Source organism: Centruroides vittatus, unplaced genomic scaffold (genome assembly GCF_030686945.1).
Source record: "Centruroides vittatus isolate TY-2023 unplaced genomic scaffold, ASM3068694v2 contig_393, whole genome shotgun sequence".
Lineage (NCBI taxonomy): Eukaryota > Metazoa > Arthropoda > Arachnida > Scorpiones > Buthidae > Centruroides > Centruroides vittatus.
In genome coordinates this window covers 745662-959275 of record NW_027122209.1, presented here as the reverse complement: position 1 = coordinate 959275, position 213614 = coordinate 745662, and the positions used below count along the sequence as shown (strand labels likewise).

At 29.7% G+C, this 213614-nt stretch overlaps 8 protein-coding genes and 1 pseudogene across 11 annotated transcripts; 5 read left to right on the top strand and 4 right to left on the bottom strand.

Moving 5' to 3' along the window:
- Window positions 1-9236: 9236 nt before the first annotated feature.
- On the top strand, window positions 9237-18095 carry Csas (CMP-sialic acid synthase). Of its 2 annotated transcripts, XR_010880873.1 has the most exons (7): window positions 9237-9614; window positions 10866-11018; window positions 11337-11489; window positions 11874-12012; window positions 17380-17506; window positions 17786-17842; window positions 17934-18095. XR_010880873.1 is itself a non-coding variant. In XM_067271259.1 (6 exons), exons 1-5 carry the CDS (start codon window positions 9473-9475, stop codon window positions 17498-17500), a joined length of 708 nt encoding a protein of 235 aa, XP_067127360.1. In that variant the 5' UTR covers window positions 9237-9472; the 3' UTR covers window positions 17501-17506; window positions 17786-18095. The 2 variants fall into 2 exon arrangements, 1 of the variants encoding a protein (XP_067127360.1); XM_067271259.1 differs by having other exon boundaries at window positions 17786-18095.
- Window positions 18096-26549: 8454 nt separating this feature from the next.
- Window positions 26550-59063, bottom strand: kel (kelch protein). Its single transcript, XM_067271285.1, has 10 exons — window positions 58855-59063; window positions 45753-45881; window positions 45441-45666; window positions 45185-45360; window positions 44854-44950; window positions 44518-44784; window positions 37391-37606; window positions 37105-37306; window positions 36698-36967; window positions 26550-27382 (listed from the first exon to the last, which is right to left on the bottom strand). Exons 1-10 carry the CDS (start codon window positions 58929-58931, stop codon window positions 27192-27194), a joined length of 1851 nt encoding a protein of 616 aa, XP_067127386.1. The 5' UTR covers window positions 58932-59063; the 3' UTR covers window positions 26550-27191.
- LOC136976047 (uncharacterized) lies at window positions 33732-35351 on the top strand (annotated as a pseudogene).
- Window positions 59064-59318: 255 nt separating the features above from the next.
- Window positions 59319-107648, top strand: LOC136976072 (putative leucine-rich repeat-containing protein DDB_G0290503). Of its 2 annotated transcripts, XM_067271264.1 has the most exons (3): window positions 59319-59468; window positions 101760-101891; window positions 103866-107648. In XM_067271264.1, exons 1-3 carry the CDS (start codon window positions 59448-59450, stop codon window positions 106161-106163), a joined length of 2451 nt encoding a protein of 816 aa, XP_067127365.1. In that variant the 5' UTR covers window positions 59319-59447; the 3' UTR covers window positions 106164-107648. The 2 variants fall into 2 exon arrangements, with proteins under 2 accessions (XP_067127365.1, XP_067127366.1); XM_067271265.1 differs by lacking the exons at window positions 59319-59468; window positions 101760-101891 and adding an exon at window positions 102021-102641.
- A 203-nt stretch (window positions 107649-107851) lies between these two features.
- Window positions 107852-145669, bottom strand: LOC136976071 (follistatin-related protein 5-like). Of its 2 annotated transcripts, none has more exons than XM_067271262.1 (15): window positions 145534-145669; window positions 139565-139645; window positions 123218-123338; window positions 119440-119658; window positions 116754-116954; window positions 115827-116042; window positions 114903-115069; window positions 114234-114351; window positions 113992-114150; window positions 113788-113919; window positions 110418-110674; window positions 110087-110272; window positions 109824-110004; window positions 109548-109754; window positions 107852-109480 (listed from the first exon to the last, which is right to left on the bottom strand). In XM_067271262.1, exons 2-15 carry the CDS (start codon window positions 139637-139639, stop codon window positions 109116-109118), a joined length of 2604 nt encoding a protein of 867 aa, XP_067127363.1. In that variant the 5' UTR covers window positions 139640-139645; window positions 145534-145669; the 3' UTR covers window positions 107852-109115. The 2 variants fall into 2 exon arrangements, with proteins under 2 accessions (XP_067127363.1, XP_067127364.1); XM_067271263.1 differs by having other exon boundaries at window positions 115839-116042.
- Window positions 145670-148920: 3251 nt separating this feature from the next.
- Window positions 148921-150009, top strand: LOC136976067 (uncharacterized). Its single transcript, XM_067271258.1, has one exon. It carries the CDS (start codon window positions 149035-149037, stop codon window positions 149698-149700), a length of 666 nt encoding a protein of 221 aa, XP_067127359.1. The 5' UTR covers window positions 148921-149034; the 3' UTR covers window positions 149701-150009.
- A 1170-nt stretch (window positions 150010-151179) lies between these two features.
- Pfdn1 (prefoldin 1) lies at window positions 151180-179696 on the bottom strand. Its single transcript, XM_067271288.1, has 4 exons — window positions 179647-179696; window positions 175168-175334; window positions 167428-167512; window positions 151180-151597 (listed from the first exon to the last, which is right to left on the bottom strand). The coding sequence occupies exons 1-4, from the start codon at window positions 179683-179685 to the stop codon at window positions 151511-151513; spliced, it is 378 nt and encodes a 125-aa protein (XP_067127389.1). The 5' UTR covers window positions 179686-179696; the 3' UTR covers window positions 151180-151510.
- Window positions 179697-185099: 5403 nt separating this feature from the next.
- On the bottom strand, window positions 185100-186263 carry LOC136976124 (protein phosphatase inhibitor 2-like). The gene is made up of 5 exons (XM_067271338.1): window positions 186144-186263; window positions 185930-185995; window positions 185690-185851; window positions 185509-185579; window positions 185100-185389 (listed from the first exon to the last, which is right to left on the bottom strand). Exons 2-5 carry the CDS (start codon window positions 185989-185991, stop codon window positions 185295-185297), a joined length of 390 nt encoding a protein of 129 aa, XP_067127439.1. The 5' UTR covers window positions 185992-185995; window positions 186144-186263; the 3' UTR covers window positions 185100-185294.
- Window positions 186264-187817: 1554 nt separating this feature from the next.
- LOC136976112 (zinc finger BED domain-containing protein 5-like) lies at window positions 187818-188348 on the top strand. Its single transcript, XM_067271326.1, has one exon. The coding sequence runs from the start codon at window positions 187818-187820 to the stop codon at window positions 188346-188348; it is 531 nt and encodes a 176-aa protein (XP_067127427.1).
- The last annotated feature ends 25266 nt before the right edge of the window (window positions 188349-213614 follow it).

Below are 213614 nucleotides of genomic sequence, written 5' to 3'. Positions count from 1 at the left end.
ACTATTGAGAAGAGAAGGAAATGATTTGACAATATTTCTAATCCTTCTTAATGAAATTTAATGTAATATGAATGGAGTATTTTGTAACGATCGCTAGACGAGCGATCATTGCAAAATTACGAATACAAATAATGCATGAGAAACCTTTAAATGTTTCGTAATATAGCGAACCACCATATTTTCTGAAGCTCATTTTCGTACATTGTGTTTGCGTTCCTGGACAGCAACAAAAATATGTCAACAATAAAATTTAGCATTTTAATACTGTTTTTCAAACAACCAAAACAGAAACGTTTCAAATCAGTTTTAAATATCATCATTAATGATTTATTCCCGTTTTCTTTCAATTGATGATGTCTTCATTTATTACCACAGTAATAAATTAAGACATCATCAACTATCATTTGTAAGAGATTCGATGAAAAGTTTTCCAAGTGTTATAATTTCTCTATGACCTTTTCATTGGTGGAGTGTCCTATATTTGATTTCAAAATTATACATTTATTGTATTGTAAATTATTATTTTTTCTCCCATGTTAAGTGAAAGTTTGCTTGAAGAGGTCGAAGAGAATGATGTCTTGATTTATTACTGTGGTAATAAATCAAGACATCATTTGACTAGTGGTCGAATGAATAAAACCACTGGTAGTTATTGTTGCCACCTCATAACTTAGTCTCGCCCGTAGACGATGATTTAAGAAACCAAACAAAACCCGGGGACGTTTCCATAGAAGTCTCAGGAGGTGAAGGGTCTAAAGTAGGGTGAATACTACAGTAGCTGTCTGTATATTTCTAAATATTTTTCAAAAATTACACTTTTTATTGCGATTTCCGACTTCCCGACTTAATTAAATGTAGCCTATCTATATATATAAAAACGAATGTGTCTGTTTGTCTATCTGTCTGTGTGTTTGTCCTTCATGCATTACCACACCATTTATCCGATTGCCATGAAACTTCAGGAAGTTGTTTAATACACTCCCGCGAAGGTTTCTGGCATATGTGAAGACCACCATTTCCCCCTTTTCAAAAATATATATATATATGGATTAAGGCTTTTATGTCCAACAGATGGCGCTAACTCCGACGACGTAAGTTTGCTTTTCTGTGAGAATGGACTAAAGCAGATCATTTTCTATCTATCTATATAAATAAAATATAACGTTTGTTTGTTCCTACCGATTCCTTTGAAATTTTGGCACAACGTTGCATTCGAATACGCACGTGTTTTTATATAATATACATGTCGAAATTTCTCCTACTGGGGGAGATGGACGGGATTGAGGCTTACCGTGAAGAACTCGGCTTCTATTTATACTAATTTACATGCAGTTTTTTGCGTTTTTAATTTCGTTTTAATAAGTTACGTCAACAGAATATACACTAAAAAGGGATTTTTCGATATTCCCTTGCGGGGGAGAGGGACAGGATTAAGGCTTTGAAGAACTCAGCTTTTATTACGCTATTTTAGATGCGTATTTGATTGCGTTTTAATAGGGTACATCAAGAGAATGTACACTAAGAAGGGATTTTTTGAAATTCCCCCACGGAGGAAGTGTTATACATTTATAATAGATACATTTTGAGCCACAACAACGCGTGGCCGGGTCAGCTAGAATATAATAAAATCTATTAATTATAAAAATTAAAGAAACTATTGGATGTTGTTTTTGACTTCAGTAAGTAGCTTTACATAACTATACCGAAGTAAAATCCGTGCACTAGAACTTTAGAACGATGAATGAAATTTGATTAAAAAAATCTCATTTAAAAAAAATTAAGCGTTAATCGTGAGTCATTAAAGGTTGATTAAACTCTCGACAAAATTTTTTCGCGCGGGTAAAAATTTTTGAAAAAATTTGGAGACTTAAAAAACATCCGAAAATCAAAAAAAAAATTGAGGGTTCGACAGAACTGTTTGTTATGTAACGCTATTTAACCTGCTCGAGACTGACTAGAGCATAAGACGATAGGATTAACTATATACTATAACTTACCTTTAATCATCAACCAACACGAACACTGATTATCAAACTGTCACCTATGTAGGCTATATCATGTCACTCTCAATAGACATCTCTTGACAGAAGTCACAAGAGGGAGTACGACTACATAGCATGCAGCAGCAATGCTCCTACCCCAGTTATAGACTTTATGTCTTTAAGCGAACGACCACCACACTAGTAATTCGGTACACGGGAGAAGAAATATACGGTTTGCATATAATTTTGTACATATTCATTTCAACTTGCACAACCCAGAGAAATATTAATCAACCCGGAGCCCGGAGTTAACTCGTCGAATTAACCATTGGTTTTTACATTACGTGATAGGAGAAACTCCTCAACTGTATAACCGAGCATTTGCCATTGTAAGCATATCAACCACTTTTACATTCAAATCAATGGAAACATCTCACTTTGTTAACCAGAAGTGGGAATGTAAGATTCCCGCGAATCTTACTGAATTGTGTCTGAAGGAATCTTTAACACATTACACGTTTATTTGCTATATATATTTATATGTACAGAACAGGGTCAAAGAAAAGAAGGTGTCCGCGGTTTCTCAGTTTATATATCAGGCAGTCAAGCCCTCGGGCGCTACGCTTGACGCGTAGCGCCCGAGGGCTTAACAAGCCATGATGAAACACATGACAGGGAATAAACTAGCACCTTTCCCAAATGGAATAATAGGACTAATGAGATGTGTAGTTTAGACAATGCAATTATTGTTTCTATTCATGGATCTTTTTTCTGTGAGAGTCTCCACTTGGTTTAATGATGTTAAGCTTTTTTTAATATACGATGGTTGACGATAAGTTTGACAGATGTTTGTATATTTGATATACAAACTTATTTAACAAGTTGTGGCGACTTGCCTTTTGTAGATTGGTGTGCTCAACATACTGAGCGTCTGCCCTTAATAAATGCACATCAATGTGTAAGCGCACACAGATTAAGGCGAAGAACAATTCAGTGAATGAAAATGGATCAAAGAGCGAGCTAACGTTAGGTTCAATTATAAATAGAGCAAAACAGCGTCAGAAAAGTACGGAATGTTGCAACATGTTTATGGAATGACGTAATAACGGGGGATGTGTGTATAGTTTGCATGCTTCCGTCTTTGGAATATGTCAGTAGAGGACAAACCCCGTGATGGACGGTTTTCGACAGCCAGAATCCCTGACAACATCCACGGTATAAGACGACTGATAGCAAATGATCATCGGCTGACTGTCCGATTAATTGCAGACGAACTGCATCTTAACCGAGAAATGATTTGAAGACGGGTAAGAGAAAGTTTTTTTTTTTTTTTATTTGTGTCACACAGCCTGATCAGAAAGCGCGAAGAGTCGAGATCTGTTGAGAGTTCATTAGCTTGTGCGACTGTGACCCGCCTTTCTGGGATTGGCAGTGGCACAATCTCATAGTCGCAAGAAGCGTGCACTTGGGACCTCTGATTGTCAGAGAACTCCGAAAGTTAGCAACTTTAAAAAGAGATACATTCTGTGCACCTCACGCACAGCTACCGTCTTCATCTAGACTAGTGGTGGGCAAACTTTTTAAAGAGGGGGCCAAAGGAAAGGAAAAAAAACTTTAGGCGGGCCACTATAATTTATTAAAAAATAACAATGATACATTTTACAAAATTCTTGTATTTTTTGTGATACTAAGCCCTATTAATGACTGAAAGATTATGAAAGAGAATGTGATGAATGAAAATGTGACTACATTTCTAAAATTTTCTCATAATTTGGTTCGAACTGGGATGCACTTATTCTCAGAAGAGAAGTTAAATGCTCATCTGTCAGTCTGTTTCTAAGGCAACTCTTTTGAAGTTTTATTGTAGAAAACACCTGTTCACGTATATATGATGAAGCAAACATAGCAGTAACTTTCTGGGCATGAGATATCAGATTTGGGAAAACGGATTTCGACAAGGACTTTTATAACTCTAATTTTGGAACATTAAGAAACAACTGTTTGAGTTGAGTGTTACATTGTAATTCAATCAATTCAAGTTTCAAGTCCGGTTTCACTGTTTCACAGTTCACATTAAAAGGCGTACCAAAAATTTCGAAGTCTTTTTCAATGACACTGAAGTCTTCAAATCTTCGTTCAAATTCACCATGGAGTCTTCTCAGACTATCTTCGTAACTCTTAAGCTTCCTTCATCACCGAGGTTATTGAATTCAACCTCGGGAAGTGAGACAAGTCATTCTTAGCAAGCTGATTCGCGAATAGAACAAGTTGTAGTTTAAAACCTTTGAGATGGCCCCAGATATCATTGATAAATTGATTTTTGCCTTGCATCTTGACGTTCAACTTGTTCTTGTGGCAGAGAAGATCCGTAAAAACTGTAAAATCCGAAAACCATGCAGTAGCTTCCAGGATTTTATACTCTACAGACCCGTTTCTCAAGAAAGGATGTCACTATTTCGTCTTTCAGCTGCCAATTTCGCTCGAAGACGCGTCCTGGCTAAGCCACCTTACTTTCGAGTAGTGCAATATATCAGAGTACTCAGATTGCAAGGATTCTAGAAACTTCCGAAATTGTCTGTGAGCAAGCCCTCGAGATCGAATAGCATTAACCAGCTTCACAATAACGTGAAGCACAGGTTTCATATCCAAAGCAGATTTACACAGGACGTCTTGGTGTATGATGCAATGTAGAAATATAACATTATTACCTGGATATTTTTCATTAAAGATTCCAACAAATCCAGATTTTTTCCCTGTCATATTTCTCGCTCCATCTGTTCTTATACTACATATGCAATTTATAGGTACTTTTAAAGTTGAAATTCCTTCCATAAATTCATGAAAAATATCTGACCCTGTTGTAGTTCCCTTCAACGACTTCATGCATGCTAGTTCCTCTGTAATACAGAAGTTTTCGTCAACACCTTATAAATAATAGCAATTGTGCAGTATCATTTATATCAGAGTTTCATCCATAGTAATTGAACAGAATTTAAATTGGCCAATCTTTGATTCCAACTGTGATAATATGTTTTTATCTATTGTTTCGATTCTAGAAGTCACTGTTTTCCGAGATAAGCTTATTGTTTCAAAATCTTTTTTTTTTTTGTCAGGACATAAAATATAGCAAACTTTGATCATGCAGTGTTTAACAAACTCTCCATTAGAGAGAGCTTTCTTACTTTTAGCAATATTGTATGCTACAACATAACTTGCATGTGTAGCTGCTTGCTGAGAACTATTTCCTTTCTTAAAAATACTTTGCTGACCTGATACTTTCTTGCGTAGATCTTTTGCTTTTTGTTTTCTTTCTTCGGTTATGGCTCTAACCTTGACATCGTTGTGCTTAGAGTTGAAGTGTCGTGAAATGTTATATTCTTTGTAGACTGCTACAGTTTCGTTGCAGATGAGACATAGTGGTTTATCCCTAAAAACTGTGAAAAAGTACTTCCAAATCCATTCATCTTTGAAAACACGGCACTCACGGAATCAACTTTACGTTTCTTAGATAACATCTTAGGGCTAAAATTTTTCACAATATGCAGAGTAAAACTAGCAAACCAACAACGCTAAGACAGTTATGAATCAAGAAACGTGTTTCGATATCTACCCGCGTTGCCAGTTTTACTCTTTGCTACAAAGTTGCCAGCAGCCAGTGCCTCTCACTCTCAACATAACATTTCAATTAGAGATTGCAATTGCTGGATCCCTCATCCAGCAATCCAGCTGGATCCAGCGCATTCTTCGGCCTGCTGGATCCAGCACTTGGTGCTGGATCCAGCACTGCGGATCCGCAAATACTCAATTAACTTTCTAAATAATTGCGCAAAAGTCTACGTCGTCGCGTTGCCGCTTTGCTAACTACTAAGCTGCTACTAATTACTTACTCACTACTTTACTAACACTAATAATTAAATTACTTATAAATAAACTATACCTTAATCAATTCAACAAAATTTAATAAAATAATAACGTATTCAATCGCTTTTAACGATCTTCCTCAGTTACAAAAAAATACAACATTAACTATAGAACATAAAATGTGTTTGGAATAAATGTAAAAAGAATAGTGCTTAATTACATTCCATTTTTAAACAAGATACATAGATGTACTGCCAGGTCTAATAATTTTCATATTGTATACCGACGTAATCCCACTGTTTTCAAACTTTTAAGAAACGATAAAAAGAAAGAGGATCGGAATTCAACAACGGGTATATATTCGGTGCCTTTACACGACCAACGTTTCAATTCCAAGCTCGTTTATGTGGGTGCAACGATGCGCAGTTTAAAACAAAGGCTCAAGAGCACAAATATACAATCAGTAAGAACCTTGACAACACTGCGCTGCCATTATACGCAAGAGAGAAGGATGTTAACGTTCAATGGGATCAAGCGGCAATTATAAAAACGACGACAAATAGGCAAACGGTCAAACATCTTGAGAGATTGGAAATCTGCAAGGCGGACATGACAACTGGTTGTATAAACCATAGAGATGCGGACTCATTGTCTACCATGTGGAGATCCTTTTACATTAATTAATGTTATTAACGGACAATGCTGGTTTCATTGGATCTTATATACAGGGTGTTTTTTTTTAAACTGACGGTACTCAGAGACATCTGTACAGAAATCTAACAGCCGGACTGTCGCCAAATTTAGAAGAGTGACTAAGGACGACATGGGAAAGAGATTCCGCGAAGAAAAAAGTAGTACCCAAATTTTCCGGTAGGGGTGGATTTGGCGCTGTTGTATCAAAACAGCTAAGAATTTGCATAAAATCCAGCTGCAATTAACAAACACACGAATGAATAATCAGACAGAGGTTTCAGTGTAATAACGAAAGTTTAATTAATCAGCAAATAACCTTCTCCCTTCTTCGATGTGATCACCGTCCTGCTGGACAACTTATTGCATCCTGAACACCGTGTTCTCTATGGCCGAACGTAACATGTCCGCAGGAATGTTCATCACAGTTCGAGAAATGTTGTCCTTCAAAGTCATCAAGTTTGGGACACTACCAAGATAGACCTTGGACTTTAAGTAACCCCACAGGAAAAAGTAACATGGGGTTAGATCCGGGGAGCGAGGCGGCCCATGCAAGTGGAAAAAAGCGACTGATGACCCTTTCTTCAGTGAAGTGCTGGTAGCTTTTTCGCTACAACAGCGCCAAATCCTCCTCTACCGGCGAATTTAGGTACTACTTTTTTCTTCGCGGAATCTCTTTTCCATGTCATCTTTAGTCACTCTCCCAAATTTGGCGACAGTCCGGCTGCTAGATTGCTCTACAGATGTTTCTGAGTACCGTCAGTTTAAAAAAAACACCCTGTATATATTTTTTCCGCTATTTATTTTGTTTATTTATCTATATTTTGTCCGTTTGGGCGTTTTTCGTTAATTTTCATATTTATTCCGAACACATTTTATGTTCTATATTTAATGTTCTATTTTTTTTTTGTAACCGAGGAAGATTGTTAAAAACGATTGAAAACGTTATTATTTTATTAAATTTTGCTGGATTGATAAAGGTATAGTTTATTTAACTTATTCTACTTCCAGTACATAGTTTTATATACCTATAAATAACTACAGACTAATATGTAGAGCCTATATATGAAAACTGGTAAGACTGATAGCCACTTAGCCACTGATTATCCGTCCTTACATTATTATAATATATTAATATAAATTAATCAGTAGAATTACCTTTGCTATTATTTAACTTAAAGATTACATTATAATTATAATCTAACTAAACATTTAAAGTTAATTATCTCTATCTCAAATGTTAAACCGAACCAAAGTTAAGTTTACTACCTAAATGTGTAAGAAGTTTTACTGATTTATACCAGTCTAAATAATAAAAGCTTTTTAAGTATTTAAAAAAAATGTTTTATTTCATTAAAAAAACATAAATTGCAGGATAGATAGATAGACAGATAACACTTTATTGCACCAAAAATACATCCATGCTGGATCCGCGCTGGATCCGCGCTGGATCCAGCTGGAATGATTTCAATCCAGCAAAAATCCAGCTGGATTCAAAACACTGCTGGATTGCAATCCCTAATTCCAATATCTAGGATAAGTCAATAAATTTGTATGTCGTCACTGATATATAACGAGAGGAAAAGAGAGGAAAATATTTATTTTTCTTATAGCCTGTATTCTTTTTTATTCGTCAGATTAGGAATATTGTCGCGCGGGCCGGATAGAACATTTCAGGGGGCCGCATCTGGCCCGCGGGCCGTAGTTTGCCCATCACTGATCTAGACAATTTGCAATTCGTCAAACGACAAACTGTGTAATAAAAGTTTTTACTACAGTACTTAATAACTGATCAGTAAAACTTCCTTTTCGACTGTCAGAAAATATCTTAAGTAATAAATAATATTTAAAATTCATTGTCAGTTTGTGTACCTACTATCTAGTCAAATAAGCGCAGTTGATTTTTTATTGCAAACTGCAAACTGTGTTTGTTTGTTTGTATACGGCAACGCGCTATGTGGGCGATATGCCGAGAAGAGGGCTCGAACGAACATTTCTTAACTGTTTGTGTTTGGTGAAGTTGGTGTTTTTTGGTGTTGCTTTTTTGTAAAGGAAATGTTATCAAGTAATGGTTTAATTTTACCTTTAATTTAATTTTATTTAAAATTGCCTTTAATTTTTACAGACGCCCGTTAATGACACACGGAGAGGCGTCTACAAAAATTAAAGATAAAAACCATGTTGATCATGTTATTCGACAAACACGGAATCATCCACAAGGAATTCGTTCCTGAACGACAAACGTGAATGTTCAATACTACTTGACTGTGATGCAACAGTTGTAGCACTTTCTTGTAGACATACGGCAACGTACGACCACAGTTTCACGAGGCTGCAAATTGGTTTTTGCTTCACGATAATGAGCCTGCCAATTTTGCGGTTAATAAAAAACAAATATTCTCGCTCTTCTTATTCTACGATCCTTATTCATAATTTGTTTGGGTTTCGAATTTCAGAAATAACGCGAGAATGCGATCTCACTTCTCGCTAAGCAATTTCAAAATTAAAGGGCACTTTAATTTTGAAAGGGCACTTTTTATCATTGTTAAATTATTTATAAAAATAACACCAACATTTTTTTTATCATTTGATTTCTCTATAAGTTAAATATACTTTTTTTATATTGAATTTTGGTTTTTAATTATTATGAAAAATGATCAAAAATGTTTTGAGCGCCTCTAGTAGAAAAAATGAATTATCGTTGCGCTGCAGAATTATCTGTGCGTAGCACGTGGTTTGTGATTCGCTTGTTTATAAATTTCTGCTTAATAAAAGTTTGTTTATGAATTCGAATTTTTCACGCTGGAAAGTTTATCGAATGTTATAAAGATAGTATGATAAATTTAACATCTCTTGACATAAGTAACACTATAAATAACCTAGAGATAATTAGCAATGCTTATGTAATGTCAGAATCGTAATGTTAAGTTGCTGTAATCATGTCGAATCTCAACGATATTCATACTGCAGGGCTAGTATTAGCTAGAGGTGGAAGTAAAGGCATTCCCAAGAAAAATGTACGATTGTTGTCTGGTATTCCTCTTCTAGTTTGGGTGTTACGTCCTATGATAGACTGCAAAAGTAAATTACCCGATTTTTATTACTTTGTATTTCGACAACGATGTTTTTGAATATTATGCAAAAAATACCATCTTAAAAGTCGATCATAACACCAAATCGTAATTAATAACTATAATGCATTGATTATAATCGTGTATTGAAAAATATATAATTCAATATAGCACACTTATAATGTCATTATATAATTATCTCCTGGTATAACCAAGTACACAGATCAAAACTTTGATAATCCCAGTAGATGATTTAGTGTAAATTTGAGAAATGTTTTTTAGCTTGCACAAGATCTGCTTCAGGTCAACAACATTCTGAATTGTTATCAAGGTTTTGATTTGTATACATAGTTATAGTTACTGATCCAGTTATGTGAAGAAGAAAATTTCTATCAACTGGTGATATGTGTAAATATTAGACATATCTTCATCTTCAACTCATTTCTTCCAAGATTACTTTAAAATAGTAATTACCATTTATTTCTGTCCTTCCACTTTTTTCATTTCCTTTCTTTCTTGATCCTTTCACTTAATTTCAGTTGGAAGTCTCTTTCCTCATAAATTTCAACTCTAAAAACTGTTTTGAATATTCATTTTTTTCTCCTTTTCTTTATATGGCTAAGCCATTTAATTCTTGATATTTCTGTCTAGCTGATTAAACTGTCCATCTTCATCTCTATTCCTTAAATTTGTCATTCTGTCTCTTATAGTTTTTCCTGGCATATTCCTTAAAAATTTCATTTCATTGTCTATAACCATTGTAAGATGTGTGATAGATATTGTTATTCACACATGTAAATCATATCAGATTTGGACAACTTATAGTGGGTTGTGATAAACTTTTATAAGTCAAAAATACCAATCATCTTTTTATTCTTTTATATAAAGTTTATTAATCTCTTATAAAATTATGCTACAAAACAATTATATTTATTTATTGCATTGTAATTGAAGATTCAGATGATATTAAGACATTTGATGTTAAGACAAATTTAACAGCACCATTTATCATTCCCATAACAAAAACAACTTACGATTCATTTCTCTTTGGCACACTGATTTTGGATGTAAGTGAAATTGTTTAGTAAGGGAATTTAGATGTAAGTGAAAGTTACATAGAAATATATGACAGAATTTTTTAATATATTTTAAAAATAATATATATATTTTGTTTTAATGTTGTTGATCAACTTTATTATAAGTTTGTTGATTTTCTTTTGATCTATGAAATGGAATTACAAAAATATATTTAACATTTCAGAGTTTCAGTCTATATGGGTTTCAACTGATGATGATGATATTGCTCAAATCGCAACTTCTTGGAATGTTCAGATCCATTATCGTTCTAAAAAGGTAGCAAAAGATACTTCTTCTTCATTGGAAAGTGTACAAGAATTTTTGAACTATCATCCAGGTATTTCTAAATCTGTTTTATTGTATTTAACATATTATTTTACATTAACATATTTTAACATTATCAGAGTATACAAAATATTTTGCTTCTTTTGACATACACATTGTATATTTAATATATTTTTCAGATGATATTCAAAAACATCATTTAACATTTTAATGTAAATTTACACATAAAATTTTAAAAAATTTTGTGTAAATTTGAATTAAAAAATGATTGTTAAGTTTTGTAAGAATGTTTGAATTTATCATTTTTAATAATAGAAATGTTTTATAAATATATGTGCCTGTTCATTATAATTTTAAATTTTTTTTTCAGAAATTGGAATAATAGCATTAATTCAATGTACTTCCCCATGTCTTCATCCATCATTTTTAACAATTGCATATGAAATGATGATTAATTTTTCATATGATTCAGTATTTTCAGTCATGAGACAACATAAACTACAATGGAAAGAAGTTGAATTTGGTAATAAAAGTTTTTATTTTATTTTAAAATCAGGAATTTTTTTTTGTTTTAAAATTAATATGTGATTTTATTAAGAAATACTTTGAAATCTAGCAATTTTTAATCAAGCAATTACTTATTTCTTAATTTATATGATTTAAAAGTAACTACTGTTATAATTTGATGATAATGAGAAAATAAAATATTGGAAAAATTATTACACTAGTGCCCAAACTTTTTAATTATTTGGCCAAATTATACATAATTTATAGATTAGTAGGTCACAAACATTTTTGAATTCCAAGTTTCCAAGTTTAAGCATAAAATATATATCAGTAATAAATTGACTTTATCTCATTGATGTAATTTTTATATAATAATTTTATATTGTATTATTTTATATAGGCAATAGTACATATCCTGTTAATTTTGATGCTAGTCATAGACCAAGAAGACAAGATTGGTGTGGTGAACTAATGGAAAGTGGTCATTTTTATTTTTCTTCTGTCGACTTAATCAAAAAAGGTCTTTTTCAAGGTGGAAAGTAAGAATTAAATTTAAAATAATTATATACTGAAATATATACAGTAAAAACTGTGTAAACTGAGATTGCATGTTACTGAATAATTTTTTTCCTTTTGAACAGATTTTAGTATTTTCTTTCTTCTATTTTATCTTTAAAATAAGTTATATCAGATACAGTATAACCTAGTTAAGAAGTTAATGAAGGGACCATTTTAAAAATCTTACTCTTACCTCTTATGCAGGAATTGTAAAAAAAAGTAATTTTTTATCTGTTTAATCAATTTTATTGTAATATCAATATGATATAAAATAGCATAATGTAACATAATAGAATAGTAAGATGCACTGACTACAGCAGGTGAAGAAGTGACTGGTGTCAGTAGTTAATGGACAGCACTGGATAGAGAGTATGGTCAAAACAATAAGATCCCAGCTAACTTAGTGACCACCTCAGGTGTGCAAATGTTTGATATACAATATGATGAACATCTGGAGTTACTTTACCAAGGCTCTGGGATTATTATTACTATTATTATTGTTATCAGCCCATCTCGATTATATTATAAGATTTGTTAAATTGAATAGCTCATTGCTGAAATGCCTTAAATCTCAAATAAATTGTTATTAAGTAAGGTTTTAAATTGAAATAATTAGATATGTTTTTAAATTAAATATTCAAAATAAATTTTGCAAGACCTCTTCCGAGGAACAAGGGGGCGCACTGATTCGACTTGCTCCAGGGTGTGAACGTGTAGCTACACCACTGCTTGGATGAGCTCACTTGACAGTGAACAAGACAGTTTGAATATCAAAACTGGTGTCTTTCTCTGTCATCAGAAATTCTAATCACATTGCTATTATACAGAGACCAAGTTATTCTGTGATCTGGCTTCTCAAGGAATTTAATATTCTAATTAATCATTTGTGTCAATCTTTGAAATTATCATGTTAATCAACTTGTTTTTGAATACTTGATACTAGTTACAGTATATTGTTGTCAATTTGAACTTGGATAGTTTAAAATCCCATTAGTTCATAACCATATTTTTGTCCCAGCTGGGGATATAGGGATTTACATGTTAAGGAATTTGGTTAGTTTGAAATTTGAAGTGAAAATTTTGTGCAAACTGTGATTTGAATACATTAATTCATTCATTTAGATCAAAGTGCCTCCATACTATAAGAGAACAATAGACCAAGAACAACTCTAAACTGGTCAATATGGCTTTGCTTTTACATTAACACATTTTCAGGTATCATCTTATCCATGGACTACCATTTTCCCTTTATCTCATAAATTACAGCTGGGTTTTGGGATTTTAAGATTGTGCTATAAATAGCAGATTGAAATATTTATAGGGATCTAGGCTACTATATTTTGGGCTACTTTAAAAATAATTTGGGCAACATTTAGAGGAATTCTGCTTGTGAGATTCTTTCTGGACATGTGCTGTTTACCTGCACTTTATTTATATTACTATTATTAATTATTAATTAATGAAAATAGCATTATGTGTATGTAGCTGTATTCCATTTGCTTAATAAATTACATCAGTTACATGGCATTTGGCATATTGTATAGAACTATGTAAATCTCAGACAATTCAAAACTTCATAATTCAAAGTCATGGTCATTTTGTATCTTGCATTTCAAACTAATGAGGATTTTCTGTAGTTAATAAGTACTCTGAACAGAGTAAATTGGCAGCACTGTGTTACCTTATTTTCACCTTTTTACAACTTCATAGAACAAATTGTAACTTTTACTTCTTTTGTACTTTTGTACATAATTTTTTTTATCAGTTATTTCTCATGATTAAACTAAGAACAAAATACAGGTAAGCCTCCTATAATGCAGTAGATACATTCCTTGAAAATACCGCATTGTGGGAAATCGCGTTATAGGAGACACCAACTTAATACAAAAACTGGGGTTCAGTTCTAAAAAGAGAAAAACTGCCTTTTATGGTGTAACATTTTCATTGTTTTTTAAATTTATGTACATAAAAAGCTTAAATAAAATTCAACATCATATAAAAAATAAAAAGATTATAATTTCAAGTCAAAATCAAAAAGAAACATAATGTTATGCTTACAAATTCAGTCCTCATCATCACTTATTATAGTTGTTCGAGAATGTTTGACTGGCCTTATTTCAAGATCTGAGCTTGTTTCATCAAGTTCCACTCCACTTATGTGATTCGTTGTGGTTTTTCTGTTTTGTGAAAGATAATTCGTTTCTAAATACCTTAAATCACATTGTAAGAAAATTTCTATGTTGGAGTGAAAACGCGTTGTAAAGGTACCGCATTGTAGGAGGCCTACCTGTATTTCTATCACATCAGGATAAGGAAATAAAAGTCATCTTGTTTATGAATTATTTTATTGGTAACAAAAAAGATATAAATGTACATGAGCAAAAATTGTGACATTGTCACAATGCTGGGCTGCAATTTTTAATCATATATTTAATTTAAATATTTGCTCTTCACCTCAAATTATTAGTATCTTGCCCCTGTATATCATACTTTTCCTGATAATAAAAGTCATGCTGATCATCTATGTAATTCTTCTGGAAAAAATTTTTGAATTAAAATTGCATGACTTCTTGTCTAGAATCTAGACCAGAAGTTCATATCTAACAATGACCTCCAAGCTGCAGATAAATGAGGCTGAAAATGTTTCATTTCTGAAATTAAACATTTTACTGTTGGAAAAGTGTGGAAGGTTGTAGTCAATTCAATTCATTGAAGTAATATTTCCAGCTTCAGAAGTAGTGTATGTTTCATATTATTTTTATATCAAATAACCAAAAAATGGATTAAGAATGGGAATTTTATTAATTATTAGTTTTTATTACTCTATATTAGTCACACACTATTTATAATGTTATATGCTGATTCAATTTTATTTGCATGTTATTAAGGGTTATTTTTTTATACAAATAATTAAAATAAGAAAATTTAACCTCATTATGCATGTACTATACACATACAGTACAAGTTGAGTAGAAACACTGTTTTGTTTGTTTGGATGTGATAGATAGTTTCTATACTGATTTCAGCATTCATGTACACTTTGAATATGTCATTAGGAGACAAAAATGGAGCTTTTTTGTCTATAGTCCTCTTGTCACATGTTCTTCATTTTTCTGAAAAGGTTGAAAATTATTTTCAGAACATAGATTATCATGCTCTGAAGTGATTGTTACACATGTAAGTGATTTTACTTATTTGTCTACAAGTGGAATCTTAATTTTCTGCTTTATTCAGGTTTATATTATTACATTCTTCATACTCAAAATTCTCTTCCATTTCTGCATTGGACAGGTTTCCAACGCACAGAAAAGTTTAACATAGAAAATTGCTTTGTTCCAAATAATTTTTTCCATTTAGGCAGGTTTTTGTTTTATTTGGGTTCCATTTTAGATAAGTTTTATTGTATATAAAAATAAATACTCTATTTTATCAGTTCTAAGATGCACCATGAGTTTGGAATTAATTTTAAGGTTTTTTTATGGGGAAAAAATGTTTAATAAGTAACAAGTTAGATAAACCATATCATGAAACAGATAATGTTTGGAAGCTCTATTTCCATACTCTTCTGTATTTATTAATAACTGTTTGTTTTAATACTGTATTATAATGTCATCTTGAAGGCATTTTCAATATTAAAAAGAAATTTTAAATTAAATCCTCATTACCAGCAAAGTTTATTTTGAACTGATGTGACTGTTGAATAGTATAACCAAAAACATACATTTTTAGTGAATAATGCATCATTTGATCCATTCATTCATAATAGTTATTATTTTGAACTGAAAGTGTAAGATTCAATCAGTTGTAAAGATGTACTTCTATGCCAACAAGTAAATTTGGATAAAAAAGTGCATCTTAGAATTCAGATAAATACCATATTTTCCCAAATATAAGACACTTTTATTTTCTTGGCTGTTGTATAATATGCCATAGAGAAAGTATGGTGATTGGTCAAATTTTGACCTCCCCAGTAATTTTGCTTCATTTCTTGGCATTTTGACATTACAGGAACCCAAAAGTGTATAAAATTCTGTGTGTGTATATGTGAGCATATATTTTGCATTGTATCTCAGGACTGGATGAAACAAAAATTTTGAAACTTAGCAGGTTTATTTCTATATATGGAGCATTGATGCTATTAAATTTTGGTGTAGAGGTCAAAAGGGAGGTGAACTAGAGGGGTCATGCATATCTTGAGTGGAGATAAACTTAATGTTAGTTTTGCAAGTTTTTTGACACTAAATTTGACATTATTAATAAGAGTATTGTATATGAAGACATAAAACATTGTTATACTAAATAATACGAACACATTTAACAAGGAATAAAATGTATTTAATAGTTTAATTCCAAAAATATAAATATTTAATTAAAAAATGTATTTATGTTTGCACATTGATCACTACATGACAGGTCATCTGTACAGTTTGTTATGTTGAAAGGAATTGTTCAAGCAATGTGAAAGAATCAGAGAAAGAGTGGCAATTTCATTCATTCAAAAGATTACTGATTTAAGTTTTGTCAAAGATATCATAATGAATTGCAAAAGAGTCATAGGAAAAAATTTCTAAAGTGCCTAAGAGACTTAAAAGATCATATGATAACTTTAAGCAGCAGTTTTGCTTTATGCAGAAAAATATGGGAATTATTCAAGGAAATTTAACGTTTTAGTATTTGTTTTTCCTCTTGGAAAAAGGATCAAAGTAGGGATGTACCGTATCTTATATTTGGGTAAATATGGTATATAAAACTGGTTTTCAAATGCTAATTAATTTTTTCACAGAAAAAACAATTACTTAATGAAATTTACTTTATATTAATTAAAAAAATAGCTTTATGTATGCCAGAAGTAGGTTACAGAAGAAGAATGAAATTTCTGTTTGTCTCTTTTTAATTGCTTTTTCATTAAATATATCCTTTGATGCATTTCATATTTAAATTGTACTGGTCAAAAGCCCAAGGAAGACCATGATTATGGTTGAAAATGTTAGTTTTAATTGAAATTTGTCATTACTGGGATATAATAAGGTTCTCATGGGTTGATTATCCATCTCTGTGATTCTGAGAGAAGTTGTTCCATTATTTATATAAGATATATTTACAAATTTTAATGAAAATTAATTAAAAGATGTGTATGTATTTATATAGCTGATATATGTATTTAAGACTGTTAATATTATGATCGTCTCATAATAATTAAATTTTAGAATATTCATGGAATTTATATTGTATTTTTATACAAAGTTTCGTATGGATTAATTATTTGATATTATTTTTAATAATTTTGGCTTAAATAAATATTTGCATAGATATTTTATAAAAAAATAACAATACATAATCTTTTATAGATGTGGTTATGTAGAAATTCCCAAAGAAATGTGCATAGAAATTGATTCGGAATCAGACTGGAAAATTGCAGAGCGTCAAGTCCAGTTATATGGTTATAAAGGCGTAGGAAGTAAATTATAAAATACAGTTAGTATCTTATTGTCACTATCCATTATAAATAAAGGCAAAAAATGAAAATAATTTTATGAGTTTTAATAAATAAATAATTGATGTGTAACTTGTTAATCTCTTCAATACATTTGAACTATCAATAATATTTTAAATTGATTAACTTAGATAGATTTTCTAACTTTGGATAATGATCAATTCCAAAAAACTAAGAAATATATCTGAATATATCATTAAGTCATGGATAGTCAACCATTTGTAATAATCAATAACATTTTTGCTTATCATTTTTTATAGAAAATGATGTTAGAATAGATCAAAGGAAATCAGTGAACTCTGAGAAAATAAATCATAGTACGAAATATGTTATTTATCTGATAAAAGTTAATGATGTTATATTTCTTACAATAAAATAAATCATTAAAAAAAAAATCTGTTTTTAAAGGTGAAGAGCAAGACAAGACAAGACAAGAAATGCACTTTATATATTTTTTGTATTATTTATTTGTGTTGTACTGTAGCAGACATGTATGTTGAGCAGTTCCATAATATGTAATGTAAACTAATACAATTTTTTTAATAAAATATACATTATTTACTGTTTAAATTGTTAAATTTTATGAATTTGTTTTGCTAAAAAATATATTAATTTATTTTAATTATTACTACTTATTTTAATTAAAAAATTATGTAAAATGAGCAAATATTTATTTCCACATCGTCACAACGCCCACTTGCAATTTTTAATCATATTTTTAATTTATTTAATTTAAAATATAGGTTCTCCACCTCAAATTGGTAATGACTTGCCCCTGTACCTCATATTTTCCCTTTAACAATAGAATTGTGCTGATCATCTAACATCTTTCAGGGGAAAATTTCTGAATTGAAGTAACATGGTTTCTAGTTTGTATCAGAAGTTCGTATATAGTTAATCGGGGCCTCTTGCCCCTGAGGTTTTCATGTCTGGTCTCGTCTTCTATCTAACTCCGTTCTCGAGATTAAGGAAAGACAGACAAAAGGACAGACGGACACAGCGAGAATTTAGGTCTACAATTTTTTCAAATTGTAGACCTAAATTCCCAATAAGCAGAATTGCATAAATATGTAATGCTGCTTATTGTAATATCAATTCTATTTTAAAGTCTTCAACTTGTTTTAAGCTAATAATGGCCGAAAACATGTTATTAATTAAATACTTCGGTAAATGAATGAATAAATTCAAAAACTGTACTATAAATAAGAAAATATATTTAAAAAACAATGCATTATTTTTATACATTTTTGTATAATAATTGTCCTATCTAGAATTCTGTTAGACAATGACGTATTAATTCCTTAATCATAGTGAAATATAGAGATCCAATATGGCTACCATTCTAGAAAGCTTTTAAATATGAAAATTATAATAGAGCAATGCTTCTCAAACTTTCTATTTACATAGACCAGTATTTTTATGAAATTAAATAAAAATAGTTGTAAAACGAAGAGAACTGAGTTCAAATGCACGTTTTAAAAATTTTTAGACAAATACTGTGGAACCCAGTTAATCGGCTGGGAAGAAAATTCGAATTTAGATTTTAAAAAGTTTCGAGGTTAAGGAGATTTCGCTAAAAATCAAGTTTTTATGCATTGGTTTATTGGTGGTCCATAATAAACTACCCATGTGAGATTTCCGTAATCTTATTATGTAGAATCATCGCGTCAATGTAAACCTCTCTGTATTACTTAGAAAGTCGAAAACGCTTAACCAAATGGTTAATATGCATTTTTTAAAAGTAATGGATGAATAAAGCAATACATCACATGGGGGATCTGCCAGAAGGAAATATGTTTCAGGAAAACACTATTGGAAATTCGTCCGTATTCAAGCACGTGAAGAAAACTTGGAAAATTCAACGCGACCAGCCTGTTGGTAAAGTGCGAACCCGCAAACATCCACCGTTCAGTGGTTTTATTCATTCTGCCACTGGTTTATTAAAACTCGTCAAAAATCTTAGCAATTTGATCTAGATTTCGAAGAAAACAGAAAAAGTTAAAACAGTTGATGAAATAGTTACGTTGTTTTACAGTAAATATCATGCATCGTAAGATATAAATGAAATTTACAATCGTTTCAAAGGATTAAACGAATATTTAAATTGATCTCCAAAAATAGTATTGATTTTACAGTTATTACAGATAGATTGGTTGTGTTCGCAGGAAAAATTTCAACCAAATATTTTTAAGCAGTGAAAGTCGGTCTAAAAATATTGGTTGCCTGTTTACAATGTACAGTACATATATTGTGAATATTTCTGGCAGTATACAGTAGATACTAAATGTATGTACAGATTGTCACAATTAAAATTTTAAATTATTAATTATTTTAAATTTTAAATAAATGGTAGATGGTAGAATGTTAGAAAGTAGTTCAAAAGCACATTTCATGCAGTCCTTCAGTAAGAGCAATCGTTTCAATTCACTAGATGATTGCGCGAATCTGTCATTAATTGCTTCTGCATCCAATTTATATAACAATTCCTTTTCAATAGATAACAACATTTAAGATTTCAAGTTTTGCTCCGACAGAGAATTTGTTAACTTTAGCGAGGTTAAGGCCGAAGTTTTTAACGCAAAAACGTGTACGTCGGACGTTCAGCATCGCTTTCCTGTAAGCTTAGAAGTTTGACAATGGCGTTTGGAATGTCGAGCTGACTTTCCCATTGACTTTCCAAACACCATTGTCAAACTTCTAGGCTTACAGGAAAGCGGCGCTGAACGTCCGACGTACACGTTTTCGTGTTGAAAACCTCGGCCTCAACCTCGCTTTGTTTTTATGACCTGTAGCTTTGGAAATGTACTCTCACATTGGATTTAGTTACAGATAGTGTGCAGATACTTTACAAAGTTCATAAAGGTTACCGTGTGACATTTAGTCAAATCAGGGACACATTTTAGAATCAGTAAAAATCGAGTCTAAAACTGATTGAACATTGGTTATTTTAAATAAATTATCTATTTACATAAATGAGGATATTTCTTTGTTTGTTCTTTATACACTCCTAGGCCCAGGGCCGGATTATCGAATAGGCAAAGTAGGCAAATGTCTAGGGCCCGTAAGTCGGAAGGGCCCGGCTTCAGTGGAGAAGATTTCTCTGTTTGAAAATGAGTTAAATTTAAGAAATTCGATAGGACAGAAAAAGCTGTACCTAACAATTCTTATCTTACTAAGCTCCTCTCGACTAGCCATTGCCTAAAAAAAAAAAAAGCTCAACAGCCTGCCGTGAGACAGAAGTAACGCCACGGGATCTCGCGCCATCTAGATATATTCCTAGGGCCGCGTCTCGTGGTAGTACCGATGCATGGATGGTTATGATTTATTTTCTAAATCTACGCGCGACATCGCATATTCGATATAGCGTTCAAGTCGAGTGCGAAGATATTACAATTCAATAGTGTTTTATAAAAGAGTTAAAAAGATATCCGCACCGGGTGTCACCCATGCTAGCTACGCTAAATGTCACATTATATAAGATTTGTTTAGAAGCAACTTATTTAAATGGGGCCCCAATTTAAATTTTGTCTAGGGCCCCCTAGAGGCTTAATCCGGCGCTGCCTAGGCCGTTCAACCAATTGCTACGAAATTCAATAATTACGTTCAAATGCTTGTAAAAATGCTTAACTTAAATCATGTCGTACATTCCACCCCAAAATATCGATTGCATACTTATAAGTCAATTAATTTTTATTTACAGTCAATTTTTGAGTTACACGTAGCGACATCTATTCGCAAAAAGTTAACAAAATAATTAACTAAATATAATTCTTACAAAAAATATATATTATATTCACTGAATTACTGCGACAACGATATAGCGCGAAATAGATGCGCAATTACTGCGACAGGTAGCGCACAGCACATGCCTGCCAGCGTGATGTAGTAGCGTTTTGCCCCTGTACATCATACTTTACCTATAACAACTGACTCGTGCCGGACATATCTCTAAGATCTTTCAGGGGAAAATATTTGAATTGAAATAATATAACTACCGGTTTGTATCGGTCGTTCTCATATAGTTAATCGTAGCCTACTACCACTAAAGTTTTCGCTTCTCTCGTCTTTCATCAATCTAACTCCATTCTCGAAATTTAGGAAAGACAGGCGAATAGACGAACAGTTGACAGTTGACAGTGGGAATTTATAAATTTCCAATTTTCTCAAATTGCATCCCAATAAAAAAAGTATCCGAGTACATTCAGCAGTAGAATTGGTGCATTGTACATTCGTGGTAAAAGCAGAAAACAGCGACAGATAGCCTGACAAGAAAATGCGCCGGTGCCTATTTCGGCCCATTACTCGATATAACGTACACGGAATATTGTGTAGTCGACTCAGATGGGAAGACCAAAAAAAAAAAAAAAAGCGGAAAGCTATCAATACAACTATAACAAAACGAAATTTATCGGACTGAAAATGGCGCCCGACAAGGAACGCTTCAAGGTCACGTTTACTGGGAAATACGATCGTGAAAGAGATGAACTGATCAGCACGTCACCATGCTCACCTCGAACTGCGATGCAACTGTCGCAACGTAGTGGCAGGCTCGTTACCGAGTGACTTTTCCTATCACAATATCAATTGTATTCGTCGTTAAGTTTTTGCCAACATGTGTATTTATATTATATCGTGATCCACGACATATTTTCCCGGTCGAATCTTTATGCTTATTTCCTGCGTTTACGATTAAAACTGTAAATTTGGTAAATATATTAATGAAAATACATTGATTAAGACACTAAACAGTGTTGTTACTTTTATTATAACGAATAATGCATTTAATTATCGTAAACGTTATGATAGATTTTACAAGTTAAGCTACTCCACTACTAAAGCCCTGGGGGACCCGGGATCGAATCCGGACGGGTCGAAAAATCCCCAGGAATTTTTCGGGGGGTGGTCTGTCCGGATATGTCGGTCCCCGTCCCTCACCACCCGGCCGCCCCATTGTGGGCCTGGCCGAACCCATAATGGGCTTGCTATAAGAGGCCCTCTTAGTGTCCGCTGGGTGGAAAGAGTTACAAAAAAAAAAAAAAAAAAAAAAACTACTAAAGCTTAAAATTTTTCAACTTTTAATTTAAGTTTGTGCAGCAAGTAATTTAATATTTTCTTTTAGATTAATAAAACATTATGACAGCGAATCTTAAGAATTCTTTGATATTGAACTAAATTTTATAAACAGAAAACTATATCAAATTTTATTAGTAACGTGACGTCATTGGCCGACGACAACAATTGTGCAACAACGTGCTTTTTCGGTTATTGTTAACGAATCAACAATTCAAATTCCATTGTTCTTTGTTTGAATGAAGACGCCATTGTCGTATTGCCCACATTTTCGAAGAAATAACGTAAGAAAGAGCCGCGAAATTGCAGAACGATGCAGGGAAGAGGAAACGGCGGTGTTTTAGTATAAGAAACAGAACATTAAAACAAAGAACAATGGACTTTTAATTGTTTATTCGTTTGTATGTGATATGTATTTAGGAATATATATATTAAGTAAATGTAAATATTTAAATATAAAGTATTACTATATAATTGCTGATTAAATTAGAATTAGAAATAAAAATTGGAATTAATTAGAGTTAAATATCAATATTTTATATATATAATGATATATTATATTATATGAGGGTCATTCAAATGAAATTCGACCAATGGATATATCAAAACGTGGAATGTGTCTATTTGAAATTTAGGTGGAAACACGTAGGCTCACGCTGCAGTGTCATGTGACGCTGCTTTCACGCGAACTTACAAACAAGCTGCGTTCGTTTAACAGGTCAGACAGTTACTCCGCCCAATTTTCAAGCATGGATGCGTCAACAATTCAGCCGATGGAGTTTACTGCCTGTGGAACCACCATAAATGCTGCACGGCACGTGAAACTTTAAATTGTCTGCGAACTTTCATCAAGTCCAAGCTGTCTGGTCTGCTTTCGCAAGGGTCGTCGTCCTTCATCACAACGTCCGTCCTCACACCGCTCGCACCGTACAGGAATCCCTTGTGAAATTCAAGTAAGAAACACTCCAGTATCCTGCATACTTTCTCTGTGATTTCCATGTTTTTGAGGAGCTTAAGAAACACCTGAAAGGACACATAAGTTTCAATCGGACGCCGAGGTGGAAGACACAGTTTGGGAATGATGCAGACATCAACCCACTGAGTTCTGTCAGCAAAAAATCCAACGACTGGAGTCACAGTGCAACAAGTGCCTTACTCATCAGAGGGATTGCTTTTAACTTACTTTACTGCAATTACATGAGCAGCAATTTCTGGACATTCATTTACTCATACAGGAAGTACAGGAGTGTATAAACAGCGACATAGACTACCTGAGGAGTTTCACAGTATAGGAAGAGATAGAATGGAGTGTATAGTTCAAGAGCTGTTACAAATAAACTCATTGGTTGGGTTTCATTTGAATGACCCTCATATATACAATTAAATTATTTCACATTTAATTAATATAATATACATATTCTATTTATTAATATTTAGTTCCGTGTGCTACAAAATAATGATAATTTTCTAATATACATTTTCAATTATGTGTTTTAATATACAATATATTTTTAATTATTTTATTCGTTGCTATTTTTATTTCGAATAGACAAATCTGGGTTGAAAATGCCCTTTACTTAATAGAAATATTTGACTTAAAAATTGGGTGTTTTTTCATTGATTTTAGGTTACCGAATTAATGGAATAGCAACAAATGTTCAGTTTTATTCCCCGATTGTTATTCTGTCGAGCAATCGGGGTCAGTTTCTGGAAAACAAAAAACTACCACAAAATGGGTGTCGCCTTGACGTGGCTTTGTGGCTTAACGTGTGAAAATGTTATCGAAGTTCTCAAGATAATGTTTTCCACGGACTAAGTACACCCGACAGAAATTTCACAAGTATTTTCATGCAGGTCTTGTGATGCGATGTTTTGTCACTTTCTTAAAAATCACACAACATTAAATGTGTTGACCTATCGCTTTATATACGTAAAAACAGACAAGCTAAAATTAATATAATATATACTGTATTAATAGGAGAAGAAAATCAGTAATATATCGATACGTCCTAGAAAAAGTTTGACGTTCGGATGGAATTCTTAATGTATTATTAATGTATTACACGAAGTTCAGGAGGTTGTGATGCTATTTCGTATTCTGTTTCACTTACAATTACATGTAAAAATACGTAATAGTAAAAAAAAAAACGTTTAAATGTTGAAAGTAATAGCATTTTAACAATAAGCTCGCTTTTTCTGACAAAATCGGATAATAAGTGTTTAGTTTAGATCAGTTCAGACTCAAGTCCGAAATTATAGACTTTAAATATTTTAAATATGGTGCAAAAGTAGGCGTTCATTTGTATAATACGGATATTAGGTGTTCCTCGTTATTATTATTTTTTTAATTATTTGTTTGGTGTTTTTATTTCTGATTTAATTTGTGCATAAAATAAATGTTTTGTTTCACTTGTGTTCTCCGTAATAACAACTATATACCTCTGCATTTATATGAAAAATTTAATAATTCGGGATAAGCATTTCCGAAAATTTTATATTATTTAATATTATATCTTAGTTTTATCGTGAATAAGGTGGAATATGGAACATCAGTTCATGAAGTAAAAGAAAAATGTAGAGAGTTATGTTTGCAAACAATATAAAAATATACTTGGCTTTAAAGTATACGTAATATAAACAATAGAAGAATAGAACAATAAATCTGATGGTATATTTTTTGGGTGAAAAAGACTAAATTCAATTGTTTTTTTCTTTGGTTGAGTTTAAATTTTTTTAAATTAAGTATTTCCCGAAAATTACTTGGATCTTCTGGTGTGTAAATGTTCAAAATATCATAAGCAAAAAAAAGAAAAAAAAAACAAGGATGAAATTACTACAGCTTGAAGGCCACACTGAATAAACGGTACTGTACATGCTGGTAGCTCCGTACCTCAAGATTACTTGTCAATTTTATTACGTTTTTCCCTTCATTATATTACAGTAAGATAACCGGTGTGTATTATACCAATAACAATTACGAATATATACAAAGTATCTAGAATTGAATGTGCCGATTGAATTATGAAACTATATGGAATGACCAGATTGTCACCAAAGTTGGTAGATTTCTTATTGAATGGATTCCAATAAACTTTTACTTTCAGTTTTCCCACGGGGGAAAATATGTCGCTGAGCAAGATGATAGCGTTTGAAAAGTTCAGACGAGTATTTTTTTTGTCATTGAAGCAGAAATGCGAGTCATTATAATTCTTAATCCATTCCAATCTGAACCAAGGATGGGTATGCGAAAGGCGCACTATTAGTGTTCACGGGGTTCTTAGATAAAAATTTTAAATAACGTGGAAAATAAATTTCTTTTTAATTTAAACAGTGTTAAATTTATTCGTCAGACACGTAATATTTATTAAGACTCTTTACTGAACTAAGGATAAAAAAAATAAAGATCTTTTAGTACGATACTTTATTGTTTTTGCAAAATACATTAGTGTATATGTCGATATATTGATAAGTAGTTTAACCTCCCAAAACTCGCCATTTCGGAAATTTACTTCCCGGGTGGCTAGGTCTCGAATTACATAACTAGAAACGTGAATGCTTTGAGAGTGTCACGTGTCACGAACTCGTTCGTCAAATGGTCTGACTGAACAAATTGGTGTCTCTTAATCTAAACATCAAATCCAGTTCCTACTGTAGGAGCTGGATTTGATTTGTTTGTATTCTTTCTTTATACTTCACTTAAGGAAAGTATTTCACAAAGTTTCACTCTTTACTTGTAATTATTAATTTTACTAGCAACAAACTCACAATTTATGGCGTGCAGAATAAATAAAATATCATAAAAAATGAACAGTCTTCATTCCTTCACGATACAGAAAACGCAAAAAAACAATTATCACCAACAAAAAATTATACACACAAACATACAAAGTGGCACTTATGTATTAATGTAAATCTTTTTTGTACAGATTTGGTCACATTAATAAAGACGCATACTTTTACGTGTATAATTTCCTTTATTCACAGAAAATTTTACATTATTCACAAGCAATGATTTTTTGTGTAATTTTTTAAAATTAATTAGCTACAAAAAATTACAAATAAAATATAACTAACTATAAACAATAAACTGTACAATGTAATTTATTTAAATGCAATTAAATAATTATTTTATGTAAACTAACTATAAAGTTATCACTGAGTTTATATACATATCACATTTCTATGAACTAAATTTTGCTTAGTTTTTTTTACAAATGATGCTATCAAAAATACAACAGACTAGAAATACAAAATCAAAACAAAAAAATCCACAAGACACTTTTTTGTTTTACTTTTTGATTCTGTGTCCCAGTTTAAGAGCTATTTATTAAGGTTTTGAAATATGTATCACAATATCTTTGGGAAACTGAAATTGAATGTTTATCAAAATGTCACTGTACATAAAATGAATATTTATTTATTTATTTTTTGTTTAAAGTATGAAATTGCAATAAATTAAATTTATAAAATTGTTCCCAATAAAATCTGGTGCCTTCACTTTTACTTTTCAAAAAGTAGCACTTTGTAAAATCTACAAAATGGAGACAAACGAAACTTGCCAAATTAATGCCTGGCAATTCTGTCTTACGAGTGTCGCTAGAGAGCCCTCTTGGCTCAGAGCGGTTTGTCTATGACTGAGACTCCTGCGTAACTCCTCCCGATGGTCATGAAAGATGACAGCATGGTCCAGGAGTCGTACTTGGGATTGTACACTTCCACCGATGCCAAATTTGAGGAACCATCGTCGCCTCCGACGACGTACAGCAGACCGTCCATCGCGATAACACCTACAATATATTTTATTTCAAATTACAATTGCATTAATATACGAAATATTAAATAATAAATAAAAAAATATATATATTTTTTAAAAATGAAAGTATATTTGTTTTTAATTTTATTTTTACATATTTTATTTCAAATATAAAAATATTGTGGCATCTGACCTTGCACTCTGTTTTTATAACTTGACACCCCATGGATTTGTATCTGGGTAGTGATGAAGAATATAATTTGAAAGAGAAGCCTAGAGTACTTTTAGAAAAAATATTTATTGACCATATTTTCTAGACTAAAAACTATTATTCCATTTTTCAGTAATTTGTATGCATAAATGTAAAATAAAGGTAATGTGGACCTATACCAAGACATACTCATTAAGCATAAAAAATTCCTGCAAATTCCAAGATATTCAATTCAAAACAATATAGAAAAAAAATAAGTCAAACTGAATGGAAATTAAATAAAATTATTTTCACAATTAATTCATTATTCTATATCTTAAAAGATCCCAACTATATGTCATGTGATATAGGTCATAAGCATGCCAAAAGCCAATGTGTATGTTGCTTCTTTAAATATGTCCTTAAAAGATATCAACTCAATCGTGTAATAACAACAACTTTAATTTTCATTAAAGTTACAGTGTAATGTATTTTGGTAAATGAAATTTCTATCAAAAGGAATTTGCCTAACTATGGAAGTTAGACAAACAGAAAACAGAGAAAGAAATGCTTGCATTTGAGCATTACTGAGTAACAAATGCCTATTTTGAGTGTTGCAATAATGATGTTCTCACTGTTCTTTTTATGCCAAAAATGTTTATTTTCCAATGCTTCAGACTGCCATAGCATCCAAGCAGCTGACTAAACTACTATCTAATAATTTTTAAAATGTTTATTATTGTTAATTTGCTGTGTTATATTAAATACCATTTACAATACAGAAGTATGGAGAACACTAGATCTGAGCAAGTGAATGCAATTGGGGGGCAAAGTCTCTAATTTTTAAATATAATTTGAGATTTCTATCTACTTGCCAAATTAAGCACTCCATTAAGAAAACAGTATCCATCCACATCAGACTGAAAAAAATTGTTAAATTAGTTCTTTCTGGCATAATAAATTGCACAGATCAGATTTTGCACTTTGATTATGGCATGAGCTAAACTCATTTGAGGTTTTTTACATAAATGCCAAATGAATTATAAATACAAAATTTTCTTGTAAGTATGTATGTATATATATATATACACAGTAGAGCGTCGATAAGTGGAACGCCGGTAAGTGGAATGGCCGGAAAGTGGAACGATTTTCAGTCGGACTGTGTCGTGCTGAATCGAATGTTTTTGATACTAAATTTACTTCTAAAGTATAATTTTCATGTTTTTTATATTCTTTAATATATTTATTTTGTTTGTACAAAATGCAGAAATAATTTTTAACGATACGATAGCCTCGATGATTATTATAAAAATTTTCGTTAGGCTTAAAATCGACGAAAATTCAACACGAAGCGACACGCAACGGAGAAAAATTTGAACATCGGACAGGTTAATGTATTTTTTTGTACAAAGTCGGAAACTGGAACAAATCATTAACTGGAAGGACCCCAGTCCCCAATTGGTTCCACTTATCGACGCTCTACTGTATATACATATATATACACACACAAAGACAAACAGAAATGAAATCCAAACTTAAGGCTAACATAAATAAGCATAGTAAATTCCTTACTGCTAAAACATTGTAAGTCGCAGAGGACTTACAATGTTTTAGCATACAACGGCTGACACGAGTGAAGTGAAAGTGCAGGAAAACAGTTAGAATTTGAATTCAAGCTGCTCTACTGATGCATTAATGATCTTTCTTGAAACTTTTTTTATATATACCATCTTATATCTTCTTGTGTTTTACAATATATCCATTAAATAAATATAAAAATATTACATGTATACAAAGAAAAATTTTGTTTGCTTCTGTTTCTTATTTGTCATTTTAACACACCACCGACAGTCCACAAAAATTCATAAACACAGAGCCTCAAAAGAAAGGTCATCTCGTGTTTGTGAATTTTTGTGGACTGCCACTGGTGTATTAAAACAATGGATAAGAAACGGAAGCAAGCAAAATTTTCCTTTGTATATACGTAATACTTTTATATTTATTAAATGTAAATACCATCAGCCACATTTTAAGTTTTTACTTAAATATACCCATTATGTCTGCAAAACACCCTGCTGTGTCTTCTGCTCCTGTTGAGAAGAGGAAGGCTATTGATCTCAATGAGAAACTTAAGATAATATCTAAGCATGGCTGTTAGGGCAACTGCTCATGAGTTTGGGTTATCACAATCAACGATAGTCGAAACTCACATTATGTACTGTACAATATGCAATGTTATGTACTGTATAACCTTGCATATAGCCTATTTTTTTATTTACTTTTATTTTCAACTTACAATTTGTTTTTCAAAATGTAACCTAATTGTAAGTGCCTGGATTCACAGAGGGAAAAAATCATATTGAGGTATCATATTTCTAATTTGAATTTTTCTGTGTTAAATATGGGAAACTTTGATGCAACTAAACCAAATGAATGTACAGAACAATAAATGAATGTAGGTTAACAGTAATCAGAATTACCGAAATATACACAATGGCATACCCAATACAGTTAATACTTTCTAAGTTATTAAATTCCCTAGAACAATTGAGGAGGTTCAAGATAAAACATTATATTTCCATTTTGGAATAACTTTTTTTTAAACTGGATTGAGTTATATTCAGTAAAACCTACAGAAATGTATACCCAAATCTCACCAAAAAGCACAAAATTGTCATATACAAATTTTGAGTTATACAGTACTAAATCCTCAAATGAACTCTTGTGACTCGCTTGTAGAAGCATGCAATTGTTTTATTTGTGTTTATTAAAGTTTTGTTTTTTGTTGAGTAAGTACTAAAATGTATTTTAAAAAAAACTGTAGAAATTAATAGCATTGTTTTAACCAAACAATAAAAAAATAGTTCATATCAAAATGCAATATTTCCACCATTTCTGGTTTAATTTCAGCAATAATAGTAATATATTTCTGGATTGTGAAGCCTTATAAAAGTAAGTAGTCTAATACAGTAGAGTTCCACTAGTCTGAACAAATTGGGACTGAGCCCTGTTTGGATTAGCCAAATAATTGAAATACTGCAGAAGCAAGCAGTAAAATACGTCTGGTTTATATAGATCCAACATCATTAACATCACCCCATCCTTTATTTCATATGTCTTGTACTCAATGGAGAGTGCAAACAATTAACAAAAACAAGTTTTCTAATTTTGAAATGGCAACCTGCCTTCATTGTTTACCTTAAAATTATTTTAACTGTAAAAAACATTGTTTTTTGAATCCTGGACTGTATATTAATCAGATGATTGATGCTACTGTGTGAGTTAGCACGATTAATTGTGGATGTTGCATGTACTCTTTGCTCTACATTATTTTAGTTTAATTTAGTCTGTTGCTACAATGGCCACGAAACAGAATCACACAACATGTACGTTGAAAGATAAGCTTGATGTTTTGAAAAGGCTAGACAAGGGTAAAACTGCAATGAAATTGGCAGTAGAGTTTGGAGTGGGCAAGGCAACAATAACCGACTAGAAAAAAAAACTGTACAAAGATCAAGCAGTTTTGTGCCTCTATTTCAGAAAAATCAGATGAAAATTGACAAAACAGAAAGGCCCTCAAAGGATTTGACAAGGCTTGACGAAGCCTTATTCATGTGATTCACTCAGGAATGAGAAAGGGGAACACTCCTAAGTGGACCTCTTGTTAGAAAAAATTTCCTCTCTGCCAAACGAAACATGTTTGGATTAGTGGTGTTTGGACTAGTGGGTCTCTACTGTATGTTAATTCATAATAATACAGATGTGGAGGATGGATAAGGTATTTATTGTGTCTGTGGTCCTCTCCCACTGGTGTTATATCACATACACTACATAAAAGTCTAGAAACATTAAACCTTAATAAAAACCTATATATGGCACTACAGAAAGCTGCAATTTTGAACACATGTGACATTGTTAGGAAGTTCTAGTTGTTGACACACGGTTTAGTGTTATATTTGTTTGGGTAGCTATGCTTTAACTTTAGTACGGCATAGTACTTGGACCAGTATCAGCTGAGAATGACATTCACAACATAATAATAATAATATACTTTATATAATGCAAGATATCAGTTTTTACCTTTTCCCGATAAAAGATTTATAGCAGAAATGTACTTTTTTGGTCTGAACCTCATCAATTACAGGACTAAAATAAAGTTGAACCCATCTATTTCAAATTTCTCGGAAATGAGAAAAAAAATTTGAGATAGGTTTTGAGATATAGAGATACATAATAAACAGTAATAGGTTAATAAGTTTGACTGGAGTTACAGTATTTTTATTAATACAATAGCAAGTACGGTAAATACCTAATATAGATATTTACTGTATTGCTATTGTAAATAAAACATTTTTAACATACTTAAACAGAAACAGTTGTCAATAGTTCTAGGACAATAACCCTTGGATAAAAACCCCCATGGGTAAAATCCCCTCCCAACGATAACTCTTGAATATTAAACCCCAGAGAATAAACCCCAGTTTTAAATGTCAGTAGATTAAATCAAGTATATGCTAATTATCACTCAAACTTGCACTCTTAATTCGAAAAAAACTCACATATAAAATTTTATATATATATATATAAAATTATGTGATGAAATTTGTAAAATCTAATAAAGGAAAGGAGAAAGTGTTTTTTGAAAGTTATGTTTATGTAAAGCATAAAAATTTGGCAAATGATGATGTATCATTTGAATGTGAAAGAAGGCATAACAATGCTGAATGCAAAGCTAAAATTAAAATCCATGGAAAAGCTGGTGGGACAATTAAACAATCACTCTCATGGTCCAGATCCAGCACAAAAAAATGTTCTCAAAGTAGTTCAACAAATGAAAAGACTCAGAAGAAACTGAAGAAGCATAACAGCAAATAGTCACACAAGCTATTTCAATGATAAGTGAAAGCAAGATAAAGATGGCAGACATGGCTTGATCAACACAGTTAACCCTCCACTACAAACAAATACAGACATTGCGAGAGTTTTTCTACAAAAACAAGAAATATCAGTTACATAAAGCAGTAACTCTAGCAGACTCAAATAATTCACCATTAAATTTACATTCACAATGTATGGACACAACACAACATATAAATAGCATAGACACTGTTAAGCAATCGTGGGCTCTAAAGGCACTCCATGGCAGGCATCCCTATGACCTGGCCCAGAAATTTGTTGACAAAACTGCGTCAAACAGCTGGTTAGCTCGGGGATGCCTCTTTGGGGAGACGGAAGGATTCATGATCGCCATACAGGATCAGGTCATAGATACTAAAAACTACAGAAAACACATACTCAAAGATGCAGTCACAAATGACCCATGCAGAAAATGTCACATCATGCCAGAAACCATACAACACATCGCTTCTGGTTGCAAGCTCTTGGCAGAGAGATTATTCTATGTAAATTATCTAGTAGCAAATTAGTAAATTAAAGTAGCAAATACATCAAAGGCTTGCAAAGAAACACAAATTATTAGACATCCACAAACCATACTACAAATAGACCTACACTCAACAGACAGTATTGGAAAACAACATGCACAAAATGTGTGACAGAGCTATAATCACAAAACAATTTACCACAACAGCCCAGACAGACATCACACTCATTGACAAACACAATAAAATCACATACATTATAGATATATCTGTTCCAGACACTCACAACTCACAATGTACAAAAATTACATGCACTAAAAAAGTCAGCAAGCCCACAGAACTTGCCCAGGAAATAAGGCATCAGTGGAGGATGAATACGGTGCTTATTGTATCTCTCATTCTCTCCTCTACAGGTGTCATACCACACACACTACACAAAAGCCTGGGTACATTACAAATGAATAGAAATGTATACATCACACTACAAAAGAACACTATATTGAATACATGTCATATTAGGAAATTCCTGAATACAGACACACACTGACACACTTATTTAATTTTTGTCTTGTTTTGAAATTACTATGCCTTGACTCTGGTCCGGCATACTACACAGCCATTGGTCAACCAAGTATAACTCACAAAACCCAAACATAATAATAGGTTTATGGCATTACAAAATTCTATTAATAGTATCGTATCATATCATACGTTTTTGAGGGGAATAACATTTTGGTGTGCTGTGTTGAGTCATGTCAAGTCATAGGTGTGCCACGAATAGAAAAAGGTTGTGAAACACTGACCTATTCCGCTGAATGTTGATGAAATCATCATCCCAGATTGCTACAAAGTTACACATGATGGCCAAGATTTCCTTCTGTTCAATTCCGGTTTAAACAATAACAACAGAATGTTAATCTTTGGAACACATGACAATCTTAGACTTTTAGAAATAACACCTTACTGGTTTCTGGATGGGATTTTCAAAACAGCTCCTGCACTTTTTGTTCAACTTTATACAATTCATGCCCTAGTAAATGGATGAACCATTCTGTGTTTATGCATCACTGCAGAACAAAACTCAGGATACATAAATTATAACTATCCCCTTTTCAAATTACTGGAGAAATCAAATAAAAACAAACCTTTAAATATGTTTAAGTTCACATTTTCATGATGACTCAGGATATCTTTTATATTGAAGTTAAGACCATTACAAAAATATACATTTTCAAGTCTTATCTTTATCCATTAACACAACCACAGACGTAACAGTTAAAGATATAGATGGTAATGGATAAAGACTCGAAAATGTATATTTTTGTAAATAGTCTTAACGTCAATATAGAAGATATCCTGAGACATTATGAAAATGTAATTATATCCAAATGAAGTGGAAAACTCAAAACTACCATTAGAGAGCTAGAACCAGTTATAAATAGGCTAAGGACTTGATAGTATGGTGAGAAATGTACTGTACCTTTGTTTTTAATGTAAAAACATCAGATCCTCCAAAAAAGGCTGATGTTTGATATCGTTTTTAATTTGTGAATTTTTATCTATTATTATTTGTCTTTTTAATGAAGTTTTTCTTCAAGCCAATTTAACTGTTATTTCTGTGGTTGTTGTTAATGGATAAAGATAAGACTCAAAAATGTATATTTTTTGTAAATGGTCTTAACTTCAATATGTTTAAGTTTGTTAAATTTGTTAAACCTTTAAATGCAAGTAATAGAACTTTAAATTCATTAAAGTTCTGTTACTGGTATTTAAAGGTTTTGTTTTTATCCGGATACATATATTGAACTGTTTAATAAATTAACAATGCTGAATGTCAATTTGAAGCAAACAAGTATAATGATTGATTTTGAATAGGCAGTTATAAACAGTTTAAAAACAGTATTCCCAGACTGTGAAATTAAAGGATGTTTCTTTCATCTAAGTCAGAACATTTACTGGAAGATTCAAGAGAATGGTTTGCAACAACGTTATCAAGACGATTCTGACTTCGATCCAAGCTCTTGCATTTGTGCTGACATGAAACTGTTAGTGGTTTTGATGAATTGTCAGAATTTCTACCTGAAAAAATTACACCAGTTGTAGATTAGTTTAAAGATTCCTATATTGGAAGACCACAACATCATGGACAACAGCAACCAACATATGCCATTGAGTTGTGGAATATGTATCAACGATCCAAAGATAAATTATCAAAAACAAACAATTTAGCAGAAGGATGGCACAGAAGTTTTCAGTCCAACTATGGATGTTTCCATCTCACCATTTGGAAATTCACTGAATTTCTTCAAAGAGAACAAGCATTACAAGTTTACTTCAATCAAATTCTGGATGGTCATCCATCACAAGCTCCAAGAAGGAAATATGCTGATTCAAATGCACAGAATTCTTACCATTATTCGCAGCTACTGTAATTACAATATTATGGATTATCTACATGGGATAGCACACAATCTTGCTCTCTAACTGATATTATGTAAATAATAATATTAAATTGCAATTTTTATCAGAAATTTCAATATTTTAATGACTGTATAAATGACTATAATTGAAAATTTGTTTCACTGAAATTTGCATATTAACTTTCACTATTATTTAAAAATTTATCAGCAATTTTTGTATTAAATAAATTTCAAAGAAACTCTTAGTTTCAGGAGGAGCTTTTATTTTTACACAGAGGCAATATTGTCCTGAAGGGTTTCTCAACACAAGAGTTTTTATTCAGGGATTATATTCCAGGAAGTTTTTTCACAGAGAGTATTGTCTGGAGCAGGGGTGGCCAACAGCTTTTGCCCCCGGGCCGAATTGAAAAGAAAAATTTCATGAGCCGAACATAATATTAAAATTAAATCATGTTAAATACAAATACACTGAAAAAAAGTTGACAGGCAGGTGGCACTGTGCGTCACACGTCAGCATAAACAGAGTGACATGGCGAAATGGCAGATGAGTTTCAGCGACTGTGGAGGTCTTTCGTTCTTCAAATAGTGTAAATTTATAACAGACAAATACAAAAGTTGTAAATCTCTACAATGGAATTTTTTTTAAAAATGAAGAAGTATCGCAAATCATCCATTCAACCAATTATTGGAAGTTAAGTAGCTAATATTGAAAAATTAATCGCGGGCTGCATAAACCCATTACGCGAGCTGGATCTGGCCCACGGGTTGTATGTTGGCCAATCCTGGTCTGGGGGGGTTTTATCCTAATACAAATCTCAATAGTTTCTGATGCCTGACTTTCTTCAACCAATAAGACACAAGTCAAAGTCACAGTTACAAAGCTTTTCTTTAATTGGCTATGTACTATATTGAAAGAGATGTTTCTCAATTACAATTTATGCTACAAAAATGTAGTTGCAGAGCTTTGAATTTGTAATCGACACTTCAGTCCATAATTTGAAATAGAGAGGTTTTGAGAGAAAATTATTGAGATAAACGTGGTAAATATATTAAATTTAGTCTGAAAGTTCAGGGAAAAAAAATAAATTTCAAGATAAAGAGGTTTTTTGAGATAAATATGTTTTAGACAGACAGGTTCAACTGTATTTTAAAACAATAATTTAATATAAGATGTTAACAGTGATTCATGGTTATCTGAATTCAGTACAAAGTGCTATTATTATTTCATCTTAATTTGAAGAATTTAAATATTGGTATATATATAAAATGATAGTTTTAGTCTGTAGTAAATCTTATTTATTTATGAAATTGATTAAAAAAAAATCACATTCAGTCTAAAATTATTATGAATTACTCACCAGCATTTCTTCTGCACATGACCATGTCAGCAACAGGAGTCCAACAATTAGTTTCTGGATTATAGCATTCTACACTTTTTCTCACTAATGGTCCATCGTGACCACCTACTGCATACAGAAGACCATCAAGAACACCAACACCTGCACCACTTCTACGGGCAGACATTTCTGCTATGAGACTCCAAGTATCAGTTTCAGAATTGTAACATTCAACAGAACTCAAACATTGCCGAGATGCACCATCATATCCTCCAACAGCATACAAAAATCCTGTAAAACACGATCATGTTATGTACTATACCTATACAGATAAATGTTAAAATTTAGAATTTCAAAAAATTAAAAGTTTTACAACAGAATATTTTTATTTTATATTGTCAAATTTTATTAGTAAAAGAGTTAAATACCATTTAAGACTCCTACACCAACACTACTTCTCCTGGTGCTCATCGGTGCTATCATTCTCCATTCACCCGTTCTCATATCAAACATTTCTGCACTGTTAAGACCAGTTGATCCATCAAAACCACCAACTGCATAAATCAGATTATTAAGTACGGCAACACCTAACGTACTCCTCCGAGCTTCCATGCTAGGTGCTTGTGACCACTGCATGGAAATAAATTTATATAAATTAAATTGTAGAATAAAAAATCTAACTGTATTTAACTCATTAAATGTAATAATACATACCTGATCTCTAAAAGGATCATACATATCTACCGTTCTTACACGAAGAGATCCATTAAAGCCACCTACAGCATAGATAAAGCCATTTAAAACAGCAAGACCTGCACGACACCGCCTAGTGGGTAGTTCTGCTAATTGATACCACCTTTCATCCTTAAAATCATAACACTCAACACTCCTTATTGCTTTAGGTGCTTGTCCACCAACAACCAGTAAAATCTGTCAAAGAAATTTTCTATTTATAGGAAAATAATTTATGCATGATTCAATAACATATACAGAAATCTAAAACACTAAAGACTGGTTCATGTTATGACAGATTCCATTGCAAGTAGTAATTGCATGATGTAGTTGCCATTAGGAAATTATGTCATGATAAAAAGTATTGTGTTGACAAGTCAAACTGAGCTTGACTCTTGCTGCAACAGCAAATGCCAAAAAAAAGAAGTTAACCAACAGAAGAATAATATCAAACAATGTCATTGTGTTGGAGACAAAAGCAACTTGTTACAATTTATTTTCATTTTCAAAAAATTAAATATAAAAATTAATACCTGATCAGAAAGCAAACAAAAAACATGTGAAAAAGCTCATGTAACATCAGTCTTATATTTTTAAATAAAATATTTCTTTCCCATAGTACATTTCAATAATGTACAATAGCTGCAAGGAAACTATATCATTCAAAATCCTATAAAAATGTATTTATATTTTAAAATTAAATTATCATTTTTCTGTAGACCTGCAAGAAACAAAAATTGCATCATTCATGACATCCTAAACACAAAAACACATTTTGCCAGCTGACAAAGCCTACTGCTATAATGTTGCCAGTGACTATATCATCCATTGATTTAAAAACCATTGATATTGATTAATATACGAGATATAAAAACCTATGTGAAGGCAACATGCTTTTATAAACAAAATAGTTTTCAACAGTTAACACTGTGTTAAAAGTTCATAATTATTGCTTTGAATGCTGAAGGTTTATCTTGTGAAATAGTACAAAGATTGTATTGTCATCAAACACCAACTGTGCACTTGTTATATAAACATGGCAACATGAAAAGAAACACTGGATCAAGAAATGTGTGCCTATGTTGTCCTAGAATAAAGAGCTATTATCAGCATATGCACCTACTGCTAATTCTTCCAAACTAAATTTAAAGTAAAAACAGCAGAATATTAACTGTACAATGTCACTTGTGCAACATGGGTTTAAAAGCCTACTATCCACGTAAGAAGTCATTTCTGACAAGTAAAATGCACAGACAGTGCTTTATCTGGGCTAAATATTATGTGAACAGGAGCATTAACATGTGAGATTCTGTTGTGCTTTTGGATAAATTCAAAGCTTTGATTGCTAAAGGCTTATAACAGAGATTGCTTGATATAGACAGCAATGTACAACTTTTCTCTGGACAAGCCACAAGTGCACTTTGTAGACTTCTAGTAAGCCAAATGCAGTTTTTCTGAGTTGCAGGATTTTAACTTACTGACTACAAATATATTCCACAACCACCAATACACTAGGTACTAAAATACTATATGCTAATAATATGCAAACTAGTAAAATATAGTTTATTTACATCTTTTCACTGGTCATGTTCAGTTTGAATGTTCTTTGTCACAAATATACATTTAATTAGCATTGCATAATGATACAAAACACAAAATAGGAAAATAAAATTATGCTGCCAAAGCCTAATCTTTACAGCTTTTTCATTTCTGACTGAGTGTCTGTGCAGCGTCAACTTCACATCATCACTGTGACAGGTCTATTGTAACTATATTTTTTAAATTTGTGTGAAAAATTTTGTAATATAATGCTGATTAAATTCTCATTTTTTATTTTCACAAATCTGTCATATATTTGAAAAAAAACTATTATTGTCATGACATAAAATGACTCCTGTATACAAATATGCACTATATAATAGAATAATTTTTAACAAAATAAAAATCAATACTTTCATTATAAATGACTTTTCACTATAACTATAATAATTAATATAAATTATTTTACTAAAGTTTATAAAAGCTTTCAAATAAAGTTTATTTAACATTGTCTTATTTTAGACATGAAATTCAGAAAGTTGTCAATTGAAAGGATACTTGACATTCTCCACAACAGAAAATTTTACTGTATTATAAATATTTATTAATCACATGTAACTGTAGTTGTCATTCTATCTTCATCTTTCCTGGAGAATAGTTCAGGATTTATCTATTCTGTACTATTCTCCAACAAACACCAATCTCAAGTTATTTAGAAATGTTTTAAACAGTGTATCTTGATTTTTTTTTCTCTCCCTCTTGAAATATAATTCATTTTTTTTATAGCAAATTTAGTCTTTATGTTCTGATATTTAGTTAACAAAATGATTAGGCTTAATTTGTTATTTGAAGTTTTATTTAAATATTTGAATAATTCTTAGTTTATTCAATATTGTCTTGTTATTTTTATAGATCATTTATATATATTTTGCTATTTTTCATATAAATTCCATCTTAGTATCCTCTAATTTTATAATTCCATTTTTTTTGCAATCCTATGAAATAAGACATAAACAATATAAATATCCAAATGTCAAAAATTCAAAAAGGAATGTATTAATTTCTTAAATTTTAAAGTAGGTAAATATGTACAGTACATATATATAAAGTAAGATACCACTTAACGCTGATTTGATATAATGTGGTCTGCTCAAAGCCTAAAAAAAAGTAAAAAAGCTCAAAATTTACGCTGATTCAAATTATCTCTGCATTTCATTGATTTGTATATAATACGAGTATTCTCAAACACGAACCGATCAGCAAAAGGTGGCAATTTGTTGTAGTGCTGCACTTTCCTTAAATCTATGTTTGTTTGGTGCAATTTTGGAAAAAAATATAACATTATGGATGCCATAGGCAATATCAACTTTGCTTGGCATGAATTAACTGATAAATGCATGAATGGAGTGTGGAAGAAGGTAGTATGGTCAAAGGTATCCAGGAATTCTCAACGAGAAGAGCTCACTGTATTGATTAGGTTAAAATTCGGTCAACCTATCAATACATCAGGACTAGGAGATGTAGATGAGCAGGATACTGAGGAATTGCAGGTTTCTGGTGAGAGCCTTACGAACGATGACCTTCAAGAACTGGCAGAACAAGGAATTCATGTAGAACTGGAAAATTGTGATTCTAAAAACGAAGAACCCAAAAGATTTCTCTACAGATTTCCTTAGTAAAAGTTTGGTAATGATAACCAAAATTGTTGATCAAATTGTAGCAAATGATCTAGATTTTGAAAGGAGTGCAAAAACAAGACAAGGTGTTTTGGGTGAATCTCCTGCTAGCGACATTTGCTCGAGGAAAGAAAAAGAAAGCAACAAATGATACTAGACAACTTCATTGCAAAAAAAAAAAAAAAAAAAAAAAACAAGATTTCAGAAGAGCCAGGTCCTTATCACAAAAAAATGAACTTTACATTTCTGTGTGCCTTTGTTTATGTGTTATTTAACATATACTATTGTGTAAATTAATATAAAAATAACTTAAAGTCTGTTTATTTTTGGTTGCATGTTTCCCTTTCCCTATTTACTCTGTGTTAAAATGACCACATTTAATGCTGTTTTGCTTAGCGCTTTGTCGTCTAGGAATGTATCCCCAGCGTTAAGCGGGATCTTACTGTATATAGAATCTTATACTGTCTTACACATATTGCTTTTTGACTTTATTGAAATAATAGGTGTTTGGTTAAAGTGATAAGTAATTCATCATGTATTAATTTGTATTATTATATGCAATTAATACATGCACAAATAAAGAGGTTATTGTCTTTCACTTTGTAAGATGTAATTTGAATCTTTATATATACTAGAAACACCTGACCATTTTCTAAAATAAAGAATATTTCAGAAAAAAGTAAATGTTTATTATTTCAAACTGATATACAGTAGAGAGTTGTTAATCCGAATCAATTGAGGACTAGGGTTGTTCAGATTAGTGATTTGTTCTGATTACCAATTATGTACAAAAAATATATTAACCTGTCCGATGTTCAAATTTTTCTCCGTTGCGTGTCGCTTCATGTTGAATTTTTCTCCATTGTGTGTCGCTTCGTGTTGAATTTTCGTCGATTTTAAGCCTAACAAAAATTTTTATAATAATAATCGAGGCTATCGTATCGTTAAAAATTGTTTCTTCATTTTGTACAAACAAAATAAATATACTGAAGAATATAAAAACATAAAAATTATACTTTAGAAGTAAATCTAGTATCAAAAACGTTCAATTCAGCACGACAAAGTCTGACTGAAAATCGTTCCAATTACCGGCGATTCCAATTACCGGGGTTCCGATTAACGGCACTCTAATGTATTACACTTTTTATAGAGAATTAATGTAAAACATTACTACTTGAAAATGACATTAGGTAAGTGTCCACCATTGGCATTGATACAATCATTTAGCATGGTAAGAAAATATAATATAATTCAGTGCAATATAGCTCTCAGAATCTCCTGAATGCACTCACAAATCTAATCTTTTAGTTTGTCAATACTGGTCAAATACTGTTCAAACTTTGTTTCTCAAAGCCATCAATTCTAATCAACTTCACTGGTAAAAAACATTTGAGTGTCTTTTTAACATTTAAAATGCCTTCAAGTTATGATAATGTATCTTTAAAAATGAAAAGTTCTTGTATGTACAGAATAGTATGGAAACAGCTGCAAAACTTTACCTATTTCATGTTATATGCATTCCAACTTATTGTTATTTAACAATACTTAATAAAATTGATTATTATTTTAAATGTTTTCCCTCCATAAAAAATATCTAAAATTTCAATTTCTTATAACTGTATCTTATAATAATAAAAAAGGTGGTATTATTTCAATATAATTTATGCAGCAGCAATCCTACTTAACTAACAAAAATGGACAATTTACATATCAGCTGACACTTGAAGTAAGTGTTTTACTCATCAAACTTCTTGTTGAAACATCTTACTTTTTCTCTAGTTTTTCAAGTGAATTTATAATTTTGAATTATAAACACTAGTTTTATAGTGTATTTCGAAGACACCTGGCAAGTTTTTCATCAATTATCTTTATTTAGTTGAGTTGACTCAGACTCAACTCAACTAAATAAAGATAATTGATGAAAAACTTGCCAGGTGTCTTCAAAATACACTATAAAACTAGTGTTTAATAATTCAGAAATACAGAAAAGGATGGTTTCATAAAATACAAGTGAATTTATAATTATATTAAAATATTAAATGCTGACAGGTTAATTGAAATTGTAACAACAACAATATAAAACAACACTTTCACCCTCATATACATATATATGAAAATACAACACACACAGAAACCTTTTATTTAAAAACATCCATTAAAATTAATGTGCACATATTCTAGTCTGCATATATATTAAGAGCAAAATGTTCCATCCTCACCAAAACTGAAACCAACACTTTACAAAGAAGCAGCATGTAAGTAGGTCACACTGGGTTGTCTGTGGGGTCTTCAATTCTTTTCTTGAAAGGACCACCCACTAACTTCCCATGAACTTGGCATTAATTTGTGCAAAGGGTTAACAAAGGGGAGAGAAGGTCTTTGCATAGGGATAGGAGACATGAAAAGGTTTCACTTTTAAATCAGACTAGGAGTTGAAGAGACAGCTATTTGTTTGCTCCCTTAGCAACAATTCTTTAAGTTTGATTTTTGAATAATAACCTTTAGTTATATACAGAATACACATATAAAAAATAAAATGAAATCTTTATAATACTTTTAAAATTTTTTATCTATATATATATATATATATACACAGTAGAGCATCGATTATCCGACCCCTGATTAACCGACTTATCGGTTAACCGACCGCGTTCTAGTCGGCAAATTCAAATGTCCGCTAGTGATGTGGCATACAATATTTGGTTATGTCTAGGCTACTTTAATACTATTTTTGTTAAATTTTTGCATGTTTTAGCTGGCAGCACTGGCTCAACCATGAAAGGGAGGCTAGTATTTAAACCAGGCCTAATACACTATACTAATAATGTATTTTTTCATACTTTTCGGTTATCCGACCAACCCCAGTCCCCAATTAAGTCGGATAATCGATGCTCTACTGTATTTGTGTGGCAGTGTATATATATATATATATATATACACTGCCACACAAAAATAATGTAAATTTAATAAAAACTAATTTAATTTACAATTTGAAAATTTCAAAACAACTTTTATATGGTTTTTTAAAATGTTTTAATTTTCAATTGTAATGTTAATTAATTTTGATTTTATTTTTAATTTGGTTTCAGTGTAAAGACCAGAGTTTTAATTATGTAATTATTTTTGATTTTAATAAATTTTTAGGTTTAAATCATTTAACATTAATTTAGTTTTTATAATTATTTTTTATTTATTTATTTAATTTTGCCTGCATTTTTTGAATCCTTATGACTTTTTTAATTAATTGCAACTTTTTTCTTTTGCAACATAACTAACTATAGAAATTGTTTCTCACAAAAGATAATCAAATTTAAATTTATTTTAATTCTTTTAGTAATTTTATTAATTTTTGTTTTATAAATTAACCTGCTTTTAAAAAATTTTTAATTTTAATTTTGAGTGATTTAACATTAATTGAATTGTTGGGTTTTCTAGTTGTTAAATAACAACAAACTAGAAAACAATATATATATATAATGTAATAATGCTCAGTAACTCTCCATGATGTTTTGGACATACAGTAACTTTTCATTTTAATGCAATACTATAATATTATTTTAAAGACATTGTAAACATTAAAAAAAAAAGTTTAAACTACAAATGAAAAATGCCATCAATTGTTAGCGTGTGTCTATTTCAAACAAGAAAGAAAAAAAAATGTATCTTAGAACTGAGAAAATATAGTGTTTATTCTAATAAATATCAATATATAATACAATTTATCTGGTATTGTTACAAATTTTAAAATTGTTTCTAGAAGCTGCATTACTTGTATCAATTATTTTTCAATCAGTTAACTATATGAAGGATTTACAATAAGCTAAAAAAAAAAAAAAAAAAATAGAATAGAGTTAAAGTCTAAACTACATATACTGTATTAATTGAATGACTTACTTTTGGCCTACCAATAGGAGTTCTAGGTTTAGTACGTGGCGTTTTATACATTAACTTTTGTTCTCCTTTCAATAAATGATACTTCATAGCCTCTATAAGATAATCTTTACATAAATGATTTGATTTCAACAAAGGTTCCTCTTCTACTCTTTGTACTAAATATTCCTGAGATAATAAAGGAAGTCGGACATTTTCCATTAGCTGTGCTAGATCTTCTTGCCTATTATCCAAATCATGATTTACCCATGCCATCACTGCTTCAAACACCTGTTAAAAAATTATGATAAATAAATGCTAATATCTTTTTTTGAACACAATGATAATTCTCTTAAATACCTTTTCCTCAGAAGGCACAGCTAACCTGTCACTAGAGATTAATTTGCAAACCTGAGCAGGTGAGAGAGCTAAAAATTCTTCACTTTCCACAACCTCTCTGAAGGAAAAAATTTATATAAGCAACTGATATCACATATTTTTTCTTCAATTTTTCTACAAAATTATATATATATATATATATATTTCCACGTCACAATAGATAATTTTTAAATTTTAAAGTTTACGTCTTTCCAAGACTTAATCTCTGAGCCTATTTTAGAAAATTTTACATACATCAAACGCTTCCGTTAGTTCTCATTCAAATACCACAAGAAAGAAAATCAACTATTACACAAAGTGTTGCTCTGTGTAAGCTTCAGCATAACTCAGCAATTCTAGACAACTGTGTAAATCAGCAAATGCACGTATTCCAAGACAGTTAGAAGGATGTAGCTGCGCTTGCAAGAAATCACAACATGCATCACGTACGTCCGTTAACTGCAGCAAATTGGCTGCTGGCAACAAAACCTATAGTATAAATCACCAACAATTAATCATCATCATAAATTTGGAATTTCCAGTCAAAGAAATTAGAAAAAAATAAATACCTGTACATTATCTTCGGTGACTTGTATTTCTGCAGAATACACATAATCAATAAGCAGCTGCAAAGCCTGACCATCGACACCCTGAATAGTAATTTTATCTGCCTTGCTCTCAGTAAATCCTGTGAACATGGCATAAAAATAAGGACTACACGAAGCGAGTACCATTTTGTGTGCCGGTATTTCAGCACTGTCTGCAACCAACGTAACATCACAAAGCAAGTTCTGCCTTTAAAGATATTTTTTATTTATTATTTTCCTGAGATATAAAAGTAGAGACAACAACAAATGTAAATGAATAAAAGCAACTCTTACTTCCTCAATATACTCATAACTTCAAAAGCTTTCTGAGTATGGTGAACATTCTTGTAAGGTGGTTTATCACCCGTTCCTGCATAACGAGAACGGGTGAAATCCATCATTCTGGATTTTGACTCTTCTGAACTAGAAAAATAAAATAAAATCCAAATGTTCACATACACCAGAATTTTATGAATACATGTACAATTCTAAACTATAAAATTCTATTATTTTTTATAAATGTTACCAAGTACAATTTAGTAAAACTGGAACACATTTTGTAATAAACTAGTTTTGAAAGTTATCTTTTTTTTGTAATTTTTTTCTAAATTTGTTTTCCTCCTTTTTTTTTAATTAATAAAATAAATAAACTGGAGAATTTAAGAAAAAAATGTTAATGTACTATTTACTCTGTAACATTTAAAATAAATGACAGTGACACTCATTTTTTCTTCTTTTTAAACCAATTAGTAAAATCTAATTTCAAGGATGAAAGAATTAGGTCAATAATCTTATTGGACACATTGAAAATGAATTTCAACTTAAAAAAATATATTTTATTTTACAATTTAGGAGAAATTTTATTAAATAATAAACATGTAAATAATTTTTTAAAAAATTATACAAAAAAAATTAATCTATAAACATGTAATAAATGGGCACAATTTAACCTTAATTTTAAAATTTAAGTTTGTTGATTAATATTTTAAATAATTCTAAATATTGCAGATATTTGTGATATATTTATCTAAAGAATTAATATACGTAATTAGATAACTTCAAGAAAAAATTCATTTCTTTCCCAACTGTAATATTGCTTCATTTATTTGTCATTTCTACACCTACAGTAATGAACACTATTACTGAATCAAAACTGGCCAAAAACTATGATATACTAGTACCACATAATTTGTGAGCACAAAAAATGTAGAAAATTATCTCTTAATACATATAAATATATATTTAACACAAATTTTCTTATATAAAAATATATCTGAAAATGTCGAAAGCTATTTCACAACTTATTTACACACCAAACAACCAGCAGTTCTCAACATTACATTAAAACATTACTGATTTAGGATAGAGTCCATATTTATCTAAATGGGACAATAATTACAAAACAACTTCATAAAAAAATTTTAAGTGTTTACAATGGGAAAAGAGTTATAATCACTTTCATTAAATTTTATATTTAGTGTTATTTTTCAATCACTGAAGTGATTTTTATATTTATATATATATATATATATATATATATATATATATATATAACTGTCTAATTAGATTAAGAAGCCATAGAGTATATTGTGGATTAAAATTACAGTTATGTAAGGTTAAATATTGGATTAACATCTTCAGTTAAAGACAAATATAGATTTGTTAAAATATTGTATACAGTATATAATCAATGCTTTCATAACTATCAAACATAGAAATAATTAATGCAAAGTATAATTGAAGTATAAAATTATTTTAAAAATTTAAATTTTTAAGAATTAATCAATGAAAGCATTTTTTTTCTTTTTATTAATTAATAAAGTTCTATAAGCTTAATTGTTTTAATTTAAAAAAAGTGATTGTTTTTGAATGAAAAAGATTAGTTAAATTACAACTGAACAGAAGTATGCCTTTAATTCCTAGTGGATTCATTTAAAAAACTAACCTATTAATTTTTAATATTGCACATGCCTTTATTTATAAATATTACAAAATCTAGAAATATTAACGTTCTTCAAGATAACATTTCTATCTTTGATCTTTGAACCCGAAGAAAGTTGCTAGGGACTTAAGGGGTTAACCCCCTCCCTCCGGAATGTTTTTCGACACATACTCATTCTTCGGGGGTCCTTTGAAATTTTTAAGTGCAGAAGGGGGGTCACGGTCCAAAAAGTTTGAGAAACACTGATCTAGAGTACAGTTACAAAAAAGTTTATTTTTTAAAAACCAAAATATTTATATGGCACACCAATAAAATGTTATTTCAGTCATTTTATTGTTTAATAACTAATATAAATAAGCAAAAGCACTGTGCGATAATTTATTATAATAAATCATAAATATGATTACAATTAATGTATAGAGAATATTTAAATATAAATTAAATTATAATAATGTGACTCTCATTAAACTATAATCAAACATGACTGTAAATAATTAAAAATTTTTATGATTTAACTGTAGCTAAATTTTTTCTTTATTACAACTGTATAAGCTGAAAATGATTATTTAACAAAATGCCTTCCTTCATACTGCTTTTGAAGAAATCTAACTGAATAAACATGACAAATTAGAAATTTTCAAAATTAACAATAAGAAGAAAATTAAATTTCTAAAAGTATTTTCAAGTTTTATTAGTAAGGTTTTCTCAGTTAATGTTCTATTACAGAAGTAATTTATTTATATATATAAAAACGAATGTATGTCTGTGTGTGTGTGTGTGTGTGTGTGTTTGTCCTTCATGCATTACCACACCATTTATCCGATTGCCATGAAACTTTGGGAGGTTGTTTAATACACTCCCGCGAAGGTTTGTGGCATATGTGAAGATCACCATTTCCCCCTTTCAAAAATATATTTATATATGGATTAAGGCTTTTATGTCCAACAGATGGCGCTAACTTCTGACGACCTAAGTTTGCTTTTCTGTGAGGCATTATGCTTTTCTGTGAGAACGGACCTAAGCAGATCATTTTCTACCTATCTATATAAATAAAATACAACGTTTGTTTGTTCCTACCGATTCCTTTGAAATTTTGACACCACGTTGCATTCGAATATGCACGTGTTTTTATATAATATACATGTCGAAATTCCCCCTACGGGGGGGGGGAGACGGACGGGATTAAGGCTTACCGTGAAGAACTCGCTTCTATTTATACTATTTTACATGCGGTTTTTTGTCGTTTTTAATTGCGTTTTAATAGGTGACGTCAACAGAATATACACTAAAAAGGGATTTTTCGATATTCCCCAGCGGGGAAAGGGATAGAATTAAGGCTTACCGTGAAGAATTTGGCTTCTATTTATACTATTTTACATGCGGTTTTTTGCGTTTTTAATTGTGTTTTAATAGGTGACGTCAACAGAATATACACTAAAAAGGGATTTTTCGATATTCCCCAGCGGGGAAAGGGACAGAATTAAGGCTTACCGTGAAGAACTCGGCTTCTATTTATACTATTTTACATGCGGTTTTTTGCGTTTTTAATTGCGTTTTGATAGGTGACGTCAACAGAATATACACTAAAAAGGGATTTTTTGAAATTCCCCCCATGGGGGAAGTGTTACACATTTATAATAGATACATTTTGAGCCACAACAATGCGTGGCCGGGTCAGCTAGTTTATAATAATTAAAAATACAAAAGACACCACTTTTATGACCTGATTAATTCTTAAAAAAGAAAAAAACAATCATTAAATGCACTCTCATAAATTAATGCTTTCCCACAAGTTCAATGTCTTTAATTGTGAATTTATCCATGGAAACAGCATTTGATCTACATAATACCACACTAAAAGAAGGAAACAAAATACAAAATAAATATGGCATTTCATAAATCACAACAGAAAATTTATACCTGTCAATAGGTGGGGAATCAAAGTGAATGATTGAAGAAGAAGGATTTACCATACTTGCTTCGTATTAACTAAATGTTATTGAATATGCTGTAAACAAACTATATTTTTCTTAAGAAATTAAAACCTTTACTTTCCAGCATGAAATGCATACCAGAATACAGTAGAGTCGTTAATCCGAACCCTGGTAATCGAATCGCCGGTTATCCGAATGATTTTCAGTCGGACTGTGTCGTGCTGAATTGAACGTTTTTGATACTAGATTTACTTCTAAAGTATAATTTTCATGTTTTTATATTTTTCAATATATTTATTTTGTTTGTACAAAATAAAGAAATAATTTTTAATGATACAATAACCTCGATTATTATTATAAAAATTTTTGTTAAGCTTAAAATCGACGAAAATTCAACACGAAGCGACACGCAACAAAGAAAAATTTGAACATCGGACAGGTTAATATATTTTTTTGTACATAATCGGTTATCCGAACAAATCACTAATCCGAACAACCCGTCTCCAATTGATTCGGATTAATGACTCTCTACTGTAACTGTTTTCTGTTAATTTAATTAATCATCAACAGATTCTAATTTAATACAGATGTTTGATAACTCAAGCATAAATAATTTGTAAATGTTCATGAATAGAATGTATCAAATGTTTGCAAGCTTAAATGCTTTTCTGAATCAAGTTCATGTGGCTTTCAAGCAAAAACTTTAGAATCATAGTATGGTTGGTATTAAATTAGATAGCTCAATAAATTAGCCAAAAACATTTGTTCTAATATAAATTTTACATTTAATAAAGATTTTAGTTTAAATTGTACTTATTTGCACTTATATTAGTAAATTTTTCTTCAAATATTTTTGATTAAAATACACACAATTCTATCATCAGCAAATAAAGTAGTTAGCAATTTAAAATATAATTTATTTAAAATGCTTATTCTATGATTAAGCCAAAATGTTTTTTATTGCATAGTTTGAAATTAAAATTAATATTCTTTCACTTTAAATATTTAAGTTCTAGTATTATTAAGTATGAGAATATTATAGAAGCAGGAAAACATAATAGGATGCTGTCTACAAATTGACATTTAAAAAGAAATGCAATATTAAATTATTTTCATTATTATTATGAACATTATAAAACTTGATTAAATCAATATAAATACAATTAATAACCTAAATCTAATGGCATACAGAATGAATGCAAATATATATTATTAAATCATACACAAAGTTAGGAAATAATGCATTATTATATCTTTATTCATTTAATATATATTATAAGTAATATATATTAAATGAATAATATATATTATATAAGTAATATATATTATATTCATTTAATATATATTATTAGTAATATATTAATAGATTATATACAATCAAATGAACTAAACTAGAATGTAATTGAAAATACTTTCAACTAAACACAAATTTTGTCCAATAAATTTATTTATATTTTAAATAAGTTTAGACTGTTTCTTCACAAAGAGTGGCAAAGTCCTTAAATATAAATAAATTAAAACTGACTTCTTATACTTCTTAGTTGACACTGCCATAGCATCTTAAATTTCTATCAAACCAGTTAGTAATATAAAGATCAACAGTTCATTTATTATATATAAAAAAAATATTTTCAATTACTTTAAGCAATCATTTTCAAATTTATAATTTATAATGATAGTACAAAAACACAGTCTGTATACTATACAAGTGTGCATCACCTATCCATTTACAGGTTTTTATGCCTAGAAAATTTAAAATGAGAAAATTAAAAAAGTTTCCTATAAATCAATTAAAAAATAAATCCATATTTAGAATATACTGTAAGTGTTTTTATAACAGGAAAAACAATAATAATTACAAAAGCAAAAATTAAATCAGAGTCCATCAATAAATAATATAATAATTTTAACAAAAATTGAGGACATTACATAATAAATGAACAACATTAAAATGAATAAAATATGGAGATGTAGAGGATGCATAAATCTGTTATGAAAGTGAACTATTTAGATGAATCTTTCTACATTTAATCAATACCTGGCCATACATTACTACTAAACTAAATTTATCCTCTTTTTATAGCTGTAATAAACTAAACAATAAAACCAACAAGGTTATTTTTAAACTTAAAATTGAGTAATAAATAAAAATTATCTTATGTTTTCCAATTTGTTAAACACAACATTTGACCTTATGGTATGCAATTTACCTTATTAATTACTTAAATAATCAAAAACAAAAGCATTAAAGTATCCTACATAACAATATAAAATATTTAAGGAAGTAAAAAAGGCTAATTAATGCTTTCATTTAAATCACTAATTTATAAGTACACCTATTGTTATTTTATTACAGACAGAACTATAGCAAAAAACACAAATGAAACAAATAATTTAAAGGGGGGGGGGGAAAAATTCATTATATTAAAAGTTTAGTGAACTTTTATCATTATTTAAACAAGCCAGATAAGAATACATAGTCAAGATACTGTAAATGTAATCTTCGTAATTAATTTAAGTTATTTAATAATAACTAATTTCAAAAGCATTATTTTGAAGTCAATGCACTTCTGAATGATATTTATTATTTTAAATCATTACTTTAATTACACTAATACATTTCCTTTGCAATTCTCTTGTTTATAAGACTGAAAATCAGTGCTTTGTTAATTTAGCTTGTCTAAAGCTTAAGTAATTATTCTCCATGGTTTTTGATACACACCTTATACAATAATAATAAAAGTTTCCTAGTAGTATATTGTAACATCTGCAAAATCTGTATGTATTTGTAGACTAGAATTAAGCTAATTATTCATATATTAAAAAAATATATACATAGGTAGTTAAGTTATTACTTGGTCTAATATTGGTAACAAGACAGTTGAACAGATGAGATAATTAAGGCACCAGCCTACTGCTCTGGAGAACCTGGAATTGAATCCAGGTGGTCAAAAGACCCAGAATTTTTTTTATTGGTAGTCCATCCTGAATATGTCAGATCCCATTCTGCCTCACTTATCCCTATTGTGGGGCCTGGCTAAACCCACAATGGTAGGAAAAAAAAACCACTCATAGTGCCTAATGGCAGAAAGAATTAAATCTATATTAGTAATTGAAAATTAATTTTAAAATTTAATTCAAAAATTTTGAAAATTCCACAAGAAAAGGTTGACCCAGAGTGGAACTGAAACTTGCAATTTGTTTACTATTTATGCTAGCCAGAATCCCATTTGATCTTTGCTGACACTTATATAAACAAACAGCATTGTGTTATTTCCAACTAGAAACACTTTCTATAATTTATTGTATATTATGTCATCAATTGATCTTTAATAATTTAAATATATTGTGATCAGAAATATTGTACATATTAAAATCAATATTAGAATACAACTGTAGACTCCAAAATTACATATAAAGAATTTCCTTTAAGATTTCTATTCTTCTTCTTGTAAACTACTTTCTTATAAACAATTTTACTTTTCAGAAGTCAAAAATAAAAATTATTTAAATGTCAACTTATATAAATATTCTATAATTCATAGTTTTAAGATGGACTTCTTTGAATAATACAGCTTACATAATATAGTTTAGATTAATTCTATACACTATTCACTTCAAAACAGAATGTTTAAAAACTCTAACAATGCAGTATTTGTAGGAAAAAATATTTAAGCTAATAAATTTATTTTGATTTCAATAGAGTGATGATTTATTCCATCTTCCACAACACATGCAATGAAAATCTTATTCATATTATAAAAGACATTAAACTCAAATTTACAATACAAAGCTTATATAAATGTTCATAATATTTACTTTTTTCACATCTTTTCAAATCTCATCTTTTAATAAAAAACAAACTATTTATTCTACAAAAAAAATATATTTTTTGAACAAATAATTCCATTTTCAACTCTTTCTGTTATAATGGATAAACAAGTAAGTCTATGTATTTATTTCTTTTCTTCTCTTTTATAGATGGATTAAATGTAAAAATATAAAAAGTAAATGTATAACCTGTAGATGTGACATAGTCAAATTAAACAGAGTACATTGATTCCTATGAGGATTCTTGAATAGGTATTTTTTTAAATATTAATTTCATTTAAATTGTTATTATTAAGATACATAAACTGTGTGTGTAATATATATAAATAAAGTAACAAATAAGGAAATATGTGGGAAAATCGCTAATGTGACAAAAAATTCAGTTTTATCTGCCAGTCACTGGAAATTTTTATAAATAAAATTTATTAGATAGCTTATCTAGAATTTTATATAATCTTTCCTAAATCTATATTTAGATATAAAACACTTTTTTATTAGTTATGAAGCTATATTATTAAAAAAGCAAATGTTTTCAATTTCTTAAGTAGAAGACTACTTAAGAAATTGAAAAGATTTGCTTTTTTAATATAATTAATTAATATAAATAAATAAGTGTTACACCTCAAAAAATCAAGGTGCATAAAACAGATATAAACACAAACAAACAAAACTTCCTCTTAGAGTAAATATAGCTATAAGAAGATTGATTTTTCATATGTTAATATCTTTTTCTCTTTAAATAATTATTTTTTACAGATTATTTGTTCTTTAAATTTATATTAGTTATATGTAAAATGCTATTTAAATAAACAAAATTTTATATATAACAAATATAGAAGAATTATTAAATTTTTGAATAATTTCATATATTAAAATGAAACATTTTCAGAGATTCTCTTGAAATTTGGCTTTGCAAAATTGAAATCTCTATTTAAAAAATCTTATAGAATTTTAAATTTGGAATAAAATAAAATTGCATTTTTTAAGATACCTAGATTCTGTATTATTTTCAAGTACAACATTTGAATCCATCAATAAATTCAGAATTTTATAAAATCTATCAAGACTGCAAACAAGGGTTTTGGTGATTTATTTGACAATGCAAACAGAAAAATATTACTATGTTAATATAACAGTATATTGTACATATTTATTTTGTATTCATTCACTGCTATTTTATGTTAATCTATATTATTATATTGTAGTAATTAATAAACTACATTATGAAAAATAATGCGATTTTTAAAACCCAATCTTTAAAAAATCATGCATGTGATGAAATCTGTGATAAATATGTTGAAAACATTAGCATTCTTTCAACTTCATTCACTGTTAAAGGTGAATTGATTAATTCAGCAGATAACATTTTCAAAGATATGAAAATATCTGATAACTTACAAAAGATTCTATGAGATTTCATCCTTTAAATGTCTTTTCTTGAGAATGATAAAGCCAAAACAATAAAAAATTTTGAGATAAATTCTTTGTTTACATCAATAAATTGTCAATTCTCTTAGTTTTTTATTGCTGAAGCAATTCAATCTCTCATCAATTTACAAAAAGCAGCCAATCCCTTTCCTATTGTAATAGCTAGGAATCATTCAACTGCATAATAATCATTTTAATTCTGCAATTTATTTTAACATTTCAATTTCTTATATTTATTGGATAACCAAATTAATTAAACTTTATTATCTGTTTAGAAAAAACAATAGTCTTTCTGAATTCAACAAAACAGTCAATCTGAATAATAGTGACAACAGAATCTCTTCATTGTTTTAAAAGCAATAAAAATACAATAAAAACTAATTCAACTACCAAAAGAAACAGCTGACTTCATACATTCAAATAATGCATTCAGTCTGCAACATCTTTAAGAGAAAATAATTGCCACTACCAGATATACAACTATTATAATATAACATTCATAAGTATAAGTTAGATATCAAATAAATGATGTATATATAATTCAATACTGTTAACATTACTAAATATAAAAACTCTAACTCAAATGTTAATAAGCTGATAACAAAAACAAAAAAGTAAACAGAAAATAAATTAAATATTAATATTTGTACAAAGTTATCTATTAGAGGTAGTATCTTACTACCTAAACAATTGACAAAGTTCATAGATTCTTATTATCTAAGTTTACTAAATTTTTCCAACCTCATATTATAGTTTAATTTCTTTCATTGTTAATTATAGTAAATTGAATTTGTTTATAATGTAAATGAAATTTTTTCATCTCAGAAAATAAAAAAGCAATAAATTCAGTTTTCAAAATTATCATAAGTTTGTTTAGAGATACTTACAAATTTCTTGAAAAGGCTAAGGAAATGAGTAATAAATACAATAAATGCAAATGGCAGTCCTTATTAGTCTATGAAACAATTTCCCAGCAAACTCACAGAACATAAAATAAGTATCAAATGTATATGTTAAGTGCGATTTGCCATTTCATTACAATTTTTTTTTTTTTTTTAAAGTGATTCTATATTTATGATAATTATATCAATATATCAAGATAAATTGTTTTTTAATTTGGAAATAAGAAACTTGATTATATATGATATTGTAATTTTTAATTTTTAATAACTTATAGCTGCCATGGTGGGAGGAATTAGTTGTGAATAATCCAACCTTGGAACGGGTATATGTTTCGGCCCGCGTGATGATATTCGGTGAATATTTTCTGGTGAATATAAAAATATCGGCCAGACTTCCATTTTATAGAAATTATGGTTTTATTAATGTAGAAAAAAAAAGAGTTGGAATAATGTTAAAATTCATATTTAGAACTGTTTTTTTCTCCAATATATATTTTTTATAATTCAAAGACAAATCATAATACCAAAATGTACAGGTGGTGCACAGAAGAAAAAATTTAGCATCTAAACCCAATAAATACCCTTGGAATTTTATAATTTAGCTGTTCTTATACCAAGAAATTCTTTTCACTTCGGTTATGTTACACAATTGGTAACTGAAAAGTGTTTTGTTTCCTTATTAGACAGGTTTCCAGCTAATAATAGAATTTTACATAGGAAATTGTTCTTCTCCAAGATTTATTTTCCATTTAGAAAGGTTCTTGTTTTGTAGAGAATCTGTTTTAAACTGACCATCTACAAAATGAAAACCTGCCAAAAATTTGTTTTACTATATACATTATATATATAATCTTTAAATTTAATAGTTCAAACTTAGGCCAATTATAAATTGAATGACTGGACATTAAATTAAAATCACAACCTTTGATATCTAACAATGGATTTATACAAGAAATTTTTTTGGTTACTAACAGTCAAAAATATTTTTGTATAAAACCATTAGTAGATATTCAAGTTAAGGGTTTTAATTTCAATTATTCAAATTTACTAATAGTAAAATAAAGCTGATCATTTCACTAATAACAAATTTAAATAAAATTTATTAAAGATAAATATGACAATTGTTTTTACTTAAATTTAAAACTTAAATTCAATCACTTTGTTTAAACAAAGTGATAAAGTGATATATATATATAACATCATTTTTGATAATCATACAGACTTTATATTATTACTATTAATTGAATTGATATACAAGTAATTTGGAATGTAGTTTCTATACTAAACAGTGGTCTTTTAAACATCCTTAATATGCCAACTTTATTTAAAACCTATTATTAATAAAATATATTTCTGAAAATTCTATAAATGTCACTGTTACAGCACATTGTCCAAGTTTTTGGGGCTTATCATGCCTATTTATATTTTATATGCATTCATATACACTTGTCAAGAATATTGAAACATAGAACACTTTCTCATGTAAATAACTTTTTCAAATATATCAATACATTGTTATATTACATATTCAAGAATTTATAAATACTTTAACTTAAAAATGTGGAATATTTGCAAAAAGATTCATTCATTTTTTAAATTTTAATTCTTATTTTTGTATACATGCATTATCAATTGACTAAAATCCTTTAAAAAAAATTTTTTTTTTGATTTTGATACATAAAATTTTCTTTAATTGTTTATTTCTGTTACCAGTTTCTGTGGATTTTTTTAAGTCTAAAATTTTTGGTGGTTTTTTTTCCAGTAACTTACATCATACAAGGAACTCTTACTGATATAGACTATATCAATAAGACTTTCTTATGTGATGTAAGTTACTGGAAAAAAAAGCCAAAAATTTTAGGCTAAAAAATATCCATAAATTTTCTATCAGAATGCATTTGATTACGCAATCCAGAGGTTATTTTCAAACAGAATATATAATAGGCGGTATTTTTCTGTTAATGGGATGCCAGCCAATATGGTAAGATTCAAGCTCTGAATGAGGGGTTTCACACCACTCCAGAATTATTGACTCTTCACAAGATATTTGCCTCCAAAGATCAATTTTGAACATGTATCAGTATATTGCCTACTCTGCATGCTTTGCAAGGAGTTATGTGCTTCAGAGCTTGCTATTGCTTGTACCTCAGCACCCGGGTAGGGGTGAGCACCCACATCCCTAAAACTAACCTCAAGTACTACATGAACAATCCACTGGGCTAAATAGTTAAACATGATAATCTTAGCAGATCAACATGGACAACAGTATTGTTCATTGGATTAAAGTTATAATCGGCATCCCATTAACAGAAAATAATCAAAAAATGTCTTTATATAATCAGACAGAATGTATTTTTTTAATGCATGAATCTGTGATGAACTAGAATTAAAGATAAATATTTTTGTTAAAGAGTTATGTAATATTTTATTTTGATAAAATTCCATATCCTTCACTATACATTCTATAAAAATAAGTCCATTTACAGAACTCATCAAGGCATTCAAATTAAACTTCAGAATATGTAATGGTCTTATTATACACACAGCTTAACCCTCAAAATAATTCATTCGGAAACATTCACAATAAAAATCTAAATATTTCCGAACACAAACCACAACCACTGAATTGTTTTAGGGCAATATAGACGAAAATAATTCAGAAGTTGAGGCTATTTTAATAAGCAATTACCAAAAAATAATCTGGCATTTTAGTTTAAAACAATATTCAAATATAGGCTAACTATAAGTATCAAAATCTTTTCACTTCATTGTAAAGAGAACACGCATTGCTCATTCAACAATAATCTATTAATGAAACCGATTGTGACAATAAGCATTATACAATACGACGTCTCAATTTCCATTTTAATAATTATTTAGATCTTTACCACGCTGTTTTTTCACTGTGTATAAGGATCATTAAAAACAAATCAATATGATAATTTTCAAAAGAAAAACAAAAGAAAAAATTGATGTTATTAAAGAAAAGATTGTTTAATTTACTCAGTTCTGTAACTAATAATGGGAATGAAGCTAATATTTTCTATGGATCCAAAATTAAAGTGTAATTATATATTTATGTTGATGAATGTCTCCAACAGGATGCTACAACCTGTTCTTCACAGCAACTGAAATGGCTTTGAGATGATAATAAGTAAAATCATATGGGAAAAAATTATCTACAGAAATTGATCTGCAAATGTTTATTGTATAATAAAAGTTAATTTTAAAAATTAAACATCAAAATTGAACAAACTTACATTAAATGATTCAAATACAATAGCACAATTGATAAATGATTATATTTTCAATTGCAATTATCATCTTATCGCATTTAATACTTAAAATATCAAACTTACCAATCAGACATTTTGATTTCTTTTTTAAAAATCACAAATATATCATTTTCGCGTAATAAGACTTTCTTACATTTCATAACTCACAAGACATTTCTATTGCGCATGATCGAAAGAAATAAAAAAATAATTTTACTCGTTTCGATATATAACTATAGATAAAATAAAACGTTGAAAATTAATTAAAATAAATTTTTAAATCGTAATTAAGTCGAATGGATAATAAATTAGAAATCTTTTACACTTCGTACGCATGCGCATACTTTTAAAAAATAGATCCTTCCCCCCTCTTTTTTTTCCTTCTTTTTCATTTATTTTATTTCGAATTTATTTACAACAAAATTTTAAAATTATCGTTTTTTATTTAATATCGTAAAATTTAAATTTGTTATTTTTAATTTGATTGGCGTTTAATTTTATTTGATTATATGATTAAATTATTTTTTTGTAAATCGATACTAGGGGGCGCTTCGTGGCGATGGGTTTCTCGCTGGACTGAGTCGTCTGATCAGTAAACAATTTAACTTCCTTAATTTTGATATTTAGTTAAAGAAGAATGTTTAAATTTAAGTAACGAATGCCTTCACGTAACAAAAATGGAGAAAGAGGAAATCGAGGTAATTTTCTATTTTCTGCTTAACGTATATACATTATCAATTAGGCTTAATTATGTTTAACATGGCAATTTATTAATAAAAAAGTGTTCGTTTGGTGTTATTTATAAACTGTAACTCAACTCGTTATAATTGCTATCGTGTGTTAAATATAGACAAAATTTTATGTTAAAAGGGAAAGTAAATGTTTTCAACCTCCATACACCTTTTATGAATATTAGATCTTGCTGATATCATATACAAGTTTAATTTGTGAATGACTAATGCATATGTAATGATGAGTTGTCACTTACTATTTTACTCTACATAATCTGTATTTATAATCAAAACAATTGCATATTTTTACACATTTTCTTTTGTTTACAACTAATGTGTTGATTTGTTATTCATAGACAAACAAAACTGCTTAGCTCAGAAAGCCAACACAATAAAAGAAGCATTTTTTTTTTTTTAGTCAAATGTCTGACCATCTTTAACTTAAAGCAACACTTCACAAATTAGAATAAATTCAAAATACATTTGAAATTAAAAATTTATAAAATATAAAAATATTCACAAATTAGAAGAAAATGTCTTTATAATTTGTCCTTTTCGACACTGGGAACACGACTGGTTTTACTGGGCAAAATTTGAAACCGAAGACATTTATTGTTTTGTCTAATTTGTGAATATATATTATTGTTGTCCTGGCTAAAAATTTATAGTTTTGAATGTATGATTAATTTGAAAGATAAAAATAGGCAATACTTCATAATTTTTTTATTAACAAAAATGATCTGTATCAGCTGTGATGTTTAATAGTTAAGACAGGCAATTCACCATAAGGTGATGGGCAATTAACAGAGTGAATGAACCAGTATGAATACATCTGGATTGTCTCTTAGAGAAAATGATGAGAAAAATAACTGATTGCTGACAAAATAAAAAATTGTTTTTTCATATTTTAATCTTCTAATATAATTTGACTGATTTCAGATAAGAACTGACTAATATTACAATTGTTACATTATTTAAAAAGGACAGTTAATTGCTGTAATAAGTGAAAAAAAATCATTTTTTATATATAATGTACTGTACATTATATGCATATAATGATTAGATTAATATATGAAAAGAATTTATCTATTACATGCATTATCAAATCTTATATTCAATATAATTATGAGATCTTCATTATTTAATTTTCAATTTAGTTTTTTTGTAGTAATAATTTAATTTAGTACATAAAATTTGCATTGTTAGTATTTTTTTACATTAAAATTTTGATAAGCTTTAGCTATTTTCCTACATGACATATATACTTATTGTGCATGAAAATATTACTTATTTATTTTGTGAGGGTATCCCTACAAAATTTTTTGAATTATTCTTTAATGCCAATTGATTTATCCAACAAATATCTCATTTGTCATTTGAAAGTTGTTAGGACCTAAAGTCTGACTTGAATTCATAATAATGATTAAATTATATTAACTAAATCAATATACAGTATTAGAATTTTGTTTAATTAATAGTTTTCAGGATAAAGAAGAAAGTTTTTTTATATGTGATTTAATGTATATACCAAAAGATAGATTAATATAAATTCATAAGTTTCTTTACTTTTTTAAAGTTATAAATGTAATATTTAAAAAAGTGCAAGTTTAACATCTAAGTATATTTTTAAATTAGTTTTTATCAAAATATCCAAATAATTATAAAACACAGTTTACAGTAACTTCAACATAAGTTCCTTTCTCTAAAAAACTTTCCTAACATAATAAGTGTTTATTAAATTTTAAGCTTTTTAAATCATTTACTAATTTTATTAACATTTTTTTTTTTAATGTAGTGATAAGTTGACTTAAATACAAGAATTTATAATTAAAATATTTTAAACATAAAATTTGAAAAATTATCATCATCTTTGAGTTGAACAGTAAATCAGGAAATATTCAGTTACATAAAACAGTAATGTATGTCAATATCTGGAACTGCTCAAATGAACACAATGTATTCTAATTAGCATAATGTATTGGAATAAAGATGTAATTTTAGATACAAAAGCTGAAAAATTATACCAGATATTATTTTGGACTAAAGATAGATAGGCTAGTTAAGTCATCATTATTTTTTAATTCAAATTGCATAGTATTTATGAAATTAACTAGCCAAGTTCAAGCTTGATAGTTAATATAATTTGATTATTAGAATATTTCAGGCTTGGTTGTCTATATGTATTTATATGTAAATGAGAATTTTTTAAATTTAATTTAATTTACCAAAATGTTTTTTGTCTGTCAATCTGTTCTTATGATATAATATTATTCAATTTCACATTTATATATCTATGTTCCATCTAAATTTTTTATATAACAAGTGTATTACTGTACATTTAAAATATAAATGAATGTCTTAAGTTTTGATATATTCTATTGTTAGTGTGTGTTAAATAATGAGACATTTAATTCTAATAAAGTTAAACTATTGCTTATTAATAAATTTTGAGTAAGAATTTGGTTAAAACAGTATATTTATCAATTAGATGTTAAATATATGAAATTTCTTCATTCTTCTGTGTTACACAAGATAATCATTAAGTACAGCAGTAAAATCAAATGTATTCAAACTTAATTTTAGCATCATCTAGAATTCTAGGTTAATCTAGAAGTTGTCAATGCTAGAAATTCAGCAAAGTTAAGATTTTTGAATTAATTTTGATAAATTTTTCTATTTGTTTTCAGTATAGTATTATACAATGTAACATCATTATGAAGTTTTTTACATGTATTACAAGTGAGACTAAATGATTAGATAACAAATATGGAAACAAATAAAATGTAGAAAATATACATGAAAAGAAAACTGGAGAAAAAGAAAGATCTATAAGTAGTAGTTGCAAATAATAAGAAAATAATGATAAAATTTATAAATACAGTGTTAAAGATAATTGATGTAATAAAATGGAGTAAAAGATATAGATAATTAATAACAGTCAGAAATGTATATAATGAAAATATCAGTATTATAATTTGCATTAGTGTCTTGTTAATTTAAAATTAATTGAATTTTTCTGTCTTCTTGAATAATTCATAATAATAGTTGAAACTAAGACATTTAGTGGTGTTTAAAGAAGAAGAAATCAATAACTGAATATTACAAGTATTTTAATCACTATTTAAATTTAAATTAATGATACTAGTTAATAATCAGAAAAGCCTACATTTTAAAAAATTAAAAAAAGGTAATGTATTTCTTAATATTCTACTAAAGGTAATTACATTATTATGGATATTGCAAAATACCAGTAATTATTTTGAATTTTTGTGTATTGAAAATAGTCATTTTTATATTTTTTATAATGCTTTATGCTGAAAAACATTTTGAGAAAACTCAGATATCAATTTTCAACTCTACTATGAATAACTCAACAAAATAAGTCCAAAATAATGTTATGAACTGTGATTTAATATTTAGTTATACTTGTTTATTAGATATGATTTTAAAATCTTGTTAACATTTTTTTTTATTAAAAACAAAAGTAGAATCTCTTACTACTATAGAAATAACAAAAGTTTTTTTTATTTACAGTAAAGTATTAGTAATTATTTTTAAGTTCTTTTCTACAGTTTTCGTCAGTAAGAGAAAATGTTAAAATTTTTCTGTTAACATTCATTTTTTATTATTTTGTATATGTTAGATTATTTTATATATACCTTTTAGATTTTGTACAATTAAAGCTGAAAATCAATTTTCTTTAAATATCCACACACAGTCGGTTTAATAATAATCAGAATTTAAAATGCCAGAAAATTTTTTATTAATATGATGATTGTTTAGTTGTAGATTATTCTGACAGTAGAAACAAGAAATTTTAAATATTTTGAAATGGGTATTTTGGCTTCTGAAAGTTACTATTCAAATTTTAGTTAATTTTATTTTACTTTAATAGATCTGTAATTTATGTTTATAAATGCAATATTAGTTTCTTGGATCAATTATTATAAGTCGTTGATTTATATGACATACCGTATAGTATGTCTGATAAATCAAGTTTATCAAATAATTCCTTTTAAGTTACTAATCTGAACTTCTAATCAATCATCTTTGTGTGTCATGATACTAATGGTTCACTGCATGCTGAGTATATCTTCCATGGGTATCCTTGGACTAAATATTCTTGTGGATTACTTTATTTCATAAAACCAATACAATTAGGAAGGTTATTTTATTAAATAGAAGCTAATAAAATGTATTCTTTAGTCTTTTCAAGTGATTATTAATTTATTATTATATTAAACAACAACACACAACACTGGGTGTAGTAAAGAACATACTCTATGAACTGGTGACCAGTGTGCGATGAAAAATCAAAAGAGAAAGTTCACCACTAACGTTTTCGAACTCCCCTGAATTCTTCTTCAGGTGTTAAATGGAATTTCTGATGGAACATGAAACATTTGGATTACAAAAATTTGAAGAATCATTTGAATCCGACGCTTGAGAAATATTTGTCATGTCGTGCATGCACATTTGTATGGCTAGCAGATCTTGACATTTAAAGATTGGTGTCAATCCAGGCCTGCCAGGCTACTGACAAAACCACCTTCTCTTTATAATTGATGCATGTGGCAATAAGGCTAGATTTATATATGTGAATGGCCTCCAACCATCTTAGGTGTTCCATGCGGGATGAAGTGAGGATGAGCTTCGCCTGGTTAAGGGCTGTCATGATGTCTGGATCCGGAGCGTATGTGACAAGGGCACTGGTATTTCTCTCATGTTGTATGTCTGTGAGGTGCTCCTGTAATCTGACTCTCAAGGAGCGTTTAGTCGAGCTGGTTTACATCGGCTCAACTAAATGCTCAACTACAGACCACAGGTTACCATCTAATAGTAAATTTAATTTGCAACTTGAACACAAACTATATGGTGTATTTTCTTGGACACATGGCAAATTTCATCACTAATTTTTCTTCAGTTGATGAAATTTGCCATGTGTCCGAGAAAATACACCATATAGTTTGTGTTCAAGTTGCAGAATAAGCACCGGCACGGTTTCATAAATACTACAGTAAATTTAATTATTAGAAAAAATTTTTAAGTGACAAATTGCAGACACATAGATTCCCACTTTCTTCAGAATTAAGACCCAATATTGAAAGCTTGGAGGTGAAGACAAGATTAACTGTATACAAACTTCAGTCTGTGCTGGAAGTCATGTGATTTTTTGAAATTAAAATATAATTAAAACTTGCAGTTTGGCATTGTAATTACTTGTCTAAATTTAAAATAATCTGGAATTAAAGATTGGCCCAGAGCAGGACTTCAGCCCAGAACTGCTTACTGTCCACTTTGGGCTGATCTTTCTTTTCTTCTAGATTATTCTGAATTTAAATCAAAAATTAAAATTTATTTCTAATTATTAAACTTATTATTAGATGACAACCTAACTACCTACCTATAGTGAAAATACTTTATTTGTAATTGTTAAATTAGCTTTATTACAGCTCAGTAGAAAATTCAGCAGTTCATTTGATTTTGTCAAAGTCTATAGTTTATATAATACATAGTAAATCTATATATATGTATTGCTTATCATTTCAAAAACATCTTGTTTATTTATGTCTACTTTCTTTTTTTATTATGGATTTCAGTATCAACTTAAAGCACTCTTAAAAAATATTAACACACAATAATGAGAAGAATAATACAGATAGGAGAAGAAAACTTAAAATGAAATTTCAAATCATTCTAATGATTTTAATATGTAGAGCAGTGGCACTATTTTCATTTCCAAAACCTCCATTTTATATAAAATTTTGTCGTTACCCATGGATAGACAGTAGACGTTTTTTAATCATCAATGTAGTTAAAGTGAAATTCTTTCTGGGATTTGCGCTTATGTTTCTGCCTTATTAGAGGTCTGAATAAAATACAGTAATACCTCGAACTTACGTGATAGGTGGGACCAAGCGATAACCGCATAAGTCGGGGTATAATTTCGGGGCATATAAATATAAACAAATTATTTTTAATTGGGGCCAGAGACTAAAGAAAACAATAATTTAGAAAAAAATTCTAATAAAATCTTAGATAATACATATGTATAACAAATTATATTATTAAAATCGTAAACCAAAGTTATTTTGATGTAGAAGGCTTCATAAAATCTAACAAATTCGTCTGACGGCTCAAAGATTTTTTTCTCCTGCAAAATTTCTTTGTAGCATGCTAATAATTTTTTATTTCTTGTTTTGTAGAAGAAATGCACTCTTTGTTGGAGTCTATATTTTTAAAAATTTGTAACTTGTTGATGAATAAAACTATTTTAAACAAAAAATAGAATTATTTTCAATTGAACTAGCTTTATCGGAGGTCTGCAGGTGGTGTGACAGTCTTGACCACCAATCAGTGGATACGCATTCAAACTCCAACGGTCACTTCCTCAACCGTCTTTTTGTAATGGCGACCGTTACCAGTTTAAAAAAGAGGCAGGAATCGTGTTCCTGCATGATTCTTTCCCTACAAACACAAAATAAATTGTAGCTATGCGTTGATTTCGCACAACACATCCGAACGTGTAAGCTGAACAATAATGTGGGGGAAGTGAGTAATCAACAGTTGTGTGGCGCTCAAACAAAAGATGAATCGACGAGATTTGAAAATCGTGTAACTCCGGGTTTGCATAAATCAAGGTATTACTGTACATAATTTTATGAAACAATGATTTTTTATTTATGCATATGGGTATAAATATTTGTTTAATGAAAAATATTTTTAGAATTTTTTATTTCACTTATTTTCCTAACTGTTAGATGCAAAAATCAGATTGGATCATTTTTGGCATTTTTACTTACACATATTTTAATTTTTTTCTACATTGTAAGTTTATCTACAATCTATGATATTTCCATATAAATAATTATATTTTCGCTCATTTGTGGCACACTTCGGCAGTGGGCCGGATAAACCGACCTTGCGGGCCATAGTTTGGTGATCCCTCGTATACAGTGTGTGCTATAAAAAAATTGATAACTATTTCTCTGATAATATTAAAGAACATGTAAATTCAAATATATTGTATTTTGTTAACACTGCCATGAAAAGATGTGCTATTATTATTATGATTATCCTAGATTGTATAAAACATTGAGCAAATCAATAAGTGGTTTATAAGTAGATTTGCCTAACATATGTCATTGATAATGCAATCTATCACAACAACTTAATGTTTGGATTTATTCTCCTTCACAGTATATTGTCATTGAAAAAGTGTGAAAAACATTAATTTAAATTATAAATTGTTTTTAAAAATTAATAATTATTCAGTGAATCAATATACAGTTTAATATAACATTTATGAATTCATTTAAGTTTACCATTAAATTTTTAGAGAAGAAAATATTGAACAACTGTGATTTTAAATAATAAATCTCATTTAATTTTACAGTAGCTGTTTAGATTCCGAAATCATTCAATAATAATCTCTTCATAAAATTCATATTAGGGATTTTATTTTACTGTGGATAATATTGTTTTGTATGTTGTGTGTGTGAACTTTGTTGTGAATATTGACAATTAAATAGTGTAAATATATTACAATAAATTCTTTTGTATTTTAAATTGGTACATCAAGTTAAATTTGTTTACTTTATAAATTAATATTTTTCAAATTTTAATAATAATTTCTTTAAAAATCAGTCACTTAGTTTGATAAATCAAATTTAGAATTTTAGATTATAATAGTACTTTCAAAAAATTTTTCTTCTTCTTTAGTAAAACTTGTACACAAACCAAACTGCACATGAATATATCTAATTTTTATTTATTTTTTTGCTTCAAAAAAATGATCATATTGTAATTTTCTATTATATGATACAAGAAAAGTAGCTAAAAAGAACAGCTCAGTTAAAATGATACATAATATACATTTTATTTATTATATGTAAAACAATTTTGAATTATCATATCAAATCAGAATGGTGTTCCTCTATCTCTCTGACTAACAAGTTTTGTTTAAGTGATGGATACTTCTGAGTATAGAATGATGGATATTCTGAAAATATTAAAGTAAATTAAGTTTTAAATTCTTTGAACTGAAACTTTCTACTTAAAAAGTAAATGTTCTCAATTTAGGTTTGAAACTGAAAGAATAATTTCATTAAAACAATTTTATATGAATTCAATTTTGTATTAATTGATATTAAGTTTTTACTGTTTTTCAAAGTATATCGGTAATTATCATTCAGTGAATTTGTCATGTGTGATTCACAGCTATTATTGAAGAATTAGCAACATTTAATTTCAATAAGTTGAATTATTATAGATTGCTAAATTTAATAGTTTAGTTTTTTAATTATTATTTTAAAGAAATTAGTAAATTTAAAATTTTAATATTGTATAATTTATAATTATTTAACATTCTGGGAATTGTGTAGGTTCAGATTTCAACTATTTTTGAACTTTTTTTATATTTAAAGTTTTCTAAAAAATTGAAAAATTTCTATCTTACAAACTTTTTAAAACATATGACATGTTAATGACACTGTTTTCATTACACAAATAGTTTTGAAGAAAAAAATGATGGGGTCTGAGAGATTCCAAGAGATTACTAATGTAAGCAAGTTTTTCCATTAAAACATCACTAGAGATGTAGCTATCATAATTTCTGCAACATCCAAGGTTATCATGACATTGCAACCAATGTGTGTGTGTTTTAACACTTAGAATCTTTACATTTTAAACTTTAGTTTGTCTTTTACTCCATTTATATTTCTATATATTTTATGCCTTTTTCATATGTAATTTTAATAGTAAATTTGAAAAGCGTGTGTGTGTGTGGTTAGTTATTAAAAGTTTTATTGCAGTTTGTTGTGTAAAAAAAAAACTATTCAAAATATGAATGAATAGCATAGAATATAAAAAAATACTAAATTTTTATTAGTAATTGTAAAAAATATCAATATATTAAAATATACAGTAAAGTTGAAAAGCTAGGCTAATTGGGGCTAGATCCATTCAGATTTTCAGTTTGTCTGGATTTTCAAATATCCCTGTGATCAAAAAGTATCGGAAATGGTTCAATAAAATGCAAGATTTGCATTTATTCATCAAAATTTATTTCATCTCCTTCAAAGTAATCCACTCCCACTGCAATGCACTTATGACATTTTTCCAATCTTCAAAACATGATTTAAAGTCATTTTTGTGAAATCCCTTCAGGACACTCAGTGAATTTTTTTTATGGCATTAGTGACTCAAAATGGTGACCACTAGACAGAAACTTTAGTTGAGGAAACTGGAAAAAGTCATACTGTGCCATATCAACTAAATACGGAGCTTGTGGAACTGTATTTGTTAAACTTTTGGCCAAAAATTCACGATTCACGAACTACAAGAGCATTGAGAGCAGTTGTATTTTGTGATGCAAAATCCTTGAGTTTTCTCACCAAAAATCAAGTTATTTTCTATGAATTACAATATGCAAATGATGCAAAACGCTAGATTAATATTCTTTGTTGACAGTTTGACCAGTCGGAAGGAATTTGTGATGCACAACACCACGACAATTGAAGAAAACAGTCAACATGACTTTGATTTTTGACTGACTTTGATGGGTCTTTTCTGTCTCTACCTTTTGAGCACCGTTCACTTGATTGTTGAGCTATCTCAGTGTCAAAAGCATAGATCCACATTTCATCACCCATAATGATGCATTTTAAGAACAGTTTGTCTTGAGAAAGCATTTCCTCAGTCACTTGAACATGTTTTTGGAAAAAATTCAATGTTTTCAGGACAACTCGAGAAGTGATGCATCACAAGCCCAAATGATATTTTAAAATTGCTTGACAAAATCCAAATGATACTAGAACATGTTCAATAATGTCCCTAATTGTTAAATGACAATAATTGGCTCAAATTGGCCATCAAAGTGCACAGCACTTGTGCAAAATAAAATGTTATACAATAACCTCTATAAATTTATAAAAGCAATGAAAAAACTGTCTGCAAGAAAACAGTCAGAATATCCACGAGAAGACAGTGGAAGAACTACTACAAGTGAAGAAATTGATTAAATTTGTCAACAAACAACTGATCATCTTGTACATATCATATATAATTCTATATATGTTACAACTCTTCACATTGTAAATCTCAATGTAGGCAAAGTAACCTAAATTGTTTTACTTTTATAAATTTTCTTGTAAAGTTTGTTTTGTTAATTAATGCCGAGGTAAGACAACTCTGCAGACCTTTTTCCCTACACCTCCTAATCTTCCATCTAATCTATCACTATTACTTCTTTCCTTTCATTTCTTTCAGGGCTAAGTCAGTCAACAAGACAGTCCTCTTAATCTTTAATCTAATCTAATCATTGAGCACTAAGTCTTTGGCTTGAGCAATGTGTTATTCATCAGTTGAAGTGGATGGTCTACTAGAGCATGCTTCATCTTCAATGCATTCAATGCAATGCTGATGTTCAAGTAAGCCAGACTTTCTTGAACATCTTGTATCATTCAAATTCTTGTTTTTGATAGAGTATCATCACTAAAGACTTTTTACAATGTTTCCAATGTTTTTGTAGAGTAATTCCATTGATAAAACAAAATTTAATGCATGTTCTTTGCTCAATTACACTTGACATTTTGAAAAATTGCTGGTGAAAAAATTCTTTACATGCAAAGCAAGCATTTATTTGTAAATGAAAACAATGACATACAGATTGCTGCTAGATGTCAATGAAAGTTGTACCAAACAACAACAAAAAAAGATAACAGTGTCCTCTTGCATGTGTGCAACTTAAATGAACCATTCCTGATACCTTTTGATCACAATAATATATCATAAATTAGCTTTTTAAGTGCTGTAAATTCCAAATACATTGTAATTCAAGTTTAGTTTTTCTAAGTTCAAGTTCAAGCCACCATTTTACAAGGATTGTAGGAATGTTTATAAAGATTCAAAATATAATTTACTGAATCACTATATTTAAATAAAAAATATACTAATTGTGATTTCAAAATTAAAAAATTACAAATTCTAAATGAATGTTAGAACATCAACAATGCAGCATGAAAAGATGCAAAGCAAAGTGATAAAATTACAGAAAAGAATAAAAACAAAATACCATTAAATTTAACTGTGGTTTTGTTGTGCATAACACAGGTAGAGCAACATAAAGCAATAAAATTTATAAACTTTATTGTGAAGTTATAAACTATTCAAAATGTAAAATATTGATTTAATATATAAATTTATTAATGGTATATTATAATAAGTGCATTAAAAGTATAAAATGTTAATAGTGTTATTAATTTAAAGGCTTGATGTTACATAATCACTTGCCAAAAATTTGTTAATCCTAACAACAATCTTTCTAAATTTTTACTTATTTTCATAGAAAACACTTCAAAGTAAAGATTCAGCAAAAGATTTTGATATTTTCTTTAATATTTTGAGTAATATTAATTTTTAAAGTTTTTTTTCTTTTAATTAAATGTGGGGATTGATTTTTAAAAAATTAATTATAAAATTTAAGAAATTAAGATTTTACAAAGTAATTGTTTACATGTAAAGAAAACTTTTCTAGAAAGATATCAAAACAAAAATTTTACAAGTGGAAGCAAATTAGATGTCATAAATTCACTCCTATTTTACAGATCAAAAATTTTCTCTCTTGTTTATTTACTTTTTGAGTGGTCATGTTAGCATCCTATTTTTTCTCTTCTGTTCAACAATAAACTTTTCCTTCCCTAAGTTTCAAATAGGACACTCTAACTTCATTTTAGTAACAAATTAAAGTCAGTAACACTTTGGATGGCCACTTGAAATTTGATATGTTTATTATTTTTTTAATATTTTGTATCAAATTATATAAAAATAATTTAGTTCAGTAATATTACTATTTTTTAAAAGTGTTTACATGGTTAGAAAGTAAACAAATGACGGAATAAAAGATAAAAAATTTTGTTTTTCATTCTATTTCCATATTTATGCAATTTCAGATAAAAGAAAAACAGGGATTTGATAGATCCCATGCAACTACTGGATGTGGTATAAATCATGTGACTCCTAGAGAATTAAAGAAAAATTTTGTAATATACAGTTATTTCAATAGATCTACCCACCAGATTGGTAAATACATTGATTAATAACTGTATAAAATATTTATAATGCACATTTCGTTCATTTTTGTTTTCAAGGTTTTTAATTATAAGTTCTAATTAAAGTTTGTTAATTATAAGTTCTATTATGTCTGATTTCAAAAGAATACCTTGTCAGTCAGTTACAAGAAAAAGATTATAATTTATGAATCATATGATTAAAAGTTGGTCTTGTGTATCTTATCATACAAGAATTAATAATTTAGATCTAAACACAAGTAATTGACAAACAAATTGTTGTTCAAAAACAATTTTTTATATATACATTTACTAATTGTCAGTGGAATCTGAAAGTAAAACACACTTTACTAAATTTATTTTTTAAAGTTTTTATAGACATGTAAATGATTTAATCTATTAGTAGAAGAATAATTAGAAAATTAAAAAAAATAATTATGAAGAACATTTTTTGATATTTTAAATGTGAAACTGTTTGAAATTTAATCTTTTAGACTCATTGAAAACATTTCAAAACTCATTAATTTAAATCTTTCTATTTAAATTTACATCTTAGATTAATTTGTTCTATATTTATGGATAATTATTTGTGATGGTGATGATTATTATTATTTCAACTAGAATTTCATCTAGACTAGACTGTTTATGAAGCTACAAAAAATATGTAAAACAAATTTGAAATTTTTTAAACTATAATAATAATTAAATATCTAGTTGTTTTGTCACATTGAACTAACATTTTATTGTACTATAAAGATTCAGCAAAAGATTTTGATGTATGTATATATATATATATAATAATGTGATGTAAATGTTTATGCTTTTATGAATCTTAAGAGAATTTTATGTAGCTCTTAATTAAAAACTGATTTTGAATTATGATTTCTGAAATATGAATGAAGAACTTTTTATTACATACATTTAAATTTCTTTTTAAGAAATTATGTTTACAATTAGATAAGTAATCATTCTTGGAATTATCATATTTTTAGTAATGATAAGAAAATCTTAATCATTAGTTATATTAAATAATCCAGAATATATTTAAAACATTTCAAAAATGTTAGTAGATAATCTTGATCTTTAGAATATTGTCTTTTGGTACTTTTCATCAAGGAAGTCCTGTTCAAAATATTAATTTATTGTATAGGCCTATTTTTTTTATTTCTAGAATATTTAATTTTTTAACTTATAATATTGAGGAACCATATAAATTTGTCTGAATTAGTTCAATAATTTATTGTAGATACATGAACTGTAATAAGTTATTGAACTAGTACTAAAGAATCTTTTCAGCATGTTTTGTAATGCACACAAGTACAGTACATTATACTGTCAAACCCCATTAACATAAAGTTGAAGGAACTTAAAAATTGATACTTTGTATTAACAATAACAAGGTTTGTATTAAGTAAACCATATAAAAAATGGCAAAATCCAAATTTTTTCCAGTTATTTCAGTTTTATTCTATTTGTCTATATTTGAAAAAGAAAGAAAGTTGTATTGCTTCAAACATATTCTTTATTAATATACAGTTTCTTGAAGAAAGAATTAGCTGTTAAATTAACTCAAGCAACTAGGTACATGTAAAACTTTACAAATTTAAAAATGACTTACTAGCTGGGTTTCAATGGAAAAAGTTTGTTTTTAATTTTAAAGTTACTACTGTATTTTACAGACTATAAGACGCACCTTAATTTTTAAGCAATTTTTTTTTTTTAAATGCTTATAAGACTCACCTGAATTTTGGAGGCAATTTTTCGAAGAAAAAAGTGCGTCTTATAGTCCGTAAAATATGGTAATTTTAATGTTGTAATTTGAGTTGTTTTATTATTTTTGTTCATTCTTATTTTTAATTGCTTCAATATTTCATAAAACTACAAATTTTTAATCAAAAGTCTCCCAATCCTATTAACTTCCAGTTTCCAATGTGTGCATGTCAACTGTCTTAACTAATTGGTGTTACCACAGCATATGAAGTGAGAGAGAGAAATTTTTCAAGTTGGTGTGAACATCATTGGTCTGGTGTATACCTGCATTGCCAATGATAACATTGGCCATAATGCTTATGATATCAATGTTAACATCATGATCAAGATTTTTTGACTGTGTGTTTTCTTTTGGCTTGTGTGACTTTGAGAAAGCTGGATAGGTGTGCTTTATATTAAACAATATAAATTGTTATTGAATTTACAAGAAAACATGCTTTGCATTACATTTTGACCAATATATTGTATTAACTGAACTCATTAACATTGAAATTCCTATCTACATCCAAGGTTCCCAAATCTTTGCATTAGTGCAGACCACATAAATCCATAATGTAATAATGGTAGCTTGACTGTTCTTAATTAAAATGTAATAATGCATATAATTTTTTTAGAATAATTTTTTCAAGTTATGTAAGTAAACTTATAATACTTTAATATCAAAATAAAAATGAATTTTTAAATGAATCTATTGTTAATCTAATTTTTTTGACAAGAGATGATTATAAAAATGAATAGAAATTCAATGTAATAGGATTTAAATATTTAAAATTGTATTAATTTTATATTATTTATAATGTCAAAATCAGTATATCTGTATTCTGTACAGAAATTTAAACTAATTTTCATTTTTAAAATTCTCTCAAATATGACTTATAAATCAGAAAAATTCAAACTTTCAATGAATTATTTTATGGACAGAAAATGTAACTACAGTAGAGCATTGATTATCTGAAACAATTCAGGAATGGGGTTGTTCGGATAATTAACTCATCATTTACGAAAAAATATATTAAACGCAAAATTGTACTGTATATAATTTATATCACATGTCTTACAAATACATACCTTACATAATATAGTACATTAAACTGAGTCTACAGTTTAGGTTGGCAGGGAGGGGGAGAGTGCTGCAATGCCCCAGCACTAGCAGAAATTTGAATTTGCAGACTTGAACACTTTCAGTTAACCGATGTTTCAGTTGATCGGTATTTGGATAATCGATGCTCTACTGTAATTGAATAATGAATTTAAAGAAAAATCTTTTTCAAATATTCCATTAGCTATTTAAATTTCTTCCCTGATATAGCCCAAATTTATTGAATGTTATTTTTATTTTTGTAATTTTTCCACTTTACTAGTTTGCATCATTCCAATATATCATTTTTCTTTTGAATAACAGCTGGAACATATAATATTAATCTTAGTAATATACTAGTATTTTATGTTCATAAACTATAAGATAGAAGTTGAAATTTTGAAATGTTTCTTGAAATCTCATAAAATTTGAAGAGTTTGCTTATGTTTGATCCTTAAATTACTGTTTATTTATTGAATTCTACACCATTAATATAGTGGTTAAATTATTAAATATTAAGCTATTGCTATTCATTATATTACTTTTATATACAAAAATTAAATACCTTCTAAAACCGATAACCGGCGTGAAATATTTTCAAAATGGCAAACATTTTCGCTGCTTCTCCTGGGCTCTTCCTCAGGCCAATTCTTTTTGCTGGAACCGGATTCGATAATCGAATAGTTTAAATAAATGGAACGTGTTCCGTTTCTAAAAGTTCGAGTACGTGCAGCAACCGCATGCCGTTCTAAACATTTAAATTTCTTTTATTCCGTTGGGAAAACGATGCACGCATCTTATGATAATTACGTGTGACGTTTACCGACTTATAACCTTTCTTCCAATAAAAATTGCCAAGCAGTAGAGAGATTCATTTCTTCTTTGAAATTGATGCATGTTGTTGTGCGATCGGCCTTGTAAATTTCTATCTCTTCCAAAGTTCTCAGATGTTCTTGATGTTGGGTGGTGCGGATCACTCTTGCCTCATTAAAAATCGGTGTTATGTCCGGGTTTGCTGCATACGTGGACAATGCCGTTGTGTATTTATGGCGGGTAATGTCGGATTTATGCTCCTTTATTCCTATTCTTGCAGCTGCATTTAGGGCTTTAGTAGAAAGAGCCTACACACACTCTTCCACAAACAAGGCTCTACAACAGGAATTAGCATTTATCAATAAAATAGCAAGAGAACACTGTTACAGTAACATCATAAAAAAAGTGATATAACCGGCACCTCCATACAAGCAGTAAAACGAACCAAGAAAGTGTAGTGAAAAAAGATGCCAGAGAAGAAAACACAGAAAGGACCCCGGTGACATACAACCCACACCTTAAAACAATATACAACACAATTGCAAAGAAAAAGGGAATTAAAATCGCTTATCAGAGAAACCCTTCCATATACAGTCTATTGAGAAACGGAAAAGACGCACATAACCCGTATAGACTTCCGGGAGTATATAGTATCCCTTTACAGGACGACAGATGGCAGAAACAATTACTGTACATAGGGTCCACTAATCGCCCACTATGCACTAGAATAAAGGAGCATAAATCCGACATTACCCGCCATAAATACACAACGGCATTGTCCACGTATGCAGCAAACCCGGACATAACACCGATTTTTAATGAGGCAAGAGTGATCCGCACCACCCAACATCAAGAACATCTGAGAACTTTGGAAGAGATAGAAATTTACAAGGCCGATCGCACAACAACATGCATCAATTTCAAAGAAGAAATGAATCTCTCTACTGCTTGGCAATTTTTATTGGAAGAAAGGTTATAAGTCGGTAAACATCACACGTAATTATCATAAGATGCGCGCATCGTTTTCCCAATGGAATAAAAGAAATTTAAATGTTTAGAACGGCACGCGGTTGCCGCACGTACTCGAACTTTTAGAAACGGAACACGTTCCATTTATTTAAACTATTCGATTATCGAATCCGGTTCCAGCAAAAAGAATTGGCCTGAGGAAGAGCCCAGGAGGGGCAGCGAAAATGTTTGCCATTTTGAAAATATTTCACGCCGGTTATCAGTTTTAGAAGGTATTTAATTTTTGTTTATACAACCCGGTGTGGGAGAAGTGTTAGTTACTTTTATATTTAATGATGATTATTAATTCAATATTAACTTCCATTATTTTTGTATTCTAATGAACTTATGAACTGGTGTGACTGTTGATTATTAACTATATAAAATTAAAACAATTTGCTTTTCTTTTTTGAAGAATTTACAAATTTTAATCATTTAAATGTTTTCAACTGATTCAATATCTTTAGAAATTATTTAAATTGTAAAATAAAATAGGATAAATTTAATGTATGTCAGTTACATTATGATGATGATTAGTTATATTTTATTGTAAGATTGGAAGAATTTCCATTAAAAGCACATTATGGCTTAAACAAGAACTATAATTGCAAACATGTGCCAGTTTTAAGTAAAACAGAAATTAATTTTTATTTACCAAATATAAAAAATTTAACTATATAATTTAATTAGTACTTAGATAATAGCAATACTTTTATTTTAAATTGGCAAGCAACTAATATGTTTATATTAAATTTTACATATTTTCTATTCTTACCAAGTTTATCATTCTTAATACGTTATATAGATTTTAACAAATTAAAATGTAGTAATGAATGTCAAACAATAAATAAATATTAATGACTATATCAAATTTGAGATATATTAAAATTATAAAATAAGATGTAATTCATTATAGCATATTTTATGTATGCATGTATTTTCAGAAGTGTTAACATTTAAATATCTAATACAGTGGACTCTTGCTAATGCAAACTATTTTATGGAATTGTTCAAATTAGGTTTATATATAAAGCAAAAGTTGAAAAGGATTACAGACAAATACATAAGGTGCAAAATTTTTAAAAATATATTTGTTAAAATGTGTAGTACATATTAATTTTACAAATTAATTCATCATGTTTTGAAAATCTATGATTTCTTTTTGTTTTGTTTGGAAAATTTGGTGGAGAAACAACCAAAATTGGTTTGGCTTTCTCAGAGCTTGAATTAGAATGTACTGTATTATTATTTATTATTATTAATTATTATTCAGCCATATTAACAAATATGCTTGTGTGTTTAAGAGACACTGTCTAATAGTTTGATTCAAGCAAATGTGTTCATCATTTTTTCTTAAAACAATCAGAAACAAAATTAAAGATAATATCCATTGATAGTGTTTTTATTAAAAATGTTTCCTAAAAACAATTCTTTTACAGATGTATTTTTACCAAATATAAATTGTTACATCAAATATCATAGGTTTGAAAATGAATGTACTGTATTGCTTTATTTTCAGTTTTACAGGAACTAACAATTAAAATGTCAATTGCTTTTGAAAAATTCCAAATAATACAGCAACTGGTAGTGATTATATTCTTTTCTTGATATATTATTGATTGTGTTTTATAGTTGTTTTTGTAATGATATAAAACTAAGTTATTAATTATATCATTATATTTAATCAATAGTTTCATTATTGATCTCTGATGGAAGAGAGAAATAGTTTTTATGTTGTTATATGCTTGGAAATAATTTTTATTTAGTTACAAAAAGGCCCATTTAATCAAACTAATAAATTTTTTACATAACAATGATTATTTTATTTTTCTTATTTACAGAATCATTAATATATATCATCATATTTAAATTTGTGTCTGCTGTGTGTGTGTGTGTGTGTATACACACAAATAGTCATTAATGTCTAATTAATTTAATATATTTATAACTATTTAAGCACTATTAATGAATATTTAATTAACTATAATTTAATAATTAATATTATTATAGTGCTAAATTATTATAATATAAACTTTCTAAGCAATTAATAATAAATGGGCGTAACTTAAATTGCAATGCTTTATAATGAAACACAATATAAATTTTTAAAAAATATAGTTACATTTTATTGCTTTAAATATCTTCAATTGAAAATGAAATTTTATCAGGATATCTGTTTTTACTGTTATTTTCACAAGGAAAATTCATTTTAAAAAATTAACCAAATTTGTTACAGGTTTCCTTCTTTTTGTGATTACCCTATTTCAAAATTAGGTCAGACACAAAACAACTTAGGATAATTTAATTTTTTTTATCTATTATTTGTATACACTTTTTTTATTTTAATGTAAAATCAATGATGACCGATGATTCTGTATTTGTTGCTTCATAAATAATTCATTTCTCTACTCAAAATTTATGTTTATAGAGCAGATGCACTGCCTTAAACTATTCCATTAAATTTAAATAACTTATTATTGATATTTTGTTAAGGAAGCTTTTTATTTTGAAAAGTAATTTTCAAAATCTTTTCTTTTCTAAAATACTTTAGTAATTCTATCTTTAAAAATTAATTATATAAAAGTTAGATTCTTTTAGATATAACATCAATATAATCAGTTTTGTTGTTATTAAATAGATTAAATACATTTGTATTAAAATATTTGAAATTTTATTTGTTTTTAAATATATTTCCAATTATTTTTATCTTGAAGTTTTTAAAATTATTAGCTTTTTATCTTGTGTCCATTCAGGGATAATTTCTTTTTATTTTTATCCTCAGATACTTCAAATTCACAAAAACTTGTGATTATTAGCTTAAAACAGATTGAAAGAATGTAAACTAATAAAACTGGATTTTCTAGAATGTAGAAATGCTGAGAAAAGAATATGTAATTGTTTAAATATTTGATTTCTTATTACTTCAATATCCTGTTAATTATCCTTATCTTTTAACTGGTAACAGATGTATAGATCTTAAAAAGTTATGCTTAACTTTAACATAATAAATATGATAATTTGTATTTATTCTTTAGTACTAAGATTTATCATTTAAAGAATATTTACTTTAATATTTTTCTTTGCAAAATGAAACTTTTGTTTTAAGAGGGAGTGAGAATGAGCAAAGTTTGATCTTTGATAAATGAGTTATTGTCATAATATTTTGAAGTGGAATGAATTTATGGGAACTGATCTATATCTTAAAATACTTTCATTCTAATTTGTTAAAAGATTTTAAAAAGTAGTAATTATTATGCAATAAAACCTCTATTAACAGATACTCCCAAATAACGGACACCTCTACTTAACAGGCATTTTTACAATCCATAGATCCTTCAAATAGGACCTCTATTATATTTACCTCTAAATAACGAATGTTGTCATCCATAACCAACCTTACAAAAATGTAATGTCTCGCCTTCAATATCCCAAAAGAATTATGTACGAAATATTTTTAAATGAAAACAAAGAATTGGTTCAAATACTCTTTCAAATAACAAATTTTGACCATAGGTGTTGAATAAAGACTGGCTTAGAATAGAAATAGGAAAGGAAGGCATGTTATAAGAAGTCAAACAATATTCTTTATCTGTTAGAGAAGTTTAATCTGGTTCAGTTGTCAATCTTCATTTATCATTATACATATTATGTTATTAAACTTCTGTGTCTTATTGTTGAAATTAAGCTTTTGATACTGAAAAACTACAAACTTTTCCAGAGTTATTTATTCATTCGACAAGAATCATAGTACAGGAGTAATGAAAAAGAAAGTTAAGATCATAAATGACGTTATAAATGCAAGAAAACCAAATAACTTCCCAAACTTTATAGTGGTTGGCAAATTGCCTTTGTAATATGACATTTGAACTTTCACCAAACAAGTGCTGTTGTGGTAACTGTTTAAACAGCTTTATGGTGGCTAAAATGTTAATTTTAATAAATCAGTCATATTAAACATTTAGTTCAAATTAGTTTGAATAAATTGTTTTATTCAGAACAATTTTTTATTAATTAGGATGTAGAACATGTAAGAAACTATTAAATATTAATTAATAATTGCTAAATTAAAATATTAAATAGTAAATATATAATGAACATTTAGTGTGTTTTTTTTTTTTTTTCCTTTTTGCTTGTTCAAAAAGTATGTAGGACTGTCCTACGGCACAAAGGTAGTGGCATGCTAGTCAGTCCAACTACCTTAGATATGTTTATAAAAATCTTAACTACAAGTTGCCACACACATTGCTGTGTTAGCATTTAGTTTGCCAGTAGAAGTTGTCAAAGTGAACATCTTGTGGCTTTGTGGTAATTTTGATGTCAATGTATCTGCATCAAGTTCTGCTTTAAAAGTGATAAAACTGCTAAAGAAATGTTTGAATTATTGCAGGTAGCCTATAGAAATAAGGCCATGTGCTGTTTGCACATTTTTGAATGGTTTTTTAGCTTTAAATTGGAATGTGCAAAAATTCAAAGTAACCCATGTTCTGGACAAGTCATCCATGTCATGGAATAAAGAAGAAATTGGCAAGATTAGAATTCTTGTTTGAAATAATTATCCTGCTGTTACAATGTAAGAGATTGCTAGAGTCAGAATTTTGGTGGGTTTTATGACCATGTTTTAACCAAAGATTTGAAAAAGAGTTACAAGCAAGATAAGAAGGTTAGGAAGAATGAGTAAGAAGGTTAGGTGAAGGCTGACATGTTGTTTTCACCAAAAATGCTTGCGTTTTAAACACTGAGTGTACAGCAACTTTGTCACAATGGATCCATATTTAATTGTGCTACAGCTCTGATCTTTTGGGTCCTCTGTTGTTAGATGGACTTTATATAAAGTATATAATACATTAATTAATAAATTATATTTATAATGTTTATTCTCTGAAAATTAAAGGAAAAAATAATTAAAAGATTATTGTTAAATGAGAACTTTCAATTATGTCAACTCTTACTGGAAATGACTTTTTCTTCTCATAAAGCTTTGTAAAAATAATTATTTTCATTATCATTATTTATATTTAATTGTTTTAATGCACTAAATTTTAAAATTGTGCAATATATACTGGTATGACAAATAATTAGGCCTATAGTTTTAATAGTTAAAATATGAATACTGAAATATTTAAATAATAATAAAAAATATACAATTAGTTGAAATAACAGTTGATATTGTTAACAAATAACACACTTATAAATAAAATCATATTTCCCCAAACAGAGAAACTACAGAACTACAGTAGAGCATCGATTATCTGACTTAATTGGGGACTGGGGTTGGTCGGATAACCGAAAAGTATGAAAAAATACATTATTAGTATAGTGTATTAGGCCTGGTTTAAATACTAGCCTCCCTTTCATGGGTGAGCCAGTGCTGCCAGCTAAAACATGCAAAAATTTAACAAAAATAATATTAAAGTAGCCAAGACATAACCAAATATTGTAGCGCCACATCACTAGCGGACATTTGAATTTGCCAACTAGAACGCGGTCGGTTAATCGGGGGTCGGATAATCGATGCTCTACTGTATTAGATTTTATTGAGCTAGCTCTATGCCAGTACTCTTCAAATCTTGTGTTCATATGGAAAAGTTTTTCCTCATTTTAATCAATCTCTTACAGACCAGTATTTTTATGAAATTAAATAAAAATAATTATAAAACAGAACGGACTTCAAATGCATTATTTTTTATTTTAATTTTTAAACTGAAATAATAAGAAAAATATAACACCAAAATTTGATTATAATCATTTTGAAAAAATAGGTTTGTGGCTGTTTTTAAGTAATTTCATGGGTCAGTTTTGAGTGCTAGTTCACATCTCCAGTAACGAAATTTAATGTAAAACTTGACAAATTTTTTCAATCTTAAACAAGATTGCATCAGCTCAACATTATATTCCAAATTGGAATGCTCAGAACAGCTTTTCTCAAACAGAAACTATTTAGAGAAAATCTGCTTTCATTTTCAGAATATTTGGAGGATTTTTGCAACATGCAATGAAATTAAATAAAAGTAAGTTAATTTTTTACTGAAAGTTTTGCATGAAACTTTTTTATTTCAAAGGACCATAACAGCCTGCATTTCAAGTTTGTCTTCCTCCCATAACACTTTTTCCAGTATGATAATTTGGCATTAACTATATTTACAGAGTAAAATCATAATTTTATGCTAACTACATAGCACTATTCTACTGCTGATCATTCAAGAATTAGTTTTCTTATCATATTACACCTTGGGTGTGTTGCATGATATACATTATACCTGGGATATTTGACTAAATTGCTTAGTCTATCAGAATTTTAAATCATCAGATTATTTTCAGATTATATTTTAAATTAATTAAACAATGATATTTTGTTTAAAAGGACATCTTATGCTATGATTTATAATTGTAATTAGTGTTGCCACCTGTCCGGTTTTCATCCAGACAGTCCGGGAATTGACTCACTGTCCGGGTGAGCTATTAATTTTGTCCGTGAATTTCGTATAAATTGTGAAATTACGATGAAACAAAGTTCTTGCAAATATTTTTTATAATCATTTACATCATTTGAACAGCGAAAGACCTCACACTCACTGAAACTCGTCTTCCATGTTACTCTGTTCACGTGGATGTGTGACTCGCAACCTCCCTCTCGACCGTTTTTTTTCTTTTATTTTATTTATTTATTTTGCTTGTATGTCCGTACGCGTCTTCTGTAGAGCTAAATTATCTGTTCTTTCTTTCTTAATTTAGGTTACATACTCCTACCAGTGCCGTAACTAGGCAGGTGCGACAGGTGCACTTACACAGGGCCCATTTGAAAGGGGGGCCCAAAATGCATGTATTTGTTTTATTAATTTCCCAAACCTAATTAGTTAAGGGGCTTAAATGCAATTTCTTGCACAGGGCACTGAAATGGCTAGTACTGACTCCTATGCAAGTCCCTAGTCTCTAACTGTAACTGATTTAGAACCGGCATGCACGTTATTCTTCACATTGTAAAATGACATTGCGCATGCATCAGGAACTTCTGTTCGAACAAACCTGACCTACCGTCTGGGTCCAAGGTCCTAGAATATATTCTAGGACCTTGGTCCGGGTCAGCGATTTTGTAAAGGTGGCAACACTAATTGTAATAAATTTTGAAATTTAATAATTTAAAAAATTTTTTGGTTATTAAGGAGCTATTAATAGTAAAAATTTGCAGGTTTAGGAAGCAGTTGCATTAAGCAATAAAATTACTTGGATTTCTGTTCAGTCTTAAATTTCAGATATAAATTAATTTAGATTACATAACCATATAGGTTAATTGTATTACCTGAATTTAATTTTAAAATTAATCATAATTAATCTTAGTACTTGATGGTAATCTGACTGCCGCCTTTAAGGCTAAATTTCATTGTTTAATTAATATAAAAATAGTCTAAAAATAATTCAGTGATTTATCTGATTAAAAAAACATCTGATGCTGGAAAAGGATATAAATATTTACAGACACCTTACATATTAGTTTTAGCAGATTGGTTGTTTTTTACATTAAATCTAACTAACATTTTTGATCACTTTCAGAGATTTTCGTCATGTTAATATATTAACTTTTTACTTTAATGCAAGTTAAATAATGTGTTTCTGAAGACCATCTAATGTGCTAAATTACCAGTTGGGTGTAAATCATTGTGACATAAGTTACAGACTCTAAAGAAGAAACTAAGTTTTTAGAGATGTTAAGAGATTTAAAACAGTCTTGAAGAAGGAGTGCATTAATATATGAGATGCAGATTCATTATTATGTTTTTTGAAAACTTTTTGATAACCAGGGAGAAAAAAGATGATTATAATAACTCAGTTGAATATAAAATTGTGTAAAATATATTAATGGTAAAGTTTAAAGTTTGTAAATTTCAAAACAGTGTAAATTTTGCATTAGGTTAATGTAGTGTTCCATAAATTGAATAACCTGATGAAGATCTCTGAACTTGATCAAAAACATTAGTTTGGTTGTTTTTTACATTAAATCTATCTGCTGCTGGAACCAATACATTAGGTATGTGATTGACATAGCTTATATTATAACTAGAAATTTCCTTGTCAAGCATGATGGATTACTTTCTATGAAGAGTAGAGATTTTAAGAAATTCGGGAATAGTAGCTAATATTTCTACAAATTAAGTAGCCTATACCGTCCATCAGAGCATAATTGATGAATGATAATATATTTTAAATAACAGTCTCATTAGATCATTACTTCAGATTGGAGAATAGAACATCGTGTGGTCAGTTAAAAGTTTTTTTAAAAAAAATTGTTGTAGAAGTTACACAATGCAATTATTTTTTTAATTTAGTAAAGTAATTTCTAAAACAAAACCATAGAACAATAAAAAAAATTTTTTATTTGGGGTGGCTTATTCAAATTTTTAACAAGTAAAATGGCAAGGCTGTATTTGGGACAAGACTGTCTCGGGACACTACTAAGCAGGATTACTTTGATGCTCACGGCAGTCTCGTTCTTATTCTCCAATCATCTTTGGTATCGCTGGTTTTGAGCGCGATCATTCAAACTTTGCCAGCCACAGCCATGACCACAAGGTTATCCACGATACATTTTCAGTGAAATTAACCTATCCAATGTAAATTTCTCTCTGTTGCATGATGCCCCAGGTTGAAATTTTGTCAATGCGAAAATTTTCCATTTTTGAAAAAATAATGGTGGGTTTTGTATTGTCCAAAATTATTTTCTTTATTTTGCACAAACGAAATATAATTGTTATTTTCTTTTTGCATTTATTAATATATATATATTTCAAAAGTTAGTTTTAAAATAAAATTATAACAACGCGCCATCTAGTTTCAAAAACGTTCCAATGATGAAACAAGATATTGCCGGTCAATTGGTCAAGGTTAAGCACGTGGCAACCAGCAATATGTGGGGAATAACACGGGATGGGTAAATGGGTTTTTTCAAAGATTCGTTTGTCAAAATTCGATTTAGCAACAGTTGCTTTTCAAACTTCTCAACACACGTGTTTGTCAAAATTCAATTTCACAATACAGTATTCGTATTTCCAACTTCCCAACAAGCAATGCATGCACAAATCTCACACTACTGCCTGTTTGTAGAGAGTGTTGCCATTTTGTATTTTACTTTGACTCTGTTCTCTGTCCCCTGACTACCTACAAGTCTAGTTTTTTTTTATACATGCATGATTTGGGCACCTAATACCTCTGTGCCAAATTGCAACTCTTGACATGTACTCCTTCATACCTCTAAGTTGGTAACACAGCAGGCAGTATGAATTTATAAACAAGACGTAGTCTTGTCAACAAGTAGAAGTTGTAAAGTAAATTTAAAAGTGTAAGTTGCCAAAATATTTAAAAATGCAACTTTCATCTCTATCAGTTTTAGCTCTGACGTCACTGAGCTGAAATTGATAAAATGTTTTTATAGTTAATAGCTAATATTCCTGCAAATTAAGTAGCCTATACTTTCTATTGGAACATGAAAAGAATATAACCAAAATTTCTTCTGAGCTGGACAAAAATAGGAATTATAGAAAATTAACACCCAAACACACATTCATGTGCATGAACACATTCAATGGTTTTTATATTTTATTTATTTTTTATTTTAGCTATTATAATGATGAGTATTTGCTTGTTACATTAGAAAATTTTATACTAAGTTAGCAACCACAAATTTTCAAGATTTGTAAATATGTTCAGTTCAAATTATACTTTCATTTTTATTTATGATTTAATTTGATTTATTTTGTTCTGTTTTCTGAATAACACATTTCATGTTTATTTTATTAAGTTTGAATAAAAAAGATTTTGTTGAATTTTATCATGTTGGACATTGATTTTTAATGAGTAGACAAATAAATTTTACAAACAAATTTAAAAACTGATATTTAGTTTTTTAAAATTTTATTAATCTCTTCAGATTAGGATTTGCTTTACTTATATTTAAAAAAAGGTAATATTAATGTCTTTGTCAACTTTCCTAATCATTTACTGACTATGATGAATAGTCAGTAAATGATTAGGAAATTATCAGTATTGTCAGTATTGTGAAATGTAACTAAATTTATAAATATATTCATAAAAATAATGAAATATTAAAGAATATTTTTTTGAATTTAGTAAATTATTTACATATATTTATTTTAAGATTAATGTTTTTTGATTATGATCCAAGAAAGAATTGAAACTTGTTTAGTTTTTGCGATATATTAATACTTTATCAATGAAAATCCTATTCTTAGAAATATATCAAGATATTGGATTAAAATTTTACTTAAAATATACACTCAAACAAATACAGTACATTCTGGTTAATTGGGACTGTCATTTATTTGGGACGTATATTGAAAGATGGAAACAAAAGGATATAAGGCAAATTTACTTTGCTTATTCAGGACATCTTGCCAATTTATTGGGACAATTTATTTGTGTGACCCATCCTAGCTAACTCTCTTGATTTTGTTTTTAACATCAGCCCATTAACATGTACTCCTCTTTGTTACACACAACAAAGAGGAGTACATGTTAGCTACAAAGATGGGTCACACAAATTTCAGTTATAGATGGGTGATTTATCATAATGGAAAACCAGACATGAAATAAAATTTAAAAGGGCACACGTGAAAAAAACAGTGCTGACACTATGAGTGCCAAAGAGTGGAAATCGACTAAGTTGCCTGAATTGCTGCAGAAATTTAGTTCTGATTGAATCTGCAATTCAGATGAAACAGGACTGTCTTACCATGCCATCCCAGTTCCCCAAGTTATAAATATGAAATATTGTCAGGTTGAAAAAAGTAATGGATCACATTATAGTATTGTGCTACTGTATTATGTCAGGAAGTGATAAACAGAAGATATTAATAATTGGAATGCATGCTAAGCCTTGGTACTTTAAAGGTTTTAGAATGAACTGTTTACCAGTTGAGTAATATGTCATCAAGAATGCATGGATGACTTCCATTTTCTGAAAAGGCTTATGAATTAAAATGCAGAACTGTAGAAAAAGTCAAGAAGAGTTCTGTTACTCTTGAACCAACTCTGTTGCTCATCCCTTGTGGAGTTTCTTCCAGCTAATACTAAATCCGTGATATAACCATTGGATATGAGATTCATAAAAAAAAAATTTGAAAACATTGTATTTGCAGAATGTTGGTACAATAATCCTTAAAGCAATTGAGAAAATAGCTTAATGTTTTTTACAAAAGCAAACAAAAATAGTTTTGAGGATACCATTTTACAGGCAATACCATAAGCCCACTGGTAGTTGAAGAAAAGCTGTAGAACAATTTGAAACTGCTTTTTTCATAGTGGTTTATGAGTTCAAAACAGGAAATGGCAGGTATAGCCAATAATGATGGTGAAATTACTTATGAACTACAAAATAAAGAAATCAAAATTTTTATACATTGATAATAACCTTATATGTTACAATGAAAATGAGAATTATGTAGATGCAATTATTGAACAAGTTTTGGAAAAACACTTAAAAACTAAAGAAAATAAAAATAGTGATGGAGACAATACTACTGATCAAGACTTCTTGATTAAGAAGGAAGCCAGAAAATTTATTTCTAAACTAAGGTGATATGTTATGCAGATGGAAATGAAGGAAGTCTTACTTCTAAATTGAATTCCTTGCACTGATTTTATACACTTGCAGAGTATAAAAAAAGTGTCACGATATGCTCAATAAATTTCTTTAAAAGTAAATATTTTTTACAATTCTCATGTTGACTCAGGATATTTTCTTCATAATTTTGAAGTTTAGACTATTTACAAAAATAAAATAGTTTTGAGTCTATCTTTAAATCCTTTAATCCGACCACAGAAGTAACAGCAATAATGGTTTAGAACATGGCTTCTTAAACTTTTTTTTATTCACAACCACATTTATGACTGTGATTTTTTCGCAACCTCCCCCCCCAAAAAAAATATATATATATATAAAATAAAGATATATAAATATTTTGCAATATACAATGAAAATATACATATATATTGAAGATATACAAATTTGCAAAAACAATAATGGTGTACTACCACAGTTCACTCTTGTGTTACAGTGGAACAGAGACAGGCCTCGGAGTCGCTCACTTTTCTCACTTGTACTCACTTTTCTGAAGTATCCTCACTTTTCTCACTTTTCAGGTCATTTTCTCACATTTCTCACTTTTTTGGTCATTTTCACGTGCTTAATTAAGATGTGGGGCAAACCAAAAATAATTTTAAAGCCAAACGAATTGCCGAATTATCGGACTATCAGAATAGAATTTTTTAGAAGAAAATACGCGGCCCTGAGCAGACTCAAAATTGCAACTGCCCACTCAGTGTCGTTAGGTTATAGAAAACAAAAATTTATTTAACGTATTTAAAAAAATCTTTTATGCACTTAAAAAATCCCTCTCATTACAAATTCAGAAGCCAGTGTTGAGTAAAGTTATGTACTCATGCCATATTTTCATTATTCGCCAAAATCTACCTTATCCGAATTGCATTTCCTTCTACAGAGTTTAAAAATAAGTATTCTAAGCATCCCTGCAGTTTTGGCTGTTTTCTAAGAAAATCACTAAAGTCCTTTTGCAGGGGAAAGCACATTACGCAGAGGGATTAATCTCTCAAGCTGACAACACTGCTGCCGCTTTTAAATTCAAAATATATAATTATTAAAATTAACACGAGATAGTAGCGTAACCTCCTACCACTAAAAAAGATTTCGTTTCTGACCATTTAGTTATCCTGGTTATAGCCCAATAATTTGGCAGATTATTTGGTTTTAATTAACAATCGGGTTATGGAGTTGTCGTTAACAAAAATATTTTTTTACTTGATTTATCTTTAAATAATTTCATAAACTTGAGTTTAATAAAATTACTTTAATGATTTCATAGCATATTGTTAACGTTAAATCACATCTATATCTTCCCATAAATGTATGTTTAAATTGACTACAAGTATAATTATTCCATATAGTAAGTGTTATTTTCATAAAATGTGTGATTACTTTGCTTGTGAAATATCCATTTTTTAATCTTCTCTTATGCCGATTATAATTGTGCATTAATTGAGAGACTAAAAAAGTAAACGAAAATGTAAATTCATATTTACATATAAAATTTACCAAATAAATTAAAATATTCGAAGTGTTGTAAAAAGTACAACACGTGATTGCTTGTGAGAAAGATTTTCACAGGCTTCCCAAAGGTTAACAACTTTGCAACGATGTTGGTTTTTATTCATCTGCAGGAAAAAGTTTTTTGTTATTTATGAAATCATTAATAAAATATTATTTTACTTATATTATTTGGAGTATATTTATTTCAGATTTATTATTTTATTTGGAAATCAATATTTACACATCTCGAAGCATTAAAAAATAAACAGTTTCTGATAATGATAAATATCCGAGAATAGCCAAATTAGTGAAATCAGCATCGAAAATCCCGTTCCCATGAATGAGAGGATCAATTTTATGCCGGGCACTTTCTCCTGATAGAGCATCAGTGTTGGAAAGAATGCTTAATTCACTTTTGATTGTTAAGGAGGGACTAAACATGTATGACCAAAGCCCACACCTTGTACCTATTGCAAAGGACGACTGAAATTAGCTTCCTCGGTGCATAGAAATTATCAAGAACGATTGGAAAATGAAAAGAAGTTAAAAGAATAAGAGAAACGGAAAAAAGAGCACAGAAATGTTTTGAAGAACAACAAAAGAAAGCTGTTCGTAACATGAAGATTATGGAACGGCAACTGAGTTTAAACCAGAAAAATGTAGAAGAAAATGAAATACATGCGACAGTCCAAGTTTTGTTAGAAGCAGCAAACAAAAAAACTGGAGAAGGCTATTAACAGCAAGAACATGAATGAAGTACAAGCAGCACGTGTGATGCTTATTAGTGTTAAGTGTTCAAAAGCAAGAGGAAGCGAAATAGAAGGAAGTTGATAACATGCAGAATAATCTTAATAAAAGAACATCATCTTTCATGACTGATTATTTACAGAAGCCAAAGACATTTCAAGTATTCATGGTTTACTGGAAATACAGAAGCCACTGGTTATCGGGAAACAGAAAAAAAAAAAAAAAAACGCGATATAACCGAGTAATAAAAATTCTGGGCTTTTACTAAACAGATTATACATGCTATGGAATCTCTGTTCTTTCATCAGCAAGTGTTTCTGATATAAAATAAGCTTAGTTTTTCAATCCTGAATTTTATTCGTAGGTTATATCGAATTAATTGACGTTTACGTAAACATCGAAACCATGAACGCCCATTTAGCATTGTTTCTTTAACAATGACATTGAAAGACAAATACTGTCGATATAAAAACAAAACATCAATTGCGATTTTATTATACAGTACTATATAAATCGCTTATTAGAAATTCGTGTAGTTTATATTTTTCAATAAAAATTATAAATGCTGTAATTGAAAATTTAAAAAAAATGAATATTGAATATATAATAGAACATCAAAACTTATAAAATTACAGAGTAAAAATTCTCTAAAAAGCAAAATGAAGTTACTACTGTATAAAAATTTTAGAAGTTTTCGTTCAGAATTAGAGAGATCTTTTCCTTACACGTTATGCGGTGAATTCGAAATTTCACACCTTTATGTGAATTGACGCAATACCGTTAATTCACATAAATGTATGAAATTTCGAATTTACAGAAACTTGTAAATGAGGAGACTGTACTTAAAACTAATAAATAAACAACTTTTATATCAAAAGGAAACAAATGACAATCGATCTATCCATCTGTTCTGCATATTTAGCTCTTTCTCGTATTTCGTTGCAAATAGAAATTCAGTGGTAATTGGTAATTTAAAATTTAGGGGACCAAAAAAACGCGATATAACGAGTGGCTACTATATTACAGTATATACAGAAATTTTTAAAATGTGTTTAACCATAACAGAATAAAAAGAAATAACAATTTTTACTGCTGTTTTGCTGAGTTTTCCTTCTGTGTTTTCACTTTGTTTTGTCACTATTGCACTCACTTTTTATTCACTTTTTCTGTATTTCAACTCACTTTTCTCACTTTTTCAAAGGGGAAATAGCACTCCTAGGCCTGCAAAGACAACTAAATACACAGAAAAGCAACAACACTACGCTAGTTCACACTACAATCAGTGTTGCTGAATTATTGTCTTGCTGCACCAGAAGTGACACAAAGTGCAACTCACGAAACCTACGACACAAAGCATGCCATTTTCAAACTCACAAATTATTTTTAATATTTTGCATTAAAATCTTGTGACTCCAAGATTTCGCTAAGTGATCCCAAATGGGGTCGTGACCCATAGTTTAAGAAGCCCTGGTTTAGAAGAATAAACTTCTTAAAACAAGGTAAATGTAGGTAAAAATTCACAAAGTTAAAAGGCTAACACTGGATCGCTTTTAACTTTGTGAATTTTTACCTACGTTTACCTTGTTTTAAGAAGTTTATTCTTCTAAACCATTATTGCTGTTACTTCTGTGGTCGGATTAAAAATAGACTCAAAAATATTTTATTTTTGTAAATAGTCTAAACTTCAAAATTATAAATATTTTTTGTTTAATGATTATATTTTAACATGTTATTCTTAAACTTGAATTTATTTACATATAATATATGTAGTCATATTGAATATTAATTATATTTTTGAATATAGTTTTTGTCTTTGTTGTTCACTTTGTATCTTAGATTTTATCTATTTCCTTAAAATTCACTTTATTTGGACAGCCACTTAATCAGGACAAATTAGTTAGGTCCCAATGTGTCCCAATTAAGCAAAACTGACTGTATACAATACATCTAATGTACAGTACATATAAATAACAAACTTTCACTTAGGAAAACATCTGTTATAATAAAGCTTTAACAAAGATAGTAATGCAAACTGCTATAACAGCAAGTAAACACAAGCAGTTGTTTATTATGACATCGTCACAATGCCAGTTGACAATTTTTAATTTATTTGATTTAAAATATATGCTCTCCACCTCAAATTAATAGTGGCTTGCCCCTGTATATCATACTTTTCCTTTAACAATAGGGTCATACCCAGTGGTGATATTCAAAATAGTTAACAAAGGGTTTCTAGCAGAAAATTTTTCCCTGACAATCACTGACAAACGAAATGGAAGTTTTGGCTAGAAATAAATACAATACCTTTTCTTGCAATATATCTAACGAGCCCTGGGCGGAGACCAGGTAACAATAGTATATTAGTGCTGTCAACCTTTTCTCTGCCTAAAAAAAAAAAAAAAAAATTATTCCGAATGGCACTGCTGATAATAGACAGATGTCATCATCTCTCGAAATACAATATCCTTTTTATTTCGCTGTCCATAGCCCGACACGTGTTCCGCAGCCATCTTGTATTTTCTCGTGTGCTTGGAATTCTGGGATCTCTCTTATGACTAGATCTAGTTTCAAGAACTCTCTTGAATCGATTGCGATTAAACCTCATTTCAGTTGAGATTGAAACAGTCGAGAGAGATCGCACCAAGACATAGTCTCTGACCTTGCTCACAATCTAGATTGAAATGCTCGGTGCAAATGGGGTATAAGGCTCTAGTTTAGTAGTATTACAGAGTATAATACGTATATTTTAATATATTTTTTAAAAAACAAAACCACTGAGAAATGTTTCATGTGTTTAACAAGGTTCGAAAAACTGAAAATTTTAACAACGGGTTCAGCCGAACCTGTGCGAACCCGCTGAATATCACCACTGGTCATACCAGTCATTTATTAACTGCTTTTGGAGGAAAAATTTTTAATTAAAACAACACGATTTCCAGTTTGTGTCAGAAGTTCTTATATAGGTAATTGGGACCTCCTGCCCCCAAGGTTTTTGCATCTGATCTTGGATCTCATCTAACTCTGTTCTTGAGATTAAAGAAAGATGGACAGACTGACAGACAACAGTGGAAATTCCTAGGTCTACAATTTTTACAAATTGCAGTTCAATAAAAAAATCAATCTTTCCTTTTTCTGGATAAAATTAAATTCATTTACAAATTGTTTTATCAAACTCCAAACATAACTACTTTATTACAAGTTGGAAAGAAAAATAAATAAGTCAGAAATTTGAAATAAAATTACAAAAGCAATGAATTTTTTTCATCAATGATTTTATTTATTTTTTCTCTTTTTTTTGCAAATGTCATGATCAGCTGATACTGGTTCTAAGTGTTATGTTGGACTAAAGTCGAGACATAGCTTTCCAAACAAGTGTTACATTAAGCTTCTATATTATTGGTATGTGTGTCAACATCTAGAAACTTCCTAACAGTGGACATGTGTTCAATATTGCAGCTTTCTGTAGTGCATGTTCACTTGTCTCCTCTTCAGATGTTTTTATCCCGCTTGCATTATGTTTATATTCTTTTTCATTTTCTATAAATTCCTCCAGAGCTGTGTAGTTTCATCATTATTTGGTTTAGTGGTGGTGATTTTTCTATCACAGTTATGTTTTGGAAGAACCTTTGCTGGTCAGATTGGAACAGTTTGTCTTACTTATATTGAATGTTCATGGCTTTGTACCTTTCAATTTTTCTTGCTGTTGCTATTATTTCTTGTTTGACAATTTCCAGTGCTTCATCCACTTTTCTGGTTTTTAGTTGGTATTTTTTTTATCAAGTACTTTTTGATCTTTGTGTTTTTAATTTTTGTTCTTTCAAATTCCTCAAGTTACTTGCATCTAACCTCAGAATTCTGATTTTCAATTCCAGTCTGATCTTCCATTTGGTCATCAAGCCCTTTTAGTTGAAATTTCAATGCCTAATTCAGTTGTCACCACAACAGCGCACTGTATATGAGCTGACTGCATTCTTTCAATGACGATATGTTGATTGCAGCAAGTGCTTTACTGATATTCTTTATGATGGAATTCAGCTGATTTTTTGGCACATTTTTCAAGGCTAGCAGTCTGTCTCTCAGCTGATGACTGCATATGATCCAGTATTTTTCTCTTGAATTTTTGTCTCATGGCCAATTCTTGAACTACCTCAGGGCAGACCTGTTGGTTCTCCTTGCTGATCCAAATCATCTACTTGGGCCATCTTCTCTGTTGTTTTAGCATTGGTTTCTTCTACCCTGGTATTTGGTATTTCTATTGGAGAATTTTCCTCTGTCCTGTTATTTTCTGATTTTTTCTCTTTTACAAGATTGTTCTGTCTCTTTTAGTTCCATCTCATTAAACACTTTGTTTTGAATGACGAATCAGTCGTCTTTGGTCCGCTAATCTCTGTTCAGTAATCTCTGAGTCTGTGTATTTAAGTTTCTACAATTTATACATTCATTTCAAGTAGCCATGTTTTGATGGTTCTGAATTAGAATAACAAGTTATTACTGCTTGATTTTTTGACACACTGAATTTCTCATATTTCTTCCTTTGAGTTTCTTTCGGTAACCCTACAGTACTATGCCCCAGTTGAACAGAATCAGCAACTCCTATGGTCCACTTGTCAATGACTTGTCCAGGGAACTAACATCCATCGCACTCTTTGTTGACCTGCAAACAACCAATCTGGTATAGAATTCTTTTTTTCTCTTTTACTTTACCGTGTAGTTGGGTTGAGATGATAGTAGGTGCCATTTAGTCAGTCTCCTCCACCGAGATCTGGCTGGCTTGGATGATCCTACTAGTAGTGTACACTACCACCAGCATAGCTCTCAGCTTCTTAGAAGCATGCAGATCCCCTCACCATGACCAGGTAGCACCCATTGAGAGGGATTATTACTATTACTACTGTATGAAAGTTCTTGTTGTAGGATTAATGTAGCTTTGTCTTCAGGATTTCAAACAGTTGATAACTTTCTGGGATGAATACTTATTTTCTAAAAATATTTTTACTGTAACATAGCATTTAGAGTAGGGTTGAGCTATTTGGTATATATTTCATGCAGTTGCTTTATATTTAGAACATATTGAAAGAAAAGATAGAGTTTGAACTTGATATTATATTCTAAATTTTTTTTTATTTTAAGTTTTTATTAATCATACAGAAGTTGTTTCAATACTGTTTTTTAATACAAACATACATCAAACAAAACCCGATATCATAAGTAAATACACCAATAACTGCCGTAAATGATCAGGCTGTTGTTGGTGTATTTACTGTTTTTTAATATAGCATAATTGATTTCTAAAAGTGTAAACAAGTAGATTTAAAAAAAAAATAAACATTGTTATTTTGTACAGAATGAAAATATTCTACTATAGTATTTGTTTATAATTTATTTAAAAGATTTAATAGCAATTATTAATCTTATTGTTTAGTTTATTTATAATTTATTATCATCATAGTCATGTTTCTGAGAAAATGTACCAGGTTGCACATGCCAGCAAACTTGGTGAATTTTCCCAGAAAGGTGGGAAATTCCAGAAAGGTGTTTGAAGATGGTGATTGTTTATATTTTTGAATTTAAAATAATAATGGAATCATTTTATATTGTGTGTGTGTGTCTATATATATATATATATATACAATTTTGAAATGCTCTGTAAAATTTTGTTTATACTGTAATACAATACATTTAATATAAGAATGAATTCTAAGAAAAATTTTATTGGAAATATTATATGTATGTACTGGTATATATGTTTTACTCTGGTTAGTAGACTTATAAATCATTTGCTAAGTATAATCTATAATAATTTTTCCATGATTATCCTTAATAAATTTCATTGACAAAAATTTGTTAAATATAGATAAACAAACTGTAAAGTGACATACGGCATATATAGTAAAATATTTTTACTTACATAACATAACTATTTAAAAGATGAATTTGTTGAAAATATTCAAATAAATTTTTTATTGATATCAGAAAACTTTGGATATAATCCAGACCTTGACAATGCTTTGATATACATTTCAATACTGTTAATTTCTGACTTTAGTATAGATTTTTTGAGAGGTAATATTTTCATATAATACTGAGCTCTTTTATTATTAAATGAATAGATTTTATTATAATTTAGTTTGAATAATAAGTCAGTGATCTTCCTCCCTATATAAAGCAATAACCAGTATCAAACTTTTTATACCATCATAAATGTTATATAAAAGTATATCTTGGCTATATAACTCACAATTCAAACATTTTATTGCAAACATTCAAAAATTATTACAAATTACATATATACAGAAAGTTTTATCTATAATATTACTTTATTATAGAGTAATAAAAACTTTATATTGTTTTTTTTATAACAGATATAAAATATTATTTTAAATGTGCAAAGACTTGTTTAAATTCATTATCATTTAAAGGTTAAAGACATTTCTTTTATCTAACATAATAATGAATTATTGTGTAGGTATCTAGAATTGTTAAGAAATCCAAGCATATTTGAAATGACAATTGTTCAAAATTATATTTATTTTAGGGGAGGTTAATTGATGTTTAAGTGTCTTATGAAATTGTTTTATCCAGATTAAATGTATAATTTGTTTTCTATAGAAGAATCCTAATTTATATTTTAATACACTCCAAATATGTGTTAGACAACACAAATTACTTATTAGGCAATACAGGATATCAAAATTATTGTGAAGTCGTTTTATTTTTTACATTCAGCATTTTGTCCTTGTTACGAAAAGAGTCCATCAATTTTTTTATAACAAATCTTTCTTATTTATTAACTAATCACTGCTTTGTGTTAGCACATGATCTTTCTCATTAAATAACTGACTTTCTGTAAATATTTTAGTAGTTATATTTTATGATTTACCATTTATTTTTCTTATTTTTAGGTGTAATCATAATTCAATTTTAGTTTATCAAATAATTACCACTAAATAATAAAACTTTTCATTTGTGCAGATCATTAAAAACACATTATATTTCTATATTTTTAGTTTAATTTGCTTTTCACTATATTTATTTAAATATATCAGTTTATATACTTTTTTTTTTCCTTCTAACTCCTTCAATAAATCTCTTTCCTCCTCAATTAGAATTAGAAGGAAAGAATAATGTAGAATGTACAAAATAAATTTGAATATATCAACTTACTTAATTTTAAATTTTTTCCAGTATTTTTTAATGATCAGCTTTATATCATGCAATTTTGTAGGCTGTTTCAAAGGCAGATATTAAATTTTATTCTTCTATATAACATACTTTACATAACACTTAATGTATTAAAATGTCATTTAGTAATTCATGTGACAGAAATTTAAAAAGTATATGGAAAGGACTGAATGAAACTTAAGAGTTTTGAATTATTATTGTTCACAACACTTAAATTTATGATGGCTGCATCAATCCAGTGATTCAGGAAGCCTTAAATATTCATAATGTTTAGATAGAATCTATAGCATGGTGCAGACTTTAGTCCATAAAATACTTTTGGGTACTACATTATTTATTAAACTTTAAGTTATTGTAGTTCTATAGAAAGATAAATACTCAGATGTATATACTTCTTATATATAGTAAGTCTTCAGTTTTTTCTGCTTTTTAAAATAAATTACATTATATATGTGAAAGGACATCAATAATATAAAACTATCTAGAGCTATGCCTTAGACTTTATTCAGATAAGCTTCCCCAGATATATGTTTAGAATAATATTTGCAATACATATTTTTAATATTAATTGTAATAAAGCATATTTTATTATTAAAACGAATATTGCAATTAGATTTAAATTAAATTTACATTGTTTATTTTATTGAGGAATAATTAAAGTTTATCAATTATTCAGGAATCAGTTAAAGTGCAAATTCCATATTATACCTTAATAAATTGTTGCAAAATATTCAGTATTTACTAATTAAGTATATTTTTATAAATAATAAAAATATACAAATATACATAATTAGTAAATACTGAATATTACTGAACAGGATTTAAAATTTTTAAAAAATATACATAAATAAATATATTTTAAATCCTGTTTAGTAGAAGGTTAATAATAATCAAAAATATTTAACTGCAAAATTATAAATTGACCTTTGTGTTTTATCATTTACAATTTTCTGCTCAACTGATCAGTTTAGAAGTAGATAAGAATACTGCTATAATTTGTTTTTTAAGTTTAAATTTTAATATTTTTTTAAACTTGTAAATGTTTTTAATTAAGTAATGAATGAATAACGTTTTTGTTTAATATAAATATCTCTCACAGGAAAGACACTTTGTTCCTTTAAAAATTTAAGTAACTTTTTGGAAAATTTCAGAATAATTATGGTATAATTTAACAAAATCTTTGCATGCTGCTATTATATTTATTGATTTATTGGAGAAGTTTTTCAAAATAAATCTCTTAAAGTTTTTTTGTATTTTAAATTCACCAAACCTTTCCATTCAAGTCAAAGTATGGGAAATATGGAAAATGTATATTGCTGCATTATTCATTTTTGCAGAAATTGAAGGGGTTATTTGCAAAATTGTTAATGGAAAATTTGCCTTCTAGCTAAGTGATTAATGTCTATTAAAGCAAACTAGCCTTCGGCATTGACAGGTAAACGTTTAATTAACTGGAAAGAATTTAAAGAATTTAGAAAAAGAAAAAAAACTTATAAGCATTTTAACATAAAGCTTTTAAAATTTTTAACACGTCGACGTTTTATTAAGCAATGCACATAAATACTAGATTCACACATCACTTAAATCTTACATTAAACATGGATTTTATAACCGGAAAAACATTAATAAATCAAAGCAAGCAGACAGACGTTACTGCACTTTTCATAAGGTTGGCAAGTACAGTACAGTACGTGCAGTCTTCTGTTTGAGGGACAGAAAGGCCAGATATTAAAATGTATAGATTTTTCCAAGATTTCGGGAATTTTTATTTTTATAAAATATGTGGAGAAAATAGCACATTTTTTCCAATTTCCATTATATGAAATTCAATGGAAATTTTTCCAATTTCCATTGGTTCATCTTAAGACGTTTTATTCTTTACACGTACTTTTATTTTTTCCACATTTGCTGCTATTGGTAGAAAGCCTTAGGCAATCGTTCTACTTGGTTGATTACAGTCTAGTTTGTAAGTGTATTAAATCTAAGGAAAACATTCTGCGCGGTAATTTATTATTTGTGAAAAAATACTAACCAACAGCAGCCGGATTTCAGTACACAGTGAGTATTTTTTCCCCGCGTTTTGTTTTTATTTGCCAGCCCGTTTTTTGTTGCATCTATTCTGTTAACTTTTAACCCGCATAAATTACAAATCGTTGACGTTTAAGCGCTCTGTACTTTGATTTATTTCTTTCTTTAAAGAAAGAAATAAATCAAAGTACAGAGCGCTTAAACGTCAACGGTCGAGACGATAATTTTGTTAGAAACGTTTAAAATCGTGCTCGTATCGATGCATTAATTTAAAATGTTCTGATGTAAAACGATATCGTTGAACGTTCTGGAGACTATTCCTCGTGGAAGGCTAGCAGGAGGAGGAAAGTTTTTGCATTTGTCCTCGGTTACTATTGTTTTAATCGCGTACAAGGTGGTTTATTACTCATAGACTACGACTTTTGTACGCTTAAGAATCGTGTTTCGTGATAATAACTGTTGCGTTTGCTTGTTTCCGAGTCGTTTTTAACGCGTAAACGAGTTTAAAATCACGTCTGTAGTCCCTAAAAAAAGTTGACTTACCAAGGGTTCGATCGCTGGCCATTAAATGCCATATTTAAACGTAAGAGGTTAGTGGGACGGCTATTTGCGTAATATTATCGAAATGGGGATAAGAATATAAAAGGATCTCTATAGCCATATAAATGATGATAATACTTCTAAAAGGTACTTCATATAGTTTTTTAAATGTTTTTTTTTCTGACGAACAGGTCAAGGATGCGGCGAAAGTGCGCTTGATCTGTTTACCGTGAAGGGCATTTAGTAATCTCATTAGATAAAATATCGTTTTTTAAATGTATTTATTGGTTCGGGAATATATTTTCTGAACAAAGATCAAATACATATATATATTTTTTTTAATTTCAAGTACGTTGCGATACTCTTAAAATTGAAATATTGATCAGTTTATTCATCTTCGCACCCCATTTTTATTCAATAATTTTATATCTATCACAAGACATTTAATTAATAAGTTAGCTTCATTTTTATGACCTTTTCAAGTTATAATATGCACCTGCCTATATTTAAAATGTTTTTGGTTATTCTAAATATTACTGATATTTAATAAAAAAGCGTAATCGCGCTATCCTTCTTTTTTTAAATTTCGCAACTGCCAGCAACAAAAGTCGTTTTACTGGTAATCTATTACTATCTTCAATCTCCACTCATCTAACTTCCATCCCCTATTGCTTTATAATGACGACAGATTACAGTTTAAAACTTTAATTCTCACGGATGCCTTTCTTTTCATACGCGTTACATATATTGTGGATGGGGTAAACGATGCGTGAAGCTTCACGCGTCAATAACTCTACTTTTTTGTACTGGCATGTTCCAGGAACGGATCTCCTGATTTTTGCCTCCACTAATTTGTTACATAGCTAGAATGCATTGTTTAATTCGTGTGGAATTTTATTATTTATGCCTGACAAAGGAGTACGTTACTGACGTCAGAACACGGTATTAAAATATTCATAATGGAAGAGAAACGATGCCAACTTTTAGCAAGCCGTCTTATCAAATTGCCAAACAAGATTACCCCACCCGTTGTTCGATAAAGATCGTTAATGTTAGTCTCTTGTATAGTGGAACGTAAATTTAGGCGTTTTGTGCTATTAATAGATAAGGATTATGTGCAACTTATATTTTTAGTAATTGTACGGGATCACCTCTTGAATGTTTAATTAGAGAGAGAAAGGGAAGCATCCATTATGACGAAACGTGGCTCGCTTCTTACGTCGTTTCGTCACGTGTTTTTAACGATTTATATATTATCTTTATGACTTAGAAGATCGTGTTTATATAAATTCCTTTGATAAAATATTCGCGGAGTAAAACAAATATTTAAAACATATCTCGGACGATAAAACGCGATTTGGGTCACTTAACTCAAACAAGACAAAACTTTGCGGGGGGTTTATTTAGTTTTTGGATTTTTTTTTTGAAAAATTGTTCGCCTATTCGGTTAAATTAGTAAATGCTACGTCGAGTGTGAATTATTGTTACGTTTTTCAATTAAGAATCGAGCAAATTACGGTTATTTATGATAGATTGATTCGAAAATTGCAAATGGCGATTGTGTAGATTTCAGTTGCCGTTTTTTATAACGCGTGAATTTTGAACGTTTTATTATAATCAGATACGTTTCAGTTGTTAACTAGGAGAATATTTAGAAGGTAATCGATGTTATCGGAAGGTTATTAAAGTTAAAAACGAGGCGGATGAGCAGGAAATATTTTACGTTAAGGTCGGACGTCCGGTAATTGGTGACCGTAACGCCTTTTGTTACTTTTGATGTAACGTTTCGAACCGGAAGCAATGAAAAAGTGAGATTTTGGAAGTTTATTGGCGTTACGATAATAAACTACACGTTAAGATGTTATGGATTTATCATTGTTATTTATTTGCCCTTTATTTTGTATTGCTAGGCCGAAACGGCTGGAAATGGGACTCGGAGAAGTAAAACTGGATGCAGGCGCTGCCAGAAAACGCCTAGCGATATCACAGGACCCGTCTACTTTCTATTACGTGAGCAGGCCAAATCACAAGTTGCCATAAGGGTGAGTAAGATTTTAAAATTTTAATATAAGAATTTCATAAAGAAAATATTTTAAAAAACGAACGTGTCCGTATCGTCATTTCAAATCTTATTAGCTAACGTGTCGATTTGAGACACTCGCGTGCTTTCCGAACGAGTAAGATTGTGTTTTTTTTTTTTTTTTTAATAAAATCTATAAAATGTTAGCGTAATAAAGGGCACGTCTACAGTCGTCGTTTCTATTCCGAAGTTTCGTCAAGGTCGTGCTCAGGTGCGGCGTGATGACACAGCTGTTATATCCGATATGTCATACAAACTGACGCACGACAAATATTAACATTCGTAAGATACCATTGGATGCTATCGCGATCATAATTTGATAACACGTTACAACATCGTAATTGAAATAGGACGTGACGATTTTAATAAATATTCTATACACAGACACGTATTCTTATATATATATATCTGCTGGAAATAAATCTTTGACTTTCTCCTTGATAAAGTTATCAGTAATTGGCAGAGCAATCGTTAGTTGTCGCAGCTCAAAACCGGTTGATTTACCTTATCGTGTGTCCAATATATTCTGCGTCGCAGGTGGAACTTTGCCTTTATTTCTCTGGCACCGGCTATAGAATTACAGGCTTTCTTAATGAACTGCGATGCTGTTTAATGTTGCATCGGAAGACTAATACGCCTTTCTATCTCTGGTTTTAATTCTCGTCTGCGTTTTCATAATTTCGGTTATTTAATTATCGGCCACTTTGGCGAGGTGAGTATTTAATTTTGAACGAGTGGCAACTGATAGCATTTAATGCTTTTAGCTTAATTTATTTATATAATGTATAAAGTAAATATATAAAATTTTAGAATTGAGAATATAAAATTATTTTTAATATTTTATATGATGTTTTTGGTAAATTGAACAACTGGAGAAATGTATATGTTAGATATACAATTTATATATACTGGCAGTTTTATAAAGTTCAGATTAATGATTTTTTTATAACTTTTTTAAGCATTAAATTTTTTGATATACATTTTTTATATGATTCTGTAGTTGTTTGGAGTTTTAAATAGGGAATATTTAAATATTTATACTTACAGTTGTTGTTATGTATCAAAATATAAATTTTATGCCTTTTTAAATTGTGTTTTCATCATTTTAATAAAAAAAACAAAATTTCCCTATAAAGTACTGTATATGCTAAGATTATAACATAATCTAAACTGATAACTCCAATACTGTTTCATTTACAAATTTTAATTGCTAAAAAAATTAAATAAAAACATTCATTTTGAATAAAGTTATCATTTTAAACTAAATTACTTTAAAATTTTGCTTTTATTGAGTTTCATGTTGTGTCTTACTTTCATTTTACTTCTAGTTATAAAGCAACAGCTGAAAAGATTTCCAATGCAATGTTTGCATAGTGTCTATTGCCCTACCTGCATTAATTCTCTGTATTATCAAGGGCAGTGGTGATTGGTGAACAATATTTAATGATAATTTTTATACACTTGGATGGTTTTAGTTTCTTACTTTTAAAACTTTTGAAATTTTTATTGCTTTTGCTATGGATGAATATTAAAAGGGAAAATAAGAAATTGAAGATAATTGCTTTATAATGAGTAAAATGCTTGCAATGATTGTGCGATAAGCTTTTATTATTTTAATTACTTTCGTGTTTTCACTTTATAGAATGACCTTATTCTTTACCATTGTTATTTCCTGTAATTGTCAGTAATAATACTGAAATCTTGGCTAGCCAAGCTAGTACTGCTTGAGGCAAGTTTGACTAGAAAATTTATTTTTATCCTCATCAAAAGTAGTTGTAAATCATTTACTAAGTATAAATGTTTTAATGATTAGAAAAGTTATGATTCATGCTATTGTTCTATAGTAATAAGACAAGATACAAATTTTATAATTGTAGCTTATATATAGAAAAAGTCAGTTGAATAATTAACATAATTCTATTTTTTCTTAATTCAGGATTTACAAGAACAGTTGAAAGTTGTTGAAGGCCGTCAGGAGGATATGGTTCTAGCCATTCACGACATTCAAAACCACCTCGTATGTTTTAAAGATCATATAAATGAATTTCCTCCAATACAGCAGAAGTGCACATGTAATACAGAAAAATTAAAATCTTGTGATATATCGAGGATTTCCAATAATAAGAATGTTACATCAAATAGAAAACTCAATGTTTCTGCTAAAAGAGAAAATTTTATGCCTTCTGAAGATGTTTCCATAACATCTGCTTCTAAATTAAATCAAATTAACTGCATATCTAAACAAGATGAAAAGTCTAATATGACTGTAGATACAGTTATTGTTGACATCGATAATAAACAAGATAGTGGATTAGAATCTGATTGCCGTGAACAAGGACATGACAGCACTTACACTCTTACAGATAGTGTTAGATATGTGGGAGAGAATCGTGATGTTAATGATGGAAGCATTTTAAGTTCTAAAGATGAACTATCGTTACTTCTTGATATGATTAGTCAAAGAGGATTATACCTACAACAAGAAGTTGCAGAACTAAAAAAACAGAAAACTATGGCAGAAGAAATACCTTTAGAAAGTAAACAGGAAGTTAAAAAACTGCACAATGATAATGTTCAATTACAACAACAGTTATCGGCAGTAGAAGAAGAGAGAGAAAATTTAAGAATACAGTTGTCTCATTTAGAATCGGCTAGTCAGAAAATGGAAAGTGAACGAAAGAGACTTCAAGAGAGATTAGATGCAGCTATGTCAGAGAAACAGCAGCTAGTATCGCGAATCGACGGACTTCACATGCAGTTTGTAAAACAAGAAAATGGCATGTATAAACCTGGCAAGAACAATGGCAGTGAACAATTATCGTTGAAAGAGAAAAGTAAAATAATTTTAAATAGCGAAGAGAATCGTAATAAAGTGTCTTCAATTTTAAAAGAAAATAATGTATTGGAACTACAGCGTCAGTTATTGACATACACTGTGGAAAATGAAGTTCTTCAAACCAAATTAGAACAGACACTACAGATTTATAGAACTAGAGTTTCACAATGGGAGAAATCAGAAACTATGCTGAAAACGCATATCAAACAATTGATGAAAGAGAAAGCCTTTTTGCATAAGAAACTGGAAGAAATGTCATACGAAATAACCACTACTAAAGCTAATAATAAATTACTTGAAAGAACTTTACACACCATGAGTCATAATTTTGAAATAAAGAGACCAATTTTAAAAAATTTACATCAAAATGGGAAAATGAATGAGTCTGATATGTTTCCACATCATAATTTTACTGGGATGAAAGATTCCCAATTTTTAAATGATTACGGAGACAGAACACAATCTCTTCCAACTATTTTATTAAATCAAAATGACAGAATACACTATCTAGTTAACAATAAACAAAAAAGCTATGACTGTGATGCTCTTCCAGAAATGTTAAATCATCAACTGTCACTGAATTATCAGAATGGCTCTGGTGTTAATGAAAACAAGCAATTAATTAATTTTAACGATAATGCTGACAATATCATGAAACATGTACAGTGTAGACAGACAATCTCCCACATTAAAGAAAATTGTGATAATTTCTATTTTACACCCATTCCAATCACAGAAATGGATAAAAGTTCCCCAAATAGGATTGCTCCTCATTCAGATCAGCATCCATCTTTAATTGATAGACCTATCGAAAGTGAAATCTGGAATAAAATTCCAAAATCAATAGAATCTAATATTTCGGGGTCAGGTAATCGTGAAGCTTGTTACAGCAACGACTGGGAACAGCCCACACTTATTGATATTCAGAGCCCCGTTAAGAAAAATAGTTATCCATATTATAAAGACGACATGGATTTCGATAGCATCCGTAGCGAGTTCGATCCTCTTTCGACTAACAATGCTTCATCCAAGACAGAATCTCAGCACGAAATAATTGATTCCCTTAATCTTTACGTTTCGGGACAAAAACAACTGTCTTCGACAGGCGACAGCCTTCACAGTGCAAGTCTGGAACCAGGAATATCTTCAAAATTCATTCCTCAGAATAGAAAATTCAACGAACCTTTAGATGTGTTCATAAATTCTTCAAGAAGATATCCTCAAGTGTCCGTCTTGCGAAATGGCAAAATTGGGCAGTTAGAGAAGACCTGGCCTATTTCGTCATCTCGTCCCGACATGACAAAAAGTCTGACTGACCAATATGACTTAGGGAGTAGTGAAAACTGTCATTCCATTCTTGGTTTCATGTCTACAACAGAAGGTGAAACTCTTTTATGAGACAGATAATTAAAGATGATGCAGTGTTAGTTTATCTACAGATATAAAATTGTAAAAAGTTTAGTGCAATTTGTGGTTTAGTGATAATTTTTTTTAATTTTATTTGTTTTTGCTTAAAAATCAAGCAAACCAAAGATTTATTTTAATTTAAAAATAATGTGTAAATACTTTTATATATATATTTCTACACAGTTAGCTCATCTTGCATTTCCTTAGCATATACTGTATTTTGCAGCTATTCAGAATAGATAGAATTATAAGATATGTACAGTATAATATTTACATTTTCTTTTTTCATATATTCTTTATTTTGTATTATATTTGATTTTTATAGACTTTTATGATCTTTATTTCTTCCTCTTTTGGAAAACTTTGATAATTGATTCAGGTTGTAATTAAATTTTGAACATTTTCAAAATGTTGCCTATGACCTGTGCCTTTGAAAAACCATATTTAAAGTTTTTCTATGTTCATATGCTAAAATCAACAGTTATAGAAGAGTAAATTATTTCTTCCCAGTTATTTTGAGTTTGTCTTTTCAAGTTTCAATGAAGTTTAGAAAAATGTTGAAGCACTATTAAGTAATGTTTGTTTCTTTCTTCAATTCCTAAATTGTCAAGTTTTATAAATAAATTGTGACAGAACTGAAATTTACCATCTGAAATTTGTTAATATTTTAAATATATTCATATGTAGATAGTATGTGATAATCATAATTTCCAAAATGTGGAAAGATTCTTGCCTTAAGATTCTCTTAGGAGAATACTGTATTTTGAAAATATCCTAGTCAGTGGAGCAGTTTAACAAATAACTCTTGAGGGACCATAATTCTGTATTTTGTCGAGTGTCGATACTTATGTAAGTACTTACGTAGAGCAACACGTTTGGTCATTTATCGATTACGGCAAATGTTGTATCAAAGTAAGGAGAATTATTTAGTGCTTGGATAGAAACTATGTTCATTTAATGGAAGGAAAGGATTATTTCACAGTTTCATTGTTTCATTTTGATTTGTTTAAGGACAACACACATTCAAACGTTCTGCAACATTTATGCCAGAGATTAGATTATCTTGCACATGAATGCTTTATTGTATTAAAATTCTTCCCATATACAATACAATGTAATTGAAAACAAATGTGTATGTATTTTGAAGAAGAAAAGTTGTCTAAAATGAAAATATTTATATTTGTGTCAGATTTTTTTTAAAATAGAAAAAATATATATATAAAATAATAGATCATGTACATGTTTGGCTTTTGAAATTTTATATTATTTCAATAATTGGAGCAAAAGTAAATTGATGTTTACTGTTAGAGTTCTAATGAATGTAAGATATCGTTGACATAGAATGTGTAACACAAACAGAAAATTTTAAAAATTGTGTGACTAAAGTTCTCATATAAACCCATGAATATGCAATTGAAACTTTTATGTTAATTTTATAGATGATGATTAATAAATACATTGCAAGACATTGGAAAATTGTCTGGATTTTTTCTTGCCATACGTAATAGAAACGAGATAATACTTTAATTGTAATAAGCTCCACCCAATGATATGTCATTCCTCAGCAAAGGGTACATTGTATTGTATACAATTACAGTATTATTTTTCAAAACTTGGTAAAGAAAAATTAATTTCGAACATTGATTTTTCACAAGAATGAATATTTTCAGAACAAATAATTCTTGACTGGTCAAATTAGCACATTTATTTTTCCCATGAAAATCTTGATATAAAACATGATTTTCAGCAAGAAGCAACAGATATAAATTACAGTTTGAATACATTTATACACAAAATAACTTGCACGCGTACTTTGGCATGCATTATCGTCAAACATAAAGTGTTGGTATAAAAATCGGAATTTAACACAGCATGATTTTAAAAATGGTAGCTTAACATCGAACTAAAAACATTGACATAACAATAAAAATAAACAAAAACGAGTATTTTACCGGCAAAAAACAGTACAAATCATAAATAATTGAGCCATTGTTTCTTCAAAGTTGAAAATTATACACACAATTTGGCTGCTGCTGCTGTTATTTTTAAGTTCCAGTGCAATTCTTGCAGTTTAAATAATTCTCTAAAAGACGGTGCACTAATAAGCACAATTCACACCACAAATTTATATATGTATATATATTTATATATATTTATGTATTTATATTACATGAACGTTCCGAAGTTAATCCATTACGTTTACCAGACGAATGCGACAGCGATAAGAAACGAATGCTATTTACGGCATTTTTTTAACTCTGATCTTCAAAACAATTTACTAAATTCTTCTCAAAAACATTGATAAAGTCATAATTGGATGGCTAAAGGTGGACAAATAGTTGAAATTTTAGACAGTTCAGTTTCTTTGCCGTGGAAGAACCAGCTGTCTCTTACACAACACTTGCTTACGTACAATACCATTACATACAACAAGTAAAAATACTTTTTGTTTTTCGATAACCCATCTAAAACCAAAATATTTACAAAAAATATCCTTCGTGCTATTTATATATATATTTATTCATAAATAAAATTTCGAGTCGTAAGGATAAACCTTGCAAGCAAATGGTAACCATCAATATTCGTTGTACTCATTGAAAATATGACAAAACTCGAAGACATGCTAATTATATGGGTGTAAGCTGTACATACCATCATGCACTGTACAATAACAAGACTAGATAGATACAAGAGTAAAAAAAAATTCACAATGAAGAAATTTTTTTTAAGTAAGTACCTTTGCATTTTTTGGTGATTAATCTGCATGGATATATTTTCAATGGAACTAAATAATTTTCAAAAAATGCAAAGGTGGGTTTTTGTATGCTTATTTCATTTTCTTTTTGCAAGGTGATGGAGCTAGTTTCAAAACTGACCAGTGCAAATTAAGCTCCCCTAGTTTGTGAGTTAACTCAAATATATGATTAAATAAATACTATGCATTCATTGCGATTTCACCCAAACCATCAGTCTCGGATGTACGATGCTTCCAATCTCGCAATTTACAGTCCGTGTTTTACCGTTGACCACAAAGATGGCCTCGTTTGCCGTGGTTATCATGTAGGTACCAAAAATGCCGGCACCAGAGATTGGTCGATTTGTGTTTCCCCACTGTGCCACTCTCGGATCCATCGCTCTTCCGATGCCCGTTATCATTTCCACTTTGCCATCTGCTAAATCTATGAAGAGAATGTCCTCTTTGGTGGCCGAACTGGCATAGAGATCATAACTGTGTGTCGTGCGAGAAGGAAAAAATGTTATGTCGCTAATATGTAGTGTGGTCTTGACGTCAAACAGAAACTTTGGACCTGAAAAACTCAGTTAATTATAAAAACTTTAAAATTAAAAATATAATTTTAATGTAAAACTGTTTACCATCTTCTGTTATTTCTTGTGTCACAATTATGACGCTGTTATTGCTGTTGTGAAGAGTGACAACACGACGAGAATCTGGCGACACTCTTGGACGACCAAACAGATTTACTTTGTGGGCCAGAACTGTATCTGTTAAGTAATCTAGAACAATTTGTCCGGTCGGTTTATCCGTGATGGGTTCAGCACATTCCAAAATCACAAAACCACCTGAGAAAATTAATTTTTAGTTATGCGGTAAGAAAATTTTTAACTTTGATGGGATGTTTAAAAATTTACCTAGAGAGGAGAAGTCTGCATTTTTAGGCACACAGTTGTATGGTGTCAAATCTACAGTTTTACTATATTTCATTGACTGTAGATCTAGCTTATACATTCCCCTCTGATTAGTATGGACCACATAACCGTACTTCCAACTATGTTTGAAGTCTTGAGTAGAAGGAATGAAGAGACCACTAACCTAAAATGACAATTAAATTTCAAGAATATGAATCTAAAAATTTAATAATTTTCAAAACAAAAGGTTTAACAGCAGAGAATACCAGATCAAAGTGACCGTCGACTGGCTCCGGATGAACAGTATGATGCTTTTTTTTCTGACTGGCATCTCTAATGATCTGAATGGTTTTGGTTCCTCTGTCCTGTGGTCCTCTCCAACACAAAACCCAAACTTGATCAAAATGTGGTACGTAGTGCAAATCAATTGGGTATTTATCCGTCACAACAACCTGTATTAAATATAAGTAATCGTCGAGCTTGATTTATTAATATTAATTCAAATACCTAATTGCCAGTTTGGTAATTAGTTATTGGATTAATCTATATTAAACTTAAGTAATTAAAACTTTCTTAAAAAGGATTTGTAAAACTTACGTCAACCACAACCATTTGGATGCGTGATATTATTAATATTCTGTCTTTTGAAGGTTGCGAAACGTAGATGTAACGGTCAGCAACGTTAATGGCTCTACCCCAAGAACAATTAATGCCTCTGTCTCCGCAGACATATTCTTGTGTACCCGGGATTATGTCCGTGCTCTGAATCTGATGATACAGTCGACAGTTATCGGGATTGTACACCGACATTCCCCAGTCGTGAAAGACAAAGAATCTGCGTTCTTCAGACAGTGCTAGAAGAATGTGACATTAATCTAAAACTCTGTAGTATTTTTTAAAATATTTTTAAAGACATATTTAAACAGATTAATAATTAATTATATCATATAATTTTGGATAAAAATTGGACACTATCCAAGTGTCGTGGTAAACAGGGTTAAAATTCCAGATCAGAGAGATTATTTCTGTCAGAATTTTCTAAATTATTTAATTATTATTATTATTTTCTAAATTATTCAAAGCACAAAATACTTTTAGACTAAATAATCTGGATTTTACATAATTATGAGCTAGAAATAAATGTATTTATCCTAATTATTAGAAATGCTGTTATATCAAATTTTACTAATCTAAAAATTCACAGAAATAGTCTAAGAAATTCATATATATTTAAATATATTTTGTACTATTTTTACACACACAAAGTTATGCTATTTTTAACTAGCAAATTTTTAAAAATTCTAAAGGGAAATAGTTACAAACAGCTTCAAATACTGAAATAAATTCTGTGTTACAGTTCCAGACTAAATTTTTAAATTTTCTAATAATGATGATAAACACATGATATAGGGGATAATTTTATGGCTCTGATAATCTTTCCTGTCATTCTCTTCTATATTCTGTTGAATAAGCTAAGCATAGAAATCATTTGAGTTAGCACTAATGTAAATTACAGGTATCCATCGATGTCAAAATCCAATATGGTATCTATGTTAAGTAAAGACAGCTGTTAAAGCCATGTTAATTAAAACTTCTGCCACAAATATAAAGGGTTGCTACAATTGCTACAATTAATTTTGCACATTACTCAAATCCTGCTTTAAGCAAGGATACCTGTACATCACATACATATTTGTATTACCATTTAATTATCTTTAAAATAATTCTCTTATAATTTTATAAAATTTACCATGCAATTCTTTCTCTAATCTGATGCATGTTCTAATTCTCAAAAACCACAAGACCAAAAAAGTTTGTTGGCAAATATAATGCTTGCTTATATCTAACAATGTAATCCTGTGAACAACATCTATTAAAGACACTCAAAGGACAGGGAATAATAAGGAAACTGAACACAACAAAAACCAGAGAAGGCCAAACAACAACATTAATCACAACAGAAGGATGTGTGGCACTAGGGGCCATAGGAAAAATGGCACTTGGTGAGGCAGTAAATTAAATGTTCAAATCTAAGATGCTAACATAAATGTCAATTGAATGAAATTAACTTTCCCTATGCAGCATTTTATTTTAACATAAACAAGTGTTTTTAGCTTATTTAATTAGCCATCACCAGGTTCTAACTGCATTATTCATCAAATTTTAGAACATTGATTCAAAAATTATTCAAATGTAGGATCATAGAATATATGCTAAAAAGTAATTAATTTGAATATATTTTTGTTGTTTGATTCTAATGCACATTGTAATTTCAGAGAGAAAACTCTGCCAAAAAAGACATGCTACATTCAAGTAAATACAGTAAATCAGCAATAACTTACAGTGAACTCTCAAAGGACTGAGATAAATTGTTCACTATATATATAAATAACAGCAAGGATCAACAAAATTGTTCACTATATCAGATGGTCACTACACCAAGAATGTACTCTAGTTCATTCTAATCAATTATACTCTTCAAATTTGTTCTTTTCAATATTTTTTATTACATACATATATATAATTATATATTATATACAATGGTGGCTCATTCATAAGTACTACAGGGCTGCAGCCCCTTCAGATAATAAAACAGGAACTTTTATTTTATCACTATTTAATTTTTATTTACATATAAATTTATATAATATATAAGTAAATTGTAAGTAAATATATAACTATATATATTATATATAGTTATATATTTACTTACAATAGATAAATTATCTATTTTAGTTTTATTAATGATATAATTTTTTCAATCCAAATTGATTTTTTGTTTTTTACTTTTATTGCTGCAGCCTACAAAGTCTTAGGAGCAACTGCTGATTAGATATTTTTCTCTTTAGTGATGAGAACAACTAATTATCAGTTCACTGCATTTAAAGAGAGAACCTGTTCTAATAAAAATTCAGATTTAACATGATTAAACTTATATCTTCAATCTGGTACAATATCCTATTATTATTTCATACATTTCCTGAATATTTAGTTGAAACACTTAGAATTGTTTTAAGAAATTGTGATGCGAACTTAGATTGATTTGAATTTATTAACATATTAGAATAACACTTATATGTAGGGATTCTGTGGCCATTCTAAGATCATTTCTTGGTCTCCCAGTTAATGTCTCTCAATGACAAATGTAATGTGGACATTGAATTGAACAAGTAATATTGTATAGGCTCCCAAATTTCAAACTTGTCAGTTTCTCTTTTCTATCTTGCAATAAATCTTCTGATAAATTCAACCCTATTTTAACGGATTCGTTAGAATAAACTTTATGCTTAACAGTTTCCAGAAGTCAATAACTTATTTGGATTATTGACTGCATTAATTTTAAGATGAGCCAATCTTACAATAATTGAACATATAAAAATGGTGATCACTGGAGACTAGTAATTCCTAAATGTCAAAATAGAATATGACATCCATAAGAACATAGGAAAAAATTAGAATCTGTGTAAAAAATAAAGAGAAATGTTCGGATAAGTTCTAACTAGCATGCATAGCACAAATTCCATGTGTACATTACTGGGAACTTAACTGTGGCCATATACTGTTAGCAGTTCAATATTGCTTTACAGTTCTCAGATAATATAAGTTTGATAACGAATGACAGATACAGTATTGTGTGTAAAATTATTTAATAATAGGTTTGATGTGAAAGTAATTGTTCCCATGGACATAGATAAATGTGTTAAAATATCCAAGTAGTCAGTGAAATCTATAACTGGTCATGTTCTTGCATTGCATACAATCAATAATTTTCTAAAAAATTCAACAGTTATTATGATTTTAAATTGTAAAACATACAAATGTTATTCTTTTATAATAATCCAAATTTAGTAGTTTTTTTTATATTTATTTAAATCTCTCATGGTCAAACTATGTATTTCATTTTATGTTTAACTATTTTATCTGCAATTATAGAAAAACAAATGTTTGTTATTAAAACTGTACTTACTCGGAGTAGGCTGGTCTTGTACAACTAACGAACTTATGTCACGTGTTGTTCCTGCAGGATTAGTTGCCACACACATGTATGCACCTGTATCGCTATACATGATTTTTCCTACTACAAGAGCTGTGCTGTTACCTGTAAGTCAAATGTAATTAATAACATTGAAAATATATTGTAAAATTTAACATCTTTTATTAACTAACTTACCTATTATTTTGTATTTTTCGTTATTCATTTTTAATTCTTCATCGTTCTTCAGCCATGTTACTTTGGGCATTGGAATTCCACTCACATGACATTCCATTTCGGCTAATTCTCCTGGAGCGTGATATTGTAACTTGGGAACAACGTGAACTTCCGGAACACCTTTGTCATGAGTGAGTTTATTTCTCTTATATGTTTAAACTTAATAAAAACTCTGCAGAAAATATATATTAAAATTAACTTACTCTCTACATGTAATACATGAGTTTGGATGACATCCTGATTACGCTGTGCATGGCATGTGTATTTTCCAGCATGTATCAGTTGTACATTGGTCAAATAAAGAGAACCGTCAATAAAAACCTTTTGAGAAAACAATTATAATTTTAAAGGTTATTAAACATTATTTTAAAAAAACCACTCAAGTTTGAGAATTATTCTATTCAAATAATATAAGATTAATTGTTGTTTGTTTTAAAATAATTAACATACTTTAAAAAATCTTAAATATCAAATATGATATTTTCAATACTGCATACATAAATCTATAAGCTTTCTCATGCCATTATGATATAAGATAAAAATATCTTTACTACTACTTATTATCTCCATTATAATCAAAAATTCAAATTTGATTATAATTGCAATAAAAATTAAATGTTTTCAGGTCAAAAACCTTTTATAATAGAAATAAATTGTAGATCAAATTTTGTTCATTTTTAAAAATTCATCTGATAAATTAATTTTAACTTTAAACAATCCTGAGACTAATAAATATGCATAAATTTCCAAAAATAGAAACACTAAAATATAACACAACCATGGTATTAAACTAAGTTTTTTCCTGCATGAATTAGCAAAAGGTTTTTCGAAATGTCTTGTCTTTTGCCTTCTTATAAAATAGAAATTCTTACTTTAATCTCTTCTTCTGTGAGGACCGAAAGGTCCAAATCATTTCTTCTCCAGACAATGGGCGGCGGAGGAGTTCCCGTTACGTCGCATTTGATTTCGACATTATCTCCTATCCGTGCAGTAACGTGATTGATTTCTAGACCCTTATCTAATGATACCACAGAGACACCTGAATTTAAAAATCACATTTTGGCATTAAAACATCTTATATTAATAATAATAGAAAATAAACTTAAATTTGTCTTAGCAACAACTTTTACAGTATTTTGTATAATTTTTGCATTAATCAGTTGTCCTCTGTTTAGAGTATGTTTTGACATTACTAATTACTTATAAATAAATTAGTAATGTCAAAAATAAATAGTAGTAAAAAGTAAGCAAGAAATTAATCACAATTATTTAAATTATGCATGCTTAAAAAATGTATAAATTATATTCTACAAGTTGCAAACATTATCTAAAATGGAAATTTATTGCATAATAATTTTTGATAATTAAAATTTACATTCAAAGTAGTGTTTAGATTAAGTAGATAAAAAGTTTTCATGTATAAAACTTGAAAAAATTGCTTCAAGAGACCTGCATTGAGTTTGAGTAGTCTGTCAAATTTTTAAATAATTGATTTGGGTCAATTTTCTGCATCATTACTTGTTCACTTTTACTTAATTAAATATTGTGGTACAAATACATAGCTTAAAAGAATTTATCCAATTTGAATCGAGATTAAATATATATGAAAGGTGTTCGAGGTTGCTTTTGCATTTATACATTTTTATTTAGTTTAATTTCAATAAATTTACATATAAAGTAATTGGTAGTTTAAATGCAAATCGAATGCGAGCAGGTGCCGAGTCAATCAATAGTAATTATTCCGTTGCAAAACGAACGGTTCTATTAGCAGAGCAACGAAAGATTGGACAACTTACTGTATAACTTACTAAAAGCAAGATAGAACTCGTTGATGTTTAATTGTCCGTCGTGATCCGTGTCGTCGAACAGCAGCATGTCCGCCAGGATGCAGAACGTCGACAGCTGGCCGAGGTGGTCTTTGGCGGCTGCCTGCCAGAGTTCTTCGGCCTCCAACAGTCCGTCGTTATTCTGGTCGTAATGGGAAAACATAATGCTCACCAGGTACTCGTTACCTAAGAAAACACGAGATTTAACATTAAGAATAATTTGTAGGTAGAATAATAAACAAATAATTGATCCAGATTAATGCAGATTTGAATTATGTAGAGTATGGTATGGCATAACGTGCAAAAGTTGTAAGAGAAAAATAATAAGTTCAATTCCCTCCAGAGTTTGACGAACTTCCATGTGGTCAATAAATTATAAATGTTTGAAAAATTTATAATTCTCTCTCTATCTTAAAAATTGTATAGTATGACTTGTTTAAAAATTTATTTTAATTACAACTCAACACCTAAAAACAAGATTAAGCATCATGTTTTAACTAAATTGGACTTTTATAGGAAGAAAAACTTTTTTTTGATAAAGAAAATATAACAAAAAAATTTAATTACATTATCAATTTTTAAAATATTTCAAGAAAGTTAGAAAAAGTCAACATTAGATATCATTTTACCTGAATTTTATTGAAAGTTATTAAAATTTCTATATTTTTCCTTTGTAACTTTTTCTTAAATTTTGATCTATTTTATTTTTTAAGAATATATCCTGTGGAAATTAACTTTAAATATTTAGTAAAATAAACTTTTGTATAAAAATTATATTTATTATTTAAATTACTTAATTTTTTCATTTGTATCTTTAAACATCTATCAAATGCAAAATTACAATTACAGTTTATATTAAGCTACCTCGATACATATAAATCATTTAACATTATTTACCAGATTTTTTATTATCCATGAGTTTAGCATTATTGTAAAGCAAGAGATTCTCCTTCATGAAATCGTATTCGTCTTGGGGGCAGTCTCGATCGCTGACCGTTTCGGTCGTCGTCGAGAGCTGCATCTCCGGCTGCGGTAGATTGGTCCAAGAGGTGGGTGCTTCGGTCTTCTTTTCGTGGTCGGCATCGTTCAAGATCTCGGCTGCGTGACAATTTAAGAGAGTGTAATTTAATAAATTACACTTTACTAGAAATTACAAAATCATGCAAATTAAATAAAAATGCTAAATTTGATTAATAACTCTATAATTTAATAGGAATTTATTATTGTCTAAATGATTTAAATAATGAAGGAGAAGACAAAGTGACAAGAGACAAGTTAAGTAATTTATGTCTTGTTTATAAAAGCAATTTAAATTTTAAGAAGGAATTTTTAAAAACTGGATAAATGTTGGCAACAAAATGATGGCTTTTACATATTCTATCTTTTTCATGTTCTGTTCGATAAATTATCGTCGACAAGAGTTAAACGTCACAAAGGCTGGTGTTTTGATAATTAATCCTTTAAAAAAGTCTATTATATGCACATAATATAAACAAGTATGACAAAAAAGATCAAAATAAAATAATTTCTCAAGAGCACTTAATGAGGGGGAAAACAAAAATCTCTCCAGTGTTTCATCAAAAGTTAAACCTTTCTAACTCATATATTCTCCTATATTAAATTAATCTTTCTTGAAATCATGTCGCCCGCTTGATTTGTACATTAAAGAACTTTTCATCTCCATTACACTCCATTCATTTTTCTACTAAATTATCTTTTTTTTTTCTTCTTCTTTTTTAAGTAATTGAGAAAGGCTGAATTTGAAGTTGAATATATTCTGATTAATGAATTCCTAAAGAACTTGATATTATTATTTTTCCCCCTGATAAGTAATAAAACTATAAAAAAAAAATTTTATTTTTATAAAAATTTTAATTAAAAATTAATCTTGTATAAACTGTATTAGATTTTTTTATTCCTTTGTATTAAATAATTTACTTATGACAAAAAAACAAGACTATATAATGGCAAAAACAAATAACTGCCGTCTCGCAGGTAACTATTATTCTAAATATACAACAACAATTTCTTATGACAATAATTAATTTTCATATAAAATTCAGTTAGTTAAATATTCATTAAAAATTTGAAAAAATAATTAAAAATTTTTTGTTTGTTCTTTCAGTTGATAGAAGCACCATTCTAAATTAATAATTTAAAATAAATATGAAATAATGAAATATGATCCGAAGTTCATAATAAGGTTATGGTCGGTATTTCCAATCATTTTTATTCTTTCTTTCCTCTTGTTTTTCTGTTGATAGAAACGAAAATAAATAATTCCATTTGTGTAGAAAAACAAACATTGACGTACAGTAAAATGAAACAAGATACCAAAGAACAGAAAACTGATCTTTTAAGACAAATAAAATATTGAAAAAGGAAACTACATCTTAAAAATTTTATTATATACATCTTTCCATTTTATCTTCTGTGGCTACAGAAGTCTAATCATATTAAGATAATCCAATTTACCTCTTTCAAAACTTTTTTATTAATTTATTAAAATTTTTTTAATATAAAATGTAGCAAATGAGACAAATTATATTGTATCGAGGTGTTCGCAGGGGAAAATATATATATATATATTTTTCTGGCGTAGAATGCTATATAGTCCATTTGTACAGGCACCGATTGACTGATGCCTTCATAAATTTTGATAGTTTCTCAAAGACTGTTTTCTTCTTTCTGCCTTATAGCAAATTAATGAGTTATAAGTCTAGAAAATATTGTGCTGACTCTATAATTTTATTTGTAACAATATGGTTAGTTCTTTGACATATGAAATTTTATCCAATAACATGATGAGTTATTAATGAAATGTTCTCAGACATTAATTATTTCTGATATAAATCTTCTTTCCAGATTTGATTAAGATAAGCTTACTAAAAGGAAGAAAAATAAACAGCAGATGAGAAATATTAATCTAGAACAGCTGCCTATCATTCTTTTATATTTATATAAGTCTTGTATTTAAATAAATATAATTTCCAATGATTAATATATTAGTTTTCTTTACTTTTAAATAGTTCATTGCTTGTTAAATGTCTTGAGATTTAAAGAATGGCATTTATAATTCAATATTTTTTTCTATTTATATAAGTATTGATTTTCTGGTCATTTTCTTTGAATAGAAAAGAATCAATAAATGTTTCTCTAAGTTAAAAAATAATTAACAAAAAAGAAAGTAAAATTAAACTGTATTTAAGATAAAATAATATATTAACTTTATTATTAATTATTTCAGAACTGGAAAACCAGATTTGGGCTCTCGACATCTCTCTTAATCACTTCTGTAATTACGAAGGAATTATTAATTTGAATTTTTATATATAAATATAATCAGCATTACAGATTAATGAGTTAACTTAATTTAATCTAATATATATGGGAATGGAACTGGAGATATAATTTAATACTAATAAAGGTGGAAACACGATAATATTAAATTTTTATAAATTAAATATATTCGTTAATCAAATGATTTTAATACTGTAGTTAAAAATATAATTTTATTAAATTCTGTCCAAGAAAAACAGGAATAATATATTAATGTAATTAATTTTACAGAAGTTTCATCTACCTTTCTTAGAACAGTCTCCTTTATGGTCAATTGTAAGGGTTTTTCCAGTAAGGCACGAAGCCCTATGAAGTTCGCAGTGATTAATGTAATATTTTCCATCAGAACCGCAAATTGGCTTCTTTCTTTTCTTGCAAAACCTCTGACAGACACAGACTGCTTCACCCAGTTGATTTACTTCGCACTGTCTACCTCTTCCGCAGACTGTAGTGTCACAGGGATCTAAAAATACTTAGTGTTAAATGGATTATCCTACTTCTGTGTCATCTATTCATTAACAAAGTTTCATTAGAACAAAATTATATGAGATAGTCCCAAATGTTTTCAGTCCTTTACACTCATCTTCAGGAAAAGTTTATAGCTTGTGATCCCTTGGAGATAAATCTATTTAACACTTATATAGATAGCATTTTGCTCTAATGAAACAGTATTAAAATAGATTTTGATAATTTTTATGTTTAAAATGTGATGAAAGATGATTTTATCAAATTAAAGTATAAAGGAAACAAATCAAACAAATAAAATTAAAAGATACGAAAATAAATTATATTTGTTTTACTCAAAAGATAATAATTACTGATGTCTACATTTCTGTTAAATCCTTAGCTTGAATATTAGTTTCATTTATTGATATTTTCCTCTCTTAATTAAAATGAAGAATAAGTTAATTATCTTGTAGGACATTGTCTAGAACAGAATACATCCAACACCCCAGCAATATCATAATTTCAACATATTTACATAAGTTAAATCCTTAGTATAATATTTTACTTAAGTTCTTTTAGAGATTTAAATAACATAAGCTAAATTATATGCAGGAAACTTTTTAGATGTTAGAATTTTCCATTAAAAATTATAAAATATATACTTTATTTTTTCCTTCTTCTAACTGTAATGAATAATATTAAACTTTCTTTAAAAAAAAAAGAAAAAAGGCAGTTTTTAAACTATAACTCAGTATTAAAAGAAAATCTATTGCACTTTAATGTAAGCTTATCTAAACTGATAAATCAAAACAGTAAGTTATAATAGAAGAAAGGACTTTCTCTCTCTCTCTCTCTCTTATGGTAATAGAAGTAGAAAATACAAAAAGTATATAGAGCAGCGGCAACGTAACAAATCAATACAGATGAATTATTATCTCGATAAAACGTATTGCAAGATTTTGTGAAGTACCAAGATGATTTTAACGAAAATTGAGGAGAAATAACTCAGACGTAAAACAAAAATTGTTCCAAAGTAGGATGGATTTTTGGGAGTTATATAGTGAAGACCGCTACCAGAAAATATAGTTTTGGAAGAGAAGTAAGGGAGAAGGGGAAAAAAGTTAACAATGGAGGGAGGATTTTTTAAAGGTTTAAGAAGAAAAAACTTCACTAAATTTCAAAATAAAAAAACTTTATACCTTCCGATTTAAAGACGCGGTTCGGCGTTTTTATTACGTTAATCGACGTCGCCCAGTTTTAAATCCGATTATAATATTCTTCGATTGTCATTTAAATTTCGACTTTAACGTATTTTTTACTGCGCATTGTTTTGCCGTCCTTTTTAAAGAAAAATTTACCAATTAAAATCTAAAATTTGAATTTAAAAATATGACCAATTTAGAGCGTACAAGAAAAAGCCTTACCAATAAGAGAGATGGAGATTTTAAATTCGAATTTCTGCATTGTTACGTCAAAAATGGCCAATTAGTCGCGGAGTTTCAAATTGGAAATTAATTATAATTTACGTACGACCAATAGGAAGATTTATTTACTTTTACATAAAAAAAAAAAGTTGAGCTATAGTAGGGAAGACATTTTAAATTTAAATATTTATCGATTGGTAAATGCTTTTTGCTATTAATTTTAACGATAGTTAACGACTGGAGGTCTGTAATATTTACTTTTGGATATACTTCACGAGACAGAATACCAAACAAACGAGCTAAACTCATCTAAACATTATTCTACATTTATAATGTTTAATTTATGGTGTTGGAGTAATAAATGGTTTCTAGTATTGAACTAATGAGTTCGTGTTTAATGATGGATTCTCTCTTCACTTATTCCATTTAGAAATCTATTCCGGAAACTAATCGTAATCATAAATTAAGTTTTCAACTGACTTCGTATTATTAAAAGTTTGAAATCCTGTACATATTTCTGCTCTTTTTTCTGCTCTTTTTAATTTATATTCAGTAAAGACTTCATAAGCTTGAGAATGTTTTTAAAAACTGCACTTTACTAATAATTTCTGAAAAAAATTCCATACAAGATAAAATTTATCGTGAAACAATATCCTCATTCTTTCAGAAAATATCGCAAACCAAAGCTCCTTAGAGAAAATATGAAGAAAATAAAAAAGTAAGAATCTCTAGATGGATAGCCAAAGGCAAAAATTCCATCTGGAATGATCCTTTTGATATCCTTTGCCAATTCTTCGTGTGTCATTTCAACTTTAGAAGTTGTCATCTACATTATAAGTAATGGTCTCTGTTCCTTTATTGTGCTTAGGCTACTACTGTTTGATCACCCTGTCCAAACACTCCGATTCGTTCCGACACAAGAATGCAATGTAGATCCCAAACTCCGTCATTAGCCTTAAATAACTACCTATTAAATCTCGTTTACAGATGAAGTTAGTAGGGACACCTAGGGAATAAGCAATGCCAAGTTCAAGATTGCTTCTACTTGTATAAACGATTAAAACGCATCCGTTAATTGATCAGGAATCGTCTCATTGGTTACTCTCTGCAGTGTTTAATTAAGATCGTTCGCTAATTCGTCGTTACTTAAGAAGAAATTCGTTGATTAGTTCTCTACGTTTAAGAAAAAAACCACTTTACGATCCTAATAAAATTTCATTTTAGACAGCTTCGAAGATGAATCAATTTCCTTTAAAAATTTTATTGCCGATTGGTCAATTTCCAAAAAGTTTAAAATTCGAAAACTTTTTTATTATTACGTCATGTAATATAAAATAATCTATTTTTACTTCATTGTGACGCACGCTTTTAAATGAATCGATTTCACAAAACCCAATCGTTTTATTGGCTCATAGACTTTTTAAAATTTACTTACGTCAAATAGCGTAGACACGCCCGATTGGTTATGACGAAACTCTTATTGGCCGAGAAACTGATTATGCGTCATTAACCGTAAGCGTCTCTATTGGTCGTTGCGTATAATGAATTTTGATTTGATTGGTTAATTTAAAATTTTAAATGCTCGATCACGGGTATAATTTAAAATCATCTTATTGGTTGCAAACACACTTCTTGACAGTTCAATCGAAGTAAGAGCTAAGATGCAGTAGCATCACGTAAACTCTTTGTCTCGACTGGTTTTTCTATCAACAAGAAAGCTATTATTTCAAAATCGAATCTCGTAACTTTATATTTATAAAAGACTACACACAGCTTCTTCAGCCGTGTTTGTTTGTTTGTGTGTGTGTGTGCAGTCTTTCTTGTCAAACTTTAACACGACTTCCGCAAACAGCGTTCGATCACAAAATTGGCAAGAAGCCACCAACAAGCACGGAACTACGAGAAACTATCAGAATTCTTAATAAATCGCTAACTGTTAAGTAATCCGAGCGTCTTGGAGAAGTACAGAAAATTTAAAGATGGGCAACAATATATGAATTTGGATAGGAATATAGAGAAGTAGCGGCATTACATCACGTGAAGCTGGAGCGTATTAACGAGTTTAAGTGTCGGAGGCGATGTCTTATGAGCAGCCATCCGAATAATGCATTATCTCGGGTCAGAGAAAGAATGAACGCTTGAATGACTCACCAGTTTCGGGAGAAAGTGCTTTGGTGGCAGAAGTGTCTTCGTCTCCTTCTTCTAAGTCAACGTTCAGGAAAGATTCTCCTTCGTTGTCCACGAAGTTGTCACTGTTTCGATTATGTCGAGGCTGAAAACAATTAAAAAATTATATAGTTGTCTGGCTATAGATAATCTTAGGCAATGTCGTAATCTGGTGATTAACCCGAACAAGCATCACGTCACCAAACAAATGACCCATTTCTATTAATCCTGCGATCATCTTAATGATATAATTACCGAGATAAATCTAAAGTTATCCAACCGATCACGTGATCTGTGCAGAGATCCTGCATCAGTAACCTAACGATCAATCGATAACCTTCTAAAAATTATTAATTCAAACATTAAGCAGGACCGAGAATAGAGATAACAATTAATAATACATGGATTATTACTGTAAATATTAAAATTCGTTAAGCTTTCTGGACCATGAATAAGCAACAGATAAATAATAGAACCGTCGGAATAATTGCACCAATGCTATATTTATCATTTGCTGAATAATTATTAAGGTTATTTAATGATTGAGATATCGGAAACATGGTTCTGGTCATCACTCTTGTGTCAACCAAACATTGGCATAGCTCGCTAGTTTGATATTCAAACATTTATCTTGCTCGTCTCTACTTACCATCTGCAATTCTAAAATGAGAAATTATAGCAGGTGGATGAAATTTCCAAATATTTAATCCTTAAATGCAAACAAAACGTGCGCTTTAATTTTCGCGCTTTGAATTTTATATTGTTTAATCCTTTCCTTCAACAAATGGATTTGCAGAATATCCTAAATCGCCTTTAAAATTTAATTTAGTCGATTTGTTTAAGAGAATTTAACAATGTTTTTATTAGCAATAATTAATTAATTCATACTCTGATCGGTTAGAAAACAATTTTATCCAAATTATGAATCTCTCGCCGTTCATTGGTTAATTTAAATTCAAAAATCCGATCGTTAATTTCAATAATTTCGCTTATTGGTTAATTCCAACATTTAAAACTCGTTTAGTGGCCAGTTTAAATTTCGAGGATACGTTTTATTGGTTCGTTTAAATTTTTAAATTAATACGACGTTGATCAATCAGTACGAATGATTAACGTCGTATTATTCGTTTTAAAAACAAACTTTGATCAGTTTTATCCCATCGAAAACAACTACCGTATTTTACGAACTATAAGACGCGCCTTAATTTTTAAGCAGTTTTTAAAAAAAAAAAATAGCTATAAGACGCTATGGACTATAAGACGCACCTGAATTTTGGAGGCAATTTTTCGAAGAAAGAAGTGCGTCTTATAGTCCGTAAAATACGGTACTCAATAGAAATTTTCTAACTTCAGATGATTTTAATGTTTGCATTGGACTATTTATTCTTTTTGAATTTGAAAATTTAATCGCTTATCGATTAACTGAAATAATCCACAAGAAAAATAGCCAATCAGCGATCGACTTTCAAAAAAATTCATTATTTAAGAAAGAAATTAATACGTATTAGCTACAACGATTGGTTAATAAGTACTTCGTTAACTAATTCAATTATTAAATTAATTTTTTAATGGAATATTCGAATTACTTTTGCTACAATAAAAAATAATAAACTAAATACAAAAAAGAAAAATAATTTAATTTTTACAATACTTTAATTAAGCTGAATGAAAGTGTTACGTTGGTAAGAAGGAAAAAATTTACTGGATGCTGGATAAACATTTTTGCAAGTAGAAAAGATGGTAATCGTATTTTGAAAGCTGCAGATTCGACAATTTGACGAGTTCAAAAAAAAACATCAGATTTGTGGTAGACGACAGTTTATACATTCGGTTGATGGTACTTAATGAAACTAAATTAGTTTGATAAGAGGCAAGAGCCAATAAATCATCCAAAATACCATCAATCTAAAACTGTAACGATTTCTTATCCGAAGATAACATTATTACCAACATACAAAAACTTAACATCCACATATAAACGTTTCCTGAATAGAATTTAAGTAATTTTAATATTAAATTCTGATAGAATTCATAAAGTAATCCAATGAAATTATCGACCAGATGATGATGTTTACATAAATATCCACGTGTCAGTTGTGATGACCAAATGTCAGTTAACGTTCCAAATGAGCTCTTTCATGTTTTATAAGCAAGACATTCTCATACATTTTTTGATTGTCTTGATCTAAGTAACAATCTTTGTTAACTGGTCCACCCTGCATATATATATATATATATATATATATATATATATATATATCTGCAGAAACTGCTAAATAATAATAAATGATATATATATATATATATCATTTATTATTATTTAGCAGTTTCTAAAATTCTCTTGTGAGTTGTTCGCGTTTGTAGAAAATGAAAAATTGAATACAAATTTTTAAAATTTAAACAGCTTAATCCGTCTTTTATCAACGTTAGCGATTTTCGTTGCGTGTAAGTTGGTGAGTATTTTTTCCTTTTCCTTTTTTTTCAATTAAATTTTTCTCGCTAATTACTAGTTATTACTATTTATTATTATAATTACTAATTACTTTATAAAAATCTTTATAAACACATTTATGTCTTCTATATTCATAGACTTATTGATTATTTATGAGAAGTTTAACATTTTATATTCAAACCTTATACACACTTACACTTTTTTATACGTGTGCTAAAGACTGTTAAGCTTTGGGAATGGGCCATTTACATATAAGACACATACGCTAGAACAGTATAAACGAGTTTTATTATGGTTTAAAATTCTGTTATCAACTCTTATTAAAGTTTAATTTTTAGCCGTTCCGATGTTAAACGATTATACTAAATAATCTTAGAGAAACGTGCACAGTTTTCGTTTATTCTGCTGTAATATTTAAAAGATAAATCGTTTTATAGCTATCTTTTCCTAGTGAAATTCTTGATATATAATTATTCAAATCAATAACCATAAATAAAGCGCTTACTGTACGTGCGTGTGTGTGCGTGTGCGTGTTAACGTTGTAACATTCATTCGAATATAATTTTAATTCCGTTTTATTTTAGATTAGTTTTTCTTCTTTTGTAGGAGGGATTTTCGAGAGATTAAATATATTATAACTTAACTTAGTTGCTGTATATAATAACGTATATTTAACTGTGAACAAATTATGTTTACATCTGCATATATTCATTTTATTTTTTAACAATAGTAAATTGTAAAATGGAGAAATTTGAGAAGTGCTGATTTAGAAGCATTTGTTTTGATTTTTTAAATATAAAACTAGATTAAATATAATATATATGTAATATATATATTTCTTATTTATTTATCCTTAATTAAAATTTAAAAAAATTATTAAATAGTTTAACAATTATTAAACTTTTATAATGTTATTTGTTTAAATAAAATATTTCAGTCAGTGAATTATCTTACAAAAGATTTAGTAATTTGCTTTAGAATATTTCTTTTAATGTTAATTTAGAAGTTATATCTCAATAATAATAATTATTATTATTGAGATATAACTACTAAATTATTCAGTGACAATATTCAGCATCAATAATAATAATTAATAATAATATTTATTGATGCTGAATATTGTCACTGAATAATTTTTTTAAATAGAAAATTTATTTAAGAGTAGAGAATTTTATTTAAAAAAATAATAGTTGTTGTCATTGAATCATTAAAAGATTTGTTTATTAACTTAAAACAATATTTGTGATTTAAAATATTGTTATAACGGATGTGGATGTCGTGCATTATCACTAATAAATTTTATATTTTTAATAAGTTATATAAGAATATGGAAAATTTATTTAAAAAATAGCAATTATTTTAGTGAATATTAAAGAATTATTTAAAGCAAAATATAAAAATAAAAAGCAACATATATCCTAATAAACGAAAGATTTTTTTAAATTAAAAAAAAAAATATATATATATATATATATATAAGTGACAACACCAATTAGGACAAGAAAACCGAAAATAAACTAATTACCGATAACAAAACTTCTAAACTTTATTATTTTTTTCTTTTTGTTAAGAAAATTAGATTTAAAATCCATCTAAAACTTTCTTTATTACATATAAAAGTGTTTTTTTAAGAAAAATAAATTTTATTTTTTATCTTACAATTTAAAAAAAACTAGGAAATTTATTTATATCTATAACGAAGTTTACGATTATAGCGAGAGTCCATTAACCGGTAATTTTCTGACAACACAGATGGCTTGAAAAGTTACCATTAGGAAAATAACTTTAAAGTGCCCCTCGATATCAAGCTTTTCTGCATTTACATAAGTATCGAGGAGAAAACAAACTCAAAGGGGAAAAGTGGAAATAACAGTATCGAAACACGGCGAGTGTCAAATTTCTTTTTTCGCCCAAAGGGACCACGACTTAATTTAGCACATCCACCGAGATGTGTGACAACAGCGGTAACCATAGCAACCGGACGACTTCGACTTGGAGTAAAGGCCTCATTATCTTAGAGTGATCGTGTCCCCGAGGAACTCCTCCTGTCAATCAAACCTCGGCTTAAATCGGAAAAATACTTAAGATAAACGTTGACTTGTATAAATTACCTTATTTGGATTCGAGATTATAAATATTTTCGCAAATATAATTTATATTTTTGAGCATAATTTATCAAAAATATTCACCAAAAAAGTCATTCGTTCCGGATAGATTTCTAAAGGGAATTCTGGCATTTTCCAATCTTAAAATTCTCTGTATTATGATTTTAAATTATAAATCACTACTAAAACGTATCCGTTAAGGGAGTTTGATGAGTAAACTATACAGATTAAACAGCAATTTATGCATGAATTAATTATAAACTTGTCACCGCAACAAATTGACACGAAGAATTTTCAGTTTTATGTAAGCTATAACAGGATTACCGATAATCGAGACAAAGCAGAACTGACCACATAAACCTCTCCCAACGAGGACTTAATTCCCTTTATAAACTTTTTTCTTCGGGTAGATTCAGCTTTTCTTGCAACAGAAAGCGAAAGTTATCCTTTCGAATTGCAGATTTATCCACTTTTTTTAAGTTTATAAGCGGATAAAACCAAGAAGTAGAAGCGCCTAGTAGTCTCGTATGAGTAATAAACGTGCGATTTTTACTACTAGACGGAATATTTTCACTTAAACTCGGAATTATAAAGAACAGTCGAAACCAGGTTAAAGTTATATATACATATATGACGTAACCACGCCCAATATGTCTCCTAAGTGATGTTAGCGTGCGGTAGAGTAATCAGTAACGTTAATTAGACAATTAACTGATAGCATTTCCGTAAATTTTGCAACTTATTAATGGGGCTTTTCTGAATGAAGAATAATTTTTCAGTAATTAAAATATATTTAAATTATAACAGTTTAAAACGAAACGATAGAATGAAAAAATGCAATTTTTTAGGACAGTTTTTCATTCTTTTACATTTAATATTTATAATAATGTGCATATAATAACTTTTATAATATATGCGTGAAGTGTACACGTACACGTTAAAAATAAAAAAAAATGAATAGTTTATAAAAGTATCAGAAAATTCAGAAAGTTTAATATAATGTTTTTAATATAACAATTTATTCACAATATTTCCAAATTTATAGAAGATTTAAGGGTGAAAGATTCTTGAAACATGAATATGAAATCGAACTTCTATACTCACAAAACTCTTTTTAAATATAAAAACTATAGCGATATGTGGATTAATTTAAAGATAAAATATATATTCAATATATAATGTTAAGAAAAGTAAATAAATTTCTTAAAAAATACAAAAAATTCTATCTATAATCTAGACTTATGACAGCATATATAAATTTAAAACGTTTCACATTTAAAAAAAATGTAAGTTTAAAGTAATATAAAGCATAAAACTTAATTTTTTTTTACATTTTAAATAAAGTTTTTAGACTTAAAAAAATTACGTTATATTATTTTTAAGCGTAGAAGAATTTATATGTAAAAATAAAACCGTAAAGTCTAAAGATTTATTATAAACACATTAACGAAATGCCTGGAAGACTAAATAAATTTGAAAGCCACACAGGAAAAATTTCAGATACGCCTTCAAGGTATAAGAGGGGGAAAAAATGTATATTAATAAAATATCGTTAATTTAATTAATATTTACCAAAGTGTTATACGTAATTAAATTACAGGAAAGGTTTATTTTATAAGAAAAATAATAACAACGAAAGTCTTCTTTGGCTAATTAAGTCTGGTGTTAAGTAAATAAAACTCATCGTAATGGTTTCCACGTCATACACGATTTAATTGCGCTTCCCATTAGCGTAATAAATGTAACGTTTGTTATGGTTACACGTCAAAACGGTCCTACAAATGTCATTATATCTTGCTGAGGTGAATGGCAAAAATTCCTCGACTTTACCTCAATTTAATGAACTCGATCGACTTGCAAAGCTCGATCTTTCTCTACTTTCATAATAAGATGGATTAGATTTATGATTTTCTCTAACTAAATTACATTTGTTGTAGTAATGGTAATCAAATATTCAACGTATCAAACGTGTCATTTAACATTGTTTATGCGCGCTTTTTTTCTTATTGTTAACGTAGATTTTCGGTTTTTAACCGCTTAAAAAGTAATTAACGTTTAAAGATAAACTGCTTTTAACGACTAGCGTTTAAATATATATATATATATATTTTAATACCTATTTAGTTATAAAATTTATAATAAAAAAAAATAAAATTGCGCGATCGAATTCAAGATGGCGACGACTATTTTTATTTCTAACCTGCGAACATTAACCAATTGTGAAGTCTTCTAATATTAAACCAATAGAAATTATTGATATTATTTAAATCGTGACATACTGTTTTAATTATGTATTCAAACAATTTCGATAAATTGCAAATTTCGATGATACTCCAAGGGATTTAATGTGTAAAATTCGTTTAACTCGATCCACATAAGTTAATTCGAAATTGGAAGAGAGTCTCTTAAACAGAAATTGTGTTGTTATTCAAATTCTTGTACACTTGGGAGAGATAAATTCGCATTAGCATGAGTCTGACACGTCATGATAAATTCTTTTTTTTCCTTTCTTTTTTTCCTCTTCCTCTTATTGGAATATTTATAGTCGAAACAACTCAAGACAAGAAAAATCTTAAATAAAAATATGTAAAAATGTATTTTACAAGTATTTTTCCCTGCGCAGACAAAAGAATTAAACGGGAAAAGGAATTTTATATAATATTTTCGAAGTGAAAGAATGGAAACTACTGTAATTTGCCATTATTTCTAGAGGAGGAGATGACGCGAAGCGGTTGCGTTAGTAGACGTCTTCTAAGCGCTTTTATGAAAATAAATCAAAATAGATTTTCAAATCCGATATAAAACCAAACAGTACGATAAATTACAAAATAAAAACACAAAAAATAATTGCTATTTTTATGAAGAAAACTCGCAAAAATGCGCTCTTAATTTCTAAACGTCTCCGAACGAATTTATAATTCGATATAATGAAAAACAAAGTGAATTTTTCGCTATAAAAATAAGATTTATTTTTATTTTAACAATTCGATAAACGTTATTTTATCTTTAAAGCTATAGAAATATTCATTTTGTTTTCTTTTTAATCCCAATAAACGGTGCGTCGAAACGGAAGAAAGATTTAATAATTTATTTTATTTTATTTATAGAACGAATTTTTATTAAAATATTCAAATGTGCATAAATTTCTTTAACGGATTGGTTTGTTTATATATTTTTCTTTTATTTCTCTCCCTCTTAAATTTAAGAAGAAAATAAAATAAAAATCCTCTTTCGAACTTAAATCATTTACCTCGCTGTTTAAAGGGTAGTTACATTATAAAATGACTTCAATTTACGAGAGGACATCATCAGAAAATAGAATTTAAAGTTAACTTTTACCTATTTAAAAGCATCGTTTGAACATTTCGTGCAATTTAGAAACGAAATTTAGTTAAATTTTCGTAACGAGGAACCCGGTTACTGTTAAAGGTGAACAACATGCATATCATTTACCACTTTCCAATAATACCCGCGTCAGGCGTCAGGATAAACTGTTTCCATCCCCCCATTTTCTACTTAAATGAATTCCAACTGAGAAGAGATGTTGACACTTCCTCATTCTGTCACTATTAATTGTCTTTGGAAATTCGCTTGACAGTGATAAGAGTACTTCGGAATTAATTAGCTTTCGTATATCTAATGATAAACCTTAACTGGAGCATGTTCCATTCTCCAGACACAATTATTCTCTTATATATACATATTATAAACGCTGAAATTCAGTAGACTTTTCTGTTTAAAATCTTGCCTTAATACGAAATAAATGGCTAATTATAATTAATTTTAAATCAGTTTAATTGCGATTAATTCCGGCGTGTCGATTTCTCAATTTCGATGTAAATACTGAATTAAAGTTAATGATTACAAATGAAAAAACCGAAATTTCAGTAAAAATTTACTAGTGTTTGGGGTTAAGAATTGTACAAACTTAATTGTAATCACCATTTAGTTTTCAAAATTAAGAATTATAATTTTATTTAATAATTAGTCGTAATCGAAGTATGTTCTTTTCAGTTATCGGGCCGAAATTCGGCAGAATTCTGTGTTTAAAGTCTTGCTTAAATATGAAATAAATGGCTAATTATCATTAACTTTGAAATCAACTTATGTTTAATTAATAAACAAAATTAACTTCGCGGGTAATAATTGTAATTTATTTAGCTATAGATAATGAATTAATGATTGGCATGACTGAAATTTCGGCTTTTTGGCGGATTTTCCTTAAAATCGCGTTGGTATTTTTTGTTACGAATTGTAAAAATTAATATCGCAAATTAAATGGTAATTACAATAACTGAATGAAATTTGCTTCACTTAACGCTGAACTTTTCTTGTAACAAAACCGAAATTGGCAGAATTTTATTTAAAAATTTAACTAAATATAGCCTATATGTTAGTGGTTACTGTGACTGAAATTTCGGATCTTTCGTTCCTTTTTCTTAGTATCTTGCTTGTATTTAGAGTAGTGAATTGAAAAATCGACAATTTACAAATTAAATAGTAATTAACATCATTCCAGAAGCTTAGGGCGAATTAGAATGAAATAGGGAAGAATTTCGGTATCTAAAATCACATTTAAACATGATATAAATGGATAATCTATATATATTACTAAATTAATTAACGTATAGTTAAATGAATTAACTCGTAGGAAATAATCATTAATAATTTATTCGGTTATAAATTTAAGATAAACGTTGACTGTAATTACTATTAAAATTTTTATTTTTCGGTAATTTTTTCTTAAAAATTCACTGGCGTTTTGGATTTAGAGTTATAAAATCGTATAGACAATAAACTGAATTAAATTATTTTCGAGTTTTTAAAATTAATTAAGTGATTAAAAGTCAGAATTTCTCACGATCCAATCGGCCCTGGTAAAGTATTTTCTTACTGAAATTCGGTTGATATCTGCTTAAAATCGGTAATATGCGATTTAAATATAATTTAAATTGTTAATTATTATTGGCATTAAACCAGTTAAAGAATGGTTAATAAATTAACTCATCAGAATTATCGTGATAAATTTACTACGCGATAAATATAAGATGAACATTAACCGTTACGGATGCTGAAATTTTTATTTTTTCGCAATTTTTCTTAGAAATCTATTGGTATTTCACGTAACAAGACGTAAAACCGTAAAAAATTTATAATTTACAGTAAAGTTTTTCAAAAATAAAGACGATTGCGCGTTATATCGCGCATAACGAATCGCTAAAAGGCGACGCTTTTAATCAAATTTCCCTTTAATTATCCAAAATTTTTCAATAATTACATTATTTTAATGTAGATAAAAGTGTTCCAATTAGATTCTTTGTAATATCTAGCAGAAAAAACACGAATTATTTCTAAAATTCCTGCATTTAAGAAAGTTTTAAAATTAATAATTACAATTCAATTAGTTTTAAGTATACTGAATGTATATGTACATTTTTGTCGATCTGTTTGTATTTTTTAAAAAAAGGGGGGGGGAGAAATTGTTATTTATTACCTTAGAAGAGTGGAAATTGTTTTCAGGAAAGTTTTACTTATTTATTGTACGATTTGTTGTTGCTGTTTTTTTATCATCTTGTTCTTTTCCTGTAATATGAAAGTGACGGCTGTTTGTTTTACTTTGTTTTGTGACCCTATATAAATCTATATACTTGTCTTTACCGGTTCGATACTACTTTAGTAACAAATCTGTATAGGTTACTTCTCTTTCACGTTCGATATAAGTCTTACTTCTAGCGTAACAAGCTACAACACTATCATTTTTTTCCCTTTTTTTTAATATCGAGTAAGTGATTTAAACTACAACATTAATGGATTTTTCTGTTGTTTTTATGTATACGCACATGCACACACGTGTCGGTACTTTGTAAGGATGCTACGAGATCGATACCGATGCTGCAAATTCGGAGATATTCCGCCCTTTTTTATGTGAAAAAATTAAATAAAAATCGTAACTTAGTTCCAGAGTAATTAAATGAGTCTGCGGATTATTTTAAAAAGCGCTAGCGTGTTGTTTAATTCTGTTTATGCGCTTAGAAAGAAGCTCTTTCTTTAAGCTCTCCGTGTCGTTACTTATTGCGCTTTATTTGATTTTTCTTTGTAATTCGATGCATCTATTTGTCAAGTTGCAAAATATAATTCTAAATTTCCAGGTTAGCATCGTCGAGAGGAGAGGAAACGGTCGCTGTGAATCATCACCTGCTCGTCAATCCCCTATAGTAATTCAAGCGGGAGGAATTGAAATGCGATCCTGTGTAATTTTAGAACTAATGTTACCGGTAAGTACGGCTATGGTAACAAAAACTGGAGGAGGAAAATATATTAAAATAAATAACTCTCATCGTTCGAAACTCTCGCTTTTTTTCTAGAAACTGGACTTTTTTTTAAAAGAAGCAAATCAAAATTCTTGTTACAAACGTTTAGTTTAGCACATTTACTAAAGTAAATCTTATTAAATTCTTGTATAAGATGAGTGGAAGAGACAGACAAAAGCATATTTTCCTGCTTTGAAAATCGGTAAAGTACGAATTTGCTGCGCGATGTTGTGTAATCTTGTTAATCTTTTAGTAGTCCTTAAACCCCTTCTCTCATCGAGATTGAATTTTCTGTCCACTTCCACAAGATTCAATCTGTTGGAATCCTATTAAATTCACACGACATCTGCACACTTGGGTCGACCGAGCGCGGCAGCACCTTTACAGCAATCACCTGACTAAACAGACAATAGAAGAGTAGAGGATGATAACTGCAATGTTGCAGAAAATCCCCCAGATTGAAGTTTGCTTAAATTAAAATAAATAGTAATGAAACAGCTTATCGATCGCTATACGCGTGGCTTGACATCGACGCGTTCTCTTACTCTGTAATTACGCTTACCTGACGCGTCGCTTTCGGATGAGTCTAGTTATTGAAAGTGATATTCGCACAGGAATTTGTCGTTTAAATCTTTAAGGATCGCATTTTACGTATCGATAAATCAGGATTTGCTTCAATTTTACCAATTTTTTAAATAATATTTTGATCATAATGTCACAGAAATAAAAGACAATTTGATCGCGTGATGAGGATAATGTATACACTGCATTTAAATTTAAGTATAAATGCGAATATATTTTGAATTCGTACGTTGATGAAACTAATTTATCATTATTTTCTGGATTTTTCAGGAGGATTTTTTTAATATAATTTAAATTGGATGCAGACGAGAATAGCGATGCGGAAACTGGATTAATAACAGCGCTATGGGCAATAATAATTGAATACTATTACTAAATACCTACTCCAAAATCATCGATGGAGCATCATCGCGTGGCTCTTCACATTAGTTAGCGATTAGCTTTCAATTGAGATGCGATTTATTACACTATCTTAACAACGCCAAGTCGCTTTGCAAGAAAAAAGAAAAACACATTAAGTAATTGTTTATATGTCTATCAATTAAAATTGCGCAAAGATTACTTATTAAAATAATATTTCGAGGCTCTCATCGCGCAATCCAAGCGACGGAAGCGTTAAATATTGGCACGATCCGAACACGATAACTTTTGGCTTCCGAATTCAAAATGGCTGCCGAGTATCCGGCTTACGACACACTAAAATATACGTTAGACTAACATTAACGTAAGAACGCATTATCCGTCGCATAAAAGCGCGAAATGTATCGATCGCTGCGCGCACACACACACACACAACACACGACCATCCTCCTACTTGATTACTTAAATTTAACGCGCTAACGTCGCGTTACTAATCTGTTAATAATTCATTTCGTCATTAAAATTTTTAATCCCTCATCTATTAAAACTCAACCAAACGTAAAAGCATTAATAAACCGATAGAACGATTTAAAAGGAAAAAAAAATTATATATCGAACAAAATCGCCATGAATTTATCTAATTAATTAACCAAAAAAGACGAGAGAAAATGTGTAATAAAAATAATGAAACAATTAAAAAATGCTAATTCGAAACGTGTCACGTGACTGGGGTGACGCTAAATCAGGTAACGTCGACAATTTTTTTAAGCTGGCAGCACTCCAGAGTAGCAGCTCCAACAAAAAAGGCACCTCGGAGCCTTCGCCTTCGTTAAATTAACAAATAAGTTGGTCAGAAGGAAATCCTTATCGTCTATTCAGTCGAGTTACTTGATAAAATTTACCAGTCAATAACCCTATCCGGTTTTTTGGCGCCCGGTTACGACTCCGGAGAAACGAAGCAGGTGCGCGGGGTCAAAAGGTCAAAGAGAAACACGAATGAGCGCTTAATTTCTGTTGTCTAAAGAGCAGAATAACCCTTTACCTACAGCCAAACCTGGCATAGAGAACAGTAATCTGAGTTCATGCGAAGTAGCACAGTTACAATTTAGTTAGAAGATAAGAAAAAAATACACCTATATAGAGCCGAAATTCTGGTAAACAATGCAACAAAAACAACATAGAACTTTAGATAAAGGATTGTATATACAATAAACCATTTTTCATGCAGACAAAAGCTGGTGTATATATATATCGAATGGGATGCTTCGTACCGGAGACGAGAGCATCTGTACGTATCTAGTGTTTACTAGTAAATACTACAATGAATATGGAGATAGAAGAGCAGGTGTGCATCAGTCCAACAAAAGACAGTAGACAATTTACCGATACAAACTGAAAGAACATATATAAGAGCAGCTGAAGTGAACGAATTTGTCGCTTAGCTTTGAATAGAACACAAAAAGCGCTTCACTACAGCCATAAAAGCGCGTTAAATGTTCCAAAAAATGGCGGCGATAATTTGTTCTTTCACCATCCGAAAATAATCGAAAGTGAAATTCCTTAATTCGTTGTCCTCTCTTCGAAAATACAAGATGTTTAGAAAACATTACAGATCCTGTCATAGACAGCTGAAGTTAGCGAAGCGACAACTTGTTTGTTGTTAATCGAAACCCCCTTCTTCTCATTAACGCCTCCATAGCCAGAGGATTTCAATTAGTTCGTTGTGTCACCAACAGCAAACGCCATATATTTTTTTCTCCTTTTTTTAACAATCTCCTCCTCCTCCTCCTCCTACTACTACTACTGCTACTTCCAATTAAACACTTGTTCCAATTTTAAATTAAGCATCTTAAGTGGAAAATAAATTAGTACAGTTCGCGATAAGTCATCTAATTCAATTCTTTTTATAGGAAATGATTTATAAAATTTTTGTTACGGTAACAGTATCTTTACGATGCTGCTACAGTAACAGATGGTGAGCGAAGATTTCGCATCCCATCTGTTTATGCTGTATTTATTCTTAACATGCAAAAACTCCTTCCTCTAAGGGCTCATAACATTAAAAAAAAAAAATAACAAGAAATTTTTTCTTGCAGCCATTTCGATTTTCCTGCTGACTCGGAATAAAGGGTTGCGATAAACTCTACAAAACTTATCGAATGTTCTAAAAACGGGAAGAGAAAACGTCACGTTTCTAGCATATTGGAAACTTTTAACAGGATATTTAAGGACTGCAAATCATTTAATTTCAGAAAATGTCTATTAAAGTAAGTACCAAGTAAAATCAAAGTAGAAGTACTCTCAGAGTCAATTGAGTTATCGAACAAGCACAATAAAGAGACTGTAGTCTCTGGATAGCTGTTACAACTAAACGTGAACCAATCTGTATTCTCCTAACAGCATTTCTCAGTAAAACAACCCTTCTTGCTAACTATATTTGGTACCAAATATAAGCCAACCTGTGTAACCTCTTTCCAATCTATGGCCCCTTTGACACCTTTCAAAGTTGTCCAACTTTTAAAAAACTTTTCCAAAAATACATTTAATCTCCAGGAAAATCAAGTTCTGGAAGTCTAACTCTAGATTAATGTGATCCTACAATTATTCAATTATTATTTAAACAGATTATTTGTTAATTAAGAGTATATAAACAGCTAAATTATTGTTTTAAAGTATTATAAAATATATGACATTTGTATTTAAGCCGACGTGCATCTTAGGTTAAAGCATAAATTATAGATTTATACTGTAATAATTTATTTAAAATTACTTCCTTATTAAACTTCTTTCTGAAATTTATAAATACATTGTTTAATTTTTAATATAAAATCTTTTCAAAACTTATAGATGACAGTTTAAAATATTCAGAAAATTTTACATTATTTAGTGTGTACGTATCTGAAGAAAATTCTAGATTAAACTACTCTATAATCTCTAGAATTTTATCATTGTTTAATACACAACTTTTGTAATGGACAAATTAAAATTAGCTTACAGATTCTAAGGATAAATTGTAGATTACAATTGTAAGTTTTGTAATCTACAACTTCGTTATCGAATCTAGAATATTTTAAATCGAATTTTTGTAGTTTTTTCCAGAAATTTAGCAATAATCCCGGTATCCTTACTTTAATCTACAACACTTTTTTAAAATGTGCATCATCACAGATAATAATCAACATTCTGCTGGCACCAGAACTTGGAAATCCTTAACTTGCGAGTTAGTAAAATTAAGAAAGGTTTCTATTTTAGGAAATCTTTGTTTAACACGCTAACCCCTTAAATGTGACCCTGGAGAAATCGAAGCGTTACCAAGGCAACCATCACCTATTCCAAGGAGCCAGGTTCACGTGACTTCAGCGTGGACAGTATGACAGAAGGCAGAAGCTGGTTCTCTTATTGTTTGAAGGTAATTCCGTCTAAATTACCTTCATTTAAATAGTTAATTTATTAGAGCTTCTACTAAACGAGCCATCTTCTTATTAACTTCTCCGTTTTATTAAAGAAAAGAACACTAGCTCTTTGAACCGCGCTGCCTTTTAATTGCTATAACGAGATATTTTTAATTTTTCGAAAATGGAAAAAAAATTTTCTCACGAATTTACGAGTGTAATTTGGTAAGGGTATAAGCTTGTTAGAGTTACAAAATTTCCTACGTAACGTTAAAGTGCACAGTTTCCTGTAGTGCCCCAAGGCAGTGGAGAAGTAGACATCTGCACACTGAAGCATCGTATGTCCTCCTTTCTCTGATATGCCCGAAGGTGTGTGGCTAGATTCTGTACCTGCATGTATGCCTCTTGTATCTACGTCTATCCACATAAGGATACGCAGATAAAAGAAACGTACCCACGCTAATTTAACTGCTCTTACCGAGCTTATTCTTCGGTAACAGAGATTAAATTATTAAACTATTACTGAGGAATCACCTCCTTAAAACTAGAAATTAAAGCATCTTGCTTGTTTCCTAATATAATTTCTTGCTTTGTAGAATATCGGACATACGAATTGACCTTTTACATTGTATTAAATCGCTAAACTTCCACAGAAATTCGGCCCGAAGCGGCGACGTTAAATTCTGTTAGTTCACGCTTCATTTATACTTATAAACTGCCTAAAATCCATTTTTAAAGCTGTCTAAAGAGTTTCAATCTTTATAAAAGTTAAAAATCGTGTCTCTTATACATCCACTTAAGCCATAAAACCGGCTCTACTGCAATTTAACCAACAAAAAATAAATAAAATAAAATAAAATAAAATAAAACCACACACATACACATGATCATGAGCTAGATTCTGGTCGAAGCAAAGGTGCATTAAATAAGCGATCGTTACTTCGGCACTTCAGAATCTCATATTTATGATATTCGGGTAGTGAGATCGATATTCCTCTCCTAACAAATTTTCAAAGAGAATTTCTTTGATGAAGTTCGAAAATATACAGATATCTTTGATTTCTTGTCACGTTTGGCGAGGTACACACTACGTGATTAAGTAGGAGAAGCAAGTTTAGATATACACTTACCTTAGCTTGAGTGCTTCTCAGTAAGACAAAGGTAGCAGCCAGTAATAATAGAAGAGCAGGCCTTGGTAGCAACATTTCCACCTAAATAACAGAATAAAAAAGATAATTTTACATATTAACATCTTCAAAGAAAAAAAACTACATAAACTATAAAGAAATGCAACAAAGCATTTAAAATTTGGTGGTACTTTTTTAACGTAATTCGCCTATCGAAAATGGCGCGTGTGAATTGAATTAAATTAATTTTACATAATTTAAAACTTTACAACGAAGTTAACTCGATTATAAAAGTTTTTGAAATTTTTAAAATAAGTAAGTTTAGACAAAATATATAGCGTTGATGTTAACAATGCGTTTTTATTCAAATTTCAAACTTAGTTCCGATGATAAAGATATCTTATTGAGAAATGTGTTGGAATGTAGTAGGAGGATGGTGTCGACACGTAATTTATTCGCCTAGCGTACATCGTTTTATTTTAAAAGGTACACTTTGTTGAATGCTTCGTGTATAAACGGATGCTAATATTCGATTCCGGTCATGTGCTTTCTTCTATAGCATGCTAAAAACTGAATTTTTGAGCTTGTTGCCTTCGTATCGATCCAACTTCTGTTAGAAAAATAAGGGGAAGGGAAAAAAACAAGAGTTTTTGTTAAAAAAAAATAAATGCGGGGGTTCGACTGTTTTGCTGCTGCACAAATAATATATAACTAAAAGTCTTTCTGTATATTTTAATACAAAATGTAGGCCACAAAACAGCAAATGTATCAAATTTTGCTATTATACTAATAAAAAAGATGCAAAACGCCTATCTTTCCAAATGAGCATAACTTAACCAACTTACGTACACTTATAACTATTAACCACTTGTATAAGTATACAAAATTTTAAACTCGTGTCTCTTAGAGATCTTAAGATAGGAAAGCATTACAACTGCCGCCAGACAACAGACAAATTTTAATAAAATTATAGAAAACTTGCATTACAGAAAAGTAAGAATGGTGTATGAAATTTCAGTTAACTAGCTATTACGGTTTACTAGATATACCGTTGACAGACGGAAGAAGTTTAAACCTTATCGCTTTTCAAATCGATTAATAAAATAAGATATTCGATATATGGCAAGAAATATTGGAGTTTAAAAGGAAACTTAACGTTAAAAAAATACGTTTACTAGTCAGGAAAGTGAAAGAAGAAGTCAAGTTCAATAAATGTGTTATTTTTTTCCACAAGTCATCTTCAATAAAGCAAAGATGTATGAGAATAGAAACTGTTAACACGGCGACTTCTAAACTGTGGAACAGGTTTTTAATAATATTTCGAAACGTCGTCGAAAGTTGAGTGACATGACAGTAGTAATGACACTCCGACACGCCAGCCAAATAATATTATGTCATTAGTTCTTTCCTCCAGCTACAATTTTGTCTGACGTACAAAAGATACCTGTAGGGCAAAGATCGGGAAGGTGCACTACTGCAGACAGATAGGTGGTCAAGATCCAGCAGCTGTAAGTTAATTAGTCTGCTTTAGATAGATTTTTTTTCCTCTCGCTCTTTCCTGAGAAGAAACCTTCCGGCAACGCGCCTGAAGCTAACTTGAAAAAGAAGATTTATAATAAACTTCCTCCTTTCGAACTGTAATAGAAAGAGAAATTCGTAACGGTGTAATTATAAGAAGTGGATTGTAAATAAAAACAATAGTTTGAATGATTGAATAAGTGTAAGATTATAAGAAAATAAGTAGTTCTTTGAGTTATACGTAAGATTTAACGTTTTAAAGATTTTAAAGAAAACCTTTGTTCGATTGGGTGAAGAAAAATGTAGGCGTAACTTCTCCGCCTATTTATGTCTATTTTTATCTTTCCAACCAATTATAGTTAAAATCGTTGTTTTCAACGTAAATTATACTACATATTAATCAGAGGACAGACAATACGTAAATATAAAACTTTTTAAATTAATTTTTCTTTATATTTTGTTGCCAAAACACTGCTGTCAGTGTTTAAAATTAATATTTTATAATAAGTTTCAGTAAAAAAAAAATCCAAAATATTAAGAACTAGCATACAAATCAGTAAGCTCGAATCCAAAATTTTTCAAGCACTGTCGTCCAAAATTCAATTAAAGAGTGGCTTTATCTAGTAACTTGGCTATCAGGCGTTGATCCGAACTACTTGATAACATCAAAAACAAAAAAAAACTTCTAATTTGATCGTGGCTCGCATCAAACTCGTCCGAAAAAAAGTATCATAGTAAACAATTTTTACAACCCTCTCCCCGACAGAGTTACTTATAAAATGGCCCACTAAACCGATATTCAATTTGGCAAGAGCGCAACAGAAACTAGAAGTTCAGACAGTAAGGGGATAAGAAAGGAGGAAAAAAAGAAAAGAAAAAGAAATTCCGCTTCTTATTCTCTTACTCTTTTGTTTCTAGCTCGTTTTCTCTTTTCTCTTGCAACATATTCCATGTCAGTATTAGTGGGATGGAACTTGCTTCACTCGTAAACACGTAAAAGGCGTGCACTTGACCATCTGCTGGAGTGAAAAATTACGTAAAGAGACGAAGGGCACAAGGTTGAATAAACAAAAGCAGAAAAAAAAGAGAAGATAAAATTCCCTATTTCCGAAACAAGATTAGCTTCAGAATAGTACAATATATTTTACGACCGTCTAAACCAGAATATAGAAGTAGTGGATAGGTTGACGCCCATTTTTATGTACATAATCAACTACAAGAGAGGAAGGATTTAAATCCTTTGAACTTAATGAAAATTTTCTTCGTGAACATTACTTTCGTGTTGCTTTTACAAATATCAATCTCTGAAGGAATCATTAAAGTGGTAGGACCACAAAAAAATTCGTTTAAGAACGAATAGGAGAACGACACAAGTGGGTTCATCACGCAAGAGATCTTCATCAGAATGATTATTTGTTTATAATTCTTCGCTGATAACATCGACTGGCTATCCACTTATCTGTATGTAATCAATTTTTGGCCGTCGGAAAGATTTGATAAACCGTAATGAGTGTTCTCACTAAGATAATTAATTTGCATTTTTAAATATACGATATAAATGGTTTCGGTGGGAGAGAATGGGGAAATTTTTATAAGATAACACCCCCCGCTATGAGGAGTTTTGCTGGATGAAGTTTAAATTTTATTTTATCTGGTTTATTTTCCTATTAAAACTGGAATAATTATTGAAATTGTTAGAGATTCTCATCAAATATCCACCTTTAGAAAACAGAAGAAGGGATTTTTATAAGGTTAATACATCGACTGTAAGGATTTTTACTCCAAACCTCATATTGCTCCTCCAGTTTTATTTTCCTATTAAAAACGGGGGTAAATGACAAAAATCTTATTAGATATTCTAAAATCACTTTAATTGAAGCGTGTTTCTACGCGTAAAACAAATTTCAGAATTGTTTTAAATGTTTAAAAAATAAATTTACAATGGCATTAAAATACCTAACTTGTTCAGAATCACTTTAAGAATATTTATTTTCACATAAAATTCTTTTCAAAAATTTTTCCAAGAGGATTTGTTGAAAGAAACCATCCAGAAGGATCCCTGCAAAATACCTAACAATTTCGAATATCTTTAAATATATCCCTCCGTGGAGCTTTTATTACAAGAAAAAAATTCCCTAAAAATGATTGTTCGCAATAAAAAATAATAAAAAAACCTTTGTTTCAAAAGTCGCTATAAAAATTGATTCATAAAATATGCCTATTTTATTTTTCTCGCTCGTAAGTCTAATGGGGATTTTTCTCGAATGCTTAATAATTTTTTAATCAAAATATTATTATTTAAATACTAAACAGTTTTTAAAATATAAATTTCTTCCTCCAAAATTCGCTTTAAAAATTATTTAAAAATTATCTATTAAAAAAATTTTTCAAAAAAAAGTCCCTAAATATATTTAATAAAAAAATGAGCAAATAAAAAATATTTATGAGCGAAAATACAATTTTTTATTAACTCTCGACAACGAGGGATGCCTCCTCCATTCCGCCAAAGACATCTTTAATAAGAATGAAGATCGGTGAAGAACTTTTAAAACATGATAAAATAAGTTTTTAAAGGTATTCTAAAAATAGAAAGAGGTGATCGTAACATAGAGAAAGAGAATCTAAAACAGGAGAAAGGACATCTTACACAATGGTGAAAGATTGAAGAGGCAGTAAGGCCTCAAAGATTCACGGATAAAGAAAGAAAACGCATCAATAGTTATAACCCCCCGCTCGGCAACGATATAACGATTTTAAATTTAGAATATCTTCTCGTTTTAACTAAAATAATCTTTAAAGAAATGAAAAATAAAATAAAATAAAAAATCGTAATTACGCTTCATTACCACGCTTGCAAGAGACAACCCAGTAGATAAAGAGCACGTTTTCGGTATCAAAAAATGCAATTTTGTATACATACATTAAGCGTCGAGGGAGTTTAAGATGCTTATTTCTTTCTTATTTAAAGGTTTCAATATGAGAAAACACGGCTTAAGGCAGAGAAAGGGTTATAACATCAAAAAGACCATCAGCGAAACTAAACAAACAACGATGTAATAATAATCTCACGTGACATAAACCAATATATCCGAAGCAAATAAAGTAGATATGATATTAATGAATAGAAAAGCGTAAACTTTTCCAATATTTTTTCGATTTATGTGGCATTTTAACAATAAAAAACAAACAAAAAAATATATATAAATATATATAATTATATACACACACACAATAAAACAGGAGCAATACCAAAAGCGATTAATATTTAACTTTAAAAACAAAAAAGGAAACGGAGAAAAAAACTGTAGAGAATTCTATATCTACCACAAAACGCTGTAAATTATTCGTGTATCTAATACATAGTGTATAATGTGTACAGTTTTAGTACATTTGGCGAACGTTAGCTTGCACGAAGGACAAAAGAATCGATATGTCAAAAACATATTTCTGCATTTGCTACCGAGGCAGAGTGAAAAATTTAATGATGCCTTATTTGCTGACTTTCCGTAGATTTCGGTTATGTCTTTGGTGACCTGTCACGTGATCCACCTTTAGAAATATTCGCTAACATCCGCCGACGCTTAACGTGTTGTTTTTGTCGCAAAAAACCAACCGCCGCCTCCTCCCGCAATGTAATTTTGGTGAACTAAACGAGAAAATGTATCCATGCCCATGCTAATAATCAACCAAACTTAATTATAATTCACCTGGTATCGAAATAACCCGAATCGAATCAAGCAAAAAATCATATATAAAGCTGCATATATAAACATATATAATCGGCCGATACAGGATTTAGAATATAGATGTACCGTTTAATCTATAATTTAAAACAGTTTTTTCTTCATTTTTAATTTGTTACTATTGTAGTAGTAGTAGTAGTAGTAGACAACATTGACCAATTTTTATTGCTATTTTCTAGGATGGATTGTATAAGAATCGATACTGCCGCGCGCCCGACATGATAAAATTTTTAGCATAATTTTTTTTTTATTTTTCTTGTGTTCCAAACGAATTAAAATGTCGAGAACACAATACACAGTCGATAACAGAGTAAAAATCTATCATTTCGCCTTTCTTTCCTGCTTGCAGATCGATAAATTTCCGAAGGAGAACGAGAGAAACAGTAAGAGAGCAATCAAATAGGATCGTGTTCGGTGCGCTTGTATTTACCACTTAAGTTCAATGCTACACTGTAACTTATCGCGAATATATTAAATTATGATATAAAAATACTACTTAATGATAAAATTGAATTTATAAAATGTTATTATACGACGTTTAAACCGATCTAACCAGAAAACTCTCTCTTCTCTCATGGCGCTTAGACTGACAGCTCTATTACCTTTCGCGTGACAGGTTTAGTTGTTAGTTTAGGTAAAAGCTTTAACTTAAGTTATTTAAGTAATTAATAATCTATGAAAGATTTTGTTATGAACAAAGATTTATCTCACCTGTTTATGGTTTAATAATCCCGAAGAAAGCTCTCAATCCGGAGACATGAAAGAGGATGCACAGTGTTGCCACAATGCTGCAGTGTTTATAATAGACAGCAGAGGACGCTACGATTTGTTTCTTTAATTATCTAACTCGTCTCTAGATGGCGGTAAAATGCGGCTTTATATATATACATACATACATATAATTTTTTTTTAGTTTTAATTTTTAAACTAGATAAAAATTTATATAGAATATATACGAAAATTATTGATTTTAAAAGTTAAATTAATGAGAAAAAACACTCGATTTATTACTAAAATTAATAAAAATAACTGTAACATTTAGCCGAATAAACCGTATTTTAATCGAAAATGACGTCATCCGTTACGTCGAATTTAAGAACTAATTTATACCAGATACGTAATATTTTAAGCTGAAGGTTGCAGATTATGAAGCGAATTTGACACAGAAGTAATAACATTTAAGATTTGTATAAATTATTTTAAATAAAAATAAGAATATATTCACGATTTGACGTCATTTTAATTGAGAGGTTGATTCTGAAATAAATAAAGCAACATCATTAATGTGATTAATTGTTATCATTATCGTTTTAATATATGATTTCCATAACAAAATATTAATTAAAAATCTATATGTAAAATATTCTTATTTTAAATTTTTAAAAAATTATAAAGCTATCAAATAATTAAAATTTTAAAAATTACGAAAACATTTTAGACATTAAGAAAAAAGCAAAATTTTATAAATTAGTTAAATATGAAATATGTGCAAATATTTCGCTATTATTTTTTCCCCTATTCATTTTATAAATTAGCACAAATCACGTGACGCGCTGCCATTAAATTTTGAAAAATTTTTTAATTTAATCATACAGGTGACAAATTCTTATAAAATATTTTAAATTTTCATAACAATCATTTATAAAAGAGCACTTAACAAATTGAACATCTAGGCTCTTTACGTAATTTGTCACATGATTGATAACAAAACTGGAAAGCGATGAAAATGATTTTTGAATCACGACACCTCTATCTGTAACTTAAATTTATTACAGTGTTTCGAAAATTTTTAAAATAATCTGTAAAAGTGAATTAATAATTTTTAAAATTTCATTTTATTTCGAACTGAAACTTTTAAAAAATTTTATTCGGTAGATGACGCTAGCATCTTTTTAAAAAAAAAAAAAATTTCGACGCCATCTTGTGACAAATCTTTAGTTACGTAAAGTTCAAAAGCAAGCCAAAGATTTATGATTTTAATATGATTTATTTAATAATTTAAATCTTTAATTAAATTTTGTAAATTTTTTATTAATTTTATTTAGTATTTAAAATTTTTTTACACAAATGGGAATCGTTCCGCGCTATAAAACAAATTATCAAAACATTAAGTTCTTTCATCCAATTTGGCTTTTATTTTTTCATGTTATTAATTTTTATGTTCAGTTAAGGCCTTAGAACTTCTAATTACTGTTGAAATATTGAAAATAAAATACAAACTAGATTTAGAATTATGAAATAACACGCTCAGTTTTCTCTTTGCAAACGGGAAACAATACGTAGCTGCTTTTCTGAAGGATCCGGGTTCGGGTACAGTCCGAGTGTGATGTTTCTGGAGTATTATTTGAGAAATGCTTCAAAACATAAAGGATATTTGCTAACCAGTTCTGATTTGAGTCCTATAACTTAAACACAAACAAATTCATAAGTTGTGAGAATTAAAACTAATGCGTAAAAATATTTCGGCAATTTCATAAGATTCAGTGCTTACATTTTATTTATTTACTTTTTTCATATAAAATTTCAAATGATAAAATCAGGATCACAAGCTAAACTCGTTCTGCTCTGTGTGCACTAACTCGTAAAAGGTTTTGCTCTGCTCTGTTCTTTTTTTACAGACTTATTGTGAATTTGGCCAAGCCCATGATGGAACGACTGGATGGTGAGAGACAGGGTCCTACATTTTCGGGGCTGACCATCCCCAAAAATGTCTGAAATTTTTCAAAAGCCCGGATTCTATTCTTGGTCCTCCATAGCGGTACGCTCAGACTTTAACCGCTCGGCAGCCAGTCGTCACTGCCTCGTACTGTGAAGTTACGGTATAGAGAACTCGTACTTAAAAACTGATCAACTGTTTGGTGGAAGGAAAAGATTTCTAAGTTGTTAAAGCTTACGATCAGAAATCAAATGATCATTTCAAATCACTCTTCCTTCTCAACTGAAAGACAGGAGAAGAGAAAGAGCAAATTCGTTTCTGGCAACAAAATTATTCAACAGGAAATGAAAGAGCCAAGTCTTCCACGAACACTTTCACTCTTATTATTCTTAGCAAACATGCATGGAGATATTTAATCGAGTTCCGTATACCCTTTGTCTGTTTTCCTATTCATAAATCCAGTGAATAAATTAAATACTAATAATTTTAAAAATTTTATCTGAAATTATGGAGGCAAAAGGATGCAATTATGGTTCGGTACTCAGATTCGAATTCTCTCAAGTCCTTCTAATAGATGATTCGTTTTCGTGTCGTCGGGTTCTGCGTTGGTTTGCAAAGTAAAGTTATCCAGTTTCTTCGACTTGAATGAAACTAAAATTAGCGCAATTAGTTGAAAATGGAAATTAAGCAAGTGGCTTTAATCTAGAATTTCTATCAGTCACGCAATAAATCTTCATATAAAAAACTGCTGAATAATTTACTCAAAATTTGAAAATTCGATTTAATATTCTATAATTACATATTACAAATATAGAATATTAAATCTAATTTTTCATGGTTTAGAATCGCGAAAAAGATAAAATTAGCATACCTTACTGTCAGAAACTATCGATTAACTTCTTATTAATGGGCGTTTATAATTGTCAATAGCCGTTATATCTTGATTATAAATATAATTGTATAAAACTAAAGATCTGTGGGGTCAATACTTTTGTTTTAAGTAAAATTCATGGGGATTCCCGAACACGTCATAAGATCGATTATCCAAGTTAGCGAATTACCGCTTTTTTGTCAACATATTTAGTTCGTAACCGGCAATTTGGCGAACCAACTAGGCATATAGGAAAAGGAACACGCACCAAAATTTAGGTATTAAATCGAGTCTTGTTAACAATTGAAACTAAGTTCGAATATAAATTCAAATACATACTATAATGCGTAACAAAGCGATATAAACGTGTGATATATATTACGTACTCGCGATTCATTATCTATTTATTTATTTTTATGAATATTTTCCTCGTTAGTTAAACATTAAAATATAAATTAATTTGATTATAGAATTACGAAACGTGATAAATTTATGAACGAATCAATAGACATCGAAAGGCGACCATTGTTTAAAAAAATTTAACTAAACGTTGTACACGTGACGCATGCGCAGTGTTTAAATGCCTCCAGGTATGTCGCTACGTTTCCAGGTGTGGCCACCTGTCCGAATTTTATACTTTTTACAGGTAATTTAAGTATTTATAACGTAATACGAATCTCAAGACATGGCCAGAAAGTTTTCGGAAGTTAGAATAGGTGCTTATGTTATAGCAACGATTTGTTTGATATTGATTTTTTTGGCATTTACCACGCCTAACTGGTTATCATCCGATAGAAGAGCTTACGGTGCAGAATTTGTCAAATTGGGCCTATGGGAGACATGTTTTCGTAGTTACGCCAGTGGCTTTGACTTAAATAAATCGAAATATTACGTAGGATGCCGTTGGATACTTGCCGATGAATATCAGAAACTTCGAAAAGAATTGGAGCCGCCTTTCTTCGTAGCAGTTCAAGTTTTCTTCACTTTCGGATTCGTAGCAACCGTTACGGGTTCTATACTGATTCTAGTCCTTCATCTCTGTTTGGATCGTCGAAAAGATAAACTCATCATATCCGTGATTGCCTTGCTCATGTTGATAGCTGCCTTGTGTTGCACGCTCTCTGTCATCATTTTTGGAGCCATGGGGAACAGAGAAGGATGGATGCCGGATCCTCTTCACAACTACCTCTCCTGGTCGTTCGGACTGGGAGTGGTCGGAGCTTTCTTCTTGTATGTGGCCTCCATTCTGTTTTATTCGGAGTGGCGCCTGCTGAAGAAGAGGGAAAAGCGCGAAGACTACGAGCGTCCTTACGTTTTCACGCAGACAGGAATCAAAGACGCTAACTGTTAGCATGCATGTTTTTCCACATTTCGTCAAATTGCACAGAATCTCCGTCCGATGCAGAATCTCTTTAAGCAGAATTTATTGTCCAAAGAATCTACTTACTAGTTGATTTAGCTATCCCTAAGCATACATTCTATCTCACTCTGCACACAAAACATGCCATTATAATTTTGTAATGTAGTAATACATATTTGTCAATTGTTATTTTGTGTAAAATCCAAGGAAAACAAATGTTTGCTTTATCATGTTTGATATTTGATTCTTTATGATACATGGATCTATAAGTATATTATGGAAGTTGAAAATAGAGAAAAATCTTAAGATACCAAAGTGTTCATTCCTACTTGTTGAGCCTATGTCATCGTGAGTGTGACACGATGCTGCAGTTTCGTTGTCGTAAAGGACATAAGATACAATAGAATGCATGTTTAACGATAGCTGTCGATTTACATATATATATATATAATTAAAGTACAATAGCTAAATGAAGAAAATATTTTCTCAATAGTCTGACAGGGAAAAACTTTTATATATATATTATTATTTTAATTTTTATCATTCTAGAATCAGAAATAGGATATGTTTTGAAAGGATTAATCTTGTGTAACGATTGATACCATTGCGTCCATTATCGTACTTTCATCAATTTATATTTTATTGTAAAGATAATTCATAATTAAATAAATCTTTAAATTGTATTTGAATGTTTTTATTTTAGAATTACAACTTGTAATAATAATAAAATATTTTTTTTATATATTAAAATATTTGTGTATGCGTTAAGTTAATTAAAATTTTAAATCATTTGGCATATTTTTTATTAAAACTGTTTATTTTACAATGATATTAACATTAAATTATTACAGTAACAAGATGCATTCACATTTTGATGTTAATTTTATAGCTGTGGGGTGTATGTATTTATACATATATAAATTAAACTATTCTGATATTAAAAGTGATTTATTGAAGACAATTTATTTTAAAATTGCCAAGAAAATTTGCATTTGGAAGTTTATGTTTGAGAGTTTAATGTTTTAACAGTAAAATTTCAATTGATTATTATGGATAATACCATTGCATGTGCATATAGAGGACCATAGTGTGAAAACATCACTTCAAAAATTTTACTTTAAAACTAGATATGATAAAACAATATTTTTTTCACTTTGTTGGAAATTAAAATTGTAACATAAATGTTTATGAATTAATGTTAATGCCAAATATGATAGCAATATAAGTTTATTCAAAATCTTTTGTATACGATTTGTAAATGTATTTATATTAATTAAAGCTCTATTTTAATTCAGCTTTCTTTTCTTTTCTTTCGAAGACACAATGTAGTGACGTAAACTTAAACACTGGGCGAATTTTTCATCCTTTTTATTCGGTTGGATAGGATTAATTCAGCTTGTTAATAAACAAACACACAAACCGATCCAAACCAGATCTTAAATTTTCAAAAAATAAAATAAAGATTCAATGTTAACTGCACAACAAACTAGTTGGTGAAAGATTTATTCATAGATTTATTTTGTATACAAAACTTTTTTAATGTTAATATGTTAATTTTATCATCATCATAAATATAAAAACCTAATTTTCTCACATCCAAAAGAACTAATCCTGCTTAGTGATCTTCTGATGGAGATTTTTGCAGTCAAATAAATGCTTTTGAATGTGAATGGTTTGCTGTAACATGAGCAGAAAAACATCTTCGCATAACAAATGGGTTCTTGAACGAGTTAAAGTAATAGAGATGGAAACATATAACAAACCAACATACAGTTTAAACTGAGACCAACATTAAGAGATACTATTGTCCTTTCTTTTTCTGTAGTACCATTTCCCTTAAATTGTTTTCACTTTCCTTTAAACTTCTTTCCAAATAAACTTTGTTATTCTAAAGAAAAAGAAAAAGAAATAACTTTTTTTTTAAATCATAAACTTTATTTTCAAGTTCTAAAGTTAATATTTTTGCCCAATTTAATTTATTAGAAGAGTAGATTGACCTAAATATGGATCTTATTATGCTCATAGCATAGCATCATGTACCAGAAAAAGTAATTTGTATCATACGAATAATTTATTCTAAAATTAAAATGTTTTAACTTTCAAACAAACATGAAGCAAATCATGATTTTGTCATACATATCTATAAAAATTATTTCATATAAAGTAGATTCATAGACTTATAAAACACAAAACTCCCATAAATCTAATTGTATTTCAATAAGATATTTGAATAAACTATTAATGAACATTTTAAGTTTTCTAAAAAGATCTTTCAAGTACTTGGATTTAAAATTCACTGTCATCAGACTGAAAATTTTTTAAAGTATTAATGTAGGTGATCTAAATTAGAGCAGTCAATTAACGAGATATATTTTAAGATATATCTTAAGTTAAACAGTTAAAAGTTGAGATTCACTGCATATTATTATTTATGATTCAGTCACTACCATCAAAATGAACAGTTTCAAACTAGTCTATATCTAAATCTAAATAAATACGAATGATTGTTCGCTTTGCACTTATAGGCTGTTTGACCAATTTCTTCAAAACTCAGCAGTTACATTTACATACATCTAACTTAGATAATGTCATACATACTATCCCAAAATATTTAATGAATTTCTATATATCAATTAATTTTTGTCCACATTTGATTTGCTGGCTTTACACGTAGTGCCATCTATTGGCAAAAATTTTTTTAAAATAATATACTAAATATAATTCATGCAAAACAGAATATAATTAAATAATTTATATTCACTTAATTACTGCAACAACAATGTAGTTGGAAACAGACATTGTATTATTGGCCACAGGTATCACAGAGCACTCGTGTGTTCAATCCAAAGAATTACACTGAGAAAATCACATTATTTAATTTTCCACATTTAACAACTGTGGTTTTTTCATTTCTGATTGGTATGTTCTTAATTGTAATAAATGCCCACCATAGCCAAATGGATAGAACCATCTAACACTGGTTTGAGCATTACCAACAGGCTGGGCCACATGGAGTTTGCTGGGTTTCTTCCCGCTAGTGATACCTAAATAGGGGGACAGTTTCTCGTAAAAGTCCTCCCAGGAGGTAACATCTTGGCAAAATTGAAAATATCATATCTTAAATTTTTTTAAGATATCATATTTTCAATTGCTGTCTACTTGACCAATGAAATTGTGCCATTTCATATCATCTGAGTTTTGTGATAAATGTGACTATCTTAAGCTCTTTATATCATTTTTGTTTTAATGTAAAATTTACATATTTCAAAATACCTTAAGTTGTTAAGTTCCTCAAACATAAATCTAATTCAAACTTTTGTTTTTGATGTAACAAGAAAGAGGCACAAGTTATGGATTGGAATGTAATAGATGTTTTTTACATCAATTGAAAGCTTACATTGAGCTGATTACAGAAATACAAAAATTTACACAAAAATGTTTCAACTTTCAAACAAATGCAGCAAATGATTTTGTCATACATATCTAAAAATTATTTCATATAAAGTAGATTCATAGATTTATGAAACATGAGACTAATAAAAATTAGATTAAAAATTAAAAATAATAAATATTACTATCCAATAAAACAACAACCTTTTTTTACGTTCTGTAGCCCTAGGGCCCAGGCTGGAAACAATAAAATTTTAATTACAAAGTCTTTAATTACAAAATGAATATGAATATATGTAATTTCAAATGCATAAAAGGAGAAAAAAGAAATATAATAAACTAAGAGTGTTGTATCAGAAGAGATAATAGGACCCATAGATTGTACTTCAAGTTCCTGTATGACACATGTTAAAATAAAGTAGCATTTATTATTTTCTAACCTTCAAAGAAATTAGTTACTGGTTCTTTATAATGAAATGCAAGCAATCAATCATAAGGTTGGGAAAAAAGGAGGAAGGAAGTTCTTACAAGGGGGAACACAAAAAGTTAAAAAATTTTACTAGTTAAAGGAAGAAAAACTTTTCAGATTTAATAAAATATAACATATTTCAATAGTAATGCTAATTAAAACTATACTTTGGTTTCTTTTGATCAATTTTTGAATTTCCAATTGGAGTAAACTGAATTTTTAGTAATTCTTTTATTTGTTCTAAAACACAACCAATGCATGACCCAATGAAATGACTTTATTAAGATTTTTCAATAATAATGCAGTCAAATCTGTCTATTACAGAACTCCAGTGGACCAAACAACTCTTCCGTGGTAGACAAGTTATCTACTATAAGGATCCAGATCCCTTGATTAATGCAATTAATAAATTTCTTAATGTTACTGCGTATATCAAAATCAACATAAACAATAAGAGGTTAAAAAAAACGTAAACAAAAGCATTTTTTTGCCTTTATTACTGCAGTTTCCTCAGTTAGATTATTAAAAAAAAAAAAATAGTAGAAATAATAATTTCTTTCTTGCTTTCTTTTAAATTATATTTTTTCTGCTGTTATAAATTTATCCTTGTAACCATTTACAAGATGAAGTTGTAATTTAATTGAAAATATTTACAAATATATGTTTAATTTATATATTTTGTATATATTTTAATTTTATTTTGGAAATTTATCATTAAAAAGGCAAGTTATCTTTAAAATTTAATGTAGCAAGCTGGCTAGACTAAATAAACAGAACATGCAATTCATAGTCATTACGACAGTAATGCAGTAATGCTCGGCAAACTGTATCCTTGTATTTGTTTAGTGTTTCCAAATAATGACAATATTGATCTTTACAGATAGAATTATTGATTTTTTGCTCTAATATAGAGTAACAAAAACCATATAGATATTTTCCATATATGATTTTCAATTTATAAATATGAAAAATGATATGAAATATTTGGATTACATTAAAATATAAAATTTCTGGTTCTTATTTTATTACATTTCATTATTATTTTTATATATTTAAATTAATAAAAGTTTACAAATATATGTAACAATTATAGATTATTATTCTAATTAAAACTAATTTTTAAAAAGTTTTATTAGTAAATTATTTTTAGATATTAAAAAAAAACCATTTTACAGATTGTATAATTCCTTACTATCATATCTTCATTTAGATAATATATGAAAGTATATATTCCATAAATTTAAAAAAACTGCTATAAATTGCTGAAGTAAAACCTTTGTATAGGCTTTGCTTCAGTTCTAACCCACATCTGTTTACACCAGTGTATACTGATATGTGTTATACAAGGCTCAAAGGTGTCTCATATCTCCAAAGGTATGCTTAATAATTTTGAACAAATGAAAAACTGTTTAAATATACCACATTTAAGTACTACACAATAAATTGCAAACTGCAATATCAGCAGATAAGTTGTCATGTAGCATAATCTGTATTCAATTTCAAATAATTTTTTTTTTACAGATAACCTGAAGATTTTCTGCATGGAAATACAGTAAAAACTTACTTAAAAGCATCAAAACATATATAAAATATTTTGGAGATAATCCATAAAAAGTATGAATCAATCTTAAGATCTTTCAGAATAAATTCAAAAAGTACTTTAAAATGTTTGTTCCCATTAATTTAACATATAGTTTTGCTCTATCATGGATCATTTTTGTTTAGAAGTTTACTCCTCCAACATTCTTTTATTTTATTCATGCAATAAAATAATACAGTATAATCTCTGATTAGTAGACACTGTTAGGACTGAGAAGTTTGTCTGCTATTCGAAAGTACTGTACTGTACATGCTAACGGCCATATTGTATTTTAACCTGGTCATTATAAAGTAAAGAATACGATGGATTACGAAAATATCAAATTTGTGTCAGGAATGTGAATATACTGAAAGTATACATAGCATATATAATTGAAATATATATACAATATATTATTTTTTCAGCTGTAAAAATCTTGTTTTAATTGAATCTCATTTGAATGTTGAGTAACAAAGGCAATTTGCTATCTATTTCAAGGGGTGGGAAATATATTTGGAATTGTTATGTTCATAATGTCATTTATGATCTAAGCAACTTACAAAAATCAATACAGGGATTTGTCTGCTTTGTAGTTATCAAGTCGGTGTAACTTTTAAAATAATTTTGCTTTTTTCTGTAACTGATTTATTAAAAATTACACTTTGTCCACCACAAAACTGTTAAAATGGTTACGACAACAGTGTTTGTTTGATGAAAGTTCAAAGGTTGTGTTACAAAGGCAATTTGTTGACCATTTTAAAGTGTGGGAAGATATTTGATTTTCTCACATTTATGACATCATTTATAATCTTAAGTTTCTTTTTCATTACTACTATACTATGATTCTTGTCGAATGAATAAATAACTTTGGAAAAGTTTAAGCTTAGATACCAAAAAACTATAATTTCAACAATAAGACAGAAGTTTAATAATAATAATATGTATAACAATAAATGGTGATTGACAACTGAACCAGATTAAACTTCTCTAACAGATAAAGAATATTGTTCGACTTCTTATAACTTACCCTCCTCCCATATTCCTATTTTAAGCCAGTCTTTATTTGATGCCTACAATCAAAATTCGTCATCCAAAAGTGTATTTGAACCGATTCTTTGTTTTCATTTTAAAATATTTCATACATAATTAATTCTTTCGGAATATTGAAGGCAGAACATTGCATTTTGATAAGGTTGGTTATGGACAACGGTGTCCGTTATTTAGTGGTAAATATAATAGATGTCCATTAATGAAGGTTTCACTATATTTGAAGATATTTTTTAATCAAACATGACACATGAATCATGTCTATCAAACAATTTCATAGTCACAGATTGCAATTTGAAATTTTATAGTATCTGAATATTGTTTCAGACATGGTGTATGTATACGTGGTATGATCCAAAAGTTCAGGGAATGCAGTAATCTACGACAACAAAAGCATGTATTTGAAGTTACAGCGTATGAAATGGATTCTACCAAACCACCTCTACGTGTTCAGGTTAATTTCACCCATGTCATGTGATTAAACTGCAAGCACTGCTGTTTTTTTCCAGAGATAGTTACCTTTGTCCTGCGACGTAATCAAAGTGGAGTTTCAAGAACAACCTCCAACATTTCGACTTCACCGCGACCTTTCACCGTAGAATCACCGTACACCTTTCTTAGCAATTTTAAAATCTCTGTAGGTGTTTTACCTAAACGCTGACAAAATTTAATGTTGGAGGTTGTTCTTGAAACTCCACTTTGATTACGTCGCAGGACAAAGGTAACTATTTCTGGAAAAAAACAGCAGCGCTCGTGGTTTAATCACATGACATAGGTGAAATTAACCTGAACACGTAGAGGTGGTTTGGTAGAATCCATTTCATATGCTGTAACTTCAAATACATGCTTTTGTTGTCGTAGATTACTGCATTCCCCGAACTTTTGGATCATACCACGTGTATGTATATATATATATATATATATATATATATATATATATATATATATGATGACAAAGACAAACAGATTGAAGAAGCACAAAATCACGTGTCTACCTAATTAAGAAATAACTATGGATAACAATATTATGAATGAAATAAACTGAAAAATTAGGTTGAATAGAGTACATTTGATAAAAATATAATTCTAAAGAGCAACATACCACTGTGTCTAAAAAAAAGTATTCAACAAACATGTTTTACCAGCACTCACCTAAGGAGCAGAAATACATAACAAGCAAAACAGTATAGAGGCTACAGACAACACAAAGAAGTATGGAACGATGCATACTGGGCATTATGAGAAGAGAAGGAAAGCTATTATTTGGATAAGAAATCAAACAAAGATATATGATATCATTGAAAGGATCAAATGTTCAAAATGGTTATAAAGTGGACACATTGCTAGAAGACAACAGGTAGACTACAGATATCCTAAACTGGTACCCATAAGGAATCAAACACCTAAGATAAAGACCACAAGTACCCCAACAAAAATAAGGTAAGTGGTTGACATTAATTGGAAAACCAATGCATTGGACAAGGAAAAATGGAAAAGATTAGAGGAGACCTTCATCCAACAGTAGATTGACATTGGTTGATTGCAATAATGATGATATATAATAAATACAATCAACCTGATAATTACTTCAAATATCAAACAAACAGCCAGATTCCTTTATTCAGCTATTAAGACTAAATAATTACAAAGTAATTTGGCATGAGGTATGCTGTTAAGTGGTTAGGCCACTATCTCTTGTTAAATTTAATATTTATAAATAAATAAAAAATTTAATTTTATCATATTCTAGAATATTATAATAAAATTAAATTTTTTCTTTCTTTTCTTTTAAAATATTCCAAAATTATAACCTGCAACTCCTGCTTTCTGTTCCATTTATGCTACCTGGACCTTTTCACTCCCAGATTAATTAATTTATTGTACATATAATCATATCAATCACTCACAGTGCTTATTTGGCTTTATGCACAGTCATTTATTTAGCTTTAATAAAGGAATCCTGCTGCTGATTTGATATCTGAAGTAACTAACAGGTTAATTGTGTTTATTATTGTATAGATTAGTATGTCCTGTTAATAAAATAAATCCTTGTAGACATTTTAAGCTGGCTGAGAGCCATGGAGACTTGTGGTCACTACATTTTATCAATCAGCACTACAAGTGACTGATATGGTTATACCAAAATTAGTTAGTTAACTAATTAGTCTGGAAGTGAAGAACTGCACTGCTGGCAATGTGTCTGCATGACAAACAGAAGTTGTAGGTTAAAGTCTTGCCTCAGGCCAATCTTTTCTTCCAAAATATTCTAAAATTAAATTAATTTATTTATAGATATTAAATTTAACAAGAGATGGTGGCTTAACCACCTACTCCTGCCAAATTACTTTGTAATTATTTAGCCTTTAATAGACAAACAGGAATCTGGCTGTTCATTTGAATATGAAATATTGAATTTCAGAAAGATACTTTTGATAGTTTAGTCTATAGAAAAAAAAAATATATATACAGTAATACCCCGAACTTACGCAATAGGTGGGACCGAGCGATAACCACGTAAGTCGAATTCGCGTAAGTCGGGGTATAATTTTGCATATAAATACATACAAATTATTTTTAAATTGGGGCTGGAGACTAAAGAAAACAATAAGTTAGAAAAACATGTTTAATAAAAGCTTAGACAATACATATGTATAACAAATTATATTATTAAAATCGTAAACCGAAGTTATTTTGATGTAGAAGGCTTCATAAAATCTAACAAATTCGTCCAACGGCTCAAAGATTTTTTTTCTCCTGCAAAATTTCGTCGTAGAATGCTGCTAATTTTTTATTTCTCATTTTGTAGAAGAAATGCACTCTTCATTGGAGTCTATATTATCTAAAATTTGTAACCCCTTTTCAATTGAACTGAGGCCTTCTGTCAAGTTTTCACAGCTTTGAGAATTTTTTCTTTACCTTTTGTAATTGTTCTGATCGGCGATTCCGGTAGATCAAACTTCTTTCCAATTCACAAATTTTCATTTTTGTGTCGAAGTCTTTAATAACGTTAACTTTACATTCCAAAGATAAAGTTTTTCTTTTCTTGTTTGATGAAGAAGAACCAGTTCTACTTCATTTAGATGTCATAGTATAGTCTCTCAAGTCTCCGTAGATATAACAAGCGCAGAAATAAATAACACAAAATAAATTGTAGCTATGCATCAATTCCATGTGACATGTCCAAACATGTAAGCTGAACAATAGTGTGGGGGAGTGAGTAATCAAGAGTTGCGTGACACTCAAACAAAAGACGAATCGAAGAAATTTGAAAATTGAGTAACTCCGGGTTCGCATAAATCGGGATAGCGTAAGTCGAGGTATTACTGTATATATAGATAACCAAAATTTAACAAAACTTCTAAAATAAAGTTAGTTGTTTTCTATTATTTGGTTAAAATATAACTGAAAAATATAAAAAACAGTTGTTTTTTATATTTTTCAGTTATTTTGTTTTTGTACCTTTCCGGAATGCATCTTTGATCTTATACAAACTAGAAATATAGAATAGCAATTATATTCTCTGAAAATAGTTTCAGACAAGGTGTCCCTAAGTCTGAAACTATAGTAGAGTTTTTACTTATCTATTTGATCTTTGTTTAATCTTTTACAAGTAATACATGGACCTAAGTAGGGAGAAATGAATCCATTTATATATTACTCATCTAAAAAAAGAAAAATGTTATCTCAATTAAAGACACTGTATAACTGGAAAACAAAAATGAGAAAGGTGAAGAGTAAAGAATGGTAAAATAATGGCAAAATAACATCCTACAAACCTTGCCAACATTTATATCACTGTAAAAATAACTGACATCAATTCCAAAATCTTCCACTATAAAATATCCAATTATTAGTAAGGCAAATAATATAATTTACTGAAAATATTGATAAACTTGGCTCATCACAATACTATATATTTTACAATGAACAATTATTTATTGTGGCATCGTCACTATGCTGATGCGATATTTAATCATATTTTAATTTATTTAATTTAAAATACAGTCAAACCTGTCTATAATAGAACCCTAAGGGAGCAAACAACTCTTTTGTAGTAGACAGGTTTCTGCTATATACAGGTTACATACTTTAGGTATCCATTGATTAATGCAATTAATAAATTTCTTGAAGAAAACAACATGAGTTGAAATATTAAAAGGTTGGTATAATAATAAATGAGAATGGGAATCAACATATAACTAATTTGTAAGAACAAAAATTAAGTTTTACTAAACATTTTGTTTTTGTATAAACTAATACACAAATTACATATACAAATTCAGTGAGAAACTCAAAACATGTTACAAGAAATCTCTTTTTAACTCTGCAGATTATCCTTTAATAAACAAAAGCTAATGACTATCCTCAGGCTATTTGTACAAAATCAAATGCTTTTTAGTAGTAACCAAACCTAACAGATTGAATATTTAAATACTGAGCAATATATAACTTTCAATTTATAATTTTTGCTACAATTGGTTAATTACTACTTAGAAATTCAAAATCATATAATAAATATATACAAGTAACACAATATATAATCCAGGTACCATTCATGCAACAATGTTCTGTATCTTGGAAATCTCAAACCATAATTACCGCATACTCAAGATAATGTTCTGGTCCCTGCAATTTATAGATTTCCCTTTGTGTTTAGATTATATATTTCCAAGGTTTTGATTGCTTGAGACCAAGTATACTTCTCACAGGCTTGACAATTTTTGCCTCATTCCAATGTACTCTGACTGAATCATCTAAGGCATAAGCTACTAAGGCTGTATAGTGTATCTTCCTTCTTAATAGTGTACTCACGTTAAAAGAGGAATAAAAAAACATAACAGAGTTAAGAAATTTGTAAAAATTTAACAAATTTTATTTTCAAATTCTTAACCATACATTAATAGAAGACTTAAATAGAATTCTAATGCAAAAAAACTGTTTGGTTCTATCTACTCCCATTTTTGAAAATTTTTAGAAAATGATTTTCCTACAGAAAAAGTGTTAAATTTTTAATGCCATCTGCTAGAGATTGTGTGCATAGCAAAAGAAGTTACAATCAGCCTTTATAGACAGCATTTAAAGGACTCAATTATTAAAAATACATAAAAAGTTTTAAAAGTATTTCATTACTTACTTAATTATGGATGCATGACCTGAAAACTAGTTAAATAAACCTGTTTTTAGTTTTAATTGATAAAAATGTTTACCTTTTCAATTACAACAATTTTAATTTAGGTTAAAATTATTTTGTAAGTGATCATAATTATTAATAATTTCTAAACAATTTCAAAACCTTGACTGATAAAAATATATTTAGAATAAAATGGTTACTAATAGTTTTGAAATAATTTTTTTTGTACTGTACATTCTACTGTACTGTGTATTCTACCTTATTTACTGTATTTGTGCACACATGGCTGCAAGTGATAGCTGAGAACAAAAATAGTTGAAAAAGTAACTAGAATTCTTTAAAAAGTAAACGTGTGGTAAACAATGGATATATTCCAGCATACTCAACAGTTATATTATCATCATATCTGCAATTTAAGGCTGTTTGACTATGAGATAAAGCTTGCTTTTATAACTGTTTTAGATGTCATACTGTCGAAAATTTATTCAAACTACGTGATTTTTCAAGGCAATATAACAATATGCCAGGCAACAATACAGAAAATTGGTTAACACATTGACTAGTGCATTATCCATGTGTGTGGTGAGATGGCTTTTCATCTTAGGCTTCGTCTCCCCCATTTGGTGATAGCTTTAACTACTATTTAGACTTTGTCATTCACACATAGGTAATGCTATATGCTATTTCCTATTACATTTTAAATCTATGACCTCAGAGAAAATTTTTTCTGTATTTAAATTGTTAAGAAATTTTTCTTTACTTAATTTTAATTTATAATATACAGTGGGTGATCGGTTAATGAACATAATCCTTTCCAAGACTTTGTTCACTATCCAAATTGTTTGTTAACCGTTTATCGATTTACCATAGGTTTTTATGAGAATTTGATTAATTCGTTCCGGAGACCTCAAGAAATAAAAAAATATATACTTTCTTACTACGTTTATTTATATGTAAAATTTAAAAATACATATATACACAGTCTTGCATTTTTATTAACCATGTTTTTTTCCGTTTGTAGGGGTTAAAGAATCTGTCTAATGTCGATTGCTTTTCTTCTTCTTCAGGATTTTTCGGAAGTAATTAATAGCATTGTAATTGTAGAGATCCCCCAGCTTATTAACCTCAACCTGGTTTGGATGCCATTCTAAGACTGTTGTTCTGACATCCTCCCACTTCTTCAAAAGATGTTTAAGAACAGATATCGGCATTAATCCTTTTTTTTTTTTTTCAGAAGAAAACATATCTTGCTGAGTTTTTTGGTGTTCTTCATTCAAGAATTCTTGGCATTCTTCTGTCGTCAGATCAGTTTCAGGTTCCATTACGAGCTCTACAATGTTCTTTATTTCTTAGATGTGATTTTTGTTACTCGTTTAGCTGATTGAGTTTTCTTGATTATACTGTATCTTTCTTAAATAAGATTGAACTGCAGCCTATTGTAGACCTGTTCGAGTCATACTGCCCAGGAACATCAAACATCTTCTGCCCACTCTCTACCTTTACTATTATACTCTCATCTTTCGAAAAGAAAAACCCATGCAAAACTTAACGAGTGCCCATCTGACAGTCTTGCGAATACTATAAAAGAATTGTTTCTGTCAGAAAAATAAAAGGCTGGAATTACAAAGGAGAGTTTCAAAGTTTGAAAGAATATTAGCCGATCAGTATATACTGAGTTGAGTGTCGATATCAATGTTATCTGCGCTCCGAAAAGTTTTGAATTTTTGCCCGAAGACGAGGGAAGATCAATCGGTATTCATTATTTTATGTCGCTTCTTCTTGTGTTTGTTCTGTGAGGTGTTTGTTATCCGAACATGTGTTCATTGTCTGATCATAAAAATCTTCCGTGAAAGTGTTCATTATCCAATTTGTTCATTAACCGATCACCCATTGTAGGCTTTATAAACACATTCAAATAAACATATTTAATTTGCTTTATACATATGTATTATACATTTACTTTATACATTAATTTATCAAAAATCCATTTATTTATTACATCAGCTAATCAGAGAAATCCATCAGCAATAAAATAAAACAAAAAATGTTTAAAAGAAAAGCAGGTTTAAATGGCAGTTACAGTATCTAGGTCACACACAGTGTTTAGATGCCACCACCCACTTGCTGTCACATGACATGATATTTATTTTTAGTTGAACATGTTTCCTGCACTTTATAGAAAGTTTAACATCTTCAACTGCTGCAAAACACTGGGCTATAATTTGGCAATAATAATTATAAATTACTAATAAATTTGGCCCTACAGGGAGGAGTTAGGCACAGTCTCATATTAAATTTAATAACTGTAATTTAATTAAATAATTTTAGATTAAACTGGAAGAAAAAAATTGGCCTGGAGCAGGACTCAAACCTACAACTGCTGCTTACTGTGTGAATGCGCTGCCAGTTACACTACCCAGACCTCTGGTCCAATCTCCTCTTTCAGTATATTTAACATTACGATATAATCATCATCAGTCATTATGGTGTCTATACTATAGAAAGTTTGATTATTTTTTTCAATAGAAGAACATTAATTATTTTATTTACCACATATCTCGGCAGATAAGACGAGGTATAAATTTTTGTTGAAGTTTTATAGTTTTAGCACATATCTGTCCTATAAGACAACTCCCAAACTATCAACAGCCTATGAATTTAGTTTAGATCAGTGATCATCATCTGAATAATAATAGTGTATAGCGTATACAAAATTATGTCCTATTTGTAATTTTTCGAATGAACAAATTTTATTTTCTTGCACTGCCTTGCGATTGTTGCAAACATTCGCACTGATTCGGCATTCAGGTAATGACGTTGACTATTCACAAAAATGTCGTACGGGCTATTCTATTTTGTGCAAATACCCTACTCTCTACTAGTAAATAATAACAATTTGTCCAGTTTTTTATAATGGTTTTAATTTATATAAATTTCAATCTAATTTTTTTTTTTTGTATCTGTCCTATAAGACAACCCCAGATTTTGGGGGCCTTTTTTTTATGATTCAACTATCGTCTTATCTGCCAAGATATATGGTAAATTAAACTTCTGGAAAGTTTGTGAAAATACTGTATCAAAACCCCAATCAAGTTAAACGATTCAATTTGAGTTAATCAGTTTGATTTAACATGTAAATCCGTATGCTAGACAATCAGGGAAAAAAACGACTTTGAGTAAACACAATTTCAAGTTATCCTGGTTCAAGCTAACCAGGTTACACTGTAGTAACAAAAAGTAACCTAAAACTGAAAATAGGGAAGAAATAATAACTAGAAATAAAAAAGAAACAAACAGTTGAAAAAGTAATCCATTTGCAGTCTTGTGCATATTATTTCTTCAGAAAAAGGATTATTGGCATTTTTATGTTATAATTACTGTAATTTCATGTGGATAACTTGCAGCAACATAAAGTTCATAGAAAATTGCAAGAATAAAAACAAAACTTTTGCATAACTTGCCCTATTGTAAACCATGAAATGGCCACTGAAAGCAAGATAGATATGCATTTTTGGTTGACATAAAATCTCAACCCTTCTTCAGTGAATTTGTATGTGTTTTTTATAAACAACAACTACAGGTGGAAATGTGGGTACAAGTACAGATCTAGTGTATAAATTGTACCCAAATTTCCATCTATAGTTGTTCTTTATAAAAAAACACAAAAATTAACTGAAGAGGAGTTGAGATTTTACATCAACCAGAAATGCACATCTAGGAGAAAAAATTGATTAATAAATTGTACTTTGTTAAACCAATAGATATTTGTTTGGCTGCTTGAAATACTACATCTGATGATAAAGGATTATAGAGTTAAAATGCATTCATATTTTTATATTCACTCATCAATGTGTATTGCAAGTATAATTAGAATATCATTTAAACTCCACAATCTCATCATTTAAAGTAATCATCAATTATATATTTACAAACCATACTATCAATAGTGTCATAAATTTGACTTGTTAAATTATTAATTAAAATAATTTTTTAAATAATAATTTAAACTAATTTGTGAATAAAGTAATTTTATTTTATACAGGGTTCCTACTCAAGTTAATTCAATTTAAGGGTGGATGTCACGCAATCTTAGGTTAACAGGAGAGAAAAATATCACAAAGGCATTAAATATGTATAAACACTGCTATATTTGCTAGCGCTTTCGACTTGCTATAAAACAGGCAGACGATTTCAAATAAACGTTTTTTCGAACAAAAGTTTTCTAATTAAAATTAATGGCATTAGTCCATTAGAATGAAACTAAAGTTAGAACGAACAAATGTAAAGAATTTAAAATGATGTGTGTGGTGAGAATGCGTGTGCGCCATAATGTGTTTAGTAGGCATCAAGGAGCTAGAGACGATGTTTTAATCTTTTAAATAAATTGACCCATGTAGCAGGAAACTCAAGCGTGGGGGAGTTGCACGGATTTAGTAAAACAGTAAGGAGGGCCTCCCAAATATACACCAGACTCCTCTCCTCACAACATCTGAGCATTGCTACATGATCCCACAGCGAGGTGTGTTGGTGTTGTAACACCATTCTTGCTAGCTCAGTGTTGCACCTGCCTTCCCTGATCCACCACTTTACACATCCGAAAGGAATGCACGATAATCCGCCCCTCATTACTGTTCTGTGATCGCATCACTGTTCGCATTTGCTGTATTTTTAGACAACATGCACTTTTTCTACCAGTCTCTCCACAACCCAATCTCAACAGGTTGATATGCAATGACAGGGATGTTGCTTCCATCCTAGAGAGGTCTTGGATTTACTCTATCCCAGTAGAAAATGCAACATCTGGTATTCACACCCACTACATAGGAGCAACAACCAGAATGTTATCTTGCCGCATATCCAAACATACATTCTATCAGGAAAGGCAAGTGCAACACTGAGCTAGCAAGAATGGTGTTACAACACCAATACACCAATACACCCCACTGTGGGATCATGTAGCAATGCCCAGATGTTGTGAGGAGAGGAATCTGGTGTATGTTTGGGAGGCCCTCCTTACTGTTTTACTAAATCCGTGCAACTCCCCCACGCTTGAGTTGCCTGCTACATGGGTCGATTTATTTAAAAGGTTAAAACATCGTCTCTAGCTCCTTTTTGATGCCTACTAAACACATTATGGCGCACGCACATTCCCACCACACACATTATTTTAAATTCTTTACATTTGTTCGTTCTAACTTTAGTTTCATTCTAATGGACTAACGCCATTAATTTTAATTCAAAAACTTTTGTTTAAAAAACGCTTATTTGAAATCGTCTGCCTGTTTAGCAAGTCGAAAGCGCTAGCAAATATAGCAGTGTTTATGCATATTTAATGCCTTTATGATATTTTTCTCTCCTGTTTCTACTCAAATTTTTGTTTTAAATTCCATGATTTTCCCTGACTTTTCCTGACCAACTTCATATAAATCCCGACTCTCACATCCCTTACAGTATGGCACAATGACAAAATGAAACAGCATTTCAATTACTATGCACATATACTGTTGCTTCTCCAACATTTTTAATTAGTTATTTTTTCTAATTAACAATTATATGTTTTTTAAAATTGCCAAATTACTAAACCTAAAAATAAAATGTTTTATTAAATTAAAGTAGTTTATTCTGTTATTAATCCATAACCATTTGAAAAAAGAAAAAAAAAACAATTATTTACTTCTTATTCATTAATAAATTCTATATAATCCATGTACAAAAGTATACATTTATTAAATTTATCCCTTAATAATTTTCCTGAACTTTATAAAATACTAATAAACTGGAAAAAAATCTGAAATTGTTTTGATATGCAATCAAAATGAAAAATGATAAATACCATTTAAACTGAAATTATTTAACAATTTTTTTGTACTTTGTAAATTGTTAGGGAAATTTTGTGTACGCTTGGAAGAAAATTTGGGTCCTGAAAATATTCTGCATCCTTTTTCATAAGTTGTATTGCATTACTTCTCACTACCTGCAAACAGCTACATTTATTCAAGCATATTGTCGGCAAAAAAATCAACAAGGCAGCCAAGGAGGCAAATTCTGTGACTTTCCAAGTGCATAGGAACCCTGTTTATAGTAATTCTTTTAAAAATATACCTGTAAATTTTTAATTTTATCTTCTGATGTTTTAACCTTCTTCACTAAACCATCTTTGATATTATCTTTATCCGTCAAAAGAAACCTAGAAAAACATTAAATATAAAACTTTATTTTCTTTTAAAAATATTTATATCACTGAAAACTATTTATATATTTTAAATTTTAAATTAAACATTACAAACTGATTAAACATGAAATAATCGAAATTATGCAATTAGAAATCTCCAAATTCCATCTAACTGTTCAAATATCAATACTAAAAATTTTTTATTGTTTTCTTTATTAACTAGATAATGTTTTTTCTTTGTTTTTTTCATTTATATTATAGTAGTAGTTCCCAACTGGTGTTCCAGTTTTGGGGTTCTGCAATAAAATTAGTTTCTAAGGTTTAATTCATAGTTTAAAATATATATTAATACGAAAAATTCATTTAAATAGTTTCAAAAATTATTAATATTCCGTAGAAAAATGTGACCTATGCACCGACTGTACATAGCTCATATCTGCAGCAAATGAAATCCATTTGATTTTTTCCTGAATATTCAATTCTTTTTATTCATTCTTCTCAGGGTAGTAATATTTGAATATTCAAGTGTTTGTTTATCAATTTGCAAAAAAATCAAATGAATTTAATTCTATGTGAATATTATTTATTCAATCTAGTAATTAATGTGAAGAATTAATTTTTGTGGATGATTTTGTCAGAAAATGTGGTAGGAGTTCAATTAGATCAAGTGCATTCAATTCACTAACCACTAGTTGAGCTCTTATCATATTCACTGACAAAAATCATCTGCAAAAATTAATCTTTTATATCAATTATTATTTTTTTAATGCGAATTTTTAATTTATGCGGTTTTTTTTGTGCGATTTTTTATTTGTGCGGTATAGTTGGCGACTAGTTTCGTGCGATTCGTCATGTCTCACGTTGACTTATTATAGCTAAATAAACTTATTATAGCATAAATGCACTTATTATAGTAATATTATTGCATGAATATGCGAAAAATGAAATAATTTACTTTTTAAGTCAACAAAACACCACCTGGACAAAAATATGTAAAACAGACGATAGACCAGACGATGCAGTCAAGTGCTGACATCTGCTGTCAATAAATTCTATGTCGTACGGTTTTGAGTTATTTTCTATGTGAGACTTTTTTTATGCGGTCCGTGTTGACCGCATAAAAAAAAATATTTTTTAATTGTGTTGCGAAAACTATTATTTACAGCCATTCGTGAAGTTTCGTGCGATTTTTTTTAATGCGTCTTTTTTAATGCGGTCCCTATCCCCCGCATAAAAACAGGTTTGACTGTATTTAATAAATAATTTTGATTTTTTTTAGTTTATAGTTTTATTTATATATAATCAGTAAAAATTGTCAGGGTTTCAAAACTTTTTATCAAGGTGAAATCGGTTCTGTAATTAAAATAGGTTGGAAACAGCTGTTTTAAACAAATAAATATTTAGAAAACATTTTAAAATCAAAAATATGTTAAACTGCATGCTAAATCTAAATTAAGACCAAACCTTTAATTTGTTCCACTAAGGAGATAGAGAACAAGTGTTCTTTGTCACATCAACATAAATATATTATGCATGAATTAATATTTACACATTCTATAAAACATATTTACAAATACTAACAAAACATCTGAAATATTTTAATGTATCTTTACCAATATTTGAATAAATGGCTTAGATATCTTAACAAAACATATGCCTGCAACAAGTTAAAATTTCAAATTTGAATATACCTCTCTTTGCATATTCTAATCATCAAACATTATCAATTATGCATAAATTATTTGCCCATGTTATTGATTATTGACTTATTGGAATAAAGTAATTAGATAAACAAATTACTTGGCAAACATTTTTTTCTATTTCATAATTATATTACAACAGTATAAACAATTTTATTAGGGTTGCAGAACAAGTTGCAAATCAAAAGTCCTCAATTTTCCATTTAAAGAGAAATTCTCCAAGAATTCCAGATTTTCCAGGCAAGTAGACATATTTGCCTAAAAAATCTGGGAATTGCCTTGGTTAGAACAGTGGTCTTACAGACTTCTTTTTACATTATCAGTACCAATATGTATCAAACTTATGAAGTATATTCTCTGCACAAAATTCATTGGAAAAGGACAGCTATCAAAGTTGTTCTTTTCCTGTTTTAAAGTGGTTTTAAGAAGAAATACATAGTTTGGCCCTTTCAACCATTTTTCAGCTACTTTTTACATAGCAATTATGGTAAAAAAAAAATTAATAAAAGTATTGCTGTTCAAACTAAAAAAATATTTGAGAATGGAATTAAAAAAAAAAACTAGAAATGATAAATGATTAAGTCATTATTTGAAAATGTATTAGAGGCATTGTACCTACCAAAAAACCAAAAAAGCAAAGAAAATATGTTTAAAAGATAATTATTTAAACATTTAGAAATTATAGAAGTAAATAATAATAAAAGAATAAACAAAAATACAGGTTTACAAATACATAAATCTTGGGAGAGCTTCCTAATCAATAAAGAAAGAAAAAAAAAGAAAACTAACTAACACACATTTATGAGTCAGAAGGAAACACTGAAAGGCATAGACAATTCAGATGTGTAAGAGAAATGTTAGTAAATTTTAGAAATGTAAAATTATACTGCATTACGGTTTCAGCAATTTTCTTGAGTTTGTATTGAATAATATAAATTTTCTAAAAATAGGGTAAACTGTCCATGTGAATATATTGGAGCTACTGCTCATGGTCTAAAAATGAGAATCAAGGAGCATAAATACACAATTCAGAAGGGTCTGTCCACTACCACAATAGCTTCTTTTGCTGTTGATAATGATATGCAGGTTAAATTTGAGGATGCCCGATTACTATAACACAGTGATAACCCAGCCAACCTGAAATATATTGAAACACTAGAAATATTCAAAGCATTTAAAAAGAGGGACAGTGATTAATTTTAAGAAAATGGGCCCACTAGCAACCGCGTGGATGGCATACTTTGACTTACAACAGATCTTAAATTAAGTTTTGATTTTATATTTTATATAAATCAGGTATTTTTGAAATCATAAACCAGTTTGAGAAACCTTGTTAAATGCAACACTGAGCATTCACAGATTTTCACAACGTTCAAAACTTTTAAATTTTTGTTCTTTTAAAAGATGCATTTTATTTGTTCTAAACCTGATGATGACTATTAAAAATGGAGGAAAACATTCGTTTTTCATTTAATTAAATCTAATTCATGCTGGTTATCGGTAATTATGTATTTCAAAATTATATTCATCTGTAAACCATTTCACACCAAAATATTATGCATATCACATGAAACATAATCTGTACTTTCAAAAAATAACTTTTATTAACTTAAACAAATATATTCACATTGCCTGGAAAGCTGTACCCTCTATATATCATATGCCAGGCTTCGTGTGATTTTGTTGTTACCCAACTAAAAATTATGAAGCATCACACAATACTTGACTGACTTTGCATTTGTAAAATACATCTTAACCTTTATATTTTATTATCATCACTTTTAATGAGTAGCTAAAAAAACTGAAACTAAGAAGCATATGAAACACTTAAAAAGCAAATGATTTTTTCAATACGTGAGTACATTGATTGATTGGTTTTAGATACTGGCATGTAACAAGAGGGCAATCTGCCAACAGGAGAATGTGTCTTCTGGGAGGCATTTTAAGAAAAACTTGTCCCTATGCAGACATTATTGACATAAAGAAAACCCAGAAAACTTTATGAGCCAGCCTGTCAACCCAAGCACAAACTCAAGCCCACTACCAATGTTTAGGAATCAAATCCATTTAGTAACTGGTGCAATAGGGGTGTAGGATAAAGAATATAATTAAGCTGTTGAGTTTGGCTGTTATTTCTTTGTCAGAGATTCCTAACCCTTTTCACATATCAACCCCTTTTAAAAAAATTGTTTTTTCCATTGGCCCTCTTCAATATTATATATGTTATGGACAAAGTAATTAATACGGGCATTATGAATAATGACCAACAAAATCGGGTATTGTAATAAATTTCAATAATTTATCAAATTGACTGGTCATTATGAATACTGCTATCACCTAGTCAGGCAAAGTGATAATAATAAGTTGAGGAGTGATCATACGACATACACTAGCCAATTGGCACTCAGTTGCGCATGTGTATTGCATTTAGTACCGAATTTGGTGGCAGTTGCAACTGTTTGTGCTCTCGACAGATTCCTCCCGGAGGGGAGCCGCTGGCAGGCCACCAATTGTTTAACATCACTAGTTATTTATTCGCGGTAGTTCTTGAACACACGTATCAATAACTAGTATGGATCAATATCTAGTAACGTTAAACAATTGGCGACCTACCGGCAGCTCCCCTCCGGGAGAAATCCGTCAAGAGCACAAACAGTCGCGAATCAAATTTTAAATTTAGTACTAAACACGATACACACATGCAACTGAGTGCCAATTAGCTAGCGTATGTTGGATGATCATTCCTCAACTTATTATTATCACTTTGCCCGACTAGGTGATAGCAGTATTCATAATGACCAGTCAATTTGATAAATTAATCAATATTTATTACGCTGCCCGCTCTTTTTGGTCATTATTCATAATGACCGGGCATTATGTGAGATCGAGGGAAGTAGGAGGAAGTCGTATCTCCCCTTTCTGGCAACAGGTCATTGACCTTTCACTTGTCAAGATGGCTAAGTTACGATTTTGGTCCCGAGAGTCGGGACTCTTCTTGTCGAGCGAGTGGATGGGAGGTGAGACGGGGTCAACGATAAGGCGAAAGCGATATTCGAGTCAAAGAGGACACCATTTAACCATTAAAACAAGATTTATTGGAAGTAAACAAAGGACACAATTACAAAAGTTGACTAATTTCTCTAATTCGCATAGGGTTCGAGAGAGAGCTTACAGGTTCAGTTCATACCTCATTATTAGTTTCCTTATCGAGTTAGCACTTCGATATCCAAGAAGTGTATATAGGTATCTGGGAATGGCACACTTTTATAAAGTCACGACTGAGCACGGTGATGCTGGAACTTAAGGTCCAGAGCGGTGATGACCTGCGATGGCGTTGGTCCGGCAGATGATAAGAGACTCCCCAGAGGGGGAAAGAAGCAGCTTTTATAGTTTTAGGCTGAGAAAATCGGTCACGTGCTCGATAATTGATGGTGATTTAGGTCATAGGTGTTCCCGGGACCAAAAATATATGACAAATTCAGACGTTAACTATAAACTTAAGTTGCAAGATGATCTGTATATAGCTTAAGAACAATGGATAGTTGACAGTTATACGGCCAGGGATGCATATTTTCTCGGCTAGGCAATTTTTCTATCGATGTTGTTTATATTAGGGAAACATTACAATTTTGAGTCTGATGGAATTCCAGATCTCACAATTATGAATAATGCCCGATTAATCACTTTGTCCATAACATATATATTATATATAAATATATACACAACAGCTCCTACATAACTTAAATATGTCTTTGTCTATTTACTTGAGAGTGAAAAAATGTAAAATTTTTAATATTTTTAAACAAAGTTTTTACAGTGAAACCTCCATCAACGAACATTCCTGAATAGTGAACACCTCTACTTAACCAACATTTTTATAATCCACAGACTGTTCAAATAGGACATCTATTATATTTACCTTTAAATAATGGACGCTTTCGTCCATAACCTGCATTACGAAAACACAAAGTCCAGCCTTCAATATTCTGAAAGAATTAATTACATACATAATATTTTAAAACTAAAACAAAGCATCGGTTCAAATACTCTTTCAGAGGACAAAATTTGACCATAGGAGTCAAATAAAGACTGGCTTAAAATAGGAATAAATAAGGGAGTTTGTAAAAGGCCAAACAAATTTATTTATCTGTTAAAGAAGTTTAATCTAATTAAGTTGTCAATCACAATTTATCATCAGACATATTAATGTTGTTAAACTTTGTCTTATTGTTGGAATTAAGCTTATGGTATTGAGAAACTATAAACTTTTCCAAAGTTATTCATTCATTTGACAAGAATTATAGTACAAAAGTAATAAAAAAACAGTTTTAAGTTTAAGACAACAGTGTTTATTTGGTGAAAGTTCAAAAGTTGTGTTACAAAAGCAATTTGTCAACCACTTTAAAGTGTAGGAAGATATTTGGTATTCTTGCATTTATGATGTAATTTATGATCTTAACAGCTTTGTGGTGGCTAAAGTAATTTTTAATAAATCATTTGTTGAAAAAAAGCAAAAATGTTTGAAAAATTACACCTACTTGATAACTACAGACAAATCACTATCAATTCTATTAGTATCTTAGATCATAAATGATGTTATAAATGCAAGAATACCAAATACATTTCTTACCCCTTCTTGAAGCAGCTAGCAAATCACCTTCATAACTTGATATTCAAACTCTCATTGCTTAAATCTACCTTCATCCACCCTTCTGTTCATAATAATAGTTTCATTTTTCTTTTTGATACATCCACTCAGATCGTTTTTGATGAATTAATAATTAATTAACATTTATGTTTTGTTGTAATTTTTATGTTCCATTTAATTAAAGTATCTTATACAATCTGTTTGCTATTTAGAATTGAATTAAAATGTGATTTTTACAGCTGAAAAGATAAATAATGTAATGTATATATATTTTAATTATATATGCTACGTATACTTTTTGGTATTTTCACATTCCTGATGAAAATTTGACGTTTTCACAATCCCTCATATTCTTCACTTTATAATGACCAGGTTAAAATACAATATGGCCACTGGCATGTACTGTACCTCTGAATAGCAGACAAACTTCTCAGTCCTGACCGTGTCTGCTATTCTAAAGTTATATTGTATCTAAAAAAATTTTTGCAATGTTCTCAAACTTTCACACTGACCCCTAAACTGACTCTGCTTTACAAAGTTTAAAGTTTTTCCAAAATAAATTTGTTATATAGTAGAGTGTCATTTATCTGAAAGCCAATCAACCGAAAGCGTTCCAGTCTGACTAGGTCGTGCTAAATCAAACGTTTTTGATACTAGATTAACTTCCAAAATATAATTTTTATGTTTTTATATTTTTCAATATATTTATTTTGTTTGTACAAAATAAAGAAATAATTTTTAATGATACAATAGGCACGATTATTATTTTAAAAAATTTACATTAGGCCTAACATCGACAAAAATTCAACGCATAGCGACATGCAACAAAGAAAAATTTCAACATGAGATAGGTTAATATTTTTTTCGTACATAATTGGTTATCCGAAAAATAAGTTATTCGAACAACCCCAGTCCCCAATTGATTCAGATAAATGACGCTCTATGATATCCATTTTTTTTATTCTCTCCATAAATTTTAGACAACTTTTTGTAGAAAAATTTTAAATAAAAATATTGAGATATGTAGAGGTATCTTTCTTATAAAAAGAGTTGTAGTGTAACATTTTAAAAAAGGGAAAGGTTAGAGCCAGAGTTGCACAATGTAAATTTGCTGAAATTGAACTATTTGTTAGCTGACTTCATCACAATGATTAAAACAATAATTTTTAAAATCTAACAACATAATTAAAAAAAAAGGCATGATAATATTAAATGATCCAAACAAAATGAAAGAAAGCCATTTTGGAATCTTAATTTCAGAATGACTTTCAAATTTTAAAAAAATAATAAGAGAATCTAAATACAACAATTTTTTCACTTACATTCTTCCTATACCTAAATACATTCTTGTATTTTCTGGCATACTAGATATTTCAGTATTAGTCAGTTTAGAATGTTGTATGTTACGATTTAAATTCTCTATTTGTAGATCTGCCATTTTTAATTTCTGACTAGTTTCTATCATTTTCTGTTGTAACTCTTTGAAAGCCTTTTAAATAAAAAACAACAAGTTAAGTAAATGTAGCAATAAAATCATAAATTTATAAATTCCTTTACTTGAGTAAATAATAATTTTATAGTTATAAATATTAATATATTTATTTATAAGTGATGATTAAAATAGAGAACAATATTGCTTAAAAGAGTTGTATTGTACTCATTCAAAAATCATTTCAAAAATTTTTGGAAACATTTAAGTTAAAACTTTTTAACAAAGATAAGTTACTATGGAAATCATTGTTAAAAATATTCTATCAATTTAAAAATCTGTTAGATTGGCACAATTATATTTACTCCATTTCAGTCAATTATTAACTGTTGTTTTACATTAAATACAATATGTGTATTTACTCCACTTACTACATTGATAGAATTACATTTTACAACGTAAAAGTAAAGTAGCTCCTTACAGGTTGCCTTGAAAATGTACCTGGGCGAGATGTATGCATCTTCTTATACTACAATTAACAAATGATTTTCCAAAGTTTTATTGGGCTATATTAAGACTAATTAATAATTAGATGCAAAGCAATTTGGTTAGAGCTAGATGGCTTAACCATCTATTTCTAACCAATAGATTTAATAATTAAAAATGAATTAATTTTTATTACGTAAAAACATATTATTATTATTTTTATGGGCCAGCCAGAAAAGTGCAAGGAGTGACCAGCCCACACCAATACAACTTTATTCCCCAGAGACTTATTACCCTAGGTCAGTGATTTTCAACTGGTGTGCCATGAGAGGATTGTAGGTGTGCTGCAAAACTTTTTGAAGGATATTAAACAAATTATTTTCAAAAGAAGCTCAAAGAACAATAAGTGTATATGTTAAAATTAAAACCTCTTTAAATTGATTATACAAGTTTTTCATTGTTATAATAAATAAACATATATATAATGCAGTAAAAAATATATATTCATAAGCAAAATTATATGTGCATAACACCAGGTTATTTCACTTACAATGAAATTTTCATTTAATCAAAAATGTGTCTATAATTGCCCATATTTAGTTCAAATTATTTTAACTTAGAAATAGTGGGATATTGGGCAGGTTCACAAAGGCAATTATCATGCCACTTTTAAATGCAAATTAAAACTTAACGTTAATTGCTTTTCTTATAACCCTCCAACTGCTGTATACTTCAGGCTAAAATTTGGCAATAATAAATTACCTTGGGCTTTTGTTATGTAATTGAAAATTATTAATTTGAATAACTATTGTTGTAACCTGCTGCTATTTTAAGGAAGAACAATACTGTTTTATTTAATTCACAAAAATATAGACACAAAAAATTAGATTAAGTGGCAAAAAATGTGAGGATAGAATATTTACAAACACAAATTTAAATCATGTGATTTATTCCAAGGAAATTCATGTCACATAAATTTAATTATATGTTCAAGTGTGCTGTGACATAAAAAAGGTTGAAAAACACTGTCCTAGGTACTCATCAGAAAGGAGAATGAATGACTTCAGATTTGCACAAAGCAATATAAAAATCTACCAAACTTTGGTAACTGTAGTTAAGTGCTGCACCACCAGACCATCAGAAGTCCTTTTTGAAAGACATGCTGTTGAATAAATTTAATCTTCAAGAATTGAAAAACACGACTAATTAAATACTACCTATGTGACTTTTTGACTATTCCATTTTGATGACACTTGAAAGCACTTTATTTTGATAGTGTTACATGAAAATCAATTCAAAACCAAAACAACACTATACTTCTTTTTCAGTCCATTAAGTCATAACTAGTACTTTTCTAAACAAGTTTTCTGATAACAAACAGAAAAGGTTAACACATTATCCTACTGCTCTGGGGGACCATGGATCAAATCCAAGCAGTCAAAAAACCTACCCAGAATATGTCCGACCCTATCCGTCATCATTCAGCTAGGGTTTCTCAAAAGAGATACTGAGATCCCGGTTGTTTTTTAACCTGGAAAATCCTGCAAATTTCTTAAAAGTTCACTTTTTTCTTATTTTGTGTTAGGGTTGAAGAAATTTTGCAAATAGAAAATATAATTAACTCATAAACTATCAGAATACATTTGTATTTATTAATTTAAAACCTACTTATTAGTTTATTTAATTTTTCTTTGTTATGGCATGTCACAAATGGTCAATAATCAATATGTAGCTTATTTGTGGCAGGACTCCGAAAATTCTTTACTTGTCAGAACCTGTAATATCTGGAATAATTGTGCTTATGCTGTCTTAATTTTTAACCATGCCCAGTAGCTACAATAACTGCATTATGCCAAGTTGTACAAATTGGGCAAGGATACAAACGAGTACAAAATCTGCAAGTATGAAGTTTTTCTTCATAAACCTGGTTATTAAAGACAAACGAACTGCTAAATTATTTGGCTATAAGCCTGATGTTTCTATTAAAGGAGCTGCGGTAGACAAATCAAGAATACTAGAGAGCAAAAGAAGTACTGCAATCTCGAAAATGAACTAGAAATCTTCCAGGCTACAGGTGAAAAAACACATAACATCTGTCTTCTCTTAAATGCATTAAACACGATTCCATTCACATGAATTGAATCGGAAAGGGCATTTTCAGTAGCAGGACTTTTCATTACTAAAATAAGAATCAGATTGAGTGATCAGAGTATTGACCATCTTTGCTTTTTAAAATCTTATATAAAATTTACAATAATATTTTGTATTATGTTTTATTTAAAAAATGAAAATTACCTTTTAAGTTAAAAGTTTGATCTAAGTTCATTTTTTTAAAATTATCAACTCAATTCAAAGCATTTGTTGTTGTTGTTGTTGATGTATGCAGTTTCCAGCAAATTTTAAAAAAATTTTTCTATTTGTGAAACTTTCTATGTAATTCAAAGGTAATTTTTAATATATATCTTACACAGCACTATTAATATGATTTTGGAGGTTGCAGAACATATTAAATTAGTTTAAAAATAAAAAATAATTATATCATTTGATTTCAAGATATAAGATATAAGATATTTTGTATATCTTAAAAATAATTAATTCTATCCTGGGATTTCCCAGGAAACTGTTCACTTTTATTCCGGAATCCTGGGACAAGCAAAACGCCAGGAAATGAGAAACCCTACACTCGGCCATTCCGGCTGAACTTATGAGCCTGAAAAAAAAAAAGTCTCACTTGGGGCTCAATTACATTACTAGTTATTCACCAGTGTGCAAATTTGCAAAACAGTGAACAAGTTTACATGAACATAGCAAATACCAATTATATTGGGTTAGTAAACTCATCTGCAATTCAGTTATTACTCAATAGTAGCAAGGAACTGTACAAAGTGCTACAATGGAATAATTCCACCATTTTAGTAATTTGTAGCCATTCAATCAACATAATGGCAATAGAGCAAAATTAATCCAAAAGTAGCAATATTCTTAGCAATAATAATAATTTTATATACAATTTGAATTTTAGCCCAAACTATAGCAACCAAAGAAAAAGGAAATCTCTGATAACTTTAATTTTTCCAGCTGGTAACACCAATGCTCTTTCTGTTATGTTAGGCACTGACTTACTTGTTGAAATGTAAAATGTCAAGAAAGTGGAACTGTAGTAATGATAATTATTATTAAGTTTTTACTCATTTATAAACAACATCCACTATTATGAAATATAAAGCATCCAAATTAGGTACGTAAACTAAAAGATGAGATGTAGACATCTACTCACTGCATTGCTTACTGCACGACTACACAGAGCGAGTTTCCTGGCAAGTTTATTAGTCAAAATAATTGCCTTGAGCAAGTTTAATAGCGGCAAGTTTGCCACTAAACTCGCCCAATGTAATCGAGCCCTTAATGTTCACAGGGCAGAGTCAAAGTAAAAAAATAACCAACAATACGTTCCTAATTTTAATCTTGACTATTACAGCTATTTCATTTGGCAAACAATAATAACTGTTCTCAAATTTTTACTATAATAGAATCGAGTAAAAAAATAATAATATGTCATAACACCATATAAAATTATTCATCACAGCAATTAGAAATCAGATGTGAAGCTTTCATAATTTAATGTGGACTCACGTGTACAATGTAAAGCTTTCTTAGCACAATGAAAACAATGAATAAGTAACTTCCCTTTTTTAAATATTTAACAAAGGCGATAAATTTAATAAAAATCAAGAAAGATATAGTTTTGAATAGATTTTAATGAATTTGTTTAAAAATTAATCAAGTGAAATAATTGGTTATTTTTATCAGTTTGTCATTGTTTAACGTCACTTAGTCTGCAAAAATAATTACTTAAAAGGTCTTAAATAATTTTAAATACACTAACTTTTTTCAGCTCCATATCTACAGGAAGAGTGGCCGCCATGATGGAAACACTTTAATCACAAACGTCCAGATCAGGTTGCCAACCTCACGGGATATCCTCCCTTTGAAATTGTCGTACTGGATTACGACAATTTTAAGTGAAATACGATGGTTAATTCTCGATTCGTTACACTTACGCTCTTTATCCGTAGAAATATTAACTGGTTACTCCTCATGTCAATCTCTTAAAGCTTTTTATCGGCGACCACTTCTTAAATTATTCTAAAAATTCCAATTTTAGATTAAAAACGAAAATAAACCAAAAGGATGATTAGCTAGATCTGGGTCATTTGGTTTCTCGTATTTATTTTGTAAATATCACTTGTAAGACATAATGCAATTTATTTCTGTTTGAATCCGTAGTGATGTCAGCAGTGTTTAAAGATACTGATGTGAACACTTTGTTGCTAATTTAATTAATTATATAATTGGTGTGGGTAAAAAAGTCCTCTTTTGGAAATTGGAAATGTCCTTTTGAAAATTGGAATGTTCTCTTACGGGACATTCCAATTTTCAACGCTGACTCAGCGCTGATCTCAACGTTCGTTAAAATTCGTTCTTTTTTTCAACGTTGAGGTAGCGCTGTTGTTAACGCTGACTGAACGCACTCAGCACTCAACAGATATGTTGACTACTACTTTCCAATGAATTATGGGTAATTGAAGCGACATTTGAATGAAAAATGGTGACAATGCAGGAGATGCTGATAACAAAACATATCACTTTGTGGTTGATGAAAAAACAGCAAAAATGATGACGGAAGTTAAGATTTTAAAAAATTGAATATCATTTCAAGTAAGCAATAAATTTATTTTTCATTGTTTTTGTCAGATCATAATTATTTACTTGCGTATATAAATAAACTTCGATCTGAGAATCCCAAGCGTTCAGCATTTACAGGGACTGTACATATTTTATACAGTAGACCTCCCTATAACACGGGTTCACATAACACGGATCGTATAACACGGCGAAAAAATTGCGATCGTGTTCATATAACGGTAAAACGTCATCGCCGATTCGTGTCGCGACAGGATTGGTCGAATCTGGACCAATAGCGGACATTGCACAAATTGCAATGTCCGCTATTAAACACCGTTGAGTTTAAACGAGCAGCAGACTACTAAAAACTATTTATTATTTAACGGCCATAAAAATTATATTTATATTAATGATGTCTCCAAAGTTCAGCGAATTTTTCTCAGAAAAATAACTTATCAGGAAACACGTGCCCACCGTTCGATGAGCCGCTCCGCGACGGAAACAAGCTTAAGCAATCAAGGACCTTGTTAAGCAATGGCGTCGTCGAACGGTGCACACTCGGTAAGTAATCCTACAATTTTTTGTTTATAGCATAGTTTATATGGATTATTCCCGAAAAATTATACGTGATTTGGAAATGTTGAATCAAATTAGTCTAGAATCGGTTAATTTTATGGAAGAAAACCTTTCAAACAGCCGTAGCCCCTAAACTGCACACGTGCCGAGCTGTGATTGGCTCATGTATTTAAAGTGACTCGTACAACACGGAATTCATATAACACGGAACGTATCTACCGTGCTTACAGGTACTGTACATATTTTATATTAATAACAAATTGAATGTTGTATTTAACCAAATAGATAATTATTGTTTTTATAAATTTTAATGAAATTCCTCTATTTAATTTTTTACATATATATTCAATGATAGAACAATCAACATCTGAAAGATCAGAAACAAATGTACAGTCTTTACAACTTTCTGAAACAGAAAAAATTGGCAAGTACAGTACAGTATATATATTTTAAAGTTTCGAAACAATTAAATTTTTTTAAAATTAAACGCTTCTATCCTTTGTGAAAATAATTACAGTAAAATATTTGACAAACTAAACAGATAACTATAATTTAAGCACTTTTACATACCTCAACTGTTGAACGACTCAAACGAAAGTGACATTTAAAATCTTCCATGGAATATAAAGGAACTATCTCTTCTACATATCCTATTATTTTGGCCTTCTTTCTCTGTTTTCTTCCATCGCTGCTACATATAATATGTAGCAGTTCTTCGTCGTCGTCTTCGTGTTTCATTTTCCTTTTGTATGAAATCATCGTGTTGTCATTAAAAATATTGCAAAATGCTGTAACAGCAGAAGAAATGATACACTTGTCCTCCATCTTGCTGAGAATGGAAATATGGAAACTAAGCACTTCGTACGAAGTTAGAACGTCGTTGATGATGTCAAATTGTTTATTTTAACACGCAACACTCGCATTGAAAATTGGAATGTCCCGTTAGTGCCACAGGACGGAAAAAGTTTAAAAAAGAATTATGTCGCTTTTTCCCAAAGCTATTAATCTGTTTTCCTATTTGCTAATAACTTTTGTAATAAATAAAAATAATAAACAGTATTTCTCTACACGAGTCTACACTATCTAATAGTTAGTAACTTGTGATCTCGTAACATTGCATCGTAGCATAACATCGTTTGATATTTTAACGAGCAATTATTTATTGCGACATGGCTAAGATGCCGGGCTGCAATTTTTAATCATCTCTTAATTTTAAAATAATGACGTGACTTCCGGTCGGGACTGGAAGTTCGAATATAGTTAATTGGGACCTGCCCCTATCTGGTCTCGATTTTTATCTATCTAACTCCATTCTCAAGATTAAATTAACGAAGGACTGACACGGACGACAGGTGAAAATTTGAATTTTGAAAATTGCAGTCCAATTTTCCCAATTCTACTTCCAACTTTAGACGGATTTTAGAGAAGTGTCTGCAAAAGTGGGAGTTCTCTCTACTTTTTAAAAAGAAGAGAAGAAAAGAAGACAGACATGACAACGTGCCTGTATTTGACGAACGCGTGATTCAAGTAGAGTGCACCAGTAACCGTTTCTTCGTCGATCTATATTTCGAAATGGATATTTTGGCAACGGACTGATATAGGGTAGATACAAAATGTTGGTTGACTTTTATAACCCCCAAATGCTTCCATCAAACTAAGTCACGAAAACGTCATTGTGAACTATGGAACTCTCTTCTCACAAACGAATACGAAAGGGATTGTTCTCGGGAAATTTTTATCACGACGTTCGAATGTTGGAAACGAGACACAAAACAAATATTATGATGATAACAGTAATTTATTAAAAATAAAATATTCTTCCGCAAGGAGAATTATTTTAAATATAAAGAAAGACTCTGCTTTACTTTTCCTAGAAGTTAAATATCCTCGTTGCATATTCTATGGGCAGAAGAGTTCTAACCTTCGATTCTATCGACGAAGGACCGGTACATGGAAAATCAAGTCTTGATGTTACGTATCCAAAATGTAGAACTTGCTAAAGAAATGGTTAGCAGATTTCACTCGTAATGCAATACCTATCCACTATGGCTGCATGCAATTGGTTACTGTAAAATATTTGCCATTACCCACTTTTAATTTGAAGAATTTTGATTGCACTTATAACTTATATGGTATAGTTAATAGAAATTTTGACATACGAGAACAAACTAGAGGATGTTGGAAAACTTTCCTTAATAAGATACAACAAGAATGCGACGAAAATCCAATTTATTTAGAGAAAGCGTTGGAGTATAAGAGAGGTTGCGACCGAAGTTTCATCTAAAACGTGAACGTCGAACGTTGAGCGCCGCCATCTTGTAAGCCTAGAAGTTTGACAATGGTGTTTGGAACGTCATTGTCATGTGGCTGTACGCCATATTTTTGTACATATGTATTTTAGATTTAATTAGTTTTAATAATTTTCTCTCTTTCTTAACCCTTCTTTCTAACTTCCTTTGTTCATTGTTCTGGCTTTTGGGAACGGGGGCTTCCCACTCCCCACCCACCAGGGGGCCGTGTGGAACAGAGTTCGAGTGGAGGACGAGTCAAATCTGGGTCACGAAGGGTCACTTTTTCCCCGGCCGGACACGAAGAAGCACGGACGAAAACGGCGAGCTCGTGAGACGGAATTCTACGAGGGCCGAATGGAGAGCCGTGAGGTGAGGATCTGGATTTTCGAATCAGAGACACCGAAAAGAAATTATAGTAGAAGATATTTAAAACATTGACGAACCCAGAGACACGCAGAATAGAGCACCAGCCAGCATCGAGTTCAGCGAGAACAAGGGTACCCCACTATCCTATCAATTCTTCTCATTTCCCTATCTCTATACTTTTCTATCCCTAGGTTTAAGTTAGTTAAGGATCGCGCGAGTTTCATTAGTATTGTCGGGCAAGTAGTTTCCAAGAAGGTAAGCTACTTGAGTTATTGTTACTAACGGACAGTAAGAGAAATTGGACCGAGGGAATCCAAAAGAACTCATCTGTATATATTGTTTATCGCGAAATTAAATTTGTTTTAATTGAATTCACGTGTCTGTGTATTCCTATCGCGCTTCACACATCACAGTCAAACTTCTAGGCTTACAAGATGGCGGCGCTCAACGTTCACGTTTTAGAGATGAAAACTTCGGCCGCAACCTATTAGAACTGCAAGAACGTGGTGTGCTCTGCCACTATCCACGTGCAATCGAATTGACGACACAGAACATCAAGTTTGTGTAAAAGATAACGAACATACAACGCCTTCTGATGCCAGATTGATTCGGAGGGTATTTTTGACTCCAACAATAACTTTGTTTTATCCTCCCGAATTCCAATTCAGTAACAGAACGTTGAGGAATTTTGATTGAGCTCGACATTCCAAAGGAACGGCCTTTGGAATGTCGAGCAAGATTCCACCGACTTTCCAAACGCCATTGCCAAACTTCTAGGCTTACAGGAAAGCGGCGCCGAACGTCCGACGTACACGTTTTCGCGTTGAAAACTTCGACCTCAACCTCGCTATTATAGTCAAGTCATTGGTAGAAAAGTTTCTAAACATGTTTACTCAGCAACTCTAAAGCAATTGGCAAATAGTTTTGTTGCGTTGTGTCGTAACTTGTCTGATAATGTGAATATTACATAATTTTTCGTGTGCTGATCCGTGACGTGTCGCTTTCTCGTCAGATAGTGGTGAATCCAGCTTTATACGGCTTACGGCAGGAATTTCAATCTTGTCGCACTTCTGATTAAAATATTTTTCCTTGTTGGCCTTTTTGTATTGATCATTTCATCTCGTAAACGATACATATAAAAGAAATAGTCAGTTGTTTCGAATTCTCGTTTATTAAGTTCTCTAAATAGGAGTCGCATTGTATTCTGCATTAGTTTCAACATTGTACCTAACTATAAATTACAATGCAACTTTATGTTAACAACAAACCAAATTCTTGAATTTAGTCTTTATTTGCTTATTAAAATAATAATTTATACTATCCATATTTACGCAAAGCTTTCTGATGTTTAATTAACGTTGCAATTTTTTCTTCTTTTCATTTCCATACAATTATGAAAATCTGATACGTTAATATATATATTTTACTCTTAAAAAGTTTCAAATTTAGTTTTTCATTTTTAAATAAATTTTTAAAATGCTGTTTTCCGAAATATTGGTAAAATTATGACCCAACGTCAATTATTTATCTAATGCTGAATTTTGGTAATTTTAACGGTAAAAGAATTGCCGAAATTTATATTTATATGCATAGTCATCAAATATTAATTGCATAGTCATCTCCTCATCATTGAAAAGATTTTTAGAAGCTTCACACCGAAATATTCGTTATAGTGTAATTTTCGCTTCAGTTCGAATGCCTTGGTTGCAGCTGTTTGGAAAATAAATTTCTTAAAATCTTATTTCACATATTTTTAAATTCATTATTGTTATTTTTATTTTAAACTTTTAATAATAATGATCGGATAATTTTTAAAAAATTAAAATTACCTGAATCCCTCAGATTTTCATCGCTGTTTCTGGTGCATAATGTTTTTTGTTTTACTTCAAATGACTCGAGACTAAAATTGAAATATTAATACTTTTACTTCGGACTGAGATTGTTTTAAAAGTACAGTATTTAAGTTATTGAAATTAACTTTAGAACTCTATGATTAAATTCCCAACTCACTTCAATGTCGATATTTCGGTATTCAATTTGTTATTGTCATTGATGGATGAATCATCCGCGATACCGTATCCTTTATATCTGATCTCAGAGTCTCTGCTATACGGTCGCGATGTCTGTTTGATGTTCGATTCATCCCATCTCACTGTTTTTTTAATTTTGTTGCTGAATAAAAACGAAAAAAAAATGTAAATATCTCAGAGATAAATTAAAATTATTACATAGAAATTTGATAATAATTACTCCGTGGGTGTGTAATTATTTCCGGATTTTAGAATCCCTCTTTTTGGTTTATTGTCTTCCATTATTCTACAGAATAATAATAATTTATTGTTTACAACAAAATCATTTCAGCTTTAAATTTTAAGCATTTATAACTTTACAGAATTGAACTGGTAGTATCTTTATTAAAGTTAATTATCTAACTTATTCAGCATTATAAATTTATTAAACCAACCTGCAATCAATCTTTATAATTTTAAGTTGGATCGTAGTTAGATAAATATAATATATTGGCAATCCTCGAAGTTATTGTTGCAGAATAAATATAAAATATATTGTTTCGCTAGTAATTCTTTTATTATTAGCAATCACATTTATCAAGAGTATGCCACTACTTTTTATTTTCAATAATTTTTAATGAAATTTTTTAAAGTAGTTTAATACAGATTAAAACTAATTGTTAATATAGATGAATTAAAAATAAATTTTACTTTTATAAGTCAATATTTATATTTTTAACAAGAAACTTAAACTTAATATATATTTTTTATTTATTTAAATACTTGTGCATTGTTTGTTGTATTGGGGACGGCAAATATCGTTCTCTGCACATTGCCTGTATTTCAAATAAATAAATTTTTATTCAATTTCTTCGTCATATACTGTTACAGTCAAAACCCGTTTTTAGTTAGAACGCGTTTTAACTAGTTGAAACTAGTTTATACTGGATGTCTTTGTTAAAACCCGTTTTGTCTAGTTAAAACTAGTTTTAACTCAAATTCATTTTTGACTAGCAGTAAATTCTAGTTTTAACTAGACAAAACGGGTTTGTCTAGTTCAGTGATTCCCAACCGGTGGTTCGCGAACCCCTGGGGGTTCGCAGTGTTTGCAGAGGGGGTTCGCGAAAATAATATTGTAATGGCGGATTTTTTAAAACGCCATTAAAATCAAAAGCAAAAAAAAAAAAAAAACAAAACAAAAACACAAAAATTAAAGAACACACCCACTGTAAAACAGATTGTTCGCTGCCTGTTTGTTAAGAAATCTATAATAAATTTCAATATTTTCATTTCTTTTTTCCTTATTTGTTTTTCAAAATTACTTCATCAATATCAAATTATATCAACAATTTTATACATTATAATTTATTCCTCTTATTCAAGTAATCAAATACTATTCTCTTTTTATTACAAACATTTATTTATATTTAAAACATTTTATCAATGTGATTAGTATCATGTTCTGCTTTATATTTAAAATCATTGCAGCAGTTTTCCCTTCTATGTAATATTTTTTTTACAATACAATTGGAAATAAATATCAAATTAAGGCAGTTTACTACAGATTTTAGAATTAGATACTTGTTCACAACCGGAAACTGGGAGAGTAGTGTTGTATTAACCGACGTTCATACATAGGCTTAGCACTTGTAAAGCTTGAGTGATAGTGATACTGTGACTGTCAAGTTCTCGTGTAAATGATTTAATAATTATTAATTTAATTATTATTATAACTTATTTTTATTATGGATCGATGGTTAAAAACGGGTCGTTTAGAAACGAGACATGATAATCGAGATGATAGTACTGAAAGCTGTAGTGAGGTACCGTTTCACCAGACGAAAAACAAAGGAAATGATGATAGAAAAGAGAAAAAGCGAAAATATGACAGCGACTATCTACAATTGGGTTTTCATTTTACTGGGGATGAGTCGGAACCTAAACCGCTTTGTGTTATATGTAACGAAGTTCTTGCCAACAGCAGTTTAAAACCATCACTTCTTCGTAGACATATTGAAACAAAACATCCGACACACAAAGATAAACCTCTTGAATATTTCAAAAGAAAATTAGCAGATATCAAAAAGTGTAGTCTTTCTTCTTTCTTGACTTCAAACGAAGATAGTAAAATGGCCCTTGAAGCATCATTTCGAGTAAGCTATAGAATTACAAGATCTGGACAAGCGCATACAATAGCAGAAAATTTAATTGGACCATGTGCGAAAGATATCGCCAAATGTATGCTTGGGGAAAAGGCAGCAAAGAAAATTGAGCTAGTTCCCTTATCAAACAACACGGTGTCGCGTAGAATTAATGACTTGGCTAATTATGTGGAGAACGAACTTCTAAAAAGAATAAAATTGAATTATTTTGCAATTCAACTTGACGAATCGACGGATGTAACAAATGCCGCAGTCTTGCTTGTCTACGTTAGATATCTTTTTACGAATATTGTTCAAGAAGATGTACTATTTGCAAAACCTTTGAAAACCTACACAACTGGAGAAGCGATTTTCGATATGATCAATGGGTATTTTGAAAAGAATGGAATAAGCTGGTCTTATTGTGTGGGTGTGTGTACAGATGGTGCAAAATCAATGACAGGAAAATTTTCTGGTTTTGTGGCACGGGTGAGGAAGATCAACGAGAAAATTCAATAGACAAGCTTTCATAGACAAGCTTTAGTATGTAAGCGTATTCCTGCAGAGTTATCTACTACTTTAAGTAATGCTGTGAAAATTGTGAACTTTATAAAATCGCATGCTACAAATTGCCGTCTATTCCGTACGCTTTGTGAGGATTTTGGAAGTTTCCACGTTTCTTTACTACTTCACACAGAAGTTAGATGACTTTCCCGTGGTAAAGTTTTGACGCGTTTGTTTGAAGTCTGAAGTTCAAGCATTTTTTATTGATCATCCGTTTCATTTGTCTTCTTGTATATCCGATGTTCTTTGGCTGCAAAAGCTTGCGTATTTAGCTGACATTTTTTGTAAACTGAATGAATTAAATATGTCTTTACAAGGCGAGGGTGTCACCATTTTCAGTGTACATGATAGAATTGAGGCTATGTTGAAAAAGATCAATTTTTGGATTCAATGCCTGCAGATGAATGAGTATGGATGTTTCGATTCTGTCAGCACTTTTTTTATCAGAAAATTCAATTAAACTTGACGAAAACATTAAAAGGAGTATATGTGAACATCTGAACTATCTTCGATTAACTTTCGATGACTATTTTCCCAACAGATGCAATATATCCATCTCAAACAACTGGATACGTAATCCATTTCAAGGAAATGTAAGTTCAGAAACCTCTCTAAATATACTGGAAAAAGAAAAACTCATAGAGTTATCTTGTGACAGTTCTCTAGAAGCAATTTTTAAAGATCAATCTTTAATTGACTTCTGGCTCAGTATACAAAATGAATATCCTGTTCTGTCAAAAAAAGCCATTGAAATTCTATTACCATTTTGCACAACATATCTATGCGAGAAAGGATTTTCAACATACTATCTGAAAGATAAATACAGAAACAGGTTAAATGCAGAACCTGATCTAAGACTGAAATTGTCAGATATTGAGCCTAACTTTGAATTGCTTTGTTCTATCAAACAGCCACAAATATCCCATTAAGAGTTTTTCCAAATGTAAAACATAAGAACCAGTTTGTTAAATTTATCTTGTTTTCAACTTTTATAGCCATCATTTTAGTCTTATTAATGTTTTATTTAAATGTTTCACGATTAATATAATCAATATTATTCTGCAATATGTAAAATATATATTCTATCAAATTTTATTGCTTTTTTTTACCTGTCATTAACGACTACATAGGGCAGTGTTTCCCAAACTTTTTTAGGCCACGCCCCACTTTAACATTTCTAAAATCATCATGTCCCCCCATATAATAATTTTAGTTAAAAATTTATTTTTGTTCTTTTTAGTAATATGAATGATAATTTTGAAAGCGGTTTCTTACGACTGTTGTCAAAACAAAGAAACGTACTTTTAATAAATAAAAATAAGATATTTTTAAAACTTAATTTAATGTGATTTGTGGGCTTGATGCTTTTTACACAGCGATTTTATATCTGGCTCAAGCTTAGTTGGCTTAAGTCTCAAATCTCCACGTTGTGTTATATCCAGACGATTTCTTTTTTTAGTCAACAAATTACTCACAGCACTAAAGCCACATTCAGCTAGATATGAAGATGGAAACGGTAATAAGAGTTTTCTTGCACATTTTGTGGTATTGGGGTATTTGGCTTCTGTTTCATCGCAAAGCCATGCCATCGCACCTTTAATATTAAATAGAGTTATTACAGATTCGTCACTTTGCAACTCCGCGAGTTCTTCTTGATATTGCAGATTGGATATATCAGCTAAATCCACCAAAACTGGTTGCACCATCCATGTCGGAAAATTCATTTCTTTTAAATCAGCAAATCTCTCTTTAAAATCCGTAATTAAAATTTTTAAATGATTAACAATTTCAAGTATTGCAGAGTCAGAAACATTACACTTGTTGAGCCAATGAAACTGTTCAAAATTTCTGTTACTTAAGTGTTTCTGACTTAATTCTAGATTCTTAACAAAACCAAATATTTTTGCTTTGGCATCGACCAGTGTTTTGCTTGGTCCTTGTAGTTGCTTGTTCAATATATTTAGCTTCTCAAAAATATCGGCTTAGTAACTTACATATGCTTTGCCATTTGTTGTCAATAAGAACGTCATTTCAGGCTTATCAATTAAAAACTTTTTAAGCGAATCAAACAACTCAATAAATCGTTTCAAACAATTTCCTTTTGATAGCCACCTTACTTCAGTGTGTAGTAACAATTGTACATGGTCTTCATTTTGCTCCTCACAAAATAGCTTAAATAAGCGCTCGGTTTTAGCGCTGGCTTTTATAGAGTTAATGCATTTGATAACTGCATTTAGTGTTTCATGGAGGATAGGAGACATGTTTTTAGCCACCAAGTTTTCTTTATGAATAACGCAGTGAATAAGGGTCATTTCTGGATTATCAGCTTTCATCAATTGTAAACAACCATTTTTCTTGCCCATCATATTGGGGACACCATCTGCAGCAGCACACGAAATAACATTCTTCATGGGGATCTCATTGTCATCCAAGTAGCATTTGAATATGTTGTAAATGTCTCTCGATTTGGTAGTGCTTTCTAATTGTTTACAAAATAGCATTTCTTCTGCAAACTGTCCACGTTCAATATATCTAACATAAGTGATAAGAACGGCTTCACTGTCTCTTAGAGTTGACTCGTCCATTTGCACAGAAAAATTTCTGGTTTTTAGTTTCAAAACAAGTTGTTTTTCAATGTCATCGCCCATCTCGTCGATCCTTCGGCTGACAGTATTTTTACTAAGAGGCATTGCTACTACATCCTCGTCATTTTTTTCTAAAACGGTTTTCATAAAAGCAGAAATAGAGGGCTTTATTAGATTCTCCCCTATTGTGTGGCTCTTCCCTGATTTAGCAATTAACAAAGAGATTTGTTAACTAGCCTCTTGGATACGACTATTTGTTACATTTCTAGACGTGAATATTGAAGTAATTGTCGTCCTTTTCTCGAACTTTTCCTTCAATGTTTTGAAGAAACTTAAATCTGAATTAATATAGTCCTTGTGTTTGGCCTTCAAATGTGCTTCAAGCCGACCCAATTTCATAGATTCGTTTGTCAAACATTGCTGGCATATCAAGCAAAACGGCATCCTCTCATCATTAACTGCTGGTATGAATCCATATTTCAGATATTCCTCTGAATATTGACGAACTTTCTTTTTTGTTGTTCCACTCATTTTTTATGGGCTAAAAAAATAAAATTTTGTAAAAATAATTCAATATGGCAGAGTAAACGTAAATTAAGAAAAAATTGTTTTTGTGTAGATATACATCTTGCCGCAAGTAATACTAGGGATAAAAGCAAGCCCTGAAGATTCCAGAAGATTAGATTGCGGGAATTAAATTCTTATGGACTCCTTTATCAAAGACACTCCTATTAGAGATATTCAAACTAACAAAAATAGCACAATTTATTAGTTTATAAATATTATCAATAGTTTTAACTTTTTATATAAGTTTTTAAAGTTTAAATGTTTAAAAAATAAACAAAAATTATTCAATACGTAAAAATTATATTATACAACATGTATCAATAAATTCATTTAATCATATAAATGACAGACAATTAAAAATATTACGACATATAGGTGTTAAAAATAAAAGAGTTAAATTCTTAGAAAAATTTTGCAAAAACGTTGTTACTTAGCGACTTTAAAAGATACAAGATTTCTGCGACAAGAGATACAGCAAAGGGAAAAGCTGAAAAGTTACAGTAGTGAACCGAAAATCGGAATCAATTGGGAACTGGGGTTGTTCAGATTAGGGATTTGTTCCGATTACAGTTTATGTATGAAAAAATATATTAACCTGTCAGATGTTCAAATTTTTCTCCGTTGCGTGTCGCTTTGTGTTGAATTTTCGTCGATTTTAACCCTAACGAAAATTTTTATAATAATAATCGAGATTATCGTATCGTTAAAAATTATTTCTGCATTTTGTACAAACAAAATAAATATATTGAAGAATATAAAAACATGAAATTTATACTTTAGAAGTAAATTTAGTATCAAAAACGTTCGATTCAGCACGACACAGTCCGACTGAAAATCCTGCCGATTACCGGCGATTCCTATTACCAGGGTTCCGATTTACAAGTCTCTACTGTACTTGCGGACTCTAATAACATAGTTTCAATTTTGATACCATCTTAAAAATTATTAAGGGGGTATTATTATTATTAATATTATTATTAAGGGGGTAAATTATGTCATGTCAATTTTCAAATTGCCCCCTCCAACCAGCAAATTGCCCCCCTGTGGGGCGTACGCCCCACTTTGGGAAACACTGACATAGGGGTTCGTCAAATTTTTCGGACCTTTCTTTTGGTTCGCGAGGAAAAAAAGGTTGGGAAACACTGGTCTAGTTAATTTACTGCTGTACATGTTTTGATTTTAGATAAAACTAGTTTTAACTTTTAACATTAGTTAAAACTAATTTTAATTACATAAATATGTTCGGGGGAAATAAATAAAGTTATGTGTAGTGATTCGGGGAAAGATGCCTAACAATTTGCTTATGAAGGAAATTATAGCGATAATTTGAGTTTCGGAGGCCTCTAACGAAAATATCATATTCTTTAGCATGTTTTTCAAATAAAACTTTGGAGTATATCAAAAATAATTATGTATAGTGTTTGCAATGACGACTTTTTCACTATCTGGCATTTTAGACATTTCACCCGGATACTCAGGGTGAGATGCCTAAAATGCCATTGGGGTAAAATAACAAATATAATTGCATAAAATTAATTTCCGAACATCTTAACCAAATTTAATTTATTGCATATGTAGTACAAAGTACTTTATAGTAAGTGCAGCAGCACAGTATATAAATACTGTTAAGTTCCCGCCCGTTCTAACGTGCTCTATAGCTAGCTGAAAGCTTTTTTCAGTCCAAAAACCTTTTTGAAAAGTCCTTATATAATTTCTATGCTTAACCTGCAGTAAAACGAGAAAACAAAAATTTATTAAAAATAGGCATATTGGAATCCAATTAACAAAAAATAGGCATGTTACCCCAAGAAAAATGTGGCATCTTTTCCATTTGTCAGGGTAAGATGCCTAGTGGAATCACGTGTTCTAGCGTATCTGATCGGGATCGGCGGTAGCTCACAATGGAAACTTTAGAACCTACATCACACATTAATTGTTTTTCGCAATTTTTAATAAATTCTATTTTAACTTTTAGTTTTAAAATGATTCTAGAAACATTTCACAACAAAAACTTCGTTCTTATCTTGCTTTTATTCTTCTCAGATGTAGAAAATGAGGTAACGGTGGCCAACTACAGCTTTCCGCACTCAATATTGGCCCAACGCTTCATCATACAAACACATGACAATATCTGACGTCACCGTTTGAAAATATCAAAAAGTAGGCATCTTCCCCCGCTTACCATCTTACTCCGAACACTCTATATGTTGCAGTCAAAACCAGTTTTTAGTTAGGATGCATTTTAACTAGTTGAAACTAGTTTATACTGGATGTCTTTGTTAAAACCCGTTATGTCTAGTTAAAACTAGAATTTACTGCTAGTCAAAAATGAATTTGAGTTAAAACTAGATTTAACTAGACAAAACGGGTTTTAACAAAGACAACCAGTATAAACTAGTTAAAACGCGTTCTAACTAAAAACGGGTTTTGACTGTAACATATATACCAAAGTAATCAAATAATTGAAGTGAACTGTTAACATGTTTTATCTTAAATTTGATAGAGACCAGTATACTGCATATGACATATCTACCATTTTGACAATGAATTCAACTTGAAATGGCAATATGCTTAGTATATTCTGAGGATAGAAGCATATTAAATTCAGTCTAAGCAGTTTTGTTGTTATATAATGCTTGACTTACCTATGCTTTCTAAAGATAAATTTGTTAATTATAATCAATCATAGAAAATGAATCTCAAATGTCATCTAGATCAGTATTTCTCAAACTTTTTCGTCCGCGACCCCCTTTTGCACTTAAAAATTTCAAAGGACCCCCGAAGAATGAGTATGTGTAGAAAAACATCCCGGAGGGAGGGGGTTAATTTAAATTCAGGACGAGTTAATTTCTTTTGTTTAATTAATCTATTCCATGTTGAAATTTCTCTCCGTTGCGTGTCGCTTTGCGTTGAATTTTTGTCAATGTTAAGGCTAACGAATTTTTTTTTAAATTATTTGTTTATTTTTCACAAACAAAATAAATGTATTGAAAAATATAAAAACAAAAAACATTATATTTTGGAAGTTTATCTAGTCTGAAAACGTTCCGATTCAGCACAACACAGTCCTCAGAAAACAAGCATAACTTACCACTCACGATGGGAAAAATTCTCGTTCAAATACTGGCGCGTCCTTAAGTACCCTCTTATGGTCGCGCCAGGCTGCCAGCTAAAAACGCATATCAACTAAAATAACATCGGAGTATCCCAAGACATAGCCAAATATTGCAGCACCACAGCACTAGCGGAAATTCAAATTTGCCGACTGAAACGCTTTCGGTTGATCGGTTTTCGGATAATCGACGCTCTACCTAAGTCGACTTGCCTACAGACGCAACGCTGCTAGCGAACATCGTTCCAAATGACAACGCTGTTCTATCATAGTTTAGGCGGAGAGTGGAACTCGGAGGATTCCCCAATAGCGCACAAATTTATGAATATTATATTTAGGCTCGTATTTAAATACAGTCAAACCTGTTTTTATGCGCTCTTTTTATGTGCGATTTTTATTTGTGCGATTTTTTTAATGCGAATTTTTAATTTGTGCGGTATAGTTGGCGACTAGTCTCGTGCGATTCGTCATGTCTTACGTTGACTTATTATAGCTAAATAAACTTATTATAGCATAAATGCACTTATTATAATAATATTATTGCATGAATATGCGAAAAATGAAATAATTTACTTTTTAAGTCAACAAAACACCACCTGGACAAAAATGTGTAAAACAGACGATAGACCAGACGATGCAGTCAAGTGCTGACATCTGTTGTCAATAAATTCTATTTCGTACGGTTTTGAGTTATTTTCTACGTGAGACTTTTTTTATGCGGTCCCTGTTGACCGCATAAAAAAATATTTTTTAATGTGTCGCGAAAACTATTATTTACAGCCATTCGTGAAGTTTCGTGAGATTTTTTTATGCGTTTTTTTTAATGCGGTCCCTATCCCCCGCATAAAAACAGGTTTGACTGTATTTATATTGTTTTTATTATTTATATGTGCAATTTATTTAAGTAAAAATTATTTTATATATTTTTTATTTCTACTATTTCTAAACATGAATCTATAGTAAATTTATAAAATATTTGAAAAAAAATTGATTTGGCATCAATTTTTCAGCGACTCCCCAAATATTTTTCACGACCCCCTTAGGGGTCGCGACCCCCACTTTGAGAATCACTGATCTAGATCATCAATAAATCCAAAATTCAAGTAAAAATATATTTTCAATCGAAAACTCAATGGAGATTTACCAAGAATATATATATTTTTGCATTGTTCAAGCGCACACTTTATTTATATATTTACTAAATCGACCTAGAAGAAGCTCCAATTATAGGTCTGTTTATGACATACAAAGAATATAGCTTAATAAAAATTAGAATATTAAATATCACTCTTCTATCTGTTAAAGAAAAATATAAAACAAAAATTGAAAAACGTGAAACACAATTTTCACAACACAATCTTAATGTTCAATATTTATCTTTAAAAAAGTTAAAATTATTTTTTTCGAAATGTTTTACATTGAATTATAATAAATTTGCTTCTATTTGATTAGACTGTTTGTCATATTACATCTATTTTCAGGACTATCATAGAAGATCCTATTAAAGTTTTACTAGAAATGTATAAACGATGCTTTTCTGGACATACACTGAAAAAGAGTGTAGAACATATTTTATTTTCTTATGTTTAAAGAAATGAAAGGCTTCTTGTATGACTGCCTAATTTTTGTGTGTTGGATATTTGATAACATATTAGAATACTATAAATACTTTTTTTTTTAACTCTTTCCGCCCTGTGGGCACTAAGAAGGCCTCTTTTAGTAGGCCCATTATGGGTTCGGCCAGGCCCACAATGGGACGACCGGGTGGTGAGGGACGGGGCCCGACATATCCGAACGGACCACCCCCCGAAAAATTCCTGGGGATTATTGGACCCGTTCGGATTCGATCCCAGGTCCCCCAGAGCGGTAGGCTGCCACCTTGACCGCTCGGCCATCCGGCCGTCTAAACTATAAATACTAGAATACTAGACCTTATAGAATACTATAAGGTCTGTTTGTTTAGGATGTTATAGTAACTAAAACTTAACAGAGAATTATAGAATAATTGATTTAATAAAACGTCAAATTCTGAAAGAAAAATAATTATTTCTGTTGTCTTTCAGTTTGGTGCACAGTTAGTTTATCATATAACCAAATAAAAACGTAATTGTGTTAATGTTCACTTTATTATTGATGCTAGAAATACTAACAGCTTTAATGATGAAACATCATAATTAAAAATATTACACGTATTATAAAATATCAGATTTGTTTTATTCATTCAAACTACAAAATAAATTAAACTTCAAAAATTCTAAAAGATCTCTCACAATGCCCACAGGGTAGAAAGAGTTGAAAATGAAATAAAAATTTTAAAATATGAAATCTTCAGTCCTAATTATCCAAATTCCAAAAATATAATAGACTTTTTTATTTATTTATGATTCCCATGCGATATAGCAACATGTTCTACTTCAGTGGTTCCCAACTTATTTTATTGCTGAACCCTTTTCACCTTAGTAAAAAATGTTGAAACCCTGAAGATTTCTAATGATTACAGTTAAAACAACAAATAGAAAGACAAAAAAAAAAAAAAAAAATACAATTTATTGCAAAATAAAAACAGATAAGTAATAATATGTGCTTTCCATTACTAAATTCATACTTTTCTTTCAATATTTTAAACAGTGCTAGTGCCCGGATTTGTCCCTTCGTTGGTATCTGCCTTTTCAATCTCCTTGTCGCTACAAACATTTGGAGTACTTGCTACATTTTTCTTCAAAATTCTTCTCTCAGCCAATGTTCCATGATTTTTTAATTTGGGATATACACAATACTAAAAGCACTATAAATTTATACGATTTCCACTATATTTTTACATGAGAAAATATTTAAAATATCACAAAACGATTGCAATACAAAACTAATAATCTTTAACTGATTATTAGTTACTGATTATTACTGACCGCTTGTATGCTGCACCGTTGCATTACAACACACTACAGACGGTGGGACATTAAGTTGTTAATCATTACTTATCGTCATACGTATTAATGTTATTAAACTTCTGTCTTGTTGGAATTAAGGTACCGAAAAACCATAAACTTTTCCCGAGTTATTCATTCATTCATTCGACAAGAACCATAGTATAGTAGTAATGAAAAAGAAAGTTTTAAGGTTAAGGTTAAGGTTATATTCAGCGTTTATTGTGGTGAAAGTTCAAATATCGTATTATGAAGGAGACTTTCAGGACAAATTAAAGTGCGAGAAAATATTCGGTATTCGCGCATTTATGACGTCATTTATGATCTTAACAACTTTGTGGCGACTTAGATGTAATTTTTAATAAGAAAGAAAAAATGTTCGAAAAATTGTACCTGCAAAGCAGACAAATCTCTATATCGATTTTTATTAGTGGTTTAGATTCGCTTAGAAATTGATATTCATATTATTTTCTATATTGCAACAACTGGTCGCACACAGTCGACTTCGGCATCTTAAACATGGCCGCCAGATATGCCACACGTTATCATGCTTCACGATTTTTTTCCACCTTAATCGACGATACTACAACCTTCCTCTTATGCTTCGTTGTTTCTGCATCCTTCTCATGTAGTAGTGTTTTGCCCCTGTATATCATACTTTACCTTCAACATCAGACTCGTGCCGGACATATATTTAATACCTTTCAGGGGAAAATATTTGAATTGAAATAACATGACTACCGGTCGCTCTCATATAGTTAATCGTAGCCTACTACCACTAAAGTTTTCGCTTCTCTCGTCTTTCATCTATCTAACTCCATTCTCGAAATTTAGGAAAGAGGCGAATAGACGAACAGAGGAAATTTATAAATTTAGTTTTCTCAAATTGCATCCCAAGAAAAAGAATCCGAGCATCTAGACTTAGTGCATTGTACTTTTGTGGTAAAAGCAGAAAACAGCGACGGATAGCATGACAAGAAAATGCGCCGGTGCCTATTTTGGCCCATTACTCGATATAACCTACACGGAATATTGTGTAGTCGACTCAGATGGGAAGACCAAAAAAAGCGGAAAGCTATCAACAATACGAAATTTATCGGACTGAAAATGGCACCCGACTAAGAGCGCTTCGAAGTCACGTTTGCTGGGAAATACGATGGTGAAAGAGATGAACTGATCAGCACGTCACCATGCTCACCTCGAACTGTGATGCAACCGTCGCAACGTAGTAGCAGGCTCGTCACCGAGTGACTTTTCCTATCACAATATCAATTGTATTTGTCGTTAAGTTTTTCCCGGTCGAATCTTTATGCTTATTTCCCGCGTTTACGATTTAAACTGTAAATTTGGTAAATATATTAATGAAAATACATTGATTAAGACACTAAACAGTGTTGTTACCTTTATTATAACGAATAATGCATTTAATTATCGTAAACGTTATGATAGATTTTACAAGTTAAGCTACTCCACTACTAAAGCTTAAAATTTTTCAACTTTTAATTTGAGTTTCTGCAGCAAGTAATTTAATATTTTCTTTTAGATTAATAAAACATTATGACAGCGAATCTTAAGAATTCTTTGATATTGAACTAAATTTTATAAACAGAAAATTATATCAAATTTTATTAGTGTAAGTGTCTGAATTTTGAACCTACAGTAAATTTTCCATGACGTCATAGTTGTCGTCTTGTTGTCAATTGCCTAACGGCTGACTGTCAACTTTCTACGTGAGAATGTGTTCTCTGTTTAATTCTCAGACGCAATTCTCATCACCTTCGCCCTAAAGAGCATCAAAAAGAATAACAATACAGTACTACCAGAATTCGGGCAGTTGTCGCTCGGATAGCCTCCCGTGCAGAATTACTTTTTTCGTAGTGTGCTACCTTCCCTGGATTTTGTGCTGAATCCCCCAGACCAAGGATATCAACGCCGAATCGCCGCTAGTGCCAACGCCGTAACCGAATCGCCGATAGTGCCAACGCCGTAACCGAATCGCCATAGAACTACGAATCGCCAAGGCACGTAACCGAATCGCCGTTAGAATCTACGAACATCTTTCCCAAGGTATTTATCACCACGCGAACTCGTTTGTAAGCTCTCTCTCTCGAAATCGCGTCACTAAATCCTTCATAATGTACCCGAATCCTGTACAAAATAAATATACGTTATGCTTTGTTAAAATGGCCTCTGTGTTCTCCTGTCCTCCATCCCGAATCCAAACGCCCTAAAAACACGACCGCTCGCGAGACCGATTGTAGAATCGCCGCGGTTTCCGTGTCAGCCGAGACACAGTGGTGTCAGACCTGACGTGACACCAAAGAGGTGCCGACCCCCCGGTCACATTAGTAACGTGACGTCATTGGCCGACGACAACAATTGTGCAACAACGTGCTTTTTCGGTTATTGTTAACAGGTCAGACTCTCCATATTAAATTAAATTGAAGAAGAAGACTTAACAGGTCAGACAGTTACTCCGCCCAATTTTCAAGCATGGATGCGTCAACAATTCAGCCGGTGGAGTTTACCGTCTGTGGAACCACCATAAATGCTGCTCAGTAGAGGAAACTTTAAATACTCTGCAAACTTTCATCAAGTCCAAGCCATCTGGTCTGCTTTCGCAAGGATCGTCGTCCATTCATCACAACGTCTGTCCTCACACCGCGCGCATCATACAGGAATCCCTTGTGAAATTCAAGTGGGAAACACCAGTATCCTGCATACTTGTCTCTGTGATTTCTATGTTTTTGAGGAGCTTAAGAAGCACCTGAAAGAACACATAAGTTTCAATCGGACGCTGAGGTGGAAGACACAGTTTGGGAATGGTGCAGACATCAACCCACTGAGTTCTGTCAGCAAGGAATCCAACGACTGGAGTCACAGTGCGACAAGTGCCTTACTCATCAGAGGGTTTGCTTTTAACTTACTTTACTTCAATTACATGAGCAGCAATTTCTGGACATCCATTTACTCATACAGGAAGTACAGGAGTGTATAAACAGTGGCATAGACTACCTGAGGAGTTTCACAGTATAGGAAGAGATAGAATGGAGTGTATAGTTCAAGAGTTGTTACAAATAAACTCATTGGTTGGGTTTCATTTTGTAAGTCCGCCGACCTTTAGGGGGGAATCATTAATCCGGCGACAGGATGGTCTAGGGTCGTTCGCGTGTGGGTGTGAGGGAGGTGACACAGATGACAAGTGTCTCACAAAAGTCGTTTATTTAGACGTAAAGGAACTTACACCTAACACAGACTTCTTCTCGAACGATAAAACCTTTTGAAAAGTCTCAGTCACCTCGGCGTTTTCCTGACGTCTTCTACTGTAGGCCCCGGGGCAGCAACAGGTGGAGATGTTCGCCTCTGGTCACTGGTGGTCTGTCCTTAGTGGCACTAATTTGCAGATCGGCCTGATGCAGGAAAAATAAATTGTCTTTGTGCTCGTATTAGCCGTAAGCAGATTCACAGTTTTTGTCCGGCCTCTCCGCGCGTCTCTTCTTCCTCGCTCGGCGATTATCTCGATCTCCCTTTTTCGAATTGTGCATGTTGATTGGCTCTACGTCCCTCCTTTCTCGCTTCTCAATTGGTCTCTCGCTTGTTTCCAAGCGAAAAACGACCCCTGTTTGAGTCACGAGAAAGAACCGCCTCGACAAATCTACTTGACATCCTCCGTTTACTCAGGTTGGAAAGAATTGATGAAACTTTGAAACTTGCGCTCATATTTTCCCTATTGTTGTCTAGTCTGAGAGATTTTTGAAATTTAATGCTTTGATGAGATGTTCCTTTTCATAATTAACTTTTCTCTTTTTCCTAATTTTAATGATCTAAATTTCGTATACGAGGACTTGTCAAAGGTTCATCTATACTGGAGGACATTCGTCTACAATCATTACTCATTACAATTATTGCATTTTATTTTACATTAGGCCCTTTTTGCCTTTCGACATCTTTCTCCTTTTTTTTCATGCATCGCGGTTTCAAATGACTAACGTGTTGAATCCGATCTTTGATCGGTTTTTGTCCCTTGTAACAATGGACAATTTTCTACATTTGTTTTAACAATCTTCTAATATAAATAATTAATGTTAACCCGTTTTTGGGACTTCACAATTTGAATGACCCTCGTATATACAATTAAATTATTTCACATTTAATTAATATAATATACATATTCTATTTATTAATATTTAGTTCCGTGTGCTACAAAATAATGATAATTTTCTAATATATATTTTCAATTATGTGTTTTAATATACAATATATTTTTAATTATTTTATTCGTTGCTATTTTTATTTCGAATAGACAAATCTGGGTTGAAAATGCCCTCTACTTAATAGAAATATTTCACTTAAAAATTGGGTGTTTTGTCATCGATTTTAGGTTACCGAATTAATGGAATAGCAACGAATGTCCAGTTTTATTCCCCGATTGTTATTCTGTCAAGCAATCGGGGTTAGTTTCTGGAGAACAAAAAACTACCACAAAATGGGTGTCGCCTTGACGTGGCTTTGTGGCTTAACGTGCGAAAACGTTATCGAAGTTCTCAAGATGATGTTTTCCACGGACTAAGTACACCCGACAGAAATTTCACAAGTATTTTAATACAGCTTTTATGAAGTAGAGTTTTGTCACTTTCTTAGAAAACACACAGCATTACATGTGTCAACTGTATCACATTATATAGGTAGAAATAGAAAGAAGCTAGACATAAAATATACTGTACTAATTGGAGAAAGAAATTGGGAATATAATAATGTGACCTAGAAAAAGTTTGCCATTCATGAGTAATTCTTAATCTTTGAGACAATGTTTAGGAAATTCTGATGCTATTTCATTTTCTGTTTCACTTACATGTAGAAATAAGAAACAGTAAAAAAGAAAAACAATGCTTAAATGTTGGAAGTGGTAGCATTTTCACAACAGGTCTGCTCTTTATCTGACAAATTTGGATAATTGAGTGTTTTTATTTGATCAGTTCAGACTCAAGTCCAAAATTATATTTTTTAAATTATTTAAATATTCAGAGAAGGTGCAAAAGTGGGCATGCATATGTGTGATACAAATATTTTGTTGATTTGTAAACTCCATAAGGTTTAGATACAGGGACACTTGGAAATGTTTATGAAAAAGTTTATTTCAGTCGAAAACTTCCAGTCCCTACAGTAACCACTGGGCGGTGGACCACAAGTAAATTTTGTTTTCATTATTATTATTATATAGTATTATTTATTTTTGTTTTAATTTATGCATAAAAAACTATGCATGAATTTTAGTAATTTAAAAAATACAGGAAAGTACAAAACATAGAATGTGTAATGTCAGTTATATTATTATTTAACCATACTATTTCCTAAAATCCATCACTTTATACAAAAAATACATATTGATGGATTTCATTTCATTCCTAATGTTTTCTGTCAGGTTTCAATTCTTGTTTGTTTCTCTTTGATAAGTTTTAATAGGAATTAGTAACATAGATAAAAATATATAGCTTTCATCATACCTCACAGTTTCACCTTAGAATATTTTGTGGGGAAAATTTTCTGATAATGCTGAAATCACTGCAATTTTCCATCTAAGTTTCTGGCTCAGGGAGGTTTTGCCTCTTGTAGATATATTGATATTTCATTACAGTTGAGTCCACATAAGTCGACACCAGGATAACTTGACACCATTGATTAAGTAGTCAGTTTTCTGTGGTCCTGGCCGACTTACAAAGGCATTAATGTTAAAAAACTCCGGTTTACTCGACACTGTTTTACTCGTCACCACTGGATAAATTGACTTACTTTTGCTGTCCCACACTCCGATAAGTTGTCACCCCTGCTGAAAAAATGAATTCACTCCGCTCCGCACGTATGGTGCAAACTCATTTTTTTTCAGGAGGGGGACTTGATTTATTTATTAATATATAATTAATATATTTAATAATATATTAATATTATTAATATATATATATATATTATTGTACATACATGTGACTGTAGGGCCGATATCTCTTTGATACTGCATCAGGATGACACCACTGTATCCTTAGATTGATACAGAGAATAGTAAAATTGTGTGAGCGGTTACGTACCTGGGTTAGACCCGGAATGAAGCAAGTGGAGAGGATGACAGAAGGAATGCACTCGGAGATTTTTATATATAAAAATATACCCGTTTATTTTCCCATATATCCAATTAGATACAAAATGGTTACTTTATAGAGAGATTGATAAGATACATGACTCACGATCACGAGCATAAATTCTACTCAGATTAAAAAGAGAGCTTACAGATATTCGCGGGTAGGATAAATACCTTAAGATATATGCTGATCGTATCGACGAATGTCTGATAGATGATATAATATCTTCGATTCTAGATTTCAGTCTAAATGTAGATTAATCCAATTGTAATTCTAGTCCGAGGAGGATGAACAATGGAGGAGGAGCTTGACAACGATGGGTAAATCCGAACAGGGACACACACACAGACAAGTGACAACTTCTGCTGTCTTACTCATCATACACCCTTTTTATATGGAGAGGTGTTTTGCAGGCCCTTCTTTGATTTCATCAGAGGAGATGATCTTCTTGGACCAATAAAGTGATGGGTGACATAGTCGTGACACAGAAATTTTACTCATCTTAACAAGGAACTCAACTCGCGGGAATCGAGTTTAAACAAATCTTATCAGAAAGTTTTATCAGTTGATTTCCCATTAACTAACCCTTTTTGGTCTACTTCGTTCCGTTTTTGTATAAAATGTAGTTAAATATTTTGATTAAGATTATATATAAAGATGATATTAAAAGATGTCAAAGTTCACAATATAAAGATCCCGATCTTCACATACATATATATTAATATATGTGTATATTATATATATACATATATATTAATATGTTATATATATATATATATGTACTGTACATACATACATATTAATTAAAAATGCCTTAACATTTTATGTATATTTATGTATAAAATAATAACAGATAAATAAAAAGAAAATATACAATCTACATCAATGTCACACCAGAATCCAATTTTGCATTTTCTCATGCCAGAGGCATTAAGAATCCTTAGACATTACTTGCCAACGAGTGACAATTGCGAAGATGATGTTTTAAAGGTGTTCATGATCGTTGAGAAAGAAAGTCGAGACAGTTAAGTGCTCAAAACAAACAACACTAAACGAATTTTTCAGTTTTTCATCTACAATTGTAAATGGAGGACACAATGTATTGTAAGCCTATACTACTGTATAATGCACTACTGTATTTTATTAATTGTAGTTTTGTGGTTTTTTTTTCCAACTTCGCTTTAGTCGTCACATCGGATAACTTGACACATTTTCACTTCCCCTTGGGGTGTCGACTTATGCGGAGTCAATTGTATTTCATTTTGTTAGTTTGCTTTAAGTATATTAAAAAAAAATCAAAAATACATTTTTCAAATGATAATAAAGGCAAAGAATTTTAAGTCATAACATTATAGACTACATCACAAATATTTAACACTTTATTTTACATATACAGTATATAATATATTCTTTACATTATATACAATAAAATCCTTTTTAATCCAACCATGAATAAAAATTTATAATTTAATAATGAATAACACTCTCTGTAACATAAATGACTCCATTTAAATATATTTTTAAACAATTATATTATAAAAATACTTTGATTTTAATACTACAATTTTATTAAATTTGGTCTTTACAATTCTTATCATTTCATTTTAAATAGATATATATATATAAACAAAGTATAGGGTGGTCACAAAGACTTGTTACCCCCCTATTAAATTTTAAACTAACCAAAATTTGAAGTTTGTTTGTAAGTAATGATGCATAAGTATGTGTGATATAAGAAATTATACCAAAAAAAAAAAAAATGGTACTAGCATAGCAAGACTACCTTCTGTTTTGAACATGATAGTATGTTAATCTTCCATCATTTATATGAAATCCCTACCATTGTTGGGTCTCATATTTTCTATTAAAAACAATGTTTTTTTCAATACATTTCATTACTGTTCATTATATCAGATATAAAACTTAAGGAAGTGATTTTAAGACATTATGACCAATCTGTATATAAACCAAATAAAAGTATAATTTTATAAGTTATCAATACTAAACTTAACATTTTTTGCAATTTTTATTATTGTTAGTCTTTTAGGTTAATCAGCAGTTCCCAAACTACTGACATCTATAGACCCCTTTAAAAGTCAAATGTTTACAGCCCTTATGTACAATTATTTGCATGAATCTATGTGTCTGCAAGTTACTTTCCATTAGCCATAACTGTGAGTGAAAACCAGTGTGTTCTATCTGACAGAGACAATTTTACAGCAGAAGAATTTGAAGTTTTGCCAACCTTTGCAGATTAGAACCAAATTTTCATGCAAAAACTTATCTCTACTATTCTACTGCTCATAAAATGATAAAACTCTGTGTTAATAGAAAGAAAATTGTCCAAACAATAGATAAAAGTAAAAAACATGAAGATAGAACTCTCTGGTGTTCACCTCACAATACATGTAAATTATTCAAGTACAGTTTACGTAAATTAAGTATAAACATGAATTAGTGGTGGGAATTAAATTAAATACTTTGCAAGGAAAGCTATTTATATACATACTAATTGTATTGTTAGTAAGTATCACTCTGTAAGGAAACTTGTCACTCTCTAAAAATATTGTATATATTACTAGCTACTTTCTGTATATTTTGAATATCTTCTGGAACTGGTCTGCAGACCCTAGTTTGGGAAATGCTGGGCTAAATCATTGCTGGTGTAAACACTTACAAACTTTCGGAAGTATAACGATATTGCACATAATAAAATATTAAATAACATTTCCAGCTTTTAGCTAATACTGAATATAAAAATAATAATAATAAAACTTGACTAACTGACTAAACATCTAAATTTTTTTCTATAATTTAAATACTTATAGAATAGTTTAAATGAACAAAAATACAATCACATATTTTAGATCAGATTTCTGTCTCATTGAAAACATATTTAAATACATTGTTAAAATTCAAAATTTCCAAGTTAAAATGAGACAAATCATTCTAATATATCTCATAATTTGGTCTGATTATCAATTATTATTCACTACCAATGAACACTAAAACTAATAAAACTAGTAAATTCACTATATTTATAGCTAGCTGCTTCACATCATTATTTTATATACCATTTGTAGCAGACACTATTATTGAGAATTATGTGAATATGAAAATAAAAAGAAAGATAAAAAGACAGAAATAATAGATGTATCTATTGTGATAAACAGCTAAGTAAGCAGAATACTTGCTTAGCTGCTTACCACTTATAAGTACAGGCATATCTCACTAATATGGTGGGTTAGGTTCTAGATCACTGCCACAAAGCAAATTACAGCCTGTTTTCACTTTCCAGTACATATAAAACCTAAGAACATATTTACATGATCATTTATTAAGTGTGCATAATTCTACACCTAAAAAAATGATACAAAAGTAAAAATGATAAACAAAAAAATCCTGATACTGAACTGTTTTAAAAAATATAACTGTATTTACAACTATAGTTAAAACTGAAATTTGTTAGCAACAAATAATAACTGCCTAATTTAAAAAACACTTTCAATGTTGAAGAGACTTTTTAACAATAGTGCTATTTTCATTGTACGATCACATTCATTATTATGTGATAACAATATCAACATAAAAATTTTTATTTTCATTCTACAAATAAAGGAATTTAAGAAATTTATATATCTAGAACATTAAATCTTGAAACTGTTTTAATAAATGTACCCAAATAAGAAATTCCCATAAGAAAAAACTTATCTTGTTGATGACACATTTTTATTAAATTCAGAAAAATGTCAACTTTTCAGTTTAGGAACTTGGTTATTATTATAGCTATTTGGATGGATCCACAGAAGGTTATTTCAAATATTGTATACATAAAAGATTCATGAAAGATTATTGAAAATATCTATCACAACCACATTATACAAACATTGCATATCTATTATGTTTAAAATGTTACTGACAACAGATAAATAACTGCAAATTGAAAAAAATTAAGTTTCCATAATAAAAAGTGGATTAAAATTTGTAGATGCTGATAGAAGCTGTTTGTTCTTCTGTAACATCATTTTTATATTCAGAAAGTTTGTTAAACATCCTTGAAGAAATTCAATATAAGTTTCATTTCTTTTGTTGTTTGCAAGGATTCCATGTGTGCTTGAATTTTCATTTTTATTCATAATGTTGTTCTGAGAACAATGACTAATCCTCCCTAAACACACTGTTCCTATCAGATCACTGAAGTTAAGTGGCACAGATCCCTGCTAGTACTCTGACTGCAGATAACAGGGAAGACTGTGTGTTGTTGTTCACCCCATCCAGAGTATGATAGCTCTGGCTGATTGCAAGTCTGGTAAAAGAGACAGGGTTAGTGTGAAGGCAATCTGACCCTAAAATGACTGCCTAATTTAATAATTCTCTGTATAAATTATTCCAAATAAACTGTCTTCATAGTTTTACATTCACATGATATTTATTAGCACAAAGCATAGTCATCTTATGAAAATTTGCATATGAATAAACATAAATTTTGCATTTTGTTTTTACTTCTCTATTTATCTATCACATATAAACAAGTTTATGCAAAGAAATACAAGTATGTATTATAACATAAGAAATTGTATCTAAGTTATATCTTCTTCATAAATAGGAATGATTTCTCCACTTTTAAGAAAATATGTATATTTTATTACATATTCATTTATTTGTTTTGATTGATCAATTTAATGTATTTGAGCTCACATAAATATGTAGATAAATCATTTTTGTAACTAAATACCTGAAAAATTTATTTAAATGTACGGATACTACTGAATTTTATCTGTTGGCAAAACAAAAAATTTAGATCAACTAGTCATTATGTGGACTATAGTTACTTCAGTGTAACAACTTTTAAAATAAATTTACTTTTACAAAATACATTTGCTTTATAAAATTCATAATTGAGAAAACAAACAACAATGCAAATTTTAGGAGAGGAAATTACTCCTCCTGAACTCCTTTATGGAGATTGCTTTCATCTAATCTGTTAGATAATGTGTTTATCTCTTACTTTGCATTTTGTAAATATGCAATGCATTATATTTGTAACTACACATCCTATTAAATAATATGTAATTGAATTTTACTTGACAGTGAAAAATATTAAGTTAAGAGTACTATGCAGAACTAGGATTGTACAGTACTTGAATTAAACCTGAACTGAAATTACAGAAATAGAAGCTTAGTAGTTCAATATCAAGTATGAGATGTGGAAAAAAGAAGATTCATAATATTTTTATTATTTCTTATTAAATTAGAAATAAGAAATTATTTCTTAATAAATTAATAAGAAATAAGAAAGACATATCTGATAAATAAGGATGGAATTAAAGAGTATTTAGTTTATTGTATAGTACAGTTTATAGTAAAACATATAAATAAGAATGAAAATTCAATAGGAATCTCTGTTAACAATAAACAGATAAAGGTGAAAATATCTGATATTGAATATACTTCAAGACTGTTTCAACATATACTTTGATTGCAAAAAAAAAAAAATGATGTTACTAATTGAAGAATAAAAAGTGAAATTTTAGACTTTAAGGATTATATATACAAATTTAATCAAAATTAGTCTTTTATCAACATGATATATTCTTAACATAGTAAGTTTTGTTGCTGTGTATACTAATATTGTGTGTACCGTCCTTGTAATCCAAATAATGATACTGGTAGACGATCATACAGCAATGGTTAGGGAAAATTTTCGTTTATTTACTCAAATGCATTTCGGGTTGGTTTCCCCTAACCATTGCTGTATGATTGTCTACCAGTATCATTATTTGGATTACAAGGACGGTACACACAATATTATGATATATTCTCTTCTTGTTACTAAAATTTTAATTTATCTTGTTTCACTGTACATTAGTTCTATAAAATATATATTTAAAATTCAAAATGTTATTAAAGCTTATTTTAACAAGGCTTTTTTATAATTTTATATAGCAATGTTCATTTTTATTAGATTATATCAATTAATAAAAATAATTTCTTTTAATAAATAAAACTTTCAATAAAATATATTAAGTACAAAGTTATTTTGATATTGGAAAATATTATAGAATTTAATTTTGTGCATAGTTTTGTTCATCTGACTAGTTTAAATATATATAGTGATCAAATAAAATGTTTATTTGTGAAGAGTAGACTTGGCAATGTACGCAAAGAATTTTAAATGTTATCCTTTGAGTCTGTAATATATACAATAAATTTTCAAGATTTGTGTTTCTCATGATGTAGAGCAGCCATGCTGATATACAGTGCAACAAAATGTATTACAAGCATGGTTGCTTCATGGCATCACCAAATTTATTTAATGCAAGTAAACTTTTCATTTGATCATCTGATATATATTTGATAAATATAATATTGAATTCTACATTCTTCTTTTTAATTTTAGAAATTAATCTAAATTTATTTTAAAATATAAATTATATTTTAAAAATAATAATTTGTACTTTTAATTTTTGACATTATTTATGTAAAAAAATAATAAAATCTCAATATTTTGAGCAATATGTATTATAATACTACCATCAAAAAGGTAAATCTCTAGCTAATAGTTAACGCTTTGAGTGCCCAGGCTTTAATTTTATATTCCTTCCAAATATTAAACCTTATTTCAAGGTGAGGAATAATTATTTTTATTATTAAAGAGAATTATTATTTTCTTTGAGAAGAACTGAAAATCAATACTGATTTTTTGTTCTTCTTGAAGAAAATATTAATAATTCTCTATTTAGTTATAATTAGTATTAATTGAAAAATATGTATTTTATGTTTCATATTTTCTGTACATACTTTGTATCTTGTATTTAACAATAATTTTTTATTAATTAATAAAAGAATATGTAAGATTTTCATTACTTTTTAATGATAAGAATGAAAATAGTTTAAAATTATTAAAGTTGGTTAATTTTACTATTGAATTTATAATAAAAAAAGAGCATGAATCTCTATGCCTTGTTAAGGATCACAACATTTATATGTATTCAGTAAACTGCTTCAATTGCATAAATAAAATTGCCAGACCCACAGTGAGAGCGACCTGATGTGACTCAGCCATCCAGTCAGAAAAAACAAGTTATTTATGAACTTTAGCACAAATAAGGTAACCAACTTTTTTACAATGAAAAGGAGGACACACATAAATTGAAGGAAAAAATATTGTAAATAAAAGAAACATTTGCAACAATAATACATTATAATAATCTCTACTGCATGCATATGTGCTGTGTTGTGTTTCGGTAAGAAGTAAACAAAGCTACTTGCATGCAGCGCACTCTCTTAAGGTCTGAGCAGAGCACATGAATTTCATAATTATGTTTTGCTGCACTGTACCAAGCTTTGATGAACAGTCATGTCAAATACAAACACATCACATCACATTACAAGCAACGGATCAGCTCGGCATCAATCAAATATGGAGATTTACAGATTAGTCTTTAAATATCAAAAAGGAGGACACATTTCAAGGAAGGACAGAACTTACAAAAGAAGGACTGTCCTCTCTAAAGGAGGACGGTTGGTCACCTTAGCACAAAATACTTTTTTAAATAAGTCATTGTATGTCCTTATTCAACACTATAGCACTAGTTATTACTATAATGTTCCTGACTTAATTTTATTAAAAATATTTAATTCTTGATAAACTGTATAATAAAGATGTTCAAAAACCAAAGTCAGTTAACATAAATTGTGGCCATAAAATTAATACAATAAATTAGAATGTATAAAGTAAATCTTACTTTAATTTTTATACTGTTGTTATTTTATAAACAGAATAAATAATAATTAATAATTTATTATTTATTCTGGTTATAAATAATAAATTATTACTTATAATACATTATAGTTGTCAATATTCTGAAACATTTCTCCAAAATATAATATTGGAAGTGCCTGCACTCAGAGTGTTAAATTATGGCAATTCCTGACAATTCATGGCTATAAAGAAATGGTTAACAGTAAGTATGGATTACTTTATGAAGTAAATAAAATTTTAATTATGACTTATATTAAGCACAAAATACAGAAATAAATATCTTAAATAAAATACAGAAAATCTGATTGAACAATGCTATTTTCATTAAATTTATAAATATACAATAGTTTTAAAATGTCAGTTTTCAATTATTTTGTTGTTTGTATAGAAATTAGCATTTTGCTATTTTTCATCAGATAATGAATGCACTAACACAGAGCACATTCATTAATTACTTACAACAAATACAAGTATGCAATGATTAACATTGTACTTAATGACAGAGATCCCATAAAATTGTAATAAAGATAGAAAAGGTACTGTACAGGTGGTTATAAATTTTTCATGTTTAGATATATTTAGATAAACAAATATTCATCGTGTTTAGAATTGTGTTACATAGAGCCTTCATGAATAGTACACTACAGCAGTGTTTTTCAATATTTTTAGATTATCCACACACTTTAATAAGATTTCAGCAACACACCATAATTTTTAAAATAAATTAGAGTTGATTTTTAAAAATTTTGAAAATATGGAAGATAAACTTACCAAGATAAAAATCTCATAATTTTACAAATATACTACAAAAATAAAAAGACTATTTGAATAAATGTATAGAGCTAGTATTAGTCTTTAAGCTGGTGAGCCACAACATTTACATATGCTCCAAGAGTTAATATGTCAGCATTTACATATACATATGCAACTTTTGTCAAGGGATATGTTGATGCCATAAATTTTGCAACAATCAGCATTTTAGTGAATACCTCCTTATCCTTTCAATTAGCCACCAGCAAAAAACAAAAAAAAAAATGATAAATGAAATTTTTTCAAAATTCTAAAAAAATATTTAATATTTGCATGGCACACCCGAAGCACACAACACACAAGTTGGAAAATATTGCACCATAGCATATAATGTTTGTCTAAACACACTATGATGTTCATTTAACAACATATTTCTCAGAACATATCCCAGCCATTATGTGGCACATATCAATATACATAAAACAATTAAAACTAGAAAATAATAGAGCCATCCAATTAGACAATACTGAATTATTTTAAGCAAGTCATTGTCACATCTCAAAATAGTAATTTTTATTACAGGTGTCATCTGAATATTGAATTTTAAACTTAATAATATCGAAACTACTTATGATTCTCAACTGTTATTAGACCTCATTGAATAATTCCCCAAATCAATAGTTAGTTGCTTTTAAATTTTTTTAGTGCTTTTCTGAAGTGAAAATAATAATGAACATAGAATGGATAGAAAATTACTTAAATGAATTTTTTAAAATGTTCCAGGGTAGACAATTACACTAAACTATAGTAAACTATAGTACTATATTAAAATTGTTTACTTTTCAACATAACAGTAAACTGTTGTCTTGTTAAAACAAAAATTGAAAGTGAAATCAAATTACCATCAACAAAATAGTAATAATAAATATCTAAGACAATATTTTATTTCGTTTTTATGAACATTTTTATAATTGTAAAAACTAATTGTTTTATAATTATCCACTTTAAAAATTATAGTTGTTATTCAGATACAAGATATGATAATCTTTAAAAAGAATAATGACTTAAGAATGTACATTTGAACAATAATTTTTATTTTAAAAAAACAATAATTTCATGACATTTATTTCATAATAATTAAGTAAACTTTTTTTTTCATAAAAATCAACTGAAAGATTTTTATTGTAGGCCTATATTTCATTAAAAAATATCAAAAAATAATTTTTGTTTGATTTAATCCTTTAACTTGCATATCCTTTTCAATGTGCTGCTGTTTTCTCTTGCACAATTTCTGTAATCTCTTCATTCCAGGATTCTTCACTCTAAGGCAAATAGTTCCAAACTTTTATATACAGGATGTCCCATAAGTCTGGAATCATAGAAATTT

Bases quoted from the DNA above. Each gene is read 5' to 3' on its own strand.
- LOC136976124 (XM_067271338.1), bottom strand. From the start codon at position 185,991: ATGGAAGACAATAAACCAAAAAGAGGGATTCTAAAATCCGGAAATAAT. The intron at 185,852-185,929 runs GTAATTATTATC...GTTTTTATTCAG, and splicing joins AATAATTACACACCCACGGA to CAACAAAATTAAAAAAACAG. The intron at 185,390-185,508 runs GTAATTTTAATT...TTTTCCAAACAG, and splicing joins TGAAAATCTGAGGGATTCAG to CTGCAACCAAGGCATTCGAA.
- LOC136976112 (XM_067271326.1), top strand. From the start codon at position 187,818: ATGGCCCTTGAAGCATCATTTCGAGTAAGCTATAGAATTACAAGATCT.
- Csas (XM_067271259.1), top strand. From the start codon at position 9,473: ATGTCGAATCTCAACGATATTCATACTGCAGGGCTAGTATTAGCTAGA. The intron at 9,615-10,865 runs GTAAATTACCCG...TTAACATTTCAG, and splicing joins TCCTATGATAGACTGCAAAA to AGTTTCAGTCTATATGGGTT. The intron at 11,490-11,873 runs GTAATAAAAGTT...TATTTTATATAG, and splicing joins ATGGAAAGAAGTTGAATTTG to GCAATAGTACATATCCTGTT.
- Pfdn1 (XM_067271288.1), bottom strand. From the start codon at position 179,685: ATGGCGGCCACTCTTCCTGTAGATATGGAGCTGAAAAAA. The intron at 175,335-179,646 runs GTTAGTGTATTT...TTTATTTAAAAG, and splicing joins TAGATATGGAGCTGAAAAAA to GCTTTCAAAGAGTTACAACA. The intron at 151,598-167,427 runs GTATATTTTTAA...CTTTTTCTTTAG, and splicing joins ATAAAATTAAAAATTTACAG to AATAACAAAGTTTATTTGGA.
- LOC136976072 (XM_067271264.1), top strand. From the start codon at position 59,448: ATGGAGAAAGAGGAAATCGAG. The intron at 59,469-101,759 runs GTAATTTTCTAT...TTGTATTGCTAG, and splicing joins TGGAGAAAGAGGAAATCGAG to GCCGAAACGGCTGGAAATGG. The intron at 101,892-103,865 runs GTGAGTAAGATT...TTCTTAATTCAG, and splicing joins AATCACAAGTTGCCATAAGG to GATTTACAAGAACAGTTGAA.
- LOC136976071 (XM_067271262.1), bottom strand. From the start codon at position 139,639: ATGTTGCTACCAAGGCCTGCTCTTCTATTATTACTGGCTGCTACCTTT. The intron at 114,151-114,233 runs GTAAGTTAATTT...CTCATGACAAAG, and splicing joins TCATGTATTACATGTAGAGA to GTGTTCCGGAAGTTCACGTT. The intron at 110,273-110,417 runs GTAAGTTTTACA...TATTTAATACAG, and splicing joins TCCAAATGGTTGTGGTTGAC to GTTGTTGTGACGGATAAATA.
- LOC136976067 (XM_067271258.1), top strand. From the start codon at position 149,035: ATGGCCAGAAAGTTTTCGGAAGTTAGAATAGGTGCTTATGTTATAGCA.